Source organism: Vipera ursinii (genome assembly GCF_947247035.1).
Source record: "Vipera ursinii genome assembly, chromosome: 4".
Classification (NCBI taxonomy): Eukaryota; Metazoa; Chordata; class Lepidosauria; order Squamata; family Viperidae; genus Vipera; species Vipera ursinii.
Window position 1 is genome coordinate 95,912,646 of NC_139514.1, and position 243,793 is coordinate 96,156,438.

Consider the following 243,793-nt stretch of genomic DNA (forward strand, 5'->3'; position numbering starts at 1 on the left):
TTTGATTGCCAGGGTCAATGAAATTGTCAGTGAAAGGTGGGATTCATGCAATGTGACAAATTTCCCAATAACGTGAATGAATCATGAGCCAGAAAGAAATAACAGGCTATACAGGCATCTCCTGGAGAGCCAGTCCTAATCTGAGTCAAAGCTTGTAGCTTGAATTTGACTATGAAGTTATGAGAGTTCTCTAGGTTTCGCTACTGTGCTATGAAAAAGGAAAGGGCATAAACTCCATCTAGATGCTCACGTTTATCTCAGCTATAATTGTTCTGATTTACTGTTATTTAGTTAGGTTGATATACCACCCATCTTTGTGGCTTAGCAGCCAGGTGGGAGGGGAGGACAGAACCAGGCTGTGTGAGCTCAACTTGCCTGAGTGGCGGGCAGGTGCATCCGTGCATGCACGCACAGCTCGAATTGCATAAGTTGAGCTGCGCGCTAGCCTGCCACCCACACAAGCCGAGCTGCGCATGCACCGGCCCGCCAACCCACCGCTCACAGGGCCCACTTCCAATAGGCCATAGCCCAATAGTGGCTCACAGCCCAGGGATTAGGGATCCCTGTTTTAGAAGACTGAGTGAATCCCCACCGTTTCTATTAACTGAAAGCAACACAAGGTTACATTATATAAACTACCCCCAGTATTTTTCCAAAATTATTACAGTCAAAATATTTTATGAGAGTTAGTACTAGAAAATAGGTAACATAAACATCTGTCATTATTGGTATAAATATTATAAACATAAAAGGGACGCAGTGGTTCAGTGGGTTAGGACAGTGAGCTTGTCGATCAGAAGGTCAGCAGTTTGGCGGGTCGAATCCCAAGTGCCGCGTAACAGAGTGAGCGCATGTTACTCGTCCCAGCTTCTGCCAACCTAGCAGTTCAAAAGCATGTAAAAATGTAAGTAGAAAAATAGGGACCACTACGGTGGGAAGGTAACAGCGTTCCATGCGTCTCTGGCGTCTAGTCATGTCGGCCACATGACCACGGAGACGTCCTCGGACAAGCGCTGGCTCTTCGGCTTTGAAACGGAGATGAGCACCGGCCCCTAGAGTCGGAAACGACTAGCACGCATGTGCAGGGAAACCTTTACCTTTACCTATTAATCAGTATTCAGCTGGGGGGATAATAAAGTATGTACTGGGTTTCTTTTTAATGCACTTTTTAATATCTTGTTTTTTTGCTTTCATTTTGAAGGTTTTTTTGAGTTTGCTTTTTAATCTTTTTTTCAAATAAAAATAGATAAAAATGCCTATTGGATAAAATGGATTTGCTTAAGGACTGCTGTGTTCACTTAACAAATGGTGCAAAAAAGGTCATAAAATCAGATGTAGACACATTGTGACCTGCTTTACAATCACAACAACTTATGATCATAATTCCAGGCCCAGTGACAGTTGTAAGTTAAGGACTGCTTGTACTGATTTACAAAATTGTAGTGATATTAACCCAATAAGCTAAGCCAAAATCCAGCAACTTATGTCTTAGCACAATTCTAGTTATTTGTTATTTGTTTATTTGTGCTATTTATCTGTTAATGTTCAAAAGCTTGAGCCAGTTTATGTGAAGTTCTCCCTTATTTTGATCTGCAGAACAATTGTGAGTGAGGCTGGGCCGAGAGAGAACATCCCAATGCAGAGGGAACCACACATTAAAAACCAAAGTTTCAATTGCACAATTGCAGTCACCATCCTGACTTTTTTTGACTACAACTTGTGGACACCCTATCTCAAAGTTACTTAGTGAAATTCCATTTCTGAACCTGTTCTTAGTTCAGCCCTTAAATAGTATGCCACAAGTATGTAGTGAATAAAGCCAGTATCTCAATAAAATCTATTTCCTCAAGCAAGAGTTAGCTGATATAACAGAAATCTGCTAAATTACTGGCTAAACAGCTTTCTCAGACATAATCCAGCAAACAAGACCTCTTTATGTGATAGCCTTCAAAACATTAAGTGCTTAAAAATGGATTATCTGTGGAACCCTTCTCCCTCTGTGAATCTCCCTGATTCACAGGAAAGATGCCCCATTGCTTTTTTCTGAGCTGATCCCTGGCTTTGGAATTCATTTCCTAAAAAAATTAAAAGCATGCCAAATATTTGCAGAGATGTTTAAAAAACACCCCCTTCATCAAGTTTTTTTAATGGTTAATTGTTTAACATTGATTTTTATTTCTCTTTTAATTGTATTAATGTTTTACTGCAAATGGCTATGGATTTGAAATAAACAGAAAAGTGCAACATTTATTTGATAAGGCAAATAATAAGTATACCAATTGTTGTGTAGCTGGTTCTTTGCAGGCATTGAGCAAGACGGAAGGTTCAAAAGAGCAACACTTTATTGAAGGTCAAACAGAACAGAAGCAACAAGGAAGCTGTTACGCAGCTATTTATATGGCCAAGGCCTCTTTGTCGATTTGCACATAGTTGCGCTCCACTGAGGACAAAGTCCTCAAGTAATAGGTGATGGGTGACTGTCTCCAATCTGCCAAGTGACTCAGCACAGCTCTAACCCCGTATGGGGACGCATCACACACGATGCAAACTGGCAGCTTTTCATTAAAAGTGCGTGAGTACTGAGTTCAAGGACTACGCCTTGACTGCCTGAAAACTCCTTTCATGGAGCTTGGTCCACTGCCATGGGGAGTTTTTGTCTAAGAGCCAGTGTAGCAGCTCTGCCACTGCGGCCTTTTTGGGGAGGAATGAATAATAAAAATTCAGGAGGCCCAAGAAGGCTTCAAGCTCTCCTTTGGACCTAGGGCTTGGTGCTAGCTGAATCACTTTCAGCTTTGACTCTGCAGGATGGATGCCCTTGGCATCGATTCTAAACCCAAGGAATTCTGTGGACGGAACCCCAATCTTACATTTGTCTCTCCTTAATGTAATTTGTCAAGGTAAAAATCACCTTTGTAGAGGGCGACGGACCGTGCTTCAGAGAATGCATGATACACTTGCAGGAAGGCAAGAAAAACACGACGCATAATCATACTAAATACCTTTTACTTACAAAAATATAAAAACTAAATATATATTATACAGAGCTAGCTAGCTTCATCCTAACGTAACAGACAGTAACAGCAAAGTGAAGAAAAACAATACAGATAATAACTCTGGGAACTTCTTCTAGACATGCGCACTAAACAGACTGAAACCATAACATAGCTAGTCATATGGGATTCACTATGGTTACCAGATAAGTTATCACAACAGGTGCAGAGAACAGGGGAAATGTACAGTTAGAAATGAACTTTTCTGACGAACAAAAAAAAAAAACGTGCAGTGACATTCCCCTTCTTTCGTCAGCAAAGTGAAGACTCAGGTAAGGCACATCTTCTCACGCAGATACTCATGCTGGGCTGTAGGAAGTGGTTTGTTCAGCATGTCAGCAATTTGATCACGTGTAGGCACATACTGTAACGTCACAAAACCTTGTTTAACCAGTTGCCTTATGTTTTGATATCGGATGTCAATGTGTCTGGACCTTGAACCTGTAAAACGTGTTTCAGAAATATAAACCACAGATTCATTATCTTCCATTACTGTGATTGGTCGAATCGGATGTGTCCAGATATCTGTGACTAGAGTATCAAACCAGGTTAAAGAATTGCATGCATCAGACACACAAGCATACTCAGCTTCTGTAGAGGAACAAGAAACAAAATTCTGTTTACGCACATGCCAGTAAACAGGACATCCATTTAAGAACATCATGTAACCTGATGTACTTTTTCGTGACTTCTTATCACTCGCCCAATCTGAATCTGCATAACAACATAACTCTGCATAGTCAGTATGTGTGGGTTCCAACAACAACTTCATGTCTTTTGTGTGTTTTAGATACCTCAATAACTTTTTAACACATGTCCAATGAAACTGTTTTGCCTTGCCTACGTGTCGTGATAAAAGATTAACACTAAGTGCAATGTCGGGTCTAGTCCAACTACTAATATATAGAAGCGACCCAATGACTGAGCGATATAGTGTTTGATCTTCGAACTCAGGACTTGGTTCATGTGCCAAAATGTGAAAATCAGTTTGCATGGGTATACTCACAGGCTTAGCGTCCTCCATGTTACAGTGATGTAACAGTTGTTCAATCTTCTCTCCTTGTGTGAGACTAAACCCCTTCTGAGTTTTGGCAATTTGAACACCTAAATAAGTGTTAATACACCCTAAAGACTTCAATGTGAAAAACTTTTGTAAAGCTTTAGCAAAAACCTCACTCATCTGCTTATTTGGACCAATATAAACAATATCATCGACATAAACAAGAATTATCTCATACCTATTACCGGATCTTTTGGTAAACACGCATTCATCTGTTTCGGACTTAATAAAGCCCATTGAATTTAGTTTGTCAGAAAGACATAAGTACCACATTAAACCAGACTGTTTCAGACTATAAAGACTTTTGTGTAGAAACCAGGTATCCCCTTCTTGCTGTCTGAAACCTGGAGGACCTTTGACGTAGATGTCTTCATCAAGATCAGCGTGAAGATAAGCCGTTTCAACATCGAACTGGAAAACCTCTAGGCCAAGGATAGTTGCAGTGGCTAAAGCAATTTTCACACTTTCAGTCCGCACTGTGGGTGAGTATGTATTTGTATAGTCCTCAGGATAACGTTGAGCAAAACCCTGGGCTACGAGTCTGGCCTTGTACAACGACTCACCATTCGGCTTCTTTTTGATCCTGTAGACCCATCGAGTACCAATAACTTTCTTGTTTGCTGGAGGGCTTGCAGGTGTAAACACTTGGAGTTTTCTTAAACCGTCCATTTCAGCCTGCATTGCCCCAAACCATTTATCTTGTTCTGATTCAGGGAGATGTTTGATCTGTGTGAACTTCTCAGGTGGAAGTGTAACATTACAAATCAAAGGTACAGGTGTTTTTGTTACTTGCCACGAATACCGTTTTGGAGGGATTCCCTTTGTGGACCTCTTGGAACGTCTCGGGCCAACCGTCCATTCTTCTTCTGTGTCGTCCTCGTCTTCATCGTCGCCAGCAGCAACATCGGCGGCTTGCGAAGACGGAACAGTAGGTTGAGAAGAACTCGTGGAAGGAACATTCTCCTGTGATTCTTGATCAGGTTGTGTGGCATCAGCAACATCATCTCTAGGAAAATAAACTCCAGGATCGTTAGAATGAATCCTGGACCAGTCCGCATCTTCCTCAAAAGTAGCAGATTGTGAAACCACAATAACATGATGAGAGTCAATGTATTTGCTCCATTTTGAATTATCATCAATGCCCATAAATCTCATCCTTTTTGCTGCAGGACCCCCTTTCTTTCTTTGGGCTAAAGGAATATTCACCATAGCATAGGAACCAAAAATATGGAGATGTGAGAGATCAGGCTTGTGTCCATACAACTTGAAATAAGGGGTCTGATTTATCACACTACTCCAAGTACGGTTGACGATATGGTTAGCATATTTGATAGCTTCACCCCAGTATGGAAGACTGAGGTTAGCATCTTCAAGGAGGCAACGCATCATGGTTTGCAGAACTCCATTTCTGCGTTCTGCCACCCCATTTTCAGCTGGAGTATAAGGAGCAGATGTCTGATGTACTATCCCATTCTTACGCATCCAGTCCTGGAAACGCTGAGACATGAATTCAGCACCGCGATCACTCTGGATTCTGGCAATGTTGACCTCGAATTGGGTATAGACAAGACTAGCAAAGTCTTTAAAGATCTGAAAGGTCTCAGATTTTTCTTTCATAGGATATACATATCCATATCTAGAATAATTGTCAACGATTGTCAAGAAATATCTTTTACCACCAAGTGTTGGTGCAAAAGGACCAACTATGTCAGTGTGTACCAAATCAAAAATGCGTGTTGACAGGCGTGTAGCGCGTTTTGGAATTGCTGCTGCCTTGGATTTGGCTTTCTTGCAGACAGCACAGTCCAAGAACACCTTACACCCCTTTAGATCCAAACCTCTTGCGAACTCTGGCATCTTCTTCAGAACACGGAAACTGGCATGACCCAATCTTCTGTGCCACTTATGGATACACCTGGAATGCAAAGGTTTACCTGTTAGTGAATTCTCAACTTTAGCATTTTTATTAGGAACTCCAGGCTTGCTGTGAGCAACCTGTGTCTTTTTTGTATTTTTATCATTATTAGGAACCTTTGGAGTAGCAACAGGATCTCTCTCTGGGACGTCTCTCTCTGGGCCTGTGCTTTTCCTTTTTGGAGCTTGTATACTTGCCTGCTCTTGCTGCTTAGGCTTTGGTTTTAAGTAATAAACACCACCAATCAACATGGTTTCAGCAACAATATCTCCGTCTTTGACTATATAACTTGCTTTTTCAAGATGGTGGACCTGAAAATGAGAAAACCTAGACAAATGACTCTGACTAAGCAAATTACTACTGGCAGATGGAACATAGTAAACATTTGGAATGAGAGCATCAAGCTCTTCAATGTAGACAGTTCCTTTTCCCATGACCTGAACAGGATGATTGGAAAAAGAGTAAAGCTCACGAAGTTCAGGTTCAGGCTCGTGCATCTCAGTGTAAAGCTCTTTTCTGTAGGTTACATGTAATGCTGCTCCACTGTCCAAAGTCCAAAGAAGTCGTCTGTCGTACTCTGGTTGAGGCTGTGGATCGTTGGTCACAACCAATGTGGCAAGTGGAGCTTGTGGATCACGCCTGGAACCACGACCACGACCTTGTCGTCCGCCTCTACCTCTGCCTCCTCTGGAATCTGTTCCTCTGGGCTGGTATGTGACGGGCGCTGGAACTCGTTGGGGACAATCCCGGGTGGCATGTCCCACACGATTGCAGATGTAGCATCTTGGCATCCTTGGAACGTAGGTCCTTCCACGGAAGGCACGCCTCGCTGAAGCTCTTGATGCAGGTGGTTCCCTTAAATGTGGCGCAGCTTGCATAACTGCCTCTTCTTCGGCTAAGATCCTGCATACATGATCCACTGTGCGTTGAGCAATAGGCACTTGATTAATCTTGGAAATAGCATCTTTCCACTCATGATTCAAAGAATTGATGATAATGCTGATCATTTGAAAATCATCAATAGGATAGCCTTTTTCACCCAGTTCTTTTCTTATTCCTTTCATTTTAGTTAAGTGTTCTCCAATATGTTCACCAGGTTTTAATCTGGAACCATGGAACTCAGACAAAAGCAAACATGTAGACTCAATTGATGTAGGCCGATAACATGCCTCTAACTGAGTCCAAATTTGTTGGGCAGTTGCATCTTGTGAAAACGTGAGCTGCAATTCAATGTCCATTGACATCAATAATGTTGTGCATGCTCTATTATCCAAGTCCCATATGTCAGGAGTCCATGGCTGGGCAGGAGGATTAAACACCATCATGTGAGTACCTTCTCTGCGTAACAAAAGTCCAACCTCACTGACCCATGCCCTGTAATTCTGTCCTGACTTCTTTAATTTTGAGTCACCAGCCAGTGGTACAATGGAAGGTGTTTGATGAGGAAAATACAATTGAGGTACTGGCTGTGCAGGTTGTGCAATCCGACCATAACCTGCAGGGGGCACCAGTGGCGTCTGTCTCTGGACATGCGGCAGTTGCATTGAAGCTGCCGGTAGTCTTGGTGCTGGCTGTGACTGTCTTTGAGCTGCTATTCCACCCTGGCCAGCAGGAGGCACTGGCGCTGGGGCTGGTGCATTAGCATAATCTGCAGATGACACTGGCCTTCGCATATAAGAACCCGGTGGCAATTGCATGTGGGTTACATATGGCTGTGCTCTGCCAGGTAGAGGGGCTTGCATAGAAGCAATATTAACAGGAGAAGCAATAGTAACAGGAATCCTAGCACCATCAGGGACTGGAGCCTCAGATGATGGCAGAAATCTTGTATCTCTGAGCAAAGACTCCTCCATAGACAATTGCGAGAGTGAGAGCTCCAATTCATGTCTTAATGCAGCTTCACCAGTAGATGGTGCTATAACATTTGCTTCAGGCATCACTGTGGCTCTGTATGTCCTTTGGGACAGCCCATAATCATGTGACATAGGAGCCTCCGGTTCCCATTCGTCTTGCATGACACTCAATGATGGGCGTGACTTTAGCTTTGGGGAAGAAGGAGGCAATATGGCTTCTCCTTGTGGGTGTGGCAATATGGCCGGTTCATGCTCATAATTCCTTTCATATTGCTGAACCATTGACACATATTTCTTTGCCTGCTGCAAACGCCTTTCAAAAAACCCAATTTGTTCACAGTAGCCTTGCATAGCCCTATCTCGCATAGTTTGCTTGGGGCTTGAAGGAGCAAAAGGAATTTTCTTCGGCTGAACTTTAAGTTTCACTCCAAGCCTTTGAAATTCATCTTGAGCCCCTGGAGTGCGAACATTTTCAAAAACAGCTGCCAGGGAGCTTGGAAAAGTAGAAAAAGGAGTGACTGACCTTGCATCGTGGACAGGAGCAGGCGCGTCTTCTCCAAGACGTGTGGCCGAAGCTATAGGAGTTCTTAAAGTCAAAGGGAGCTGCCCCACAGAAAGACTCCTTTCCAGCCGTGGCTTCCTTCCTGACATGTTTCAGCAGTTAATCACCGCTGCCCCACTAGCACTAACTAACTGATAACAGCCGCAGAAACATGCTTCTCCAAAAACATAAATCAAACCATCCTCGATACCAAAATGTCAAGGTAAAAATCACCTTTGTAGAGGGCGACGGACCGTGCTTCAGAGAATGCATGATACACTTGCAGGAAGGCAAGAAAAACACGACGCATAATCATACTAAATACCTTTTACTTACAAAAATATAAAAACTAAATATATATTATACAGAGCTAGCTAGCTTCATCCTAACGTAACAGACAGTAACAGCAAAGTGAAGAAAAACAATACAGATAATAACTCTGGGAACTTCTTCTAGACATGCGCACTAAACAGACTGAAACCATAACATAGCTAGTCATATGGGATTCACTATGGTTACCAGATAAGTTATCACAACAGGTGCAGAGAACAGGGGAAATGTACAGTTAGAAATGAACTTTTCTGACGAACAAAAAAAAAAAACGTGCAGTGACATAATTCCTGCAGTGCGGAACCGCTGAAGGACGGTTCTAAGCTGCTCAGCCAGAACTTCTGTGGGTTCCCCGGCGATGAGTACATCATCGAAGTAGGGGCAGACCCCTGGAATACCTTGCAACGACGCCAGAATATGGCTGACGACTGGGACGGGGTACGCATGCTGCTGTAGTGCCCGGTTAATGGTACACTTGTAGTCAGCACATATTCGTACCTCTCCATTGGCCTTGAGTGGTGTTACAATAGGGATCTCCCACTCCCCACTATCTACAGGCTCTAAAAACCCCTGATTAACAAGCTTGTCCAGCTCTGCATCGATTTTATGCTTTAGTGCAAATGGCACACGGCGGGGCTTAACCTGAATTGGCACGACCTGGGGATTAAGTTTAAAAGCTGTTGGAGTGCCTTTGTACTCTCCCAAGCTTGGGCCAAAAACATCTGCGAATTCCTTGCAGACAGAAGTCAAATCTGTTGTTTGAGTCCGGTGAATGCCATGACCTGAATGCCCAATGCATCGAACCAATCGAGCCCTATGAGGCTCGTTCGTTGGCCATCTTCCACAACAACATCTAGCGGGCCTGAAAACCCATTGAACTTCACCGCAAGTGTGGCCTCGCCCTTGACCCCCACTCTGGAATTCTGGAAGTCGGTAAGTAGGATATTAGATAGTCATAGCTTGACCTATCTGTTACTATGGCTGCAAACATGCCAAAAAGTTCCAATGTAGATGATGGACACAGCGGAGCCTGTGTCTAGTTCCATTTTACATTGAACTCCTTGAATTTCGACCCGCAGTCGCAACTTCTTTTTTAAGAGGTCGATGGGCACCTGTGCAAAAAATGTTCCGACGGCTGGAGCAGAATCCTACTCGGTGTTGCCCCAGGGCCCCGTTACCTCTCCTGAAAGTCTCATCCAGCTGGCGGTCCCTCTGGCGACCTCGACATGTGACCTGGTTTTCCACACGCCCGGCACGTGGCTGTCCTGAAACAGCAATCCACATGTTGATGGCAGCCTCTGCAGCCCAAACACCTCGGGAACAGAATGGCCTTGACAGTCGGCCTCTTTCCTCTTTCATGGTGCTGCTGAATTTTGTCAACTTTGTGTTAGGAGTCGGTGTCTTCCACTCGTTCGATGTCCTCATGGTGGATGTTTTTTGTAGATGGCGTGCTTTTGGAGGGCTGCAATGCCTTCATGGCCGCTCTGGTGGCTTCATCCGCCATAACTTCCTTTAAGGCAGACATGTCAAACACAAGGCCCGGGGGCCAGATCCGGCCCATGAAGTGGTTTCATGCGGCCCGCGAAGCCATCCTGGAAACAGTGAGGGAACGGCCCCCACTGCCTTGGCCCTGGCCCAGAGACCCTCCTCCTGCCAGAGACCCTCAGATCTGTCCCACTCCTGCCCAGGCCCCCATAGGCACCCTTGATGCGAACGATGTAGAGCTGGCCACACCCACCCAGTAGGCCATACACACTCTAACCACGCCCACCCAGTAGTCCATGCCCACCTAGGCCACACCCACCCGGCCCCCTGAGGGCAACCGTAATGCTGATGCGGCCCTCAATGAAATTGAGTTTGACACCCCTGCTCTAAGGCTTCTTGAAGTGAGAGAGTCTCCTTCACAAAAGATTTTTGTTGGAGATCTCTGTTTCTGAATCCACAGACTAAGCAGTCTCTTAGTCACTCCTCTAGGTTGGAGAAATTGCAGAGTTGCGAAGCTTGACGAAGCGCTGCGATGCATTCTGTCACCGACTCTCCAGGTTGCTGTTCGTGTTGTTCAAAGGCGTGCCTCCACGCTATCACTGAAAGCTTTGGTTCGAAATGGTCACATAGCTTCTTTAGGTCTACATACGTGACGGTTTCTAACGGTGCCGGGGTGACCAGGTTCTCTGCAATATTGAAGGTGGCTGGGCTGCACACGCAGAGGAGGGTCACAGCCTTCAGCCCATCTTTGCTGACTTGATTTGCACGCAGGAAGTTCTCTACACGGGAAATGTAGGATGACCATCTCTCTGGGTGCGTCATGTTGAATTCTTCGAGCTTTCCAACCTTCACCATGGTGAGAACTCTTCACGGCTCGTGTCTCGCATTGCCTCGTGCTACTGGCTTCTTTGTAGGCCCTGGGACTGATCCTCAGGGCGGGGCGGTCTCTAGCGTGGCTATCTAGGCAGACCGAGGGGGGGGGAACACTGTTCCCTACCAGGCTCTGTGCTGGTCTAACCCTGTAGTGACTTCAGGCTCTTACGATGAAGCAGCACATCCCATATTCATCGCCAGTGTAGTGTAACTAGTTCTTTGCAGGCATTGAGCGAGAAAGAAGGTTCAAAACAGCAACATACTTTATTGAAGGTCAAACAGAACAGAAGCAATAAGGGAGCTGCTGTGCAGTTATTTATATGGTTGGCCAATAGGCAGCGACCAATAGGTTTGAAGGATAAGTTTCCCACCCAAAGACCTACTTAGCCAGCTGGAGACTACCAGCCTGGGCTGGCTAGCAACTGTTACAACATGCATGTGAACTAGCATTTAGCAATTGAATGCAAGCAATTAGCAAGCAGTGCAACAAGAGCAAACACAACATATACAAAAGCCAATACATTACACCGATCATAAACCATGGTTAGATTATACACAACTCCTACATTAAACTATATTTTTGCTTTGTGTGATGTGTAATCCCAGGCTAAATGTCACAGGTTTTGTTGGTTTCAGAAAGCTGAAGATGCTTCTTCTTCTTGGATTAAATATGCTCATGAAACAATATAAATTTAGGAGGTGAGGAATAGTGAATTGTATTTAATCTACAGACAGTACTCAATCAGATCATCTTCCACTCTGAGAAAGCCATTTAGTATAAGTGAGAGATGAAAGAGACAATCACTTAAGTATGAGCCAGCAGTGTGCAGCAGCAGCCAAAAAAGCTAATACAATCTTTTGATGCATAAAAGAGGCAAAGAATCAGAATCATGTGAAATATTAATAACACTTTACAAATCCTTACTGCATCCAGTTTTGGTCACTACAAAAAAGACATTGTGACTTTGGAAAAAGTGCAAAGAAGAGCAACTAAGATAATTAAAGGCCTGGAGACAAAAACATATGAAAAAAGGATGCAGGAATTGGGTATGGCTAGTCAAGAAAAAAGGAAGACAAGGGGTGACATGACAGAAGTATTCCAGTATTTCAGGGGTTACCACAAAGAAGAGGGGGTCCATTTATTGTCCAAAGCACCAGAAGGCAAAACAAGACACAATGGATGGAAACTAATCAAGAAGATAAGCAACCTGGAATTAAGGTGAAACTTCCTAATAGTGAGGACAACTAACCAGTGGAACAGTTTGCCTTCAGAAGTTGTAGGTGATTCATCACTGGAGGTTTTTAAGAAAAAAAAATGTCTGAAAATGATATAGGGTCTCCTGCCTGAGCAGGGAGTAGGGCTAGAAGACCTCCCAAGTCCCTTGCAGCTCTATTCTGATTGAAGTGAGGAGAGGAAAGAAGTGAAGATTAAAAGGGGAGAATTTATAAAGCAAGCAGCAATACAGTTTTGCATAGAGATCAAAAGAAAGACTACTGCAGTAACTCACTTAACAAATGTGGCAAAAAAGTTGTAAAATGAGGCAAAATTAATTTAACAAATTTCTCACTTAGCAACATAAATTCTGGCCTCAATTGTGGTTGTAAGGTCTACTTGTAGTTTTAAATTTCTGGGAGTAGTTCTTGGAATCTGGAAGTATGTAAACATTGTTTCATTGTCCTGTTGAAGACAGAAGATAAACTAAGTAGAGCTTATTGTTAATTCTTGTAACTGCAGTGCAGAGATGTGATGTATATTTTTAAAATATATCCTGATGATGTTTCCTTCATCTCATCCTCAGTTTGCCATAAAGTCAGCTTTAGGTGATATTTCACGTTCAGGTTTTAATGTTGAGCTTTTGTCCCAAAATATTTTTAGCTGTGAATATGACTAAGACAAAAACAGTAGTGATAAAGCTGTTGTTGTTAGTTGCGAAGTCTTGCCCGACCCATTGCGACCTCATGGACAACGTTCCTCCAGGCCTTCCTGTCCTCTACCATCTTCTGGAATCCATTTAGGCTCACGCCTAATGCTTCAGTGACTCCATCCAGCCACCTCATTCTCTGGGCTGCAATTGGTGACACATGGAATGCTGTGGCATGCTTATCATTGCCCACACCACATTTTGGACCAGCTGTATTATCTGAGTAGTTTCCAAAGCAGCCCCATACAAAGCACATTGTAGTAGACCATTTGAGAGATGAAGTTTAGGGTATCAGTGTCTGGAGGGTTTCTCCATAACCTGAAGGAGGTTCTGAGGATGTTGGGAGGCAGCCTCCAAGCAGTCGTTTTTCTCCCTGGATTTTTGTCTTTGATAGCACTTTGTTTCCCAAGTTTCTTTCATGCCCACCTCTGTTTTTCAAAACTGAACTTTTTCCAAGCTTTCAGTAAGATGGACAACAGCAAGCCTCTGCTGTTTTAGTTAGGGGAGAAAAGGATAGAGAGAGAGAGAGAGAGAGAGGGAGGGAGGGAGGGAGGGAGAGAGAGAGAGAGAGAGAGAGAGAGAGAGAGAGAGAGAGAGAGAGAGAGAGAGTAAATGAGTTACATACAGATACACTTTTAAAATGTCAATATGGAGAAGAAATACGTCACCTACATGATCAATCCTATCTTCTTATACCATTGAGACAATTTATATTTGGTACAAGCAACCTGATATTTTAAATGTTTGCACAGACTTTTTTTCAATTATTAAATAGCTACTGTAGTTTGTTAACCATGAGTTATTGATTCAAAGGTCAATAGTATGCTTTAAATGATTGGCCTCAGAGTAGCTGTACCCTTCTGGCAGGGCACAATGTGAGAATCAGTAATAAATCGTGTACATGAACCACAATTAACCCAAGAGGTCAACCTAGCATATTACAGTTAGCATTTCTTCAATTAAATCCTCATAGTTTTGCAACCATTATCCATTTAGGCATTTAAACCAGTCTCATTAACCATGTTTCCTGGTTAAGCTTGTAGAGCCACACAGCTGAGGTCCAACGGAGTATAACGTAAATCCTTTGGGGTGCGTAAGCAGAATTAAAAATGTTTATCCTGGTGAAAAGTCACTTCTAAAGGCATACACATAAAACAAAGAGAGTCTTAAAGCATGATGGTGTCATCCTATCTCTGACAAAAACTCGCTTAATTTGATCACTCCCATTTTTTTAGTTTATTGAGGCTAGCCCTCTAAAACTAAATAACTGTCAGAATCCATTTATATCGTATTCATAAATGTATGTTTAAAACATTATTCCATGGATTCTGCCATCTCCCGAAGAGAAGAGACTGGATGTGTATTGAACCGGTATTAGGCATTTCAACCCCTTCATGGATTACTGCCTTGTCGTGGCGAAGGGGCTTGCGTAATTCAATGAAGCTATGAGCTATGCCGTGCAGGGCCACCCAAGACGGACAGGTCATAGCAGAGAGTTCTGACAAAACGTGATCCACTGGAGAAGGAAATGGCAACCCACTCCAGTATCTTTGCCATGAAAACCCTATGGACAGTACCAAAAGGCAAAACGATATGACGCTGGAAGATGAGCCCCTCAGGTCGGAAGGCGTCCAATATGCTACTGGGGAAGAGCAGAGGGCTAGTACTAGTAGCGCCAGAAAGAATGAAGCGACTGGGCCAAAGCCGAAAGGACGCTCAGCTGTGGATATGTCTGGTGGTGAAAGGAAAGTCCGATGCTGTAAAGATTTTTTCTCCATAGGATAGAGAATGAGGTGGCTGGATGGAGTCACAGAAGCAGTAGGCGTGAGCTTAAATGGACTCCAGAAGATGGTAGAAGACAGGAAGGCCTGGAGGAATGTTGTCCATAGGGTCGCGATGAGTCGGACACGACTTCGCAGCTAACAACAACAACAGGCATTTCAAAGGAAAGGAGAAGCCTTTTGAACTGGGGAAACGATACCCTTTTGAGTGCCACTTCTATCAGCCTCGCTAGTTGGCGGGGGTATTCTGGGAATTGAAGTCCTCGCTTCTTAAAACCGGTCTAGACCAGGGGTCGGCAACCTCGGCTCTTTTATGACTCGTGGACTTCAACTCCCAGAATTCCTGAGCCAGCTATGCTGGCTCAGGAATTCTGGGAGTTGAAGTCCACGAGTCATAAAAGAGCCGAGGTTGCCGACCCCTGGTCTAGACTTTGAACTTCACGACTGCTCCTTAACTGGGCCACGCCTTCCTTAGCCCCACCTAGCCCCGCTGTAACCATGGCAGTCAAGAAACATCCCGCCCTCACACCCTTTTTAAGCGGAAATGACTCTTCAGGCACTTCCCGCGATCCCGGCCGGTTGACGTGTCTGCCGAAACCGGAAGTAGCAGCCGAGGGGGCTCGGTCGCGGAGCTGCGGGGTTTTGTTTTGTTTTGTTTGGGCTTCGTCTCCGTCCTCGTCTGGGGGGGGGAATTGCCATGGCGGTCGCGCGGCTGCTGCTGTTTTCCACAGTCCAGGCGGTTCTTCCGCCCTTCATCTTCTCTTTCTACCTGCCTGGCCTGGCCCCCGTTAACTTCTGCGAGAAGTCGGATAAGGTCTCGGACTGCAAGGTCTGTGGCTGAGGAGGAGGGTCCCGGGAGCGGGTCCGGACGGGACGGGGCTGGGAGGGTCAGGGGAGCGGCGAGCTTTCCTCCCCAAGTTCTCTGCCTCAGTGGCAGTTGCTGGTGATAATAAAAGGTCTCCGGTCGAGTCGGCTTTGCCATTGGCTACCTTCCTTGGCCATGATCCCGAAGTGCTTTTTAGTCCTGGGTTGCTTTTTTCCCAATCACACCTTGTCTGCTAAGATCTGTTGGTCTGGCATCCAAATCAAATCTCATCCGATTTAACTTCTTTTCTTTCTCCTTCTGCCAAAGTTGACTAAGGATGGCTATTTGTTGCCTGTTTGCAAAATCCCAAAGTTAAAACGCCCCCCCCCTTCGTTGCCTTCTTGAATGGATCATCTAATTTTCTTGGATTGCAATGCCAAAGTGAGTTGGTATTGCTTTTTCTGGTTTGGTTGGGCTTTTGATCTTCCTGACCTTGGCCATCCACCTGGCACTTGAGTGTCTAGTGTTCTTTAGAATTCAAATAGTTGGAAGTTATAAAAAAATTTTTAAAAAGTTTATTATCCAGTCTAATTCCTATTTTGCCAACGTGAAGCCGGACGCAAGGGAGTAGCCATCCCACAGTCCCATTTTAATGGGCAGATGGGCTTTAAAAAGAAAAAAAAAAGAAATCTGCTTTTGATTTTAGGGTGAAGTCTCAAACACAAATATAGCTCACCTGTTCTCTGATCTCGCCTGTAATTGGCACTTGTCATTATCTTGAGAATTGATCCATAGTAAGGTTTTTCTGAATTTTCCTCCTCCTATTTTGCCCACAACAGCAAGCCTGTTTGTGAAGTGGGTTGGGCTGAAAGATAGTGACTGGCTAATTTGAACATCTGTTGATAAAATATTGTTTCAGTACTGCTATACAATAAAATTTCTGTTTCTCTGGTCTGTTACTTAAATGATTAATCCTACAATATTTCTTCCTATGGGTTACATGCATTAAAAGTTGTAACCTTCTGTCCCAACTTCCTGATCTGTTCTAGGAGCTGTTAGCATCCACATGCATCAGATGTAGGAAATATGGTTATCCTAAAAAGAGCAAAAAATTCCTATTACCAACTAGATCAATTTGCTACTGGAAAATAGAATTCAGTAAAAGCAAATTTACTTGAGATGTCAGTTGTTCTAAATCAGGGGTGTCAAACTCAATTTCATTGAGGGCCACATCAGCATTGTGGTTGCCCTGGGGGGGGGCTGGTGGGTATGGCAAGGGTGGGCATGGCCTACTGGGTGGGCGTGGCTAGTCAGTGTATGGCCTACTGGGTGGGCGTGGCCAGCTCTACATTGGCATCAAGGGTGCCTATGAGGGCCTGGGCAGGAGTGGGACAGATCTGAGGGTCTCTGGCAGAAGGAGGGTCTCTGGGCCAGGGCCAAGGCAGTGGGGGCCGTTCCCTCACTGTTTCCAGGATGGCTTCAGGGGCCACATGAAACCACTTTGCGGGCCGGATCTGGCCCCCGGGCCTTGTGTTTGACATGTCTGTTCTAAATAAAGTACTAATGTTCAAAATACTTTTAATTACATTGTAGCTAAGAAAATCAACATGGGTTAAACTAATTATCTCTAATAATCTCTTCTTGCTTTTTTCAGTCTGTGATAGAACTATTTGTAAATAGACTGGATTCTGTGGAATCAGTCCTTCCTTATGAATATACTGCGTAAGTATATTAAATCTTATTCCTAATTTGGTTTGTAACACTGAACTACTTTATGAATGCTTTGCTAAGCTAAAAAAGGAATGGCTATCTCAGTTCAGCTATGGTGGAAAATTACTTTTGCCCTTAAAATTAGTTACTTGGTACAATATTTGATTTGTTAAGTCCTATTCGAAGCATTTATCCTGAGGACAGTATTGTATTCATTTGCTCAGTTGTACAAGTTAATTTTATAATTTAGCTCTACTATTCTAAACATGGGACAACATTTTGTTCCATAATATAGATGTCATAATGTATATCTAATAAAGGTTATTTTAGTTGTGATCTATTGTATTTTAGAATCTGATAACTAAAAATGTTCAAATTGCTAAACTAATTAATTCTAAATAACAGTATTTATTAGATTTCCTGCACATCTTAATACACAAATACAATTCTTTTTGAAAATATAATCAACTTTTTTCCCAAGTATAAACATTAAAAATGGAAAAAATATGAGATCTTACACAAGAATGCAGATCTGATAAGATATGACACTCATAATATTTTGGGTTATTTTTACTTTAAAAAGCTTAAAACGTTTTTCTTTTTGTCTTAGTATTTTCTGAGCAAAGGTTGTCATTTAGGATAATGTGACTGCCAGGGTGCTTGATGATGTTACATTGGTTGGTTAGTTGATTGTTTGATATCAAATTGTTGTTATGTGGTTGACTTTTAGCAACCACATAAATAGATCTTCTCCATGACAAACATTTCTAATCTGGTCCTTCAAGTCTTCCAGTGGTGCGCCCCTTGCCAGTCCATCTATCAAGCTACCAACCATCTTTTTCTCTTCCATCTTTTTCCAAAATTAGATCCTTTTCCAGAGAGCCAGGCCTTTGCATAATGTGTCTGAAATATAATAAGTTAAGCATGATGTTTCTTAAGTGAAAATTTTGGGTTGATTTATTCAGTGGTCCATTTGTTTGTTTTTTGCCTGTACATGGTGTTCTCACCAACACCAAAGGTCAAAAGTATCAAAACTTTTTCTATCCTGTTTCTTTTAAATCCAACTTTTACTTCAATACAGGCTGTCCTCGAGTTACGAATGGAATGGAGCCTGCCCATTCCATTCGTAACTTGAAAATTCATGGGAGTGAATCTCGTACCTCGAACGAGATCACTCTCTGCTTTCACCCACGCATTTGCTAATTGAATGCATGGGCGAATGCATGGTTTCTTAAGTGCACATGAGGTATCTCAGGGTGGGGAAGGCCATGGACAACCTAGTGATGGAACAAGGCCTCCCTGATCCACTAAGATATCTCATGTTTCCCCCTCCCTTCCTGCTGTGCTAGACTCACCTTGCAAAAATCTTCTCTACCGTGGTTTCTTTCCTTTTAAGGGAGAGGAGACTCAGCTTGGAAATGCTTTTTGCGCCAACAATGGAAGCTCCTGGGTGCTGTAATATTGCTTGGGTTCAAAAGAGATCATGGCCCCCAGAACCTTTCGTTCTTGGGGGGGGAGTGTTTGCTTCATTTGCTTGCCTATGGGACAAAGCATGGAATCGGAATTGGCCGGACACAGGAACCAATGCTGTCCATGGCCCATGTGCGCTGCTCGCTCGCATGCGCTGGTCTTAGTTTGAGGGCAGGAATGAAGCCTTCAACTGAGTGGAGAGGCATCACGGGGTGAGTCCCCTTGTACCTATGTCCAAGCTGCTGGTGGCGTCAGCCACCTGAGCAGCCATGATCTCCCCACCCAGCTACCGAGCCACCCAGCCCACCCAACCTACTCCTTGCCTGACTGGCCGATAACACAAATCCTGACCGCTCTTCTCCTTCTTGTCCTCCTTGTCCAAAAGGAAGAAAGCAGAGGCGCAGAGCAGGATTGTCTCTTATTGAGAACAATCCTGCTCTGCACCTCCGCTTTCTTCTACTCAGAGCAGAGAAACCCAAGCCGCTGCAACACTTTTTATCCAAATGGAGACCTGACAGAGATTGGAAGTGTGACTGCCAGTGTGGTACTTCAGAAACAGAGAGGAATGCTTCATTTGTGAAACACCTCATTGGCAGTCACATGGAGCTTCCAATCTCTGTCAGGTCTCTGTTCAGATAAAAAGTGTTTCAGCGCCTATGGGGATATTCAAAACGCAGCAATTCACTATGTTTCCAAGCATTGTATTTGCTCACAGATGGAGTTCCCCATCTCCCCAAGGTCTCTGTTCAGATAAAAAGTGTTTGAGCACCTCACTGTGTTTCCAAGTGTCCCTAGGCACTCAAATACCTTTTATCTGAACAGAGACTTGGGGAGATGGGGAGCTCCGTCTGTGAGCCAATGGGATGGTTGAAAACGCAGCGAATCACTCCGTTTTCACATGATGCACTTGCACACGTACGGAGCTCCTAGTCTCCCCAAGGTCTCCATTCGGATAAAAAGTATTCTGGTGGTGGAGCACGGGACAGGCACAGAGTTTGCTCCAAAAATGATAGTTTCTGGGGACTGTGATGTCACGAGAGTTCAGGTACCCATTCTCTGCAAAAGATGCATGAACTTGCACAATATTATGGCATCCAGGTGTTTCCATTGACTCTCCTCTCCCTCAAAGGCAAAGATTGTGGCAGAGAGGAGACAGATCTTCTCAAGGTGAATCTGGCACGGCATGGCAGGAAGGGAGGGGGAAGTGTTGTGGGGAGCGGGGGGGGATAGGGTGAATGTTGCAGAGTCTCTGCAGTCGTTTGTAAGGGTGAACTGCCGTGGTGTTGCAACATTTGTAATTTTGGGAGTTTCTCGTAAACACTAGGGAGTGCTTATCGCGTAACTTCAAACAAGTGTTAAGTGAACACTCCTAACTCGGGGATTACCTGTAGAGCAGACATGTCAAACACAAGGCCTGGGGGCCGGATCCAGCCCGCAAAGTGGTTTCATGTAGCCTGTGAAACCATCCTGGAAACAATGAGGGAACGGCCCCCACTGCCTTGGCCCTAGCCCAGAGACTCTCCTTCTGCCAGAGACCCTCAGATCTGTCCCACTCCTGCCCAGACCCCCATAGGCACCCTTGATGTGAATGATGTAGAGCTGGCCACGCCCACCCAGTAGGCCATACCCACCCTGGCCATACCCACCCGGCCCCTTGAGGGCAACCGCAATGCTGATGTGGCTCTCAATGAAATTGAGTTTGACACCCCTGCTGTAGAGTATAAGAGGGAATGCCATTGGTGCTTTGCTAGTGGCCCTCAACATAGGGCATGGAGAATATTAGTTTTGAAGGCTTGACTGCTCTGACATTAATAGAAAATTGCAGTGCCAGATGGAATAATCTAAATACCTAATAGTGAAATTGCATTTTTATTTTCTAAGGCCATTTTTGGTTGATGTGCAAAATATATTTTAAGTAGTTGATTCACCCTCATTCAAACCGGAAGATAATTAAATTTTGCCCCAATTTTCAAGCTAAGAAGTTTCTAACGTTAGCTTGGTGTACTGTCCTACAATCGACTGTATTTGGAAGGTAGATATAAGAAAATAACCTATACCTCCTAACTGTCCCCATGCAACACAGGCACTATAAAATCCACTAGCCAATGTCTTACGTATTTATTAAATTTGTATGGATGTCCATTTCACAAAAAGCAACTCTGGGCAGTGTCAACAAACCAATAAATCAATACATATATAAATATAAAATCAATATAAAATATAAAAATACATATTAAAAGATAAATATTATAAAAATAAATATGTAAACCCTATGGAAAAAGAGGATAAGAATAGCTACCTCAGCAATGGAGCCATCTAAGTATGTCTCCAGTTCCCTGGGACCCCAGGCCTGATAACATAATCATATAGGATTTACAAAGAGGATTCTGATTCTTTCTGCATGCAGTTTTTTCCATCTGACTAGTTGGACTCTGTTTCTTTGAAAGTCGCCAGGTTTTGTTATGTTGTTGTTGTTAGTTGCAAAGTCGTCCATCGCGACCCCATGGACAATGTTCCTCCAGGCCTTCCTGTCCTCTACCATCTTCTGGAGTCCATTTAAGCTCACGCCTACTGCTTCAGTAACTCCATCCAGCCACCTCATTCTCTGTCGTCCCCTTCTTCTCTTGCCCTCAATCTTTCCCAGCATTAGGCTCTTCTCCAGTGAGTCCTTCCTTCTCATTAGGTGGCCAAAGTATTTGAGTTTCAGCTTCAGGATCTGGCCTTCTAAAGAGCAGTCAGGGTTGATCTCCTCTAGGAGGTTTTGTTATACTACTACCAAAATAAATTGGGAACTGACACTCCTTGACTACTGTCATTCACAGACTGAAAGATATAAACAAATGGATAATAAGAGATTCTATTGCTATATGCATACCGGTAGTAACTGAAGGATTTACACTTCCTCCATGACTATAGGTGATAGTTTTAAATTCAGAAGTTTGGTTACATCAGTATATTTTCCCAGATGCCATTTTTTTCGCTTTTGTTACTGTATAGTTTTAAATGATATGATTTTAGTTTTAAGATATCACCTTTGGTATTAACATTATGTTAAAATATTTATATACATTAATCATAAATTCATGTCTAGGATGTCACCTAAGATGATATTCTCTGATGTATTATTTTCTTTTGTTTCTTGTTTGCTTGACTGCCTGTGTTTTATTTGGGTCATTGACCAAAATAAAGGTTTGACTTTCTGACTAGTTCTTGTTGGTGAGATATATTAAAATAAAACGGTTCCAAAATAAGATTGAAAGTGTTAATTTCTGAAAACCTGTAGATTATTTAAAATTAATTTTTAAAAATAGCCTGGACCTTTGGTAAAAAGTGATGACCAGAGGCTCTTCAAATAAAATATTTTAACCCATACTGAGATGTTGGAATTTTATAAATCTGTATTCTTCCATAGATTTGATTTTTGTCAAGCAGAGGGAGAAAAACGACCTTCTGAAAACCTTGGCCAAGTATTGTTTGGTGAGAGGATTGAACCATCTCCCTACAAGGTATAATCCTCATTTGAACAATGAACAAATGTAAAATTGCAAAAGAGAAAGCATGAATCTCACCAAAATGAAAGCTTGGGCAGAGTTGTCACATGGGAAGAACCAGTATGTAGCATTCATGGACCAGTTTTAGAAACTTGGGAGGAACCTGCAGATGCTAGACCTACTCTGATTTTTGTTTGCTTGTTTGTTTGTTTGCTGCTGCTAGGATTAACAACAGCATTCTAATTTGGTTTGCTGATAATGGCTTCATTTTGCATTTCTCACGGTGCAATTCCTTGATGGAGATGTTGCGTGAAAACTAAAATGGCATTGGTGCATACAGCTGCTCATATCCTACTTGTTTGGTTTTCTGGCAAATGATAGGCAGACAATCTGAAAGCAGCTTTCACTGAACATTAGGCTTGCTGATGCCATTTGATTTTCACACACTGCAGTGCTGGTACTGAATTGTATGATTATCAGTTATTGCATTGTGTAGAAGTGAAAAAAGTACAGTTATGTGAAAAAGTAAGTACCGCACGTTGTAAAGATTTTTTTATGCTATATATATAGCTACAGGTGACATAGTTGCACAAAACAACTGTGAAAAATTAATTCTAAAATAAAAGTGAGCTTAGCTGCTTTAAAATGTGTGTTGCAGGACTGACAGTTCTTCTCCCCCAGTGATATATTTTTTTCACATGACTGTAGCTATACTGCTGAATCGATTTCCATGAGCCATCACTTATCAGCATACTGGACTGTTGTATGCCGTTGGTCAGCCCTGCTACGGTTTATTGTCTGACATAGTCTGTTTTTGTTTTTTTAGGCATATAATTTATCTGGGCAGACTCTGCTTTCTGTGATTAGACAGAAGGCGACATGCAGCACAAGCAGAGTCGAGGAGAGCTTAAGGTGCTTTCAGGCAATAAAGTGGGAAAGGCCCAAGTTTTAAAAGAACTGAGTTTTTGAAAACTACCTCAGCTGTCTCCAATTCATCCTATTAATTGTGATTAAGTTAGATTCCTTTTTTAACTGTGCAACTTTAGGCCACAACTGCTGCATTAATTATCACCAGGGTTTAAGAATGCTCTGAAAGAAGCCCCAGGATCTATTCTTACATTTGCAGAAAGTCACTTAGTGTGGAATTAAGTTTTCAACATAATTTAAAATATAATGACTGTTTCTTTTCATTGTGCTATAGTGTTTCTTTCTCATTAAAATGCCACTGACAGATATGGCAGATGCATTATTGTGTTAAGGCTGATCATATGACATTCATGTGATCAACTAGGCCTTTATTGTGCAGATTCTATATCACTGAGTACATTTTTTCCTAACTTGATGCTTTCTAGATATGGTGAATTACAATTCCTATTACTTCAAGTAGTCTTTCTGATGGGAATCAGTGCAATGCATCTGGAAGGTTGGGAAAGGATGTGCTAGAATTTCTCTGTACAGCTATCCTGATATTTACCTTCTGTTTTTAACATTGGTTTTATTATTTGACTTCTGCTTTAGTCTTGATGGGACAACAGATTTCATAAATGTCAACTGATACTTGGTACTTATTGGGGCCCTTCAAAAATAGAGGAGCCTATGTGTGAAAATACTCCTCAGGTTTCATTATTGTCATGTGTTTGCAATTCTATTCCCCTGTGTTTGGAAGAATCTACCCTATAGAAAAGTGTAACTTAGTTGTTAAACTGTAAGCTGAGTCCTTCTGAATTGGAAACCTGATTTCTTTTTCCATATAGATTCAAGAAAGATTTGGTTCATATTCTTGTTTAAGAGAAACAAATTGACATAGAATAATTGCACTACAGCCTTATTTGGTTTCAACTAACAATTACATTAAAATATGAATTTATACAGAAGAGATAATGCTCCTTTTAACGAGTGATATATTGATTGCATAAATTAATTCAACAGTAGTATGAATCTGCAGCTAATTAGTATATTTGCATAAAATTTCTGTCTTAACTGTGCTATAGATTTTAAGATAGAATTCCACATAACCTGAATATTTTTCATTTTTTATAGTTTACCTTTAACCAAAAAGAGACTTGCAGACACGTTTGTACAAAAGAATATGAGCTTAATAAACCTGAATATAGGCAAAAATTACAATTTCTGAAAAAGAGTATGCTGTTAAACTATCAGCATCATTGGTGAGTTTACAATTTTAATATATGTGGTTTACCTTTAAGCAGAAATAACTGTTTTATGGGAAATAGAAGTTAAAATAGAAGCAATGGTTGTTTGAAGTAAGTGCTGTGGATTGACCCACAATTGTCAATCCACAGTTAAAACCTTACTTAGCTAAAGTAAAAGACTACCATATAAACAGCTCTTATGGTACTTTAAAGAATATTTTTTATTATGTAAAATGCATAATTTCTTTCTTTGTTAAATAGCTGGAAGATTCTTAATTGTTTTTTGGCTACAAAATTCTGATCTGATTAATCCCCTGGATTATTTAAAATATGCAATTTAATATATTGACAATCAAAATACAAGTAAAAAAATAAATATTTATATTATTTGTTCACTCAAACTGCAAACTCCCCCATTCTTTCCTAGTTAGGAATGTTCTCTGTAGAAATTGCTCTGGAGTCCAGTTTGTAATATTTTCAGTATGAGTTTTTTTGTCTTGGATCTTTAAATATTTAAATATTGATATTTAGCTTTAATGTTGTTTCCTGAAGCATTTATCATAACAGCAATTTTATTTTTTTATAGGATTGTGGATAATATGCCGGTAACGTGGTGTTATGAGGTTGAGGACAACCAGAAATTTTGCAATCCTGGATTTCCCATTGGTTGCTATGTTACAAAAGAAGGACATCCCAGAGGTGCCTGTGTTATAAGTGTAAGTTCCTTGAAAGTTCACCTTGAGACAAGCCAATCTGTCTACCTTTTGACATCAGAATTTGCAAACATTTGAACTGTGACTAAGTTGCTTATTTTTGTCTCTAATTGAGTGAAAGCTTTATCAAGGCCTTTATTAATATGTTACTGTTTGGTTTAAATGGTTGACATTGGACTTATCAAGGTAAGGATTGTCCTACATATCTTTTATGCAAATAAGCCATACGGTTTTTATTTCACGGTTTTTGTTGTGTAAGAAGGCATCTTGTATGCTTTGATTTAATTCTGAGTCCTTACAGATGAGTAGAACAGGATGAGGGTATTTAAAGATAAAATAATCAGAATTATCTCCATCAGTCTGATAATTATCTGTAGCCTGCTAAGATTGCACAATATAGCTAAACATTGCTGAATTAATCTTCATACTTTACACCTTTCCACATCAAAATGATTTGGAGTATTTGGGTTTTCAGAGGAAGAAAACGTGTTTTTAAAACATGAGATATTCATTTTTACAATTTATTTGAACTCACTTTCAAACAATTATGTTTAGCACCACAATTTACTTGATCTACAGAAATTAGACTTTTAAATGTTTCTAGCAATTGTAATACTTTGTATCAAAATAAATGCAATTAGATACTGGCAGTTAACTGTACAGATAGTCCTCGCTTAATGTCCACTCATTTAGCAACTGTTTGTAGGTGCTGAACAAGGGCGACTTGCGATGGATCCTCATAATTGTGGATGTTTTGGCATCTCTACAGTCATATGATCATATTTTGGGTGCTCAGTAACCAGCTAATAATTACAGTGTCACAGCGTCCCATAGTCATGTGGTTGCCATTTGCAATTTTCATTGCTGGCTTCCGACAAGCAGAGTCAATGGAGAAGCTGGCATGAAGTCCCAAAGGGCAATCACATGATTCTCTGGGCTTTGCCTAATAATAGCCACTGGAATTGCCAGAGCTGCTGTAAGTCAGCATGGTTAGTCCTTACACCTTCATTACTTGGTGATGGAGTTCCCAGTTCCACTTATTCTTGGTAAGTGAGGATTATCTGTAATTTGAACATTTAAAATTGATTTTATTTGATATGGATACTTTGTTTAAAATGTAATTTAGCTTGATTTTTTTATTCTTTAGTAACAGCAAAATGTAGCTCTAGACATTCTTATTGTTAATATACCACATATTTTATGCTCTAATTTATTTTATGCATAAAAAGTAGCACTGACACACAGTACCTGAACAGTTTATGAGCTGGGAGTGAAACTGTGAATTAGAAATCACCTTCTTACTTGACTTGTAATAGTAAACCATACAGTTAGTTCACATATCGGGCACTGGTGATAGTAACTTTAGGCCCTTGTCGTTCCATCTGTGAGTAGGTGTACAACTGATAGCAAACAAATCATCTGCAGCTTGGATAGCAAACTTAACATGACATCTGAATGTGGGACTGAAGTGAAGAAAGCCAGAATCCTGCCTCTCTATTAACGAGAGAGAAATTGTGAGTGGGCCTGTTCATAGCACTCACAGCTTAGTGTTATGAGTTGTGGTAAGCATTGGGCTTGTGTTTTGGATTCCTCTGAAAATAGAGAGTTTCTCAGCTTTCCTTTCCATAGAGCAATCCTCAGGAATGATTCATTATTAAATTATTGGAAAGATGCTAAAAGTACTTAAGAATGATTCTCAGCAAGAAATCCAAACATCTGAATCAGGCCCAGACTCATTGGTAGTAGTTCTTCGGTTTATCATCTTAATAAATCTTCAAGTCTTGCTTTTGGTAATGGTTTAACTGGAAACAGTTAAATGGAAGCTCATTATGGCGGTGTTTACATATAGGATAGCACACAATCTGGAACAGGCCCAGTTTATTCAATTTAAAAATAATACCCATGTTCTAATTTACTTTTTTATTTTTTTTCTGTAGTCAGAATTCCATGATTCAGATACTTTCTATATATTCAACCATGTGGATATTAAAATAGTCTATCATGTTGTGGAAAATGAAGCACCAAGGGCGAGACTTGTAGCTGCTAAACTTGAACCAAAAAGGTGAATATCAAGTTTTATGTTTGAGAACACGAGATTATGTGGGATGCATGAAGCAAATGAGATTTCTTGACAGTTAAAACAAACTAAGGAAACTTAATGTGCCATCTACAGGGAGCTTCTTATAATTTGGCCAGATATCTGAAGCCAAAGAAAATGTGTACATAAACAAAAAATCTGGGACTAATATTTATTGCTTGCATTTATACCCAAGTTTTGTCAGAGAATTTGAGGTGACGTAATGGGTCTCCCTCCATTAATTAGATCCCCATCACAACAGTTGTATGAGGTCCAAATATGATTGTGAGAGAGTGACTGGCCCGAAATCTTTTGGGGAGTCATTCATTCATTCATTTTTGTTTTAGCACTGCCTGACTCAAGAGTGGCTCTGGGCCGGCCACAGTAAAATTAACAGAATCAAAAATAATACAGTAAAAAACCTCTTTAGCCACATGAGTACTTGAACCTGGTCTCCACTATTCAAATCAACACCTTGATTACTGTGTTACAGTAGAAATGAAATACAGTATATATTGGTGAATTCTGTGACTGTATCTTTATTCAGCCAAAGCCTTAAATATTGTATGATGTCTTTTAAAGAAATGTTCTTAGGGATAAGTAGCCATAATGGATTGAGTAGAATTTTGCATTGTAATGGGATTCAGCTTGAATGATAGTTTTGACTTTGTAGTATGTCCATTCTTTCTTATTTAACTACAACACTTCAGGCTGTTTGAAGTTTTATTTTTCCCTGTGCAAATGTATATAAATCCATGGCCAACACTTCCCATCTGGGTCTCTTACTTTCTATGTAGTCATGCTTACTCTTTTCTACCTTTCTTTTGTTGATATAATTAAATTTGCCTCTTCATAAATTAGGTTTCTACTGTAATGTTATGACTACAAAATATTCTACTTTGGGCTTTTATATTAAAATATAGTTAAGATTGAATATGCATATTGTGATTATACCTCTAATTTGTTTCTTTTTTTCTTAGTTTCAGGCACACAAATATTGACAAACCAGACTGCTCAGGACTACCTATGGATTTAAGGAACACTATTAATGATGGAACTGTCAAAATTGCTTATACATATTCAGTTAGTTTTGAGGTTGGTATAGATGCATCTTTCCTCTTGTGGCATGAAAATAAAATTATGAGTGTATGGTCACAGCATATTTAAGTAAATTAACTCTGGTTAAGCTGTTTATTTATCCAAGGCACCAAACAGCATGCCAAACTGATCAGCTGTGATTTGATGGTTATATTCTGTTTATGGGTGCTCTATTGTTGGAAATTTTCAACAAGAGATTGGGCAATCATTTGTCTAGGATGGCATAAGGTCTTTTGACTTAGGCAGGGGTACCTCCAAAGTCCCTTCGAACCCTATGATTCTACGTCTACATCTATTTAGTCAGCAAGCTAGTGCAGGTTCGAGTCCCACCAGGCTCAAGGTTGACTCAGCCTTCCATCCTTCCGAGGTAGGTAAAATGAGGACCCAGATTGTTGGGGGCAATAAGCTGACTTTGTAAAAATGCCACGGGGGGGGGGGACAAAAGCCCTAATAAGCAGGCATATACATAGAATGAAGGCTATTGCTAAGCACATTGATTTGTGCTTCTTAGATTGTAAGCCGCTCTGAGTCTTCGGAGAAGGGCGGGATATAAATGGGATTTTTTAAAAAAAGCTAATAATAATAATAATAGAATAGAGTTGAACCTTCCCCTGTCATATTTGGGTCCCCTTTTCACTTTCCTTAAGTGGGGGCAGTGGAGTTGCTGTGGCTGGAACACCCTCAGATGCTGAAATGGGGAGAAGTACAAGATTGCTCTCATTCATTCTTGGACCTCATAGGTCATGGCCCACATAGGTTACACTAGAAGAACTCACAAAAAGAAATTGTGGTTACAGTGCTCATTTTAATTATGGTTTTGGCTCAAATAGTACACCAGCCTAGCCACATTATGACTTATGACACAATATATTATATCAGACATGTCAAACACAAGGCCCGGGGGCCGGATCCGGCCCGCGAAGTGCTTTCATGTGGCCCGCGAAGCCATCCTGGAAACAGTGAGGGAACGACCCCCGCTGCCTTGGCCCAGAGACCCTCCTTCTGCCAGAGACCCTCAGATCTATCCCACTCCTGCCCAGGACCCCATAGGCACCCTTGATGCGAACGATGTAGAGCTGGCCACGCCCACCCAGTAGGCCATACGCACTCTAGCCACGCCCACTCAGTAGGCCACGCCCACCCAGGCCACACCCACCCGGCCCCCTGAGGGCAACCGCAATGCTGATGCGGCCCTCCATGAAATTGAGTTTGACACCCCTGTATTATATGTTATCCTTGCATTTTGTACACACTCTGTTTCTGTCTGTCTAATATATATACAGGTAGTTCTTCATTTATGACCCAAAATTGAGCCCAAAATTTCATTGCTAAGTGAGACAGTTGTTAAATGGGTTTTGCCCCATTTTACGAGCTTTCTTGCCATGGTTGTTAAGTGACTCACTTAAGATGTTAAGTTGGTAACAGTTGTTAAATGAATCTGGTTTCACCATTGACTTTGCTTGTCGGAGAAAGTTGGAAAAGGTGATCACATGACTATGGGACACTGCAACCATCATAAATATGAATCAGTTGCCAAGCATCTGAATTTTGATCACATGACCATAGGAATCCTGCAGTGGTTATGTGTGAAAAACGGTCATAAATCCCTTTTTTTCACTGCTGTTGTAACTTCGAAGAGTCACTAAACAAATGAATAAAAGTTGAGGACTACCTGTAGTTGATTTATCTGGCCACCAAACTCACAAATTGTCACTTTGGATGCTAAGATTAGACTAAAATCAAAACCAACCAGCAATGTAAAGTCAGTAGAGAAAAATATGAGGCATAAACATTTTAGCTGTTGCAAGCAGGCTCACCCAGTGTATTGGCTCAATAGCTGGAGGAAAAGCCGGATCTTCAAGGCTGTATAAAAGGCCAATAGGATTAGGACAATCCAAATCTCTGGGATATTCTGCACTGTGACACTTCCTGGGATTCTCCAAGCAAATGGTTTTATACAAGGGGCCCAGAGTACGCCCATCCGGTCATTTCTCATGGGATGGGCAAAAATAGGCGATACCTAGTTCCACAAATAACCTAGCCCTGTACCATGAAGTGCTTTATATGTGTAACCAGCACCTTGAATTGCCACTAGAAGCTTTCTAGTGGGCAGGCAGCTCACAAAGTAGTGGTGTGCCTATTAAGTAGCTGCACTGCACATTCTCAACTACTTCCAGTAATCTTCAGGAGCAGCCCTGTGTAGTGCACTTTATAGTAGTCAAACCACGGGGTGACCAAGGTATGAATGACCCAAGTAGGATTAGTGCACAAGATGGATTTGTGTAAATAAGGGAGATCAAATGGGAGAAGACACATCTGAAGGGAAGTCAGTGGTGAATCTGATTAAATGTCATTCATTCATTCATTCATTCATTCATTCATTCATTCATTCATTCATTCAATTTCTGTGGCTGCCCATCTCAGAAATTAGAAGCATAATCCTACTTTGTGATAAGGGCAATAAAACTTCAACATTTTTCTGTCTTTGGGTTCTCAGTCAGTACACCTTTGTATATCCACATCACACCTTTGCTTTGCAAATTGTGCTGCTTCCAATGTACTTCTGGGACTGGTTGTTATCTATAAAACCTGCCGGCTGGTCTGTTTAGAAAGTACCATACAAATGTGTCTTTACTGGTTTGGGCCAGTATGAATTCAGACAGAATTTTGAGAGCAACAAAGACAGAGGTCCCCAACCCCAGGTCCGTGGACCAGTACCGGGCCACTGCATGCCAGCAACCAGTCCAAACAAACAAGGAAAGCCCCATCCATAGGATGCAGGCAACACACAAAACCACAGTCCCTCCTCTCCACGTAACTGGTCCCTAGTGCCCAAAAGCTCTGTACTAGGAGGTAAAGTTTTTGAAATCCTGAAAAAATGATTTTCATTTATTCTTTTGCTATGTCCAATATTTTCTGTTCCCACAAAACCCAGGAAACTATTTTTAAAATTTTAAGATGGGTAACTTATTTTTTCAGGAAAATAAAGAAATCAGGTGGGCATCCAGATGGGATTACATTTTAGAATCCATGTCCCACACGCACATACAGTGGTTCAGGTAAGGCTTTCTTTAATTTTATAATTCAAACAATTTTACAGATAGATATAAAAATGAACAATTCTAATAACAGGTTGCCTTGTTTTGTAGTATAATGAATTCACTGGTGATTGTCCTTTTCCTCTCTGGAATGGTAGCTATGATTATGCTAAGAACTCTGCATAAGGACATTGCAAGATATAACCAAATGGATTCTACAGTGAGTATACGATTGTTCTGGAAAATTTCCTTCCTTCCTTCCTTCCTTCCTTCCTTCCTTCCTTCCTTCCTTCCTTCCTTCCTTCCTTCCTCCCTCCCTCCCTCCCTCCCTCCCTCCCAAGTACCAAGGTCTCACATTTTATATTTAATTTATTTTGATAGCTGAAGGACAAAGTAATCCAAGTGGATGTAGCCACATTTTCTTACAGGGATTACAAAATGTAGTATTAAATCAAATTAGGTTTATTCAGATATGGGTATCTGCTTTGGTGTATAAGGCTTAAACAAAAGATTTTTGTTTTTCTATCCCAACCACTAGGCAATTGCTTTACTGTTTCTGTTGAAATTGTTGAAATTTAGTGATGTACTTTCTGAAAGCTGCAAAAAAGAGGTTTTAGGGTTAACCACCCTGATAGACTAGATGATATACAATTTCATGTTATGTGTTTAAAACTTTTTAATTGATAGTTCTAACATAATATGAATGCTTTTTCCTCGGTGAGACTGTTTTATATAAATATATTTGCAATCACATTGTTATTTGGACTATGTCCAATTAACTTTATTTCAGTTCAGCTCAGTTGTATAGAGGCAAATACATTGATTGTATATTAGCTCTTCTCAAATTGCATAAATGCACTTGTTTCACAATAAATTTTAGTAACAGAATTTTGTGTAATATTTAATTACTAAAGAAAAATAGTAATACAGATTCTTCCATGGGTGTGATTCAGTTTCCATGGACATACATATACTTATTAATAGCTGAAGTTAATAGAGAATATAGTTTTATTTGTTGCACACATACCCTTCAGCTGTGAAAAAGCACTGCAGGGTGTGTCAGTTGGCAATACTTTCTTCTCTATATATTTTGGTTACTTTTTGTCATAGATATATTTTTTAAAAGTGAAATTGGTCATTTGAAGAACATTCTCCTTTGTTGCCATGCTTATTAAATAATATCTGAGGGACTTCCGGTTTTTTGTTGCAGCGAGACAGATGCAGGAAGGCAGGGCTCTGCCTTCCGCTCCCGATTTCACCCTGCTGGGGGCCCTAAAAAGGCCTAAAGTTGCCCGAAGAGGCGATGAAGGAGGGGTGCCTCGATCACGGAGAGACAGCGGTCTTTCTGTTCGATCTGAGGAAAGCCCTGAAAACTAGCAGGGGAAAGACTGGCTACATTCCTGTGGCCAGCCATTAGCTGCTGACAACCGAAGAAGAAAAGCACTAATTAGCATCGTAAACAGAATATTTGGAACTGGGTGAGAACTTTGATCCTTTCTTTACCATTTTACAACTGAATTTCCTGGGAAAGGCTCCCAAGAAGCTAAAACCTTTGAAAGTGAATGGAAGCGTTTTTTTAATTTCTTTTATGGGGGACAGAAATACATAATACTGAAGTGGAAGTAACATAAAGCTACAGCTTTGATAAATTTGAGAACTGAGATAATTGTTAAGATTTTCTCTTTGGAAAAAAAACCCATTGAGGTGAAATATAAGAAATCACTCCTTTGCCTTAAGAGTGGAAAATGGATTTTGAATGACATCTAGTGGTGGATTTGAGCTTGGTGACTCCTAGCTTAATGGAGAACAGCTGGCAATAAAGGAAAATATTTTGGCATACTTATCACCAGTGGTGAGATTCAGCCGATTCGCATTGGTTCGGGAGAACCGGTATCTAAATTTACCTGAATTCGGAGAATTGGCTGGCTTCCAGAAGTCCAGTCTAGCCCTTGGAGGCCTGGAGGAATCCTCCCAGGCCTAGAACAGCCCACCGGAAGTGCATGATGCCACTTCTGGAAGTCCGTTCTAGGCATTGGAGGCCTGGAGGAGGCCTCCCAGGTCTAGAACAGCCCACCGGAAGTGCATGATGCCACTTCCGGAAGTCCGTTCTAGGCATCAGAGGGCTGGAGGAGGCCTCCCAGGCCTAGAGCAGCCCACCAGAAGTGCATGATGCCACTTCCGGAAGTCCATTCTAGGCATCGGAGGCCCAGGCCTGCATCAGATATGAGAACCGATTGTTCAGTTATTTCAATCCTACCACTGCTTATCACTCTGACCTTCTTGGATTATAAACACCTACCGAGCTTGGACTTTTAATCTCAAGATCTACTGGGAGAGAAAAAAAAATTGGCTTTTGACTACGTCTGGCTGGGAGAGACTTTTGAGCTGTTTTCAGGGTGGTTGAACGTTTTGAACACTTTGAACATTGTGGATTACAATTTTGCATGACCGGCAATTCTTGGACTCCTGAGACAAAGGATCACTACAAAATATTGCTTTTAGGACTGGACCCATATTCTGGAACCTATTGGATTATAAATGCTACACATAAAGACCAGAAAACTAGATGAAACTTTGTTCTACTCTTATTAAGATTGGTGATGCCTCAAGAAAAAACAAACATTTTTCAGAAGGAAATATACTCAATGCTACAATTAATTCACCAAACAATTGTCGCACACAAAGAGGACACAAAAAGAAACCATAATGAGACTAAAAATAATTTAGATAATATAAATGAGCAAATCTCCAAACTAAATCTACAACTAGAAAATTCTCAGACAATGACTACAAAGTATGAACAAATCGGAAATCAGAAGATGAACCAGAGGAAATGGACCTAGAGACAGAAGAGATAAAAGAAGGGAAATATAAACTACCATATATATATATATATATATATATATATATATATATATATATATATATATATATATATATATATATATATATATATATATATATATATATATATATATAACATACTGCAAGACTTAGCCATAACAATGAAAATGGAAAAGATGCTTTACCCCTTAGGTCTGCAAAACATACCTGATGATAAGGAAGAAGATTTTTAAAAATGGAATATAGAGCTGTTAAGAGAAATGTCACAATTTGGGAGACAAAAAATGAAAAGAAAAATTGAGGGAGAAGGAAAGTGGGAGTTGCTTAAAAATATAAATGGGTGGAATCCCCCCCCCCAAATACTATACCTACCGTAAATTGTTTTCTTCATGCCAAGTAACTTTTACAAAAATGGAAAGAAAATTCCTGGGCGATTTAATTGCCTTGCTTGGAAAGCTACTTAGCAAAGAAAGAAAATAAAACAGAAGATTTGACCTATAGAGGGAACATTACATGTTTAAATATTTGTTTGAATATGATTAAAAGAACAGATGACCCTTAGATATAATTAGACTTTTATAATGAAAGATATGATTTAAAATTAAAATAGTGTTCTTTTTTATAAGGGAAATATGAAAATAAGAGGATGGCTGGTATGAATAAAACTTAGGTATATAAATGTAAATAATATTGAGAAAATCATAACTGACAAAGATATTTCAACTATTTTTATCATAGCCATCTTCTTTGATAGTTACACATCTTGCTGTTAATTGAACTCCTAGAATCTAGATATTTAACTTTCTTTACAATCTGCATATTCATCATAGAGCCTTGGTGGAGCAGTGGGCTAATGCCTCCTTAAGTAACACCAGCTGCCTGCAATTAGTGCAGGTTCGCATCCCACCAGGCTCAAGGTTGATTCAGCCTTCCATCCTTCAGAGGTAGGTAAAATGAGGACCCAGATTGTTGGGGGCAATTAAGCTGACTTTGTAATAATGCCACTTGGGGGGTGTATGAAAGCCCTAATAAGCAGGCATATACATAGAATGAAGGCTACTGCTAAGCTTGTAAGCCGCCCTGAGTCTTCGGAGAAGGGCGGGATATAAATGGAATTAAAATTAAAAAAAATTAAATTAAAATTAAAAAATCATCTTATCAAATTCTCTTTTCTGTTTGTAAACTTTTTAACTAATATTTTAGTTTTCTCTTTGTTTATTTTCAGTCTTGCAACTGCACCATATTCTTCTATTTTCTCAATTAGTTTAGGTCCTGTTTCTTGTGGTTCTTCTAGAATGAACACTTAAGTCATCAGCAAATACCTGTAATTCATACTCCTCTCTTTATTTTCATACCTTTTATTCCATTGTCTTGTCTAATATTTCTATTTAACACTTCTAGAGTTAATATAAATAACAATGGCATTAGAGGACAACCTTGCCTTGTACCCTTAGATATATTAAAGTTTTCTGTTAAGTCCCCATTTATAATCACCTTTGCTGTTTGTTTATGGTATGTTGCCTTAATCGTATTTATAAATTTCTCTCCAAAGTCCATATGCTTTAACTGTAAGAACATAAACTGCCAATTCACATTGTCAAATGCATTTCTGTGCATCAAGGAAGATCAGTGCCATTTGCTTTCAAGGATGCATCTCATAATATTCCAATGTATTCAAGATCATCCGCATATTATTTTTAATTTGCCTTAGGTAAAAATCCATTCTGATCTACGTGTATACAATCATTTAAGAACCTTTTCAGTCTCTCTGCTGTTATTGAAGCGTAGATTTTATAATCTACATTTAACAGTGATATTGGCCTATAGTTTTTTATTTCTAATAAATCAGAATCTTCTTTGGGTATCAATGTTATATTCGCTTCCGTCCATGTTTTAGGTATCTTTCTTCTGACAGTGCTTCACTATAGACTTCGAGCATAGATGGACCTAATGTGTCTTGTAAGTGTTTATAAAATTCTGCCGGTAGGCCATCTGGCCCAGGTGTTTTGTTATTTTTTGTCTCATAATTGCTTCTGTTAGCTCCATCATTATTATTCTTTCATTCACCATGGTCTTCACTTCTTCAGACAACTTTTGGCAATTTAATTTTTTCCAGGTATTGTTTTATTGTTTCTTCTGATATTTTCTCTCAGCTATATAATTTTTCATAGAATTCCTTTTTTATTTTTTTTATTTTTTTATTAGCTTCATTTTGGTATTCTTAGCTTCATTTTGGTATTGAATAGTACCAGTCTCATCTCAATCTTTGTATCAGCTTCTTTTCTTTCTTTCTCTTTTTTAAGTCCGTATGCAAGCCATCTTCCTGATTTATTTGCATTTTCAAAAAAAATCTGTTTTGCTGCTTTGATTTTTTGTTCCAAATCCTCTTTCTCTAATTTATGTTTTACTAATTCCATTTGAATTTTAAGATTTGATTTTTGTGGTACTCTCTGTAATTCTAGTTCTAATCTTTTATATTCTTCTTCCAACCCCTTTTGTTTTTTGTTTTTGCTTTTTCTCCTTGTTTATCCTTCCTATATAAGAGATGGCTAATCCTCTAAAGTAGGCTTTGGCAGTGTCCCATACATTCTGTAAGGACGTTTCTCCATTTTTATTCCCTTTAAAAAAGAGGTCCATTTCTTTCTCCATTCTTTGTATAAACTCCTTGTCTTTAATATTGACTGCTTTAATATCCATCTTGGTTTTCTTATCTGTCCTTTCCACTCAACTTTTATTGGGGTATGGTCTGCCCAGGTATTTGGCTCCAGTTCTTTTTCCTGTATATTTTCTTGTAGCTCTGATGACATCCATATCATGTCGATTCTCAACCATGATTTGTGCCTATTAGAATAGAAGGTATACTGTTTTTTCTCAGATTTTAATTCTCTCCATACATCTTGCATTCCTATTTCTTCCACCGTTTTAAAAAAAAGTCTTTGGTAAGGCTCTCCTAACTTTTTGATTTATTTTATTACTTTTATAGTCCAAATTTACATCAACAATTGCATTGAAGTATTTACTGTAGAATCTCACATTCTTGCCTATAGGACAAGTTGAAAACTTTTATTTTGCGTTAATGGAAAAGAATTCTGAGATTCATATATGACAGGTTTCTGATGCATTCTTTTGAATGCTTGGAGAAGCTTGTATTTCCCATCATTCCGGAAGATGTAGTGAAATTATTAAGATGATTTTATTTATAGCACTCATTGAATACATTGAAATATTATTGAAACTGAATAAATAAAATATTGCAATCTAAAAAAGATAGAGTATAATAAGTGATAAAGTTGGGAAACCTATAATTATGTGAATAAGCTATATCAATATAATATGCTATACTGATTATTTCCTTTTCAGGAAGATGCACAGGAGGAATTTGGCTGGAAATTGGTTCATGGTGACATATTTAGACCCCCAAGAAAAGGAATGCTGCTTTCTGTGTTTCTGGGTTCTGGAACTCAGATTTTAATTATGACATTTGTTACATTATGTAAGTGCAATACAAATACTGTTAAAATACAGGTTCATTTTCAAAGTCTGAATTCTTTAAGCAGGATTTCAAGAATGCTCTCTGTTCTTAAGCTCTTCTTTCCCCTTTTTCTGCTATTGCTCCTCCACCAAGTTTAGAAACAACTACATTTAGAACTATTAAAAAATCACCATCTTTTTCCCCAAATACTTGTTAACAACCAATTTGCAAAGCTAGCAAACACTTTTGGTGTTAAGGATTAATAGTAACAGTCCTTGTGCCCCAAAAGATCTGGTCTTGTGCAGAAGGCCGAGGCGGGTGGTGGTGGTGGGAATTGTAGAAGCTTCCAGATGTTTGCTAATATCTAGAAACCGGCTCCTTTTGTCTCTTATTCCTGAATTTTATACAATTCAGGTAATTACGAGAATATAACAAAACCCTATAACTTTTTAATTATTTGACTTGTTTGCTGCCCATCTCGCCTTTTTGTCCTTTCCATCTCCTGCCTCCCCCACTTTTTTATATGTATTCTTAAGTTGTAGTCACATGAGGGAATGTTTCTTAACATGGACATCTTTAAAATTTATGGACTCCAATTCTCAGAATTCTCAGCAATTGCTGTGCCAGGTAATTGCCAGGGTTAAAAAACACTGTTTTATGGACTGATTATCTTTCTGGGAGGGTTTTAGCTGTAGATCTGGAAAAATACTGCTTCACAAATGGTTCCATTACGTGTAGCCATTCTGCCCAGTAGGTGTGGTTCAGGAAACTGGGTATTCCCATTTTAATTACCTTTCAAATGTATGTCTACTTTTAACAGTCTTTGCTTGCCTGGGATTTTTATCCCCTGCAAATCGAGGAGCATTAATGACTTGTGCCGTGGTGTTGTGGGTGCTTCTTGGAACTCCAGCAGGTTATGTTGCTGCCAGGTTCTACAAATGTAAGTTTTAAACTTTATTTAATCTGACAGCACTTAAATTCATTAGTGTAAATTATCATCACAGCAGCATTTTCTTCTCTAATATTGTTTGCCTTCTGGCAAGATGGAGAAATGTTTAAGACTGAAGGCTGCATGCCAGCTTACATCGTTCTTGTGCTAGCAAACTTTCAAGTTGGCTGGGGTTTTTGTAGAAATTCTCCGTCCATGGTTCTCATTTTGATGTATTTGAAAGGAAGGGAAAGCTGTGGAAAATGACAACTATTAGGTACAAAAATGAAGTTGTTGATGGCTTTTGAAGTTGCACTATGTTTGACATGTGATGCTTACATTGTTTTGTTGTTTTCTTTAGTATGGTGTCATTTGAAAGGAAGAGTAATACCTTATTCACTTTATACTTTATGACACTTTGCTGAGGTTCTTGATTAGGGATTATTTTTATTTTATTAAATAGGCTGTGGAGAGAATACATTGTGTCCATATGTGTTTGTAAGCCATTGAGACTGAACTTCACCATCCAGAAATAAAAAAATTAAGAGCCATTTAAACCATTCATTCATTCATTCAATTTCTATAGCTGCCCAACTCAACCAAGTGACTTTGAGTGGCTTACAATTCTAAAATTATAAAACAACAAAAAATCTGAAAATAAATAAGTACAAACAGCAGTTGTGATGGTTAATCAGCTAATAGTTTAATAGTGAAATAAAGTTTAAGTAGAAAAATTTAATACTGTAATGTTGATAGTGTTTTCTTTTTCTCTCTTGCTATTTTATAAGCTGGACTTTAAAATATATTGTCAGTAATTTTCTATGGCAATTAAATTAGCCTTTTGAATTGCTAAGGTTGGAGAATAGATAAGAAAGGTTCTTTCCTTAAAGTATAATTAATAATTCACATTTTGTCTAACATATTCAGATGTACTTGAGTATACCTCATCATTCCATATTTAACTGGTGTATTCCTTGTTGGCTTAATTTTTGTATAGCTTTTGGGGGAGAGAAATGGAAGACAAACGTTCTCCTAACAGCTTTCCTTTGCCCTGGGTAAGCAAATTCCTATGATTAATGTTAAATTATACACAAAATAAGCCCACCTTAAACGTGTAAGTCCTCAGTAGCATAATCAAGCTATCTCCATATCATAATACATCAGAGTTGTTTATACCAGGGAAAAGTTGATTGACAATATCAACCTGGAGAAATACTTTATAAGACAGTCCTGCTCCTCACTGGCCCTTGGTTTTACTCCTTAGGCTGCTTTTCAGATCTCAGGATAGTTGGTCTTATGTGTTGTCATACTCTATACAGCTCCTGTATTCCATCTTTTGGCTTAATCACATCAAGCAGTTGTCCCCTGAAGTGCAGAAATGACAGACAGACGTTTGAAGCTATTTAGCTGAAATGTCAACTCCTACTGGAGTTTAGTTCTATTCCATTAAGAGAAGTAGACTTTCTTGACCTATTTGCCTGATCTGATCTGCCTGTTAATGTTGCTTAACATTACATGATTAGGCAAACTGTAGTATGATTTCAGTAGCACAGAACTTCATCCATTTTAAAATCTTCTCTCTTTTAGCATTGTGTTTGCAGATTTCTTCTTCATGAATCTCATTCTTTGGGGAGAAGGGTCCTCAGCCGCCATTCCATTTGGCACTTTGGTTGCTGTTCTGGCACTTTGGTTTTGCATATCAGTACCACTGACTTTCGTTGGGGCCTACTTTGGGTTTACAAAGAATGTAAGTGGTTTTACCTGAATACATTTTGTATCTTTGTTTGCAAAATAAGTGGTGAGCCTCATCTCTCAAGAACATGCTGTCTCTAAACAAAATGCCTTAACTGAATATATGGGTCTAGCTGAAGAGGCCTACTCTGGATCCTGTCTGGCAAAGAATTTGGGCTGGCAGGACCCAGGAAAAGAGCTATGTGCTTCGCCCTCTGGAATATTCTCCCACTGGAGGTGAGGTCCATCCCCATACTCCTGTCCTTCTAGAGGAGCCTGAAAACTTGGTTCTGCTGCATGGCCTGGACCCTGACAGGATTGTGCTATGTTGGGGGTGGCTGACAGGGTAGAGAAGATCCCCACACCCAGACCACCCATCGTCCCGGTTTTTGTATTTATCTGTTGTCATCCAGTGCCACGGCATCAGTGAGATTGGTGGCGTAAAAAAATAATAATAAAATAAATAATAAATATAAAGCATGATCAGATTTCCGCTTTCTGTGACACACACTTTGATTTCAGTTGACAAGACTATTTTGAACATGAGATTTTATTACATGAATTGTATTGGAATTCTGGTTTCAATATACTTTCTATTGTACTTTGCATACAGTTGTAAATAGCTTTAAACAGATGGTTGCTTTAGATCAATTTTCTCAACTTGGAGACTTGAAAACGTATGGACTTCAACTTCCAGAATTCCCCAGCCAGCATACTGGCTGGGGATTTCTGGGACTTGAAGTCCTCACACATCTTCAAGCTGTTGAGGCTGAGAAACATTGCTTTAGATTGTGTGAAATACAGCAAAAATTACTGTGAACCAATTCCTTCCCCCCTTTTTTTTTTAAATACCTCTAAAGGCCATAGAACATCCAGTCCGTACGAATCAGATTCCTCGCCAGATTCCAGAACAATCATTTTATACAAAACCACTCCCTGGAATTGTTATGGGAGGCATTCTGCCCTTTGGCTGCATCTTCATACAGCTTTTTTTCATTCTTAATAGCATATGGTGAGTTTTGAATACATTGTAATGTACAGCTATGTTTTTGTTTGTTTATGTTTGCAATTATCTCTTGCATTTTTCTGTCCTATTGTCATGCCCTCAGAACAGTTTTCTGATGGGCAAAGAAAACTGTTGTCAACATGTTACTCATACAGATATGTTTGCTATATAGTGATAGGCTTGAAGGACTGAGTCATATAAAAGAATTGGTTGCAGACCCTGAGTGTTACAATACCCCTGGTTCTCAGTGGTTTGAATGTTCTGATGTGATATAAATCTGAGTGTCTTTATATTAGTGGATGTTAAAATTCAAGGACAACTTTGACTTAATTTACAATCAATGTCATTTTAATGGATGCAGCTAATTAGAGCAGCTGCAGATGATCTTCCTAAAGCCAGATAAATGATGTTTGTTCCTTGTATTTGTAGCACTTTAAATATGGTGACATTGTAAGAATTAATATAAACTGTTTTTACTTATTGCCCATCAGCTATAGTCTTAGTCAGAACCACCATCACAGGACCAAGTGCTATCAACATTTGCTGAATATTGATATATTTAACTAGACACACTCCCCAAAACAATATAGATTACTTTATTAAAACAGTATAGAAAAAATTATACTAAGGTTTTATGGTCTCTGCAGGATGATGTTCTCCCTTTTCAGAAAAAGAAATAAATTTATGTGTTTGAGTCTTTGTTCAGTAGCTGCCTGGACAAGGGTTTTTTTTTTTTGAAATGGTTTGTCACTGCCTGATTCCTAGGGCTAAAAGAGAGTGTTTGGCCTAAAGTCGCCCAGCTGGCTTTGTGCCTAGAGTAAGATTAGAACTCATGATCCCCAGCTTCTAATCCAGTTTAACCATGAAATAGTTAGAGACAATGATCATGGGGAAGATTCTTCCAGTCAAAATCCCTAGACCAAGGAGATTAAATTGCAAGTGAGTTTCACAGACTGCTTATATAATCAGGAACAACCTGTTAAAATGTTTTCACACAACAGCAGGTGTCCATAAAATATACATTTACAAGGCTATAACTCAGGCTTGTCAAACATGTGGCCCACTGGCTGGATATAGGCCATACTCACCCCAGCCCTGCAAGGGCAAAACAAATCATGATACATCGTGATATGGCCCACAAAGTCCTGCTATAACTAATATCAGTCCCCACCCCTCCGTTGCATAATATCATGATGTAATGATGTTCTAATCAGTTTAAAAATAATAATGGATGTCATTAACTTTGAACATACAGGGAAATAGTGAACCAGTTTGACAAACAGAACTTGTTGATCCAAAGTAGATACTGGACTGTTTCACGCCCATAAGAAAAAGAAAACATAGGCACATAGGTATACCCCAAAGAGTATAAGAAAGATTAAGGAAAATGAAAAGAAATATGGAATAAAACAAAATTTATACAAATTTATACCAAATACAAATGGAAACTGGAAAAACGACAAAGCTTCCAAGCAGAAAGAAGGTATGCACCTTCACCACAAGAAGATGTGGTTACTCTTTATAAGGCCTGTATACCATAATGGTTAGGCTTGTGGGTTGCTAGCCACAAAGGATAAAGGAAAACTATACTTTGACAGATCACTTAATCAGCATAGCCCAAAAAGGAGAGAGAAAGCAAACACAAGACACCAGAAACAAGAATTACAGCATTCCATAGAATCAAATTTGGTGATAATATACCGTAGTACAAAAAACAACAAAGGCAAGTCAGCTAAGGAGCCGAATATAGCTATAAACTATAGGCTATAAACCAAGGGTCTCAAAACTGATGGCCCATGGGCCGGTAGCACCATACGGAGGACGTGCCCACCCTAGCTCCGGCAATGCAAAAAAAGTCACGATACATCGTGACATGTCACATGACACGGTGAGTTTGACACCCATGCTATAAAGTATAACAGACTAAACAATAACCAGATCACCTAGATCAGTGATGGCAAAACTTTTAGAGACCGAGTGCCCAAACTGCAACCCAAACCACACTTCATTTATCGTTGGGTGCCGGATGGGCATGGCCCACTGGGTGGGCGTGGTGAATCGGACATTTGCCGCAACGCACGAGGTGGCTGTTTGCCTCCAACTGGATGTGCGTTGCAGCAAATGTCCGGTTTTGGCGTGGTGCGGTTTTTGCCTCCGGCCGGAGACAAACAACCAGCAATTGGGACGGATCTTTGCCTCCGGGTGGAGGCAAAAAACTGGCAACTGGCGTGGATCTTTGCCTCTTCTCGGCCCCAGCCCTGGCGGTGCGCTCACCTTCCGCAGCAGAGGGGCTGAGGCGGCGGCTGGGGCTGGCTTTGGGCAAGGCAGGCGGTGCTTCAGTGCTGATGGGGCCACCGGGCAGGTTGCCAGCCAGGAGTTGGTGGCCTTTTGGGAGAGCAGAACCCCCATCCACCCCCATAGCACAGGTGGCCAGCTTCTTCTGACTGGGGATGAGGTGGTTACAGGCGGCCTTTGACTCCCACAGCGCAGTGAGTAGCAGCCTGCCATGGGAGGGGAAGATTGGTGCCCCAATCAGTCCCCCGAGCCCTGGCCGAGCCACTACACGGATTGCCATGCCACCACTGCTGTTTCCTCCCCCCCATGCAGATTGTCCTGCTGCTGCCACTGTTTCCCCCTATACAGATTGTCCTGCCGCTGCCGTTTCCCCCGTATGGATCGTCCTGCCGCCACCAGTTTTCCCCCCCCACACCGATCGTCCTGCCGCTGTTTCCCACCCCCACCCCCGCATGGATCACCCTGCCACCACTGCTGCTTGGAAAAGGTCTCTGCCCCACGGATCTAGGGCTGCACAGCGATTTCGCACCTCTCCCCATAGCCGATCCAGGCGGCAGAGGCCTTTTTGAAGCCTCTGGAGCTCGCATCCATGGCCATGGGGTGATTTTGCAGCTCCTCAGTGGCCTGGATTGGCAGTGGGGAGGGCGCGAAATCGCTGTGCAGCCCTAGATCCGTGAGGCAGAGGCCTTTTGCACACCTCTGGAGCCCGGATTGGGCCGCTGGCGCACCGCACAATCGCCCCGTGGCCATGGATGTGAGGTCCAGAGGCTTCGAAAAGGCCTCTGCTGCCCGGATTGGCCGTGGGGTGTGTTTGCAGAATTGCTCCAGAGGCTTACCTGGACTCGTGCTGCAGCTGCCTCCACCACCCAGCCTGGATCTGCCCAGCACCTGCAGCTGCTCCGACAGTGCAGAGAGAAAGAGAGAAAGAGCTCAGGAACACATGGAGAGGGGGCGCGGAGCAGCCTGGCCCTACCTCCCTCTGGGGCGATGGCACGCATGCCCACAGGGATGGCTCCGTGTGCCACCTGTGGCACGTGTGCTATAGGTTCGTTACCACGGACCTAGATGAAACACCAGTTATCTCATCAGGAGAGGCCAAAAGCAGAGTCACACTCATTAGGAAGTTCAGATCTCAAAGGCCAAGAGCTTGCCACAGTATGAATCCTAATTTAAACTTCTGTTTTCTAGGTCTCATCAGATGTATTACATGTTTGGCTTCTTGTTTCTGGTGTTCATTATTTTGGTTATTACATGTTCTGAGGCTACCATTCTACTTTGCTATTTCCATTTATGTGCAGAGGTAAGCTTCCCAAATAGATTGTCACAAGGTATGTTTTGCTGTGTTTAATTAAAGTAACAAGATAAGAAAAGAGGATGTATTTTCTACTGACTGTCTCCTAGAGGGAGAATTTAAAGACTTACCGTAGGGAAAAGGTTGTATTTATGAGATTGGGGGAAGAAAAAAGTATTTCCCAAGTACCAAGAAGTTTGTTCTTAACAGCTAGGGAAAGTATCTGCAGTACACATGCTTAATCACTGAACTTGAATACTATATTCCTGAGTTATAAAAGAATAGTTTTAAGTTCTGCTTTGGCTTTGTTCAAACATCCAAAATCAGATTTTAGCATGGCCTGGTTTGCATATAACACTAAAACACTACTGGATTTACATATTAAACCAGAAACAAACCATATTATGATTTAGATTTGTGTGCGAACCATAACTCTTATGGTCTTACAAGAACAGAAAAAAAGAGAATCAGAAACTGTTTAATAAATAACATCCAATATATATTTTGTTTTTGTTCTTTTGACAATTAAACCAAGAGTCCCAAATACAGATTTGCAAAGTATTATATAGAAGTGGATATATTCTCAGTCATGGATTACATTTTCATAGGCAGGAAAAGCTCTAACTGATCAACGTTCCTTCACTGTTATATAAGTATTTAAAAATGTTCACCCCTTAACACTACATTTAGCTATAACTGAGTGTGTCTTTTAACGTGATAATTACAGCTAGTGTCCTTTTAATTTAAAAGTTCTAAAAAGAGGAGTGTCCAGCAAAACGTGAAATGGGATGTGATGTATGAAATAGATTTAACAACTGCACCTGAAAGCTCCGTATTTTTAGAAGCATTTCTAACTTTTACACCTCTTTCCCTCTTCTTTGTAGGACTACCACTGGCAGTGGCGCTCCTTTCTTACAAGTGGCTTTACTGCTGTTTATTTTCTAATATATGCAGTGCATTACTTCTTTTCTAAGCTTCAAATTACGGGTACAGCAAGCACCATTTTGTACTTTGGCTACACCATGATAATGGTCCTGATCTTCTTCCTTTTTACAGGTAATATTGCTTGATATACAAAATGCCTGCAGAAACACTAAACTGATAACTAATTTGAAACTGAGGATGTGATGAAGTCAGACAGAGAGTATCATACATTTTTATTGCAATTTAAAGCCCTATGTGTGATCTAGAAATTTTCAGATTTTATGTTGAGTCTTTGTTAAGGGTATCCGTATGGCATAGTTAAAAAAAAATAGGTGGTGTGATTGAAACTTTGTCTGTTTTCTATGGGTGATGCACATAAAAAATATGGTGAGTTATGATTACATTATGGGGTAGCCATCTTGCCTTTTTTGAGTACACCTGTGGACGCCCCTTTACTTTTGTACCACAAGACACCTGGCCAGAGTGAATCTTCTGCTAATTCACTATATTGAATTAAATGCCAATTCACATATTGGAATTTTTGCTCCCACAACCCACCTGCATTGTTTACAAGGAAAAAAGGTTGTATGTCAAAAAGCACATCATAAATTTCATGAGGCTAAAATGAAACATCCTAGGATATTCAGTCCTACAGGCATTTAAGTTCCTGTCAAGCTGATATAAAAGCCAAACCAAGGACCTCCTAATTGCTGTATCCAAATGATTATATTGCTGCTTACTCATCTGTTTAAAATGGTCAGCCTCAAGAAAGGTTTTGATGGTGCCCTGCTGTCACGGCAGTACAGCACATGCTTGGGGCATTTGCTTCTCATATGGCATTCTGGGTCATTGATCTGACACAGCAAGCAAGTTGCTGGAAGCTACGTGACAAATCCGATTCACAGCTAGGTCCACAACTGTGTCTTTGACATAGTAAATGAATCTGTTCAACATCACTGGCTGAGCTAATATGAAAAAAAAATCCATGCAATATCATTTAGTTTTTGCTGAAATATTTATAATGCGTAAACTATTGTGAATTTCCAAACCTCCCGAACTACCATTAAACGTACATGACATATCAAACCTTTCAGGAACAAAAGGGAATGGTGCTTATCCTTAATCTACTATTCTGAAATTAGTAATCCACTCATTATTTTTTGCTATATCAAGCAGGAACTTGAGAATTTCTACATATTCTGCAAAGGAACCCTGAAATACATATAAATGCATATTGGCAGCTTGTATTTCAAAGGATTATGTGTATCCTTTATACAGTAGTTTACAAGAGCAACTGGTTATTTTTTTCAACCATGAAAAGCTATCAAATGTTGTTTCACTGTATAATAGCTTTCTGTTTCAAGAACTGGTCAGTGATATGCATTATAGTAGACTTAAAATCAGCCAAAAATCAGGATCTAAGCTAGGCGTATATTTATACGCCATTATTTTAAAGGCCAGGATCATCTCTTTGCCACTTATCTTTTCTACATCTCATTTTCTCTGCAGAGGTTATCTTATTTCATTAGGGGTTTTGCTTCCAGGGATGAAATGATGCTATTTTTGTATCTTACGATTTTTGCATTTAAGCTGACTCTAAGCCAGCTGTTCCACCCTTCTATTTGTCAAGTTTTTAACAATTTTCCTAAATTTTGCAACAGCAACATGAATTTCCTTTCATTTTTTTGAATATATGATCAAAACAGTTTCTTCCCAAGTTCAGTGGATGCAGATACTTTAATACAGTAATCAAGGACACATTGGATGCAAGCATGTAAATTTAGATCTTAATTCTGAAGAAACATGATAGGTTGACACTTTGGGGTGTGGTTATAACAACTGTACATTGCACTTTCCAACTTTTAACAACTAAAATGCAGAGAGGCTGCTTTAGTTAAGATAAATCAGATCCTGGTGATAAAGCTGCCAAGTTACAAGAATATTTACTAAAGAGAGTATGGTGCTCCTGTCAGAAAACAAGATACAATTTAATATTTCAGGCTATAAATAATATGGAAATCTGCCTATAGATAGCTTTTTTTCTTTTTTACTATTTTCTCTTTTATCCTCTTTGTTCTGTTAAATGAACCAAGCTAAAAACAAGTGGAAAAAGGATTATTTTCATGCTGAGGCAGAAGAATGTATGGAAGGCTAAGGTTACATATTCAGTTTTCTAATCTCTACAGAGAAATGAAAGCATTGTTTGATCAGCACCACACAGAAAAAGAGTCGTTAATACAGATTCCTAGCTAAATGGTTAATTTTTCTAAAGCAAAAATCTTGTGCTATCTTTAGCTGATCTTCCTCCAGATCTAGGGAGAGGTTTAATTTTAATAAGAGATGGTCTGCACCACACCTGTCTTGCTCCACAGAACTTCCTCCTTCAGGAGATGCAGAGCTCAGCTCCTATATGGCAAGCAGGCTGTCTTTGGCACTGTTGATTTAATGCTGTGGCCCTAAATATAAATAATTCCTGAAAAAGTAATCATGATGTACTATAAGAAATCATTCAAATAGATATCTAATGTGTAAAACTATAGATTTTTTTAGGCCTGCTCTGTTAGTATAAGAAGACTGTGTATGAATATTGATGCAGTTTTGTGTTTATTTGTAGGAACAATTGGATTTTTCGCTTGCTTTTGGTTTGTGACCAAGATATACAGTGTGGTAAAAGTTGATTGAAGATACTTAATGCAGAAACTATCAACCTAATTTAAATATGATTTTTGGAAAAGAATGTAAGCTTTATTGAAATGATACAGATTTTTTCCCCTCAAATATTTGTATTGTAATTTTGCAATCTGTTTTCACTTCGTATTCTTAAAACTGAATATAAATGTATGCATTTGTAAATATTGTTATATTGGGACTTTTAAATTCTAATGACTGGTTATAAGTGCTGCCTTGCAGGATTTAATAATTCTTCTGAAAGAATAGTTGTAAATAAAAGTTTTCTAGGTTTGCTGAATGGGATTGATTATTTTTTCAAAGTAAAAAACTTATTTCTATCATGCTTCTGAAGGTTGACTGAGTGTATTGCTTGTAGTTTGAATGTTTTTGTTTCATATGAAGCCATGGCCATAAATCCATCATTTTCCCCCTGTGATTCTGTTTGGTTCTAGTTGTGTTGGCTGTTGAGATTCTGTGGCCTCCTAAGTTCTGCAACCTAAACAATTCATAACAAATAAGCTATGTTCAGTTATTACCCATTATAAATAAATGCATAAAATTCTGTAAATATAAATATATTCATAAGTTCTAAATATGCAGATTGGGTTATGTTTTTTGAGTAAATCATGTTACATAAATGTAATATTCATGAACTACTTAAAATGACATTTCATAACTATAGTGTCTCTCTTAATTCACTATATAACTAAATTAAGAGACTGGATAATATGATGAAAAAGTCTGCATAAACAGAAACAAGATGTATTACCAATTGTGTTCCCTGCAGATTTTAATGATACATATTATGCAGAATGGACAATGGATTTTTTTAATAGCTAGAACTATTTGCTTTAATTAAGAGTAAATTTGTTAGATGAATTAAAATTAGTCCACCTGCATCTCTGAAATTTGCAGTGGAAACATGTTTACTGTTTTGTTGTCTGAGGTGAGCAATTTACCTATTAATAACCTCTGCATGTTTTCTGGAAGAGCACACCTGTTGCCATGTAATTTGCATGTTTCAACAGATCACCCTAAAATTTTTTTCCTAATATTTCTAAAGAGTATAAACTGATGTGTGAATATTAAAATCCAATAAAATATCTTTTGTTAATAACCTGAATTTTTAATTTGGTCCTGTAAATTTCCATTTACACTAATGTTCAATCTAGAACACTTTACAGAATAATTTAAAAAAGCCATACCAATATTCTTCAGACTTTTTAACAGCCAATCTAATTATTTGCTAAATGGTTATTATTGCAGCTTTGGATTCTCTTTTAGTGAAATTATTTGTGTAGTTATACCAGGGCTGGATGTTGGTTTTTGCTGCTATAAAAATGAGGCAGCATCCTTGATTGAGAATGCTAGCATAAAGTATCTGACTTAAAGAATCATATCTTTTAATATATTCAAATTTGTATGTCAGGTTTCCTTGGAGTCAGGGAATAATAAATGGAAGACTCCTTTGGCAGAACAAAATTTGACTACTTGTTTTTTGCTCTTGTTTTGATTTTGATTTTTTTTTGTTAACCTCCCTCAAACTCTATGGATCAATTGGTATAGCAAAGGGAAATGCAGGAAGCTCTGTAGTTGGAGGGCCTTGAACAAGGGAGATCCTTTTATATTTATGTAGGACTTAAGATATTTATTTCATTTCTCAAGGCGGCTTCCAATAAAAATGTCGTGTAGGGAAAAATAAAAGAAACATGCAAAGCATCTCTATCAAGTATGAAGTGCCTCAGTTTGACGTTGAAGTAGGCTGTTGCAGCCCTGCTGAAAGCATGCAAATTTTGAAAAAAGGGCTGATTTTGTATCTTAAAAAGCAGCAGTTTTCAACCAGGGGATATGGCTCATGTGCTCTATGATATTTCAAGAGGGTAGTATATGAAACATGTAATGGGCATCTACCAAGAAGCCACAGAACAGTATATTGCATCGCAAATGTTGTTGATGCCAGATAATGGACCAGTTACTATTCTATATCTGTATTTGGTAATAGAACCTGGACAGACGGGCCGCATAAGAAAAATAGGTTTGGAAGAGCGGCATGAGCAGAAAACCTCAAAAACACTGTACTATGTCATTTGACAAGGGAGATGAAAATGAAGGAAAATACCTGGAAAACCTAAGGGAACTTGTTTCATTTTAAAGAATTTGTTCTCTTTCAGATAAAAAGCCAAAATTATTTCATGGAAAAATGTACATGTATTCTATTTGTCACCTTTGATAGGCATGTTAGAAATTTATTAAATTTATATAAGTGCCCATCTCAATACCTGCCATTTGTGGCAGCTTACAAAATTAACACCCAAACCATAAAACAAAACAAAAAATAAGCACCATCAAAACAATAAGAACTATTAAAAAAACATAAAATCCACAATCTGTAGACAGTACCATTTCTTTCCTAACATACAGTTAATTTGCAGGCTCTCCATCAATGTCATTAGATCTCCAGGTAAGATAACAAGACCACATCTTCAAGAGCTTCTACAAAGCCAACATGCTTACAAAAGGCAGGCACTGCAGCAAAAAAGGCTTCATGTGGTTGTTAGGAGCAGAGTGTATTGAATTTTGTGGCACCCTACATAGTAGGGACTGAGGGCAGGATCTCTCCTGATCAACATCAACCTGAACTAGTGATAAATCAACACACTGCAGACCAGGGGTCTTCAAACTTGGCCTTTATGACTTGTGGACTTCAACTCCCAGAATTCCTCAGCAGACATTGTAAAGCAGACATGTCAAACACAAGGCCCGGGGGCCAGATCCGGCCCGCGAAGTGGTTTCATGCGGCCCGTGAAGCCATCCTGGAAACAGGGAGGGAACGGCTCCCACTGCCTTGGCCCTGGCCCAGAGACCCTCCTTCTGCCAGAGACCCTCAGATCTGTCCCACTCCTGCCCACGCCCCCATAGGCACCCTTGATGCGAACAATGTAGAGCTGGCCACGCCCACCCAGTAGGCCATATGCACTCTAGCCACACCCACCCAGTAGGACACACCCACCCAGGCCACACCCACCCAGCCCCCTAAGGGCAACCACAATGCTGATGCGGCCCTCAATGAAATTGAGTTTGACACCCCTGTTGTAAAGGATGTGGATTTGTTTAGCTATAAATTGTAATAGCATGTGGAAGTAACCTTGGGAGTCTTTGCCAAGGGAATAGTTAAGTGGCAGAATATCTTAAAAGCAGATAGTGAGTGAGGCAGGAGGCTCTCGGGCTGTAAAAGGGACAGAACTGAATTTCCGGACTTGCAAGATTCTGTCAATGTAGCTTTATAATGAAGGATAATTAGCTGATCTGGTTGTGTTTCTTAACTGGGTTGCTCTGCAAGGCCAAGATAAATTTTCCACACAATTTAGTGGCATCTGCTTCTGAATCATCAGGTTTAGGAATTAAGTCCTTAAGTATCTTTTAGCCTACAAGAATGTCCTTCACTCAATATCCTAGCTAAAATTTAACAAATTTCATAATTACACTGCGATGTTGCAATAATGACTATGGAATAAGCCTGCTAACCTTTACGGCTAGTTTGCACACTGCTAAATTGGGGCTAAATGCATCGGATGAATACCAATGTGTGGTCTGTGAACAGCTCTAGGCACTGGAATTAATTCAGTCAGCCATATTGCACTAAACATGAGACGCGTTTCTACAAATATTACCTGCGGATTAAGGCACCAAACTGGAGATCGTGAGTTCTAATCCCACGTTAGTATAAAGCCAGCCGGGTGACCTTGAGCCACTCACACTCTCAGCCCTAGGAAAGAGACAGTGGCAAAGCACTTCTGGAAAAAAAAACCTTGCCAAGAAAACTACAGGGATTTGTCCCCACAGCCTCGAGAATGGGACACAATTAAACTGGCGGAAAGGAAAGAAAGGACAATCCTTCCCTATCCGACAACAAAAGATTTAAAACAAAATGTTTCACCCTTAACGTCATCGCCCCAGGCAGGCCCTCTGTAAGTTTGCAAAAAAAAAAAAAAAACACCACAAAAACCCGACATTGTTAATTGATTAGTTATTATCAGAAACGGAGCTCCTTTTGATGTTTTCGCTCATTTTTTTTTTATGCACAGCAAGCCTTCGAATAAAAACGTCTCGGCAAATAATCCTTTTTTTTACGCCTTTCGCTAATGCATTTTTCGCAAGTTACTATCGCCTGCGTTAAGTAACTTAGGATATAACCTCGGGCGTTACCGTGCATCTTCGTCACGGAATAAGGCCCTGATTTCTATTAAAACTTGCCCTCGATTCTTATTCTCCCGTGTACTCTCCTACAATGCACGCTGTTGCAAGTTCACTTAGAGCAGGGGTAGGCAACCTCGGCTCTTTTATGACTCATGGACTTCAACTCCCAGAATTCCTGAGCCAGCTGGCTCAGGAATTCTGAGAGTTGAAGTCCATGAGTCATAAAAGAGCCGAGGTTGCCTATCCCTGACTTAGAGCAAACAATTTCCCTTTCGTTTAGCAAGGCCGCGTCACTGGCAAGCAGGGCAGCATCTGGCCCGCAGCTGTTCCTCAGCTTTCCGGCTTGGAAGATTCACGCGCAGACCAGCTTCCGGGTCACGCTTCCTTCCTTAGTTCCTCGAAGGGGAGGGGCAGAGAAAAGGGGCGAGATCTTCCGCGCGTGCGTGTCTCACAGGAGGCGGCAGAACTTCTCCACCAATAGGAGAGGGAGAGGGCGAGGGCGGGGCCAGGGCGAGGCGAAGGATGGGAATGATGGCGTCTGCGGGAATGGGACTACGGCGGCTCCTGGTGGCCGGTTCGAAAGTGAGCAGGAAGTGAGTGTCGCGATGGAGGGGGATTGCGCGTGCGCTTTCCGAAGAGGGCTTTCTCCCCGTTGATCCTCTTTCTGTTGCCACTTCTTAAAGCCGTCTCCAAGGCTGCTGATTCCTGATATTGCGGAGCGTGGAGCTGCTCGGGATAGTTTTGCTACCCCTTTAAATTGTGGCGGTGCCGACACCTTTAAGCCGGGTGGACTTCGACTCCCAGAATTCCCCAGCCAGCATGGCAGGGGTAGGCAACCTCGGCTCAGGAATTCTGGGAGTTGAAGTCCATGAGTCATAAAAGAGCCGAGGTTGCCTACCCCTGCAGCATGGGAATCGAAATCCATCCAACCTGAAGGTGCTGAGGCTGAGTAAAACTGAAATGTAGTAATTCGATCTTGACTGATTTTGCCATACCTAAGCAGCATCCAGTCTGGTTTGTCTTTGGAGGGGAAACCCATCTGGAAGCCTGTGGCCTTACAGGTTAGATTGGGAAGTTAAACAGGATCATCCTGGAAGAAGATAGTGGCGGATGACTTCCATACTGCTGCCAAGAAAACAGGATGGACAACAGTCCTTTCATGTTGCATATCCTCGAATCACCAAGGAACTGAGTTCAAGTAGTGAGACTTAACATCATTGTAGTGGAGATTATTTAAGACTGTGAACTGGTCCCTTTAATTTTCTTGGGATTTTTTTAAATATTGTTTTTATTGTGCCTTGGAGTCAGTGTTGACTCCTGGCAACTTCCTAGACAAGTCCTTGCAGTTTTTTTGGCAAGGTTTTCTGGAAGTGGTTTGTCATTGCCTCCTTCCTAGGATTGGGAGAAATTGACTGGTTCAAGATCACCCATTTCACTATGTGCCCAAAGTGGGACCTGATTTCCCAAGTCCTAGCCTGGTACCTTAACCACTCTACCAGTCTGCCTCTGCAATTCTTGGGATTGTAGATCCCATAGTCTTTGCAGAGTTTGATCTTAGCTTGAGGAAGGCGAGATGAAGAATGATGAGCTGTCAATGCTTGCTTAGAAGTGAGGCCATGAATTCAGAATTCCACACTGATACACATCAGAGTAATACTAATAATAGTAGTATAAGTACATGCCACCTGATTCCCAATAACTGGGCACTTTACAATTGCTAAAAACATTTTAAAACAGCAGCTGGGCATAAGTGACAGGGAATTTGTTCTAGGGAATAGAGAAGCAGAGATAGGCAGATCTTAATAAATTCAAAGTGGCTTCCTTAGTGAGATAAGAGTTTCAACAAACTAAGGAGTGGCATCTGCACCCCTCTGTCTTTCCTGGTGTGTTAATGTAAGAAAGAGATTTTTTCCTCTACAAATGTCCTTCATTTAAATTAAGGCACTCAATATCATATTCATGAGTTCTTAGCATGAGCATGCTGGTTGGGGAATTCTGGAAGTTGAACTCCATACAGCTTAAAGTTGCCAAAGTTGAGAAACTTTGCAGTGAGGAATCCAGCTGCCTTGGAATCTGCTGTTGTTGAGCTTTTTTACACAAATTTGCTGATGTGACACCTGACTTCAGCCTTTTTGCAATGGAGACATTCTGCCTAGTGTCTGTCAGGCTAGTGCTTGCAGTTGGAAATAAGCACTTTTGACAGACTTCATTTTATAATTTGTGTTATAGGCAAAAATAATTGGTGGGGACAAAAACATTTCAACTTTAGCCAAGTCTCTCTTTACCTTAATTAATGGACTGACACTGAAAAAACTTTTTATATTGATCACGTCTATTGGTTCCTTTTTCTGAACACTAGATGGAGCTAAGGTAACAAAGGCTGAAATATATTATGACAAGTTAATCAGAGTGGGGGGGAAAATTCTTGTCTTGCAACATTTTAGCAAACACAATTTTTAACAAATCTAAAATATAAATGACCAATACTATTGTATTTTTAAAAATGTTGCCAATTACCTTTTTAATATGTAAATTGATAATTTCTTGCTTTTTTTGTTTTAATTGGAAAATTAATTGAAACATTTTATTCTAATTGGAAAAATGGAATCTTAATACATTCACCAAAAGTCATTTAAGAGTAAAATGTTGTTTCTATAAGATTTGAAACTTTTGAAGTTTTCATCTCAGATGCTCTTATCCATACTTGTGTGAAATGTTTTTTAATGTTTTGCTTTTGTATTATTCATATTGCTTTGCTTAGACTTTTAATTAAAATGCTTGTATTTGCTGGAAATGATAATGATACTTAGTCCACAGTTGCTAATTGGATTTTGGTATCACCCAAACATTAACACAAACCAAATTCAGTCTTTAAAAAAATGGTTTTACAGAATCAACTTGATTGTCAGTTTCTTAAGTAACTTGCTTGTTAATGAATTGGGACTGACTTGAACATAAAATCAGAAACAGTTTCTGCAATTTGCACTGAGTGCTAGAAGATATGTTGCTGATTGTTGGCTGTGACATAATATTGGAAAATGGTTGGAGGGGGAATACAGTACAATTATAAAATTATACTGTAAAATTTATGGGGTGGTACTCCAACTCCTGGCTTACCTGGACGAGGATGAGCGTGTTCTCCTGTGGCTTGCAGTGTTGGGTATGCTAATTTAAGTGTTACAAACAGAGCACTGTTAGCTCCCTCATAAAGTTCTGAGGATTTTTACAGTGGATAATTCGATGGTTGAGGGTTGATGGAAAACCAGTTGTGTTTTAACACTAGAAAAATCTTTTCTGTTGTGAAAAGCTTTCCTTGAGATTGAAGATAGTGACAGTTCTTTTGCTGCAAATTGAGAATTTATTTATTGTTCTTTTTATACACAACTCAAGATGGTGAACATATTTAATATTCCTTCCTCCTTTTGTTTTCCCCACAACAACCCTGTGAGGTGACCTGGGCTGAGTTGGCTTTCATGCCTAAGGTAGGACTAGAGCAGGGCTTTTTAACCTGTTCACCCATTGTACCACTTTTAGGATATGGCAACATCCGAGTACCACTAGTCGCCTAGCAAGGTGTCAAAAACTTGATGACCAAAAAAAAAAGGAGAAAAGTGATGAAGTACAGGTAGTCCTCAACTTACAACAGTTCGCTTAGTGACTGTTCGAAGTTACAATGGAACTGAAAAAGTGTTCCCCAAGCCACAGCCGAGCAAGATGCCTGCCCACCTGGCGGCACTCTTCCTCCTCTCTGAGGTTTTCATTGTTGTGAGCATTTCTGTTGAGGATTGGGAGTGGGAGTGGGGTGGGGTGGGTGTTTGGTTTTTATTCCCCCCCTCTTGGTGGTTGCAGCAGGTTTTGGTCACTTCACATGACCCTGGGACACTGTGACCATCATAAATATGAATCAGTTGCCAAGCATCTGAATGTAAATCACAAGACCCTGGAGATGCTGCAACATTCCAGCTGATCGGCGCTTCTTTTGGGCTCAGCAGAAGCACTGGGATCAGTGCCGAGCTCCAGTTGGAGCCTGGCGCTGATCCTGGTGCTTCCGCTGAGCCCTGACAGCCCTGCAGCTCCAACCATCTCTCGCTCAGGCTTGTGCGGTGCTGCCACCAGTTCAGCTCATTCCCCTCCCCCGCTACCACTTTTCTAGGATGGTCGCGTATCACCTGCCAGGTGCCAATGTACCACAGGTCGTACCTGTACCACTGGTTGAAAAGCCCTGGACTAGAGCATATAAATTTAATAAATAAATAACCTCATCACCTCCCTGGTGCCTTAACCACTGTACCCATTACAGGTAGTCTTTGGTTAAGGACTGCTCCCTTTAGCAACCATTGAACATTACGACCATGGTGTAAAAATAGGTCCTCACATTTAAAACCTTCACAATATCCTGTGGTCACTTGATTGTCATTTGTAAGTTTCATTTGCAAGCTGGCTTCTGAAAAGGAAAAGTCAATGGAAAACATGATGTCTTGCTTAATGACCATAGCAGAACTGATGTGAGTCCAGCACAGTTAAATGTTTTGCGTAATGACTCTGTTGTTTAGTGACAGATTTGCCAATCTCGATTGTGGTCATTAAGTGAAGACTACCTATATTCTGATAAGCAGATAATCTGCTTTTTCAATGATTCTCATTAAGTGATTCTGGAATTTATTCTCTGAATCATTCCTATAATGGTTGATGGGGGAGGTTAGTTAGAAACAAGGGATGAAGCATGGTTATGGCATCATGGAGCGAAACCTGTGCTTTGTGTCAGATGCTGGGATGAAAGTACATAGGCAGGCACGACATCTGTATCCCCAGGCCACTGTTTTGATATAATCAAAGTTTGCAGCAGATGGTTTGACTGGGGTGGGTGGGAGGTAAATCTGACCATTCCTCTCTCTCCCCTGGCCCCTCCCCCCATTAACTTTCTCCAACCTGGTGCTCTTCAGTTGAGAGTACATTATTGTTCTCATCATTTTCAGGACTAGAAACATGGTTATTTGGCAAATTCTACTGTTGAATCGCTGTCTCTCTCCTCCTAAGAAGCAGGAGAATGGAGTTAAGGGAAGCTTTTGCTGAACAAAAATAGGATACCACACAGCTGTATCTATGAGATTTATTTTCATGATCCTGGGAGGACTTTTTGAGATTTTTATTTCTGCTTTCTTTTTTATATGAACTGGTTATTATACAAATAAGTGTCTTGCTTCTTGGTAAAATGACTGGTCACTCTGAAGTCTCTTACACAATAAAAAACAAGTGAAGAAACTTGGGACGGGCTAATCCTGCTTTATAAAATATAGGATACCAACTGTAGTTAAACATTTAAGGGAGACATTTTATCCTGAGCTTTCAGGTGACCTAATTTCCCCTGGTACTGTACATTTAGTTTTTTACACCTGCGCCTAATTTGTAAAACAGACTTAATGAGAAACTTCAAATAGCTTAAACATCAATTACAATGATGGCAAGGTTTTAGAGGTCCAGTAATTTCTCCATGTTGGTCACTGAAACGTGATCTCAGCTGGATATAATTAAGGACAGATGTCATTCTAAGACTTGAAAATGAGGGCTTTACGGTTGATGCTAGCAATCTTCTAGGCTGGCGGTTCTTACTCTTTATTTCCTGTGCAAGAGTACAGTTATTAATTTCACTTAATGTGGATATAGTTTTAAAACAACAATACATCCGCATCTTCTCGGAAAGGTTTATAAAAGGTTTAGTATTGTTATTAATTCCCATTATTCACAGTGAATGTAAAAACATGATTTTATGGATTGTTGGAATGTCAAATAAAGTTACTGGGTGCAGTGCAGTGGTCCTCACCAGTGGTGGGATTCAAATATGTGAACAACCGATTCTCTATGTGGATGCTGCTTCCGGAAGTCCGTTCTGGGCCTGGGCGACAAAGAATTAGCTACCGGTTCTGCTGAAGTGGTGCGAACTGGCTGAATCCCACCACTGTTCCTCACCAGTTGTCAGTTCAAACTGGCATTCTTCAGGTTACTCAGTTGTTACCCAGAGTTCCGGGAAGAAAATGCTCAAGTGGCAGATATATCCTCTTTTAAGTACATTTTATGCACATTTATGACCCCTTTGTGCTAGTACTGATGATGTTACCTAGTTGGGTAATGAAACGTCTGCAAGAAAACAAGCAAGCTCAGAGAGTACCAAGGACCCCTCATCAGGCTTTGTTTTGCATGAAATGCATGTCTAACCTTGAAACTCTCAGCTTCTGTGTTCGACAGACATATAATTTTAGTCTTCATGAGTTGTCAGTCTAAACTTAATAATCCAGTGGCAGTGTGCAACAGAGCAGAATAATCAGTTATAAAAAAATTCCCATATTTGCTGTTTAATCCTGTTATTCATAACATACCCATATTGATTTTTTGTGACTTCATCTGTGAAGTCTGCATGCCTAGAGTTAACAGCCCAAAATTAAATAGTTAACAAAATACGGTACATTCAAATGTGACTTTGTATTGTGTAATGTTCATGCAAAGTGCACCCAGGTTTTGGATGTACACAGTATTAGGAAACCGAAAAATATATATTAGACACAGCTTTCAGATTTGTAATTTTCCAGAAACTTTCCTGTTTCTAAAGTAAGAGCAAATATGAGAATTCAAAATTTCCCTCAGTATTTTTTTATTTTTTTAAAAAAAGGAATGGGAATATTTCTGCATCAGTAACCTTATAAAGGTAAAGGTTCCCCCGCACATGTGTGCTAGTCGTTTCCGACTCTAGGGGCCGGTGCTCATCTCCGTTTCAAAGCCGAAGAGCCAGCGCTTGTCCGAGGATGTCTCCGTGGTCATGTGGCCGGCATGACTAGACGCCAAAGGCGCACGGAACGCTGTTACCTTCCCACCGTAGTGGTCCCTATTTTTCTACTTGCATTTTTTACGTGCTTTCGAACTGCTAGGTTGGCAGAAGCTGGGACGAGTAACAGGCGCTCACTCTGCTATGCGGCACTCGGGATTCGACCCACCAAACTGCCGACCTTCTGATCGACAAGCTCAGCATCCTAACCCACTTAGCCACTGCGTCCCTAGTAACCTTATAGTTAGGAATAACTATATGGTGCAGAGGCTGGTGGCCTTGAATTCTAGTCCTCCCTTGGACCTGAAAATTGGCTGATGACTTTGGGCCAGTTATTCTTATTGTTGGAAAAAAAGAGGCTGGAGCATTCTCTATGTTGCCTTGAGAAGTACAAATAAAGGTAGGATATCAATGTAACAATACATTAGAAAATAAAACTATTGAGATAACTTTAACAATTTGTTTGTTGCCTGTGCAAAATGTTTTGCTTGTTTCCATCCCAAACCACACTCAAATATTTTAGAGAGGTTGGATTTCTTTCTCTAAGATTGTGTGGTCAGAGGATCCCTGGGGGGATCCTTCAAGACACTTTCTGGGATTCATAAAACTCAAGTTATTTGCCCACCTGTGTTGAAAATTAATATTACATCCTATCAAACAGTTATGAGAAGCAGTTGTTGCAGCAAATGTCTTCATTTTATTTTTTTAATAAGATAAATATAGATACATATAACCAGTATTTAAAAAAACTTTTTGGGGGTCCTCCATAATTTTTAAAAGTGGAAAGGGGTCCTGAGACAGCAAGGTTTAAGAAAATGTACAGGCTAAGCCTTCTTCTGTTCTAGGCAACAGCATGAATACCGGCAAAGAGAATTGTTGCTATATGAAACAGTCGTTGCGTAAATCTTTGTCTAGTGCCACCTTTAAAGGTAGTCCTCGACTTGTGACTGAAATGGACTTGTCCTGAGTTGTGATGGTCATGTGACCAACCCAATTTTACAACCTTTTTGTAGTGGTCATTAAATAACTGCCATGATTGTTTAGTGCAGGGCTTTTCAACCAGTGGTACGGGTACCACCTGTGGGACATTGGCACCTGGCAGGTGGTACGCGACCATCCTAGAAGAATGGTAATGGGGAAGGGGAATGAGCTGAACCGCACAAGCCTGAGTGAGAGATGGCTGGAACTGCAGGGCTGTCAGGGCTCAGCAGAAGCGCCAGGATCAGTGCCAGGCTCCAGCTGGAGCTCAACGCTGATCCTGGCGCTTCTGCTGAGCCCAGAAGAAGCGCCGATCAACTGGAATGTTGCAGCATTTCCAGGGTCTTGTGATTTACATTCAGATGCTTGGCAACTGATTCATATTTATGACGGTCACAGTGTCCCACGGTCATGTGAAGTGACCAAAACCTGCTGCAACCACCAAGCGGGGGGGGGGGAGAATAAAAACCAAACACCCACCCCACCCCATCCCCACTTCCAATCCTCAACAGAAATGCTCACAACAATGAAAACCTCGGAGAGGAAGAAGAACGCCGCTGGGTGGGCAGACAGGTGTCTTGCTCGGCTGTGGCTTGGGGGGCACTTTTTTCAGTGCCATTGTAACTTCGAACAGTCACCAAGCAAACTGTTGTAAGTCAAGGATTACCTGTACTTCATCACTTTTTTCCTTTTTTTTTTTTGGTCATCAAGTTTTTGACACCTTGCTAGGCAGCTGGTGGTACTCGGATGTTGCCATATCTTAAAAGTGGTAACAATGGGTGAAAAGGTTGAAAAGCCCTGGTTTAGTGAATACTACACCACAGTTCTGAAGAAAAACCATTGTTCACTATGGGGCAGTTTTCAGCAAAAAAAGTCACAAATCCCCCGTGACTGCAGGATGTTCCAGCGAGCCATAAATGCAGGTCAGTTCCTAAGCGTCCAAAATGCAGTCAAATGACTTGGAGGGGAAGAGCAGCCATCAGAATTTTGGAACCAGGTCGTAAGTACCTTTTGGGGTTCTAGGTTCAAACGATTGCTAAGTGATTGGTTTTAAGTCAAGGATGTTCTATACCCAAAACAGCAAATCTGAAGAATGGCAGGGCTTTATGCACGTAGTTTCTGGCTGTACATATTCACAACACACTCAGTGTGCCATGTTGGGACATGAATATTTAAAGAGTACCGTATATACTTGGGTATAAGCCGAATTTTTCAGCCCACTTTTTGGGCTGAAAAATTCCACTTCGGCTTATACTCCAGTCAACAAAAAAAACTTACCGAAGACTTGTGCGCGGCCGAGGCTTTGGTGCTTCCGGGATCGCCCGCACCTCTCCCAAGCCACCGCCGTCCGAGACCTGCCGAAGTTTGGGGAGGTTTGGGGAGGTGCGCGCGCACCTCCCCAAACTCCGCGCCTTGCCTGCCTGCTTCTTTCCGCAGCGGAAAGAAGCAGGCAGGCAGGGCGCGGAGGAACGGAGACTTGCCGACGTTTGGGGAGGTTTGGGCGTCTCCCCAAACCTCGGCAGGTCTCCGTTCCTCCGCGCAGACCTGCCGACGTTTGGGGAGGTTTGGGCGCCTCCCCAAACCTCCCCAAACCTCGGCAGGTCTCCGTTCCTCCTGCCGACCTTTGGGGAGGTTTGGGCGCCTCCCCAAACCTCCCCAAACCTCGGCAGGTCTCCGTTCCTCCTGCCGACCTTTGGGGAGGTTTGGGCGCCTCCCCAAACCTCGGCAGGTCTCCGTTCCTCCGCGCAGACCTGCCGACGTTTGGGGAGGTTTGGGCGCCTCCCCAAACCTCGGCAGGTCTCCGTTCCTCCTGCCGACCTTTGGGGAGGTTTGGGCGCCTCCCCAAACCTCCCCAAACCTCGGCAGGTCTCCGTTCCTCCTGCCGACCTTTGGGGAGGTTTGGGCGCCTCCCCAAACCTCCCCAAACCTCGGCAGGTCTCCGTTCCTCCTGCCGACCTTTGGGGAGGTTTGGGCGCCTCCCCAAACCTCGGCAGGTCTCCGTTCCTCCGCGCAGACCTGCCGACGTTTGGGAAGGTTTGGGCGCCTCCCCAAACCTCCCCAGGTCTCCGTTCCTGTTTGGGGAGGTTTGGGCGCCTCCCCAAACCTCCCCAAACCTCGGCAGGTCTCCGTTCCTGTTTGGGGAGGTTTGGGCGCCTCCCCAAACCTCCCCAAACCTCGGCAGGTCTCCGTTCCTCCGCGCAGACCTGCCGACCTTTGGGGAGGTTTGGGCGCCTCCCCAAACGTCCCCAAACCTCGGCAGGTCTCCGTTCCTGTTTGGGGAGGTTTGGGCGCCTCCCCAAACCTCCCCAAACCTCGGCAGGTCTCCGTTCCTCCGCGCAGACCTGCCGACGTTTGGGGAAGTTTGGGCGCCTCCCCAAACGTCCCCAAACCTCGGCAGGTCTCCGTTCCTCCGCGCAGACCTGCCGACCTTTGGGGAGGTTTGGGCGCCTCCCCAAACGTCCCCAAACCTCGGCAGGTCTCCGTTCCTGTTTGGGGAGGTTTGGGCGCCTCCCCAAACGTCCCCAAACCTCGGCAGGTCTGCGCGGAGGAACGGAGACCTGCCGAGGTTTGGGGAGGTTTGGGGAGGCGCCCAAACCTCCCCAAACAGGAACGGAGACCTGCCGAGGTTTGGGGACGTTTGGGGAGGCGCCCAAACCTCCCCAAAGGTCGGCAGGTCTGCACGGAGGAACGGAGACCTGCCGAGGTTTGGGGAGGTTTGGGGAGGCGCCCAAACCTCCCCAAACAGGAACGGAGACCTGCCGAGGTTTGGGGACGTTTGGGGAGGCGCCCAAACCTCCCCAAAGGTCGGCAGGTCTGCGCGGAGGAACGGAGACCTGCCGAGGTTTGGGGACGTTTGGGGAGGCGCCCAAACCTCCCCAAACAGGAACGGAGACCTTCCGAGGTTTGGGGACGTTTGGGGAGGCGCCCAAACCTCCCCAAAGGTCGGCAGGTCTGCGCGGAGGAACGGAGACCTGCCGAGGTTTGGGGACGTTTGGGGAGGCGCCCAAACCTCCCCAAACAGGAACGGAGACCTGCCGAGGTTTGGGGACGTTTGGGGAGGCGCCCAAACCTCCCCAAAGGTCGGCAGGTCTGCGCGGAGGAACGGAGACCTGCCGAGGCTTGGGGAGGTTTGGGGAGGCGCCCAAACCTCCCCAAACAGGAACGGAGACCTGCCGAGGTTTGGGGACGTTTGGGGAGGCGCCCAAACCTCCCCAAACAGGAACGGAGACCTGCCGAGGTTTGGGGACGTTTGGGGAGGCGCCCAAACCTCCCCAAAGGTCGGCAGGTCTGCGCGGAGGAACGGAGACCTGCCGAGGTTTGGGGACGTTTGGGGAGGCGCCCAAACCTCCCCAAACAGGAACGGAGACCTGCCGAGGTTTGGGGACGTTTGGGGAGGCGCCCAAACCTCCCCAAAGGTCGGCAGGTCTGCGCGGAGGAACGGAGACCTGCCGAGGTTTGGGGAGGTTTGGGGAGGCGCCCAAACCTCCCCAAACAGGAATGGAGACCTGCCGAGGTTTGGGGACGTTTGGGGAGGCGCCCAAACCTCCCCAAACAGGAACGGAGACCTGCCGAGGTTTGGGGACGTTTGGGGAGGCGCCCAAACCTCCCCAAAGGTCGGCAGGTCTGCGCGGAGGAACGGAGACCTGCCGAGGCTTGGGGAGGTTTGGGGAGGCGCCCAAACCTCCCCAAACAGGAATGGAGACCTGCCGAGGTTTGGGGACGTTTGGGGAGGCGCCCAAACCTCCCCAAACAGGAACGGAGACCTGCCGAAGTTTGGGGACGTTTGGGGAGGCGCCCAAACCTCCCCAAAGGTCGGCAGGTCTGCGCGGAGGAACGGAGACCTGCCGAGGTTTGGGGACGTTTGGGGAGGCGCCCAAACCTCCCCAAACAGGAACGGAGACCTGCCGAGGTTTGGGGACGTTTGGGGAGGCGCCCAAACCTCCCCAAAGGTCGGCAGGTCTGCACGGAGGAACGGAGACCTGCCGAGGTTTGGGGAGGTTTGGGGAGGCGCCCAAACCTCTCCAAACAGGAACGGAGACCTGCCGAGGTTTGGGGAGGTTTGGGGAGGCGCCCAAACCTCCCCAAACAGGAACGGAGACCTGCCGAGGTTTGGGGACGTTTGGGGAGGCGCCCAAACCTCCCCAAAGGTCGGCAGGTCTGCGCGGAGGAACGGAGACCTGCCGAGGCTTGGGGAGGTTTGGGGAGGCGCCCAAACCTCCCCAAACAGGAACGGAGACCTGCCGAGGTTTGGGGAGGTTTGGGGAGGCGCCCAAACCTCCCCAAACAGGAACGGAGACCTGCCGAGGTTTGGGGAGGTTTGGGGAGGCGCCCAAACCTCCCCAAACAGGAACGGAGACCTGCCGAGGTTTGGGGACGTTTGGGGAGGCGCCCAAACCTCCCCAAAGGTCGGCAGGTCTGCACGGAGGAACGGAGACCTGCCGAGGTTTGGGGAGGTTTGGGGAGGCGCCCAAACCTCCCCAAACAGGAACGGAGACCTGCCGAGGTTTGGGGACGTTTGGGGAGGCGCCCAAACCTCCCCAAAGGTCGGCAGGTCTGCGCGGAGGAACGGAGACCTGCCGAGGTTTGGGGACGTTTGGGGAGGCGCCCAAACCTCCCCAAACAGGAACGGAGACCTGCCGAGGTTTGGGGACGTTTGGGGAGGCGCCCAAACCTCCCCAAAGGTCGGCAGGTCTGTGCGGAGGAACGGAGACCTGCCGAGGTTTGGGGACGTTTGGGGAGGCGCCCAAACCTCCCCAAACAGGAACGGAGACCTGCCGAGGTTTGGGGACGTTTGGGGAGGCGCCCAAACCTCCCCAAAGGTCGGCAGGTCTGCGCGGAGGAACGGAGACCTGCCGAGGTTTGGGGACGTTTGGGGAGGCGCCCAAACCTCCCCAAACAGGAACGGAGACCTGCCGAGGTTTGGGGACGTTTGGGGAGGCGCCCAAACCTCCCCAAAGGTCGGCAGGTCTGCGCGGAGGAACGGAGACCTGCCGAGGCTTGGGGAGGTTTGCGGAGGCGCCCAAACCTCCCCAAACAGGAACGGAGACCTGCCGAGGTTTGGGGACGTTTGGGGAGGCGCCCAAACCTCCCCAAAGGTCGGCAGGTCTGCGCGGAGGAACGGAGACCTGCCGAGGTTTGGGGACGTTTGGGGAGGCGCCCAAACCTCCCCAAACAGGAACGGAGACCTGCCGAGGTTTGGGGACGTTTGGGGAGGCGCCCAAACCTCCCCAAAGGTCGGCAGGTCTGCGCGGAGGAACGGAGACCTGCCGAGGTTTGGGGAGGTTTGGGGAGGCGCCCAAACCTCCCCAAAGGTCGGCAGGAGGAACGGAGACCTGCCGAGGTTTGGGGAGGTTTGGGGAGGCGCCCAAACCTCCCCAAAGGTCGGCAGGAGGAACGGAGACCTGCCGACGAGCCGCGGCTACACAGGGTATTCCTGTGTATTCAGGCTTGCAAAATGGCGGATCGAGCCTCTGCTGGCGGCAGAGGCTTGCAGAACGGCGGATCGGCTTATACTCGAGTCAATAACTTTTTCCAGTTTTTGGGGGTGAAATTGGGGGTCTCGGCTTATACTCGAGTCGGCTTATACTCAAGTATATACGGGTAACTGAATTTTCATAGTGGAATCAAGCCTGAAGCTGGTGTGTTGTGTGAAAAACAAAGGACCGGGCATTTTAATTTTAACCGGAAAAACTGTAGAGTTAAAAGTATCCCACAAAGGTCAGCCATGTCATCTGAATACCGAATGGAATGATGATGATTGTGTAATTGTATAATTACTTTCTGAGAATGCTTTTACTCTTTTGAACAATCAGAGTCTTGTGCAGTCTTATTCGTTATTATGGATCTAAATAATGTTGAATGAGTAAACTAAATAATTGCTTATTGACTAAATCATGGCTTATCCGGTTCTTTGCCCTTATGAAGTTATATTGATTATTAGTGAATGTAATTTTTTTTTAAAAAAAATGTAGTTCAATCTTTTGATAGATACTTTCAGGGTTAGGATTAGGGTTAGGTCATCCAACTGGTTTTCATGCCTAAGGTAAAACTGGTTTACCATATACCAAATCAGCTCTTTTGTTCTGTTTTCCAAAATGTATCTTCCAAATTGTATTGGCTTCATTATCTTTTCCTTTCCTTTGGTTTCTGCACCCAACACTTATCTCTTAATAAATATAAATGTCTCTGTTTACAGCTTAATGTTCATGCGTGCAATTATATATGAATAGTTTGATAGATATATTCCTATGCATAGTTGGAATTGTTAAGTATCCACAAAGCTTGGTTTCTCTTTTATGCTCAGCACTTGTAATGAGAAATCATTTACTATAGGTGAATATAATGCAAACTGGGAAGCATATTCCCTGTATCTATAATTCATTTATCAACTACTGCTTCCTTCCTACAACCAGCTCTGTATGCAAAGACTTTAGATCATCATTCCAAATGTTTGGCTGTGTTTGCTTTTAGAGTCAAAGTGATGCTTGGAATTGCAATACCAAAATGTTTTTCTTCCAGTAGGATATGCATAGAGACTTTTCAGCCTGAACATCTTCCCATAGCTGGCCTTTGGCCTCTCAAATAAATATGAACTTTTCCAATTGAATTTGACTTCTGGGAATACTGTATGGTGGACAATTTATAGGTAGCAAAGTGTGTGGGTGTGTGTGTGGGTTACCCTTGCTTTACCATTTTTCAGAATGCTTTAAATAATAACCAAACCTCTACCCAATTACTTGACCGTCTACATCCTTAAATGTTTAACGAAGTGGTAGTTACTTTGCAGTAAGCCCAAAGGTGGTTTGTTTAATTCTGGCCTAGAATGTTGTGCCAGTCATGGTTTATCCTTTGGCATAATGTTGCATAATGTCAACTTCAGTGGTTTTTTGCTGTTTTTATTATTCTCCTTCTGTAGGCATCATTTATGTAGAGTACACGAATCTTTTATGATGTACAGTATATAGAAAACATGCAAGTATAATTTGGCTTGTATTTCAAATGTTTTAACATTTCTCAATAGTGCAGTACATAATTGCTGTATTTTATATACCAGAACCTCATATATTAAGCTAGAGGTCTAATAATATTATGCTCTAGGCATCCAGACAAAGAAAGCAAAAAAGAAATGTAATCTTGAGAGGGATTTGAAACGTACTGTTTCTGCTTTACTTCCATCTGGAATATAAAAATATTCCTTTCTCTGTAAGACTTTTGTGCAAAAACAGAAGCCTCTTTTTTAAGTTGAAAGTTATTAGAGGTCTTTTGATGTGCTCTGTGTGAATACACATGTATGCTCACATGAGTGTATTTTTTAGAAAAGTACCTGTTTGGTTCACCCTTAATAGCAAAATCTGAGCTCTTTTCTATACCCCAGACTGCAAATCTGAAGACTGGCATAGCATTATGCATGTAGTTTCTGGTGGCTTTACTTATTCAGAAGAAAAATCAAAGGATTTCTGAATAATGGCATTTAAAATTAAAGTGCCCAGGAGCATTTTTATATATTTTTTTCTTACTTTTTAAAGGTAGCAAGAAAGAGCTGTTCATTCTGTTGTTTGTGTGCTGTGCTGTCGCCTAATTATCCATTACTTCCCAGAAAAGGTTTCATAGACTTGCTGCCTTTGGTGAGGTCTATGGATGCTATTCTTTCATGATAAGTTAACAGGCCTGAACTTTCCATACAGGATTGAGATGATCATCGGCCTTTGCAGTAGGAAAGGCCTGTCCAATTACTAAGTGTCATTAATAGACTTTGATACCGAGTAGGTAGCATTAGAATGGACACAAAAGTCTGGCCAGCCAGAGTCATTTTCCAGAGGTATGAATAAAACAAGCCTGCATCGTAATGTTGGGAGCAGTTGTATCCATAGTGCAACCTTTTCTGTCTATCATTGAAAGTTGAAAGCTTGAAACGGTTGGATGCTGATCATCACCCTTTGTGTCATCTGAAACCCAGTGCCATTTAAATTCATTGGGAGTCTTGCTGCTAGACAGTGCACCAATACTGCAAAGCTTGGCTATACAGAGTACATTTTTAATAGTCAATGGAAATGCCAACTTGCACCCCATTCACAACAAACATGAAAGTCTAAAATGTGATGCCAACCCCTAATTGGCAAGAAGTTCAATATGTTTAAGTGGCCTTTGTTTCTCTTATTTGCTTTTGGAAAAACATAGGCCTAATAAGGAGAGGTGTAAACCACTGTGATTTTCTTACAGAACATTAAACCTCTTCCCCATCCATACATTCACTGGTGGTTGAGTTCTTTGAGAATATTTTGTCTTTTGAAGTTCAGATATATCCAAAAAATATTCTGCTGGGGAAAAAACAGCAATGCAAGAGACTGATTACCACTAATTACCACAAAGCAATAATTCTGTGGGACTTAATTTGGTATTAAGCTAAAGAAGAGGAAGGTAATGTTGGTTATATGATCCATTTATGAAAAAAATGGTTTTCAGAATTATATTCCTTTCAAGTTAGGTAAAAATGGAAATTCAGTAGTGTGGTCCTATCAATAAACATGGTGCCTATATAGTCCTTGCATTCAAAAAGCCACTTTCATTTTCCAAGCCTCACTTTCTTCTTTAGCAGTCTTGAAAAGAGACAGTTTGGGATTTCGTAAATCAAGAATTTGTGTTTGGTATAGCATTTGGTGTTGTGTTTGGTGTAGTGGTTAAGACATCAGGTTAAAGGTTTATATTTAAACCATCATAATAAAAAATGGTTTATATTCCAAAATTGCAATTGACTCCTCTGCATTGTCAGCTACTTGTGAAACTGCCTTGGTAGTTTGGTAACTTTCTACACATATTTGCATCTGTGAAGTAGTTTTCTACACATATTTGCATCTGTGAAGTAGTTTTTTTTAACATCCTTGGAGCATGGGTGATATATGAACCAATCGATTTTATTTAAAGATTTTCCAAATATATCTCTAATAATTTATTCCTCTATCTTCTTAACTCCCTCTTTGGTCAAAGAGTAGTTTTTTTGTAAGTCACATAAGAATTGCTGGGCAATCAGGAATCATAAAAATCAGGAAGTTTTAGCTTCTCAACACAATTGAAAGAAGAGCTCCAAGAAAATCTGTAACTTTTAAAAGGACAAGCTTGGGACTTTTTCCTCATGGACATTAACAAGGTTAAAAAATCTTTGAGAAAAAGAGAAGCTTATAACTACTTGACAAATATTCCAGAGAAGAAAAATATTTTATTCCGTGAAGACAATCTGGAAGAAGTGACTTAGGATGGATTTTTATAGGTCTGATATTTGTAATTGAAAGAAAGCCTTAATCTAAAGTTTGAAAATATATATTTTTTCGGTGGTGGGATTCAGCAGGTTCACACCACTTCGGCAGACAACCTAATTTGTTGTTGATTTTCCAAGCCTCACTTTCTTCTTTAGCAGTTGTTGCCCAGGCCCAGAATGGACTTCTGGAAGCGGCATCCACACACAGAGCCAGTTGCTCACATATTTGAATCTCACCACTGATATTTTTCCTTTATAAATAATGTTTAAATAATCCCTAAAGTTTGTAAAATATTATTGAAAGTGTATTTGAAAGTATCTACATTAGGAGAAAGTTAAAGAAAAAGATCTATTGGCTTAAAGAAAACTTTAGAGTTTCAAAAGGGATGTATACAAGAAGGTGAGGGTAATTTTGAGGGAATGATCTAAATTTAATGAATTAATGAGAGTAAGTTGGAATTTTATTGGTCTGAAAGTGAACTTTAAATTATGTATGTTAAGAGGAAGTTTTTAAAAAGATGTATTTAGAATGTTTTGATTTTACAAATGTTTTTAAAGAAAAGTTTAGTGTTTTAAAATGGATGGGGGGGGAAAGTATTTTTCCCTTTAAGGTTAAAGAATCTGGAAGAATACAGTGAATTTTGTTAATATAAATGGTGATTGCTTATAAAGATTATTAAGTACAAATAGAAATATATATTATTTCCACAGCAAGGAAGATAAAGCAGACATGGTTAAATTAATTGTTTTATTCAAAGAGGAGAATATATTTAATTATGTTTTTATTTGCGTATCACTTCTGGATTTTGTGCTTGTGATGAAAAAAAATGAAACTTTGACTTTGGTTTTACCGATAAGATAGATTTGTTGTTATAGAAATGACTAGTTATATACTAATGTTTAAAAGTAAAAAGTTGAAGCTGTAATGTTATCTTGCACTGTGCTAAAAAGAGTTGAAAGTCAACACTTTTTTCTTTCTTCCCTTGTACCTCATATTTTCTTTCGCCCTCTCTTTTTCCTTAATTTCCTATTTTTATTTTTATTTGTATTTTATACATTGATAAAACAATAAATGTTAAAAAAAGATATCAGGTTAGAAACCTGGCAACCATGAGGGCCTTGGGCACAAAGCCAGCTGGGTGACTTTGGGCCAATCAATTTCTCTCAGCCCTAGGAAGGAGGCAATGGCAAATCACTTCTGAAAAACCTTGCCAAGAAAACTGCAGGACTTTCCAGGGAGTCTTTGAGAATTAAAGTCAATTGAATAGAAGAAGAAAAAAAATAAAAACTAAGAATACATTTTGAAATTCTTCATATAGTTTTAAAAAATAAGGGTGAAATAGAGAAAGTTACCAAATTATAGTAAATGACTATATGACTGAATTTTGCAAGATTGAACATGAAACATCGAGTTGCTTTTTCATACCTATCCTTAGGCAACCTTGAATAAGCTTTCCAGTCTGACGCATTTTAGATGTGTGGACTTAAATTCCCATAATTCTTAGAAAGCATAAGCAAAAGACTTCTTCATTAGCATTTGCCTAAGATGCATATATTGTTCTAGTTCATATATTGGCACATATAAATTTTATCCAGACTCAATAGTCTACTGATACTATGTGTGATCTGATTTCTTTACACACACACACACACCACAATTAACATAGTTTATGACACTTTTCCATGCTGACTTCCTAGGCAATTGTGATTAGGTTGCACATTATGTCTGTTCTTGGATCTATATATAATTGATCATCATTTTGACTAATAAAATACTATAATAAAGTACTTTTTCAAAGAAGCCTTTAGAAAGTCTGCTAGTAATTGCATCGTGTGCCAGATTTTAATTACTGTTGGCATTTCTGTGTGTATTGCTGGCAATGGAACCCGTCTTACTGAAAAAAGGCATAAATTTTGACACTGGCAATATGGGAGCTCAGCGTAAGAGACTGTAAGCCGGGTACTGTTCTGCTTTAATGTACCGATTAAAATATTCAGTGTTAAGTGCAAAACTGTGCTAATCTCAGGCTTCGGTTGTGTAATGATTCAGATTGTTAGAAAGCAGCATATGTAATAGCTTCAAATAAGGATTTTAAGAGGAGAAAAATAGGATGCTACATCGTAAGAAATATGGTTGGCATCTACCAGGTTTTCCATTAAGTTCCAGGTCACAGACAAATAAAGGAAGCATGTTAAGGGAGGGGGGAAAATCCCCTTTTAAAAAATAATTAGGGAGATGTCTGTTTTGTTCACCAGATGGAAAATCAGTACTTGTGGGTGGTCTGTGCTGGATGGGGCATCTCACAATTGGCAGAAGTATGCCTTTAACTTTTAAAGTCCTGGGACAAAATGGAAAAGTAATTGACTATTGAAAACACCCCTTTTCTGGATACATTTCAGTCTTTTTGTACTTCAAGGCTGGTAGAGTTCCTGTCATTTCTCATATGAATTCCCTGACTTCCAGTTCTTTCATTCACGCCTGGCTTTTATTTCTTGGGATTGATTAGGAAGCAGTTTGGCTCAAGTCTTTGAGATCCAAAGCTTTATAATGGCTGCCCACACATGCATATTTGGGCCTCTTTGAAGCAGTTTTACAAGTCTCCATTCTAGGCTGCACTTTGCAAACTTTATAAACTAAAGGACTTTTCTCAAACACAAATGTTACCAGGTATTTCAGAAGGCATCACTTGTCTTTCATTCTTATGAAGAATAAAACAATATTTAAATAGATATATTCAATATATAAAAATAATTATAAAATTTTGTAAATAGACCTGTGTTAGTCAAAATTTAGAATAAAGGTAGGGATTACAGTGGGTTTTAAAGCTGTGCTTGTTTAATGAAAAGCTTCGATATATATGAGTTTTGTACATTTGTAATATTGGCTATTCAACGACTCTCTAAAAGAATGCAAATGACCAGCTGTCTGCAAGGAGTATAAATGTTTCCATTCCCCACTATCCAGTCAGAGCTGAAGAAGCTTCTTGGATGAGAAGTGAAACATCTTCAAAGAAAAAACAAGAAAGTCCACTTGCCTCATGAAAAAAGCTTCTTTGAGACATAGCATTTTCTTAAACATCTAGAAACAATTATAGGCTGCACGGGTTTGTTAAAAACAGATCAGGCAGGCCAAACCAATCTTATTTCATCCTTTGACAAAGTGACTACATTAGTAGACTAGCAAAATGCTGCGGACATAGTATATTTAGATTTCAGTAAGGCATTCAACAAAGTAGACCACAACCTACTTCTTGGTAAGCTAGAAAAATGTGGGATAGGCAGCATCATCACAAGATGGATTTGTAACTGGCTGACAAACCATACTCAGTGAGTACTCCTTAATGGTACTACATCTACATGGAGAGAAGTAAGCAGTGGGGTACCACAAGGCCCTGTCTTAGGCCCAGAACTCTTCAATATCTTCATAATTGACTTAGATGAGGGAATAGAAGGGGAACTCATCAGATGATGTGCAGATGATGCTAAGCTGGCAGGAATAGCCAACACCCCAGAAGACCTCAAGATCCAAAAAGATCTTGAGAGACTTGAACAATGGGCCCTATCCAACAACATGAAATTTAATGTAGAAAAAAGCAAGATTTTATACATAGGAAAAAATAAAGGTAGTACAGGTTAGGTGAAACCTGGCTCAAAAACAGTAACTGTGAGAGGGACCTTGGAGTCCTAGTGGATGATCACTTAAATATGAACCAGCAGAGTGCAGCCATCACCAAAAAAGCTAATACAATCCTTGGTTGAATAAAGAGAAACACAGAATCAAAATCGTGTGAAATATTAATACCACTTTATAAAACCTTGACCAGGGGGTTGGACTAGAAGACCTCCAAGGTCCTTCCCAGCTCTATACTGACTTAAATGTTTGTGATGTTCCTTTAGTATTACTAAAGATTACTAAGATATCTGTGGCTGAGCACAACTGATGCTGAAACCATGGGTTTTTGGCATTGCCTTTTCCTAAGTTTTTTTTTTTTTTTTGCTTCCCAGACTCATGACTCTGGAAATTTTAGATGATTTCCATCTAAGAACTAAGATGGGTTAACCCAGCTTAATTTCTGAGATACAATGAGCTTAGGTCAGGCATGTCAAACTTGCGACGTCACGTGATGTCGCACGACATATTGTAACTTTTTCTCCATTGCTGGCAATGGGGAGGGCGCGGTTTTGTTGTGATGCATCTGGCCCGCAGGCCAGCTGTTTGACATGCCTGGCTTAGGTCACGTTGGTGCTGCCATCTGCTAAGACATAAATATGTGCATATCCCTACACTGTTGACATCTTTGAGTGAAAGCCACCCCTTGCACCCAGATAAACTTGGAGTCTCCAAATCTAGAGGTATTGGATGGACTCCTGGAGTTTGCAATCTTTAGCCCATAATCTGAAGATGTCTTTATTGCCTTAGTTGGAGAAAGCTAGTTTAACTTTTTCTATCATGAAACAGACCAAGGATTAGTTTATAAGGTAGGTGTCAATATATTTGCTTATGGCCATTGTATTTAATATAGTCATTGAAATTGGAATTTTTTATCAAAATTAGGCTGTGCTGAAATACTTTGGCAATAAAATTAAATAAAATGTTTAATTTGCTATTCTGTGTCATTCTAAAAATGTAATTGGTTTTATTACCAAATAAAAATAACCAGTCACAAAAATACTAGGGAAATTATTTCTGTTATGTGGAAGAAAAATGTTAATTAACAAAGCATTCATAAGTGTTCTTAGGTTTAGGGTTAAATTATTTGCACCAATTGCAAGTCATAATATTTTTGCTAGATATAGCTAATATCTTTCAAGATCTACCCTAATATTTTTAAGGAAATCATGCAATGGAGAAGGGAAGAGATTTGCAAATTGGTAGCTGACTCATATTTAACTTTTGATCCTTATTTATGTATTTGTAGTTACTAAAGGTTTTTTGTATTAATATATACAAAAACTTCATTTTTAATTTTTTGCCAAAGCACTATGTATTAAAAAATAAAAATATTTCTCTTTGAACTGAAGCTTTAAATCAAGAAAGAATATAATGTAGTATCCAGGTCAAGGAGCAATATTTCTGATTCCTTCCATCTCAGCTACATTTATTAAAAACGCAATTATTTAATGGTTCCATATTCTCTCACTCTTTCCCTGTTTTCTCCCCTTCCATTCCCCCTCCCAATATCACAGATGCTTCACAGTCTGTCCTCCTTCCTTCTGGGCACAGCATACGGATTTTTTCAAAATAAAACTCAATTTTTTGATGTGTGTGTTGTACTATTAAAAGCATAATTTAGACACTCATGATGGTTCACTACCAGCAAAAGACAATGGTGTGCTTGGAAGTAACCAAGACTGTGAAAATGTTATTTAACAACTTTTACAAGACACTGAACAATATATATATATATATATATATATATATATATATATATATATATATATATATATATATATATATATATATATAAAGTGCTGTTTTTTAAAAAAATAAGCTACTCTGGATTTACTGTTACATTATTCCCCCCCCCACAAAAAAGTAGGTATGAATGTAGTTAAATGAAAATAGAAATCAGATTTAATTGGAAATCTGTGGGTCTCTGTGCCCTCTTAGAAGCTTGGGAGAAGGAAAACCAGTAAAATGTAAAGACATATGACATAAAATGCACAAAAATGGAATAGCAAGAAATACTGAACTAATTGGTTCAGACCGTCATTCTGGTAGTGGAACCTATTTCTTGTGCACACCATCTTTGTGTTGTCTTTTTAATTCCTTTCTCTGTATACTGTTTTCAGTAAGTCAGGAAGTCTTCAATTAATGGTCCTCTGTTACATCTCCACTGAAAAACTATGTGATCAGATTTAGGACAGGGAGGATCCTAAATCACAATTGGATTTTTGACTTGTTCCAAGTATAATAAGAGAAATGTAAGCAAGCCACATAATGTTTTAATAGACTATGAAAAAATTACTGACCCTTTTGTTCTGTGTTTTAAAATAGACCTTGGAGGTGTTCTAATCCAACCCTATCATCAAAGCAGATCAATCTAGACAAATTTGCTTGAAAATCTGGAATGATATAACAGCCAGACTCTAGGCTGTTCTACTGCTTAACATTTATGTTCAGGATATCCTCCACAGTTATGAGGATGGACCTCTTTAATGCTTCAACCCACTGGTTTTAGTCCTACATTTGGGCACTATGGAGAATAATAATAACATTCTCTTCTCTGTGACAACCCTGCAAATATTGTAAGGGTACTATCATGTCTTCCCTTAATGAAATAGTTTAATCATGACCAATGTAAATCCCTTCCAAGCAAATCCACTCCACAGTTTGCATTGTTTAATGATGGACATGTAGTTATAGCTAAACTCTGATTTCCATTTGAACATGAATGTAGCATGTAATCCTTTGACTTTTGTATTCTTTAAAACGAGGAAAGTTTGTTCTAAATAAAGAGAATATTCTTTAATTTGGTATTTGTAACATTGCCACATGTATAATTTACTTACATGATTCAACATTGCAAACTGAATTTTCATATAACCTAACATCTTTTGAAAGCATTGGTTTCTACAACTGAGTGGGATCATAAAGCAACAGAAACCAAAGTAATTAAATGCATGTGTAAATTGACCCTGTTTATTGGTATTAATGGGATTTGCTGGGCTTAAATCCAATTCTACTGCTTTTAATGAGTTGGAAGCCAGTCATATACACACTTGTTCAGAAATAGCAAAATATTCATAGTTTTAGATGGTTAGTGCTGTTTCGCTTTCTGCAATATATGCATTTTCCTCAGTATACTTGTGTGTGCAAGAAAAAAACCCATGTATTTTTCAACACTTGCCCATGTGCACTGTGTAGTCTATTGGATTTCTGAAGAAAGGGATGCTGACAAGAAACTTTGGAATATACAGTCATTGGTAATGCTTACGTGTTACCTAAACTGTACATGCCTATTCAAAGATAACATTTTATTGCATTCGGTGAGAGTATCTCAAACATTAAGCTGGTCCAGTCCTGTGGCTGTTGTTAAGTACAAGAACATTCGCTGGATGACTTAATCACAAATAAGGTGTAATTTGCTCTTCAATGTAAAAGAAATATAAAGTGACAGCAGCAGTTCAAATTTCTATTGTTGGGAGTACTCAAAAACATTAATTTGATTTAGTCTCTCATTGATTTATCTTATACAGGAAGGCAAAGATTCTATGATTATCCCTTACTGCTCTGCTGAAATGTTGGGAATAAGCAGGGGAAAGGTTTAGATCAGGGGTGTCAAACTCAATTTCACTGAGGGCCGCATCAGCATTGCGGTTGCCCTCAGGGGGCTGGGTGGGTATGGCCAGGGTGGGCGTGGCCTACTGGGTGGGCGTGGCTAGAGTGCATATGGCCTACTGGGTGGGCATGGCCAGCTCTACATCATTCGCATCAAGGGTACCTATGGGGGCCTGGGCAGGAGTGGGACAGATCTGAGGGTCTCTGGCAGGAGGAGGGTCTCTGGGCCAGGGCCAAGGCAGTGGGGGCCGTTCCCTCACTGTTTCCAGGATGGCTTCGTGGGCCGCATGAAACCACTTCGTGGGTCGAATCTGGCCCCCGGGCCTTGTGTTTGACATGTCTGGTTTAGATGAAACCCTAATTAGGCAGAATTCATTTCAGTTATGGAACTGTGCTACTAATGAATCAGATATAGGTGAGTTACTTCTGTTACCAGGCTCTCTTTAGATATGATGATGACCTATATTACACATGGATGTTGATGAGTTCATAAGAGAGAAAGAAGTTGATCAGTGCCAATCCATCTGAAGATTTCCCAACAGATGGTGAAATGTTTTTAGCTCATCAGGTACACTGCCTAGGCCTAATGCACAATTAATTCCATGTCCACACAACCTCACCTTAAGTCGAGAATTTGATTTTGTCAACCTTAGTTCAAGAAAACAACATTCAGGACACCAGATAGCGTTCAGTCTTTTCTGTGATTCAAGGAAAGCAAATGAGAAAGAGTTTTTAAGGCCTTTTAAGGAGACTTGGTAGAAGAAATATGCTGACAATAACTCTTTGTGACCACCAGCCAGCATTGGTTCTGCATCCATAGGGGGACAGAGTTAGCCTCTTTCCCCAAATTAAAGTCATAATATATCACCCTTCTGTTCTGATGGTGATAGTCCTTCTTCCCTCTTAGAAGATACACTTTAATATTTGTACAAATGTGTCTTTGGAATAAGATATACTTTTGTAGCTCTTTCAAAATAACTAGGGCTGTACTATGTGAAACTAAGTTGCAATATTATCAACTTGATGAAAGAGCACTACTGTATATTATAATGCAGGGGTGTCAAACTCAATTCCATTGAGGGCCACATCAGCATTGCGGTTGCCCTCAAAGGGCCGGGTGGGCATGGCCAGGGTGGGCGTGGCCTACTGGGTGGGCGTTGCTAGAGTGCGTATGGCCTACTGGGTGGGCGTGGCCAGCTCGACATCGTTCGCATCAAGGGTGCCTATGGGGGCCTGGGCAGGAGTGGGACAGATCTGAGGGTCTCTGGCAGGAGGAGGGTCTCTGGGCCAGGGCCAAGGCAGTGGGGGACGTTCCCTCACTGTTTCCAGGATGGCTTCGCGGGCTGCGTGAAACCACTTTGTGGGCCGGATCCGGCCCCCGGGCCTTGTGTTTGACATGTCTGTTATAATGTGTAAATATGAAAAATATCTACCTAATGTAAAAATGAGTTGTATAGCAAATAAGTAGCTAATACTGTTTAACCTGAAAGGAATTCCACTTCTTTTTCATTTGGCAGTTACATTTAGGTTGCCGTTAAGAGCGGAAGCCTTCCAAACAATTCATATAAAATGAACAAAACAACAGAAATCAACTGGAACAGCAATTACAAAAATATGCAGCAACTCAACAATAGTGTTTTGTTTTGTTTTTAAATATGAATAAAGGTATTTAGGTCTTTTTAAAAAACCTGCAAAAAAGAAACTCTTCTAAACTCTTCATGGAGCTTCATCCCTGCAATGAGTTCTTAAGAAAGTCCGTCAAAGAAACGCATTTGAGAAGTAACGTTGGCAGCAATTTAGAGATATTTTAGAATGGCATCATTTTTGAGGGTAAAGCAACATCTTTCTCACAAAGAAAATCCAAAGAGTTGGTTGATCATCTGAATCAGATTTGGGACATAGGTGGAACCAAAAGAGAATGCAAACAGATAAGGATGTCTGCTAAAAAAGGGGAGAAAAAAATAAAGATGGTGGCCAAACCATATGATGAAATTCTGCCCCCTTTTTAATGTGCATTATAAACAAAATTCTGCTTTCTTAACCTCAGATGAAGCCTTTTGAAAGAAATGTACAGTAAGTGGTAGATTTACAAAATTGGCAATAATCATGATTTTATAAGTATCCACTAGATGGCAGTCACACCTTTTCATAAAAGCTGGATTGGAGACTGAAAAATTCTGGGAAAGCTTTGATGCTTTTAATCTTTACTAACAACTATCCATTGACTTTTAGTACACATTGACTTTTTAAAAAAATCTATTTTGTCCCTTTGAATAAATGGAGTCCAAAAATAACAAAACATCTTTGCGTCATTCTCCCTCACTTTGTTAATGTGAAAAATCTTATTTTGAGTAAAAGTGAATATTTTGAGAGGAGTTGATGCAATTATAGTTGATATAGGTAAAGGATCATTTGCTTCTTTTTGATATCAGTAAATTGGAAGTAAACAGAGAAGTATCAGTGAATAATAAATTTATTTTCCATTATTTGACATACATATTTTGCAATGAAATGTAAAATGGGGATCTTAACAATCAGGTACCTATTTGATTAATTGCTGAAGTGGCATTACTATTTATGCATATTAATACTGAATTGAGAAGTCTTATGTAGATTCTCTGGTATTTGTATGGTTAAGGATAGTGCAGATACGTAAAGAATTTGAAACCCCTCTGTGACTGTTGAATATTGTGTTTTTGCAAAGGATTTTAGAGATATTTGCTTCTTCCTAGACCAGCACCACCCAGACATTAGATAGGATTTCACAGCATGTTATTTCATCATGTTTATTTGAGAAAGTGGTGCCAAAATAAAGCAAGCCTTAATTTATCACAAAAGGAAATGCTGTTTGTGATATCCATATTCTTCATAGCATATTGGCTTTTACAAATGCTAAAATAAGACTGTCCCTGTACAGGCTGAGAGCAAATTTCTCCACTGTTGCAGTTGTTGTAGTTCATTTCTACTTGTGTTGAACTTCTCTATTGCCCACCAACATATTCATAACCCTGTAAGAGAACTGATTTTCTCTTAGAGATCTTGCTGTAGGAAAAACCCGATAAGGAAAACAAATCTAATTTGAATATTGTAATTTCATATTTTAATAAGAAAGCTTGAGAATGAGATTTTGGCTTCTAGTTACTGGCGAATAAACTTGATTAATAAAAGATACTCTTCTCCTCATCCTCCTCTTCATGTGAAATACAGCATATACACAACCCAATTCGGCATTGTGTTTCTTAGCTGTGATAGCAACCTTCCATGCCTGATTGCAAAGGTTAACCTGTGCACTGCATAAGGATAACAGATGGAAATATTGGTGTTCTGCCATTGTGTGTATGCTCTCTTTCTCTGTGTGTCTCTGTCTCTGTCTCTGTCTCTCTCTCTCTCTGCCATACTCACACATACACACCCGCTCATTCCAAAGGGAAAAAGGATCTTGTATTTCAGTGTTTAAAGCTTTGATCTTTTTCACATTTAAGGGGAAGAGTCCTTCTTTTCACAGGAGACACATGGCCATACATCTGTAAAAACACAGCTGTGTGTAGCAAAACAACAAACCTAGCTTTTAAAAGAAAAGACAAAGGCTTTGCTCTGCCAATTCAAGAAAGATTCATATTAGAACTTTTTATAAATAGCGGTGTGTTGCTCCTTTGGATTTACACCAGGACTTGCTACCACTCCCTAAAGCAGGTTTTAAAATTCATAGCATTGGTTAACATGGGGTTCAGCTGTTGTGGTGGTTCTTTGTAACTAGGTGGATAGGTAGAACTTCCTAAATGAGTGGAGTGAAGCCACACAAGCATGATCAAAAAACTCTGACAAAGGAGTCAGTGTGTGTGTGTGTGTGTGTGTGTGTGTGTGTTTATCCTCATTTTTAGGATCTTTCCAGAAGATCCTTGTAATCTCATTAGGCCTATATACTGGGCACAAGGCTTTCTTATGCATGCAGTTCTCCTTTTTTGCTTTTGAGACATCTCCATCTTCCTTGATTGTTTTTGGCTTATTTCTCTTTGGGGGGCAGTTGTACTTTTCGGTATGGCTTTAGATGGAATCTGGTAAGGGTATATAGCTCATGGCAGAGCAGATTCTTTGCTCCCAGCACAGCTTGGGAGCAGATCCTTCTGTATTCAGGTCGGGTCTTGATGGATCAATGACACTGGCTCAATTCATAGCAGCTTCATATGATCACATACCTGCTGTATCTATTTTTCAGGGTAAGATCAGTATGCCGTTATTTTGTTTTCGCAAGGAACCACCAGTATTTACTTTTCCTTTTTAAAAAAAGGTTGGCATTTCACGATTAACTCGCATTTTGTCCTTGATTATAATTTCAGCTTCTATCTGTTTCCTCCTGCATTCTGGTGAGACAGTTTCCCAATACATATTGTTCCATCTCAGTCCATGCCCGTAAAGAGCCAACACTATTATCCTTTTGTATTTCTTAGATACTGAAATTATTCTTAGCTTGTAAGAATCAATATTTTATTCAGTGTTTTTGGTTCATCCTAACTTGTCATGCCCATTACTTGATCCATTTTGTGCAAACAAATTCCCTTATAATCAAAAAACCAATTATTTGATTAACTAATTTTCTGTTTTAATTTGCAGTTTTATGCTTTTGGTTTTATCTGCCACTACCATATAACAAGTGAGTGCAAAACATATAATCATATTCTTGTATCTAACACGCTATTTACAAAGACAAGCATAAATTTCTAAAATTGGTTTTTCATTGTGGCTACTTCAGACTGCTTCTGTTGAAAATATTTAATTTTGAATTTTCTTTCTATATTTTGTATCATCCTTGGGAAATCTTGCTGTATTATTCTTTCTGAATCATTAATCTTTAAAATAGAGAATGCTGTTTTTACTGGCCTCACTGAGTTGCAGATTTCTTATATTTCCTCACACAAGGTGTATGTGTATGTCTGTGTGTAAGGTTTGTGTATTTGTGCCTTGTGCAGAGCCCTACAGATGGGAGTTGGCTTGACAGAAAACATTTTGATATTGAATAGATGCAGCCAGAATTTTATAATGTGCACAAACCGCAGGGTAGGAAATGAAAAGGGAGACAGCAGAAGGCTGTTCATTGTAATCTTGTGCGCTATAGATATTTTTAATTTTCTCAGAAGAAAACAAATTGGGGTGGGGGCTGCTAGCATGTGAATTCCTCCTCCCACCACCTACTGCCTCCTACTTCTCTCCAGTAATAATGGCAGCTTCATTAGCAAGCTGGCAAAAAAGAAGGAGAGGGGATTTTATTCATAATAATCCAAATAAGTAAATAAAGAAACTAAGGCAGCAGGACAACAAGTTTGGTCTTTGCATCAAGCAGAAAGTTTCTCCTTTGAAGTGGCTTATTTCTCTCCTCACCCTCTGGGAGGGAAGGGGGGAAAAACAACAACCGTAAAGATCTAAAGCAACCCGAGGAATGCTGAAGTGATGCCGCCTCTCCTCCCCCACCCCCACCCCCACTCCCAAGCATTGAAATGAGAAGGCTTAAAGGGCTTTGGGGAGCAAGAGTTCCCTTGGGCTGCAGTCTCTGATGATGGCCAGTAGGTGGCAGTATTGACACAGAAACTAGCCAGGGGAGAGGGTTATGAATGCCAGAGCCAGAGAGAGGAAAAAATGCACCCAAGCTCCAGAGTTGGTCCCTTTGCTTTTTGTTCTAGGGACAGTCACTCTCAGCCTCTGCTGGACCATGCAAAGTTTTCAGAGCGGGGGGGGGGGAGGATCTGTTTGTTAATTAGATGAACCTTTAAATAAAGCTGCTATTTAGAAATGGGGGGGAAGCGAGGGGTGTATGCAAAGTGTGGTCAAAAAAGTCAAAATGGTGGCCACTGCAGTGTGATCACTGTTTTACTCATTTTCAGGTACCTTGCACATAAAAAAGGTAGAGCCTCTCCTTTGCCCTTGTAGCCTCCATCTTGACCTTCTTGATTATGCCCTATGGAAAACCCATTCATACTTAAGGAAGAAAAACAAAGAATCACATTTTTTGCTTCATGATTTTTGAGGGAGTTAAATGTTTGGAGGTTTTTTTAAATTCAAAAGACAGTTCATCTGGAAAGAGAGCGTATTTCCATATGTAACATAGTCTTATTTTAGTGAATTTTTTAAAAAAGTATATCTATTTTTACTCTCATCTTCTTTAAAGAAAATATTTGTGTGCTTCCTTTCTGGCCTTGTGCTTAACTGTACGTGGCTTTAGCTACACACACAGACACACACAGACACAGACACACACAGAGTCTCCTCACAATGCTCTTTTGATCTATTTTTGTGTAACATTCGACCCAGAGTTTGCATGATCGCACCATCATTTGGGAGCTTCCAAAGAGTTCTGCTTTGACTGGATTGTGCTCGTTATCATTCTGGGATAATTAGCTGCCAAGAATTACAGCCCAACCCTGTACCTTTTTTCTCAGAAAGAAGTCCCACTGCGTTTTATGGCACTGAGTACCAAGTAAATGTTCACAAAATATGTATCACTTTTCTTTCTCATCCCACACTAAATGTTTATCTCTGTTCGCTTTTTCCATGAAGTGGGAATTTTGCAAGGTTTCAAATAAACCCACTGCCCCTTTCTCCCCCCCCCCAAAAAAAAAACTCATTTAGATGCACAGCTATGTTAAGAAGTAAGAAGACTCTTCAGTTTCACTTGGATATGTTAAAAGCACAGCTTGACTTTCTCCCGCCGTTTGTTAATCGTATCCTGTGCTCCACTGTTTTGTTGTTTGGTGGTGAGGAATGTTAATTTATTTGAAGTGAAGAGTGCTGATGTTTCCCTTTTTTTAAGAATGAAACATGGCCCCTTTTTAAACATACCTGGTCCACCTATGCATCTTTATTGCAACAACCTGCATAAATACAAATGCTTAGCAAAGAGTTATTATCACATGACAACTGAATGATCAACTCCTTTAAATGTATGGTAGTGGAAATCTAGAGAGTATAATTGGGAGTTTGCATATGAAGCATTTTATTCCACTACCTTTTGTCTTTTGTAGAGAGGGGGGGAAAAGGACAGAGGAATAGCAAGTTCCCATAAATCACATATTCCTTTTAAACCTACTCAGAAATTAACACAGTGACGGTTGAGTGTAATCAGTGTGCTTTGAATGAGAAGTGGGAGGTGATTCCTCTAGTGTGACAATACGAGACTTCTGAAAACTAAATTATTTATAAAAGTGTACTAGCGGTACAAAATTATTTTATGAAAGAAGAATGGAGAACAGAACTTATGAGGTTGTTATGGCAACTGAACTACTTAGCCTGGGATGTGTACATCTTGAATATAACAAATCAGTACAAAGTCACTGTATTTTCTAGTTTGGGGAAAATAAATTAGAATGGGGGAAGCCTGCCCCTTTTGGTCTTTTCATTTATGGTTACTGCATCATTAATTTGTGTTTTCATGGAGAAAATCTATGAAGTTTCTAAGAGTCAACAACTACTTGATCACACATAATTAAAAATATATATATTTTTCGTAACATCTTTCTTAAATCCGACTTCATGGAAGCAGTATCTTGTGCATTTTTCTGCTACTGTTTGCATGATAGCTTAATCTCAGAGGTTTTTTAATTTGGATTATTATTCAAGCATTTTGTTTGTTAGGGAAATCTGAAGGCAGATTACACTGTCAAAAGCTCCAACAAAATTTGAATTATACCTCTCAATTTTGCTTAACAAAGTCGGGATATAATTTTATGAATTAAAGCTATAGAACTTTCACTATCCAGGATTTTGTACCTTGATTTGAGAATACGTTCTTTTACTTAGTGGTTCTTCCATGTAATTTATAAGGACTCCTGCTTGCATTTTACTATTTAAACATTCACCTTTGTAAAAGCCAGTATCACCCATGGGACTGAAATCCATGGGATTAAAAGGCACCTTTACAATCACATGATTATTTATAAAAAATATACTAGTTCAGCATTTAGAAAACAGCAGAATTCTCTAACAAAAATAATTCAGTGCCCAATGCATAAGAAATGTTTGAGTTCCCAGATGTCATTCAACTTATATTGGTATTTATGTAAATGAGGTATCTATATTCATGCAATCTCTCTCTATCTCTCTGTCTGTGTGTGTGTGTGTGTGTGTGTGTGTGTGTGTGTGTGAGAGAGAGAGAGAGAGAGAGAGAGAGAGAGAGAGAGAGAGAGAGAGAGAGAGAGAGAGAGAGAGAGAGACTTCCAGAAATATTGTTTTCTCCTATCATAACTTGAAAAACATTTAGTACCAAAACTTTGTGATTAGGAACAGTAAGGTTTTTTTTCCACACGGTGAACTTATTTTCTTGACACATAGTTGAAAGTTTTCCTTCTTTATTGCACAAAATTACTTGATATTATTTAATTGGACATGAGGGTGTATTGCAGGAATTTCCGCTTTTTGATGGATTAATTGTTTTCCTAATACTTAAAAGGCTGAGATCCAAATATTTTCCTTTCTGTTGCAAAATTAACTGCAATAAATCTGTCAGACCCAATTTATTCATGGAGCATTTCCCTTTGATTAAGTCTGCACATTTGTGCGGGTCTAAAAGAAACTGTGAAAGGGAAGGAGAGAAGTAAGTATAGGAGCATAGACATCCTCAATCATATTTACATTTATTTGGACATTGTAAAGTGATACAGGAGTCCAAAAATAAATGGCCGAGAGGGTCAAAAGCAGAGTAGAGATGGCTTCAGCCCACCTTGTAGATAAAACAAAGTTCGTAAGTTTACGAGGGTGGTTCTTTTGTGCTTGTGCACGTACAATTTTTATTTTTGCAGGGTCTTCCAGTAGATTGTTAATGTTTTCAAGGTCCCTAAACAAAGTCATATGTGTTAACAGTCTTATTAACAATGTTAAAATGGAATTAACAGCTTGTGGATACCCCTAGAGTACAATAGCATGTCAGCCTTCGCTGCCCCCTTATAAATTGTGTCCTGCTGTTTTTTCTTTTGTTTCTTGTCCAATCAGCAAACTCAACTCCTATTGAAGCCTCCAGCAATTCAAGTGTGTTTTGCTCCATGCAAGGGGTGGAGCTAATGTAGAATTGATCACGGAGCCCATCCCAACACACAGGTTAAGAGATGACCTCCACCTTCTGAAGAGCAGCTCTCTTGTTCTGCTGGCTGTCTGACCTCTGCCTTGCCACTTGGTCAGTTTTAAAAGGCTTTTTCCTCTGTTGTAGTTTACTTTTGTGGTTCTTTCAGTGAAGGAACAAAAAGGTTTTCTTTATTCCAAGATGCGTTTTAATTTAAATTTCTATTAATCTTCATGATTTCAGAAAGCCTACTCTCCTGATATGAGCTTGATAACTCAGCTAGAAAAAAGAGCACTGGTAAAAGAAAGAATTGTTTTGAAAGAAAGGTCCCCCCCCCTTTTCTTTAACTTTAATAAGTTGTTAAAACACACACCAATCTTGAATTGATTTTGCACTCCCCTGCTCATTTCGGAGGGAAGAAATTCCCGCTTGCAGTACTTATGCCCAGTTTGTTTTGTGTTACAGCATTTTCAAGCTGTATTGGGATCCAAGATAAGGAAAAAATTGTGTGTGAAAGAGAGTGTGTATAAGTGTGCATCTCTGTGTATGTTTTATTTTTTTCTCGCTTTTGTTGTTGAGAAGCACCACACATCCCCATGAAAGAGTTTGAAATCTTATTACCGGTATGTTTTTTGTTAGCAAAAGCTGATATTAGTCATTTGAGGAAGTCACTAAATTTTGTGAAACATTGTACATACAGTTAAAGAGCCTTACATTGATCTTAAAAATAAAGATTTCTTTATAAAGATTACGTATTTTAATGAATTTGGAGCAATTTGGGTGCAAGATTCTGTACAATGTTTCCCTGGTCAATAAAGTTCTATAGCACTGAGGAAAATAATGTTACTATAATAAAATTTATCAAGCTTTAAAATACAAAGGAACATTAATTAGACATTTTCGACAAGAGATATGCAAGAAGGAAAGGGAGAATTTCCTACCTTTTAAGGAGTCTGCCTTCTTTCCCCCCTGCCTTTTAACTGAAGTAATTCCAAAACCTTGCAGAACTTTTTTATATGAATATTACACCTTTATCAGCTCCTGGGAATCTGTCTTATTCTAAAGCCACTGCAGTTAACAAAATGTGCTAAAGTAAACTTGCATGCATTTACTGTGAATGGGCTGAGAGCACAAATTCTTAAGGATCTTTTCTCTCACATGAGCACATTTTTCACCCCCTGGTTTTTAAAATTTCTGTTGGAAGACATTGTCTTTGTTCTGTCTGCGTAAAGGTTAAGTTTTTGCAACAGCGGAAGCTTTCCACAGAGATTTTTCTTTTGGAGAGCGCCCTGCAGCCAGGAAATTCTCTTCCAAAGAAGGGGATTTCATTATCATTTTTTTATTTTCTATAAACTTTTATGATTTTTACTACACAATTTTCATTTGGCTACTTTTAAAGCATTGCTCTAGAAAAGCCTAATTTCAAAATTGTGCTCTCAGAGACCAACAAGACTTTTTTTTCCTGATTAAGCATCTGGAGGACTAACTCAATTTTGTGGTTTCTTATTGGATGCCTAAGTAACTTTGAACAGAAAGATAAATTAAGAATCCTCCCTCAAAAAAGTCCACAAAATAAAGGTTTTTTGTTAATAATATATGCATCAAGTTTATATTGATATCCTGAATATTCAAGATAAGTATATACTGATATTGAAGTGTATATCTTGTGAGTGTTTTATTCAATATGACTGTGTTTGGCATGTTTATCGTTTTATACTTTTGTTCTTGCTTTTGTTGTACGTGCCCAGAATCACTTCTTGTGACATGGAGAGCCATATAAATTTGATAAACAAACAAACAAACAAATAAAATATTCATGTCTTGTAAAATATAAGGGGTTCCACTGAGAGGAAGTCAGACATATTAAAAACAGCAAGAAGTAAATCACTATGAATTAACTTGTCAATATTTTAAAGAGACTAAACCATAAATAACTTCTCCTGGATCTAACCTAGTATAATTTTGAAATAATTTGTCACATATAAATTCAGACTGGTATAGAATGGAGACATTTGTATGCAATTAAACATATTGCAAAAAAAAAAAAGAGGCAACAGCCTTTAAAAGCCAGTGCAGAGAGATTTACTAACCTAAGTGGCTTAAACGTAGTGCTTGGATGAGGTCTGAAAATGCATAGCCTATGAATTAAAAGACATAAGACATCTCTACACAAAATGAGATATTTATTTTGATGAAATCATTGCTCCATGGATACATACACAACTATTTTAAATGAAATATTTTTACCTGCCTTTCTTCATGATTCATTATATAGAATAATAGTACATGTATTTGTGAAATTCAGACATTTACATGATTGTATGGGTGTTTTATGGGTATGTTTCCAAGAGTTGTTTTTTTTTTACCCTGCTGCATGAAAGTCAGATAAATAAATAAATAAATATTCTATCGCAAAATAACTCTGCGGCTATAAAACTGTTTATTTCTGAGTGGCAGCAAGTCACACATTATTTATGGTTGTTATTTATTTATATTCTGCCTTATTCCCAAGTTGCGGTTTGTTAGCTAGCTTAATCTTCGAGGAGAGAGCATGGCTTAACTTTTCCCCCTTTTTTTTCTTTGTACATACAAAGTAAATCTATTTTTCTTTTCATGTTTGATTAATGAAACTGTTTTTATTCATAGCAGGTCACATTTTCATTTGTATGATAGTCCATTCCAGGATGGAATGATAGTCGGGCACTTTTTATTTTTATGTATTTATTACCGTAATCAAATTTATATGGCTGCCCAACTTACACACAAATGACTCTGGGCAGCTTACAACATTAAAACTCCACACCCTTTTTGCATGTTGTATTACTACTGTTTTTTTAAATGTTCATTAATCCTGGGGCTAACTCTGAAGATTTTTCCCTGAAGATTTTCATAATTTGAATTTTTGGTCACCAGTTTCAACATGAAACCTGCTTTTGGGGATCACTGGCTTTCAGTAGGCTTTGACATTAATTGCATGTAGCCTGGTGGGAATTGCAAACTTCTTTCTGCAAAATGTTGAAATTTGTACCCAGTAAACCATAACAGAATAGCAATGAAGTTATCTGTTGTCCTGTTGCACTTATCTTACTGCTGTGCAGCAAGGAGAAGCAGCTAACAGAAAGAACATCCAAAGAAAAAGCTTGATGTCTTTGCATTGATAAGGAATTATTTGTGGGTGCGGCTGAAGAGAGAAAGGAGAATATAGAACTGGGGCATGTATTAATCACTCATTCTCTCTACTTGTACTTTTCAACTTCCAACAATTTTAAGAAATGTGGAATTCTGGGAGTTGAAGTCAGCACATCTTAAAATTGCTGAAATTGAGAAACCCTGACTTATACTTACTCCACAAAGGCAATATACAGTAAAGCATAATACTAGATCTTTCTTAATGGAGCACTAACATTGTTATTTCACTACCACTATAATTTCAGTCAATATGCCACACATAATTCATATAGCAGTGAAATAATAACATGGGAAGAATCTTCTGGATAGGTAGTGTTGCAGCATTAAAAACTTGATAAATTGGTTGTGGCGTGGATACCAATATTAGCACATAACCAAATAAATAAAACAGCTCAGCATGGTACCATGTAAATTAGAAATCAGCCTCCTAGGGACTCATTCTTTGTTCTCATCTGTGCATGTACCTACAGTTGCTATTGACAGCCAACAGAACACTGGATGCACTGAAAGAATTAGGCCTTCACCATTTTAGATGAAGTCAAAATTACCCAAATAATTGGTAGATTTTGGGTAATATTCTGGAGAAAATGAGAAGCATGGACCATGGAACCATGAATAATGCCCAGTAGGAATCTACAGCCAGCCAGGAGGAGCAATGTCAGAGAAGAAGCCAAAAGCCCAAGTAGGACTTGGAATGAGGGAGCATGGCAGGGACTGAAATCCAGCTCTTCAAGCTAAAGTTCATTTAGAAGTTTTTATTTAACCACTATTCATCTGAAAAAGGCAGTCCTTTTATTTTCCTTCCTTTCTGATCTCAGTAAAAACAAATGGGATGGTACCCCACTTTTAAAGTCCTACAAGACCTCTGCCCAGGTTATCCAACTGTTAACACATCTACTTGTATAACCTGGGAAAAACATATTATTGTATATATTCCAATAATAATACCAAAGAGTCTTTAGCTTGGATGACTGTAAGTAACAAAATTGTAGGCACATAATGTCAGTTTATGTCTTTGAGTTACTAATTTAATTCCTAATATTTTATTTTCTTGATGTAACTTCATTAACAGTGGTTCTAATGCCTAAAATAATAAAATAAAATAAAATAATTAAAGGGAAAGAGGACAGTTTTGTTGTGTCCTTCAGTATAGTGCATTGTTGTGACAAAAAGCATTTACTATTATCTTGGCTTTTTATTCTATATAAATATTCTATATAAATACACAACTCATCTTTTCCTAAACTTTTTCTAAACAAAAGAATAAAGGGACATTCTAGATTATAAAATGCTTTTCCTCTATCAAGAAAGATCAGAGCTGCTTTTTTGTTTTGATTTGCCTCATGATAATATTTTTTTTCAAAAGTTTTCTTCCTCAAAAACTTTTGGTGATTATAATAGACCCTTCAAACTGAACATAAATATAATTTCAGAATGACTGTATCATGTAGGAAACTTGAGAAATATGGCATTGATTTTTAATAGCTGTAATGTATTTAATAGCTTGATGTTTCTGACACACTGCGTTAACAAGGCTAAAAATGTTTTGCTGCTGATTTTCATTTGCAGTCACTGTACAATACATCTTGGTGCAGTGTCCAAAATAGTCAGCACTGATGGATTCCGGTTGCCCTGATATGGTTTTTCCATTGTGACAATGTCTTGGTGAAATCTTTCATCAAGTTTGTCACTGATTGCACCTAGAATTTTGAGAAAGAAGTCCAAGTGTGAATGTACAAAATGAGTCTTCAGTGACACATTGCAGTTCATGGTCTTATGCGCTGTAAGAAGTTTGGAAACCAGCTACATGTAGTTTGGTGCTCTGTACTTGTCAAGAAAATTCTCAACAACATCCTTGAATGCTTTCCAGGCAATTTTCTCTGGCCCTACTAACAGATCTTTGAACTGATTGTCATTAATGACATATCGGATCTGTGAACTAACAAAAATGTCTTCCTTAATTTCAGCATCAGTTATTCTTCAAAACATCTATTTCAGATAACGAAAACCTTAACTTTCTTTGTTCATTGTTTTCACAAAACTTTTCATCAGTCTGAGTTTTATGTGAAGCAGACAAAAAAAAACTTTTTTGGTTAACAAATGATTCATGTGCCACATTTTTCTGTCTTGGGACCAAATTCTTTTTGAGTGGCCAATTCTTTTTAATATAATGTTTTAATATATAACAACGCTACTTGGTATATCTGAGCTGCATTCCAAGCAGCAGAGCCACTACTTTTAGATCTCCACAGTTATTCCAATTGTACTTCAGTTCCATGTTTTTGTATATTTCTTTCATAGTGTGCAGCATACTAAAGGATATACATTACCTTTGTGTAACAAAACAGCCATGAGGACTGGAGGCTTAGGAGACTGGAAGCTGAAATTAGGGCCTTTCCAAGCAGCATCCAGCTAGTCTAAACATGCCTAGACAAGCCCAAACTATACCAGTTCCATAAGATTTTCAATCCTGGTGTCAACAAAAATTCCATAAAGAGTTGCCAAAAAACCCCTTATTTTCATTTTGATCAAATATACCAATGTTATATTCCTTCTTTTTATTTCTAATGGTCTTAATCTTTTATTCAATCAAATATTGTCATAGATTTAATTTCCTATTGATTCTGTATCCTGTCACAGGTTTCTTCAAGACTTTAACAAATCTCTTTTGTAGATCTAATAAAAAACATTTTCCACGTCATTCTCTCAATTTACCATTTATATTTTACTTTTAATTTTTAAAACTTCAGCCAGTTTCTTTTGTATATCTAATAAAGTGTCCTTTTCAAATAATTCTCTTGGTCTGTCATTTCTGGTTCCACATTTTGTACTTTCTGTGCATTGTCATATTTTTTTCCATCTGACATTCCTTCATGAACATATTTTGACATGGTCTGTCCATAGAAGTGGACTTTATTACTAACAGGGTTGATTCTGTGGTTACTCATTTGTCTCCATTCTACAAAGATCTCCTTTAATATTTCCTATGTCATAAGATATAGTGTCATTTTGTAAGTCCTAATATTAATTGACATCAAAAACAGGCTTGTATTTTTTTCTTCTGCCTAAAATCTTTCATCCCTTCTAGTGTCCAGTTTCTTAAATTATCACTTACCTTTTTATTGCTTGCAATAGCCAGGAGAGCTAACATAAGTTTGTTTCTCATGAGAAGTTTATTTATTTATTTATTTATTTAAACTTGTATACCGCCCTATTCCCATAGGACTCAGGGCGGTTTACAGGGAAAAATTAAAAATACATACATACAAAGTTAAAATCGATAACTAAAATTAAATTAAGTCCCTGAATTTAAACTAAAACCCCATTAATAAATAATTAAAACCCCTCAGTCTGGGCCAGACAGCTCAAAAAGCCAAGTTTTCAAATCCCTGCGAAATGAGCGAAGGTCGGGGGCAGTCCTAAGCTCCATGGGAAGATGGGTCCAAAGGGCCGGCGCGCCCACAGAGAACGCCCTTCCCCTGGGGATAACCCGCCGGCATTCCTTGATCGGCGGTACCCTAAGAAGGCCCTCCCTGTGGGAGCGCACGGGACGATGGGAAGTTGATGCCGGCAGCAGGTGTTCCCTTAGATAATCCGGACCCAAGCCATTGAGAGCTTTATAGGTCATTACCAGCACCTTGAAGTTCTTAATTTTTTATAGTTAATTCCAAAATCTTACAGTAAAGGTCAATACTCCAAATTTATCTTGATCTTTAATCCATTCATAACTTTCTTACATCAAATCTTATTAAGCTTTTTGTTGTTTATTTTAATTCTTTAAAATTCTTAAGCTTATAGTTAATTTTGTTCAGAGTTGAAGATAAACTCACCCGATGAAGACTTTACAAAGATCTCTAATAGATTTAAGATGGTTAATAGGCAATCTCAGAAAATCCTTAGAAAGTGAGATTTGCAAACTTAGTATCTTTTGCAAGCAAGATGGCTTTCCTTAGATCCTGGCATTCAAAACTGCAAACCTCTCCTTTTCTGCAGAGATTCCAAGAAACCAATCATTAGCTCTGCTTTCTCAGAGCATCTTCAATTCACCATACCGCTCCCAGGACAATATTTAGTATATGTCTAATGTCTCTCAAATATCTCCTGAGAGCAAATCCAATCTGACCAGAATGTATCATTTCAATTTAAAAAAAAATATTTCTTGGTATTTCTGTTAAAAGGTTATATGGTTTCTATGATGAGTTGGATTTTTTTCCTTCTTTATTAATTAAAGAGAAAAGGCTGTTCCTGACTTTTATTCACTACTTAAATTAAAGGTTTAAACACATTTCTTGGAAAGTGTTATGTTATGTTGCAGAAATGGTGTCAAATTTTAGAGCTTTATTTAATTTCAGTTTTTTTTATTGTCTTGTTAGTTTCATCTTTGGTTATGGGTTGATAACAACTTTTTATTGATCTGTGAATTTAGTACTTAAGTAGTATGGAATTCAAATGTTTAAAAATCTTTTCTGGAACAGATGGCTGTTTAGAATTATTCTAAATTATTATTCTAATTTAAAACAATAGTTAACAAATTGTTCCATTATTTCTTTCATTGTAAAAACATGTTTTGTTGTATCCCAAATAGACGTAATAATTCTTTTATGCTGTCCCTTATGGAATTGATAAGTCAACAATCTGTTAAATAAATTTCAGTTTCTAATATCTATTATTAACTACTAATAAAACTAGTTGATTCCATGTTGCTCTAATCTTTTGTTCTGTAACTGTAACTGGATTAAGTTTATGGCTCGATTCCAATTGTTTCAGATCAGGTAGCAAAATATCTTTCTGTTTCTGCACTGATTTATTACTATCTGATGACAAAGAGATGAATATACCTCTCGTAAGTATTTTGCTAGCAGCCTACACTTATAAAGAAACATTAGAAGCTAAATAGATTTGAAATAAAGTTTAGTTTCTAATTCTTGAGTTTAATGTTCTCTTGTAATACCGAAAGTTAGCTTTGTCTCCACCTTTTTGATCTAGAACAGGGGTGCCCAACCTTGGCAATTTTAAGATTTGTGGACCAACTCCCATAATTCCCCAGCCAGCCATGCTGACTAGAGAATTCTGGGATTTGATGTCCACAAGTATTAAAGTTGCCAATATTTGACACCCCTAATCTAGAAGTTCCTTTAGTCTTGCTGTTATTGGATGATAATCTGCATACCTACGAGTTGCCACTGTAGAATTGGTGAACATAATTTAGAAATGCAGCACATAGCTGTCCTTAAAATTTGAGCTGACATATGTATAGTCTGTCTCTGTGACCTATTTATATCTCCCTGCATTCAAGAGAGGTAAAAATAACATGTAAGCTGAGACATGTTGAGGAAGTTTGCCAATATACGTTAGATCTGCTTTTCTAGACCTTGAAGTAAATTTTTCACACAGAGCACTCCTTATGCCCCATCTATCTCACACTGCCTAGCCTTGGGTGATCTTAGTGATCTCTGCTCTAAGTATTAACCAGGTCTGACTTTTTTTTAAAGATCAGCAAAGTTTTAATCAGTATTGTTACCAAAAGGATGGGCATAGGAAATAGATATCTAATTAAAACAAAGTATGTCAGCAATGTAGTTACATTTGAAGCAAGGACCACCCCCAAGTTGTTGTTATGCCTGGATCAACAAGCATGTTTTAAGTTATTATTTGCATCTAAGTCTACAGCATGAGTCCTAGGCCTAGTACTATGTATTCTATAATTAGGAATCTTCATAAAGGAAATTCAGTTTTATCAGAACTATGCTAGCTAGTTCTTTGGGCCAGATGTATCCGTGTTAATATGTAGTTGGGTGTGTTATTGGGGAGGTGGCTTTAAAGTATTAATAACTATTAGCATTGTTGGCATGGGATTGCATCTGAAGACCATTTGTTGGGAGACTAGCGGGCTTCTTTGTACAGTTGTTTCGACACTTTGAAAAGAGGATGCTAGACTAGATGGGGCAAAGGTCCAATCCAGCAGGGCACTGCTTAATGTTCTTATCCTAAGTTGCTTAGGTCTTTATAGACCAGGGTTAGTACACTGAGTTCACCTTGGGAGTTCACAGGCAACAAGTACAATGCTTTATGAATTAGTAATACACATTTTCTAGAATGAAGGAGACTGGTATAAATGAAAAAGCAGCCATTTAAGATATCTAATAACATCTAGTTTCTATCCAAGTGTTAAAATAATTGTGATAAAACAAATCTAAAGAAAGTGAAATGAAAGAAAGAAAAATTAAAAAAACCGTTTGTGAAAACGCATACTGGATTTATGGAAACTTGTCAATGAGGAGATGGACTTTTCCCCTCCTGTTATATAAAATGGCTAAAGTGTCTGATTGATTCATTTTTAGATAAAACAGATGGAACTCTCAGATCATGCACTGTTAAGCCTTTCTTTGGAATTGGTGCCACTGTGACCAGAAAGTCCAGATGGTGCTTAAATCTGTTGTTTTTTAACAACCCTACTTTTTTTATTGTTATAACCAAACACATTGAGCAATTCTTAGTCATTAATTACTGATCCAGTTCTGTCGGTTGGTACTACGGCTTACCAAAATGCACCCCAAAGAAATGAAGCAATGTGACAAGCCTGGGAAAATGAATCAAAGCCAGTGGGGAAAAATGCTTCACACCTAATAACACTTTCTAAGAGCTGTTTCAACTTTGCAAACTAAACTAGAACAATAATGGTCTCCTCGGAACCAGAAAATACAGCACAGGTCACAAGAACTGTATAGAATGTGTTCTGTAGGAACAAGAAATAGAGGTAATGGAGGTAATGGAGGACATGGAGTAGACTTAAGTTGCAGCTAAAATATTTCAAGGGTTTTAATCTGCTGTTTTCTGCGCCAGACTGTGTTCTAATCAGTGTCATTGTGGCTTGTGTGCTAATTTGATTTCTGTCTTGGAAGATCAACCCGACCGAGCAAAGAATAAAAGTGGTGCATAATTTTTATGAGAGACCACAGCAAATTGCAGGTTATGACTTGTCAAATCAAAATCAACTATGCTCTGACTTGAAACTATTTGTGTTTCTATCAGTTATCCATGATTTTGTTTTTTCTAAATATTCAAATTTAAATTACCGGCTTCTGGAGGGAAAATCCTATTTCCTATTATTATATTAATTTTAAAGCACTACTGTTGGCATTGAAGGAACCAAAAGTTATAATAAATATAACTCTGATACCAGGCTTTGAATGCTGTATGATGATATAAATAAGTAATAGGGTCTGTGCATTATTATTTACATTGATGCTTCTCTTAATATGAAGATGCACTAAAAAGTTTCTCCTATACCAGCCAGTCACCAAAACACCAGATGACAATGTTAGCTACTCTTGTGGCTTTTTGCTTAATTTAAAAGATGATTAAACAGAACTTAACAAGATGCAGGTAGGCTGGGGGTGTCAAGCTGCCAGCTCACGGGCCAGATGCATCATAGCGAAACCGCGCCCACCCCATTGCTGGCAATGGCAAAAAAAGTCGTGATACGTTGCGACATGTCATGTGACATTGCGAGTTTGACACCCCTGAGGTAGACGGTGCTGAAACCTTTTGTGCTTGGTTCCACAGAGAAGGCTACAGTATACCATGGAGGAAGGAAAAAACAGAAGCTGCATCAAAACTATTTTCAGTAAAACTATGGCCTGAGGTCTTACATTGTAATGGATGCACATACATTAACACTTTTCTTATTGATTCTATTGCTTTATGAGAATTTTGCTTCACAGTAAGGAACCTATTTCCTTACTGTGTTCGGAAGGACTATGTTCGGAAGGACCATTCTTTGCACACCCCAGATTTCCAGTATTGAAGTAGGCCCTCATGCCTGTACTTCCCATGATATTCCATTGAACAGTTTCTGGGTTGGTGGCCCTGGGGGAGGGGGAAAAGAGGGGAGGGTTTTGTGGGAGGGGCAGGCTCATGCGTACGGACATGCACACACGAGCAAGGCCAAGAGCACCCATGACTCTTGCAGAAGTGGTGCCAAGAGCACCCATGATGCTCGCGTGAGTGAGGCCTCAAGTACCTGCAACACTTGTGCAAGTGAGGCCCTGAGTACCTGCGACGCTCACGTGAGTGGGGCTGTGCCCGCACATGCACCAGCCAGCCACTCACATAGTCTGGTTGCAAATAGGTCACAGACCGGTAGTGGGCTGCAGCCCACAGATTGGGGACCCCTGCTATAGAACTCTTTGTATTGCATGGGGAAACTCAACAGTAATGTGTGGGTTTCAATTTCAGACTTCCAGTTTCAATTTACAATTCCTTACAAAATCTGGAAATAGACTTTTCAAGCTCAGCATCTCAACCTCTGAGCCACTGCATCACCGCCATTAAAGGGTATCTTGGCTTTTATTCTACATATTAGCAACTTTAAAAGATTTACAATCTTTTCAAGAAGTAGTATGAAACAGATGGTGTAATCCATATAAGATGTTTTACAATTATAAATTTAAACAGACATACACAACTTGATTTCAGTCACTGACCAATAAAAAAATATATCAATTTAAATAGTTTGGTAGCACCTGGCAAGCTATGCTGGCAACTTCGTAATCATGTTTTATTTCAGGAATTATGTTCTACCTTTTAAAATAAAACCAAAATATCCCCAGGGGAATGGATTATAACTATTGAATAAGATTACTTGCTGGATGTTTTGTTTCTTACAACATAGTTGAAAGACAATTAATCTGTACCTATATCATAAAAAGCATGATTTTGACCATTGGGTTTTATTTATTTATTTACTAATTAGATTGATATTCTCACTTTCCTTCAGGCACGCAAGACAGAGTGGGCTGAAAAGACAGTGTAACTGGTACAGTCAACCATTGAACTCCTGTGCCTGAGGGCGGGCTTGAACCTGAGTCTCCCTGGTGCCCATCCAGCCTCTTAGCTACCCCAAGATTTCAGAATTGATTTTTCATTCTGTAGACAGACACCTATAGCTATGTACTCCAAGCTGCTAAACTTTGAAACTGATGGGCCTGGCATTAGACACTATTAGACAAGAATATCCCTTTGATGATGAGCTTTGATGAATGAACTATGGTATTGATTCTTTGAAAAATAAGAAAGACCCATAAAATAGGTCACGTACCCACAATCCTTAGAATACACCCAAATATCTTGCTGTTCTGAATGACATTTTAAAACCTTTAGTCATTCAACCTGGATGTCCTCCAGTCATGGTCTGAAGCTCTCAGGATTACCCAAAGCAGGGGTCTGCAACCTTGACAACTTTAAGACTTGTGGACTTCAGCTCCCAGAATTCCTCAGCCAGTTATGCTGGCTGAGGAATTCTGAGAGCTAAAGTCCACAAGACTTAAAGTTGTCAAGGTTGCAGACCCCTGGTCTAAAGGCTGTGATGACTGACACCACTGGAGATCAATCCAGTGCCATATAGACTAGAACTACTTTTATGGTAATGGCTATAATAGCAGAATCTTGCAACTTTGAATATGTTTCCCTCCTCCCTCACTTTATCTTCATCTGAAGTAGAGAGAGGCCAAGAGGTTTTCTCAAATTACTTTCTTGGAATGGGCTCAAGCAAGGCCATTATGTGACCACTGCCTTGCTAGCAGTTCTTCCTCCTGTCCTTCAAGGCATTCTCTGTGCCCTCTATAACATTGTAATTATTAATTGTCATATCTGATGGATGTTAGAGTCATATGGTGAGTTAACTAAGGTGTTGGGTCAGGACCAACAAAGATCCTACCTTATGGGAGGTTCTTATTGGGGAGGAACTGGAGGATAAAGTATTGGGTGCACCAACTTGATTTCCTGGAATTTCATGAGTAAGTAAGTTAGGGAAGATTACTATAAAGTTTTGAATTGAGCAACCAAACTGAGGCATCCTATTTGCTTGCTTTCAATGCAAGAGGGGTTCTTTTGGCCTTGAGCAGATCTGTTTTATTCAGAGTATTTCTCCCACAAATCCAGTAATAATTGCCAGAGGCACAAGCAAAAACAAAACCCTTCTTATTGGATAAATGTGAGTCCTTATGTCCTTGATTGAGCCCAACACTTGGACTAGTGTCTTTTTATTCAGACACCATCAAGGAAGGAAATCCTTTATTGGTTTGATGAATTTCCCATCAGTTTTCCTATCCAGTTACAATCCACAGCAGAATCTACTGGCAAATGTAAGATGTGTCAGTTTAATTCTGAAGCCAGTATTCCATTGTTTTCAGATAAATTTTGTCTTGTGGTAGGCCTGTGGGAGATTCTAGAAGTATGACTTTTGCTTTCTCTTGTGAAAATGGGGTAAACAGCAGATGGTTATTGAAATTGGAAGAACAGGTTCTAAGATGTTTGGGAAGTTGCTAGAGTAGATGCTGGGATAGGGTGTGGTGTGGTTTTATGATGGAGAATTCAGAAATGCTTAAAATAAGAAGGAAACGGTCTATATTAATTTTTAGCTATGTTTCTTATTCTTAACTCATGTCTGTAATTCCACTGTTGCATTATTGCTTAGAATTCTGCTGCATTTTATGTAATGTTGTATGCCCTGAAATAGCCATGTAAAATAACTCTGCAAAGACAGAGTTTATATGTTGTGTCAACCTTGGAGCAGAGTGGGGATGCCAGAGAACTGCAACTTCTAGTTTTATTTCTATGGCAGGGTTGTCAAACTCAATTTCCTCGAGGGCCACATCAGGGGCGGCCAGGTGGGCATGGCTACAGTGGTCACGGCGGATTGGGTGGGTGTGGCTGGGGTGGGTGTGGCCACCTGGATGTTGCTCATGGGGGGACACCTGTGGGGGCTGGGCAGGGTTGGGGGAGATCCAGTGGGTCTCTGGAGGGCAGGAGGTTCATCCTGCGGGGTAAGGCAAGGTGAGGCAGGGGCTGGGGCGGCTGCTGACTGACACCATCGCCCCCTGCACACACAGGCCAGCGAACGCATGGGGGACAACAGTGTTTGTCAGCAGCCACAGTCTGCTGGCCCATCGACCGGCACACTCTGGGGCTGCGCAGCCCGCTACTAATAACAGGCCAGCCCTCCAGCAGCAGGCAGAGTAGGGGAGGGGGGAGGCATGTGATGCAGACCCCCGGACATGCCTACTCCATCCCATCTGTTTTTGCTTGCAGCTAGTTCCAGCTAGTACAAAATGCAGTGACCCATGTTTTAATGGGAATAATTCATTACTGCCATATAACACTGGTAGTCCAATGGTTGAATTAGATGCTCTTTCAGAGACAGTGCAAGATGTTGAGGGAAACTTAGATGACCCTATATGGCTTAGGACTTAGTTATCTCCAAAACCACTTGCTGTACAAATCTGTCCATCCAAGGCACTCCAGCAGAAGTCTGTATTGGGAGATGCCTTTATCTGCAGGAGTTCTCCTTTGGACTGCCTTGGCACCAGAAGAAAGATCCACACCCATTCAAGTTGATGTTCGGGAAGCTGTTAAAAAAGGGGGCATTTTGAGAGGGTATATGGAGAGTGAGAACTGAATGGAGATGTATCTGAGCGGGATTATATATTATTATCTATCTATCTATCTATCTATCTATCTATCTATCTATCTATCTATCTATCTATCATCTATCTATGATCTATCTATCTATGTAATAATGTTATATAAAGATTATTGTGTTTATTATTACTACATTGAAATACTGTTGTCATTCTATTGTAGACTATCAAAATTTTTGAAATAGTATTTCTAATAAAATAAGGAAGGGAATCTTTAAAATAGTGGGCATTTATAGCATTCCTTAAAACTAAGCCCCAAATTATGTCTGAATTAAGGGCTGAAACGTCTGCACAGTTTAGGATTCCTATTTTTCCCAGCCTCCCCTTATGCCCCAAAAACTTAAGCTAACAGTCCAGAAACCAAATAAGAATAATTCTTTGATTAGTTCCTGAAAATGAAAACAACAAAACTCCTGTTCTTGCTTTTCTTATTTGCAGTAAGAAAGCTGAATCTTTGTGTGGCATCCCTGATAATGCATCCTAATCCTAAATCTTATCTTCCCATTTCTTGCCCTTGTGGCTATTTAAGACAACACAATATAGCCTTAACATAAACTGTCTTAAACCGCACATATATTTAGCTCATAGTCTTTATATTCTGACATAGAAACAAGCTGATTTGTCACATCTTTTATTATTCTATCCTTTAACTACAGTATGCGCAGAAATTAGGATGGTAACAGCCATTAATGATTACCAAGCCTGTTTCTTTTTCACTTGATCAAGAGATGTGGACCTGTAGAAACTGCTCTGAAAAATTTAGTTTTAGGAAATCTTTGACAGATTTCTAATGCACAAATGCCTTTTTTCCTCTGTCACAAGAGTTTGCAAAGATGCTGCTGACTGCATTTTAACAAGGGATGATGCCATGTACAAAACAGTTTCCTCCCCATATAACCACCATAGAAATAGTACATTTTTTATTCTTAAAGTTAGAAATTCTTATTTTTTAAAGTTTAATTATGGGGGAAACTTCAACATATTGCTGAGAAGATTAGATTGCATCCCCAAAGGTGAGATAAGAGACATTTTAATTTTAAACTAATTCACACCAATTAAAAGATGTAAAAGAATGTTGTACCAATCAGTTGTTAATTATGCATCACTTTACTTTCCCTGTGAGAAAAAAATAAGCAACTTTTGTTCCATTTTGTTTAGGATGTAAACAAGTAATTATATACTAATAATTATTGGGGCAACACCTCCCCCACATTACTATAAATATCCCAGATGGAGGAACTGGGTTCAAGAAGTATTTGCTATAGAGTATATTTCTTCCTTGAGTTCTTGTTACTCTCTTCAATCTTTTTTTCCAGCAAGAAACCCCAGCTTTATGACTTCAGAAAGGATCATTCTTGAATCTTGAGATATATGTCAGTAGTATAACTTGGAACCAAAAAATTCAATTTATAAAGTACCTAATATGCTACAAGATGCAAAACATAATAAACAAGAATCAATAATGTATAGTTGATATACTTAAAAAAATTAGTAATTGCTGACTGTGGACATTGGATAACACTTTCATTTAAAAATAACACTTTCAGAAGACTACAGAATAGATTTATGGACAGGAGTGACTGGATTGTATGAACAATGACTGAAATGAAAATTAATTACAGAGACTGTGAATTAAGACAACTGGGATGTTTTTTCTGATTTGTAAAAATTGAGGATGTTAATGACAAATAGTGACAATGGTACCAAAAGGTGTAAAATAAACAAAGAGTTTATGCTAATTTTAAGAAGGTAGGGAAAAAAGATCTATACATTTTTAAGACTTCCATATTTATATTATATTGCACATCAGATAAAAATACAAACTAGAAAAAGAAGAAACATAGAGACTTTGGTTTTATTGTTTTCTGTAGAAGAGCAGTGCTGGCATATGGTTAACTTTCTCAGCTAAATCAGTTGCTTATTTTTTTTCTAGACAGATTGTTCTGAGAAGAACTTTGGGCTGCTGTGTATATAATCTGTAGATAGTTAGAAATCAGAGCACTATGTAGCTAGAATTCCCTTAGGGTCACTTGTGAGTATGTATCTTGCAATTTGGCTTATGCCCTGCTCTATTTTTTTGCCTAAGGTTCTTTCAAATTCCTCATTGATTAAAATGGTAGAAAAAGGAGAAAGCCAGTGTTGCCACCAAGAAAGGAAGAATAGGGAGCTTCTGTTGCTTTGAAATCCCTATACAAAGAAGATGTTAAGGTTGGTTCAAAAGCTGAATGAAAAGTAATGCCTATGACATTACAAATCACCAACAGAAGAAAATACCGCTATGCTAGAAGTTCTGACATTTTCTTTAGCATCTATTCTTTCACTTCATTTGAAAGGGCATTGCTGTGGAAAAAAAAGTTTACTATTGCTTGTGAAATAGAAATCTGCAGTGAGTACTCATCAGTGTGCCTTTACCACTATCGCTTGATAGTGGATGGGTGGCACATACATTTAAGGAATAAATAATCAAAGGCTCACTATTGCTTTAGGGTAAAAGTACTGGCTCAGTTTGAAGGCATTGGTTGGGGGCATTTTCCCAGCTGTAAACCAACTGCAAAGACTGAGTCTTAAACCATTTAATTAGTCAAAAGGCATAAGGATCAATTTGGGATGTATTCTTTGTTTACCTTGATTAAGAACTCTAGAAACTAGATTGTTTACCAGGACAGCTGTATTATCATATGTTTTACCTATCTTACTGTACATATCCTTCTCCATCACATGTTGAAAAAAAGTACCTGGTATTTTTAACCATGGAAAACTAGCTTGGTAATGTGTTCATTAGCATGCATTATGGACATCTGATCAATCATTCTTGAAAAGCAGATGCAATCATGTATATATAATCTACACTCCTTTTAGTTCTTCAACCTTTCTTGACCCTCTTACAGAAGCAAAGATTTATTCTGAAGTGTCAAAATGATGCATGGAGATTTAGCTGTGTGATGCCCATTAAAGTCAATAGGGGCCATGTATATAAAGCTGAATGCAACCTGCAAACCTTTATTCCTGGTGTAGTAGTAAGAAGTGGTTTAATTTTCCAGACTTGACAGTAGAATGCTGTGTTTATCTATATGAATGATTTTTGGACGTGGCTATGGATTAATAATATAAAGCACTGATACCTGTTCCAGATACCTGTTACAGATTTTATGAAGCCTAGTATCATATTTTGAGCTACTACTTTAGTGGAAAAAGAGAATAGATCTTAAAATTGATTAATCAAGCCTATCTATTTAAAAAACATACATAAAACAATACAGAATTGAGGCTATTTTCAAGCCAGAAATAGATTAGCTTCATAATACTAGATAGCATTACTAATACATGTAAAAAGACAAAGTTCTCTGTGTCTCCATGCCTCTTACCCTATCACCCCTTTCTCAAATTCCCTGCCAGGATAGAATAAATCTATTATTGGGTGTCACAATAACCCTGTGTTGCTGATCTTTTTCCTACTTAGTTTCATTCATTGTGTTTCCCATGTAATATGACCGATAGGAAGCTTTTATGATAGTGTAAGACATGTACAAATGGAGCAGTATTTATCTTTAATGCCCTACCTGGCTTGCAACTGAATATCTGACAGTGGGCTTCTCCCAGTTGCAACCTGTCTGATTCTTAAGATCATGATTGGACAATAAAGAGAAGGGGAGAAGAAAAAACATTTGTTGGCAAAGGATGACCATATTGACTAGGCATGACAGCCCATGTCTCTGGGTTCTGGATGCTGCAGTAAGAGGGAAGCATCTGTGTGCTGATTGGTGCAATGGCATGAGAGAGATCTTGGGAGATGGACGAAGAGAAGCGCCTAGGGAATGGTCAGATTGTCTAGTCTAGTGAAAAGAAGGACTAGGGGTGACATGATAGCAGTGTTCCAATATTTGAGGGGAGTTTTCAACTTATTTTCCAAAGCACCTGAAGGCAACACAAGAAACAATGGATGGAAACTAACTAAGGAAAGAAGCAATTTAGAATTAAGGAGAATTTTCCTAACAATGAGAACAATTACGGTAGCCAGTAGAACGGCTTCTCTCCAGAAGTAGCGGGTGGTCCATCAATGGAGGCTTTTAAGATGAAACTGGACAACCACATGTCTGGGATGGTATAGGGTCTTCTCCTTGAGCAGGGGGTTGGACTAGAAGACCCCCAAGGGCCCTTCTGTTATTCTGTTATCATCAGTGCCTATGTTTCTCTAGGTAATATTGATGCATAATATTTCAACCTAAGAAAGGTGATTTCTCTGTTGTAGTATCCTATTCATAGACTCTTTATCATTGGTAGCTGGTGAAGCAAAGATGAAGATACCAACTGCAGAGAAAACCACACAGGATATGTGTCTATGAAAAAAGTCAAGATGGTAGATATGATCGTGCCTACTTTTTTATATATATGCAGCCCTGCCCATCGCAGGCATCCCTCCCTAACTTTATGTGGAACCAAGATTCACAAACAAATTTCAAGAGGTGACATTCAAAATATTGTACGCCAATTAGAAAACGGGAAGAATTTACTCCATTCAAGGATATAAAATCCATCCCTTTGTTGATGGGGTATCTCCAACATCAAATAACAAAGGCTGTCATGTGAGGATATATTTTACAGTTTCAGCTTTTTCCCACTGCATAAAAAGGCAAAGTGAGACCAATAAACAGACTGAGATAATGCATATAAAGTAGGAAGGGATAATGGATCATTTCTGCCCTCATTTTTCTGCTCTAAATCCCCCTAATCCATTTCAGAAACAAGACAAACTGAGGAATACATTTGTTAAGGAAGTAATCTACTTTTAGGAGGTGGCTGCTCCTTTTATTTTCCTTCTAGTGCCTCCAAAATCCAGAAGTAATAGAAATAAAAAGAAACAACCTCAAACCATAGCTGTGGATGTTTTGAAGGGCTGTCCTATGAATGACAACAAATGTCTTGGTCCTGATTGGTTCTGAGGGATTAAAAGTAAGTGTGTGTTTGTGTGTGTGTGTGTTTGTGTTTGTGTTATGGGGGTGTGCTTGTGTCTGGCTGTCTGCATGAATTTGGCTCAATTAGAACCAAATACGGAAACTGAACAATGGGACCCATATAGGAAGAGTCGACAACTGATCATGCTCACAACTGGACTACAAGTTATCCTCCAATGAAGATCAGAAGAAGGCGACAAGCAATGAGAATGACTGGTACTTTTCTGAGGCAAGAAAGAGGATGCATCTATTTGATAGATTATTTTTCCTTTGCCCGTTCCACTCTTAGCAAGATATTTTCCTTGTTTCCCAGTCAGGAGATTGTTTTGCAGAAGGAATTTCAAACCTTGTAAGACGTTATGACAAATGCCTCAGTTTGAATGGTGGTATGTCAAAAAGTAATAATGTAGTTTTCTAATGTGTATAATAAAAGTTCTGCATTGATAGCCAAACAAAGATTTATTTCCAAATTGCCTTTGTATAATAAATCTATTCCCAGTAAATATTTAACATTTTTCAAACATTTAGAACATGCTTTTCCCCACTTCCTTCTAATGTCCATCATTCTCTGTATGTACATGAAAAGGATTTCCAAAATTTTATTTAAATAAAGCTTTCTCATAAAATAGAAAAGAACTTCCTGTTAACTCTCACGCCTTTGCATATCAGCAATGCAGTGAAATTGTTGTTGTATATAGTATGCTTTAAGTTGTATATAGTATGTTTTAAATGTGTGTTATGTATATGTACACTTTGAGAGGAAGCAATTAAATTTTATTTTTAATATGTGTCTAACTGTCCTTCTTATTTGGTATAGAATCTCTGCAGTTTTGTCAATCATTAACATTGGGTCTCTCATGGCTTTGGGCCCATCATAGCCAACTTACTTCAAAAAGTGCTTGAGAGGAAAAATAAAGTGGAGAGTGAACACTGTCTTAAAATAATCACATTTGGAAGGGCTTATTTGTTTATTAAATTTGTATGCCACCCATCTTGCTATCCAAAGTGATTTTGGAGGGCGTAACATGCTCTAGATCAGACATGTCAAACACAAGGCCCGGGGGCCGGATGCGGCCCGCGAAGTGGTTTCATGCGGCCCACGAAGCCATCCTGGAAACAGTGAGGGAACAGCCCCCACTGCCTTGGCCTAGCCCAGAGACCCTCCTCCTGCCAGAGACCCCCAGATATGTCCCACTCCTGCCCAGGCCCCCATAGGCACCCTTGATGCGAACGATGTAGAGCTGGCCACGCCCACCCAGTAGGCCATAGGCACTCTAGCCACACCCACCCAGTAGGCCACACCCATCCTGGCCACACCCACCCGGCCCCCTGAGGGCAACCGCAATGCTGATGCGGCCCTCAATGAAATTGAGTTTGACACCCCTGCTCTAGTTAAATAACATGTTCTTAAGATTTTATTCTTCTTAATTAAATCGCTTCACATTAAATATATGATATATATATATATATATATATATATATATATATATATATATATATATATATATATATATATATATATATATATATATATATATATATACACACATACATACATACATACATACATACACACACACACACACACACACACACACACACATGGATCTTTGGTCATTCGGGTTTTTCCCCGCGTAGAATTGAAGTTGTAGGAGCAACGTTTCGACGGAATCCCATCCGTCATCAGGTTGGTGGCTTCAGCTTCCTTCTTCTGGGAGAAGCATAACATATATATATGTTACTGAGCAGTTCATGGCCTTTAACTAGCTAAGCATTTATTTGCAATAGATTGCCAGTTGGAGATATCAGATTTGTTTATTAAATTTGTATGCCACCCATCTTGCTATCCAACTAGCTAAGCATTTATTTGCAATAGATTGCCAGTTGGAGATACTAGATCTGATCTGTGGAAGTTCAAAAGGCAATCAATGTAGTAATAAAATTTGCAATCTAAATAAAAATAACATGACAGCAGTTAGACAGTCATCAGCCTTCTCCTATATAGTGCACAGATTTTTTCCACTTAAAGGGATATACCTGTCTTAGAATCAGCTCAGACTAAATTGTATATCTCCTCCTTAGTAGCAAAGATAGTCTTTCAGCTAGTACTTGGCAGTGCCTTGGCAGAGGCCCGATTAAAATTCTGCTGGTTGAAATATTGATTGGAAGAAGTATTGAAGCATAAGTCCTTGGCCCAGCTTGTTCTGGCTAATAAATGAAGTCCTCTTAGAAGATATGAATTCAAAGGATCAAACTCAATCAGTGGAACAGCTTACCTTCAGAAGTTGTGGGTGCTCCAACGCTGGAAGCTTTTAGGAAAGATTGTACAGCCATTTGTCTGAAATGGTATAGGGTCTCCTGCTTGAGCAGGGTTGAACTAGAAGACCTTCAAGGTCCCTTCCAACTATTATTCTATGAAACTAGAGGTAGTCCTCAACAATTCATTAGTGACCATTCAAAGTTACAATGGCACTGGAAAAAGTGACTTACAACCCGTTTTTCACACTTACAGCCTTTATAGCATCCCAATGATCATGTGATAAAAATTCAGATGCTTGGCAACTGGTTCAACTTATAACCTCTGCTGTATCCCAAGGTCATGTGATCACCTTTTGCAACTTTTTGACAAGCAAAATCAATGGGGAAGCCAGGTTCACTTAACAACCGTATTACTAAGTAATCAAATGCAGTGATTCACTTACCAACTGTGGCAAGAAAGGTCATAAAATGAGGCAAAACTCACTTAACAAATGTCTCATTCAACAACAGAAATTTTGGGCTCAGTTGTGGTCGTAAGTCGAGGACTGCCTGTAATTTAACAGTGGATTCTCAATTATACTTTCATTATACTGAACGTAGAAAGGAGTACATTTGAGATGAAACAGAGGGAACAGACTACCTACAGAATGATAGAGATAAAACATCGCATTACTGTTATATTGCTAATGCTTGCACCTCTTAACTTTACAAGCTGTCCCTCTGCCACTGTCACTCACATGGTGCTTGACACGCAAAACTAATTTCCTAGTCAGATGTAGTGCTTTTCCTATTGAAAGTGTGAGTCCAAGAAAATTTCCAATTGTTGTTAAAATATTTAATGGAACAGAATAAATAGCTACATAAAAGGGAAAGGGAAGAAATAGAAGAATATAGTGGGTAAACAATAAAATATCAGGAAATAAATAGTTTACTTGCAAAATATAAATTCATTATTTCACCATTCATTCTTTCATTAAATGTATAGAACTAAGTGCATTATGTCATGTTAAGAGTAGAAATCTCTATAAAACTCTGAACATGATATTGATATTACCATATTTGTCGTTGTTCTGAGGATAAATGTACAAAATCATGGAAATGGAAATGGAGGAAAAATGAATAAGAAAATTTTTCCCCACAAAATGTTATTCCAATGCAGTTGCAATTAGAAATCATCGGGTTTAATAAAAACCACCTACAGTAACTACATGGTTTACAAAGCTTCATAAATTCTCTCTTTTCCCCTTATCTTTTTAAAATATCCACTATCAATCCCCAGCTATGTAATGTATATTAGGATTACAGTATTTCCTCCTCTGCTGAGTAAAGTTGGACTAACCTGACAAATGTTGAATATTATAAGCTGCTATTCAGTTTCCATGCACAACTGTCATTGATTGTCATGCAAATGAAAGTGAATTATGAAATATAAATCTTACACGATGTGTAGTATCAAGCTTCTCCTGAAACTCCAGAAATTCTCACATTCAATAGACTTATTTGGATTGACCCAGCCAGAGCATGCATTGTAATCTTAAATGCTACATCATAATAATTGGAAAATGACTATTTTGTGACTCTGTCATCTTTAAAGTGACTTAGAGAGACCATTACAAAAATTCACATCTGTACGGCAAAAGAGAAGGATTAAATTAGTTCCAGGGAGACTTAGAGAGAGAAAAGAGGATGAATATGTTCCTTGTGACTGACAAGTGAGAAAGAGCTATATAGTGTAAAGTCAGATTTCCCCATTTCACTTGCCTGAGCCTTGAATAAGTGCTTCTTGAATCACAGTTCATGGAGATATAGAGCTTTTTTTAAAATATGCATTCAATGCTTATTACTCAATTGGGCATTTTGGTATTAGATATGTTGGGTTTAATGTATCACCTCAAAATTCTAATGAACTTTTCTGCAAGGCTTCTGAGCCTATGAACAATGCAGTTGGAATTGCCCCCTAATGGTGAGGAATGGAGCCCAGATGGCCCTTTAAAGGTGATAATTAGGAAATACAGCATATTTGAACGTTAGAAGAGAAATTTGTTAAAGGCAGTCAATCTGTCTAAAGCATTCATATTTTCTTAATTGTGTGAGCCTTAATTGGTTTTGAATGCAAGAGTCATATATTTTTAATATTAAAACTAAAACCCGCTGATTTTTTCTGTTTGGATTTATATTTGTTTTAATTTTGTCCTTGGTGTCTTTTCCTCCTGAACATGTGGTGCTAGAATAATATAGAATTGGGTTTATCAGCTGGGCCATATTTACTATTTGCACTCAGTGTCAAAATATTATTAAGCCCAGAATATTTGAATGAAAATCAGTTGAGTTTCATAACTATCACTCACGCTACATTTCAGGAGTTGTTAAACTTGTTTTTGCACTAAATATCAAGTGTGAAATTTTTTGTAATATGCAAATAGAAAAAGTATATGCCCCATCTTATTTTTAAAATCCAAACAATTACTTATTAAGTGGCTAAAAACTATGGAATTGTGAAAATTTGGCAGCATTTCTTCAGCATTTTACTGAGTCCTCCAATTTTACATAGCTGCTGTGTTCCCTCCTTAAAAAATAAATCTCTGATCTGCGATTCAGTTAGAAGAACAATAAATCTATTCTATAAACTCTTTTTCTCGCCAAATTAGAAAGCAGAGAATTCTGGTGTGGAAATGGATTTTCTCAAACAGTCCTTGATATATTTACCATGGGCCACCTGGTTAGAACAGAACTGGAGAGCAGAGAAGGAAGATCTATGGCAGTCTCCAGACTTTAAGGAACCAGTCTGCCCCATTGTGGATTCTGGTAAGCAGAAAGCCATGTATTGTATTATTGCCATCTTCTTATAATTTCAACCTGACCCACGGACTCTGCATACTCTATAAGCATACATTATATATGCCTATTAGAGGAACCTAGTTGTGGTATCCCCCACCAAGTACGTGCCTATAGATGTTGCATAGCCAAATTGCTTGTGGCATTTTATTGTGCAGAACTCCAACTAGCACTCCCACCCCCCTGTCGACTAGGCATGACATTCTCCTAGGTAATTGTTTGTTTATGCAAAACCTCCATATTTAATTTCTCTATCATTTTATGGAGATAGGATGATATTGTGTTGGAGATTCTACAGCTATTACATTTGTGTCTTCAGGATTCATCATTACTATCTCCAACATCTCATTACACTCTCTACAAAACATAATTGCCTCCAAATCAAATCAATTTTCTTCTATTTTTTTTATCTTGCATTTAAGGTTCCAAATGGGTATGTTTAGCATCTTTAGTATCTCACCAAAGCCAAGAAATACCAAGAAGAAAAAAGGCCATTAGCTTTAGTTACTTGGATGACCTTTCTCTTTGACTTGCACTTTTACACGGATTTGTCCCCAAAAAAGAGAAAAGGCTGGTAAACTCCTAAATCAAGATTCTTATGCCTTCCTCTGATTAAAAAAAATGTTGCAGTTTATTGAGGAGGGAAATTCTGCCTTTACCAAAGTGTTAGTAAAAATATTAAAGGTAAAGGTAAGGTAAAGGTTCCCTCGCACGTGCGTGCTAGTCATTTCCAACTCTAGGGGCCGGTGCTCATCTCTGTTTCAAAGCCGAAGAGCCAGCACTTGTCCGAGGACGTCTCTGTGGTCATGTGGCCGGCATGACTAGACGCCAAAGGCGCACGGAATGCTGTTACCTTCCCACTGTAGCGGTCCCTATTTTTCTACTTGCATTTTTACATGCTTTCGAACTGCTAGGTTGGCAGAAGCTGGTACGAATAACAGGCGCTCACTCTGTTACACGGCACTCGGGATTTGACCTGCCAAACTGCCGACCATCTGATCAACAAGCTCAGCGTCCTAACCCACTGAGCCACCACGTCTCTTAGATAAGCTGTGCTTGGCTAGATGAGTAAAGTTGGTAGGTGATGTCATGGAAGCCAAGCAGTAGATGGAAATGTAACTGCATCTTTCCTTTTAGGACAGTGATTACTGCAGTGAGAGTATTATATGCACAAAAAATGAAAAAAAATCGGCATTACCCACATGGAGGAATAAAATTGGCAGAAATCTCTGAGATGACCAAACTTCTTTGATTAGAGAAAGGTCATTACTGACATTAATCAGTGAAATTGAAAAAAAAATGGAATTAGTAAACCTAAAGTGCTGTGAATAAAACCTCAAGGGCACATCAACATAATCAACAGAAACCAAACATAAAGAGTCTTTACCTTTCCTTCCTTTAATCTTCGCAGTCTCCATAATCAAGCAATAGTTCTTTTAATTAGATTAATACTCAACTGTCCTCCATGTCTAATGATTTCTGAAAGCCTCCCTCCAACATATGAACATTTTCTTACCCAGTTCACAGAGTGTGGAGAGGGTTCAGTAAGGAGGTTTCAAGTACTCTCATTCTTTATTTTGCTGATCTTGTACTGTAGTTTGCTGTAGTGATGCTTCTAAACCAGACTGCGATGCTGTATGACAGGATGTTCTCGATCATTCCCCTCTAGAAAGTGGTAAGGACAGGAGAAGGAAGATGAGCTTTTCTCATGCAATGCAGAAAATGCAGGCGCTGCTGGGCCCACTTCACCAGTGTATTGCTGTTGAGCGACCAAGCCAGCCTACTTGTTAACTGCACACCCAGGAATTTGATGCTGGTGAATCATTAATTCTATTAATGCTATTTTCTATTAAAATAGGAAAAAAAATATGTAAAGAAAGGTATAAAGAAGTAAATTCCAATATTCCTCAGAGTAGTTATAAATACAATTATATTTCGACCTTTCTCTCTAAAGTTACATTATAGCTCTCTTCTTTCCATAATCTATCCTGGAACTGGAAATTGGAAAAAAAAGTTAGAATTAGGGTTCAATAAAAAGTCTAAATGAGATTAATGTATTTAGCTTGAAAGTAAAACTAATGATTTATAACAGATTTCTCATATTTAAAATCATGATGCATAGTGCTAATTTATTACATAAACTGTAAGATCTTAAAATAAAAAAGAATAAAACCCAAGGGAAAAGGCCTTTGATCAATTGAATTGGCAATTTTTATTCAAAGTTTTGGAGAAGATGGAGTTTGGTGATAAGTTTTTACAACATATTAGGGCAATATATCAAAAACAAACAGCTCAAATAATAATTAATGGTAGTTTAACAGAAGCTTGTAAAATTGAAAAAGATACAAGACAGGGTTGTCCGCTGTCGCCATTATTGTTTGTTTTAACATTGGAAATATTGTTGATCAAGATATGTGATTCAGAGAAAATAAAGGGCATTAAAATTAAAGATCAAGATTATAGATTGAAAGCGTTTGCAGATGACTTGGTAATTACATTAAGTCAACCAACTCAATTGGTTACAGATTTAATGGAAATAATTTTACAATATGGACAACTTTCTGGATTTAAGGTAAATAGGCAAAAAACTAAAATATTGGTTAAAAATATGACAAAAGAACAAAAGGAAGTTTTAGGAAAACTAACGGGATTTGAAATAGTTAAGAAGATCAAATACTTGGGGGTATATCTTTCAGCTTCAAACACAAAATTATACAAAAATAATTATGAATTGTTATGGTCAAAAATACAAAAAGAATTAGATAGTTGGAAAAAAATACAATTGTCCTTATTGGGAAAAATTGCAGCTGTGAAAATGAATGTTTTACCTAAATTTTTACTCTTGTTTCAAATGATACCTATACTTAAAAAAGACTCAAATTTGGAGGAATGGCAGAGAGGTATTAATAAATTTATTTGGGCAGGGAACAGACCGAGAGTTAAACTTAAGATAATGCAAGATGTACGTGAAAGAGGTGGTCTTAAAATGCCCAATTTTAAATTATATTATGAGGCTGCGGCATTATCATCAATTAGTAATTGGTTTAATTTAACACAAGGGAGATTATTGAATATTGAAGGATATGATTTGTTATATGGTTGGCATGCTTATTTATTGTATGACACAAAAGTGGATAATGTTTTTAAGACACATATATTAAGATATGCTCTGTTGCAAGTTTGGAAAAAATATCGTTATAAGTTGAATTTTAAAATTCCAATTTGGGCAATACCTAAACATGCAATAGAAAATATAAATGTGGGATTTAAGCATGATGTGATTACATATAAAGAAATTCTTAGATTGGAAAGAAATGTATGGCAATTTAATTTAATTTAATTTTAATTTTATTGAATTTATATACCGCCCTTTCCAGAAGGACTCAGGGCGGTTTACAGGGTATAATTTTTAAAACAATACAAAAATTAAGACCAATTTAAAAAAGATTAAACTAAGTCCCTGCAACATGTAAAACCCCAGTTAAAACCCCAATTAAAACTCAGCCTGAGCCGGAAAGCTCGAAGAGCCAGGTCTTCAGGTCTCGGCGGAATGATCGAAGGTCGGGGGCAGTCCTAAGCTCCGCAGGCAGCTGGTTCCAGAGGGCAGGCGCCCCCACAGAGAAGGCCCTCCCCCTGGGTGTCATCCTCCGGCATTCTTTGACCGGCGGCACCCTGAGAAGACCCTCCCTGTGGGAGCGCACAGGATGAAGGGAGCTTGATGCCGGCAGCAGGTGTTCCCTCAAATATCCTGGACCCAAGCCATATAGGGCTTTATAGGTCATCACCAGCACCTTGAATCTCACCCGGAGGGCAACTGGAAGCCAATGCAGCTCGCGGAGCAGAGGTGTTATATGGGAGTAACGGGAAACTCCCATCACAACTCGCGCGGCTGCATTTTGCACCAGTTGAAGCCTCCGAGTGGTCCTCAAGGGCAGCCCCATGTAGAGAGCGTTGCAGTAGTCTAAACGGGAGGTCACGAGCGCATGAGTGACTGTGCATAGGGCATCTCGGTCCAGATAGGGTCGCAACTGGCGCACCAGGCGAACCTGGGCAAAAGCCCCCCTGGTCACGGCTCCTATATGATCATCAAAACTGAGCCGTGAATCCAGGAGGACACCCAAGTTGCGAGCCCTATTAAAGCCATTAATTAAAGCCATTTAATATTTTAAAAGAAGAAAAGATAGTACAAACTTGGTTTCAGTATGGGCAGTTACAAGCTAGATGGAAACAGGATCAGAAAATTGGTATTTCCATAGTAGATAAAAATTTGTTTAAACAAATTAGAGATCAAGTCCTGCACATATAAGAAGGATATATAACGCATTGATAGAAATAGACTCAGAAACGGAACTTGTTAAAGATTGTATGATAAAATGGGCCCAGAATATTCAAGAACCAATAACGATGGATACTTGGGAAACAATCTGGGTCAGAAATGTAAAATTTACACAGGCTCAAAATTTAAGAGATAATTTTTATAAGATGTTTTATAGATGGCATTTAGATCCTAAGAAATTGGCATGTATTTATCCAAATTATTAGCCTAAATGCTGGAGGTGTGGTTGTGATGATGCAACGTATTATCATATATGGTGGACTTGTAAAAAAAGTTAAAGCTTTTTGGATTAAAATTTGGTGGAATATGCAGAAGATATTTAAGAAAAAGATAAAGTTTTCTCCACAATTATTTTTGCTGGGTATTACTATAGACTGTACTGCTATAGAAACTAAATTGATGTTGAATTTAATAACGGCAGCAAGACTTTTGGTAGCGCAATATTGGAAGGAGGATTTGCCTACTATAGAAGAATGGATTTAAAAGTTTCGAACCTGGCAGAAATGGCAAAAATTTCAGCATATTTGAAAGACCATTCGCAACAAAGATATATCTTGGAATGGAGAAGATGGATGGATTACATTCAGAATAAATATGGGACCAAAAAGTTTCATTTAGCATTTGAATAAGTATTAGATTTATAAGATTTATTATTATTTAGTTACTTTTAAGGAGAGTTAAAGTGCGATAGGATTTAAAGTGTTATTATGGTTAGTTAGCATATTATAGTTTAAGATTGTTAGGGTCAATACCCTGTATTACGCTCTGGGAAGTCGGGGGGGGAGGGGGAGGGAGGGGAAATTGGGTGGGGGTGGGGGAGAGGTGGGTCTTATGTTTAAAATGTATCTGTAAAACTTTTTAATGAAAAAAGAATAAAACCCAAGGAATTGGACTATAAAAAAGTAAACAGGTTGTAGGAAAAAGCTTTAATGTTTCAATTCTATCTTTTTTATTTGTTCTATTGTTTACTATTTGAATTCATTTCTTGTTCTATGTGGGTTTTTAAAGTCTATTTCTTCTACATGAGTACTCCAGGTGTCAGATGTATGATATTAAAATGGCATATTTAAAGGTATTGGTGCTAGCTGATAATTTGAAAGAAAGGAAATAAGAGTCAGTTTTGCAGAATTCATAGGCCAAATCAGGTTTGGGCAGTGACTTTCTTGTGGACTGAAAAAGTTATGGCTACTGACTTGCAGTAAAGGTTTGGGAAAGTTTAAATTATGTTAACAGCAACACGTAATTCTGTGCTGATATTATTCGGTGTACTTGGATGTATTTTGGACTGTGAAACTAGAAATCCCAAAGGACTTCCAAAGAATTAATACAAGCTTTGCTTGTAAAATTCCAAGCTCAATTTCTTGAACACAGTTGTTCTTTTGTTTAAATTGGATTGATAAAACAAATTCATGTTTCTGACAGTTTCCTTCCGTGTGGGGATAGAATGAGGAGAATAAAGCCAAACCCTTGGAAATTGTTTATTGCTTCTGAATCTCTACTTTGCCCCCATCGGCATAGCCTGTTTGCAATGGATTAAGGCTGTATGTGATTACTTTAATACACAAATTCAGCATTGACATATTTATTTACTTATTTAATTTATATCCTACCTTTATCTCAAGTAGGTTTAGGTTTAGGTTTTATTTAATTTGTATACCGCCCTTCTCCCTAGGGACTCAGGGCGGTTCACAGGGCATATATAAATAACAATACAAAAGTTAAAAAAAGATTAAACCAATGCCCAGTTAAAAACAATAGTACAATGCTAAGAACAACAATTTTAAAACCCATATTCCCCCATCAGGCCAGACCAGCTAATTCAAATAAATGGGTCTTCAGGCCGCGACGGAAGGTTCGGAGGTCTGATGACATCCGGAGCTCCACCGGCAGTTGATTCCATAATGCCGGAGCGCCCACAGAGAAGGCCCTCCCCCTGGGGGTCACCAGTCGGCATTCCCTGACCGGAGGCACCCTGAGGAGGCCCTCTCTGTGGGAACGCACAGGGCGGAGGGGAGTTGACGCCGGCAGCAGGTGGTCCCCGAGGTAACCCGGACCCATGCCATGTAAGGACTTAAAGATCATAACCAAGACCTTGAACCTCACCCGGAAGACAACTGGTAGCCAATGCAGCTCGCGGAGCAAAGGTGTAACATATGCCTCAGGTGGCATAGCTGATGCTCTCACCTCCTCTTTTCTCCACAACAGCATCCTTGAGGGATAGGTTAAATTGAGAGAATAACTGGCCCCAAATCACCAGCTGCCTTTCATGTCTAACATGACTAGAATTTCCGATCTTGTGGATACTAGCCCAATACTTCAAGCACTTCTCCAAACTGAATTTCAGATATCACATCTTTCTGATATTCTAAAGCTCATGATCTAGTTGTGGAAGCAGTAATGGCGACGCTCCTATACAAAGAGATGAAGCGAAGAAGACTTTCCCATTGGGTAAAATGAACAGATTTTTTTAAATTCTCAAAATGTATATACTGTATAAAAGTAGGGTCAAGATCTGCCCTCAGTCCAGTCTCTCTCATAACTGGCATTAGAACCAAGCACTCTTGCCCAGCTGGCACTGCCTCTCAGAGAGAATAGAGTAGAGTAGAGTAGAGTAGAGTAGAGTAGACTAGACTAGAATAGAATAGAATAGAATAGAATAGAACAGAACAGAACCTTGGAGGTCTTCTAATCCAGCCCCCTGCTCAAGCAGGAGTCCCTATACCACTTCAGGCAAGTCGCTATCCAGTCTCTTTTTAAAAATCTCCAGTGATGAAACATCCACAACTTCTGAAGGCAAGCTGTTCCACTGGTTAATTATTCTCACTTTTAGAAAGCTTCTGCTTAACTCCAGGTTGTTTTTCTCCTTAATTCTAATATCAATATTAACTAGATAAATGCTAAATAAAGCCAAAAGTGCCACACAGTCTCTTACCAATGGCATGGAAGAGGTGACAACTCAGCCTCATTTTTTTGGCTTAACATCTGGGTCTCCCCTCCCCACAAGAAAGTAATTCAACTCTTTGCAGCCTGGAACAGTATTACATTTTTCTGACATGCAGATAGTCCTCAGCTTACAGCAATTCATTCAAAGTTACAACAGCAGTGGGGAAAAAAAGACTTATGATTGTTTTTCACACAACCATTGCAGCATCCCCATGGTCATATGATCAAAAGTCAGATGCTTGGTAACTGGTTCATATTTATGACGGTTGCAGTGTCCCGGGGTCATGCGATCACCTTTTGCAACCTTGTAACAAGCAAATTCAATGGGGAAGCCAGGTTCACTTAACAACTATGTTACTAAGTTAACAACTGCAATGATTCATTTAACAACTGTGGGAAGAAAAGTCGTAAAATGGGGCAAAACTCACTTAACAAATGTTTCACTTAGCAACATAAATTTTGGGATCAATTGTGGTCATAACTTGAGGACTACCTGTATTATGAATGATCACACCATGACTTGTGTAGCAGTGTTAAACAAGATTGGTTTTGGAATCCCATAAAACCTAGATCAGTGTATTTCTGATTATAGCCCTACTTGGCCTTTGACACAACTGGTAATGATTTTTAACCTTTACTTTGGATTCAGAAACAAGAAGAGTGTGCCAGCTTAACATTGGTGTCTATTTCTGAGGTCGCAATTTTGAACATTGTGCAGGACTGTTAAAACTTAATATTTTAAGAACTGTACAAGCTTAAAACAGCAATTTTAAAGCCAGTTAAAATACATTTGACTCAGGCTCAGCAGTGAGTTCCAACACCCTTTTTCCTTTGGATTTTAAAGTTGGAGCCAACCTATGGTGAATTAGCTTCCTTTGATGCTATAGTACTGACCGAGGGGAGGGACAGACGGAACAAAAGTCCTAATTGCCTAAATTTACAATAGGTTCCCAGCAGCAGCTGTCACAAAAGAAATGTTAATGCAGTAAAAAAAGGTAAATGGAAGGAAGCTAAATCCAACTTAGGGACAATTTAAACCCTACACTGAGTTATTTTAAACTCCTTCCTGCACATTGTGGGTACTTCATTTGTCATGCTGGTTTTCTCTCTCTCTCTCTCTCTCTCTCTCTCTCTCTCTCTCTCTCTCTCTCTCTCTCTCTCTCTCTCTCTCTCTCTCTCTCTCTCTCTTTCTCTCTCTCTTTTTTTTCTCCCCCCTTCCTCAAATTAGTCACCATTCTTCTCATCCTACAGTACTTTTGAATTAAAATCAGAAGGAAGTGCAGAGAGTACACATAGTGCCCATCCATTATTTTGGTTGAGCTTCCTTGAAAAAAATGCTTGATGTAACAATCAATTTCTTGTGCATGTTTCTTGCGGCTTTTATAGGAGCATTGTTGTATTTTCCTACAGATAAAGATTGGGATATCTGCAAATATAACAGATGGCCATCATTTTTTCATGTTTCAGCCATGAAGCAGGGGGCTAGGTGTCATCCAATGAGCTTCCACCCAGACATCTATCCAACCACATCAGAGTGGAAGGGTGTACTTATCACTTTTATGCTCGCTCAAATTTTTTTCTTCCTGTACGATGTACAGACATAATTTCTCTTCTGTGCACAATTTTTCTTCTGTATTCCTTTTTATAACTCCAACTCCCAAGCTTGAAGTTGTAATTAGTTAAAGCATCCTATAAAATTAAAATTGTTTTTCAGGAAACATGTGAAGAACCCATTTCAAGCTGTGAGGATCTCCCTTTAATTAAACACATTTTAACTGGGGTTTTTTAAAAAATCTCCATACGTACTAAATAGTATTACATTTTATGATAATCAGTGCAACTGGGAATTGCTATTTCAGCTGTTCAGACTGATTTGCACAGAGTTCTTTTTATTTCATGTTTATGTTCAGGGTGTAGGATGCATTCCATAAAAACCGCTATTTTTTTATCTGGATCCAAATCAGAAATGGGTGTGTCTGATTAAAGTCACTTCTAGGGCTGAGCAGATTCATGATGAGAAATATATAGAGCCTCATAGCTAAATATGTCTTTTTTGGCAGGTGTAGCCCAGCCAAGTATGTATTTGTTACTGTTTGTTTATGTGACTATGTGAACTCATGTATGATGAATGCAGAAATGAAGGGTGTGAAATACATAGCAGCTGATTTATGCATTGTTCTTCAGTGAAGCGAGGAATAACTACTTCTAAGAAACTCAGACAACCATCCTCAAATGTAGGCTCTAATTTAACAGGAGCAGAGGTTACAAAATAGAAAATGGACTGACACAGAGAGGGGGGGGAGAGGTGTGTGTGTGTGTGTTACTCTTTTTGCTTATTGTGTATTTTTGTTGGATGCTGCCACACTGTCTTGAGTTGGGCCGCCTTCTTAATCTTGAAATAAATAAATTAATATGATTCACTTGTTTTAATAGTCCTATAATAAGAACAACAACAACAAAATCACTGAAGCTGGCATTTGCTAAAGAAGAAGATGAAGCAAGCATAATAGAAATGGGAAGGAAGGACTTGTTGTGGGATAAGAAATCAAACACTGAGGAATCAGTGGCATGCTGAAAGACAATGGATGTATTTCAAGCGAAAGAAATAGATATGCAACTGATTGTGATTTTTAAAATATTATTGTGTGTTCATTGTATTTATATCCCTCTTTTCCTCTCAAATTCAAGGCAGCTTATTGGGAGCTCTCCTATACTTTTACTTGTAACAACTGTGAGCTATGTTGGGGCTGAGAACTTGTGTATCTGTGGGGCAGGAGATCAAAACATTCAAGATAGGGAGCATTATGATTAATTTCCCCCCCCCCCTTTTTGTATGTATATAGTCTTCAACCTATGACCAAAACTTCCATTGTTAAGCAAGGCAGTTGTTAAATAGTTAAATCTGATTTTACCTCTTTTTTGCTATGGTTGTTAAGCAAATCTTTGCAGTTTTAAGTGAATCATGCAGTTGTTATGTGAATCCAGTTTCCCCTGTTAACTTTGTCAGAATCTGGCTGGGAAGGTCACAAATCATGATCATATGGCCCTAGGACACTGGAACCATCATAAATATGTGCCAGTTGCCAACCTGAATTTTTATCATGTGACCATGGAGCTGCTATGACAGTAATAAGTGCAAGGACCACTTGTAACTCATCTTTTTCCATGTTGTAACTTTGAATGGTCACTAAATTATTGCAAGTCAGAGAGTACCTGTACATGTGCAAAAGGGGTGGGAGTTTGATTATGATGCCAGCTGTCATCTTGCAGATTTGGACCCCTTTCCCAGAAGATGCTGCTGGTTCAGAGAGAATGACTGGCCCAAAGTCACTGAGGAAGCTTCATGACAAGAGATTTCAATCTGAGAGTCCCTAGTCCAGCTCCAAACCTATATAATTTATCGAGCAAACAATTAAGCCAGTAGAAATTGTGAATACTTGAACACGATTTAACATGCAAGATGGCCACACCAAGGGAATTCATAACAGTTAGAATCTACATTCAGAGTAGAGATAGAAGAGCTAGAAAAACGTGCTTTCAGACAAAAAATCTCGGCAATGCTGGCCACACATAAATCAAACAATATGATCAGCCCAACAGAGAGACACACCATGAAAGCCCTGAAACAAGATCAGGACATTATTATTTTACTGGCAGATAAAGGGCATTCAACAGTGGTGATGAACCACACAGATTATGAAATGAAGGCATTCACCTTGCTCAATGATTCCTCAGCATATAGACCAGCAAAGGCATCAGAAATGAGAACTAGGGTCACACAGTTGAATGCTTATCTTAGCGAACTTCAACAAAACAACTGTATAATGGAATGATAGAAAATGAGAGGAACAGATGCTGCGCAGCAAGATTTTACAGACTCCTCGAGATACACCAAATAGGGGTCCCCCTCAGACTCATTGTAGCACTATAGCCGGGGTGTCAAACTGTCAGCCCACAGGCCAGTTTCATCATACCAAAGCTGCACCCACCCCATTACTGGCAATGCAAAAAGAGTTGCGATACGTCACAACATGTCACGTGACGCGAGTTTGACACCCATGTGCTATAGGATACTCCTACCTGCAAGCTGGCTAAATGGCTGGCAAGGCTTAACTCTTCTTAACTCCACCCTCAAACAATATGGTCATATCATCCATATAATTTTTGACACAACTACAAGGCTTAAATGTGTCTCCTGATGAGATCATGGTCTCTTTTGATGTAGTATCCCTATTTACATCTATCCCTCCCTACTTAGCATATGAAGTGATAAATAGAAAACTATGAAAAGAGTACAACACAGATCAGAACAACATAACCAGGACACAAATCATGAAGCTACTTCAGTATTGCTAACATACCTTCTTCACATTTAAAAGGGAAATGTACGAGCAAATAAAGGGATGCTCAGGATCCCCATTATCAGGAGTCATTGTAGAAACAGTCCTATACAACTAAAGCACCGTGCATTTCAAAATTACAAACCTACATTTTGGTGCCATTACATGGATGAAACATTTGTTGTCATCAAAAGAAATGCGCTGGAAGACTTTCATACCCTACTGAAATCCACCTTCTCAGGCATACAATTCACAGTTGAGAAAATATTGGCTAGACAACTGACATTCTTAGACATGTTTGTCAACAGACGGGAAGATGGAAGTCTAGAAACTGAGATATATCACAAGGCTACCAACACTCCATGCATTCTTCAACAGTAACCAACCATTGTCACATAAAAAGAGTTGCATCAGAACATTATACAGTAAGATGAGAACACACTAGTATCCAGCAAGCAAAACAATGGACAGCAGGTATCTACATTCAGGCAGAATGGGTACCCACAAGCATTTATCACAAGATGGCTATGCAAAATGCAAGGGAGAGAAAGGAAGAAAGAAGGTATAAGACCAACTATATGGCACACCCTGCTATACATCAAAAAACATTTCGGAAGCATAGAACACAGCTTCCAAGATCTGCAAGTGGGCATCAGAGGCTACCATATGGGGACAAATCATGGAATACAAAGATTGTTTGGAGGTAGGAGAAATTTCTAATGTAATCTACTGGATTCCCTGCATGAATTACCCGTGACTATGTAGAACAGATGAGGCAGAAGTTAATTACCAGACTAAGAGAACACAAGCAAGTGGTTAAACAAGAAGACCCAAACTCATTGGTAGCCTCACACTGCAGTAAACAAGGGCATGCATTCAATTTTGCAACTACTCTGATTGTTGGCTGAGCAGGGACAAAAATAGCCAGAGAAATGAATGAAAACTGGGAAACGGACCCCCTGTCAGTCAAGAGGAGTGCTGATTCACCACCAGCTAATCAGATACTTAGGCACAGTGGCACAAGAAATAATAGGCAACGACTTATTAGCCAGCTGTCAACACTCTAATTAACAACTAAAAGCTACACACAATCAATATAAATATAATGTATGGAACAGCCCAGTGCACGCACATATTCTGGAGAGAGAGAAGTTCCCTGATGATGGGCCAGAGTATGAACCTGAAAGCTTGGAAAAATAAACCTATGGTCCCGGTGACTGACTCAGATTGGATCCTGGAAAAAAACCCACCACTGTTTCTGAAAGTCTTTCAACTCTAAAACATTATTTTTAAGGTGCTTCAAAAAGAACTGCTTGCAGCCTATCAAATAAAGTTGTATTTTTTATTTTTGTGAAGGAAAACCAATAGTTTTATTTTATTTTATTTTCAAATATTTTCCTAGTATCAATCAACATCTTTTTTATACCAGGGCCACCAACTTTAACTAGACACTGATTCAAAAAAGAATGTCTTTATTCCCACAGTTGCTAAATTTGCTTATGAGTCTTTTGGGGAGGCAAGTCATAAAAAGCAATTAGATACCAGTGAACAAAGAATATCAAATTATCCCTATCTTATGCGTGCTAAATCTCTGAAGGAACCGTACAAATATAACGAGACAGAAATTATTTATTTATTTATTTATTAAATTTATATTCTATCCAGCTCACAATAGAGTAACACTAGGTGACTTTTAAAGAAAATGTTGTTCACTTCAGCAAAACTTAGCCTTCTGTATACTTGGTATCTGTAACAAATCTCTTCACAAATTTAAATAGTTAGAACGTAAGCTAATCATTTGGTTATTTCCTTGGAGCCCACTCCCACACCCTTGGCTTTCTATTTAAAAAATAGACATTTTTTTGGCCAAGAAGCCAACACTTAGTTTAATGTTAGTTATATAGCTTCAGGATCCCTGTTTGAAAGATGAATAGCATATGTATTGAAGCATTGGCCAGTAAAGCCATTTCTTTCATTATAAAGACCTGTTTTTGAAAAGTGGCAGCGGGAAACCATATTGGTTTAATGCTGGAAAGAGTAGAATAATAAACTCTCTCTCTGGAACCAGCCAAGTTACTTCAGTATGGATATTTTCAGATGGAGCACTTTTACTATATCAATCAAAACAGTTTGGCCTTCCGTTAAAATTCCACATTTGAGTTAGGTAATTATGGAGTTCTTGGTGCTCTCAGAGCTTGTTTTCATACAGATGTTTTATTATCCAGGTAGATAGCATTTTTGGAGGCAGAAGGGAGTGGGGTTTGCGCTCAGAGGTAACTGAAGATGTTACCTAGTTGGGTAATGAATCGTCTGCAATTAAATAACCAAGCTCAGAGAGTACCAAGGACTCCACAGTTCAATCCTGAGCTACACGTATTTTCTTCCATTGGCAAGTAATTATGGACATAAAGAAACACATCATTTTCACTGAGCACATCTCGGTGGACGCATCTAATGCCTCAAAATGTTTCTTTAGCTTTGCCTGCCTGTAGAAATGGTTTGCAGTAGATCCGCACATCTATTGCACATATTTATACAACAATGTGTATAATAGATGTGCAGACCTGTTACAAACCATTGCCACAGGGATGCAATGTTTTGTATATAGTTATTTTATATCCCAGAATTGTGTTTTTATAATTTCATGTTCGAAAGTGACTTCTAAAGTCAGTTTAAACATTTACCTTATAGATATAAAATAAAATAAAATATGGACACTTCTTTTATATTAGTTAAAATGGGTAATCATTATTATTTTTTGGCAACCTCAGGATGATTGGCCAGGTTTTTAGTGGCTTTGCTGTCACCATAGATGGCAGAACATATGGTAAAATTATTTACTTAATTGTGGTTCTTTTACTAATCATATATCTAATTTGACTCAATAAAAAACACACTAATAAAAAGTAGTTTATTCAGATTGGATGGATTTAGCTTTCATATTTGGGGCAGATATGTTGGCAATGCTGAATGGCAAGTTTTTTCTTTCAAGATATATTAGGTGTTCCATCAGCTGCCTATATTTCATTCATGATAGGCTGTTATGTCACCTTGGATGATGTTGCTAAATTGCAGTTCAATGGGTTGTGGTCTAGCTATGACAAGTCAGAGGTTAAATGATATGGGAATAAAATGTCATTTAACAGAAGACAAATTATTCCCCTGAGGCTTGTAGAAACTCTTAGTTTCTTTTCAGTTGTAGGTTTAAAGTTTACTAATTTTATTAACTGAGAAAAGGAAATAAACATGGTTTATTCACATTTCCATCTTAATTACAAATTTTATTGTGTGCTGCAGTTAAAGAATTTGAAAATGATTAGCTTCACCACAAATATAATAGCATTCTGCAAGTGTCATTTAAAATACTCCAGGGGTGGCTGAAAAGATTAATTACTGTTTGCTGTAGAGAAGACAAATGTTTTAATATGTTTTAGAAACTCAGTTTGTCATCCTCATGAAAGTTCTGTACCCCAAATGTGGCCCTTTCTTTTCCCCATCTTCAAGGTTCACATTTTATAGTATATCACCAAATGTGTTAATGTGTATTCAAATCAGTGCTTTAATGTTTAGAAATGTGTCATTCAGAAAATAACCCTGATGATCTTGGAAGCTGTGGTTTGGAAAACCAGAGTCCTTCTGACTCACTGAGACATTCTGTAGGAACAGAATATGCCTTTAATTAGAACAGTGCTGGTGAACATTGTGCTATCAAGGACATGAATTATGCATCAAGTATTCTTTTGCACACCATGTGTGTGCGCGTATGTATACATACACATTCTCGTTAGCTACTTTAAAATATTCTGTGCTTCCAGGTGTTCAAAGTATTTCAGATACGTTATGTCAATAATCTGTTATGTCACCTTCATTGGCAGGTCATTATTATCCATTGCAGGTTAATTTAGGAAAGGCTGAGAGGTGATGGATTATTACTGATCTTGTGAATTTCATGTTTCACAACTGTAAATTATAGCGGCAAAGCATATATGATAATTACTTCAGCCTGACATGCATTTATAAAAAAAAAACCGGTCCTATGCATGATTTTTCCCCCCCCCAGGGAAAGTCTTATAATGGCAGACACTTTTAAGAATAATTTAATTTAATAATTTAAGAAATATTTAAGAATAAAATGAATAGAATAAAGAATAAAAGAATAAAATAAAAGTAATATGCCAAGATATCCTGAGGAAATGAAACGTAGCCATTTTCTGTAGTGGCTGATTGATAAGGCTCTTCAGAATCATACAAAATAATTAATTTGCTATAGATTAAGGCTTCTATATGCAGAAGTACCTCAGTTTAAAAAAATGGAGCAGTCCCTATTATAAGGCTGAGGAATAATCAGTCTTTAAGTTATATCTAGCATTTTAGGATCCCTGTTGATCTTGGTGAATCAAGAAACTATTTTTGATCTTTCAGGGTGGAATACATGTTGTCCTCAAATTACAACAATAATGGAGCCTGACCACTACTGTCAAAGGTTGAGTCGTAGGTTAAATGAAATACACAATTTTTTTTAAAAAAACAAGTTTTATTGTTTTTTCAGTTAAAATCTACATATTTAGAAAGCATCATGATGACTGGGTAATCAGAAATTCAGTAACAGAGTTTTCAGTACATAATTCAGGTTACGTTATCAATACATCCTTCTCAATTTCCCTTAACATTTCATACAACCAGTTTAAACTAATAAATTTCTAGAAATAGCATGGTCAGTTGAAAAATTTGTCAATTCAATTTCATTGAAATATATCTATGTCCTGTTATTAAAGTTTACCTAATTTTAATTTTAATTATATTAATCAAATTTAGCCTTTAACATCCCAAATAATATTCACAACCCAAATTTCCCTTATTTCATTACAGCAAAAACTATAGCATCTAACATGTAAACAGTGGTTGAGTAGCTATGTTCTACCTAATAAACATTGTCTGTTTCACATCCTAATACATCACACGTTACTGACAGGACCACAGCCTATGTTTATCAATCTACAACTATTTATACACAACCAGATTCTGTTTTAAATTTTAGCTAATTCTTAATTCTTAAATAGAATAATCAAACATCTTTTAACATCAAACGTGGGATCTATAAACCAAATTTCCGTTATGTCAGTGCACAAATTATAATGTCTAAAATAAGCCTAATAGATGCATAAACACATTCTAGTTCTATCTCATAACCATTTTCTATTTTAGATCCTGATAGATCACTGATTACTAAAAGGATAACCTTTAACGGTTCTCTAAGAACTCACTTTTTAAATCTAACTCTGGCTTTCTTTTTTTGCCAATCAGGTTTCCAGACCAAGGCCTTTGAATTGCTAGATAGGTCTCCCTTCACTCCAGTACATATTATTTGAATCAAAAGAGTCCATCTAGCCATCAGTGATCCACAAAAACCAAACCATTTGTAATCATTATGTTGTTGCCCTGTTAGTTCTAGTCTCTGTATTTGCTCTAAAAACTTTATCTTCAGTTCGGTCTGGATTCCTCTTCCATCTGGCTTCATCTGCTTTAAGTAAAGAGTCTTATCCAATTTTGTAATTAATGTTTGGCTATCCAGGCTTTCAGGAAACTGTCTTTGTTGATCTTCCAAGTCCTCTATGTTAGCATCACTATCTTGCACGTAGTATACTTCTAAAGTTATAGGCTCTTTTGATGGAGTCAAAAGTTGAGTATTAAGTTTTCCCATAGTTTGTTGTTGGTCCTTAAGGTTATTTGCCATAGTGATAGTTCCTTGTACTTTTAGAGTTGTTCGTTCTTTGGATAGTTGTTGCTTATATTCCTCTATTAAAATAGTAATATCTTCCAATTTTGTTATATTCTGAAGTATAAATTCTTTAGCTGCAGTCTGGGTTTCAATTTGTGACTTAAGGTTGGCATATAAATTATTAAATCTGGAGATAGACATCTCAGTGACTCTGTAGATTGTTTCAAGTATGAGGTTATAGTCAAGCGAGGTTTGTGGCTGATCCTTCTCCATTTTGTAATAATTATAAATAGTCCTTGGTGGAGGCTATTTTTCAAACAAAAATCAGTAAGAGTCCACCTCCACAAGTCTAAGCCAAATTCATCTCCAGCTGCTTCAGGTTTTTATCTTAATGCCAAGGTCAGTCCAAAATATAAGCAAGCTTGTTTGCCAGTAGTATTCACTAAATATCCTCAGAGTACTTCAAAAGACAGTATCTTTTTATTTATTTCTTTTCTCTCTCCCCTTTTTTAGACTAATAGGTAGAATAGTCCATTTCTGTAAATATAGGAACTTTGGGCCAAAAGTAGAAAGGCAGTAAGTCCAATAAATCAGTATAATTTAGTAGAAGGCTTTTTCTTTTCTCTTCGAATGTAGACAAAGGCTGCTCTTAAGGAGGGTGGGGGAAAAATCCCTTCCCTCTCTCCTCGCAGGGGGAAGCAAATTCAAGAAGCTTTTGGCCAGGAAAGTAGACAATTAGAAAAACAAGAAGGCAATTCTCACCCAGTTTTCAAGTGCTTTCTTGTGCTTTTGGCTTCGGCAGGAAATGGCTAAATGATGGGCCATGGGAGTGGCCGATCCTTTCTTCTTCGGTTCGGAGAGTAGCTCCAAGCCGACAGGAGGGCTGCCGCCCTTCTACCGCCAACTGGAGAGACCTCTCTCCCACTCATCGCCCTTCCAGGGCGACTTTCGACCCCTTTACAGGGGCCCTCCGATGAAGAAATCCAGACGACACAAGGAGCGATTCCCTCACTTGTCTGGCTGCACCAGAAATCCGGAACCGGAAGCCTCAAATGAAATGCATAATTAATGACCCCCCCATCCCTGCTTTCCCCACTGCATTTGTTAAGCAAATGCACAGGTCGTTAAGTAGAACATAGTGTGACTCGAGTGGAGTAGATCAAGGGAGGCTTAGTGCAGGCACCCAGAAGGCCTCCCAAGGCCTCCCCCTCCCTCTGAGATATCCCATGCTCTGCTTCCTGTCCCTTGGGTTCCCCAAAGTCCTAAGGGCCTCCTCTGTACCCCACTTCACCACAATCACACATTTACCTTTTGAAGATATCCAGAGCTCAAGAAGATGGAGTAGGAAAGGCCGCTCCATTGCTGGGCCACATGGCACATCAGAAGAGAAGAAATGCTGCTGCTTTTGCTCCCCTCACAAAAACAGCAGCATTGAGGAGGAATGGATTGCAAGGGGAGCAAAAGTGGCAGGATTCTCCTTGATTGACTCATGTGGCCCAGCAAAAGAGCAGCCTTCCTTATTCTGACTTCCTGAACTCTGGATATCTTTGAAAGCTAAGTGAATGAACGGTGGTCAGGTGTGGAACTTGGTGGGATGGCAAAGCAGGCCCAGTGCCCGTGGGGACCTGGCAGAGCAGGATGGGGAGGGAATAAGTAGGTGGGTGTGCTGCAGCATCTCTGTGATTGGTCGAAAGTATGAATGAACATTGGGGTGCTGCAGGGGTAGTAACTTTGAAATGGGTTTATGTGTAACTTTGAGGGGGTGTTATAAATTTCAACATTCATTAAACGGTCTGTCATATCTCAAGGACTACCTGTGTAATCTCATTTAAAACAAGCAATAGCTGCTTCTGCTGTATTACCTGATGGGCTAACCATCAACGATTCCAACCTGTTAGGATTTAGTTTCAATTAATTAGTCTTCATCTGTTCCTAGCATTTATTAGGCAACCTGATAAAATTATCTTTGCTCTCGGATCTGCTGCAAATAAAAATGCTGCTGCATGCAGTGATGCATGCTGCACTGCATGCAGTGCTCAGAATGATCACATTTGGGAATGAAATCAAAAGTTCTATAAGTTTCACGACTTCCTGTTTGCCATTGTGACCACTGCGCCACTGGAAGGTGAGCTCCATCTTCCGCGTTCAGTTTCACTCCGCTGAGGGACCCTGGAAAGGGTTGAAAGTCACCCTGTTGGGGCGACGAGCAAGGATGGGACCCCCGCTTGATCACGGGAGGGTGGCAGCCCTTCCACTCAATCTGGGGCAGCCCTCCAAACTGGCAGAGGAAAGACTGGCCATAGTAATATGGCCTGTCACTAGGCTGCAAACAACTGAAATCAAACTTGCCACCAAGCACTTTGAAAACAATGCAGATGAAACTGGGTGAGATTCGATCTTCTCTTTGCCCTAAGTATTTTCCTTTCTTGTAAAAGCTGCTTGAAGTATCTTTCCCCCTGTGAGGAGAGAGGGAAGGGAATTTCCATCCCACCCTCTAAGAATAGTGGTGACTGATTACCCAGGGGAATTAAAGCATTAAAAAAAACAACTTTAATCTAATTGGATTTATATGTTCCTGAAACTTGGGGACCAAATATTTTCCTATTTTTATTGGAGACTTTTGCTTTTACCTACAAAAAAAGAAAAGAAAAGAAAATTGGAAAAAGGATTATAAAAATTTTGGACTTGTGGCGAAGTTTGGTATTACAACTTGTTATTTCCTAAAAGAGACTTGGCTCGAAGCCCATACCTTAGATAAGACTCTTTTGACCTTGGCACCACCTGTGAGAAACTCAGCTGTAAGAGAACAGCTGGGCAGCATAACTGGCCTACTTGAACTGTGAATGTAAACCTATACTGACTTTCAGAGTTATATGTGAGGAATTGCCTTCCTATCTCTTTATCTGAGGAATATTGGTTACTATATGAGATGATGAAATACCTTGGACTATAAAATCTTTCTTGACAAACAACTTCTATTATAAAGACTATTTATGAACACATGAAAAAGATGGATGAAGAGCAGGAAAAGATCCTTTCCATATTGAAAGCAATACATGAAACCATTCTTTCAGCTTGTGATAAAATAAGACCTAACATAAAAGATCAAGACGCCAGCTTAAATACACAAACCCAGACTTTGACTACAACCAAACAACGCAGAAGAGAACAGAAGAAGTGGAACAATCAAATATTAAGACAGAGAACTCAATTGACCAACAAATATAGTTAATGGAAAATCCAGAAAAGGGTGTGACAACATTGAAAATGGAAAAGACTTTCTATATAAATCAGAAGAAATTTGAGAAAGAAGAACAGATTGAATGGAAGATAAACATATCACAGCAATCATGGGGAATTGGAATAATAGGGAGACAACTTAATGAAAACAAATGGGCTAGCTACTCCTTCCAAACAAAAGGCAATTAAATGGTCTCCTTTATTTCAAATAACATATATAATAATAGAGGGAGATCTATTTGATGATCTAAAAGCACTGACATGGAAGCTAGTTGGCAAAGGAAGAATGCCAGAATAAGGCTGAAGAAAATTGGGGTTTTGATTTATTAGAGGGGATTTCATATTATTAATTAGAGGGTTAAAGGGAGAAGTTGAGATAAGGGGAATTCTGCTCATTAGATTTAAAATATTTGGAAATTAGTTGAAAATAAGGATTTTATCTGTTTAATATTTGGAAATTAGACCTAAAAGAAAAAAAATAATTTATTGATTAACCCAGGTAATATATATAATGGTTTAGATTTATTAAAGGGGATATTATATTATTAAGTAGATGATTTAATATAGTGGGAAATAGATAACTTTTAGGAAATAGAACAAGGTTATATTCAAATAGATAAAATGTGTACTTTGGATATTAGATTCTGTTATGAATTGAGATAAGGGAAATCTTGATTACCTAAAGCCTGAAAATTATAAATATCAAAGGTTAAATTGGAATATTGATGGGAAACTAAAAATTGGTAAAAAAATTAATAACAGGATATAGATTGTTTATGAAGATTGAATGTGAAAAATAAAGATATGTATAAGCTAAAGAATTATTGATAAATGTAATAATAATGTTTTTACTGAGTTGATACAATAAGAACTGTACTAGCTTAAATATGAGACAGTAAATGTTAAGGGAAAAAGAGGGAAAATATTTGATGTTGTAACTTGAGATTTGTACTAAAGATTTTGTTATTGAACTATTGATTAACCCAGTCACCATGTTGCTTTTTAAATACTTAAATGTAAAATTGGGTTGGGTTTTATAAATCGGTTTTAACTTTTTTGTTGTTGTTGTTAGTTGCGAAGTCGTGTCCGACCCATCGCGACCCTATGGACAATGTTCCTCCAGGCTTTCCTGTCCTCTACCATCTTCTGGAGTCCATTTAAGCTCACGCCTACTGCTTCAGTGACTCCATCCAGCCACCTCATTCTCTGTCGTCCCCTTCTTCTATTGCCCTCAATCTTTCCCAGCATTAGGCTCTTCTCCAGTGAGTCCTTTCTCCTCATTAGGTGGCCAAAGTATTTGAGTTTTAGCTTCAGGATCTGGCCTTCTAAAGAGCAGTCAGGGTTGATCTCCTCTAGGACTGACCGGTTTGATCGCCTTGCAGTCCAAGGGACTCGCAGGAGTCTTCTCCAGCACCAGAGTTCAAAGGCCTCAATTCTTTGGCGCTCAGCCTTTCTTATGGTCCAACTTTCACTGCCATACATTGCAACTGGGAAGACCATAACTTTTAACTTTTAATGTGTACTAATTTATTTACAGGCATTGCTGTTTATTTACTTTTTAATTTTTGTATCTTGTTTTTTATTATGTATTGCCCTGTTCACCGCCCTGAGTCCTTCGGGAGAAGGGCGGTATACAAATTAAATATATATATATATATATATATATATATATATATATATATATATATATATATATATATATATATATATATATATATATATATATATATATATGTTTTCTGAGGAACAAACAGCCACATGCTTCTCCCAGAAGAAGGAAGCTAAAGCCTGATGATGACGGATGGGATTCCGTCGAAACGTTACGCCCACACCTTTAGTTCTACGCGGGGAAAAACCCGAAAAACCAAGGATCCATATATATATATATATATATATATATATATATATATATATATATATGTGTGTGTGTGTGTGTGTGTGTGTGTGTGTGTGTGTGTGTGTGTGTGTGTGTATATATATATATATATATATATATATGTGTGTGTGTGTGTGTGTGTGTGTGTGTGTGTGTGTGTGTGTATAAGTTGTATAAGTTTCGCATATACAGTATTATCAGGTAGACCAGGGGTGTCAAACTCAATTTCATTGAGGGCCGCATCAGCATTGCGGTTGCCCTCAAGAGGCCGGGTGGGTGTGGCCTGGGTGGGCGTGGCCTACTGGGTGGGCGAGGCTAGAGTGCGTATGACCTACTGGGTGGGCGTGGCCAGCTCTACATCATTCGTATCAAGGGTGCCTATGGGGGCCTGGGCAGGAGTGGGACAGATCTGAGGGTCTCTGGGCCAGGGCCAAGGCCGTGGGGGCCGTTCCCTCACTGTTTCCAGGATGGCTTCGCGGGCCACATGAAACCACTTCGCGGGCCGCATCCGGCCCCCGGGCCTTGTGTTTGACATGTCTGAGGTAGACAGAAAGATTTTATGAGTATGAGAGCTGTGCCATACTTTGGGTTTGACCTCCAAAGAACAAATCCAAGACAGAAGGCTCAGGCATGTCTTCTCTCAGGCTCTTCCATGTCTTCGTTATATGTTCCAGGACAACTTTTGGAGATCAAGGCCAAAGTACAGCCCAGCCATAATCAATTTATATCAACCTGTCAAAGTTTATGTCCCTACTCATAGGTTTAATAGGTTAGACCCCTTTCATAGCCACATTAGCTAATATGAGATATGGTCCAAACATAATAGCAAAAAAGAGCCTAATGGGTCCATATGGGTCCTATTTTGACTGCACATTTGGCCACATAATTTATGATGCAGAGCAGCTGGTTTTGATAGGTAACCTGTAGAGGTAACACTTGGGAAGAGGACAGTATGTGGTCAGAGATTGCCAGGTGCTAATACTTTAAAAATTGAGATTGATCCCACTTTTTATGATGTTCAATTCTGTTTAGATAAGAAAAAATTAGGAAATTGGAAAAAAGTTTTATTCAAACAACATTAAAAAAGTAATAAATAAATATTTATTTTTTATTGGGGAATGCATATCAGACTGCTTGTCTGATATGCAAGATATTTATTAAATTTATATACCACCCATCTTGCTGTGTAGGACAACTCTAGGTCCCAACTATATAACTATATGGTACAAAAATGAAATTAGATTTTCATGTGTCATTCCATAACAATCCTATCAAGAGAACTTGAAATAGTATATATTGAATTTCTAGTTCTTTACTCATTACATTTTATGATACTGTACACCCTTTTGTTTCTCTGGAAGAGAAGAAAGATAAATACAGTTCTGTTAAAATACTTTTGTTTTTATTTAGTTAATAGATTCCATGTATGTGAGGATGTTTTTATTTTTTAGCCAAAATGATTCATTCAGATATAGGGGGGAAATCTAAGGCATAATCCACTTAGTATATCTATCTGAAAAGTAGTGCTCCCAGTACTCTGATCTGGGATATGGGAAGAATCTGTTTTGCATATAAAAGTTTTAAGAAGCCAAGTTATGGTGTTGATATTTTTTAAACATCATTTTAGTGATTCTACATTAAAGCTGAAATCAGAGTAACAAGCCTGGTATTCAACTTTGTATTTGTACAGCTCAGTAAAGTTTAAATCATAATCCACCAGTCTCTTAAATTGTCTACATCCATTAAATGGATTTGTGCATCTCATTTTCATACAGCTGCTGCAGACACAAATAACACAAATAACTATTCAAGCATGCACTTTCCTTACACAATATGTACAATGCAGGAGGAAGAAGAGAGATTGAAAAACCATGGCTTTCCTTCCATGATACCGTTTTCTTCCACTGTGAAGAGAAGATATCTGATTTTACATGAGAAATTGGTAGTGGGGAAAAAGCTTCGTGGAAATCATCATCATTATCATCATCATCATATCATCATCATCATCTGACTGGAAAAGGAACGATGATTTTCAAAATTCTTTTGTTGGGTATGTAAAGCATCTGCCCTGATATCAATTTTTTCAGGAGTACAAGCAAAGGTAAAGATATTCCAAGTGCATTTTCTCTTCACTCTCATGAAGTTGCAAGAATTTTCCTAAGTGGAAGTAAGAAATATATTGTTGATCACACATTTAAAACTGTAAATTGCAAAAGCTGTGCCAGACTAAGAGAGATGATGAACAACAATTTTTCCACATCTCTTTTCAATTTGCAAATGTTTTGCCTACTCAAATGAGATGCTTCTAATTAGACAAGATCATTATTATTGTGCATCCTGACAAATGGATCCCTGATTGCTTCATAAAGTAGGAAACAACTCTTCAGAAATGTTCATTAGATCAGGCTCTTGAGAAAACCTGTTTTTCCAACATACACTGGATCTTTAAACTTTTGTCTACAAACTTCTATATTAAAGGTCAATATTATAATATACATAGCTATCAAAGCATCTGAAGTACCTTTAGATAATATCAGTGACTTTCATAAAAGGTCAAATTAATGCAAGGTGCCATGTGTTATGAGCTTTCAATGTTCTTATATGAAATTTCAGGTAATAGTTTTCAGTGTTTCACAGGCGGTCATGTGAAATCTTGAGGGAAAATTAATGATGTTTTCACTTCTTAATATATATTTAAAAGTGTTTAAATATAAAGTATTTAATCATCTTCTCAGCAGTCATATTTTAATTCCAGTTTTGTGTTTTGGAAACTGATGGCAGAGAGTAACTGGTTAATAAGCTCCTCATGTTGAATATCCCTGTATAAACTATTTCTATTCTTTGAAATCTTATCACAAAAGGTAAAGTTCATTCTTTAGCTGAACGGCTTGGAGAACCACAGGAAATGTCACCTCCTTGATTGTATTCTTTAACAGGTTGTACTTTTGGACTGTTTCTCTCTTCTGCAGCTGAAATGCAAGATGTTAGGGAGTTCTCATGCCAGTATGATGCAAACAAGGTGAATGGAGCAGCATTGTTAAAGAGCTGACTTTCTACAAATGCTGGCCATAGATATGGTTCAGAAATTTTATGTTTAAAGTGGCTAGGGCTTTCAATGGGGCCTCTTGGTTTCAGCAGGCTATTGTTTTCGATAAATGTCATATGGTGTCACTGATTAAAGTTGGAGAGAAGTAAGGCATTCTACCAGGAAAGATTCAGATGCAACCTGGTGTAATTGTGCATCTAAATCTAACTCACTTTTTCTAACTTGCTCTTCTAATAAAATGAATTGAAACACTTTTAAGATGCTTTTAAAAACATCTGAAATCATAGAATCTTTCTCTAGTAGAAAATTAATTAAAATAGGTTTACAATGGCAGTGCAATACAAACTGAAAACAAGAGTAACCACATTAAAATGTAATATCTGAAACATAGGCTGGGCATCTGTAGCACCTTAATCTATAAGGGCTTTCGAAAAGGAAGGGGTGGGATAGCGATGCTTTCTGAGAGGGGACATTGAGAACAGGCCAACATTGAAACATCTCTGCTTCTTTTGTCCATCTACCTCACAAGTGATACTAATGGGCATGAGCAATGCTTCATAGCTGATCATGTCCAGGACAGGTTCATGCAAATAATAAAAAAGCTGATCCCAAGCCATTTACAGTTTTGAAAGTCTGCACAATTTACATTTGGCCTAGAAACAGGGCCAGCAGCTGTTAAATCCAACTAAATAGAATTGCACAGGCTTCATAATCTTATCAAGTAGCTATTTTCTACATTGGCTGAAGATTCCATTTTCACTAGTATCTGAGAAATCGCAGCAAGCCCAAAATGTCAACATCCATGCAGTAGCATTATTATGGACATACTGGCACTAGTATCTATGTCATGGTGACCATGTGTCATCATTCGCTTCTTCTCCCACCCCTCCAGACACCCATACCTGAATGGTCCAAAGTTATCCAGTGGGTTTCCATGGCTAAAGATGTTCTTGAAGTAGATCTGCCTGATAATGATCTAGCATGTTAACCACTACACGGACTGGCTCTCCAAGGCAGCGTGTGTCCAAATACCACGTGCAGGAGACTAATGGCAGAGTCTTGATCTCCTACTTGCAAGCACCAAGAACAACTGGTTGACCACTGTGAGAAACAGAAGTCTGAACTAAAATTGTCTTTGGCTTGACCCAGCAGGGCTCTCCTTATGTTTTCTTTATGTTTTATGCATTCCTACAGTTAAATGGTTAAGAAGTGAGAGAAACCCATTGTAAAGTAAATTTGGGATGTTCAGGCAGAGTAGAATTATCGTATAGCTATGTTATGGAAGCAACAACACTGTCTAATCCCATTCATGTCTTTTTGTCTAAAAACAATTGCTTGACGATGTACCAAGAGGGGAATCTCTATTAAATCCAGAGGGATTTGCATCAATGTGAATGTGCATGAAAATCACTGTTGTACCATATATCTAGGGATTGAGCAGCATGTTCAACAGAATCTTTTGGTGCCTGTAATGTTAAATTGTTAAGTGCCAGTGGGGGTTTGCTTTTCTGAATGATCGGCCTAGACTCTATTGTTTTCAAAAAGAAGTAGACTAGACATCTTTTCAACATGCTAATTTATTATATGCAGATAGGAAGGAGAGCAGTTGCTAATATTTAGAAATATTTCAAGATGAACTTCTATTCCAGAGTGGATAATCTGAAGAACAGCTGAGGCTTTGGACTGTAATTCCCATCTGTTTAGCTAGGATGGGCAATGATCAGAAACAATAGAATTTCAGAATGTAATCTAATTCTTATCTATAAAATAACTACTGTACGAATGAATAAAGGAGCCTGGTTTGCAGAGATTCTGTGCTTTGCTTGGTTATATATTTGCTTTTACCTTAGAACAGAGTTCCCCAAACTTTCAGGCTTTGTGGACCACTGTGGGGGGGTAAGGGGGTGGTTCTGTGTGAGTGGCTGGCAAGTGCTCCATTTGCAGAAGGAGTGTGCATGTGCACCTATAGCTCATGCAAATGGAGCACACATGGACATGCTCTCCAGTTGCTTGCACAAGTGGGGATGCACATGCATGAGCGCTCGCCCACTGTTTCCATGACCCGGTTGCAAATAGATCATGGCCCACTAGAGGGCCACATCCCAGCAGTTGGGGACCCATGTCTTAGAACAGAGGTCACCAACCTTTTTGTGCTGGCGGCCCGGAGGGAAAGGGAGCAACTGGGAAATTGGTGTACTTATGCATGTGAATGGATCCACACACAAATGGGACTGCAAACACCTACATGGCGCTAGTGGCCCCATTTGCGCAGGCGCGCAGGAGCTACCTGCCACCACTAGCAACCACGTGCATGCACAAACTGGCTGGCCCCATTTGCGCAGGTGCTAGCCACTGCCGCTAGCCCCACATGCATGTGCAAACGGGTCTACAGGTGCTAGTGTGAGTGGGGGTGTTTGTGCACTGGTCAGACTGTCCTGCAGCCCGATGACAAGTAGGCCATGGCTTGGTAGATAAATAAATCAGCTGGTAAATCTTCTAACTTGCTAACCCCAACACAGCTCCTCAGTCAAATATTGGGCTTAATGTTTATTTGCTAATCCATGTATTTGTTCAGCAACTGGGTGTTTCTCTTCTTAAGAAAGTCAGTCTCTTTGTCTGTCTGTCTGTCTCTCTCTGCCCCCTAAAACAGCGTTTCCCAACCTTAGGAACTTGAAGATGCGTGGACTTCAACTCCCAGAATTCCCCAGCCAGCTATGCTGGCTGGGGAATTCTGGGAGTTGAAGTCCACGCATCTTCAAGTTCCTAAGGTTGGGAAACGCTGCCCTAAAATATGCTTAAAGGTAGTAGTTTATAGCAAAAGAAGCATTTTTGTGGCTGAAGGTTAACTTGAACCTAGCTCCTGTAGGAGGTAATGTGCCTCTTAACTGTGTTACGCTGTAGTCCACTGCAAGTAGCACAACCAGGCAGCATTATTGACATCTTAATAGGCTGTGATGCCTATGTTGCTATTGCTTGTTTTTAGCTCTGGGTCCCTAGAGATATGGAGGCTTGCTCTGTATAGTATTGGGTGAAACAACCTGTCAAGAGGGGCACTGGGGGCAAGTAAAATTTATGGTTCTCAGCAAGCATAATGGCAGGGCCTTCAGAGTCAACCAATGAAGGAAGAGTATCTTTGAAGAGATAAAGGAGTGAAAAGATAATGGAGTCCTTTAACTGCCTCGCATAGTTTGAAGGATGAAGGTGGATTGATGAGTTGTTCACATAACATTTTTGCTGGTGGCTTAATACATGACATTATTACCAAGAGAAAAGAATGAGGCACTCAGAGGACAAGACCCTGGGCTGAAGTTATTTTTTTCTTTCTGCTTTTAAGGAAAGCAATTATTCGATGAGATATAGCTGCAGGCAATGGTTTTACATTTTACGTCAGCTTTCTTTTGTCAAGAATTCAGTATTGATGCTGTACTCTCAGTTTTAATTCACACTTCCCTGCTAATCAATTACAGCGTTTATTCATTAATCAGGTACCCTGACAGGGTCAATAACTGCTCTTCAGTTTCGTTGGCTGCTGCATGTTCTCAAACTAGTAGCAACAAAGCAACAGTCAATAGTTTAGAGCACCATTGTATTTGCAGGCAAGGGAACATCTGGATGGGTAAACAAGGTCTCACAAGCTGTCCAACAATTACCCTGTTCTCCTACTGTCTAACAATTTATTTATTTATTTTTTGCTTTGTTGCAGAAAGCCACTTGTGTGTTAGGGAAATGCCTCTTGAGTTGTATGTTTGTTCTTCATTCCAAGTTAGATATGCATATCACATATTCCTGTTCAATATATAATATATAATCGCTGTTCAATATATATGATCGCTAATTCTAATGTGGCAAATTATCTAAGAGGAGTTAAAAGTTTTTTTTTCCTTTTAGGAAGCGGTGTAGATAAGAGGAGGCAACATTTAATTGGAGAGCTACAATTTTGGTAGTTAAATTGCTCTCCATAATGCTGGTAACAGGTTTCAATTATCCTTTTTATGACAGATGTACCAACATTTAATTGTTTCTCATCAAGTGTGGAGAGCAAAAGCACTTCTGTAGATTTTTCCATTCTTCAACATGTCACTTAGCTGTCTACCCCATTCTCTGAGCTTTTTTCTCTCATCCCTTTGGCTGCAATGAGTTGTGTCATTCCCTCATGATCAGCACTTTTGTTGTCTTTGTGTTTTGCTGCACCTCAGAAGTTCATCTTTTCTTTCATCTCCTTCCCATTCATGCATGAGGGAACAGTTCTGCTCTGTTGTGGGGATGTTCCGCTGGATTTCAAACAGTGGGGTTCCCTTTTATTCTCTTCTAAGTAGTACAATGGGGCTGAATGTCTGTTGCAGAATGCCCACACTAATATGCTGGGTTATTTGGTTTTTAAGAAGTCAATAAAAACGGGGCCTTTGGTTGCAATGCTTGGATTGGTTTTTCCAGTTATGCCTTTCCATCTTTGGTTATAAATCTGTTTGTTTGTTTCTGGTTATAAAATACAATCTTCCAAATTGAAACCAAGCATGGAATCAACAAACATTTAGGGGAGGAAAAAAATACCCAACAACCCAGGTTACTGGCAGTGGAATATTTTCACACTAGCTGATTTGGCAGTCTCTGATAAGGAAGTGAAAATTCTGCCAGCTCTAATTAATGGGAACTATTAACAGGAAGGATAACATAGGGAATGGTGGAGTCGGGAGTAGATTTTGGCAAAAGCCAAACCCCTTGGAGACTTTACAAGGCTCTTCATTTAAAGTAGGGAAAGAAAACAACAATACAGATTATTTCTCCAGGACTGTGTATGCTTTCCAAACATCTCTTCAAATTCCAGCACTGGAGAAGAAATGTAAGAATCCTTAGTGGTGTGGTGTTCAGAGACTTTGTTGTAATATTCAAGAACAATCTTCAAAATCCTTCTTAATAATGTCATAAAAGGGGGAAAAAATGAACAAGTAGTACTTGTGTACCTTGCTAAGACATGACACCAAGGTCACTTGCCATTTGGTTATCCCATCTGAAAAGGGATTGGAATAGTTTAATCAAGCATTACATTAAGAGAGAGAGAGGCTTTGACTGATACCGAATTACTGCTAATGTGGTGCTTGTTTCATATGTACTACAGATCGACTTTGTTTTTATTTTTAAATTGCCTGCACTTAAAATGCATTTTTTCAAAAACTGGATTTGTTATTCCTTACACTGTGAAGGTTTCTTACAAGTTTTTAAAGTTCTTTAATTTTGCATGTTTTCACATCAGAAATGCATTAACTGCTTAGGAATGGTTTTGTTTTTTCCCTCATTTCCCCCCAAATCCTTATTTTTGTTTTGAAACTGTATGCATTACTTACTTTAGTGACTGAGTACTATTGGATATGCACATACTGTATATAGATGCTTTTTAAAAAGTGGGGTTTGACCTATGGACCATAACGGCTCCCAGGGTATCTCTATGGTCATTGTATAAATCTTTTTAGTATTCAGTATACTTACTTGATATCCCGTAACGGCTCCTAGACCTGTAATAGACCATTGTGTTAATCCAGATGTACTGAAATGGGGAAAAAAGAAAGAGATGGAAAACTAAAAATATTTTTTTTGCACAAATAAAGTTCATTCTTTGAATTCTTCTTTCTTTTCTAATTGAAAAAGAACAGCATTACCTTTTATGAAATAACCTTATACGCTGTAAATAAATAACTAGGGATTCCAGAAAATTCTCTATCTTGGGATTTTTAATAATCTTCCATTCACTTACTAACTAGATATCAACTTCCTTACATGCTGATTGATCCCGAAAAGACTAACCAGTTACTGCCACTCACTGAGGCCTATGAGATGATCCACATGATTGGTCATAGGTAGGATTTATTCAAAATCAAATGGGTTAGGATTGTGATATCTGATATTTCAACCAAATGAGCACAGCCAAATGCCCAGGAAGAAAAGACAGTAGGATTAAATATTGGAGTTGGTCAAGTTGTGAGCTCCAAATCCAATAGGGCTAAACCTATAGTGTATATCTTGAGAAATATGACCAGCAATTCCTATAAGCTGTCAGCAAAAGAACTAGCAGTGCTCTGGCAAGACAGAACCATTATGTAAGCATTGAGTAGGAGCTCTAAAATTCAAGGCTGGGAAGAAAATTGTCCAAAGTCTGTTGTCTTCACCAGGTGAGAGGATAGACCATAGGAGTTAAATCTTGGGGCTAAATATACAGCAAAGTTTACAAAGTGGGTAACAGATGGGGTTAAATGATGTAAGCAGCATCACATTACATTGCAGTATGAGCCCTGCCCCTTGTCTCTGTGCATCATAGTGTCACACCAATGCTCCAAAGGGAGGGAGCTTATAGGTTTGATTTCTCTGTTCTGAAGTGGGTAGATTTTCTGCATAGAGGTAATTTCATTTTTGCCTGCAATAAAACATAATTATGCTTTATGTTTTAGGAAAGCAGAACAGAAGTGCCTCAAAAAAAATAATACCCTTATTTATTCCTCTAGTGCTTTAACTGACCTAACAAAACAACAGTGAAGTATTGAAAAGTGTTCCTGATTAATAAATACACTAATAAATTAATATGAACATACTGTGTTTTAGATTAAAATCTAAATAGTAGTGATTTATGTCACCTCAGATCCAAGCTTAGCTGGATCTGTTTTCAAATAGTGGGTTATATGCTTGAGCTTTGAAGTGTATTTGCTGCTTGTCATCATGATCATTGCAGCCTCTACAATCTTAATAATAATAATAATAATAATAATAATAATAATAATAATAATAATAATAATAATAATAATAATAAGAAGAAGAAGAAGAAGAAGAAGAAGAAGAAGAAGAAGTAGTAGTAGTAGTTGGAAGGGACCTTGGAGGTCATCTAGTCCAACCCCCTGCTAAGGCAGGAAACCCTATACCATTTCAGACAAATGGCTGTCCAGTCTCTTCTTAAAAACTTCCAATGTTGGAGCATTCACCACTTCTGGAGGCAGGTTGTTCCACTGGTTAGTTGTTCTAACTGTCAGGAAGTTTCTCCTTAGTTCTAGGTTGCTTCTCTCCTTGACTAGTTTCCATCCATTGCTTCTTGTCCTGCTTTCAGGTGCTTTGGAGAATAGCTTGGCTCCCTCTTCTTTGTGGTGGCCCCTGAAATATAAAGGGTACAATTCTATTTTCCCCCATTTATCACCATTACTATGCATGCTGAATTTGATTTCATGTAAAGGTCTTTGGGAGAAGCAGATCCCAGATTGCTACATAGCTATGCTACATTCAGCTGGTTTGTTAGCTTCCATAATTGCCTGTTCCTGAGAATAAGTTGAGTCCCAGCACATGAGTAAAATAATGTCATAATCACAGATGAAGTGAGAGCGAATCCCTCAGCAGTGAGATACTTGGGGTTCAACATCTGTACCAACTGAAGAATTGGAACATAGCATTCAATCATTAACAGCAAAAAAAGTCTCTCATTATGAGAGAAATTTACACTCATGCCAAAAAGTACTCAAAATTGATTTATCAAGTTTGATAAAAACTTGTAGCATCAGTGCAAACAAAGAATTGAGTGTCTTAACACCTAAGAGAATTGTTTTTTGTTTTGTGGAGAACAATTTACAAATAAGAGCTTTTGTGTGTGTGTGTGTGTGTGTGTTTCAATCTTTTCATAATAGTCGTTAAGACAACTGTCTTAATAACAACTGTCCCTTTTCACGAAACATAAATTCACATTCAGATAACAGGAGCATTTTATATTTTCAAATTACCGTAGTTCTTTCCTTCAATCAAGCATTAGAATGTTTTCTGTTGTAATTGCTTCAAGGACAATCCTGAATACAAATGGAAGCACATATAATATCTAATAGCCTCACATGAGTACAAGAGAAAGAGAGGGAGCGAGAGAAAGAAGGAGAGGGCGAATCAGAAAAGAATTTCTTTCTTCATTGATATCCTCTAGTCTAGTAAGAAAAAATGCAGAACATTTTAGGAAAAAATAAAATAGTTAAAAATGTTTCATGGTGGTTTTGGTCAACTGTAAAACATTGTGAATGAACTAAGGACAACTGATGATAAAAAGCCTTTCCTAGAATTGATAGCCCTGAACTGTGATAAGAATTGTAAACAATTCTTCAGATATGAGTGTTAACTTTCTTTCTCTTAAGTTTGTGCATAATTAAGAACTTAGGATCCTGATCACAGTGGCCAGTTGAGGGAAGTCAGCTCCCCAGAGAAGGAAATATTAAAAGGGCAGAAAAATATATTTCCTAAAAAGAAATTGAAGAACCAGGAAAGCATGCCCAGTTTTCTTAATAGTCTCAGGTCTCCTTCCCCCAAGCAGAAAACCAGTTCTATAGACATGCAAATGTGAGCCATCAAGAAGGTTGGAGCTAGACGCTTAGGAAAGACAAAGACATACCCCAGCCCCAGAGAAGCAGGGGCTGGGACATGCCATACCCCAAACCAGCAAGATTCCTAGAGGGGCCTACCTGGACTAAGGACACACAGGAAATAGCCTCAAACAGGAACTGGAAATAACTCAAAACAATAGAGTCCAGGGGGTATAAAAACCCACTACCCACATGTGGTCAGTCCTTTTTTCTGGATCCATCTTCCTGTCTGGTTTTCTTGTGCAATAAACTGTAACCCTTTTCCCAAAGCAGTCTCCATGTTGTTTATCCCCGGCTTGGATGGAACTATGATGAAGACTTTTCTTCCAACACAGGAATCTAACAATTGAGCATTGTGTTAGGAAAACTGTCAGTGCCTATGGACAAAAAGGAAGAATAAATGTCATAAAAATAAATAAATAGTTCTAATAAGGACAAAAGTTTTCCATGATGAAAGTTCCAGTGAATTTCCCTGGCATATCTAGTTTAAAGAATAGGGCTGCAGTAGACAGTACTGGATCTGAATAAAAGGGCTTCTTTGATTCCTTGGCTTTAAGCCTAATGAAACAGTGTGGCAACCCTTTTTGTGTGGTATGTGAGTCTTCCACAACTCCATATTCTCCAGGCCTTATCAGAAATCTCTTTGGCAGCTCTTTCCCTAAGCTACCAATTTCAAAACCTTCAGGCCAAAGCCGCATGAAGCCAGCCTGTTTGTTTGCTTGAGGTCTGGACTTTCCTAGACTGTGCTTCTTGCTGAAATCATGGATTTTGTTTCCAAGGAGTTCAGAAATACAGGGGGGAAAAACATTAGCAAGATTGGAGTTGAATAGCTGACAGTCACCTTGTGTCCTTTGTGCCCCTTGTCTTACTCATTTGTTACCCATTGCCACCCTTTGCCCACACTGGGAGTGCCAGTGACTGCCTGAAATGTCTCTGCCCTGGGGAGAGAAGAGCCCGGGGCCTTTTCACAATTTCCATGGGCCAAACAGTTGTGTCTCCAGTGCAATATGCTCATCTCTCTCTTCTTGACTCCCAGCCTCTGTGAAACATTATGCAGAAGAGATGGTTGGCTTTGTAGATCTGCCTGTCCAAAAGCAAAACAAACCAATGAACAAAGAAGACAGCTGTGGTGCTGGAAGATGCTGATGTTAAAATTCTCCCCCTAGATTAACATTTTTTCAAAGGGAAATATAGAGGAATCCAGGAAAACCGAGGCCTGCTGAGAACAGCACACCTTTGGGTTTTAAAGTTTCAAGTTTCAAATGGTTTTATTGTATTGCTCTGTTACCCAAATGGATGTGGCTGGCAGCAATCACAGCCATATAAGTTAATGGCACCTGTGAAAGATAGATAAGAAACTCCTACTGTGTGCTAGCCCATACACACGCACACGCGCGCACACACACACACACACACTGTGTACTTTGTAAGTTGATACGCAAAATGGCTTCTGGGAGCAGATTGGCCTTCTTAAATGTTTACTTTTATTTTAAAAATAATTGTGCAGAGAAACAGTACACACACACACACACACACACACACATCTACTTTGGATTAAAAGGATGGGAGAGAATTTTTAATTGGCTAATTAAACATTTTATTAAAAAAAATATCAGGAAGCATTTATCTTTATAATTGTCTTTTAAGCTGCCCAAAGCTATGTTTAAAATTGATGTTCCAGATAGCATCCATCACAAAGCAGAGAGCTAAGCTCTTAGCTTGGAAAATACTTTTTAAAAGGCTGATAGGCTCTGTTACAGGTTTACCATTACTTATGTCAGTGTGGCACACTCACTAAATCATTGAACTGCAAATGCTGAATGCTGATTGCAAGATCTTATTTTCTCAGGTGCATCATGAGTTGAGAAAAAGCTGTTGATCTACTTACAGGGTTCTACTGAAAATGATTATGTTGTTGTTGTTGTTGTTGTTGTTGTTGTTGTTATTATTATTATTATTATTATTATTATTAGATGTTACTGTTAGAATATGTTGTTGAAAAAATGGTTTGTTTAACAGAGTATTATTAATACACAGTGGAAGTTGTACTGGGACTTTTAGGCAAACAGTAATGCACTAACACGAGTTTTATAACTTATTTTTACTCAGACAACAAAAAGAAACACAGTAAGAAATAGTCCAAGTATCAATCCAGTATCATGCACATAAAAGTCAGTCCGTAAAAAAGATAGTATCAAAATACAAAAGCTGCTTACCAATATCAAAAACAATATACACTGTAGCAAGCAGTTGATTCTTGAGAGAATAAATATCAAGTTAGCAAACAAGAGAACAAGAGGTATCCAAACACTAACATCAAACACATATACAAGAACAACTACATGTAACATCTAACTCTCTTTTATGTGGAATAATTACAGCCACACCCTTAGGCCGTTTAACTCCTTAAAGGTGCTTTTACTCCATTATATAATATTGTCACCCAAATCAAGTTTAATCTCTAACAATCTCCCCTTTTGGGTGGCATATTATACATATATTTTTACAATCTCAAATTACACATATCACAAACAGATTTATGCTTTATAGCACCCTGAGCTTTAGTAAACTGGTCAGCAATATTATCTTCAGTTGCACAATATTCCAGTTTAATCAAATTATCTTTAACACATTGTCTGACATTTAGATACCGTAGATCCGTATGTTTTGATCTAGTTTTCACTGCAGCATTAGTTGCTAATTTTATAGCTGCTTGATTGTCTTCATACACTTTTATTGGTTCATTACAATTTAAACCCATATCAAACAATAATTGTTTCCATACCAATAGCTCAGTACATAATAAAGATAAACAAGAAAATTCAGATTCAGTTGTTGATAAGCTTATATGCTTCTGTCTGTTAGACCTCCATCCTACTAAAGCGTTTCCCAATAATACAACCAATCCTGAAGTGGATTTCCTGGTTACAGTATCAGATGCAAAACTAGCATCTGCAAATGCTTTTAGTTCCAATTCCTTTGTTGGCTCTAGATATAGAGAATAATGTATGGTGTGTTTCAAATATCTTAAAACTCTTTTCGCACCTTGCCAACATCTGGTTGTAGGATTCTCACAATATCTAGCTAAATGATTAACTGTAAATGCTATGTCAGGTCTTGACCAATTACATAAATACATCAAGCTGCCTATTAATGATTGATATATCTTTTTATCAAAGACATTGCTGTTATCTGCTGAACTCTCAAAACCTTGAACCATAGGTGTTTTTACTGGTTTACAGTTTTCCATATTAAAACGTTTCAGCAAACCATTAATTTTCTTAGCTTGAGACAGTTTAAATCCTTTACTAGTCCTGACAATATCCAGCCCTAGATAATGACTAATAGCTCCTAGATCTTTTACTCTAAATTTTCTTTTTAACCCTGAAATTATTCTTTCAGTTTCTGTTTCATCTTTTGCTATAATAGCAATATTATCAGTGAATAATAATAACAATGATAATTCACTATTTTGCTGTTTTATAAATAAACAAGGATCTGCAATACTAGCTTTAAATCCCAAACTATTTAACTCTTTTACTAAACATCTATTCCACTCATAACCTGACTGTTTTAAACCATACAAACTCTTATTCAGTTTCCAACAGTACCCTACCTTACTTTCTATTCCTGATGGAACTTTCATATATATATCATGGTTTAATGTTGCATGCAAATAAGCAGTTTCAATATCTACATGTTTTATACTATAATTCTTATTTGCTGCCCAAACTAAAGCAGCCCTAAGAGTGGAAGCTCTTAACGTTGGGGAAAATACTACATCATAATCACTATTATTCTGTGCAAATCCTTGAGCAACTAATCTTGCTTTATGTATTACCTCTCCTGTAACACTTTCTTTCAGTTTAAAAACCCATTTACATCCAATTAGCTTTTCTGTTTTAGGTATTTTAACCTCTTGATAAACATTAAGATCTTGCAAAGACTTTATTTCTTTATCCATAGCTACTTTCCAATTCTTTCTTTCATTCTCAGGATACAATTTTATTTCTTCAACATTAGAAGGTTCAATGTCTATTTGACAAATTAAACCTGCCTCGAAACGATCAGGCTGTCGTCTTTCCCTGTTAGACCTTCTGAGAATTATTGGACTTATAGGTACATTTACATTATTATCTTCTTCCTCTCCTGTCTCCACTATCAGTGGTTCTTGTTTGATCTCTCTAGCAGGTTCCTCCTCTTCTTTATCACTTTCATTTGAGGAGTTAGTTAAATCTTGTTGAGGAATATATACAATATCTTCTACCCTTTCCCAGCCTGACTGTTCTTGAAAAACAGCGCTAGAACTACAATAAATGTTTTTAGTACCTTTCTCCCAGAACCGATAAGACTTATGGTTTAACTCATAGCCAACAAAAAATAATTGTTTAGCTCTATGTTCTCCTTTATTTCTTATTGAACTTGGAATATGTACCCAAGCAGGTGTCCCAAATGTGTGAATATAACTAAGATTTGGTTTTCTCTTATACCATAAGGTATAAGGAATTTTACCTGTAGCTGAACTAACCACATTGTTTAAAATATGATTAGCACATTTTGCTGCTTCTCCCCATAAGCTATCAGGTAAACCAGAATCTTCAATCATAGATCTAATCATAGCTTGCAATGTTTGGCCCCTCCGTTCAACAAATGCATTATACTGAGGTCTATAAGGAGCTGTACGTCTATGCTCTATTCCCTCTGAAACTAACAGCTCATTGAACTGTTTATTAACAAACTCAGTTCCATTGTCTGTTATTATGGTTTTTACATTTAACTGAGTTTTCCTTTGTACAAACTTGAGCCAATTAGATATTGTTTGTATAGTTTCAGTTTTTGACGCAAGGAGATAACAGAACCCATATCTGCTATAATGGTCTAGAATATTTAATATGTAGCAAGCACCCCCTAAACTGGGTTTCATAGGACCTATCAAATCCATAAATACCAGTTCTAATGGAGTTGTGGTTTTAAATCCATCTAACCTATTAGCTGGTGCTGCCCTGCTCTTTTCTCTACCACATACGTTACACTGTAGATATTTCTTACAAGCCTTTAACTCAAACCCATTAGACAAAGCTACAGTTCTTTTTAGTGTATTAAAATTCACATGACCCAATCTTCTATGTAATAAATGAATACATTCATCATGTGGTTTTTGATTTGTACAAGTAGTAGCCATTATTATAGGATCATTGCTAATTACAAACAAACCGTCTTTCATATTAGCTATTAAGTTCACTTCATTCTTTTGAATAAGACATTCCTCCCCTTGGAAAGTAACTTTAAAACCTGCTTCCAATAATGCCTTAACTGATAATAGATTATAATCACATCTGGGAACATATAGCATTTCCAAATTTTGTTTTAAAAATGAACAGTAAACCTTACCCTCTCCAGAGACCTTGACTCTCCAGCCATTAGCCATAGAAATATATTTTTTACTAGACCTTATATTCTCAAAATCCCTTTTTATTTTTGAAATACAGTGTGTAGCTCCACTATCTACTACCCACCAATTGTGGTTATTAGTAGTTCTATTAGCTACAGCTACATTAATCAGCTTTTTATTCTTTCTATGGCTTTCCTTTCTCTGACAATTACTATTCTGACAAAACTTAGAAATATGTCCCTTTAACCCACAATTAAAGCATTTCCTTAAAATATAAGCAGATTCAGTCTTCTTTATTTCTTGTTGCAATGGCTCTCTCAACTGTTTTCTCTCCATACGACATCTTGATTCTTCCAACAACCGTCCAGTTATTGAAGAAACAGTTAGGTCTTCTTTGGACAAAACCTCCAAGGACGATACAAAGGCATCGTAGCTCTCATCCAATGATGATAAAATGATGTAAACCTGGTGAAGCTCTGAGAAAATAAGTTCTTTTTCTTGCAGTTCCAACAAAGTTGCTTTTATAAAGTTAAGGTGAGCTAACATATCGCCATTCTTTTCCAGTCTAGCTCTAAATAGCTTTCTGGTAAGATTTATATGAGCACCAACACTGTCCCGAACAAAAATCTTTTTCAACTTAGCCCAACATTTAGCAGCAGATTCTTCTCCACGCACATGGACTAGCTGTTGGTCTCCTAATGTTAGCCCAATGATAGATAAAGCCTTATCATTGTCTTTATTAAAGTCTACAATCTTCTTGTTATCTTCTTCATTAGTTGGATCCCAGGCAGTTACATCAGGAGGATTATGGACTATTTTCCAAAGACCTTGATTTTGTAATAGCAAACTACATTGTGTAGACCAAGATACGTAGTTTGACCCATTAAGCCGGGTAATGCAGAATGGATTGAATAGTCCTTGTGCCATTGTCTGAATTTGAAAACTCAGTTAGGAAATATAAATACAATACTGTGCCTGTCCTCAGCACCACACTGGATCTGGGCCCATAACCATTGTTAGAATATGTTGTTGAAAAAATGGTTTGTTTAACAGAGTATTATTAATACACAGTGGAAGTTGTACTGGGACTTTTAGGCAAACAGTAATGCACTAACACGAGTTTTATAACTTATTATTATTATTATTATTATTATTATTATTATTATTATTATTATTATTATTATTATTATTATTATTATTATTATATGTTACCATTTAGGTTTGCAGGGCCTAACTACTATCCCAACTGGAATTTAGAGTTCTTCATGCTGCACCGCATTAGGAACTCTAAACTCTTCTTCAGCTTTATTTATAGTGCAAATATTTCAGAATTTGATTCTTTTTGTTTTGTTATTTTTTTAGGATAGGAATCCTAAAGGATAGAAGAGATTGGAAACATCACTTAAGTCATCATATACAGAGAGAGAGAGAAAGAGGGAGAGGGAGAGAGGGAGGAGCTAGCTGTTTGGCATAGGAACCCAAGATAAACCATTTCTAACAAACGCCATGGAGCCTGTGATTGAGTAGATGTAGATGTAGATCTAAAGACCTCTCCAGGCATGTCCAACTCTAGGTGGTAGTGCTCATCTCTGTTTATATCAGGCCTGCCCCAGCTAGGTTCCCCAAGAAAGAAAGCCCCTCAACACCATTTGGTTGAAGTGATAGGTTCTTTTACTATTAGTGGTGCCAACAAGAGCAAAGCTAGATCTGAGTATTTCCACACAGAGGTTACAATTTTCCCCTTTCCCTGGTCCCCTCCCCTTGACCAGATCAACAGTGTCCAATGGCTCCTGGTCTGATGTTTCGGGGACCTCTTTGCTGTCAAGTGCGCCTCAAAGAGGTTTCACATTCTTTTCCAGGCCATGATTATTCCAGTTTGACACCTCTAGATCCTATCAGTGCCTTCCTCCCATTACCTCCTTCTTTTTTCCTCCTGCTCACACTTCCCCAAATTCCTTCTTCCCCCTCCTTCTGTTTAAGGCAGGATGTCAGCAAAGCACTGTGAAGCAGTTGAAGATGGCAGAGATGACAGTTTCTTAGCCGAGAGAGTCAGCATTGTAAAAGACATTTCCACAATCATGTGGCCAGCATCATTATACACCGAGATGCAGCGAACACTGTTACCTTACCACCAAAGGGATACCTATTTATCTACTTGTATGCTTTTGAACTCTTAGATTGGCAGGAGCTGGGGCAAGAACGGAAGCTCACCCTGTCATGCAGTGCTCAGGTCTTGAACCCGAGCTGAGCTTCTTAATGTCTGAGCCATCATCCCCCCCCCAACCATGATTCCATGTTCTTGTACTTTATTAGTTCCACTAAAATTCAGTCCTTTGATTTAAAAACTTTAGTATTCTTGATCTGATTTCTTTTGATTCTGATGGTAAGCAAAAAGTAATAGGCTGACTTTAGTTCAGTTTGGAATCAGGCTTAGTGAAACTTAGAACATACTGTAAATTAACACATCACATTACAGCGTGGCTTTTTAACTATTGTTTATTTAGTAAATCCATTTGGTTTGCTTAACTTGTTAAAACAAACCATGTTTTATAAACCACAGTGACTGAAATCAAACTAATTGCATCAGATCAGTGATTTTGATGGATTTATATGGATTGGGTTTGGGTTTTTAACATAGTTTTTAACTATTGGGCATAATTATTTAATCTTTTTAACTTTTGTATTTTGTATTTTGATATTTATTGCCCTGTACACCGCCCTGAGTCCTTCGGGAGAAGGGCGGTATAAAAATTTAATAAATAAATAAATAAATAAATAAATAAATAAATAAATAAATAAATAAATAAAAAATATGAGGTAGCTTGGATCTAATCCACACAGTACCTATTTCTCCTGATTATTTACACTTGGTGCTTTGTTATTCAGTGTTTGTAGATGTTTTTACTTTTGTAATTTCATTTGTATACCAAAGTTAAATTAATATTAAAAATAAAATATTTTTTCTCATGCTTGGCATAATTTAGTTATTTAGCTGATTATATTTTTTTGAGCAAACTGAAAATTCCAGTTTTGGGTTGTTTTGAAAAAGCAATTGTCTGCATTCTGGGTCTTTAGTGAGAAAAGTAAGGATAAGAATCATGGCCCAATTATGCTGCAGCAGCAATTACTCTAAAAATGGAATAAAATCATAGAAAATAAAGCAAAATGGTGATGAACCAGCAGAAAATTATTTGAAAGCACAGTGGAAATTACAGTGCCTCTTAATTCAAAGCTAAAAGAATGCAATTTAAAAGTACATTTAAAGTACCATTTAAAGCAATTATAAACAGCAGAAATAAAATAATGCTTAATAAATCTTCACTAGATCTAAAAAAAGAACAACTTTTGGTTCAGTCTTCGAAAATAGGGGCAACATTTTCATCCCTTTCTCAAGAGGAATTCAACAGATTTAATAATATGTCTCAATTTATCAGAAAACAATTACTTAATGGATAAAATATTTTAAAAGTGACAAGGACAAAGTATGACCTTAATGAAGTAAAAAAATAATAGAAATCTCTGTAAAATTGTCTTTAATAAATACCAGACAGAAATTTATACTTGGTTGGAATACAATTAATTCAACTTGCTCTCTAGGACAGGGCTTTTCAACCTTTTCACCGATTGTACCACTTTTAGGATATGGCAAGTTGTCAAACACTTGATGATCAAAAAAAAAAAAAAGGAAAAAAGTGATAAAGTACAGGTAGTCCTCGACTTACAACAATTCACTTAGTGACTGTTCAAAGTTACAGTGGCACTGAAGTGACTTATGACCAAGGTACCACTGGTTGAAAAGCCCTACTCTAGGATATTCCATATATTAAAATACTTGTTTTATGATAATTGCATGGTTATATGTTTATTTATATTCTATTTTTATTTTAAATAAACACTAGATGCATTTACTAAATATGGAAAAGTTCTTAATATTTGCAATCAAAGTAAGAATTATAGTGATAACTTATTTAATGGGTTAATGAAAAGTCAGTTGATGCTAGTTTGATAGAGTGAGCCTATTTATCTGTAATTATAGTTCATTATTAAATGCTTGAGCCATATTCTCTTAGAAATGTATCAATTACATTTTGATTTTTATGTTCATATATGATCTTGAAAATATTCTCTTTTTCCTATCTGGCATTTATTTTGAACTGATTTTACTGTGGTATTAAGAGAAGAAATACTTGAAAGATAGCTCTGTACAAATGTATGTGTAATTAGATTTTTTAAAAAAATCAGAAAATTTAAGATGAATTAAAATGCAATAGAGAGGTTGCAATAATGCCACAAAATATTAATAAGGTTAGATGATGTCTTTGATGAATTAATAGTTACTTTTCAGTGTCAGCATTCTCCTGCTTTGTTATATACCTATTAAAGAACATAGTATCTATGAATGTCTAATGCAGACATTTCAAGTGCTATTCTCAGGTATGATAATCAATCCATTTTAGCAACTGATTGCAGACCATCCCTTAAATCACAAGACCCTGCAGATGCTGCAACATTCCATTCTAGCTGGAGCCTGGCGCTGAACCTGGCACTTCTGCTGAGCCCTGACAGCCCTGCAGCTCCAGCCGTCTCTCGCTCAGGCTTATGTGGTGCTACCACCGGTTCAGCTCATTCCCCTCCCCCGCTACCACTGTTCTAGGATGGGCACATACCACCTGCTAGGTGCCAAAGTACCACAGGTGGTACCTGTACCACTGGTTGAAAAGCCCTGCCTTAGATATCTCTCCCCCTCCTTTTTTTGGGTTTTCTAGCAAGCAGTTGCTCACCTATGTAAGTTACTCTAGTCCAGGGGAGTCAAACTGGCAGCCTGCGGGCCGGATGCATCATGCGCAGGCCACCCCCACCCTGGCTCCACAAAGACAAAAAATGTCACGATACATCATGTGAAGCCATCAAGTTTGAACCCGTGCTCTAGTCTCTTCCTTTGAGAGCCAAGATCTGATGTCATTCATTTGATTATTTAAACAGTATTGCTAATTCTTTTCACTCTTCTAGTGTGAGCTGTTCACACTGAGTATTTTCCCAAGAGCTTTGTAATTTGAATGGAGACAGCTTGAAATAGAGACACTGTCCTTAGTGCTGATTTGAATTACAGTAGACTCAACCTGGTTTCTACCCACCTTTTTAGTGTTAATCTTTATACATACTTAGATATGATCAAAATTGAGGCTTATATGAAGGATAAAAACTTTTGTTTCCACAGAATTCAATACGTAATCAACAAAAATGTGTTGTCTGAGTACGGTATCTTATTCACTTAAATTCCTAATCCCTAAATCTTTTCTCTAACCATTGATAAAATAGGTCCCAGATTTGAAAATCTTCTGTTTCTTCTCTTTCTTTCAATCTTAAAGTAAGTCTGACCATTTCAAGTTTTTCTGGCATTATACCAAATAAAAAAAATTCAGGTTTATAGTCTCTGTGTTTCTAACCAAGTGTGGATTCTTGTCCTGCTTCTTTAAAAGCTTAAAAGCTCTTAGAATCATGTGTGAATCTATTAAAGCAATCCAAATATTGCACATTCAATGATCTGTGGTTTTTCTTAAATATCATGGTAAATACTTAATAATAAAAACCCCAATATACAGATTGTTTTGGATGTCTAGATTGGCATGTTGTCTTTCAACTTAATTTACTCTTCCTGAAGTTACTTGAATCAACTTCTGAAAAACACTAGTGTGAATTATGTGATTCATTAATTTGAACTCCAGCCATTTATGGCCTTGAAATTAGCTGTTAAAAGTAGTGGAATAGTATTCAAGAAAATCTCTTTCAGGATTAGGAGAAGAAGAATTTTTTAGACAAGAAGAGATGCTTTTCTGCATTTTTCGTAAGATAATAATTCCATTATTCCAAAAGTATAAAAAAAATCATATACTAAATAAAAGGGTCAGGGATGATTCATCTTGACTTTACATAGTTTGTGATTATTGGAAATGGCTGGACTCTTCTTTAAAACATCTTAATATTTTTATTTCCCCTTCATATAGATGTTTGTAAGGTCTTGTCACTTCAAACAGTAGAACAGCCTCCTCTATTCTTTTGCTTTACAATACACACTAGGAGAGCGTGGCTTTCTTTTCTTCTTGCTCTCTCTCTTTCTCTCTCTCTTTTTGCATTCCCCTCCTCTTGATCTATATGATACTGTAGCTGATCAGGTTTAAAACACTACAGTATTTAGGATCCCTGGAGTGCCATTTTATGTATTAGTACCAAGAACATGCCCCAGGCAAATAACCACCTGAATTTCTTTTAATTACACAATATAGCTGCATTTACTTCAGGTTCTTTTTTTTACTAAAGCTATAAGGCAATTGTAACCATGGATGATGGGATTAAGTGCCTCTTGAAGTGACTTTAGCTCCTTGTGTGAACAAAGGGAAAGAAGAGAACACTTAGCCCCTTTATGAGTAAGAAGCTTTTTTCCCCCCTCCACCAGGGCACAAAAGAAGTACAATTAACAAACATTATCCCCAGAAATAAATTGAAATGTGCATGGGGACAAATGTATATGCAATTAGACATATATGATCTGGGCTATTTTAGCTATTCATTATTGCTAATGCTGTGAAAAACAACAGAATGATGTAAAATGCTACATCAATAACTAGGATTGCAAGAACAATCCACATGTTTTGCAGCTGTATCAATGAATGAGGAAAAGTAAATTTGGATTTTTATTTTATTCATTCATTTGTAGAGCCATTTGTATTTGTTCAAGCTCCAGTGTTTCTAGAGAATGTCATTCTTTTCATGAGAGAGGATATTTAATTGGATTTTGTCATTTCAAAATATTACCATCATTTTCTCTAAAATCTGTCAAGCAAGAGGGAGGGGTGGCACTAACGCCAAGAGAACACATTATTCAAAATCAGCAAATGAGCTTAATTTGAACAATCGTTACAGGCTGTAGAAGTCATTCTGGAGAATATTTGGTATATTAGAATGCTGCCCTTGTTGACATTAATATAGTCTTCATTGATGCAACTCTGATCACAGAATTGAACAACAGGAAGCAGCTCAGATAGTGGTTCGGAGGAATAAGACTTTCTGAAGACCTCCAAGACAACATAGATGGGTGGTGAGGAATATAAATGACAAGAAATTATTCTCTATGACTTGGAAAGTAGATGCAGATATGGTTCTTTTGCTTTATATCTAAAAGCCTGAAAACTTCAAGAAGGTAGAAAAAAAATAAAAGTTATACCCAATTGTGGTTAGAGTTCATCTCATATTTACAGGGGGGAAAAATCCTTTGCTGTATCCTGCAACCAGGGTACCTTAAATAGAACAAAATAACTATTTCAACCCAATTTAAACCCAATCTTTCAACCCAATTGTCTTCCTGACAAGCACATCTGCGTTGTACTGCTGTCTCTTCATGGGTAAGTGGGATCACCTTTAGAGAAACCTACAAGCCCTGGAAAAGACCTGGCTGTTTTAATGATGTGAAGTCAGGTGCTTTTGTTCAAGGACACACACATTTAAACAGCCAGAAGCAGTTTATGAAAAGGCTATAAAAACCAAGAAAAAAATCATAACTTTTAATTGATTGAAGAGAGGTGAATCTTGACCATCTTTCTTTTGAAGGATTTTCACAGCCTTAATCTGGAAATATTTGCTATCAAAATCCTATCCCATTTCAACTGTTCTCCCACTTGTGTGACCAAAATATAGAGAGAATAATTATCCTGCAAGAAGAGTGGGAGGAAAGGGGGGGGGCAATGTTTATTGCAGAAAAGGACTGTAGGGAGAAGTGTAAGCAATTACATGATCAATTTCTACTATAAACAAATTTATAGCCCCCAAAAGAATCCAATCCAGTAAACAAAAACAAATATAATTTTTTGAATAATATCCTTCTAATTAAACTCAACTCCTGGTGCCTTTATTAACATGTCTATGTACTTTTCTTGGGTATAATATTATAAAAAGGGTTGCTATTGTCTTCTTCTAGGATTGTTTTCAACTTCCAAGTCTAAACTACAGCTCTTCTGTTTTCTGAGGTCACCTATCCATGGACTAACCCAACCCCATTTAGCCTTTCAAGAGCAGCCAAACTCAACTACCGTAGAGAGTTGGACTTTTAGTGAACTAAAGTCAGCTTTGCAAAAGTAGAGCCAGCAACCACAGCAAAGACTAAGGTACCGGTAAATAGGGCAGTTCCTTGGTAGCCCTCTGGATAACGAAAAGATGGGAAATCACTCACATGTGCTCCAGGGCAATGGTTTTCTGAAAGTTTGAGTGCTGGGAGAGGAAAAAATTAAAGGGAAATCAAATCCTACAACAATATTGGATTAAATTGAAAATTAAGACTGTAATTTTTTTCAATGTTCTGACAACACTTTATGGATTTTTTGCTGACAGCAGAATTGTAAAGCTGATGTTTTATGGATTTGCTTATATATTATGGATGGGATATGGGATGAAGAGATATCTGTTGAACCTATAGGAGATGAAGACTTACTAAATTTATTCATTTTTATTGAAATTATATTCCAAGGTGATTTTTGAATAGTTTATACTTCTTGTGATGAAGGTTGAAAATCACATCTTTATATATATTTTTTCTTTATTTACTATATTCTCTCCTTCTCTTCTTTTTCTCTTTTCTTGTACTTTTTATTCTTTCTTTCCATTCTCTTCTCTTTTTTAACTTTGGTTTGCATTAGGTTTTACTACTGCAGTTAAAATTCTTAACAAAAATTATATTTTAAAAAATAGGAACCTAGGGAGTAATAGCAGCTCTCCCCATAGAATTTTTCTTTCACCTCTAGCAATTAGCTCTGATCAACCTTTTGTCCAAATTGCACATTATAATGTTCCAAGCCATTGTTACCACAGATCTGTTCCAATTACATCAGACATTTTGACTGTATATTGAAAAAGGGTAAAGTATGAAGTAATTTGAAATCGCTCAACAGGAGGGACATCTGTTTTATAGCTTTAAAAGGAAGTTGGGCAACTTCCCAGAGCAAAAGATATGTAGGTACTATGTCTAGTAGTGAGAAAAGGATGCTTTTGAAGGCATGGCCAAGAAGGAGTTCTCTGGTGGGAATTTCAGAGACACCTGGTTGACTATTGAGGGAATAGAACGCTCAACTGACCAAGTCTTGGGTATCCTTCTTGTAAGATCTTGCCAGCAATATGAAATGTTCTTTGAAAAGTAAAATTTGGGTATTCAGATTTAAGCTTTATTGCTAAATAAAACAATTCTCTGGCCATTTAGGAAGAAAAATATTACCTAATACTGACAGCCAAATAGCCTCTTGGGGCATTTTTTAAACCCACCTTTTTATTTTTATTCTGCTGTTAGTTCCTCCCACCCTGTTAATATTTGCTTTCCAAAGGATTGTTTTGAGCTCTATTTTTATTGTGAATAATTGTTAGCCTTTATTAACTGCTTTGGGATTCTGTGGGGTGAGAAGCAATATATTTTATATAAATCAATAACTGAAAACTTTTTTTACAGGACCACTTCTCTCCTACCTGTAGCTTTTCGCAGACTTCATTATCATGTGACACAACCTTGCAGCTACATACCCCGGAGAGCTGTTCTCTATGTGCCTGCAGATGATGCAAGAAAGATACAGAAGATTCCAACTCTCAACGTTGATTGTGCAGTGCTAGATTGTGAAGATGGTGTTGCTCTAAATAGAAAGGTAATTAACAGGTTATCTGTTGAGTTTGATGAAATTAATATGTCACTGTGAGGTATAATATGATGTAATAAAACCATGCATTGAAGCCAAGCTGGGATCACTATACTATGTATGTTTCTTCTGCCAATGTCTTCTGCAAACAAAGGATGAAAGTACCACAGCAAATCAGTACAAATTTCACAAAGCAACCATAGTATTTGTCCCCTCTCCCTGTAGAAAAGAACCTCTTCTTCCTAGTATTCCTTGCAACTAGTACTCAATTACTGAATGAGTAACAATGTAAAATCAAATTACCACCCAAGGTAGTAGTATTCCCTGTCTCAGTGTATTCAGTGTGATCTGCAGTGGCAGCAGATTCTTGCAGCTTGTGGGAAATTCCAAAACAAAACACTTCTGTTCTTATTCCGACCAGTACATTAATATATAGTGAATTGAATACACAAGCACTTTCTAGGAAATGTGTATATGTGTGTGTTAAAATAGCCATAATACTAATATGATTGTAATTTTGAATACTTGGTGATTCAGATGCAAGGTGGGGGGGGGGGATTTTTAGACTTTGTCCTCATATGAAATGAAAAGAGACTTTTTTGCCAATTGCCAAGTAGATCTTTGTCAATGCTTTCTGCTTGCTTCCTTCTTCCAAAATGGGCTCAATGGAGACTTCATTGTTCATGTTAGAAACCAAACCATTAAATTTGTGAGAATGGTTGCTTTTTAGGACAATTTCTTCCTTTTGTTATAGTTGGATCCTTTAAAGAAGTAAAATCATACTTAGCAGGTCCTATGTAAGGGACGCGGTGGCTCAGTGGGTTAGGACGCTGAGCTTGTCGATCGGAAGGTCGGCAGTTTGGTGGGTCGAATCCCGAGTGCCGTGTAACAGAGTGAGCGCCTGTTACTCGTCCCAGCTTCTGCCAACCTAGCAGTTCGAAAGCATGTAAAAATGCAAGTAGAAAAATAGGGACCACTACGGTGGGAAGGTAACAGCGTTCCATGCGCCTTTGGCGTCTAGTCATGCCGGCCACATGACCACGGAGATGTCCTCGGACAAGCGCTGGCTCTTCGGCTTTGAAACGGAGATGAGCACCGGCCCCTAGAGTCGGAAACGACTAGCACGCATGTGCGGGGGAAACTTTACCTTTACTTTACCTTTATGTAAGGCCATATAGCAAAAAATTATGTTAGCATCTTTAATGAATTGCTCCTTGGATTTTTTTTGTGTGTGAATCTAGGAAGTTAAATATGGGCCCTGTGACATTATAGTCCTCAATCTGGTTACTCCTATAAGCTATAAGCAAATAGTCCCCACTATTATAAACACAACTGCCTTTGAAATGGAGGTTATGATTGGAACTCTGCAGTCTGATGATGTTAAATGACTGGAAGATAAATCAGTAACAGAGAACTGTAAAATAATAGCTGTCAGTTCCTTTAGAATAGATTTCTTTATGTGGAAAAGTTCCCAATCTGTAGATCATCAAGAAAGGGAGGTAAATGCCCTTTCATACACCTGTATTGTATAACCTGTGGCCCTATGACCATTTAAAGTTTTGGGTATAACCCTCAAAGACTTAACTTTTATTTGTCCTTTATTTAATTCTAATTTGTGTCATAGCCAACCTTTCTGACTCCATGGACCAGCAGCAATGGCAGGGTGGAGGGGCTGGCTTCATGTATGCCACCTAGTTCCTGCACATGCACAAATGAAGCTTTGTTTGCTTGCCCGCCGCTTGAGCGGACTGGCTCCCAACAGGCCAGGGACTGGTACCAGTCTGCGGCTCAGGGGTTGGGGACCCCTGTCTTAGCCCCTATAGTTGCAAGCATATCATTCCAAATGTGGCCTTCAGCCAAAAAAACTGTTGTGCTCCCACAGTGGAGCTAAGATAGAGGAACCAATTGTCTGATCTGATGTACAGCAATTACAGATGTTTCTATTAGACTTGATGTCACAGGCACATTTCAGATGAATCCTCTACCCCTCTTTAAAAAACAAACAAACAAGAATTACACAATTACCAGTAGGTAGCAACATGATTGAACATGACGCCTGTATGTCATGAAAGCAAACAGGTTTATTTCTCTATTGTGCAGCAACAGTATAGTGATATGAACTGATCATTCTGGACAGCAGCCTTGCAGTTAGTTCTTATCTCCCAAAATAATCAGGTGTTTCGAAACCACCATTTTGGGCAACTTCAGACCTCAAGGTCTTAGGTATGCCTGTCAAATGTCTCAGATCCTTTCCAGTGAACAGTGGCGTAGCGTGGGGGGTGCAGGGGGGGCCGGCCGCACCGGACGCAACATCTGGGGGGGCGCACTCGATGGCGCCGGGATCCGGCAGGGCGGAGGCACCGGAGCCCCAGCCGGGAAGGGCCTGACGCCCCACGGCGCGCCACACACACACACACACACACACAAACACACAGCGTGACAACTCCTTCGGGCCGCTCCGACCGGAAACTCCATAGGCCACAAGTCGGAGGCGCTCTTCTTTGCCCGGCCTAGAAGGCTCCGGGGAGCCAGGCCCGGCTGGAGCTCCTTTAACTTTAGCCAGGCGGCCTCCGCTCCCCCAAGAGGGCATAATCCCTCTCGCCTTCGGGTTGGCTGAAGTTCCGGCTTGTTTCCTGCCTGCCCTCCCCCCCTTCTGTGCCGCCGCCGCAGGCAGCCGTGGTTGGCGCCTATTTACTCCCGCCGTTTGTAAGGACGGCTCCCGCCAGGAGGGCCAGAGGCTGGAATCCGCCTTCGCTCCGGCGCTGGACGGAAGCCTTCTCTCCCTCCTCCCCCCCCGCAAAGGAGAAGGCGGCTCCTGAGCGTGCACAGAGCGCGGCCCTCCTGCAACCCCGGGGCTCCGCTGCGGAGGCTCTCACAAGGCGCTCCTGGGGTTGCCAAAGGCGGGGGGACGCGGCGGGGCTTGAAAGAGGGTGGATTTCCCGCGGGGGGAGGATTGCTGCAGCGTCCCTCCGGGGGTCCCTGCTCTGGAACGAAAGCTGCGTCGGCAGGTTGCCGATCCAACCGTGCATCGGCGATCGGGACCGCCCCCCCGACACACGTCGCCAGCAGCGAGAGTTTCCAGCCAGGCCGGCGAATCTTTGGGGTGAGGTGCCAAAGAGAAGGAGGCGGCTTGGCTTGGATAAGCAGCGTCTGGGCAGAAAATAGGTCGGGCGCCGCAATAAGTATGAATTCCTGGGGTTCAGCCTAAGCAGGCAAAGCTGCAGGGTGGGTTGGTTGACTTTTCCAGCTTTGGAATAACCTTGGGAAGCTGAGGCATTGTAAGTTGGAAGTCATTGTTTGTCACCTAACATGTTGGGTCAACCCCACACCACATGCTAAGCCATAAACCGTGGTTGGTATCCAGGGTTTAGGACAAGATGGAGAAAACTAGCCAATTGTGGGATCATAAATCTTGATGAAGCCCATCATCGCTCCATGTGATGTATGCACTCAATCTACAAACGTAGTCCAAGCCTATTCACATCTGTTGTAAGGTCATTCTCTCCTGGGGTTTATCCTGACGTCCACTAAGAGTGGAACAAACATGCCCCATTAACCATTTTCAACGCCATGTCCTCTCTTTGTCTCATCCTAAATCACAACTGAGGCACCTTAAAGTTGCCTTGTTTCAGTTTTAAACTAGCATTTTCCCTCTTCTCCAGAGACCCTTTTTTGCCTTGAACCTAACTCAGGGGTAGGCAACCTTGGCTCTTTTATGACTCATGGACTTAAACTCCCAGAATTCCTGAGCTAGTGGAAGAGACTCGAGTGCTAAAATCCACAGGTTAGGGGGCGCAAATTACTTGCCTTGCCCCGGGTGCTGACAACCCACGCTACGCCACTGCCAGTGAACAATAATTATTAATTTCAGGAAAGATAAAAACTATTAAATGCATGCAAGGTAATCCTCCTGCCTGTATTTAATTAATTCCATGTAATGCCAAATAATTCAGCCTGTGGGAAGCTGCAAAACAAAATATGAGGGTGCTAAACTCCTGCCTTTATTCCCCCCATTATATTAATGTGGGATTTAATGGGATTCAAATTTGGTTCAAGTGGAATGAAATTTAGTTTGGAGATAAGCATGGTCTCCAGCAGGTCATTCTAAGATGGCAGCCCTTACCCAGAAATGATGCGAGAGACATTGTCTTTTTGGGTCCAGGATCTACTCCACAATACTAGTATACCAGCTTGCCCATTTGAGGTTTTCTTTGAAATTTGGGATCTGAAACAGCTCATGTCAATAGATGGAAGCCAATAATGATTATAGATAGAGCTGCATTTCATGCTTCTTCAGATACAAGTTGCCTTGAGCTATCAGAAAGTGGCAAATTTGTCCACAAATTATCTACAAACTGTTTTGTTGATATTTCTTTAATTAAAATCAAATTGGCCATTTTTGGAAAGAATGACATAAAATACTTACGTAATTTCATGAAGTATTGGGGCACATCCCTTCAGTACAGACATTTCACATCTTGTGAAATGTCTTGAATAAGTCCTGTGGTCAAAGCCTGTAATATGTTTTAAGCAGGGTCTCCATTCCCAGTGTCTCAGTCATATAATGCAGTGTTTCTCAACCTTGGCCACTTGAAGATACTGTATATGGATTTCACTTCCCCAAAGTGAAATATAGTACTTAGGTACTTGATATAGTACTTAGGAGCTGGACCTGTTGGAGTACAGTATATGTATTTGCAAAGCCCAGTACAGCCTTACAGCTTTACAGGTCCAGTAAGTAGCTAAAGCTGTATTGGGATTTGCAAATCTTTGGCAAATCTTATCAAAATCATTTTCTTGTTTTATCTGATGATTTATTACAAAGCCAAATGGTTGTTTTTTATCAATGTATCAGGTATTTTTCTTAGCTTATTGTGAGAATTTCAGCAAGGAGAGAGACTAAAGAGTTTTTACAAGACTTCTGTTTTATTTGTTTTCTCTTTATTGTAATATCTAAGGAAAATATAACTCATGATTAATCATATGTATGCCCATGGTCGAATCTCTGTTCTTGAAATGATATAGAACACTGCAAAGAAAGTACTATTTTTCTAGGCATCTTACCATAATTCAAAGATTTCGTAGCCTGGGGAAAATTATTCAGTCAGATTTGACAGATCCAAGCATCAATCTGTTAAAGTAGAAACAAGGTGATCTGTACCATCTCTGCAGGGCATCCCTTATCCCAGAAGACAGCTGAAGTATGCGGGTTTTCATAAAGACTGGTGTTTCTACTGCATTATTAATCTACGTGTGGTTATAGACATCCTGCCTCTTCTGAATGGCAATGCTAACAATAAATGTGACAATTTATGGATTTTCCAAGGTCAGAATTTTATTCTTAAATAATTCCAGAGTAATCTACTTAATTCTAGGGTGTTTTTTTAAGGGAAGAAGTAAGGTTACAGATTTTTTTTTCAATATAACTTTCTTAGAATGATTGAAAATTCGTTGATGGGGTTTCAGAATGTCATGAATAAAATGCTTAAGTATATTTAACAAGCCATTCTTGTGGACAACTAGCTCTTTAAATGCATTCTTCGGTTATTGTGCATTATTTATTATTATTTATTTATTTATTTAGATTTATATAACGCCCTTTCCCGAAGGACTCAGGGCGGTTTACAGGGCATTTAAAAGAAAATCAATACAAACGTTAAAACAAATTAAAAAAGATTAAATAAAACCCTGAGAAAAATAAAAAACCCAGTTAAAATTAAAATTAAAAAAGAGCCAGGTTAGACTTTTTATTGAAACAAAAGCATAGAAAACTCACGATGTTACAAGCTTAAACACAACCATTTGCCACATATTATATCTGAGCCAGTTATCTTTAGCAGGAGAGAACATCTTTTCTGTTTAGTCTCTGTCTGTCTGAAAGCCTGAGGATTGGTGGTCAGTCAGTTCAGATTACAGCTGGGGAAGCTGTATCCATACATATTCAGCATTCCTCATAATTGGCTACATTGGCTGCAGCTATCAAGAATTGTTCATTAGACGGCCACAGATTCCTGCCTCCATGTGGTCAGTCCCATGTTAGCAGACCAATGGCTTGACTTGGTGCAAGAGGGAGTCAAGCTACCCTCCAAAGCGCCTGAAGGCAGGACAAGAAGCAACGGATGGAAATTAATCAAGGAGAGAAGCAGCCTAGAACTAAGGAGAAACTTCCTGACAGTTAGAACAATTAACCAGTGGAACAACCTGCCTCCAGATGCGGTGAATGCTCCAACACTGGAAGTTTTTAAGAAGAGACTGGACAGCCATTTGTCTGAAATGGTATAGGGTTTCCTACCTGAGCAGGGGGTTGGACTAGATGACCTCCAAGGTCCCTTCCATTTTGATGATGATGATTAAGTCTATCCTCTGTACGTTGATGACTATAACCATATGTGTTTGATCATGTGGAGGTATATATATGATGCTATATTGTCTTCCCTAGGCTGAATAATTGTCAAGCACTGATACGAGATTTATGGACAGCAGTTGGCTTCCAAATTTAGCCATCTTGCTAGGCCAACATGTTCCATGTTCTTTAAGCCCCAATGGGATGGAAAGGGGCTTATATTGCTGATCATACTGAAGTTTTATTAGCAGAAAATAAAGATTAAATTGTACCCTTAAATCTAAGTTTATATATATAACCTCAGAAAACATATATATATATATATATATATATATATATATATATATATATATATATATATATATATATATATATATATATATATATATATACACACACACACACACACATCCCAAAGAGAAAGAGATTGTATTATGATGCCACAACCACTATTTTGCCAGATTTGACTCACCCCATGTATCTTGGTGGTTTTAACGTGGCAGCATTCTAATTTCCTTGTGGCAGCATTCCAAGATATTATTTTGGAGGTAGTCTACCCCTTCAAGTCCTTTTCAAAGGCTCCACAGTAACACCTCACTGGCAACTATGAGAAAAAAAGCGTTCCTATTAAAGACAAATAATACAGAACAGTTTGGGGAGGAAGTCTGGCTGTTGTAAATATTTGCTTATTTGTTTTTTAGCGTTCTTTTGTCTTTTTATGGTTATGTTGCGCTGCCACTTTCCCCTAGATACTATGCAGTCAAATGATAGCCTGCCTTCCTGTTGTCTGTGAACAAAATGAATGAATCCTGCTTACCCTCTCTGTATATGTCTTTACCTACTTGCAATCTGATGCTAAGGAGCAGAGATGCTGTATTTCCTTGGGGAAATGCCCGTACCCTCATTTAAATAGAAGATCACTTGTTAGCTACATGACAAAGAGCATGAAACAATTCCCAGTTCTCATCCTGTCTCTGTTGTAAACTCACCAGTAGAGATAACTTTCACTGAATTCAATAAGACTTCCTCTTAGTATACATAGAAGATTAAAATCTTAATAGCTCCAAGTTTGGGCGTTGATACTGAAGGGCTTATCAAGCCTTGAACTAAACAAATTTGTGGGCTAAGGTATTTTAAACCTGTTCTTACTGCTCTTGCTTGCTTTATTTTATAATTCAGAACAACGGAACTGGGTATCATTGCATCCTTTATTGTGGGCAGGAATTGTTCTTTTTGACACCTCAGACAGAGCACTTATTGATTACAGTGTTCCTTCACCTGCAGATAAGGTAATCTCAGGGCTTGTTGTAGCCCTCTTGTAGGACTCATTGGGTTAGGCCTGTCCCCATGGAATCCAGCTAGCCCTGCAGGAGTTTAGGGAGCGAACAAGAAGGCCACTCTGAAAGGAGGAAACAGGCCCCTTCACAGTTCAAAAGTTCTGTTTTCTGGCAAGGCACAGCAAGGAAAAGAGGGATCACTGCTTACTAGTAAGAAATGCACTTCGCAAACATTGGCTCCCAAATTCAGGCCATGATCTCTGGACAGCAGCACAGAACATTTTAGTCCAGATTGAGTAGCAGTAGCAGATAGAACTGGTTTTTTTTCTTTTTGTAATGTGTTTTTAATTGTTTTTCATTGATTTTATGATAGCTGCCCAAGTTTGAGATGGGCAGCCATAAGAATTAAATAAATAAACAAACTGAGTCAAAGTCTATAGCTTTTCAAGAGGAAGAGGGAATTAGCCAATCAATATTTGCAAACTTACAGATACACCTTTTGGTTATCTTTATCCTAACATTTTATCATTCTTTTCCTCCATAAACTTATGTTAATTCCCCAGATAATATCCCTTGCAGTAGGACCGCAGAGGTAAGCAACATTCTATCCTTGTAATTTTGAGGTTGGTATGATTTGAGAATTTAGAATGAAAACTTGCAGTTACATTTTTTTTTAAAAAAATGCCAACAACAAAGCTGACAAACAGCTCTTTTCTCATTTTGCTTCAACATAACAAAACTATAGTAGGAGTGATGGAGCTTGTTACAATGCAGTGGAGAAAGAAGTGTTAATTTTGTCATTACCTGAAATAATACATTAGTGGGACTTTCTGTAAAGTTAGTGACTTAAATTATGGTTTCTTCTTTTCAAATTGTTTAGTACTGTATGCTGTTCAGGTTATTTTGACACCTGAAGCAGAAAATCAAGAAGCATTCCCCACTTCCATATCTCAGAAGTAAAATCATAAAGCCAAAGTCATAACGGATTGGGACCACCTGTAAATCTCATAAATATTTGTTATTTGTTTAATTTTTGCAGCAGCTGCTCCACACTGCCTAATGGCAAGCCATGGGCACAGACAAAGAACCTTACTGAAAGAAGGAAATGTCTTCTGTTTCTGTGACTTCATTCATGATCTTGTCTTTCCTTTTAAAGTAATCTACTTCAGCAGAGGCAAACACATAATTCATTATATCTAAAGCCTCAATTTTGCACAATAGTAATACATTTCCTCTCTGAAAATAAGAAAAAAGTCATTTATTTTTAAACGATTTTATTTTAGCAATGCTTCATTCACACTTATCATTTCTCTTGTGTTAGAGCAGACAAAGCCACTGCTGTTTACTTAGTTATAGCCTTGCAGTGGGTACTTAGGCATTGCAATGATTTAGTACTTCAAAACAACAGAGTAGAGAGTAATAAAAGGTTATTGTATGTAATGCTGTAGTGCTTTCTATGATGTCTCAAGTGATGCAAGTTTGGGAATAAGGTGAAGATATACAAGAAATAGATTCTATTTGGAATTCAGGGCATATAGTAAATTGGATCTCTTATTTAATTACAGCATGAATGTTATTTACTTTTTTTGTAATTTCCATGAGTTCACAAACCTACACTGTAATCAAAATCATGTGAAGTATTAGTACCATATTATAAATCCTTAGTAAGACCACAACTGGAATACTGCATCCAGTTTTGGTCATGTTACAAAAATGATGTTGAGACTTTGGAAAAAGTGCAGAGAAGAGCAACTAAAATGATTAAAGGACTGGAGACAAAAACAATAAAGAACAGTTGCAGGAATTTGGTATGGTTAGTCTAGAGCAGACATGTCAAACACAAGGCCCGGGGGCCGGATCCGGCCTGCGAAGTGGTTTCATGCGGCCCGCGAAGCCATCCTGGAAACAGTGAGGGAACGGCCCCCACTGCCTTGGCCCTGGCCCAGAGACCCTCCTTCTGCCAGAGACCCTCAGATCTGTCCCACTCCTGCCCAGGCCCCCATAGGCACCCTTGATGCGAACGATGTAGAGCTGGCCACGCCCACCCAGTAGGCCATACACACTCTAGCCACACCCACCCAGTAGGCCACACCCACCCTGGCCATACCCACCCGGTCCCCTGAGGGCAGCCACAATGCTGATGCGGCCCTCAATGAAATTGAGTTTGACACCCCTGATCTAGAGAAAAGAAGGACTAGCGGGAACATGATAGCATTCCAGTATTTGAGGGGCTGCCACAAAGAAGAGGGGGTCAACTTATTTTCCAAAGCACCAGAAGGTTAGACAAGAAAAAATTGATGGAAACTAATCAAGGAGAGAATTAACCTGGTATTAAGGAGAAACTTTCTAACAGAATAATTAAACAATGAAACAGCTTGCCTTCAGAAGTTGTAGTTGCTTCATCACTGGAGGTTTTTAAGAAAAGACTGGACAGTTACTTGTCTGAAATGGTATAGGGTCTCCTGCTTGAGCAGGGGGTTGGACTAAAAGACCTCCAAGGTCCCTTCCAGCTCTATTCTGATTGATTGACCCTGTTAAATATGTACACCGCTATCCTGTTCAACCAACACATGCACAAGCCCACTGCCAGACCACCTGACAAGGCCGGGGATGTGGGGACCCAACCCATTTTTCCTATTTGGCCATAGTTTCTGCTCAGACTGAACAGCTGAGACTGCAGCCCTCTAGTTTCCATCGTTTACACATCAGCCCATTCTATTCCTTTCTGCAGGTTTGTGTACTTTTAATTTATTAAATACAAATTTAATAGAGATCAAAGGACACATTTCTCTCAATGCAGAGAAGTGTGTTGCAGTATTAGGAGAAGTAAAAAATTGGTCACTGGCCGAAGCCTGCCTAATTCACAAGTTACTCCAGAAGTGGGGGTCAGGACTTATTTTTTATAAGGATGCCCCAAAATAGGACTGCTTAGCACACCTAGAATCCACTAATACTTTTTTCACTTTTTTGAAGGAAATGTTTTGATGAGCTGCAACTCTAAATATGTGAAGGCTGCCAGCCATTGCTTTTGTCCAAGTATTAAGTGGGGAAATTACAGCCTAACTCGCTTCCTGTTTATTGTAAACAACATGGCCAGCCTAGCAATAGAGTCTGATTAGTCCTTTGCACCTTTTGTGAAAGGATCAAGAGAACCCTACTGTTTTCGGTGTTTGACTCCAATTTGCATCTTTAAAGAGGCTTGACTGCATTAGGATCCAGATTTCAATTTCTTGAATGCTGGACATAGCTGGTACAATGCATCATACAATTAACCAAGATGCCTATTGTAATACACTTTTTTTTAATGCAAACGCATATTCATGCTATTTTTGTGATGTCATTTTGAAAAAGAATAGACCGTGCATCCCTCCAAGAAGTTTTCTGTGTTTTGGGGGAAAATATATCTGTGCCAGGAGAAAGCATTTTGAAAAGAGAGTGGAATGGGATGGATAGAAAGGTGCTTCTTTCTGAAAAACTAGGCAAACTATCTATACAAGTCGTGAATCAGTTTCAGAGTACTGGAAAACTTCATAAAATGAAATGCTATGTGCACAACTGTGGTATAGTATATATTTATATATAGTATATATTTACATATATTTTGATACTAAATTACATTATTATATTTATAAGGCAAAAAGGATAAAGTATGGTTCTGCATGGACAGCATGAACCTTTGAATTTACCATGTGCCAAGACTACAGTCTTTGGATTCATACTTGATAAATTGAGCCCATCCTGAAAGTTTGGTTTGCAGGAAAGAAAGATTTCCCTTTCTCAATTAGATGTGGCTTTTATTGATCCCAGGGCAGAATGGAGATGAAGTGTGCCAGAAATAACAAGATATGTTGATTGTTCAAAATGACTTTGTTTGACTTTGGGGGGAGGAACGGGTGGGGTGCCTTCAAGTCAGTGTTGACCTCTTATGACTGCCTGGACTAATCCAATTTTCTTGGCAAGGCTTTAGGGAGTGACTTGCCATTGCCTCCTTCCCAAGATAGAGGGACTATGACAGGCCCAAAGTCACACAACTGGCTTTGTGCCTAAGGTGGAACTAGAACTCATGGTCTCCCAATTTCTAACCTGGTGCCTTAACCCCTGCACCAAAGTCTCTTTCCTTTTATGAACATAGGGTATGCGGTTCTGCTTAGTTCCTATTCTGTCTCAGTGGTAGCACTACAATGAGGAGTATGTTCTCTTTAGTTTTCCAGGAGCTGACCACATTATGGATCTGTTTCTCTTTGGTAGTTTCTTTCTCCTCTATTATATCACCTTAAAATTGTTGGTTTTCTTTGGGAAGCAACTCAGGCATCATCATGTTAGTACCAAACCTGTGGCCTTTGACTCAATGCTTCAGATGTGCTGCCTGTCTTTGGGAGAAGGACATTGTAGGATACATTTTTCTATCAAAACTGGCAACCAAATTAATATTAACTGGCATTCTTCATGGATTTACAGATATTTTTTAGACATGAACATTAAATTTATGGCTATAAGACTGGTTTTCCCAAAGGTTTTTCAGGAGTGATATCAAATAAATAAGAAAATGATCCATGGTGGCACAATGGTTAGAATGCGGTACTGCAGGCTACTTCTACTGACTGCTGGCTCCCTGCAGTTTGGCAGTTCGATTCTCACGGGCTCAAGGTTAACTCAGCCTTCCATCCTTCCAAGGTCGATAAAATGGGGACCCAGATTATTGTGGGCAATATGCTGACAATTTAAACTGCTTAGGGAGGGCTGTAAAGCACTGTGAAGTGTTATATAAGTCTAAGTGCTATTGCTAAAATACATATCTAGCTACTAAGCATCTAGAAAATATATCAGCAAGCAAATACTGTGTTTTCATACATGGAAGACACAATACATGAAATGCAAGCAAAAGAAATATTATATGATGCTGCAGCTGCTAATCAGTAAAAGGTATACCCTAATTCGGCAATTAGTATGTAACTTCCTGAGGTTACAGTGGTGTAATAATATAAGGCAAAAAATTATGAGATGCTTCAGTGCCTGATCGGTTCTTCCTACAGAGAGAATATGTCCTTTTTAAACCATGCCCCAACCTGGTTCTTGTGCTTTAGCTTGAGGGACTCTATAATAAAACCACTCCCTTGAATCCCCTTGTTGAGTTTATTATTGCTGTCATTTGGGAATAATGGATTTTTTCCCCCATAGTGATGAAATATTAGCTTAGAACACACAGGGCAAATCTCTTTGGGCAAGTTATGAGGCCCTGAATGTCAAATGATTTCCTGGGACATATCATGATCACTCTTCTAATATCTCTTCAAGGCCTACAGTATCTCCACAGCCTCTCCATTTCTGAGTCTCACTAAGGAGGAAGACCCCAGCAAAGCAACCTGGCTTTTCCTTACTGGAGAAATCAGTTAGCCCATTAGTTGTGTTCTTAGATTATGTAGAAAAAGGTGTGTGTTATAATACAGCAGTATACTATATATAGGAGTGTATAGAAAAGTTGAACTGATAGTTCTAGGAATTCAGCATTACAGCAGCCCAGCCCACTCAGTCAGGCAGGGAAAACATAATAATAAACCTTTATTGTCAAAGTACAACATGTGTACATTGAGATTAGCATATATTGCAGAGCCTGTCAGTTAAAAAACTCTTGACTGGCGGGATCTAGAAAGAGGGCCTTCTCTGCTGTTGACCCTGCCCTGTGGAATATTCTTCTCTAAATATTCTTTTGAAAGGCCCTCACTCTCTTGGCTTTCTGAAAAGGAGGTAAAGCATGGCTCTGCATTCTGGCATGGGGACCCCAGGGGAGCATGCAGCCATGGGGCTGGTTAAATCCCTGAGACCCCTTCCCTTCGCCTTTTAATTAATTTTAAATTTTGCCTCTTTTTTTTTAAAAAAATTAACTTTTAAATGTATACTGTTTTATATTTTAACATTTTGTTGTACACTGCCCAGAGTCCTTCTTTGAGGGAGATAGGCACTTCAGAAATGTGAAAAATAAATAAAAATAAATTTCTGCTTTTAATAAATAGCAATTTGCAGAAAGTTTCTGAAAAGCTACCATCAAGTTTCCAAACAGCTACTGGAGCAGCAAGAGTTACACAGGTGTGAAGGGTGGCATAGAAATTTGTTAAAATAAATAAATAATCATCTCCCGCCATGTATCTCCCAGTATCTCTTCAGAGAGACACTGCCTCTGCCTTGGTAGTTTTATTTACCTAATTATCATTGGCAGACCTATGTTCCATGGGTTTATTTCAATGAATTATTATGTACCTTTCTTTTTAAAAATGTTAGAATATGTATTCCATTAATAAGATGGAAACTGAACTAGGAAAGACAGTATAGTAGTAGCAGTAGATCTTTTCTTAGTGGGCCTTCCTAATTTATTTCTCTGTAAGTAAAGGAAGCTTTCTCTCCCCTTTTCACTTTTTCTTCTAATTAAGTCAATAGGTTCACAAAGCATTCAATGGGAATATTTGATGGGGAAGTAATTCTTCAGTTTTGCCTCTTTTCCAGCTTTAAACTGAAAGTACTATAAAATGAATTTAGCCAATTAAAAATTATACAAATACATAAATTTATTGGAGATATTAGTTCATGAATGTTATTCCACACTAAGGATATAGCTCAATTTCTTCCATCCAAATCTTAAAGAGAATCAGGTCTTATTAATCCTAAATGCTTGTCATTCCTCCCAGTCATCATGTACACATACAACAAATCACATTACCAGGCAGTTATCAAGGCCTGTGACATAGGACTAAATGTTATGCAAAAAGATTTAACTTTTCAGCAGATGATTTATCCTAGAGAATTCCTTTCCTAGGCAAAGTACTTTTTAAGAGATAGGAGTTGAGTTTTTAATCCAATTTAATATGCCTATTTTTCACTTCTTAATTTTGGATCTTTTCTTGCTGTTCAGGTTTATCATTTCTCAGTTTGGGGACAACTTGGCAATGATTTTGCAGGAAATGAGTGATATTGGATTAAATTTTGCACATTTAGTGTTTTTTTAATAATAGAAATCAGTGGCCCTTCAAGGCAAAATCCAGGATCTTTTAAAACCCATGGGAATTTTGCTGTTGACTTCAGAAAGACAATGAATTGTAATTTGAGTTTTTTAATGTATTATCTGAGTGGGGGGAAATACAAAATCTCTGTAATTAAGTGTTTCTATTTTAACTAATGGTTTTTTTTGTAAAAGACACAATTCAAGAATAATTCAGTATCAATTTAGTATAAACCAACACTAAAAATATAGTTAATATACAAGCAGAAAATCGTTCATAGAGCAGTTGAAATGTTGGACCAAAAAAAACCCTATAGGAACATTAATGAATGTACTTACTTATTTATTTGATCCATTTATGTTGCTACACAAGTACATAATGACTCTGATGGTGAACAATCATAACAATAAAACAAATACATGTACGAAAATTAAAATACACAGCAGCCAAGAAAACAAGCCATTATCCACAGAGCCAGAAGAGGTCCCTTCACAGCACAGAAGGTCTTTGAGACTTTATAAAAGGCCAGGAGGGTCAGAGTCAATCTAATTTCTGGAGGGAAAATGTTTCAAAGGGTGGGTGCTGTGGCAGAAAAGGCTCTTCTTCTGGACCCCACCAGTCTGCACTCCTTAGCCAATAGGACCTAGAGCAGGGGTGTCAAACTCAATTTCATTGAGGGCCGCATCAGCATTGCGGTTGCCCTCAGGGGGCCGGGTGGGTATGGCCTGGGTGGGTGTGGCCTACTGGGTGGGCGTGGCTAGAGTGCGTATGGCCTACTGGGTGGGCATGGCCAGCTCTACATCGTTCGCATCAAGGGTGCGTATGGGAGCCTGGGCAGGAGTGGGACAGATTTGCGGGTCTCTGGCAGAAGGAGGGTCTCTGGGCCAGGGCCAAGGCAGTGGGGGCTGTTCCCTCACTGTTTCCAGAATGGCTTCGCAGGCCGCATGAAACCACTTCGCGGGCCGGATCTGGCCCCCGGGCCTTGTGTTTGACATGTCTGATCTAGAGCATGCCCATTCTGCCAGACCAGATGCAACAGGCAGAAACAACTGGGCAGGAACAATCCCTTAAGTAGAGGTGTTTCATGTACTGGATAATGGGAGCCATTAACTACCTATACCACTGCATTCTGCACCAGATGACGCTTCCAGATGCTTCTACACCTGTGTAGAATGTTTTGCAGCAGTTCAGATGGGAGATCATGAACCATGAGCCCAAGTAAAACCCAGATTGATGAGTAGGTCTATCTGAAAAAGTGTCACCCCATCCAAAACCAAGATGGAAGGTCACTGGCACCAGGAGGTCCAAACTCCCAAAGCCACTCAGTGCTGTTTGGGTTGAGCCAAAGCCTATTGTGCCCATCCAGGCCTTCACAGCCTCCAGGATGTTCTGCATTGGGACAAAACATCCACAGCATCCTTCAAATGACCTGAGGTGGAGATATAAAGCTAAGTATTATCAGCATATCGGTGACACTATACCCCAAACTTTCAGATGATCTCAACCAGGTTATCATGTAGATGTTAAACAGGAGGGTAGAGAAAACTGAGGCCTGCAGCCAGATCTCCTCCCTCCCCACTACTGGAGCCAGCCCAAAATAATGCCTCCTAAGCCCATCTCCCAGAGCCAGCCCAAAAGAATACCATGATCAATGGTATCAAAACATTCAAGAAGAGCCAAGATGGATGCACTGCCTACATCCCACTCCCACTTAGAGATCATCCAAAAGTGTGATCAGTGCCATCTCAGTCCCATTCCCTAGCCTGAGACCCAACTGAAAGAGGTCCAGATAATCAATTTATTCCAAAATCCTCTGAGCTGCTGTGCAGCCAACTTTTCTAAAACTTTCCCTAAAAATGGAAGATTGGAAACTGGATGAAAGTTGTCCAGACTAGTTGGCTTGCATGATGGATAATAGTTGTTGTGACATCAAGTTTTTATTGAAAAATCATGGGACAAATAAGATAATGTATGTTATATATTTTATGTAAAGCATCTTGAAGATAAATTTATAAACATGTCAAGCAAGCCTTCCTTGTTTCAAGAAACGAGTTTCTGCAAAGTTAACATATTTTATTAAAGTAATTTCCAAAAACACTAACAAATTCATAAATAGGGTGATACACCAGGAACTTTGCAGCCTCAAAAATTAGAAGTTTCTTAACCAGATTTGCAAAACAATTGTCATTTAATAACAGAATTGGTTGTCTTTTGGACAAGCAATTCATTCAAGAATAGAAAGTAGAATGATAGAAATAAATGGCTTTTCACAATAAAAGAGTATGCATCCATACTTTATAATGTAACCATTTTTAAAATATATGAATTTAAAGGAAAACAGAAAGGTGGCAATGGTTAATCAGATTATCCAGGATGGGATGGAAAATCAAAAACTAATTTGAGAACAATTCCAGAAGGATTGCAGAAGACTGCATGAATGGATATTAAAAGGGCAGGTGGAGAAGGCTATCAGCATAAAGTAATCCATAGGACAGAACTTCCCAAACTTTTCCTTCATCAACACAAACTATTTATCAGAAAGTCTTATCAGACTTCAAGGACTAGTCATAAATCCATTTCTTCTGCATCATCATAACTTTGAACAGTCATTTAACAAGCAGTTGTAATTTGAGAACCACCTGTTTTATAAAAACAATATTATTGAATTATCTTTATGTCACTTCAACAAATTACCCATGGCGATTTCATTTGTTTTTGTCTTAATAGGAATACCGTGGGAGATCTTCAAATATATCTTAGTACATGTGGCGGTCTTTCAATTTAAATTTTATTTTTGAAAATTTATATAGCTGGCTACTCGCTCAGAGCGACTCTAGGTGGTTTACAAAAAATAAAAACACAATGTAGAAGGAATAAAAATAATTAAAAATAATTAAATAATAACCCCCAACCCCCACCCTCAGGGACAACACATACTCGTATCAGACATTTAATGGGCTCCATCCCACTCTGGGTTCCCCAGTCCTGCTGGCAATACCATTTCTTCAGGATCTTCCTAAAGAGGGTCAGAGTGGGAGCCAGTCTAATTTCTGGAGGGATGATGTTCCAGAGGGAGGGAGCCACCACGGAGAAGGCCCTTCTTCTGGGTCCTACCAGATTTATCTCCCTGTTGTGATGGGTAATGGGTTCCTGTGTTAGGAAAGTATGTCAAAGGAAAAACACTTTTACCCAATTTAGGGTAATTTACCCAGCTTTGGGAAGCAATTCATAGGGAATCGAAATATCTTAATTTTACCTATGTCGTGATGAAGTTCAGGTTAATAGTGTATTGAAATGGTCAACCACATGTAAATGTTGATTGAACAATAAAACTGCCAAAATGTCTCTATCTTACCTGTGAAACAAGTATTTCCAGAATGTGATGCAGGTTAACAATATGCATGCACAAGTACAGAGAGAGGGGAAAACCAGAACAAGGATTGGAGAAACTTTCCTATAAGATGGTCACTTGTAGAGCTTTTTCATTTGAAACATGATTTGAAGGAAATGATACTACAGTGTGGAGAAATACAGAAATGTTTCCCCAGAATTATTTGATGCAGCTGAACAATACAAAATTCAGAATAGGAAAAATGCTTCCTCACACAATCTGTATTTAAACTATAATATGTTCTTCCTTGAAAGAGGGTTGAAAACCTCCAGTTTAAATGGCTTCTGATCATCATACCAGATGCTGCGGTAGTAGAGATAGTCTGTCTGACTCCAAATGCTAATTGCTGGGGTATGTAAGGTAAAATAAAGCTATTGACCCATTTCTGCTTCTCAGAAACAGAGCTAATTCCAATAACAGGCCACTTATTTTGGGACTTGAAATTCATCTGCTACTAAAGACAGAGGAAGCAAAAATAGGTCCAGAAATGTGGACCTTATTGTAACCAAAATGAATGATGTGGATTTGCTTGTGTGTAAATCCTTCAGTGATACAAGATTTCCATTCTTTATCTCTAAAATATTTACATCAATGACTCTTTTGAAGGCACCTTCCTTGTCTTCCCTCCTCCCTCTCTCTCTTCTGCCCTTGCAAGTCATGCTGTGCTTTGAGGTGGCGATATAAAGGAGGACTCATTTGTTCCTAAGGCTTGGCTTTATCTATTAATTTTCAGAAGAGAGAATTCTACTTTAATCAGAACCGATAATTTTCTCTTGGCAAGTAAAAACTGTTAATAGTTAGAAAGTTATGTTTTTAGTGAAGATGGTTAGTCAAGCACGCCGTTTTCTGCCAAAATCATCCCGTCCAATTATCAGCAATCCTCCCCTGCTTCGCACTCCCTCGGCATGAGTTTTTTTCTCAGAGAACCAGAGTCACTGCTGGCTGTTTTGTTCAGGGATTCTGTCAAAAAATATTTTCTGCATCTCTAATTTCATTAAGATACGCTTGACTGAAATAATAAAACTCACTAGGAGAGGAAGATTTATTCTGAAATTTCTTTTGGCTCATATTGTAAGCGGTTGAACAAACCAAAAGAAAAGCATCTGAGAATTATGTCATTCTGGTTATTACGAGTATGCAAGAAACGGGGTGGTGGAAATCTTATTATTTATTGCAGAATATAATTGGTTAGCAGATGAATGTTTGCGAATGTCAGGGTGTTAGGATTTGGCTTGTTCGCTTTGACTAGGGTTTTATGGCTGCCAACTTGCAGGCTCCTAGGGTTTCTCACAGATGAAGAAAGAGAAAGAGACTTCAGGTTGTTGGAAACATGAAGAGTTTGAATTCAAAGTCAGCTGGTCTGGATAATGAAAGGCATATATCTCATCCAAACCTTTCACAAGAATTTGCTTTACAGGTTATATCAATTTTTTGCCCAGCCAAGGATTCATGGAAGCTAATTACAGATTATATTAGCATAAGGTCTTATTGATACACAAAGTATATTATATATGTTCTTCCCATGTTAAATTACTATGGAAGGTTTGGAGAGTTGCATATAAAACTAATGTTTAAGGCATCAGGCTAGAAACCGACAGGCTCTGAGTTCTAGTCCTGCCTTAGCATGAAAACCAGCTGGATGACCTTGGGCTAGTCCCTTTCTCTCAGCCCAGCTTACCTCACAGGGTTATTGTTGAGGAGAAAATAGGAGAATAGTGTGTTGGATATGTTCACCTCCTTAAGATATTTGTAAAAAAAATAAGGGTGGGATACAAATAAATGCAATCATAAAAAATAATAAAATAAAATAAATTGCAGTACATTTTCTTTTTTCAAAACTGCAGTCTAAACTTGGGATTTCAATCCTCAAAACATTTTGTAAGAGCCAATCTTACCATACCTCCATGTATCCAGCAAACAATTCCCAAATGAAAGTATGAATTGCCTACAATTAAAAACAATGTTTTCAGCCCAGATTGCTCCTTCTGTGAATGGGAAAGCTGCTTGCAGCCTAGCAAAAGATAGCTCTGAGGGGGAAAAAGTGGAATAAAATCCAGGTTTTTCTAATTGTACAAATCCTTGCTTAGTTCTTTAGACAGGATGACCTAACCAATTTTTTTCTGGGTTTTCTTTAACTGTTCATAATTAAGACTGTTGCGCGCGCGCACGTGCGTGCACGCGCGCACACACACACACACACAAAGCTTTCTCATCAGAGCAGCTCAAAGCACCAGTCCATCAAACTAAGTGCACCAATTTATTACTTGGCCTGGAAATAAATGGCTTATAATGTATTTTCACATTCAGTTAAGATCCTTATTGTGGTAATTCTGGTTGACCTGAAATTCCCAGGTATTTTTCAGGACCAGATTCACTACAGCTACATAATTATAGTTATTTAAATATCTCAGAGAAGAGATAGAGAAAGATACACACAGATCACATATTCCTTGATAAGATTAAGGAATCTTAAGATCACATACGTAAGTGTTCAGAAGTGAACATCTTTCATGGATTCTAAATATAGAATCATAAATGAAATCTGCCTCCTTTTTCAGTGTTGATCATTTCCCCTCATACCCACATACAAACAGGGAATGTAGCAGGCTAAAAATACCCTGCAAATCTACGGCAAATATGCTCAGCACTTGTAGCTGTGTAAAATGTATACAAAAATGTAAACTGTATACAATTACATTTATTTATGAAGAATTGACCACATGCATGAAAACAATTGGAAAGCAAGCAAAATGTGTCATATAAAATTATGGAAGCAGAATCACAAGTTTGGTGGCTTGATGGCAAACAGGTAACATCCATGCACAAACAGAAAGTCCAAGAGCTTAAAAAGAGCCGTGTGTATTAATCCTGCAAGAAAATGCAGACAAGAAGTACCATGTCCATTTTTATTGTAAGGTTAGATTAACAGAATTTTGCAAGACTGCAAGTACTTCTCCCTTCCTTTCTTTTTACTCTAAAACCTTCTAAAACTTTTCCCACATCCTTCCTCCTTCTGTGGGCTGAGGTACTTTTTCACATCAGTTGTCCAGTTTGTGGCTCTCTCTTCCGAGGCCATTCCCACAAACCATGGAATTAGATCAGAGGCCCATCGGTTCCAGCATTCTTTGCATATAGTGGCCTCTTGTATGGTTCAAATCTAAGCAGGAAGGAGTCCAAAACACCTTCCTGTTTCCCAACAAATTGATAGTAGAGTATGTGTATAGCTGAGGTAATATGCAGCAATCAAATCTAGTAGCCATTTCATGATCTCTGAGACCATATCACAGATGACTAAGAGGAATCACTGGTGAAAAATGCTAGATAAGAACTTACCTTCCTTAAATAGGACATACAACAATAAGAAACTTCTAATTCTATCAAAAAAAGAACTAAGTCCTAACCCTAACCTTAACCTTTTTACTGAATTATGTAATGTTGTTAATTCATCTGCAACCCAGTACTTCCCTTATCCTATATACAGACTAGCAAGACATTGGTACTTTTATTCATCTTGAGTAAAAAATATAATCAAAAATATAAATGAAAACAGGATAGATGAAAGGATTCACAAGTTTGTGTCTTTTATATTTCTTGAACATGATGAACACAGTAATCTTTGGTTTGATTACTCTAAAGAAAAAATACATATTATCTTGGAGGAATGATTTGCCCAGTCATCATTGCCAGCAGCAGGTGTTTTATGCAGATGATTGTCTAATAATGTAAGAAACAAATTTAGTGGCTTGATTTTCTGTTGAATTTGAAGGAGCTCAGGTAACTTTGAGGCACACCGTTTTTCCAGTCAGGCAGCTTTAAGTCATAAAAATTATACTAACCCAGGCCAAAGCCTATTATACAAACATAAAGCATATGCTAATTTCTATTTTGGCTAGTGAGAATAATGGGTCTCTACAATTTTGCAAGTCAGTCCATGTCTAATGAAAGGGGTTGCGTAGATTTAATATATAATGCCAAACATTCTCATTTATTAAGACTCTTTTGTATTTTGACACTCTGTTCTTGTAAGGCAAGTCTAAAATAAGGCAAAACTGAATGAGGTTCTGAGATTTCCATATGGGTCTTGCCACCTCAAATTCCTGCAGAAGTTCCCAATGGCTCTTGGTGGAGAAAACAATAGAGTGACAATGGACCATCAAAGATGGATTTTTAGAAGCTGGAGCTCAAGGATCTTTGCCAAGTCCATCTACCTTCCAGCCAAGTTGACATGGATATACAATTTGCCTGTCAGTCCTCTTCAGTCCTATTCTCAATCAGCCGGAGGATAATGATGCAAAGCCTTTAAATCTTGCCTCAAAGACTGACGCAATGGGTTATGTCTAGATTTCTCACAAGCCCTGCCAGCTCAAAGACAAGACTAATTTTAGCAATGGAAATCAATCAGTAATGAGGCTTTTTGCTAGATGACTGGGCAGTATATACATATACGTGTGTGTGTGTGTGTGTGTGTGTGTGTGTGTGTGTGTGTATAAACACAGCAGGTGATGTTCTAAATATTGTATATATTTGGTTTTCCCATTCGGTAGATTTGTTTCATCTGCTACTGTTCCTTACCCTTGCCTCTTTCTACCAATGACATGAATGCACAGAGAGCTCTTTTCAATCCCACAGAGACCTGGAGGTGGTGGGTTTTGAGGTTTTGGCCATGTCATTCTCATGCTTGCATCACTTTTGGTTGATCACAAATCTTCTACTGCCTGGAAAGAGAGAGCCTCAAAATTATGTTGAGTGAGGTTCCTTTCTCATTACATTTAATTTATATTTTCAGCAAGAGGAAGTGAACATTTTTAAAGAAACAATTGGTTACATTTATGCTTTTCCCCTCCTTTCCTATGAGGAAGTCAAAGAGAGAAAAAGAGATTACGATCCCATTCCATTAATTATCCGTAATGTTTAAGTTTTAATTCTGGACATTATTCCAGTGAACTCAGCTTCACTGTTATTATTATTACTACCAGTAATAATCCTGTATTATCTGGAGAGGTTTCAGCACAAGTTGATAGGCAGATTGAACATTCATAGAAAGTCAGTTCAAGTAACTTGGCAGAACTGTTGAATACACCACAGAAGTGGAATTGGAACACAGTATACGAATTCCTCTAGACCAGCATTTCAGAAGCTCAGCAATTTTAGGTTACATGGATTTTAACTCCCAGAATTCACCAGCCAGCCCTACTGCCTTGGGAATCCTGGGAATTGAAGTCCATATATCTTAAAGTTGTTGAATTTTGAGAAATACTGCTTTAAATCCATTGCTGCCTCATTAATTCAAGCAAACCGCTTTTACTTTTCAAACATTTGTGATGTCTTCATCTGTTCTGGTGATGTGCTGAACATATCTATAATAGATTGTGGTTCACACAGAAGATCCTAAAAGCCAAGGATTTACCAAGAGTGGGACGATGAGGCCAGACTGCGCCAGGTGCAAGTAATAAGGGGGTGAATTGTCTGATGATTTGGGAATGACGGTGATGTGGTTATCTGGAGTGTATGATCAGCAGATTAGCTATTGGTGGCATGTCATTGCAACCATGGTGGAGGGTTTTTTCTGAAAATGATGTGTTCTGGATGTCAAATATATGCTAGATATACCACTGCTAGAAACATAGATAGCAATTCAGGATGATATGCCTCCTGAAGTGATATATCTTCTCCATACAGGGGTATTCATCTTTAACATTGTTTTTTCTTCCTCTGAAAATCTTGAAACCAGGAAGAGTGAAAGAAATTGAGGAGCGTGTTTTAGTCACAGGTTCCAAAAGGATCTTTGGTACAAGATCATTCTTCAACGTTGCCTGTAATCTTCCTAGAGGATTCTCCTGAGGACATTGTTTTTTGTTTCTAAAACAATCTTGCTTAAAAAGATCCAAAATTCTGTTTTATCTGAAAAAGAATAACTACCCTTCTTTTTCTTTTAAATGTTTGTGTTTGAAAAAAGTATTACTTGTTACCTGAATTTACCATATAATTTGAATAAAGCATAAAGACATTTTCATCTTTCAGAATTTTGCATTTCAGTTCTATATATTACAATAGAGAATTGGGTGCTTTTCACTGCTGGCTTCTTCTTCAGGCAATGCAGATCAGAAATCTGATAGTTAAAGTATCACGCAGACAGATGAAAAAGAACTTAAGGCAGTGAAGAAAAGATCACCATACTGAAAGCACAGAAGCTTTCCTCCCACTTGCACTTGGTAAACTAATTCCTACTGTACTGTACTGTAACATAGTTCTACTGTACAATCTAATAGTGTAAACCTCTTCCCATTGATAGTATTCTGTTTGATCAAGAAAGTGATATTATTCTTTTTATACATTTAAACAAGATAAAGGTAGTCCTCAACCAATCACTATTAGTTCAGTGAACATTCAAAGCTACAAAGCTGAACAAATTGTATGACCGGTCTTTGGAGTTCTAGCCAGCCCAGCACCCCTACAGTCACATTATCACAATCTGGGAACTTGGCAACTGTTTGGATTCATGACTGATTGCAATGCCCCACAATCACATGATTGCCATTTGCAGCTTTGGCTGCCATGCCTCTCATTCATCTGCTCACACCCTTGTGCACCTTCCCCAACCCCCACCATGCCTCTCTCAAACTTCCATGCACCCCATCACTCTCTCCTCCATCTGGCAGCAGCCGCTTACCTGCCTGCCAGTCTGAGACTTGCAGATGACTTTGGTCGTGGGAAGCTAGCGAGACGTTGCCTCAACTTGGTGTAAGAACTTGGTGGAGCAGTGGGCTAATGCCTCCTTAAGTAACACCAGCTGCCTGCAATTAGTGCAGGTTCGCATCCCCCCAGGCTCAAGGTTGACTCAGCCTTCCATCCTTCCGCGGTAGGTAAAATGAGGACCCAGATTGTTGGGGGCAATTAAGCTGACTTTGTAATAATGCCGCTTGGGGTGTGTGTGAAAAGCCCTAATAAGCAGGCATATACATAGAATGAAGGCTACTGCTAAGCTTGTAAGCCGCCCTGAGTCTTCGGAGAAGGGCGGGATATAAATGGAATTAAAATAAATAAATAAAATAAAATAATGATCATGAATTTGGTTAATTATGGCAACTGGGACTATGGGGATTTCCATCATTAAGCAATGGTCAGATTTTGTGACTGCATCATTTAGCTATGGAAATTGTGACCTCAATTGTCGTGATAAGTCAAGGACTACCTGTATGCTCTGAAAAATTATGAAAGGATGATGATCTATGCAAACAAAGAAAACAACATTCAACATTTCTTAAATTACGGAAATTAGACATTAGGTGTGAACAACAGAATGATAATGTTACTTCTAAGAAGAAAACAGCAAAATAAAACAGTGTAATTAAAAAAAACTGTTGGAGAGCAACAGACTTGCTATGCTTTTTGCCAATATGTTGAAATCAAGCACACTCCATTTGGAAAAATATAGCACAGAAGTTAAACAACAAACAACTTTATGAATGTTTCATCATAATAGAATTTATGAAATATGTCTTTAATATTGAGGTAACCATGTTAGAATTTAACCAACGACAATAAGATTTAATCAAGATAGTAGGAAGAGCAGGTGAATTCCATAATCAGTAATAATTCATCCTTGAGAAGCATCCTTGGAGCATCCTTGAGAAGTATTCACCAAATCTTTAAAGTAGATTTTGAAGAGATACATGTTGAAGATTGAATACCTATGTACTGTCTCACCATTGGGAGAAAAGTCTGCTACATTTGACATTTGGTGAGCATTTTAACAGTGATGATGCTTCCATGATTGTTCACTTTATGTTCTGATCCTCAAATTATGAATGGAATGTGTAAACTAGTTCTAGGATAGTAATAATAGTATCCATTACTTAGTACAGGACCACTAGAAAAATGAATGTAGGAATCAGATTGTATGCATGAAAAAATATTATTATGTTCCATTTGGAGGTCTTTTAGTCGAATCCCCTGCTCAGGCAGGAAACCATATACCATTTCAGACAAATGGTTGTTCAATCTCTTCTTAAAAACCTCCAGTGTTGGAGCACCCACAACTTCTGGAGGCAAGTCATTTAACTGATTAATTGTTCTAATTGTCAGGAAATTTCTCCTTTATTCTAAGTTAGTTCTCTGCTTGATTAGCTTCCATCCACTGCTTCTTGTTCTGCCGTCAAGTGCTTTAGAGGATAGGTTGATCTCCTCCTCTTTGTGGCAGCCTTTTAGATATTGGAACACTGCCATCATGTTACCCCTAGTCCTTCTTTTTATTAAACTAGACATACCCAATTCCTGCAACTGTTCTTCATAGTCACCTAATCATTTTTGTTGCTCTTTTCTGCACTCTTTCTAGAGTCTCAACATTTTTTTTTATATCATGGCAATACAATATTAACTGAAGGGGTTCATTTCCTGAGGAAAGATAGTAATCCCACATCTTGACTTCACTGTCAACATTATGTAGCACCAAGGCAATAGTAATTTATTCTATACTTGTCTTTTCTGTGATGACATATAGAGAACAGTAAAATTTGCTTGCAAAATGTCCAAATTACAATAGTATCATCCCAACTCAAGACCATAACACTGGCAGATGGACAGAGGAAGAAATGTATGTAGTCTCATTTTCTGCCATTATAACACAGGCCTTTTCAGATTGTAGCAAGCAATTTGCCATCTGCAAATTGCAGTTTTTCAATTTCTGTTGAGGCACCGATTCAAGATTCATAATCTTCCAAAAATTCTTGCTGTTGTAAGATCATTAAAAAGAAATAAATCTAAAATCTGCCAAATGAGTGTTTCTTCAGAGTCCTTTCTGCAACTATTTAGTATCATTACTAGTCACATAATTGTAACAGGCAAGGAGAGCCAAAATCACAGCTGAAGCTCATTCAGTTTCTGTAATTCCATTTCCTGGTTGGGGCTGCAATTCCAGAATTGTAGCCTGTGATGGATTAGGTGACTGGGTATTCTGGGAATTGCAGGCCAAATATTTGAACAAGCAGTGAATGTTCATATATGGCTGATGCACCTCCGGAAATAGGTTTCATATTCTTTTTTAATTTAGGTTTGCAGCCAGTGTCACATATTTATGTTTATGCTTATTAATCAGGTACTGTATTGAAATTGGTTTAGAAGACTGGAATCATGGAAGCAAGTGGCATTATTAAAATTGTTTGCCTTGTATGATTCAAGACAATGGTATAAGGAAGTTTTCACTGCAACATTATCTACATGGGGCTTAGTGTTATAAAATTTTATGAAGGGTGTATTGTGATTCTTAAGATTGACAAACAAAAGGCAGAATGGAAATACTTTCTTGTAAACTAGTTCAGTTTTTCTCTTTTTATTTGTAGCATATCAGGCATAGAAACACAATAGTTTTGCTTTGAGGTTGACTCTCTCAGTCTAATTATGCAAATAACGTTCAGCTATTTATATTAACTTAATTTTATTTATTAAATTTATATGCTGTCCATCTCACCAATAAGATGACTCTGGGTGACTCACAAATGATAAAAAGATAAATATAGAAACACTTAACATTTAAAAGTTAAATAAGAACTAAAATCAAGGAAACAGAAAGCATGGGAGTGATGTCTTCTTGTCTCGTCAGCATCTCCAGCAAGGAATGTCCCACTGGGGCTCCTAGCCAAACCCAGATTTTTAAGGTCTCTCCTAAGGCCAGAAGGGTAAGAGCAGATGGGGCTATGACAACTCACCACAGACATTTCGCTGCAGCCAACTTGCCACGGTACAACTCACCATGGCCAATTTGCTGTGGAACAACTCACCACAGGACAAGAAATAGTCAAATAGAATCATTAAAGAAAGGATGCCAAAGGAGGGACAAAATAAAATGTGAATAACAAAAATTTAAAAAAAATTAACATTATTTTAAATAATTAAATTGAAATGTTGAATTGTTCTGCAGCAAGTTGTCTCGTGATGAGTTGGGCATGGTGAGTTGTCCTGCGATAAGCTGACTATTCAAATTGGCTGTAGCAAATTGACCGTGGTGTTGACCATGGCAAGTTGGCCATGATGAGTTGGCTGAGGCGAGTTGTCCCATTCCAGGAGCAGATCTCGCCTCCAATGGTAAAATGTTCCACAGGCTGGGACACCAAAAAAGGCTCTCAACTCAATCCCACCAGCCGAAATAAACACCTTTTAAAATATTTTTAGAGAATCATCATAGTGTCATGAGTAGGATACAACTAGTTTAAGACCACCTTAAACTGAAGATAGCAAACTTTCTGAGGCATTCCCTCTCTCTCAGTCTACCTTACCTCACAGAGCTATTGGAGGCAGGAGTGCTATGTTGGCCAACTAGTTTTCCTGGAGGAAAGGGGAAACTGCATGGATGTGCCCACGTCGTGTCTACAAGTTGACTAAACGTAACGGCATATTTAAAAGTAATTTAAATGTGCCCTTCAGTTTAGCTCAACTCCTAGACAGTACAAGGGCACATCCGTATAGTTTTGTTGGAGGCAACATAGCAGTCATTATGCTCCTACCTTTTTCTTTGGGATTTTCTAAAGAAAATTTCCACCCAAGTACTAACTGGAGTCCACCTGCTTCGCTTCTGCACCTAAGTAAGATAATTCAGTAATGCATAATAGTTTTTCAACAATGTAAATGTAAACTTAAGACTTTAAATAAACCTAAAGAATCAATACTGCACTACAGGACACTCATTGTTCATTTATATTCTATGACTTAGACTTGCTTTCAACAGTTTTTAAAAGCTAGACCTCATACTCTGAACTGTATTTTTCACTTATTATTACTTCAAAACTTTATAATTTTGCATTGTTCAAAATATTATTAGTTCATAATCTCAGCTTGATTGAATATTCTTAGCAGTTCACACCTTCTGTTTGTTAGTTTGTTAGGATAACCTCATTTGTGTTTGTGCATGCATAATGAAGTAAGCCAGCTGAATGTTTACCGCCTTGATGGCTTATTTGCACAAATGCTGGGTTTAGATGGAGAATATGAAAAATGCTGTATTCTTATCTGTTTATTTAACCTTATGGTGTATGTGTGCTATGAATGACCTCTGTACAAGGTTCTAGACCAACTGGTAGGGTCAAAGCCTAACTGAGTTTCTATGTATAGGGCATATCATACTTGGGGCTGCTTTAATTACAGTTGTTGTGGGTGGCTTCAAGCTGACAGTTTGAAACAATTTAATAGGGAAAGGTCATTTAGTGGCACATGATTGTCAATTGAAGAAGGACTGAAGGCACAAATCTTACAAAATAGATGAAACAAAATTGGCAGTGACAGAAACAGAAACTTTGCATTTAGATTGTTCACACAGTGGGCTTGTTAACAAAAGGCTTCAGGCAGGGAACTGGCCTTGGGGAATCTTAGCTCTTGAGACATCTGAATAATTATGAAAAAACCAGAAGCAGAAACAGCTTGAGAAAGAGGTAATGACTGCTATTCATTTTTGTTTCTTTGGATGTGGAATTAACTCATTGTTCTTACAAATACCGTGTTTCCCTGAAAGTAAGACCTATTCTGAAAATAAGCCCTAGCTTGATTTTTGGGCCTATTATAAACCCTACCCCCCAAAATAAGCCCTAGTTTTGGGGAGAGCACACACCTAAAAATCAACCTAGGGCTGGGTGAGGGTATGGAGCTGTCCCACATGCCCCACACCTACTTACCTTGCAGGTGGGCCTCTCCTCGACGACCCACTTCTTCTGAGGCGTCCCCAGGCCTATAATTTGCAGTCAGAGGCCTTTCCGGAAGCCAAGAACTGAGCTATGGATTCAATCTGTAGCTCAGTTCTCGGCAGCAGTGGCCTTCAGGAAAGCCCTCTGACTGCAAAATGCAGGCCGGAGCTCCATTCTCAGCTGCAGAATGAAGCTGCTCCTTCAGCCGCAAAAGAAGTGGGCTGGCTGGGCGGGGCTGTCAGTGCTGGAGGTGAGTGGAAAAGACACACACACACCCTGAAAATAAGACCTGGTGCCTCTTTTGGAAGCAAAAAAAAAAAAAAAGACCGGATCTCATTTTGGGGGAAAAGCCAGGCTTAGAGCAAGAACTGTATATTTAGGAATCTTGAGATTCTACTATTTGACCTTATTATTTTTTTATAGAAAACAACTCTTTTAAGGAATATCTTAATTTTGAAAGTAGCACATGTCTAAAACAATGTATGGCATTTACCTTTGAAAGTATATGGCAGCAATACTGTGTCATGACTGAGAATAAATAGTCATTTTTGCTAGCCTTTGTATTTTTATGAATAGTTTTAATTAAAAGAAGACATTACAAAGATTTTAAAAACCTACAGAAACAGAAGAAATAAAAAGGGGTAAAAGAAAAAGTGAAGCATAACAAAAAAGCAAGAAAAACAAAGATATCTAAAGAAGCAGCTGAACAAGATGCATTTGAACTATCCAGATGGATTTGCCACATGGAGAAGTATTTTCTTGTTTCAGCAATCTGCATTAAGTTTTGAGGGGAAACTATTAGACCAATGAGGTAGCTAACAATAAAATAAAAGCAAAGTACGGACCAATGAAATGATTAAAAACTCTAGCCACCGTTCAAATACCAATATCAAGTTGATGTTAAAATGTCAGCAGCATTCAAATGTACATTAAAATTTAAACTTTACATTTTCAAATTCAACAACCATGCTAAATAAACATACAAATATGTTTGGGAATGCTAAAAATAAAGGAAGCTGGTAGACATATTAGAGAAGGATGTTCTAAGTGACAAGGACCAAATTCAAAAAGCTCCATCATCTAACTTCTGATGGCTGCATATTTGGTATGGTTAAGTTGATCTCTCATCAAAAATCAGAAAAGATTATGTGTATTGTCCACAAAAACAACAATGAGCATTGTTTTAAGTGTTTGAATGTGAAGAGGCTAAATAGGGAAGTCACAATTCCATGTTACAATAGCTCCTAGCATCCAAGCAATTAGGAAGCAACTGACAGATGTAGTTGCTACTGTAGATCTGCTAAAGATTAAATCAAAAATGGACAGCCCTTTTCAAACCATTTTCATACTTATATCTTAAAAGAAAGATGGATCTCAAAGTAGATTGAGTTGCTAATTTAAAAAAAAATGTTTAGTTTCCTTGTGGTAACTCTACCATGTGACAGAACAAGCCCAGCATTTTTGTTTTATTTCCTCCACTGACACTGAAGAAAAATAAGAAGCAACATTAACTCCCAAGTTATGTCACAGTGAGAAAAGGAAAGGGTCAGAGAAGGAAGAAAAGGCAAAGGGCTCCTATCTGGACAAGGTAGATAAATCACAGGTAGGTGAAGACTCTACATTTTATCTCACAACTTAATAATAATAATAAGTTGGAAGGGACCTTGGAGGTCATCTAGTCCAACCCCCTGCCCAGGCAGGAAACCCTATACCATTTCAGACAAGTGGCTGGCCAGTCTCTTCTTAAAAACTTCCAGTGTTGGAGTATTCACCACTTCTGGAGGCAGGTTGTTCCACTGGTTAATTGTTCTAACTGTCAGGAAGTTTCTCCTTAGTTCTAGGTTGCTTCTCTCCTTGACTAGTTTCCATCCATTGCTTCTTGTCCTGCTTTCAGGTCCTTTGGAGAATAGCTTGACTCCCTCTTCTTTGTGGCAGCCCCTGAGATATTGGAACACTGCTATCATGTCCCCCCTCGTCCTTCTCTTCGTTAAACTACACATACCCAATTCCAGCAACCGTTCCCTACATACTTGGTCTGTATCTTTGCATACCATAAACACAATATCAGCAAAAGACATTTTAGAAAGTACCCGAGGGAAGAAAAGCATGGCGCTCACTGAAAGAGCAAAATGAAGTCACTTATTTTATCAGAACAGGAAGAACTATGGATGTATTTGTGCAGGACAGAGGTTGGGGCTTGGAAGCTAGTTGAAGGAAACTACTGAAAGAATTCTCCCAGGAAAGGTGGCTTCCTGCACTTGATGTGGTGGGATATTTTAAAACCTGGTTCTTTAGCAACAGAATTTCATTTTGGAAGCTTTTTTTTTTTTTTTGCAAACTGTTTAGTGTTCGTGTGTCACTATCACGGTTGTGCCAGCTTGCACCTGGCATCAATATAAACAAAGCTTTGGCAAAGGCTCTTTCCTTTGGGATGGAGACATCTGATTTTCAAGCTGAAAACATGTCAGTGTTGTAAGACACTCCAAATAGCCTGCTTTTTTTTTACCAGTATAGTAAATTAACCCGCCTAGTGTCGTGTTAAATGCTTTGCAAACACCGACTGCAGGCAAGGAGGAAAATGGCAAAAACAAACAAAAACACTTCAGTAAATGGCTGGCCTGGCCTTGCCGAAAGCAAAATAGCAGAAGCTGAAATAGGATTGGGAGCTGCTGGTGAGGAATACAAAAGACAGAACGGCACAATTGAAAGGAGGCGGTCTTGGGCTTTCTGCCGGGTTTCCCAGATCTCAGAACTAAGCAAGACATTCAGCAGGGCAAGGCTAAATTTAATCAATTCTGCAAAAGGAGGAATGGGAGATGTTCTGACAAGGGGTCCAAACCTTAACAAGCAACTGAAAATTAAATTGATGTAATAACTGGCGCCCCGGCATTTAATTAATGGTGTGGCTCTTACAAATGTTATAAACCTGTGAGAACAGCAACCCAGGAAACATAAAATAGATGGATCTCAGGAGGAGCTTTTAGGTCACCTGGAAAATGCAGTCAGAATAGATTGCAAATCTATGGGTGGTTTTCTCTCTTCCAACAATCTTCTCTTATACAGTAATATAATAATGCTACAAAGAGAGTAAAAAATGTTAGAATGCTGAAGTATAAGCATTGTGTCCTTAGCATCACTATACTAATAGAGATATTGATCTTAGGTTCATAATACAGTGTTCCTAATCTAAGGTTGTTGCTGTTTTCAGATCCTATCTTGTGAATACAGGCTTGAAAAGGAAATGAGAAATGCCCATTGAATTCTCTATTCTGAGCCTGGTTTTGCAGCTCACCAGAGGAACATATAGACAAAGTGAATATGGCTGGAGATGTTAAACATAGCTGCTCCATTCCTACTGCAATAGTGAGTCACATGAAAAAATATAGCAACAAAAAACCAATAGACTAAAACATAAAAAGCCAGTTAAACAAAAGAGAGAAACAACCTTACAACTTTAATATATATATTTTAAATGCTGTGAGTATTGGCTATTATATGGCTGGTAACACAATCAATCAGATGTCTAGACTGGATTTGGCATTTTTACCCACCTATTGAGTCCTTCTCAAGGACCTGGCATAGGCAATGTTGTTGTTTAATGGTGATAAAGGTATTGTGGCAGAACATAAGCTGTTCCTAGTAAAGTAAAATCACTGATGGTGATTTTGTCAATATTGATGGTGTTTGAGTGGTGTTACAGATGTTTTGGGATTGTAGCCAAGGCTCCTGTTACTACTGAATTGCTACTGTCTTTGCTTTCTTTTGCCAAAGTCATTCTAGTTCTACTTACAGGTGTTTGTATTTTGTGATTTTCTACCAGTTCTTCTGTATTGTTCTGCTCTACGTATGTTCTCCAGCTCTTTCTTTTCTATTCTGTCTCCAGATACTTCCAAATCCACTATCCAGACTTTTTCGTCTTTCTTACAGACAATTGTTAAATCTGGGGTGTTATGTGGCAGGTGCCTGTCTCTTTGAATTCTAAAGTCCCAGAGCACCTTAGCTTTTTTCATTTTTGATTACTTCATCTTTTTTGTGACCCCACCAGTTCTCTCTTGCAGGCAAATGGTATTTCTTGGAGATATTTCAAGGCACCATTGTTGCTACTTGGTCATGTCGTTGTTTGTAGTCAGTGTGTATGAGTTTTTGCAGCTGCTGACTAGATGGTACACCGTCTAAGTAGGTAGTCCACTTGAGCTCCTTTGCAGAAACAGCATTTGTTGCTTTCTTTACAATGCTTCTTCTTCTTCTTAATACTAGGAAGCAAAAAGTAGCATTAAATAAATTAAATAAAATTAAAGTGGTGCCTGCGGATTTTCCTCCATTGGTCATTGCCAACTATAGGAACAATGCTCATCTTTCTTTCAAGGCCATTGAGCCAGCATTGTCCAAAGACATTTCCATGGTCCTGTGGCCAGCATGATGTCACGGAGCGCTGTTAGCTACCTTCCCATCATAGTGGTACCTATCTACTCACATTTTGCATGCTTTTGAACTGCTAGGATGGCAGGAGCTAGGTTGAGGACAGGAGCTCACCCTGTCATATGGCACTCGGGTCTCAAACCTGGGCTACCAGCTTTCCAGCTAACAAGCCCAGCATCTTAACTATTGAGCCACTATGCTGCCAGGCACTAAATAAATGCCTGAACACAGTTCATGGTGATGCTTTCAATGTTTAAAGCCTAAAACTAGCCTCTCTCAGTCTGAACTTGCCTGGACTTCCATTCAATTGAGAAGACTTTTAAAAGACAACCATTTGGTTGAGGTCAAATGCTCTGGCCTGTGCTTTCTCCAAAGCAGATTTGAACTCTCTATTTTTTTCACTTTCAGAAAATAAGTAAATAAGGTCGTCTTCAGCCAGGCCTCTTCAACTGCAGTAGCAAATATTTTAGTAGCCTTATTTTAATTTTAATTCATATTAGTACATATAATGCTTGACGTTCAACCAACATTGGGGTCAGAATTCCATCGTTGTCATTGTAGTTATAAAAAGAGTCATCACATGACCAGATCTGATATTACCACCATTTTACCATGGTCATTAAGCAAATCACACATGAATTATGTGGTCATTAAGCAAATTTGGATTTCCCAATTGAATTTGCTTGTCAAAAACCAGCTGAGAAGGTCTCAGATCATGATTCATACTACAAGATGATGCAACCACTGTAAATGCAAGCCAGTTGCCAAACACCTGAATTGTAATCTCATGACCACAGTGGTGGTGCAGTGGTGGTAATTTTCAGGACAGGTTGTAAGTTACTTTTTCCAAGACTGTCATATCTGTGAACCATTGTTAAATAAATGGTCATGAGTGGAAGACAACTTGTAGCCATTCTGAGAACATGGGTAAAAGAAGTGATATAAATAACACAGTAAATAAATACATGGATAAACCTTCTGTGTGATTATCTGAACAATCAAAATAGGGAATCATTACCAAGGTTTGTGTAATGTGTCAGAACTGGGGTCCTTGGTTTGTTGTTTCCAAGTACTGAACTATGTTGGGTAGTGATTCTAAGGTTATCCCTGGTAAACCAGATTTCTTTTGAATTTGGAAGTAATGTGTGACATTGATTAATCGGTATCACTGATTATAATTATACACTTTCTCCTCGTTTAGTATTCACATTCCATTTCAATTAGTTGGTTGTTAAGCAAAATGGTTGCTAAAAAACAGGGGAGAGAGAGCAAGGGATGCTAGTTCTGCTGTTTCATTCAGATAAAGTTTTCTCTTACAGTATCCTTTGCCTGACCTGTTTTTTCCCTTTTTCTTTTTTTTTTCTTTTTTCTTGGAAAATGACTTTTTTATTGTTACCTTCTATTACCATTGTATTTGTGAATGGTTCTTAACTGGGGTAGTTGCTAAAAAGGAGCGGCTGTAATGATGTCCCAGAATGGGATATGACACAAAATCTTTAATATATTTTAGCAGACTTCTACCCTTTCTATCTAATTCTATCCAGGATTTGAAGGTAACTTTGGAAATTAATGACTGCCATCTAACTTACTAGTATGGCAATTATTAAGTCATACAGGGGCACGGAATTCTGCTGCAGAGTAGACCAACCTTAGTGCTGATGACCTGAGGATGGCAGCTGAAGCTTCCCATTTAGTTCCATATAATTTCTGGAGTATATTGTTCCTAGTATTGTTTTTTTCCTGCCTTATTCTCTAGGTGTATCTTGTAGGAGAGAGTCCAGTCCAATGTTGCTCCAAAATACTTTGGATGGGCATCTTAGTGGAGTAAGTTGTTGTTTAAGTAGACCTTAGGGACTTCATTTGTTGTTAAGGTGGAAGCACGTAATTACTGTTTTGCTGGTGCTAGGTGGGAATCTCCAGTCAGTGAAGAATTTTCCTAAGATTTTAAGATCTTTGGACAGGAGGCTGTCAGCCACCTCCATGTGTTTTCTTGTACTACTATGGCCAAATCATCAGCATATCCAATTTGCATCCTCTTGTCATCAGCATATCTGATATGTATAAGTTGAACAGTGTAGGTGTCATTAGAGATCCTTGTGGGAGGCCATTGTTTAATCTTTACTTAGGTTGTCTCCTATTATTACCTGAAAGGACCTATCCCTCAGCGTGTTATTAATTAGTCAATAGAGATTTTTGCAGGATAATATGGCACAGTTTGTGTAACAACCCATTCTTCCAAACTATGTCGTATGCCCCAGTTAGGACTAAGAACACGGCCATGGTTTTGAGGCCTCATTGAAATCCTGCTTCAATATAGCCTATTAGCTTAGCACCTGGTCTAGATAACTATGGTTTTGTTGGAAAGTGGTTTGTTCCATAGGCAGATGTTCATCTATTATGGGGCCTATCCTGTTTATAATTAATTTTCCAGGAGTTTGTAGCACGAGTTCAAAAGGGTGATTGGGCGGTAGCTTTCAACTTTGTGTTGTAGTTTATCAGGTTTTAGAAGTGATATTATTTTAACTATTTTGAATTCTGGTGGGAGGCAGCCATTGGAAAATACATCTGAGAGAAATTTACCAATCCAATTCTTTGTTTTCTGTGGCCCAATTTGCTGTGGCCCAATTGTTTAACATTGTCATCAGTGGAATGGTATTTTCAATTAATGTGATGGCTAGTGAAGTCACCTGCATTGATTGTTGGGTGTGGCTTGATATTCTATGGCCATGCTGTCAGAGGTGGTTTGTAGATGTTTAGTTCTTAGATCGTTTAGTTTGCAAACTACTTCTTGTGTATTGTTGTTGGTAGAGGCTGAAAATAAGGAGGCATTCTCTACATACCTTCTGACATATATAGGGACGCCATTGCTGCAACAGCTCTCAACAGGTCATACTCATGAATTTTGCCTCTTGTCGTTTTCTATGTGCATTTCTTGGATGTTGGCTATATCTATGTTACTGTCCAATAAAAGTTTGGAAATATATTGGCTCTCTCTTGTCATTTGGCCCTGAAAAGGTCCATTTTTTGTTTTCATTGCCATGTATTTTGAAAGTCTACAGAATAGTTTGGCTGCCAGCAGTTGCTAGTTCCTTTAGTTCACACTGTTGCGCTATCCAGGGTGCACCACGAGGAGGCGAACAAGTATCATACCCCTTCTAGTAATAGAAGTAAAAAAGTTCTAGTAATAGAACAATCTATTCTATTTATCCTTGTAAGATAAGTAGATAAGATTGTTAAAAACTAGTAGAAAAGGGATGGTAGTCATGAAAAAGACAAATTTATTTTCTGTATGTAGATCTGTAAAAAAGTAGTATAAGTAGCGCAAATGTAAAAGAAAATTTATGGCTGTGTACATTTTGGCTAAATATCAGCAAGAAAACTTTCATCTTCTACAAGGTAATTATGTTCTATTATAAAAAGTTTTACATAACTAAATACACATATGTACCTTTCTAAAAAAAATGAGGACAGAAACAGCATTGGAGATGTAAATTCTTAAGGGAGGTGGAAAAAGAATGCCAAACACAACTGAAAGATATACTACAAGCTATCTTTAGTTGTTTAGCTAATATGTTACTTTTTAATACTAAAAAAGCAACATTGCAGTAATAAAGAGTTCTAAAGAATTATAACAACAACAATTACTGGGCCATTATCTATTTGGTTATTTTATTTCCTGGATGTACATATACTACATATGCATCTAGATTCTAGAGTAAACTGTCAGAAAATGTTCATATACAAATGTAGGGAAATAGGTTGGACAGCCATGATCAGACTAAACGCACATGCAATCCACCTCTCTCTCACAGTAGCCAACTCAATGCTCCAATAAGCCCAAAGTTAGGATATAAATGATTAACAGCCTTTTAATCATGATCTCCAACAACTAGTATTGAAACATATTGAAACAAATATATTTAACCATCATAATAATCAAAGCCTTATCATCCAGGAAGTCCAAAAATTCAAATATAACATGAAAAAATTTCCAAAAAAGAGAAAAAAGAGCACATATTACAACAAATACATTTAGCAAATAAAAAGACTTTCAACTAGTGTTTTTTAAAAAAAGCATTAGCGAAACTTGTTGGAAACACATCCAAGTATTCCCAGTTATTTAGATAACCTACCTAGAAAACTTTTGTTATTAAATGACTTTAAAATATCATCATCATTGAGCTGCCAAAATTATACATCGGAAGCTTTGCCAGAAGTTTGAGTTCGAATGCAGCAAAAATTACTGGGAATATCAAATTCACAAACTTTTTGAAAATGAGCAAGTCGAGATACTGTGGGACTTTTGGATCCAAACAGACAGATTTCTGGCCCACGACACGCCTGGCATCACTATTGTGGAAAAGAAAAACATCTGGTTCATTGATATTGCATTTCCAGGTGATGCATGAATTGAAGAGAAACAGCTAGAAAAAAATAAATCTGAAAAAAACCCTGAAGCTGACTGACTATGGAGGAAGAAATCAATGGCTGTACCTATAGTAATAGGAGCCCTTGGAGCAATACCCAAAGGGCTGCCCAGATACATGGGAATTTTGAATTTATTAGACCTGAATATCCTGACGTTGCAAAAAACACCCTACTCAGAACTGGCTATACAGACGCTACCTTAATAGCTCTTAGGTCTTTGGTTAGGATTTGAACTGGTAAGTTTTTACCAGTCCCAGACTGTGAATCGAATTGAAGATTAAATCATCATCAACAATAAAAACAACAACAGCAACAACAACAATAATAGTTGGAGTCCCATTCTAAAAGTCTTTTTTAATAATAATCACCCACCTCAATCTTTTTGGTGAGAAATAGATGGATCAACCAGCTATGAAGGCAGCTAATAAGCTGAATAATCCAATAGAAGCCACCCAGGGTTTTAAAAATTAAAACCAGCATTTTATAATACTGTGATATTTGGCAGAATATCAAAGTTGGAAAATAAAAAGCATTAACATACACAGATGAAAGGTTTGCTCAATTTCAAACTGCAGAACCTGCAATACAGTTCCCATGTCTCTTTCAGATAAGAGTTGCTCTATGAGGGAGAGGGGCAATCCCTAAATATGAGAGGGAGGGAGGGAGAGATACATGACAGAATAAGATATTATAAATAAGAAGTTCAGAACAGTAGTCTAAATTATGTGGAACGTATCTCCAGAGCTTACAAGGTTGTTCTAAAATATGGTTTGGTTTGGTTGGGTTGGGTTGGGTTGGGTTGGGTTTGGATAGCTGCACATCTTAGTAGCATAATCCTGGGCAGTTCACAAACAAAATACTGGAAGGAAGATTCAAGAATGGTGATAAAATAGTAAATCAATCTGTGTGATACTTATGCAACTTTGAGACAAACACAGTGTAAAATCACCATATCATTACTATCCTTCAGTCACTATTAAAGAGGCCATCACATTATCAGGGAGCTGGAAAAGTTGCAACATACAACTTTTTAATTTATAAAAAGGCAATTAAGGGCAGCATATTATGGTTATTAAAATAAGCCATAATTTGCCAAGTTAAGCTAGCTAGGCCTCTGGTCTAGTCAAAGAGTATAAAATTATATGTTAGTGCATGTGTGCTTAATTGTATCACATGAATTCATGATTCATTATTTCAGTTCGTTTTAGAAAATCTGATGGTATTAGTCAAACATACCTTGTCCAGACTTAAGGCAAGTGACCACAGTCTCATGTGCCATACTGGTAAAGATATCTGCCATAGTCCTCCAGTGCTGACACTCTGTCCCATCTGCTTTCAGTCACTATTAGTTAAAGTTTAAAGAATAAATGTTTTAAATTATTGGAAGTACAAGCTGCTAAATGCTATTCATGTTTAATTTAATATTTAATTGGTATCCAATTTTGTTTTGAATTAGAAATCAATCAGGAAATTATATGTCAAATGCTCTGGAATCTCTCCTTTTACCAGCACAAAAAATTAAGTTTGTTAAAGATTTTTTTTAATGGTGGCAATGATTATACAACATATTGGAAGACTTTCCTTCCATGTTGCAATGGCTATAAAACATTGCTGAGACAGATTAATTTTGTTTGAAAAAGGACATAATTAAGGGTGTGAAGAGGCCTTTTGTATAGAAGTCACAATTGCTATATTTTTTCTGATTACAAACTGTGCAAATTAAATATTGTATTGTAAGATTAGAAAAAGTAATTTAAAAAAAAAAACTCAGTATGAAGCAATACTCAGTGGTTACAATTGGACTACATGCTTTTGCTAAACAGCCCAATGAGACTAAGCTAAATATGTTTCAAACTTCAACTGCATCTCTAAAAGTGGCAGTGAAATTTAGGCTTGCCTGTGATTTTTCATGCAAAGATTCTGCATATATACACATTTTAGAACTTGGGTTGCTTCTTTGCCTTGATGGACTTCTTTGACAACAAGGGTAAGTGAAGAGCAGGTCTTCACACGTGGTCTCTTTACAGGTAATCCTTGACTTACAACCATAATTGGGACCAGAATTTCTATTGCTAAGCAAGTCAGTTTTTAAGTGAATCATGCCAAATTTTTTGCCATAGTTCCTAAGCAAATCACTGCAGCTGTTAAGTGGCTCTTGCGATTGTTAAGTAAATCCAGTTTCTCCCCCCCCCCGTTTCACCCCCCCCTCTCTTCTGCTTTTTGCTCTTCCCTTCTGTACAGACATGGATGCCTTAATTCACCCATTCCCACCTGACATCATTTCCTTTGACACTAACACAGATGTTTTCTTGTTCTTTTTTTCTTTCCCTTATGGTATCATTATAGTCCCAATTTTACAGTGGTCAAAGCAATAGGATATCGATTGTGATTGGGGGTTTGTTGTTGTTTCTACATTCTTCGGTAGATCCATAGAAAATGTGTAGCAAGGAGGAACTGAGAGTTAATTTTTGCAGAAACCAAGTAGCAATGTTCCTACCCGGCAACTTAAATATATTAAAAAAAATAATAATAAATAAATAGAAAGAAAAGGTTTGTACTACTTTAGGTAGTGGGTAGGAAAGCTAGGGGAGTATACTTCACTCTGCTTAGGCAGAACCTAAAAGAGAGACGTAAGGGTGGAATGAAGTTTCAACTCCTGGAGTTGCAGATGGTTCCTTGACTTAATGGGCTATCATGGGATCAACTGCAGAATGATAAAAACACCAACAACAGCCCATCAGCAGACAACACAGCAGTCCAGGATGAAAGATCTGCTGGAGAGGAGGGTATGTCCCAGGCACTGCCGCCAATTAAAACGTGTCTGCTGCCGAAATGGAAGGCTTAAGATGACTCAAATCATAAAAGAAGTAAGTTTGAACCCAAGTTGGAAAACCTGGGCACTGGGAACATTTGCAATGGGCTGGGAGTAGGATGATGTCATCCATTTCTGTAGGAACAGTGCTCAGGAAATGGAGAGGGACCAAGCCAAAAGTTGGAATCTGCCCTCTGTCACTCCCTCGGGCTTCCCTCTCTTCAAGACATAGTTTAAGTAAAACAGAGGCTTTTCTATCCCCATGACTTCTCAATAAAACTTCCTTTTACTCCAAATATCTGAATTAGCATTCATTTATAGCTTTTCAGTTATAGTATGAAAATGTATACTTTTCATGGAACATTCTGCTATTCATTTGCTCAATGTTCTTTCAGCTGCTTGCTTGCGTTCAAGACCATATTCTCTAACAAATCCAAACTTTTTGATCTAAATTCATGGAAAATACTGCTAAGAATGTATTACAGGTAGTTGCTGACTTACAACAGTTCATTTAGTGACCGGTCAAAGTTACAACAGTCTAAAAAAGTGACCTATGACCATTTTTCACAGTTATGACCTTTGCAGCATTCCCCATGATCATGTGATCAGAATTCAGATGCTTGGCAACCGGTTCATATTTAATGTCTGTTGCGGTGTCCCAAGGTCATGTGATCACCTTTTGCGACCTTCTGACAAGCAAAGTCCATGGGGAAACCAGATTCACTCAACAACCAGGTTACTAACTTAACAACTGCAGCGATTCACTTGACAACTGTGGCAAGAATTGTTGTAAAATGAGACAAAACTCACTTAACAAATGTTTCACTTAACAACAAAAATTTTGGGCTCAGTTGTGATTGTACGTTGAGGACTATCTGAACGTCTCATCAAAGATGGATCAAATATTAATATCTATTTCCACCAGAAAAAAGAACCTAGTTTATACTAAATTACAGGCAGAAGAGTTTTAGCCTATTTTCACCTTTTCTTGTATTGGTTTATTTTGTGAAAAATAATAGTTTTCTTTGGATGAAGAAGCATTCGAACACAGAAACACTCCTACTTGCAGAAATCTACAGGAGTAGACTTCAGAATGAACTGGAGTTTCTGTGAGCCTTGGCCTGGGTTTTATGGGCTAAAATTAAGCGTCTGTGAATCCCTTTAATCCAACTGATACACAAGCTGACTCCAATTACAATTCCATGATGGAGTTTCTGGGCTACTGTACTTGCATTTTTGGCACCTATTTCATACTGGAAGCATATGGACACTTATGCCACTAAGTGCACTAACATATTACAGAAATCGGTATCAGCACCTCTTCAAGGCTATTGAAGAGGCAATTAAAAAAACCACAAAATAAGAAACACCTTCTTCCTGAAGTACTCAAATTATTTTGTGGTGGTTTTTTAGGTTTTTTGGGTTTTTTTTTTTTTTGCTTATGGCAATGATTTGCTTACATGCCTAAATTAGCTAAATATATAGAAAAGCATGTACTACAGACAGAATGTGAAAAACATCTCTGTAGGAGAATTCAAATGGCTGTAGGAGATGCCAAATATAACAGTGTATTTGCATGCCTGAGGATGAGTTTGTATGTTGTCAAGAGAGAGCAAGTACTTACTAGGGTTACCATATGTCCATCGTTTTCCTAGAGATGTCTCCATTTAAATGCTTAAAGCTGTGCCCAGCTGGATTTTTTTTCCACATAACTTTTAAAAATGTATGATTCTGAATGCCAACTGTTCCAGTTTCTTGGATTGGTGCCTCAATCCAAGCTGGTTGATGTGGTGGCTATGGCAGCAAGATAGCAGGTTCAAGAGAAACGTGGGGGGACTATTTGCAGAGAAAGTATTCCCCAGCTGGGCTGGGCATATTGCAATTACTGTCCTTGGCTACTATACCAAGACTGTGAGTGTGCCTCTCTTTGCAAGCTCTCTAGTTGTGCTCTAGCAGGGCAAATCAGAGTGACTGGAGTTAATCCACCTTAGGACAGTGGCCGAGCAGAAGATCGTGGAAGGGAAGAACCAAGATCAGACTTTTCAGAAGAGCCTTATAGTCTAGAAGACCATCAGTATTAAGATGAGTCACCTTAATTAAGCAGATTAACTTTATCAATGTATTGTGAAAATGTGGGGTTTGGAGGGGTATTGTAAGAATCCCACCAAAGGACATGAAGAAAAAGGAAGACTATAGGGTCTGTTTGTTTTGCAATAGCAATAGCAATAAGACTTAGACATATATATAACTTCACAGTGCTTTACAGCCCTCACTAATCTGAGTCATTTTGCCAACCTCAGGATGGAAGGCTGAGTCAACCTTGAGCTGATGAGAATCCAATTGCTGGCAGTGGGCAGAATTAGCCTGCATTACTGCATTCTAATCACTTCGCCAATCTTTTAAGGTTTTAATCTTTAATAGAGCGAATTAATTTTTACAAAAGTAATCCTGGGGCTATCATAGTATTAGGTGCCCAATTTATTTTTTACCTTCTTGCATTCATGAAGAGAGAGATGGGAAATAAAGTGGGAAGATGTAATGTATCTAGTTGATCAACGCATCAATATGGAAGCTCTTTGATTCTGCATCCGCCCTGCTTCTGGGTCTCCAGACAAGTACACACCAACAGGATGTCATAGTCTTTATTTTGTAATTAATTAGGTTCAGAAGGCCTCCAAACATTTCTTTGCCATGTTAATTATTCACATTTGTAGAGGTGGATCTTCAGGAGAAAAAATATATAAACATATTTGGTTGTTGTTGTTAGTTGCGAAGTCGTGTCCGACCCATCACAACCCCACGGACAACGTTCCTTCAGGCCTTCCTGTCCTCTACCATCTTCTGGTAAACATATTAGCTGGAGGTATTTATGTGATGTGTTTTTAATGTGATTATTTAATTAGTCATTTTTATGGTTTCACACAATACACTAAGTCATAAACTAACCAAAATTGTTAGTTTCAAACAAAAAGAACTCATTATTTGGACATATATCTTGGTCTATGCCAACTGATGATTCAATACTGGTTATTCATGTCTTCCTGTTGTATCTGTCCTTTTAGGCTTGAAATAAACAATGAGTGTGGGCTGGGAGTGAATAGACATAAATAAATGTTGTGTCTGCTTGATCTACAGAGAGGACATTGGGTAGAAGAATCCCATCTCCAAAAATCCTGATAACCTTAACTGTTTCCAAAATTAAAATCTTGAGATTAAATGCTATATTTCAAAGAATACAAAATTGCCTCTGAAAATAAACCCTAGTGTTATTTCACCTAACATTTCTATTTCTAGTAGTATTTCTAGTAAAGCAGTGATTTTTTTCTAGGTGGGGGAAGAAGAGAGGATTTTAAAAAATAAAGGTGGTGGCCATAATACATATAAAGAGAGGCGGGGCATCAAACACATGATTGTGACCCTCATTTTGACCTTTTAACCCCCCTGTAAGTGGTGACCTTATATTAGAGACAAACTTAGGTTTCTGTTCCATTCAGTTTTTAGTCTCGATTAGGTTACAGGATTTTAAAAAGAATATATATTTATAAGTTTTTTTTAATTAATGGGACAACTATAATTTAAATATGAAAGAAATAAGATGGGGTTGTTTTAATTGAAATATGGAAGTTTCTTTAAATCCTTCCATGTTTACTAATGTTGCATATGTAGCTTGGAATGAAATGCAAGGTTGATGTCTGTTTTTCATTTGTTAAAAAAGGAGGAGTAATCTAACAAAAAGAATGGATAATCCTGCCTTTCTATTCTTTGCTTTAAAAATCAGGTTATTCATGCAATAAATGCATCACTTATTTTATTTGGGGCAGGATCTCCAGATTCAATTCTGACTGCTTCCTTAATATGTTTTGTTAGCTTTGGAGAATAGGAGAGAGCCATTACAAACTATGTTTCAAGATGCTTTTTTTTAGAACAAAAATGGTAGCTAAATTGTTCTCATTATTTGCCTTCACCCACCTATCCCTTTTGCTTTTTAAAAAAAAAAACAAAAAACACAGTAATGTGATTATTTGTCCCAGTCGCATTCTCAGCAGGGAAATGGGAAAGAAAATGACCAGGCTGTTTAAACCCTGGCATTTCTAGAGAAGGGGCATCAGCTTGTGAAATAAGTTTTGCTCTTGGCACCAAGTAATCCTGCAGGACTAATGGCCTCCTTAAGAAATATGTAGGTTGCTTTTGACAAAGAAAAGCTGAAATCCAGAGTATGGTGATTCTTGGTATAGACAAGAGACAAAAGCCTCAGCAGTGTCAGGCTGAATAAACAAACCACTACAGGGGCTAACATTAAATCATAATTGCATGTTTTATCATGTCAGTCCTGTCACAAAACAGCTAACTCTAGCTGCGACTACAGTAATTAATTTTCTACTGCCATCTGAAATATATGGAGTTACCCTTAACTATCAGGCAGAAGCTACAATCTGCTTGCCAGTATACCAGATCAGATTTTTAACATTTCATGCACTGAAAGGTACTGTAATTAAACAGTCTTCTTGGGGTGCTGCTTTGCACAGCCATTCAAGCTCACATACCCGAACAAAGCTCAGTTCTGATCTATGCCTCTTTGTTATATTTAGCACCATTAATTTGTCCATTACTTTCTGACGTTTAACTGGCATTTACCTCTGCAAAAGCCACATGTCATAGAACAATGATTTTTTTTCTCCCCTTCCCCTCACCCCATGGCAATAGCATGAAAAGGGGATGGGGGGGTGTCTGACAGCATTTGGACTATAGTGTGGATGGTCAACTCCCTCCAGTACTACAGTTAACAAAAAATCACTATCACCATTAATGCCAATAAAAAAGAATACATTTGCCAAAAAGGCTTTGTCCTTGCAATCTGGTGTGTTTGGCAAATCTACCTCAAGGCTGAAAAAAACGTACCTCTTTTTTTCCACATCTGGGAAAAATGATCGGTAAAGACATGTTTACTGGCATTCTGTTCCCCCTCCCCCAGTTCTGTGCCCATTTCTCTGATTTCAAGGGGGAGGAGGTGTGTATACTGAGATCAGTAGTGTGACTTCTTGTTTAGGATGCTAATCCAGATATTGTGTGATCATGCTGTTTAGTTAAGGCATTTGTTTTGGGCTGTTTATATTTGATAGTTTTATAAATAACCCTATGGGGCTTCATCTTCAACGTCCTTTTATACCCCAGTCTGTCTTATTCCCCTATCTGACTATAGAACTGAGATTGCTTTAATCCCTGAAAGTTTGGAACTAATGAAATAACTGCTGAGCTGCTGCCACTGACCCTGGTCCCAAGCTATACTGTACTTCACACTCCATTTATTCTCCAGATGGCAAAGTCTGTGCGGTCCCGCTGCGAGGACCCACTTCATCCACTGGAGTGTAAAAGTAGATGGATGTTGTTTTCTTTGCAGATGATTCAGAACTAGTAACTTGTGAAGATGCTGGTTATTAGCATTAATGGTTGCCAATTGAACCAAATGCATGTATATTCCTAAATTTCAATCTCTGTTTATTGTGGTGATGCTTGATTCATCATCAGTGCTTTGGTAGGAAAATGGCTACATCTCCACCGTGTTGTAACAGACATCACTGTGAACATTAGGTCAGAGATAAGATATTAAAAGGATATGATTAATAGCATACACTTGCATTTTTTAAAAATTTCTTTTAACCATATCCTGCTTAAAACAGATGTATTCGTTGTCTTATCAACATAGAATCTAGGTGTTAAATGTTCACTTTTGAATTATTCGTTGCTTAGGCAAATTACAATTCAAATTTTAACAGACGTTTGAATTATACTACTGTAGTAGGAATTGATGGAGCTTTAGAATGAAGACATGCTAAGCAGAAAAAGATTCCTGTAGCATTGAGGGGGGAAAGGAGAGCTTAATTCAGAACTCAAACTTAAGTGCATGTGATATATTGTTATGAGTGCCATATCCTGACCAAAGCTACAGAGGGACAGAGGGATAATCATTTAATTAAATTATTATTAAATTTAATCAAATGCAGAAATTTTTTTGCACGAACTATTGCATATCATTAATTCCAAATAGGGGCAGTAGAGTCTCATGAGCTTAAAATATATGACTGGGCCTTATGCCTTCAGGAAAAAATGGTGAGATAGAACATAGTGAATAAATAGCAAAGTAAATGGGAAATAATAAGAATACTAATATGTTGATTTAATAAATCCTAGGACAGTTACTATTTCAAAAGAAATCTTAAAGACAAGATATTTGCAGTGGGCTGGAGTGATTGACAAAAGCAGCACGGCAACCTTGAAATATAGCTCCATATTCTACATTGCAATTCACAGCATTCTGCAGTTATCGTTCCTTGAAGAGGCTTGATGTAAGCCTACCCAAACATCAAAAGTGCAAAATGCTTTTATGATTTATAGTGGTTATTTTGTGTGTGTGCATGTGCACATATGCATACAAAGATGCACAAACTAATTTCTACTTTGAAAAGAGGTTCATTAGACGGGTCTAAAACTTGTTCTTCAAGCAAATTTGAAGAGCATTTATAGGCATCCACGGGGGTGGGAGGTGAGCAAATAGCAAAACATGAGTTGTAATGTTACAATACAAACTCTATCCTTTATGCACTGTGTGTGGCACCAGTATGTAAGTAAAAAAGGACAGAGCTCATGATACCATAATACGCATTTTATCACTTTGGTATTCTTATTGTTGTGAATGAGAGAAAATGTTAAACGTCTCTCTACTTTTTCCAGGAATTACTCCCAATCCTAAACATTTAGATCAAGAAATAAATTGCACTGGTTTTTGTGGCATATACTTCCAAGTAAATGTGTTGATTGCTTCCTTTCCGTATTAGCTCAACTAGTTCAGAATTGTGCAGACATTCAATTTGTAAGCACAGCTCATTCATCTTTGCAGGGTCTTTCTTGTGGCAAACAAAGGGGCTATCTTACATGGTCAATGTAGACTCGTCATAGAATGTAGGTTTTTAAATAGGTTTTCATGAGTAAAGCATATATTCACTAGGCCTTAATGTGGAGTTAATAGCCAAGGCATGCAGTTTCCCTCTGAAATGTCTTTCACAAAAATCCCTTGTAATAACTGAATAAAAACAGTTCTACTGCTATAGGATTGATGAACATGAATATGCAAGATGGTTTCTTTAGACTTGATTATCTTTCATGAATTAAGGCAACTATACTTGTCCCAGGACAATGTTGAAGGATCCAATATGGGTCAACCCCAGGACCAGAGTTTTCGGACTCATGCTGGAGCCCATCTTCAAGGAACCTCTCTCTAGTAGAGTGTATGCTTTGGGCTATTCTGTGTATTTGATTATCTTTATCTTTTACTTACAGAGATTATGTTTCTAAGGAGCTCCTAGCACAGGGAGATGCAACTAAGATTAAAAACCCTTGCAAAGACTGAACACTAACACTGGATTACAGGAACAGATGAGAAGAAATGTTTTGATGTTATGCATCACACAATATTGCAGCCAATTTATTTTCAGACCGTTGCTTTATATTGTTCTTCTGTATGGATATAAATAGTTCCATCATTTCCTAATGGGTTCAAGTGGATTCATGTCCAGACTCTATCACAAAAAATTCACTTGGGACTTAGGACCAATCACACTCCTTTAATCCTGCCTAGCTCGCTGGGTATTACTGTTGGTATACAATGAAGAGAAATTCTCATGCAAGTCACTCTGTGATCTTAGAGGAAAGACAGCAATCACATATATAAACATAAATGTTGGATTATATGATAGGAGAATAAGACTCGTGTTTTTATATAATACACATTGGTCTCCACAGATGGCAACACCCAGCTGGCTTTACCTGTTTATAATTAAGCAGGTTTAATCCTGATTAAATATTTGGATGGGATTCTTCCAGGTAATACCAAAACTAGACGCTAGAAAGACAAAGCATTGTTGCCAGAAAATTAGGCAGACAGCTGTGTCACTGAAGTGAGAAGACAGAAGTTATCTTTTTTCAAATTAAGGACCCCAAACATTCCACTAATTGAAATGGTAGGAATGGCAGGAATTCTTCTTAATTCCTCATTTTTTAGCTGAAGCTAAAAAGAAGTTCTATCATAAAGAGAAGGATACTATTTCATGGGTTTTCTCCAGTTCATTTCATATGCATTCCACTGAATGACCTGCACACATGATTATGCGTGGGAAGTGAGCACCACCACATGTTTATTGGACCCGTGACCTTCCTGGCTGGTCTATGCAGCCCGGGAGAGGACACGCAGCTGGTTCCAGGCAGTTATATCGGCTTCTCTGAGTGAGGGTATCTTCCCCGCCGTCTTGAAGGAGGCGGTGGTGAGGCCTCTCCTCAAGAAGCCTGCCTTGGACCCAGCTGTATTGAACAACTTTCGTCCTGTCTCCAACCTTCGCTTTCTTGCGAAGGTTGTTGAGAGTGTGGTGGCGCATCAGCTCCCTCTGGTCCTGGATGAAGCGGATTATCTAGACCCGTACCAATCGGGTTTCAGGCCCGGGCACAGCACGGAGACGGCATTGGTCGCGCTGGTGAATGATCTCTGGAGGGCTCGGGACAGGGGGAATTCCTCTGTTCTAGTCCTATTAGACCTCTCGGCGGCTTTCGATACCATCGACCATGGTATCTTGCTGCGGCGTCTCAGGGGACTGGGAGTGGGAGGCACAGTTTTACAGTGGTTCTCCTCCTATCTCCAGGGACGTTCGCAGTCGGTGTTGGCAGGGGGGCAGAGGTCGACCGCGAGGTCTCTCATTTGTGGAGTTCCTCAGGGGTCGGTCCTCTCGCCTCTCCTGTTCAACATCTACATGAAACCGCTGGGTGAGATCATTTGTGGCTTTGGAGTTGGGTATCATCAGTACGCTGATGATACCCAACTTTTCTTTTCGACCCCAAACCACCCCAGTGATGCCCTCAACGTGATGTCCCGTTGCCTGGAGGCGGTTCGGGTCTGGATGGGGAGGAACAGACTTCAACTCAACCCCGACAAGACTGAGTGGCTTTGCATCCCTTCATCCCGGGTCTATTCGGACATTCCACCTCTGGCTATGGGGGGTGAACTATTACCCCCCGTAGATAGGGCTCGCAACTTGGGAGTCCTCCTAGATTCACGGCTCACCTTGGAAGACCATATAGGAGCTGTGACTAGGGGGGCCTTCGCCCAGGTTCGCCTGGTGCACCAGTTGCGGCCCTATCTTAGCCGGGATGATTTGTGCACGGTCACTCATGCGCTCGTGTCCTCTCGTCTGGACTACTGCAATGCTCTCTACATGGGGCTGCCCTTGAGGACCACCCGGAAGCTCCAACTGGTACAGAATGCAGCCGCGAGAGTTGTGTTGGGAGTCTCCCGATACTCCCACGTTACACCTCTGCTCCGTGAGCTGCATTGGTTGCCAGTTGTCTTCTGGGTGAGATTCAAGGTACTGGTAACGGTGTTTAAAGCCCTCCATTGCATGGGGCCGGAGTACCTTAGGGAACATCTGCTGCCGGCATCAAGCTCCCTGCGCCCTGTGCGTTCCCACAGAGAGGGCCTCCTCAGGGTACCACCGATCAGAGAATGTCGATTGGTGGCCCCCAGGGGGAGATCCTTCTCTGTGGGCGCTCCGGAGCTGTGGAATCAGCTACTGGTAGAGCTCCGGATGGCGCCCGATCTTCGCTCCTTTCGTCGCGATCTCAAGACGTTTTTGTTTGTACAAGCTGGCCTAGCCTGATGGGGATCGGTGGGGTTGTTTTATCTTTGGTCTCTTAATTTTATCCTGGGGTTTTTAGAATTGTACTCCTATTGTTTTAACTAGGGCAACCGTTTAATCTTTTTTTAATGTTTGTATTTGGTATTTTATTCTGCCCTGTGAACCGCCCTGAGTCCTCAGGGAGAAGGGCGGTATATAAATGTTATTAAATTAAATTAAATTAAATTAAGTTAAGAAGACTATTAAAACTCAGCGCCCTTATTGCTGTTAATGATGAAAAATTGAGATTGATGACCTAAAAATAATAAAATAGAATAAATGGACATTGAAAATGACAACAGCTTCTAGAAGTACCAAATGTGCATTCCTTCACAATTTTTGATTGAAACCTAATAAGAAAATATACTAAAGTAACAATGTGTCTTCGTGTTGCTAAGGAATCGTATTTCCTTTAAAATGGACAATGCTAGAATGTAATGGTTCTATGAAATATCTATCCTGCACCCAACAGATGGCATGAGCATAAAATCTCTCACAGTAACACATTTTTCTGTTGAAATATAGTGAATAACAGTAATTTCATTGCTGGTTGGTTATTTTGAGCTGTGTTATAGAAAAGGGACATATTTGAAGATTATCAACAGCAACAGACTGATGGACAAGTTCTCAGTGAGGTGGTTAATCTGTGTCCAAGCTTTATCACTTGTGATTTCTGGTGGGTGGACAGGGTTCATGCTTAGTTGACGCTTCTTTGTAAAAGTAATTATTTCTACATAGAAGATAGGTAATTCAGCAGCATTTAATTAGATATTTCCAAGCTTAAAACCTACCTTTGATTAACGATGAAGGTAGGCAGACAGAGATGCAGGCAGGCAGACATACACAAAAGGAGAACAACTCACTCATGTTGTTTTCCCCCCTTTCTATCTTCCCCCAAAATCCTTTCAGAACTAGGGCTTTTATGGAGAGTGGAAGAGTGGAGGTAAATATACAAAATGGTAGCACCATTTTTTTTAGTTCATCATCTTTGCTATCTTGACTTTTTTTGATCCACCAAAGTGGACAACACTGCATCAGAACATTGGAGAAGCCCATCAAACGCTTGCACTGTTTCTCTGGCAGTAGGAGATCACTCCATATTGGCAGAGGCCACTAGAGCAAATATTTTGCCTATGTTTGTTAAGTCCTGTAATTTGGCTTCATGTGGATACCTAATACTTCATTTGTGGGTCATTTGTGTTTATATTGCAAAGTAGAATATCACCTGCTTGCATCCGTTGAAATCTAGCACTAAATGGCATAAGCAGAATGATCTTTTGCAGTGTCTATTGAAGAGGGTCCCCCGAGATCCTCTAAACCAAGGGTCCCCAACCTGTGGGCTATGGCCCACTAGTGGGCCATGAGGGGATTGTAACTGGGCAATGGAAATGGCGGGCAAGCACATGCATCCACACATGCATCCTCACTTGCACAAGCAGCGGACGAGCACGTGGGTGCACACGCTCCATTTGCATGAGCGGCAGGCAAACATGCATGCTGTTCACTCAAATGGAGCTGCGTGCATGCATGCGTGCTTGCCGGCCACTTGCGCGGAACCATCTTCTCTTCTCCCCGCCAGACTGCAAAGCCAGAAATGTTGGGGAACTCTGTTCTAAGCAGTCTACAAAATCAAATATTTCAGTTTACAAAAATTTAAAACAATGGCACTCTTCTCATTATTTTTGTTAAAAATAGTCTTTTTTAAATTGTTAACATTGAATCAATTTAATATTGTTACCTTTGTGATTCTATCAATAAATTTTGCATATGCCAATTTTAATTAATATGCTAAATATTGATAAATGTAATCCATACAAACAAAATCCTCCATAATTTTTAAAAGTAGGTATGGGTCCTAAGAACAAAATTTAAGAAACAATGGTCTATTGTAGTGTTCCTTAAAGTACAATAGATTTTTCAGTGCAAGAAGTGGAAAAAAGCCAATCTCATAATTTTGAAAGAATTCATTATGTCCCACATCCCACTGGGCTGGGAGAGTGAGGATACTATTAAAAAAAGACCCCAGCAGAAGTTTGAAAGAAAATCTCCCAGTCTCAGGAAACCACAAAAAAGTGCTCCTAATTCACTAAGAAAGTGCCTAGAAATCTCCCCATATTGAAGTAACACAGATAAAGGGATGGTAAATGTCATCTGATGATTGTTTTTAGTCATTAACCTTCCTTTTTCACACTTTCTGGTGAGGGGCATTGCTTTTTTCTCTCTAAACATACATTCATGCTACAAATCAGTGCATCATAACAGCTTTTTTACAGCAATCTTGTGAATCTTAGCCTCATCAGTCCTGACAACTGTAAACTACTATTTTTTCAGACTCTTTAATGCAGAACACATTTTTAAATCTTTTCTGCATCCAAGGCTGGGTTGAAGTCTTGTTTAAGCAATCTTAATATTTTATGCTGTATTTTTAAATTGTTTTGACCTAGGTACTAATGAACCACATGACAATTTACTGACCCAATATATCTCCAATAATTAATAAATTACATTTTTATGCCACCTAGCTCTCCAATAAGTGCCTTATAGTGCCAGTTGGCTTAGTGCCTGAGGCAGGACTAGAACTTGTGATCTCTTGGTTTCTAGCCTGATGCGTCAACCACTATACCAAACTGGTTCTGAATAATATATGATTAGTATATATAACATAGTATAATGTGAGAAATGTTGTCTTAACTATAAACATCATTAATCTTTTCACTATTGACATTCAGTTATATGTTAGCTATTGGACCAAGTTAATTCATCTGTCCTTGAATTACATTACCCATCAGTACTTGGCCAAGGTTAATGAATAATGAAGATCAATCATGTATGAGCAGAGCTACTTATCCACTTCGGGATCCAATCATATTTTTCATTAGATCAGTAATTATCATGATCCCTTTAGAAAAAAGCAAGTCTCTTTCAAGATGAGTTTGACCTCTGGTCACTATGCATCTATATTACTTTATGTTCACACTATGGAAATAGCCATCTATTATTTATTTATTTATTTATTTATTTATTTATTTATTATCAAATTTACATGGTCTCCCATCTCTTGAAAGGTGACTCAGATGGTACTCAACAAGCAATAAAATATTAAAATACACACTGTTACAACAAATATAAAAATCACATTTAAACTATCATAAAAACAAAGATTCTAGATTTTGGGGGAGGGTAAAGGGAGTTATTTTCCATCTTAGTCTATAGCCTTAGGCTAGAGACCCAGCTTGGTCTAGTGGCTAAGGAACCAAGACGGAAACCTGGAGACTCTAGTTTTGTAATAGGTATGAAAGTCACTCTCTCTCTCAGCTCATGACTTCAAGGCAGTTGGTCAATCAATTCCTGTTGCAACCAAATGGATTGATACTCAGTTGATCTTTAAAAAGTGGATCCTGCACATGTGAGAAAATGCTTGGAAGAAAAAAAAATACATAGCCTTAGGACTCTACAATGGGATCATCCCATCCAAGTGCCAGTGAGATCCAACCCTGTTCAAGTTGTTCAAAGATTTAATTTAATTTAATTTAATAATTTGATTTCTATACCGCCCTTCTCCCAAAGAGCTCTAGGTGCTGCCATCTGCTATGACTCACGAATAATGGATTAAACACATTAAATTGTGCCTAAGCCTGATTGCTTTTAAAAAAAAACAGTAGCATCTGAGCAGGGGTTTCCACAATGTATGGTCAAAAAGATCAAGATAACATACGTAATGAGCATAAAAAACAGAATTTCACCATCTTGACTGTTTGACCAAATCCCAGGTATACCCTTGCAACTATGTGACCTAGCCCAATCTTAGTATATCATGATCTGTAATGCAGGTGAATTTCCCCATTGTTTTCTTAATTAAATGTGATTTTTAAAAAGTTAGTTCTCAGTAAAACAAAGCATTTATTTTCTCTTTATCTTTCTCAAAAAAAAAATAGGAAGAAGCTAGAATAAAAACTGTGGAAGCCCTTGAGAACTTTGACGCTGGTCAGACGGAGAAGTGTGTTAGGATCAATTCAGTGTCTAGTGGTCTTGCAGAAGAAGATATGAAGGTCATTTTGAAATCCAAGATTCTTCCTACTAGCCTGATGCTCCCGAAGGTTGACAGCGTAGAAGAAATAAAATGGGTGAGTCAAAATATCTGCCCTTATCTCAAATAAAGACTTGCATCCAATTTCAGAAGGGAAGAAATAGAACATCATGAAGCAAATATGAAATACGTCTGCTGTTAGTACTCGATTCAGTTCACATATTGTTTAATTTACCCATTTTGTTTTGGAATATCAAAAAGTAATTCAGCCCCTATCTTCTCATAAGCAAAAACTAAATCAGATTTGAGAATTGTGACAGTGATCTTATGCAGGAGAGAACCAAATCACATTTAATACATTTAAAACGCTATTTTAAAGACCCACAGGACAAGGAGAATAGTTTGTAACCGCAGATGCATTATATGTATATAAAAAGAGGTGGATTTAGAAATGCAATATTAATATATTATGATGCAGTTTGGACGAAGTAAAATTAAACAAAAACGGTTAAGAATCAGTGCTCCTGTTCATTATACTTGAAGCCCAACAGTCATGATATAGAATTTATTCTCCATGTTAGAACTGTCACCTCCAGCTTGAATATCTTTTCACTTTTGACAAGAACATTTTGGTGGATGGAGGAAGCATTTTACCAACATGTGAAAAAATTATGGTGGAGATAGAAGGAAAGGTCATTCCTAAGGGCAATCAAAAGAACAAACAGGAAGCTTTTAACTAGTGTTTTTAATTAGGAAAGATATTATTTCCTGTCCAGCCCTATATGTCTTCCTTTTAAATTGCTGGCAGGTGTGTTTGTTTTTCATGACTGACTTTTCAGCCAGAGATGTAAATGGTTAGTCTGTTAAATTGCATAAGAAAATGCTGAAATGGGCCTAATTATGCTATAATTGTGTTGAATGTTGAAAAGGAATTTTCATTTCATTTTACCATATTATTTCTTGAGAACATTATTAAGTCAATCAAGGTTCATTTTACTTTGTTTTCTGAGCATGGGGTAGAGATGAAGATGAGCACACATTAAATGTACAATCCACAAAGGAATGGGAATAAATAAATTCTGAAATTCAATCACGTGTCCTCATTTAATCTAAATCTACTAGTTTTAAGTGTACATAGGATCTTTATAATTCTTGCCCAGTCAGCAAGTCAAGAAAGTATTGTCTCGTAATTGAGTCTACTTATTAATCAATTATCAGTGAAAGAAAACATTCTAACATTCAGAAAACTTAATGTACAGTAGGTTCAAACACACTCACAACAAATCATTTGATTCTTTATCACATTCAGTGGATCTTACAGACAGCAAGATCTAAATTTATAATTGCACTTTCAACTGCTATAAAGAAGATTGGAAATTAATTCTATCTTTTTTCTTGCTTTTAACTTTATTCCCCTTTCTTGCACTTTTAAGCTTTCTTTTTTATTTTTTTTCTGTTCATTTTCTTTCTTTACATTACTTTGCATTAGTTTTTATTTTCCTTTAAAAATTGTATACATATATATATATATATATATATATATATATATATATATATATATATAATATAAATAAAATTAATATGCATAAATATACAAAAATGTATTTTTGTAGATAGATGTAAAAAGATCTAAAGCCCTTTTGTTGATTGAGCAAACAGCAGACTAACACATCTGAGAGTTGGTTATGCATATTTGTATTTCCGCTCTATGCAAGGTTTTAGAACAATTCAATAAATATTCCCTGGGTGTGAGAAGACTGGACTCTAGTTTCCCTCAGCCTTGATTTTTCCTGGAAGCAGAGCCCATCTTTCTTTCCCCAATCCTCTCCTAGATGCGCTCCTCTCACTTTGCTTTTAAGATGGTTATTGCTGTGGAAAGCTTTTGGCTGTTTATTTTTGTCCTTCATTTTGATTTATGCGAAGCCTAAAACCTGGAGACTGATGCACAACTAAAAGACGGGCTTACTTGTTTCCTTTTGTGTGAGAATCTCTTGCTCTCTCTTTGTCCTTCAGATGGGTACTTGTTTGACTGGCATGGCTTATTGGACTATAACAAGCCTAACTCTGGCTCTTTTGTTGTGGGACAATCCGCCCACAAATCCTGAACAGTGGGCATTCTTCCCAACACACTATTGGGTGTGCACTGGAATTGAAAGAATGGCTAAAGCCTGCGCCTTCATCCCCTCCCCAATCTTTGTTTTCTGTCTCCCCCCCCATTCCTTTTTTCCAGCCCTCTCACTGAAATGAACACTTTACCAAGCCGGAAACATTTAATTGTCTCCTTTTGGAAAAAAAATTTAATTGAAACTTCTCCACTAGTTGCCTTTTGTATTTGGTGCTAATAGTACTTAAAAGGGGGGAAAAGGAAGGAAGGAAGAAGAGAAAAATCATTAAAATGGGAAAAAGAAACATTATTGGATACAAACTTTATCTGATGGTTCCCAAATCAAGACATAAAGATTTCAGCAGATACACAGAAGTAGCTTTCTTGGGGGGTGGAGGGGGGGGCTTCCATTTTTTTAACCATTTAACTTACAAAGAAGCTCCAGTATAAAATTTAAATTTTGAGCATTCGTGTTTGTGATATTATTAGTGAATAGCTTTGTTTGATTATCACACTGTTGGTCTAGCATCAGATTACAGCTCTGTGTCCATTTAATTGGAAATCAGGCCACTGGCCCTTACTTCTAAGTAGACAGGTTGATAGAGGGTTGGGCTTCCTAAGTCTTGCTTATTCCTTTTCTTGACTTTTCTTCCCTTAATTCCTTACATTCTGGGATTTACTAGCTTGTGAAAAGATCAGACAAGCAGTGGAAGTGGTGACAATGATGGCTGCATGAAAAAGAGGGAAGGACAGAGAATATGCAGAAAGAATTTTTTGAATTATTTTGACCTAATGTAAAACTCCTGAAAAGTGGTTAGAACCCTTTTCAAGATGCTGTGGTTCTATTTTCATTTTGTTTTGGGGAGGGGTGAAAAAAATTGGGGGGGGGAAAGAGAACCGCTAAAAGGGGAAATAACACCTCTAATCCAGTTTCTGGTAAATAGGCTGCCAGGTTTCAAAATGAGTTTCCTTTATATTAGTCAGAATATTATGCTAAGCCTTAAGCATTAGTTTTTTATGTTGCCATAGCAGCCTTATTCCTGCAGGGTTGTGACCTGTGATGATTACAGTACAAAGCTTATAGGGACTTGAAACCCCCTTTGAAGATGAAAAGTCTTTGATGGTTTATATTTATGCAAATCTCTTAGATATGATTTACCCAACTGAGACTGAATGGAGAGATGATTAAAATTCCCTTTCCCTTTGATAGCCATTAATGGTTAAATATTCCTTAAATATAAAAATGATGCAAGATTTTTTCCCCTCCAGTCTTTATTGACTAAAATTTACTTAGCATACCTGTGATATGTTTATCTTCCCACACATTGCTAGATCTGGACAGACATAATAGATTTACAATATACTGAGGTAGTTTCTCCCCCTCCTTCTCTTTTGAAAAGAGAAAAAGAGAAAAAAAGAAATCTGTACAAGAGCTTTTGTATGTTCCCAGATGATAGATTTGGGAATCAGGGGTACCCCACCGGCAGCTCAGAGCTAGCTGTGAACTGCTCTCATGGAAAAAATTGGAAAGCTTTGGTCCTCAAAGAATTAAACTTCTTTTTAAGGCCCTTGCTAGGTAAGCTAAAAATTATGAAGAAAAGGCCTCCAGGACAAAGGGTAACAAGGCCGTGATGAATTATGTGGATGCCACTTTGGAAGGCTGGGAAAAATATAGGCATGTCAGTGTCAGACATGAAAGAAAACAGAATTGTCAGGTATATCAATACTTCCTTGTTTTAAAGATCCTGCTTATTTGCATTTAATAAAGGCAGGGTGATGATAGGTGTTAGGCAAATATGTGTGCAGCTAAACCTGTACTGTTGGCAACATATGAGTAATGCCAGCATTCTTCAAGATAAGCCTTATAATAACAGGCTCAAAACACAAGGGCAGAGAGTTGGGCTAGCAATCTGGACGCTGGATGGTCTGCTTGGCTGGTTGGTAATTTACAGACCATTTTTGTAGAGGTTTTTTTTTAAAAAAAAACCCCATGCCCTAATATTGTGTCCTCTCTGTAATGTTCTTAGTTTATAGAGAAATGTGCATGGCACTTACAAGGCCGAACACTCATAAAGCCGATGAATTTCATTCCTTTTGTGGAAACTGCAATGGGTTTGCTCAATTTTAAGGTAAGAAAGATCTGTTTAATTCAGTATGCCTGAATAAAGTCCTAAGCTTATAAATTATACATTCCATTAAATAAATAATTAACACCTTCATAACTTGAAATGGGAAACAAACTATTATGTTTTAAAAATTATATCACTTTAATTAACACCTTCATAACTTGAAATGGGAAACAAACTATTATGTTTTTAAAATTATATCACTTTCGTATTTTATATAAATCCATTCATTTAGCCCTAATTATTCCACTTTACATGACATAGGTGCTGCTTTCTTCTGTACTACTGCAATTACTTTAAGTTCGTCAGTATTAATACACTGTATAATAGACACGCAAGACTCAAAAATAGCCCCAAATAGTGTTTTGAAATATTCTAACAACTATCAGGATTTATTTTCTCTCATTTGCCTTTGAATTTTAGTCATCATATTTAATATTTTAAAAGCATTTTAAAATGGAATTGAAAGAATATTGATTTTTTCCTCCCAAATTTGAAGATTTTTTTAAAAAAATGTTCATGCTCAACTGGCCCTAAAAGTTAAAACAAAATACATGAGAATTTTCAGGATGTAATATCCTTATGACATGACTATGTGTATAATCTCCTCCTCCCCCTTCTCAATGGTAATGAATGCATGCAGATAGCCTATTTTTGGCATCCAGCCTGTGGGTTTCTGTGGAAGAAATATATTAATGCTGAAACTTGGGCCCAGTCAGCCCAAGATTTCTTGTAAAAGTTTGGTATTATTTGAATACTAGGAGGCCCTTGTGGCTATTGTTTTAATATAAATCCCAGTTTCAGAGATTTTTTTTCAGTGTAGGCTAAAGAATTACTAATTATACATCTTAATGCAAAAAGTTTAAGTACTTCCTCCTCTCATTTAATTAACATTATCCCTTTCCTCAAAAATGAAACCCAAAGAAAAAGAATGATTAAATTCTGTCCTGAAAAATATCAGCTATCATTTCCTATGCTTAGTAGTTGTAGAGATTAAAATAGCATTACAGGTACTGGTTATGTCTGCTTACAGTATTGCTTAAAATAATAAATGCAAACAGCTAAACTTATTTTAGCTGCTATTCACAGGAAGATTCTTGCCAACATTGCATTATTGCTATCTATCAAATTATATTTCTAAATAAATAAATATTTTATTATTCAAAACTTGCAATGATACTGGGCTTGGTGCATTTAGAAAATCCCCAAGGTATCATTTGCTTTTCAAATGATTTTCTATGCTACTTGTTGCATTTTTTATCTCCTGTAATTATATTAATTTGAAGATATCTAAGGAACATCAGTTGATAACATACCAACTGCCTATTAAATTGTGATTAATATATTAATATATCTGCAATATATTAAACCAAATATGCTTCATTTGTGTTTCTCTGCAGCGCTAAATATTTGGAATCTTTTAAAAAGTCCCATACTGTACACACTATGTAGTGATTTTTACTTTTTATTTCTTTATTATTACACAAGTCCAAAAGTAGTTGCCACATTGGAAAAACTTTAACATAAAACCCAATAGGGAAATAAAATATTATATTCTGCATTTTCATTTTAATTATACTGCATCTTTACATCCAGAATATTTATTTTTTAATTTGTGTGTGGCTATAATTTGTTATTATTTTAGGATAAGGAATATAACAAAAAGTATCTTTTTTATTACAAAACTAATTTTTAAAATGCTGCTTCTTATATTAATATTTATGTTGCACTTAAAGGCTGTTTGTGAAGAAACTCTGAGAAGACAATCACAGGTTGGCCTTCATTTAGACGCTGTGGTATTTGGAGGCGAGGATTTTCGTGCCAGTATAGGTATTATCTTTTTAAAAGAATATGTTAATTCAGCGGTGGTTATGATACTGTGCTCCATTTGGTTTTATCATATGCCTACTGAAATCAATAATAAATATATCTGATTGTAATTCTATCATAAACTTTTGCATTATCTTTATAGGCTAAATAGTCTTAAGAATTAACAACCTGATACAGCTGTAATTTTTGCAAAAAAAGAAAATGGAAAATTCTGTTTACTGGCATATAAAAATAATATAAGATTTTATGGAAATTAATAATGAGACCATCTCTTTATATGCACATTTAAAATTTAAATATTTTTTTAAAATTCTTGAAGTAATAGTGTGCATATGATGTAATATTTTGGTGCATGAACTACAAACTATTCTTAATACTTTAGCACTCTATCTTTATTTGCATGTCTATTTTATTGCACATGTCTTAACATATGTGCTTGCTGCCTGGGGATACAAGAGTTGAAGACCAAAACCATATGGAGGGTAACAGATTAAAAAAAATGCCCTGGGCAAATAATTTATTTTTATTGCCTCTGTAACTTCAGATACTGTTTATCATTTTTCAAAAAATAAACAAGGTCAGCAGCTCTTCTTTTTATTATTCACTTATGGCAGGTCCCTAAGTGTGAACTGGATTGCCTAATAAGAACTTGTGGATTATGTTCCCACAATGCAGGATTCCATATTTAATTGACTAAAGCTTGGGGAATTAACTCAATTTCCTAGATCCATACTGAGTTGTAAACTTATCATATTGGGTACTTGCCACACACACTAAACTACAGCTTAGACAGTCACATTCTAGTCTGACATGTGAACCCAACCTCTGAGGACAATGCAGTTCAGAATCAGCCCTACCAAAGGAAAGGAATTCAATATATAATGATGCATAATAAGATCTTCAGCAGGTTTCTTGTGAATGCTTCAAAACAAATCTCAAGTATTCCACTTGAGGTATTAAATATAATAGCTCAGGTATTAAAGATAAACATTACTTCAAAGTTAAAATTTTAAATTTGAACAAATTATAAGAGAAATTAGTATATTTAAGTATACATATACAAGTGCAAGTAAATACATAAATAATTAAATAAATAAACTTACGTAATGTGTATAACCAAAAGGTTTCCTTATGATACCAAAAAAGCAATTTTAGATGCATTACTAGCACTACTATGGATTAAATGAATTCAGCATCATTTAAGGATATTTTCTTTATGTTTGTGTATGTTTTGTTATATCCATTATTTTGTAGTGGGCCTTTTTAACAAATAGAAATAGATGGTAGCAAAACTAAATGAAAATTATTAAAAATAAAAGCAGTAAGAAAGCGAGTGTCTGTGAGTTGAATAATAGTATTTCAAAGATTTCTTAAAAATTGTGATCACATAACAATCTCTTATTATCTTTCTTTTGAAAATCGAAAGCAAAGGTATTCTTAACTAAAGCTCTGTTACAAACATTTGAAATATGAGAATTAATTTTTTATACACAATGTGATCTTTCATTTCAGGTTCAACAAGTAGTAAAGACACTCATGATATTCTTTATGCACGGCAAAAAATTATTGTCACAGCAAAGGCTTTTGGTTTGCAGGCCATAGACCTTGTCTTTATAGACTTTCACGATGATGATGGGCTACGTAAGCAATCAAAAGAGGGTGCCTCAATGGGTTTTACTGGTATGTCTTTTAGTTAATATTTCAAATACATTAATCTTCTTCCTAATATTAGACCAGATACGATACTCTAGAGTCTGCTTCATAACTTAAACCTACTCGGTGGATGGTCAAAGAATTCCAAAACTATAACTTTTCAGAATTTTTGCTTGTCAAACAGCAGAGGAAAGACTCAAGGTGGAAAAATTAAGCCCTTAAAATTCTTTCAACGTATTGCACCCGTGTGTTATTCTTTTGTTAGCAAAAGTACAATATAAACAATGCATAGTCTCCTGCCCTTGCCATTCAGCCGAGACATAATCTTGGCCAAAAGTCTGGGCACATTCCATTTTCCCATTCAGCAAGTCTGCGGGCATACATTTATGCTCAAAAATTGTTCCCACTGCACTTTGTATGTCAGATGCTTTAAAAGTCTTTAGCTGATTTGACCAAAACTTTCCCCTATATACAAATAGCTATTATACGTAGATTCAATTGAATAAATGGGGGAAAAAATCTTGAGAGCCAGGATTTTATTATGAAGTATATGAGAAACCCCCACCCCACCCCATATGCTAATTCAGCTTTGATAGCTATTTTCCTGTCAGTCTTCTCTGTGAGCTGCTGTCCTATATTCTGAGTTGTTTCCCAGTAATTGCCTGTTCACCTGATGACACCTACGGGTACTGACAACACTGCACAATCAAGCAAGGTTCTTACAGCCAGCCACTGTAACCTAGGCATTTCACCCGTGATTGGTACACTAAATCATACAAGCACCCCTGTGAGACACACATATAACAAAGATTGCAGGTTCGTGATAAAAATCAGCTACTTAGCTCACACATGCAGCCTTTAATGTGCTTTCAAAAACAACAGCACCAACATTGCAGTGATATGTTTCATTTGCTTTAGATAGAAGATATGCAAGTTTTAATACCAGGGAGTTCTTAATCTAATAAGAGGCCAGTTTTAAATAAAAAGATCCGAATCCAAACATGGTATCTTGCTGGCTTCTGGGGGAATTAAACTGAAAGAACTGCCTGAATTGCTAGGTGGTCTGGAGGATACTTATTCTGAAAAACACAGATACAAACACACACACTTACACAAACTAGAGGGATTTGTTTTCTATTCTTCTAAATGAGAATTTACAAAAAGAATCAACCAATGACTTGATTAATTGCAAAATATGTGCATGTTTCCCACTCACTTGATTCGATTTTTGCTAATATTGTTTTATTGCTAAAAGATAAAAATCTCCCTCAAGTTGGATTTGACTTCTATGTCTGTATAGTTCTCGACAACATAGAAGTGGTTTCTCATGGCTTCCTTCCAGTCTGTGCTCCAACTTTCTAATCTCTGATGATCTCCCATCTCACCATTAATCAGAACTTCTGAACTTTTCAAGATTGGTCCCAGTTAGCTATGAGGATGTACTTACCCTTAGCAAATTATTTTTCCTCTTTGAAAAACTGTTTGGAAAAAGACCTGTTCACCTGGATTAAAGCTGGCTCAGTGATAAGTAATTTGAATTAAAAAAAATCGTAGGAGTGGCCCATCACAATGATTTTTTTAAATTTCATTTTTGTGGTACCATTAGCGTTTGTTGTTACTGAACTAAAATGTATATATTTTAAACATGTGATGAGTACTTCCTATTGATATTATTAGGTTTAAATTTGGTCAGCAACATTACAGCTTGCTTCGCTTGCTGCTGTATTATTACACAGCAGCTAAAGAATTTTCCCCATGCAGTTTAAAACATTTCAGTTCAACTCTACAAACCTTATTATCATATTTGCCTATAGCCAAATTACAACTTTTTACCAAACTGTTTAATGAGTTCAATCATTATTTAAAGAAGGTTGGACCCAGATCCTATCTTATTTGAGAGGCCACTCAGAAGCTTGGCAGCTACTTTAAACAGTTGTGCTATATGGCCAGGACTGAATTTTTAAAGAACAAAACTCTCATCCTAATTCAGTGATACCTGTATATGAATAATGTACAGGTACCATTTTATGGGCACAATGGCTTGGGTTATCACCGTATCATTTTTAATCATGTGAGCATTTTCTCAAAAAAGAAAGAGCTTCTTCATCAGTTTTAAAATTCAGCTGAAGAGAAGGTTGGTTTTGCCAACATGGTCAAATGGGAAATATGAAGTTAAGTATGGAGGTGACGGCAGGAGGAAAATTCTGCAACCCATCTAGCAAAAGGATCTTTAATTTCCAGAAGAAGGAAATAACAAACCATTTTTGTATTGTTGCCTATCTATAAGAACATGGCTGAAACATTCAAACAAGTTCCAGGTATATATTATGGATTGAATGATGATGAATGATTAGAGTCACTTAGAAATAAGGTTGCCAGGATGCTTTGACCTGGAGAACATACGGCCAAAAATAGATGGTCAGAACAGAACATACGATCAGATCAACGGCTTTCCTTAAAACCAAAAAAACACCTGGAAAACAAGAAGATCAACACCTTTTAATGTCAAGCAAGAAAAGAGAAGAATAAATACCTTGATCAAGAATGTCACCAAGCAGAGGAACTCGAGAGGTACTTTTAAGAAAATCTTAGAAATCATAAGAAAATGTACAGCTGAACTAAGGAATATTAATTACAGTAGAAGTCTATTAGAACAAATGAAGGTGGAAAGGTTGTACTGAACCCTTATATAAATTAAAGTATGAAATGATAATGACAAAAAATATGCTTATTTGAGACACATTGAGTAACTGGAAAAGACCCTCTGTCAACAAATATGGGAAGAGACCAGCCTAGAGACTGGAAATAATTGGAGGTTATACCTAACTGAAGAAGAGAGAAATAAAAAGGAATGTACAAATTACTGACTTATTGTACTGATTCCTCACACCAAAACCTTTTAGCCTAGGATCTTAGTAAAAACCAATACCAAATATGGAAAGAGAATAAAGCCAAATGAACTATTAAGTTTCAAAAAAAGGCAGAGGCACACGAACAGAAAGTGAATGTGTAGAAAACACATAATAGAGGAAATGAATACAAAAAGGAAGTGGAGCTTACTTCATTGTATAATGCAAAGTTATAGATTGTGGGGGGAAAGGATATTATCCCAGTTCTGTTTAATTTACAATGATTATTGTGATAATTTACAGTCATTGCGTGTTAGTATTTGGGACTCCAATATGGATTGCAGACTTGGAAATGATGTTATTTATATCAGGGTCCCAAACACTAACTATTAGAGATATGCAGATGACACTATTGTTTAAGCTAAAAACAAGCAAGACTTAGAAAAAACTTTCACAATAAATAAAAAAGAGAAAGTGAAAAATCAGACTTAAGGTATAATATTGCAAATGCTGTTAGTGTGAACCAGCCTACCTAATTATAAGTTCACTTGAACCTAACAGCAATGAAGTGAAAAAGATATCTAATTGTGTTGAAGAAAAGATCATGAAGAACAAGGATATTTCTACCACAGCAAAGAACAAGACAGTTAAAGCACTGGTCTTCCCAGCGGCCTCTGGGTATGAAAGGTTGCACATTAAGAAAGAATGAAACAAGATGCTTTCAAATTATCAGTCTAGAGATATTTTCTGAGGGTACCATGGAATGCAAGAAAAACTCCACATCAAATAAAGACTGACGGTTCTCTTGAAGTAGAAACAGCAAGCAAAAATTCACATACTTTGGACATGTGATTCAAGCTGATAGATAAGGGACTAAAAAAATCAACTATGCCTGGCAAGTTTGAGAAGACAACAGATAATAAAAAGATGGATGAATCAAAGAAATTACAGATCTGTCCCTGGAAGAGCTACAAGTTGAGACTAAAGGCAGGTCAAGATATCAAGCATTTGTCCACATAATTACCATAAATTTTGAATTTGATAACACATAACTAACTGGGGAATTAATACCAATGGCAGGCAGGTCCAGATGCTATTAAAAGTCCTTTATAATACATTCTCAAAATGGCCACTGAACCTCAACTTTACCACTATCAGTTCAGAACCTTGAAATGATTAACCAACCAGCCATCTGTTGCAATCAAATCAAATAACTTACTCAAGAAATGTATTTGTTAGCATGTACCTCCAAGTATCAGTTTACTATTTTATCCTCAAATAAAGGTTAAATTCTGCAATCCTATCTGGTTCTGTGTAGGATTGGGCTAAGCCATTTCAAGATATTTTTGAATGCAGAAGTAAATACATGAGGATATGATTCAACTTCTTGTCCCACCAGAATAATTTCTTGAAAATATTGCAGCAGAGGTGGGATGGTTTGCTATCATCTAACTTTCTCATCTAACATACAGTTTAAAACCTTGTTTCTTCCAGCTTCCTCTTTAACTTTACACTAACAACATAAAAAAAGCAGAAAGCAACACATTTGCATATTAGCATCTATTTGACAGGATTTCTTCTGTTTAAAACTACAGTTGGAGATAGTGTGATAGTTTTTACCATGGCTATCAGTAATGTCAGCTAAGAATGACTTTGATAGGAAGGATCCATATGTAAGCATGTACGGGAGAGGGAGTATCAAGATGACAATTTCAGCTGTGTGATCAAACCCTTGTTCCTTTATTGCAGGGGTGTCAAACTGCCAGCCCACGGGCCGGACGGATCAGGTGGAAGCTATACCCACCCTATTGCCGGCAATGGCAAAACAGTCCCGATACGTTGCATGATGTCACATGCCGTTGCAAGTTTGACATGACTGCTTTATTGGAAGAAACTAAAACAAAATCTGTATCATTGAACTAATGCTTGAAACATCCCTCAAGGCTTTTTCCCTTTAATTGTTATGGACACATTTTTCAAATGTAGTAAAAAGTATGCATATACACACATTTTTTAAAAAAGTTAGTTGAAATTTAATATAATTTCAGAACCCATAATTTCTAATAGTTTTTAAATATAATTTTTATTAAAAGTTTTAAGAACTAATAAGAACTACAACAAATGAAGTTAAAACAGAAAAAGTGAAAAATAAAAAAGGAATATAAAAAGTTAAAAGTTGATAGGGATTTCCAGTCACCAATAAATGTGGATATTGTCTTTCCTCTAATGAAAGATGCTACTTTATCCCTCTCAGCAAGATTTGTCAATTTCAGTAGTCATTCCTTCATAGTGGGTAGTTCCAGACACCAGTCATCTACTGTCCTTAATAATAATCTGTATTCCCATGAAGGTCCAGCCTGTCTAATTTTACTGTTTTTAAAAACCACTTTCATCAGAATATAAAATGTATTATAGACCCCTTTATCCATTTAAAACCTTCCTGAATCACAATCTTGTTAATTCCAAAAAGAAGACGTCACCAAGAGTCTTGAGAGTCTTTGTTGTTTGGAATATCTCTCTTAGATTGTAAATTAATAAAATCCAAAGTTATTTAAAGAAGAGAGGTTTTTGCCAGTTATAAGTCTATAAAGCAGGGGTCTTCAAACTTGACCTTTTTATGACTTGTGGACTTCAACTCCCAGAATTCCGCAACCAGGCGTGCCTGGCTGAGGAATTCTGAAAGTTGAAGTCCACAAGTCATAAAAGGGTCAAGTTCGAAGACCCCCTGCTATAAAGGCTGTTTAGCAATTAAGGTATGTTTATAATCTCTTGACTCCTAAGCTGCTCAACTTGCAATTTGCCACAAGAAACTCAATTCCTTTGGTCTCCTTGTGAGGAGTAGCTCTGCTAGGGGATAAATGGACAATCCTCCAAACTCTTCTTCTTTTTGAAAGATTTGTTCCAGCCAGAACCTGGTTCCTGGTCGCTGATTTCACTGTGGTGATGTCCCTGCTCATGGAGCCACTCATAGGGACATCTAACTTGCCATAGGTCCTCAACTGGAAGTTGCATTTCTGGAATTCTAGTTAAAATGTTCTTGTGAAAAATATTCATAATGAACTTTTTAGAATTACTATGGTGAAAGAAATATGGCTTCCAGTTTTCTTTTCACATTCATTAGTAATAAATGAAAATTTGAATTTCATACAAATATACAAGGTATACAAACATACAAGATCACTGACTCATAGTATCTATGTTTTGTAATTCTGCATGCCCCTGCCAAATTTATTTGACACCAAAAATATGTTTTTTAAAAATATCATTGTTAGTTCCTACCAATGGTTTTCAAATTCCTTCTTTTACCTTAAATCTTTTACTGTATAATAGTATGCATTAAGTGTAAATCCCATGCTACTCTTTGTCCTATATTGCCCTAGTAATGAAATAGATATAAGACCCCAATACATATAACTTCCATTACATTTAATCAACACTCTGAAATGCAGTAGTTTTTTTAAGGCCATGCTTGATAACTGTTAATCATTATAGGCCAGGGATTTATATTAGGACCCTGGGTTGAATTCAGAATTAGCCATATTAACAGGAAGCCATTTAAGATCAATGAAGTCTATATGTTAGTCATGACTGTCTCCAACGAATTCTGTTGGACACTTAAGTCCACAAGGTTTTTGTATATACAAGGAACAATAACATGCAATTGCAGTTTTTTATATTTTTGCTGATCTTAATAAATGGAAGGCCTTTTGCCATGATATTTTTAAATTCCATTCACATTTTTCTCAAAACAAAAAATGTCAAAAATTGAAAGATAATTTAACAGTAATTTAGGGATCCCTGTTTTGAAATACAATGCTTCTTTTGAAATATATATTATCGGGGCATTCATCATGAAATATTTGTGCAAAATTATTCTGAAATTATAATTTAACAGTGTGCAATTCCAGTACATAAGTATGTTATTCATTCTTGTGACATACGTTCAAATATCTTAATTTGGAATAATCAACATTTGAGCAGAATACTAATGTTTTTAGAGGAATAATGTTTTACAAATTAGCATTTGAACAGCTGAAAATAAATCTACATGAAAGTTATGGAGCAGCTGAATCTCACATTACAAATACCTCAATTATAAGTGATAATATAATTAAAATCTGATAAAATAAAGCAAGCTGGGATTTCTAAAGGGTATCTAAGAAGCATAAAACAGATTTCTATATTAACAAATTTTTAAAGAAGTGGACAAAATTGACCCTAAATCTTTTTAAAGTAAAAGCAGATCATTAAAAACAAAGTTTTCTTTGCCCTTAGAATTTTTAAAATAAAATAAGTAATAATTACACTCTACATATAAAATTATGATTATATACTATGGATAAAATTATCCACTATACTATTGAAAGTCAAAATGCTGAAAGAATTTTATATTTTTTCCTGACAAATAATTTCTCCTAAGTATAATCCCTTATAAAGAAAAAATATTACTTCTTAAAAGTACTTGGTATAATTTAATTATTTTTAATTGTTTTTCTTGTTCAAGAAAAATATTTCAGTCATTTTTCAGTATTTCCAAGTACTGTATACTGAAGATATTTTTAAAAAAATGAAACTCGCACACTACTTTGTAATCACAAAATTGTAAAGAAAAAATATAAAATATTAATTCATTGAGGCCTTTTAGTTAAATTTTATGTATTTCCCTCAGCTGGCCAAGCAAGAGCAAAATGGTGATCATGTTAGAAAAAAACATAAGCGATGTTATCATTTCATTAAGAGAACATTTGTCTAACATTTGTGAAAGTATTCGAGATGGAATAAGCTATAAATAAAATAAATAACCATAAGTCTGTATTGATATTAACTACATAACATAAGGAATATTTTCAATGTACTTCTTTAAAATTATGTGCTTTATGTTTGGGTACAGAAGTTAATTTCAGAATTAATTTAAATTCTGGTTTGAATAAGAATTTGCCGAACAGGTTAAATTTCAAACTGGAGCTAATTTTAAGATGATGATGATGATAATGATGATGATGATGATGATGATAGTTCTAGTGGTAATAGTAGTAGTAATGGGAAACTGTTAAAGACGCATATGCATGCAGAACTAGCAATTACAACATTTTGCTGGAGCATCTGCTTGTTAATGCTGACACTATGGTTATTAATCTTGTTTATAGGTAAGCAGGTGATCCACCCTAATCAAGTTGCCATTGTCCAGGAACAATTCTCCCCAAGCCTTGAAAAAATAAAGTGGGCACAGGAACTGATTACAGCTTTTGAAGAACATCAGCATGTAGGAAAGGTAAAACATTTTCTTCAAGACTTAGAATCTGGATTCAAATGAAAATCAGCGTCAAGTGCTCATTGGGGAATTTAGATGAACCTGTTTAAAGATACAGTAACACACACACACAAACACACACACATACACACACACACACACACACACACATATACATACACACACATTGAATAATAGAATTTTTATCCAGGACACTGATGTTGGGAGACAGTGTTGTGTCAAAATTTATGCCATCTTGGCTAAAAATGAAAACAATCTTCCTGAAATCATTGCATTTCTAATCTTTTAAATAAATGTAGATTAGATATTTATCCTCCAGTTAGTTCATTCCACTAAGGTTATACTAAGTTTTATCTTACTAAGATATTTGTTAAAGTGATAATTGCAAATTAGTGCTTCTTTCTTCACAGTGAGGGATTCTTTGCAGCCTTTCGGTAAAATTTATAGGGCACCTTACAAAATACCCAGCTAATTTCAAGAGCATTATTTAATTATACACACTTGTTTTAGGGGGATTTTTTTTTTGCCTGCTCTGCCCAAATAGCAGGTACTAGTTATTTTTCTATGCACAAACTACAGAGTTCCTGACAAGGTGGAGGCACTTTTATTGCAAAGTGAAATCAGAATACATGAAAACCTATTTTATGTCTGAAGGTTCTTTTAATATTAAAGACAGCATAGTAGCACTCATATATGATTGTTCCTAATTTAGTGCATCATTGAATCTCGTGTTGCCTGCTCTGTGGGTTTCTGCTATGTAAACATTGTGGTGATAAAGCACAATCTGTCTTCACTTTGTGCCAGTAACACTTAAATTAGGGGTCGCCTGAAGGAAAATTTTATGCTAGCTACAGCGTTTTCAGCTAATTATCTTACAGGTTATTTGCTAGAATGCAGTTTACCACTGGGGTGGGGAGGAGTTGGAATTAAATGTGCTTCTTTTAGAAAAAGCCAAATCTGACATGCTTATCAAGCCAGCAAAGTTGTCCAGAAGTGCAGAAGAAAAAGTGTGATCTTTTTGGTGCAATTTATCCAATATTTCATTGCCAGAATACAATATTCTTAGTAAAGCCAAGTATGCACATACATAGCTACACAGAAAACCCCACAAGTGCATATGGATTTCTGGCTATCTCTTATAAAAAACCCATTAACATTAAACTGAGCTATGAAAATATACAGTATGCAGAATAGGAATTGCATTGTTATGTCTTCTATTCTATATTTTAAAGAAATACTTAGATCTCATAAGCTATTGACATTTTATATTCTTTGTATTGTCGAAATGAGGGACGCGGTGGCTCAGTGGGTTAGGACGCTGAGCTTGTCGATCAGAAGGTCAGCAGTTTGGCAGGTCGAATCCCGAATGCCGCGTAGCAGAGTGAGCGCCTGTTACTCGTCCCAGCTTCTGCCAACCTAGCAGTTCGAAAGCCCGTAAAAATGCAAGTAGAAAAATAGGGACCACTCCGGTGGGAAGGTAACAGCGTTCCGTGCGCCTTTAGCATCTAGTCATGCCGGCCACATGACCACGGAGACGTCCTCGGACAAGCGCTGGCTCTTCGGCTTTGAAACGGAGATGAGCACTGGCCCCTAGAGTCGGAAACGACTAGCACGCATGTGCGGGGGAACCTTTACCTTTACCTTTATTGTCGAAATGTGGACCTTTTCAGTACCAAACTCTTCCTGAGCTATGGCTTAAATGACCACAGTATCATTGCAGCTGGATAACTAGAATTTTCATAAATAAAACATTATCAAGTAATTCCAAAGATGTTTTAGCTACAGGTCCCTTCAGACTATTGGTGTATTAATACTGGAACTTACTTAGGATGATTTTGAAATAAATTGAGATAAATGATCTACAGTTAAGGAGAGATAGTTAAAGACTCTTTTACAGAGCATCTTGTCTCTCTTACCTGCTTTGCAATTGCCTATAAAATGTAGTCATGGAAATTGAACCTTCTGTGTGACCTGCTATTAACGTGCTATTTATAAATATGGCACTAGATATTCATTCTAGCATTAAATGGGAACCTCATCAAAGCAAGTGAGAAAGTTAGCACTGTCTTCTCTAATAGCCTAGTGTCATTCAGTGGGTTGAAACAGAATGTTTCCTGGGAATCTTTAATCAAAATCGGAAAGTACGAGAATTAAAAATCTGATTTTTGAAAAATTAATTAAGATATGACTACTTAATTTCCCCAAAGAGAATTTTTTTATCACAATTTTCATGATAAGGAATCTAATTTTTAAATGTTCCATTTTAACATAGATAACTATCTTAAACTGAAAATTGTGTGCATTGTCCTCAATTATATTAATATTTTACTCTTGTTTTCTTTGTAAGCAGACACTAATATTAAAATGCCAGCTTCTCCACTTTGTTTCTTCCTCTTTCTTTTACTAAGACAAAGCTTTAAATTTCAGTGAAGCAGGAACAGAACTGTAGTTTGATACTGTTAAGCCTTGCATGAGGAGAAAAATGTGAACATGTTTACATATGTGTGTGTGCCTTAATCAGAACTGAAAGCCTGGAAAAAGGATTAGAATGACTACTCTGCTCTCCAATAAACTGCTAATCTTCAACTTCTGAAATTACAGCTCATTGTTAATTGGAAATTCTTAGAAAACTAAGTTTGATGCTATCACTGAACAATTATTTATATTTACATAAAGCAAACATGATTTGTCATAAATATTTACTTTGAGGGAATCTGAAATATGATAGGATATTTTAACTAAGATATTCTGATTCTAACATTATGATCATTTTGAAATTTTAGACATCCACTAAAAACTTTTACTATTAAAAACATTCAAAAAGAGTAATAAAGCATATTTTATTTAAACCTTAAATAGTATACATATATCTTCCCTTCATACAACTTCCTATAAAAAGCTGAACAAATCAATATTTAACTGATATTCTTCAGTTATATGTTTTTGCTAAATTTACATTCATAAGAAATAAATATGTAAGGAGAATTCTTTCAAAACATATTCTAAAGGAGCATGCATTCATTGCACTGTATGTTTCTTGAGATTTAAATAATACAATAACTCTACCTACTGCAATTTAAAAAACTGAAATCTGTACAATTTTTATCCTTTTCTAAAACATTCTCAAAACAATTCACAGTAAAATAAAAGTATAACATGATTAATTTGCCCCAAAGTATCACATTATTAGTGTATGTAAATTTTCATCATTATTTTATAGCCTTTTAAAATAATATTTTCAGCATCAGTTTTGAAATAAATTTTAATGCATTTACCGTAATTTTGAATAATGTGTTAGTAATTTAAGCAGAAAACAGAAATACCCTGTTAATTAGCTAAGAGGAAGACAGTAGAGGTAAGAGCTTTCATGTTATACAAAGTGCCACTGAGTGTATAAGAACCATTACAGGCATAAAACAGCTAAATGCCAAAATGAAAAATTTCAGTCTATCATCATTGTACATATTTAACTGCATCATTTGTTCTGATAGCTGTTTGAGTGTGCTCTTGAATAATATGCTATTATTTTATTTATAGAGACATGTTAAATGATAGAACATTGTCAACCTGCTACTGGTATCACATCTTTTCTAACATTCCCTTTACAATTTAAACCTGCTTTGGATTTTTCATTTTCATCTTGCTGTTAATAATAGGAAGGTCCTGATTTCTAAAGTTGAAGGGATGTTGCTGTTGTTGTTGTTATATAAAACTTTTATTCATAAAACATGAAACTGTCAACTGAACACTCAAATTATTATTATTATTATTATTATTATTATTAATATTTGACGTAATAGTGGGCACATTACAAATATGCTCTGAATACAGCCTTCTGAAAATTTAAGATTACCAGTTTTCATATTGTAAGATTTATCTAAAAATACCTGGACAATAGCTAGTAGAATTGTCCAAGTAGAATTCTGAATATTAAACAATTCTTTAGTGTTTTGGGAAAGAATTGCAATTGACCCCAAATAAATTCTTCAAATTAGTAAAATAATTATTAGTAATTTTTTCTTGGTTAAAGTAAGACTTTTAAGTGTAAAGATCTTTGTGTATAAAATATTGATCAAATTTGTATTTGAAAAACATGGATTTCAGTCCCATCTCCACCAAGGATTCTTATCTTAAGGCCTGAATATATATTAACAAATAATCTACACCATAGCGCTACAGGATTAGTCACCCAATATGCAATATAATCTTAGCAGGTCCTATATAAATTTTGCTACTACATTTTCAAAGGGTCAGAGGTTGCCCAACTGTTTACTTCAACAGCAAATTGGAACTATTAAAAATGAAATAATTTCATTTAATTGCATAATTAAAACATAAATTTTCACATGCGTATCCCTAGAGGATTGCAGTGCAGTCTGAAATAGGAAATGCATTCTTGTTTCTACAGCTGAGCTGGTGTTTATTTGAAACCCAGAGAAAGGAAAAACGTAAAGGGGTATGTGCATATGTATATTTTGCTTTGCTGGGAGGAAACAGACATTTTGAACATATGTTATATGCAACTATATTTCAACATTGTTTTCTGAATCATCACAAATTTAAAATAGTCTAATGGGGATCTGAAAAATTAAGAGGAAATACAATCAAAGGAAAACAAATAGTTCTTGTCTAATGGAATATTTCAAAACATTCCCTCAAATGAAATTAGAGTTTTGTGTGTACAAGAATGTCCTGGGGGTATGATAAACCTCAATGAGCCAATATTTTTCACTAGAAAGGGAAAATACGAGGCTTCAGGAGCTCGAGTGTGAAGGAAATAATGGCAGGATGGGACATTAGGATTGAGGTAATCAAGATGTGGATGAAATTCAGTCTGTAAGCTGTAACTGCCTGAACTAATTACTCCAATGCAAACAATTTTCACTACAATTAGGCCTTGGGCCATGTTTGGGAAATACATACTTTGATTAAAAGTGGTATGCAGATTATCAAATTATCAATTTTTTAAATACCATTTCTTTATCCCTTCAAGGATTTCATGCAGTTTGCTGTGCAGTGCTTTGCTTTCAAAAAAATATTTTAAAAAAACACTTCTTTACAGTTTTGAAATTCCACGTTCTAACCAGATCAGAGCCACTGAGAAGCTGAGATCAGCGAAGGTTGACTAGATGCTTCCACCTATGGAAGTTCCTCTCTATGGAGGACACTACACTCTGATAAGTACTGATCAAGAAGGGAATATTTTTCACACTAACAAAATACTAGGGAACTGAAACTTTAATTAGCTCAGGGAGTATTTCTGTAGAGTACTTAGCCTAGTTGTTCATTCAGCCTCTGGTCACAAAGAGTAACATGAAGCTGCCTCATACTGACTCAAGCTAATGGTTCCCTCTCATCACAGATGACCTATCAATATCCAAACTTGTGTTGTCTCCAGAAATGATGGACTACAGTTGCCATCACTCCCACCACTAGACATAACAGAAATGACTACTGCATGTAGCTCAAAGGCAGCAAATTCTGCAAGTCTTGTTTATTCATTGGCAGGAAATTTCCTAGGGAGAGATGTTTGGCTTTGAATCTTTTTCTCCGGCTTAGAAACTAAGGCCACATTCATACATAGCATCTGATCTACAACTGAATCACCAAGTACTTGAGTACTTAGGCATATCTGAGACATCCTTCCCAGCTTGTACAAAGATAAAGTGTATGAAAACAAACAATCATATTTTTATATCTGATGTTGTTTGATCTATCCTGCCACAATCAAATTTTCAGGTTTGAAAAGATGGGCAAAATGTTGAAAAATTCTGTGTTTCAGATCCAACTCCCAGCATCACACTCAGCCACAGAGTGTAATAGGCTGCAAAAAGGCCTTGTAGCAAGAAGGCCACAAAGCCATACCTTCCAAATCTTACCTGGCATTTTCCCCCACCCCCGGAGCTCCAGGTATAAAGGGGGGTCAGCTGTCTTCTTTCTTCTCCAAAGCAGGGCAGAGCAAAAGAGCTAATAATGTTCTGGCCATATGGTCTTCTCGGAGCATACCAAGAGAATTCAAAGGAAAGCCGTACAGCCCAAATACCATTTCAACTTATTGAAATGGCAGCAGTCCCACATTTTGTTTCACTGTATTTAGCAGGGATTTTGCTAAAATTAAACCAGTTACCACTAAAGCTTGACTGAAAATTATTCATTTTACCCCATTCAGTCTATAGGTAAGAGACATGAAGTAAGAGAGACATTTGACTTACTGCCAATTTAATTTGACTTCCTTCACATCCTTCCTAGCTTGCTTACTTTTTTTTAGCAACAATATCTCCATGAACCTCCTTATCCTGCAGCTTGATCAAGGCTATGGGCACCTCTATGACTGAAAAAAATCTTACATTTGTTTACTCAGAAGTAATTTTAATGTATTTTGAAGTAAAATATGTTGAGGCCTAGCAATATCAGCATCAAAATATTTGTCATTCTTTCACATATGTTTTCACAATGCTGCTATTAAATTTCCCAGAATACTTTTCCTTCTTTGGAGCAGACAATACTAAGATAAGATATATTAACAGGTAAAGATAAAATACTGGTAGGAAATATCAGGCGGGAGCTAGCTCGTCCCTCTTGAGGCAGCATCGCTCCCCGGCTCCTAAGGAGTCCTCGGGGATGCTGCCTCAAGAGGGAAGGACTGCCTTGCCGGCTCCCGCCCGACGCCGGACGGCTCCGCCGATGCTGCTTCAAGAGGGAAGAGCGTGAGGCGCCTGCCATGGCTCTTGAGGCAGCATCCCCGAGGACTCCTTAGGAGCCGGGGAGCGATGCTGCCTCAAGAGGGAAGAGCGTTGAGCGGGAGCCGGCAGAGCAGTCCTGCGTGCGCATGCGTGCGCAGGACTGCCCTGCCGGCTCCCGCCAGATCCCAGCCTGCCCTGCTTCCTCCACAGTGAGAGGGGAGGGCATGCCTTCCCGGGCTCGCTGATTTTCCGGCGTATAAGACGAAAAATCTTGAAAATCATCTCAAAAGTTGGGGGGTCGTCTTATACGCCCAGTCGTCTTATACGCCGGAAAATACGGTAAGTCTTTCTCATTATATGGAAAGCTTTTATATTTACCTTTAAGAAGCAATGGATGGAAACTAATCAAGCAGAGATCCAACCTAAAAATAAGGATAAATTTCCTGTCAGTTAGAACAATTAATCAGTGGAACGGCTTGCCTCCAGAGGTTGTGGGTGCTCCATCCCTGGAGATTTTTAGGAAGAGATTGGACAGCCATTTTTCTGAAATGGTATAGAGTCTACTGCTTGAGAAGTGGGTTAGACTAGAAGACCTTCAAGGTCATTTCCAACTCTTGTTCTGTATTCTGATACTATCTATTCTTATTTTGGCTTGCACACAGTTATGTTGATGTTCACACAGGAGAAGAAAGCATGACTTCTTTCTTCTGACCTAGCTAGGATTAATTTTTTTAAAAGGGTGGAGGAGTTATATTTGGCAAGAATTGTTTTCAAATACGTATAATAAACATCATTTTTTTATACACACACACACATACACACACACATACACACACACACACACACACACATATACTGTATGTATGTATGTATGTATGTGTGTGTGTGTATATATATATATATCATATGTTAATAATTATGTCATATAATATATAAAATGTTATATATTGATAGTATATATATATCATATAAGTTAATAATTATGTCATATAATATATAACTATATATTATATAGTGTGTGTGTGTATATATATATATATATATATATATATATATATATATATATATATATATAAATGTGTCATATAAATATTTGTTATATAATTATAAATTATATAATATATAACATAATAAAATATAATCAACTGCATTAATAGAGGGATAGAATTAAAATCACATAAAGTGTTAATATCACTTTATAATGCCTTGGTTAAGACCACACTAAGGAGAAATTTCCTGACAGAACAATTAATCAGTAGAACGACTTGCCTCCAGAAATTGTGGGTGCTCCAACACTGGAGGTTTTTAAGAAGAGATTGAACAACCATTTGTCTGAAATGGTATAGGATTTCCCACCTGAGCAGGGGGTTGGACTACAAAACCTCCAAGATTCCTTCCAACTCTGTTATTCTGTTTTTCTGTTAACTTTAAAGTTTAATGATTTATGTCTACAGTTCTGTGAGAGACACTATTAGCAGCTTCCCCAATCTATTATTGTCAGTAGTGCTATACTGCAATTTCTGTCATTCCTTACAGACCAGGGGATCAGATGAGCACCAGTTGGAACAAAACTGAACTAACGTTTTGGTTATATCTTCATCTTCATACACTTAAGCTTTAACAGAATAACACAGTTGGAAGTGACTTTAGAGGTCTTTTAGTCCAAATAATCCCTGCTCAGGGAGTTAACCAGAATTACAAGGAAAAAGTAATGTTCCTGACTCCATAAAATGGTTCCAGCATTCCTCTCATGTCATAATGAATTTCTACCTGATTTTTTTAAAAAAAATATATTTAGATTCTCTTTAAGAAAAACAATTAAATGGTAAATAAAGGCAAGCAAAGTACCAGTCTCACACATAATCCACAGATATTTTTTACAAATCAAAACGGTAGTTGCAGTCCAGTATTTTACCTGGAAATGTCCCCTTTGCCATAAGAAAAGATTGATAAGCTGAGAAGGCAGAAAGCATTCCTGGAAAGGCATGCCAGAAGGAGAACTTCACCTGTTTTTTCTCTCTAGGAAATGTCTATATTATAACTGTTCACATCCTTTCATGGCAGCTATTGTGGAACAATCCTCAAGACATTTTTTCAGAATTCTGAATGTTGGGGACCTCTGCTCCTGTGGATAGGGTATAGATTCAATAGTAACAAAACTAATTGATTTATCTTCAGATCACTGACAAAAGTTACATCTAAGCTACAATCCTGCACAGATTCATTTAGAGTCAATGGGATTATTTCTTAGTAAATATGTATAAAAAAACTTCCTCTTACACATTTGTCCATGAGATCTTAGGAACTTTGGGGATGCTTCAGTGTAGTTTTCCTGCATAGAGACAATGTAGAACTGCTCTGATATTTTTGTTGAGCTTTCCATGCTAGCCACCAGTCCTAGCATTTCTGGATGTTTTCCATCCAAATATTAACCAAGATTAACACTACTTAGCTTTCAAGCCTAATGAAGGTCAGCAAGGAGCTGCCACTTGAGATAAATAGACAATTAATACAAGTAGTTTTAGAAACAAAATTCATTAATAACATATTTTTACATCAGTTATAGAAATATTGACCTATTTGTCAGTGTGATACTACAGATTAATAATTGGAACAACATATTGTTCTTTAGAATTTTCAGGTCATCTCAGCAAACATATCTAAACTCATCAGCTAAGGTATATTTATCCTCATTTGTAATTTCATAGATATTTTATACATCATTTTCCTCCTTTAGCTTTCCAACAGATTATTTTAGTAGTACAATTCCAAGACTACAATTTCCTTTTGGCATTTTGTTCCTACTATCATCTAATTTTGTTTGTCCTAGGGCAACCAAATGGTTGTAACATCTCTTCCCATCTCTGCTACTGGAATGAGACTCTTCAGCAAAACTAACCTAATTATGAACAATACTGTTTATAGTGAAAATTTAAGCACTTTGTATGTTTTCTTTGTGTTACTAGTCCTAATAATATCAGGATATTTTTGTTATTGCATTAGCTTTCTTCAATATAATATGAACCACTTCTCTCTATTCAAACATTGATTATATTTCTCCTCCAAACAGTACGTTTGTAAGACTCTTTTACTATTTATTTATTTATTTATTTATTTATTTATTTATTTGATTTATATACCGCCCTTCTCCCGAGGGACTCAGGGCGGTGTACAGGGCAATTAAAATATAACATACAAAAGTTAAAAATAGATTAAATTAAATTAAGCCCCAAACAAAATAAATTAAATTATGAAATTTAAAACCCCAATCCCTCAGTCCAGGCCGGCAAGCTTGAATAACCAGGTTTTCAGGTCACAGTGAAAAGAGCGAAGGTCGAGAGCCATCCAGAGCTCCACAGGCAGCTGATTCCAGAGGGCAGGCGCGCCCACAGAGAATGCTCTTCCCCTGGAGGCCGCCAGCCGGCACTCCCTGGCTGACGGCACCCTGAGGAGACCCTCTCTGTGGGAGCGCACGGGGCAATGGGAAGTTGATGCCGGCAGCAGGTGCTCCTGTAAATAATCCGGACCCATGCCATTTAGGGCTTTATAGGTCATCACCAGCACCTTGAATCTCACCCAGAGGACAACTGGGAGCCAATGCAGCTCGCGGAGAAGAGGTTTTACATGGGAGTATCGGGAGACCCCCCATCACAACTCACGCGGCCGCATTCTGCACCAGCTGAAGCCTCCGAATGGTCCTCAAGGGCAGCCCCATGTAGAGAGCATTGCAGTAGTCTATTGTTTTTTTCAAACAATCCTAAATTTTGCTGCTGCAATGAAAATTGGTCTCTTTTTATTTTTTACACTTTAAAAACCTTTGTATAATCTTACCTACAGCTTTCTAAACTGCATCAGAGGTTCTCCAATGCAGGTTACAAATATGACCTATTTCTCTAGTTTATCTATCACTATTATCTTTTCCCCCCCCCCCAGTAACAGAAAGTTAGAAGTGCATATGTGGACCTTTTGGATTAGATTCTGTTCTAATACTCACAATAGCTAGAATCCAGCACTCATCCTCTTCTCTAGGTGGACCTTCTTCTATCAATTTGAAACCAGAGAGAGTCAGTTCCATCTTCTCTCCCATTGCCCAGCTCACAGAACACAACATAAACCTCTCTTTTACTTCTCTGATATCAATATTGGGGCTTTTAATAGGTTTTATAGTAATACTCCTTACTCAAGACTGTGATTACTGTGGGTTCCTAATCAGCAAAAAGAAAACATTCCTTATGGATACCAGTATTATAGTGCCAAAAAACTGGAACCTGGCATGACTGCTAAAAGTGCAAAATGAATTGTTGGCTCCACTCTCCTCAATATTAAATCACTACTGTCATTTATGCCAGGGCTTTTCAACCAGTGGTACGGATACCACCTGTGGTACATTGGCACCTGGCAGGTGGTATGCAACCATCCTAGAAAAGTGGTAGCAGGGGAGGGGAATGAGCTGAAATGGTGGCAGCACTGCACAAGCCTGAGTGAGAGATAGCTAGAGCTGCAAGATTGTCAGGGCTCAACGGAAGCGCCAGGATCAGCGCTTCTTCGGGGCTGTCAGGGCTCAGCAGAAGCGCCAGGATCAGCACCAGTCTCCAGCCCAGAAGAAGCGCCGATCACCTGGAATGTTGCAGCATCTCCAGGGTCTTGTGATTTACATTCAGATGCTTGGCAACTGATTCATATTTATGATGGTCACAGTGTCCCAGGGTCATGTGAAGTGACCAAAACCTGCTGCAACCATCCAGCAGAGGGGGGGGAATAAAAACCAAACACACCCCACCCCACCCCCGCTGCCAATCCTCAACAATGCTCACAACAATGAAAACCTCGGACAAAAGAAAAAGAACGCAGCCGGGCGGGCAGGCAGGTGTCTTGCTCGGCTGTGGCTTCTGGGTTACTTTTTTCAGTGCCATTGTAACTTCAAACAGTCACTAAGTGAACTGTTGTAAGTCGAGGACTACCTGTACTTCATCACTTTTTTCTTTCTTTTTTTGGGGGGTCATCAGGTTTTTGACACCTTGCTATGCGACTGGTGGTACTCGGATGTTGCCATATCTTAAAAGTGGTACAATGGGTGAAAAGGTTGAAAAGCCCTGATTTATGCAGCTCGTGTGACTTCTTCCTGTCTTTCCTGGGAGCAGAAAGGAAGAATATTTTGTCTTAGAAAAAAAAGTTAAAATTTCTCTGGTTTGAGCTTGACTCCTGATAACTACAAGGAAATAGGCATGTTGCTTTTTCGGCAGCAACGTACTGTATAAGTAGTTAGAGATTGTCTTCAGGCTTTTTTTCCCCCCAAGCTCACATTCTACTTCACAGTCCTGGAATTTTCTGAGTTCCCATTCAAGCACAAACCCAACCTGATCCTGCTTAGTTTCTGTAAGAGTAACCAAGGTCAGCCAAATGCTGCTACTAACTGAGGACTCTCTCTCTCTGATATGGGTTAAGAAGCAGGCAAAACAAATCAAAACTCTTTTCCTTCCCCAGTTAATGCATTTTAGCTTCTGGCTCTTTTTTCTTACATCTGTGTTTTGCATTTCTTTTTCTTTTTTTTTCTTTTATCATTGTACCCCTGGACTTTTTCTAACACCAGTAGAATATGTCTCTGATTCATGTGGAATGTAATGATTCTTGGCTAATAAACAAGTATTATGACTACTAAAGCCTAAAATGTTATTTTCCCGAGACCTCTTTTGAGAATGTTTTTTTTTTCTTTGCAGGGTGCCTTCACATTCCATGGCAGCATGATAGACAGGCCATTACTGAAACAGGCCCAAAATATTGTTACACTTGCTACTGCCATCAAGAAAAAATAAGCTGCTAAATAAACTTTTCTCAAAGAGTGATTCCAAGAGCTGCTTCAAGAAAAATTACATAATACTGAGAGAAAGAATAGTGCAATGCTTCATATTTCAACTGAATTCAGAATGCATGTCAAACAACTTTGGCCTATTTTTTGTACTGAATGAGAATGCTAAGATTGGAGCCTGTTTCCTATGACAAATGAGTTGTGACACACCTGAAAGCAAAACTGTTTCCTTTGGAAAAGTGACCAATTAAAATCAATGAGTGATGTGGACAAATAGACTTCAATTAATATTTGACTCAGAATTCTTTTTGTGAAGAGCAGAGTTGCCAAGGGAGGAAAAAGTTCTTTATCTTTCATGGGTATGTAGCAAAGGGGCCCTTGGCAAGCATATTGTTTTATGCAATGAAGAAAAAAAACTGCTGTTTGCTTAAAATTCTCTTTTCTACACAAGAAGTCTTAAGACAGGTTTTCGGTAGTTTTAGCGACTTGACACATAGAGTATGAAGGAATCCATAGACATTCCTTCCTCAACTTCTGTTCATTTTGCTTTAAGGGTTATACTGAAAGCATACATTCCAAAGGCATATTTTCTCCTAAAAAACATTTTCTGGCACTGTTTTGTGTGACTTTTAAAGGTAGAATCTCCTCTCTGACTA

The 243,793-nt window shown here is 38.4% G+C and overlaps 2 protein-coding genes across 3 annotated transcripts; both read left to right on the top strand.

The window, feature by feature from the left end:
* Window positions 1–15,391: 15,391 nt before the first annotated feature.
* On the top strand, window positions 15,392–48,824 carry TM9SF2 (transmembrane 9 superfamily member 2). Its single transcript, XM_083361922.1, has 17 exons — window positions 15,392–15,639; window positions 17,270–17,337; window positions 22,208–22,301; window positions 24,327–24,454; window positions 25,026–25,155; window positions 27,090–27,214; window positions 28,210–28,324; window positions 31,307–31,386; window positions 31,477–31,585; window positions 37,570–37,702; window positions 38,502–38,621; window positions 39,607–39,664; window positions 40,197–40,356; window positions 41,201–41,352; window positions 44,830–44,941; window positions 45,817–45,988; window positions 48,471–48,824. Exons 1-17 carry the CDS (start codon window positions 15,508–15,510, stop codon window positions 48,536–48,538), a joined length of 1,956 nt encoding a protein of 651 aa, XP_083218048.1. The 5' UTR covers window positions 15,392–15,507; the 3' UTR covers window positions 48,539–48,824.
* A 4,427-nt stretch (window positions 48,825–53,251) lies between these two features.
* CLYBL (citramalyl-CoA lyase) lies at window positions 53,252–243,392 on the top strand (the record flags this gene model as incomplete). Of its 2 annotated transcripts, XM_083361722.1 has the most annotated exons (8): window positions 53,252–53,316; window positions 159,560–159,749; window positions 214,723–214,911; window positions 218,946–219,047; window positions 220,781–220,874; window positions 222,387–222,554; window positions 230,524–230,648; window positions 243,049–243,392. In XM_083361722.1, 8 exons carry the CDS (start codon window positions 53,252–53,254, stop codon window positions 243,142–243,144), a joined length of 1,029 nt encoding a protein of 342 aa, XP_083217848.1. In that variant the 3' UTR covers window positions 243,145–243,392. The 2 variants fall into 2 exon arrangements, with proteins under 2 accessions (XP_083217848.1, XP_083217849.1); XM_083361723.1 differs by lacking the exon at window positions 214,723–214,911 and having other exon boundaries at window positions 53,253–53,316.
* Between the last annotated feature and the right edge of the window lie 401 nt (window positions 243,393–243,793).

Coding starts and splice junctions, on each gene's coding strand:
- TM9SF2 (XM_083361922.1), top strand. CDS start 15,508: ATGGCGGTCGCGCGGCTGCTGCTGTTTTCCACAGTCCAGGCGGTTCTT. Junction 40,357..41,200: donor ACTTTGGGTTTACAAAGAAT/GTAAGTGGTTTT, acceptor ATACCTCTAAAG/GCCATAGAACATCCAGTCCG. Junction 44,942..45,816: donor ATTTCCATTTATGTGCAGAG/GTAAGCTTCCCA, acceptor TCTTCTTTGTAG/GACTACCACTGGCAGTGGCG.